This window comes from Ascaphus truei, chromosome 4, assembly GCF_040206685.1.
Source record: "Ascaphus truei isolate aAscTru1 chromosome 4, aAscTru1.hap1, whole genome shotgun sequence".
NCBI classification, from domain to species: Eukaryota; Metazoa; Chordata; class Amphibia; order Anura; family Ascaphidae; genus Ascaphus; species Ascaphus truei.
In genome coordinates this window covers 231,303,759-231,592,116 of record NC_134486.1, presented here as the reverse complement: position 1 = coordinate 231,592,116, position 288,358 = coordinate 231,303,759, and the positions used below count along the sequence as shown (strand labels likewise).

Genomic DNA, 288,358 nt, shown 5'->3' with positions numbered 1-288,358 from the left:
GGTAGCTTTAATTGTTCACTGCTTTCCACGCATTGATGTGTTGCTAGGCCTTCTGGCTGGGAAGGGGTTAAGTGAATAATTTCCTAGATGAAAATGCCAAATAAAAGGCTCCCGCTTCAAAAATTCTTGAAAATGTTTGGAGATTACGGTTATTTTATTGCAGCCGTTCAATAATAATAATAATAAAACAAGGCAGCATATGTTGGAATGTTTCTCCTCTTACGTCTGATTGCAGAGGACAGGAAAGCCTGCCTAATCTTCCTTGGCTGCACATTTCATGGAGATTGTTAGGCCAGCTTACTGCTTCTAGCCTTAAAATACCTCCGGATAAACTTTGGATGCAGCTTTTCAGCCAGAATTACCCAGTGTACCGTATGCTGGAAGGAAGAAATGTAAAACTGTTTCCACAGCACATAAATGAATACAATGTCAGTGTGTTTGCATAGATATAGTTGTAGTTACAGTATATGGGCAGAAAGATAGCAACAACAAGATAGAGAGCAGGCCTGTCCAACTCCAGTCCTCGAGGGCCGCAAACAGGCCAAGGTTTCAGGATATCCCTACTTCAGCACAGCTGGCTCAAGTAGTGGTAAAAGAACAAGATCATATAAGATCTAATGGTCCGAGCCCCCACAAGGAATGTGGTATAAATACCACCACTCAACAAAGCCTCTCAGATGATATTAGAGAAAAGACTTCAGCTGCCAAGATGAAAAAATAGCTACTGGTCTTAACTTTTGTTTGTAAGTGTCCTCGTGGAGTTGCTCCGCTAGCAGCTTCCGGGTTCCGTCGTCACGTGACTTCCGTCACTTGCTGTGACCTCACCACTCTACGTGTCGACTGGACACTTCTTCAGGCAACCCCCTGACGTGACGACGGAACCCGGAAGCTGCTAGCGGAGCAACTCCACAAGGACACTTACAAACAAAATTAAGACCGGTAGCTATTATTTCATCTTGGCAGCTGAAGTCTTTGCTCTAATATCATCTGAGGGGCTTTGTTGAGTGGTGGTATTTATACCACATTCCTTGTGGGGGCTCGGACCATTAGATCTTATATGATCTTGTTCTTTTATGTTGAAGCTATATGTTTTTATAGGTAAATATATAAAAATATGTTTTGTGATTAATTAATTCTTTGTATTTTCTTCTTTTGCGCCCCCTTTGTGTTTGTATGTTTATGGATTTGCCCCGCTGATCACGGGAGACTGGGAGAAGGAGGAAAAGCTTTGATTTGGAGAGTGGATAGCAAAGGGACTGCGCACACTGAAAATCTTTTTGTATCTCATAAATGCTGGTGGACCTGGAATATTATTGAAGGCTTGCAGTATTCAGTCATTGTTGTGTCTTTAGGTATTTATGGTTTGCATTGGACAGAACTATCATTTAGTGGGTTGCATGAAAATACAATGCTATTTATAGCTGATTGGAAAAAAAACATGCTTCTTAGCCTCTTGATGTATTTCTTCAAGGAGTGCAACCATATTGCACACAGATGCTTCCGAGAATATTTGTCTTGCTTTAGATAGAACTCAGATCTGAGTCGAGACATATTTCTTGCTGGTGTTTTTTCTGAAGATTCCTGGACGTTGTCACACAACAGAGACATGGAAAATAAACAAAAACCTGCTACGAGTCTTAGTTGAGTTTCATAACATGGCTGAAAATCCAGATACGAGTTGTATAAAAGTCCCCCGTCTCCCACTTTTGTAGCAGGGCTGGCATTATGGCGATGCTGTCGGTACACCTGCACTGTGCCCCCCATGGTTACAGAGGCCCCACATTCTTCCCCACAACAATTAAACTGATTGTCAGGGGTTTGCGCGGAGCTTCAGTTACTGTCTCTTACCGTTTCTGGTGGAATTTCCTCCTACAGCATCTCGACAGGGCGCCGCGTTGCCATGACAACGTGACGCTAAATGAGGTTGCGTCGTTGGAAGGGGAGATGCCGCACCGGACAAGGTAAGAGGCCCCTGCACCGAGACCCGCAAAACTCCCAGCTGGGCCGGGCTTCCTTTGATTGCAATCTCTTGGGGAGCGTGACCTCGTCATTAATATTTGCAGCACATGATCTGCTGAATAATTTTTTCTATAATTCAATAACGGTAAAAATTTATTTTCTTACATAGTGCTGACAGTGTACACAGCACTGTACAGAAAATGTATCTGGTTCAATGTGTCCCTACTCCCCCAAAGAGCTTACTATTTAATTTTAGTTCTTGAGGCACCAGAAGTTAAAACGACTTGCCCAAGGTCACAAGGAGAGCCGACACGAAAATTCAATCCAGTCCCCCACTTCAAAGACATAACCACTGAGCTACGTTTGTTTTGCAAATAAAGAGTACCCGGCAATACTATAAAAACAAGACAAGGTTATGGAAGGTAAAACAATGTCCCATCTACCACCCAAGGCATGGTTACAAACCAATGGTGTTTTCTTAGGTAAATAGGTGACGAAAACCTGAGCAAAGAAAAATTCATTTTTATTTAGACAACAACAAATAATTCAGCTCTAAAGAAATAAATGTGGTAGAAAAGGAATTCATCCACAAGCATTTAGTATTTCATCGCTAATAAATTCATAATCATTATATGGAATTTATTTTTCATTCCTAAACGGTGTGCCCCGAAGTAACCCCACAAAAGTATCCCTGGTAAAAACATGAAAAACTCAAGAGTGCATCCATGTCTGGATCCGTTTCTCTGGGCTTTGATGGTTCTTTCGTTTAGTGCTGGCTTGGCTGAAGCAGGATGCTTTAAGGAAATTCCTGTTAGTCCACACCCAGCATGAATAACTGCAGTATAAATAATATGTGAGACAGAAACAGTGGGAACTGAAGTGTGTTCTGTTTGTTACTGAACACTTTATAACAATTGCTATTGTAATATGTTTTGTGTTCATCAGGATGGCGGTAGCCCAGTGTTTTTCAAACCTCTCCTCGGGACCCACAGCCAGACCAGGGGTTCTGTGGCAACAACCTAACATTCTATCAAAATGCAACTGTAGCGCACTTTCCCCCACCCCCTGGGAGATGTGTAACTACAGTGTGTGTGGTGCAATACCTGTGGCTCACATGAGGCCTGAGCCTCCGCTGCTGGGAGCCTGGGGTGTATCCTGGAACGATGCTTGGTAGCGCCTCCATCTGTGCGGGATTCTATGGTGTAGAATGACCCGGTCACAGGACACAATAAGAATACACACTTTGTAAAGCAGAACAGTTTTACTATATACAACTAATGTAGTACAGCCTACCCGCAAGGCCTCGCACGGCCATACCTCCCAATACTCTGCTCCCTCTCAATGGAGTTTCCGTTCCCCCAAAGTACTTAGGGGCCCTTGGGCACCCAAACAATCCGGTGTTCACAAGGTCAATCCCCCAACCCAATGTATGGTACGGCGCTGTCCACTAATGTGTAAGAGAGAGTTGGTGCACTTTGTTGGATACCTGCGTGTGTTTCCACACCCGGGCGCGCTATAGAAGATAGGATCCAGCGATGTCAGAGATGAGTCCACCTTCGCGGTGGGTGGTATCCAGCTGGATGGTCCCACACTGATGATAGTCTCTGGTGGTCTGGTTCTGGACCGCAGGCCACCTATGAATAGGTTGCAGTTGCTCCTGTCTGTATCCCTCACTATGAAACTACAGGGCAGTGTCCCTATCTATGGGCCTGTCCCTGCAGCAACCACAAGCTGAGGGGAGTCGGCGCCTAGCTGGGGCCTAACAGGGTTTATCTGGCCCAGTGCAGACCCCTGCACACACAACCTACCCCTTCCTTGTCCCAGCTCCGACTGACTCGTGGTGCAGGTGCGCGAAATGTATCTTCTGTGGTGCAGGGGAAAACTGCAGCCCTGCTGGCTCAGCTGACTAACAGCCTCTAGGACTGCTGGGAATTGAAGTTCCCATATGGAGCCTATAGACAATGGCCGCTGCTCTGCCTGAGCTACTGCGCATGCGCAAGCCTCTCTCCCTACTGGCCACCGTACCCTGGCAACTCTGCGCATGCGCGGCTTTAAAGATGGCAGTCACTGCTAGCCGGGAGCACCACGGAACCTCCGCAACAACGGAGCACTCCCTGCTCAATGCCCCACCTGTCTGGCTAGCCACCAGGTTTGCCGCTGACTCCGGCGGCACCCACGCCAACCACCAGCAGCGGAGGTAAGGAGGGGGTCCAGGGGGAACCCTGCTACACAACAAAAAAAGGTGCATTGCTTATTCCCAAAACCTGGTGGACGTGGGTCACAAGCAGAGGTTTGAAAAGCAGTGCAGTAGAATATATCATGTTGAGTTTGTTAGCAGGTATCTTCATTCATATTAAAACCAGTTTACAATATGTAGGCTGGACAGGTGGTTCATTGGTTACCATACAACCAGTGGCAGATTTGCCATTAGGCCCGGGCCTAAAGCGGCAGAATTTGGAGGCGGCAGATTCTCCCTGCTTCTTCCTGACGTCACAGTCCTCAGGCTCCCCGCCCTCTACGACCCTGGATTGGAGGAGACGTCTTCATGGATGGGACCTGCTACAAGCAACTGCATAGCGCGGGAACAATGTTACAATTCAGTCTGAGCACACTGTGTGTGGTGGAGGCAGCAGGGAGCAGACAGCAGAGCATCCACTAAGGTGAGTGAGTAAGGGGGGGAGAGATTTAATTTGAGGGGGCAGATTCTGTTTTGTGGATGGAGGGATTCCATTTTGGGGGGAACAGATTCCATTTTGAGGGGGGCAGATTCTTTTTATAATTTAAACAAAAAAAGGGAATATAATGCTCACTAAATTAATGATGTAAGTGTAATATGGTTGTGCCTTAAACGTCTAGTATGACGGTGGGTGCAGCTGATGAGCAGGAATTAACATTAATTAACAACAGCTGAGGAGTGAAGGCATTTTTGTTGCCAACGCTTAACAACTAGAAACTCATTTGTGAGTGCACTCCTTGGCAATTAAAACTTAACATTTAATTAATAGATACATTAAAATAGGTTCTTAACACATAGTAAATAGAATTAACAACATATAATGTACTGAGGCGGGAGGGAGTGGAGAGATGATAGATGGCCACAGTGTATAGTGAAGTGTGCTGTGCCTGAAATAAACCAGCAAAAGCAGTTACAGTAACACCAAATTGGCCTTGATTGAGGAATAAGTTACCCTGCTGTAAGAACTCAAGAGCTCAGAGCCCTTGAGTTCTTACAGCAGGGTAACTTATTCCTCCATCAAGGCCAATTTGGTGTTAACTGCTTTTGCTGGTTTATTTCAGGCATAGCACACTTCACTATACACCGTGGCCATCTATCATCTCTCCACTCCCTCCCGCCTCAGTACATTATATGTTGTTCATTCTATTTACTATGTGTTAAGAACCTATTTTAATGTATCTATTAATTAAATGTTAAGTTTTAATTGCCAAGGAGTGCACTCACAAATGAGCTTCTAGTTGTTAAGCGTTGGCAACAAAAATGCCTTCACTCCTCAGCTGTTGTTAATTATTCTTTTTATAATTGACAGTCAGATTATGTTTTGCGGGACAGGGGGATTCTGTTTTGTGGGGGGGGGAGGGCGCAGATTCCATTGGGGGGGTTCCATCTTGGGGGGGGGGGCAGATATATTCCATTTTGGGGAGGGGGATTCCGTTTTGTGAGTGGGACTCCATTTTGTGTGTGCTTGGGTAGAGGTGCCATTTTGTGTGTGCTTGGGGGGTAGGGGTGCCATTTTATGTGTGTGTGTGCTGCAGGGGACGTGCCGTGTTTGTGTGTGCGTGCTTCAGGGGGGTTGCAATGTTGTGTATGTGTGTGTGTTGCAGGGGTGCTGCCATGTTTTGCGCGTGTGTGTGCTTTGCAGGGGGAGTGCCATGTGAGTGTGTGCTGCAGGAGGGGGTGCCATTTTGTGTGTGTGCAGCACGTGGGGAGGATGCCATTTTGTGTGTGCGCTGCAGAGGGGGTGCAATGTTGTATGTGTGCTGCACGGCTGGTGCCATATGGTGTGTCTCTGCAGGATGGGGTGCCATGAGAGTGTGTGCTGCAGGAGGGGGTGCCATTTTGTGTGTGTGCTGCAGAGGGGGTGCAATGTTGTGTGTGTGCTGCACGGCGGGTGCCATATGGTGTGCGTGCTACAGGAGGGGGTGCCATGTGAGTGTGTACGCTGCAAGGGAGATGCCACGTCATGTGTGTGTGTGCTGCATTGGGGAGGGGGGTGCTGTGTGTGTGTGTGTTGCGCATGGGGGAGCATTTTGTGTGTTTGCTGTGTGTGGGGGGGGCATATTGTATGTGCTGCACGTGGGGGGATTCCTTTTTGTGTGTGCTGCAGGGGGAGGGGGATGATTACATTTGGTGTATTGAGCAGAGAGCGGTATTATGTTTATTGAGGATAGGGTGAGACGAAAAATTTAGGGGCGGTGTAACAGGGACCTAGCACTGTTTGAGAGAAACTGCCTCTAAACCCAGTAGTGTGCTGGTTAATTGCACAGGCAATAAACCAGATGCCACCTGGCTGATTAGGACTTTTAGAAAAAGCCTGGTCTGAGAAACAGGAAGGAGATTCCTTGGCTCACAAGGGAGCTAACATAAGGAAAAGGAGGGCTGTGTCCTGAGATCAAGACAAATGAGGACCAGACCTCTATGATTGGACCCTCAAGCAGCCACCTACCCAGACACCACTGACCTGAAGGGCCACCTGCGTCAAGGTATCGCTTAGATTTTGGAGTGATAGATTGGTAAGGGGCTTTTTCCCCCCAGCCTTGCAGAGAGGGACTGGGGAAGTAAGTTAGCCCTTACACAGGGATAGGTGTTTGTTATTTTATGTATATTTTTGTTTGCTGTATTGTTTAAAGGAACAGGCAATAAAGCCTTATTTTAATTTCACCTTAAAAACGGTCTCCATTGCATACCTCAGCACACATCTCGTACAGGCGAAAAAAAGGTATGGGCCTAAGGGCGGCAAAATTGTAAATCCGCCACTGCATACAACAGATAGATGTCACACAAATCCGACCTTCTGCGCTTCGGAGATCAAGAAAATTATGATCACTGTTAAATATTATGTAAGCAGGTGTACATTATAGATTATAGAAATATATAAAGGGCATGGGAGCTATAAACATATGCACAATAATATAAGAATGAAAAAATCTGGAATATAAAGGCATGATCAAACCATAATCATGTAAGAATATATATTTTTAAAACATATACCGTATTTGTCTGATTATAGGGCGACCCCGAATATAAAGTAACCCCTTAATTTCAGTAGTAGCTTTAAAGAAAAAAGTTTTTGAGATGATTGAAAATTCACATTTTTATTTCAAAATGCCCGATAGGCTAGTCTTACTTTCCAATGTAAATGGAAACAAATAAACAAAACAACAGTTTAATTTAGGTAACACAATTCCGTATCGGTAGCAATATCATCGTCACTCTTCTTAACTTGAGTCACTTCCGGTGCTTTCCTGCATTGTGTGCAGCGACTGCCACAAAAGATCATCTTAAGAACCATCCATAGAATTGGAAATACATTTCTTGAAGCCGTGAATCAGATCCCAAGCATGAAGTACCCAATCATACAGCTGGCTGACCAATGGTTTTCTTATCTTACCCGTGGGAGTAAGCGTGTGGTCACCAGATCAAAGCCAATCTGAGTACTTCTTTCTTGAATGGTTTGTTAACAACCACATTGAGAACTTGTAATTGGGAGGTCATACATCTGGGGATTTTAGCAAATTATTGCATTTTAGCAAATTAATTTTTTTTGAAACCTAGTGTGACAGGGTGAATAAAAGCTACCAGCTATATGCCTGGCAGACATATGTTTAGTCTGCAGTGCAGCAGTGATGAGATTAACTTTAGCAGGGAAGCTCATGGCTATTAGTTGAATCCCAGCTGCCTAATCAAGGTGTGTTAAAAACCCCAGGATGTGCACACATGCTGCTAGCTGGTCAGCAGACAGGAGTGAGTTGCTGAAGAAATTACTGATACAAGGTCTGTCTTTTTGTATGCTGTCGGAAGCAGGGAAATACCCTGAAAACTCTGGAGAGAGAACAGCTTGATTTAAGGTCTGTTTGCAAAGTACATTTTGATGAACTGTTGTGTCCAGCACGCTGAAGAAAACCTGTCTTGTTTACATGCTGAAGATAAGCTATTTTTCTTTTGTTTGCTGATGAGAAGCTATTTGTTTTTGGTGTGCTGTGTGTTTTAAGGCTAAAATAAATAAGCCTTATCCAAAGAATCTGCATGTGTAGTTGCATGTACCCTGCAACATATAGTGTCAGATGTGCCGGGATTTTCAAAAGGCCCCTGCAGTTAAGGGCCACACACACACACACAAGAATGAGAAAAATGGAAGAAGCTTTGAAAGAGTGTTTTTGCGAGCAGACCAGACAGCAGCGACTGTTAATGCAGGAGCATGCCCGGCTACAAGCAGAGAGAGATGAAAGACTACAGGCAGCACAGGATGAGCGGATGGCCAGGCTGCTGACCCAATTACAGGGGTCTGCCAATCCAGAACCTGCAAACAGACCCCCGGTTCTCCTGAGGAAAATGGCTCCAAACGAGGATCCAGAGGCTTTTTTTTACTGAATTTGAAAGGGTTGCCGAAGCTCAGGGCTGGGCTGCAGATCGCTGGGCCACTGCTTTGGCCCTGCTCCTCATAGGAGAAAGGGGAGACCAAAAAGCGCACCAGCACAAACGGAGCAGGAAGAACCCAGGACAAAAAAATGATTAAAAGGGCACTTTAATGTGACAAAAGACACATCCAATGCATTTCGAACGTCGCAGCGTTCTTTTTCAAGGATAAAACAAAATGTGATAACATCCATTATATACCCTCTTACCTGTGGGCCGTTTCGCGCCAAAAATCAGAACCTGATGACGTCATAACAGAGCGACTCAGTGCCGATCTAAGGGCAAAAGGAAGTACCAAAGGCAGTGTGGCCATCTTGGATGTGGGCAAACATAGGAACACAATAACAAATAACAAATTGACCATTCCAGCAGAACAAAATACATTGCTGCTAACTGGACAAGCATATTTAAACGAAATAAAGCTATATTAAACTAAACTAATGCTTAATAAAGGGTACTATTATATCAAGAAAAAACATGAACAAGGTGGATTAAAAAACTAGCTGTGTTGCAACTAAGTTATATACAAAAAAAAGTTAAAATTAAAAACCTCTAGACATGATTAAAAAAATGTGCAAGAAAAGTAAATTTAAAGACATATTACACATATATACTGCATAACACAGATTGTGTACCTAAATCATAGGAACCAGGGAAATACAACCATTATAAAATATAAAGTATTATCCACAAGATACATCAAAGAACAATTTAAGCTTACATATTGGCATAATATTTGCATGATAAGGCTTAGGTTCAAAGGTTATAATGATAAGAATATATTATGTCCAATATAATGACAATTGTCTTCCCCTCCCCTTCCGACCCCCTGGCTGCTCCCCCTGGCTGCTCCTCTGCTTCGCGCAGCTTTGCGCAGCTTCCCCTTACCCCTGCTTCCCTTCAGCCTTCGGGGATGCCGAGCAACCCTGGCATGTGTAACCGGCGCCACAGTGACGCACGGCACGCGCCAGGAAAAAAACAATACCAGCCGCCGTCTGCCCGCACATTGCCCCCACATTGCGGTGACGGCCGCTGAAGACTCAGCTCGGCCGCCACTGTAGTTCTTCTCTTAAAAATGATGTAGGGTGAAAGTTTTTGTACCATCTGCTACAGCTGCTACCATAATGTAACTGTTATTTTAGATTTCTCGTTTCCAGTAGATTCTATCATTACTGATTCTTATCATTTATTGTGAACAGTAACATTCGTAGGCATACCAAATACTGGTGTTTGACCTGCATTACCCATGAAACCAAGGCTTGGTCCCCACTGGCTACTGCAGCGCTCGCTATGGTGGGCGCATCGGAGACAAGAGCCGCCCCTCAATAGGGCCAGGCAGCTGCGAGGGGGGGCCGCCGTGCTGCGCGGTGCATTTTTCAGACACATTAAAATTGTGAGTAGAAGTATTGTATGTCTTTATTTGTATTGTATGTCTTTATTTATATAGCGCCATAAATGTACATAGCGCTTCACAGTAGTAATACATATCATATAAATAACAAATAATATAAATAACAGATCATGGGAATAAGTGCTTCAGACATACTGTAAAAGTAACATTAAGGAAGGAGTCCCTGCTCCGAGGAGCTTACAATCTAATTGGTAAGTAGGGAGAACGTACAGAGACAGTAGGAGGGAATTCTAGTAAGTGCGTCCGCAGGGGGCCAAGCTTTATGTAACATGTGTCCATGATTATCCAGTGCTATTCATATGCTTCTTTAGGCAGATGTGTCTTAAGGTGAGTCTTAAAGGTGGATAGCGAGGGGGCTAGTCGGGTTGTCATATTCTCTAGCCTGCTGTACCCATGCTTGGCCACCGAGACTGCTGCCACTCTCAATGTCTTGTTCTAGCCTGCAGTACCTATACTTGTCCACTGGGATTGCTGCTGCTAAACTAAGGAACATTCCAGACCCTGATACCTGACACCTCTGCACCTGTGCTCCACCTCCCAGCCTGCCTATAAAAACCTCCCTTTCCTGTTCCTCCTTGCCTGTTTATACTGGTTCCTTAGCTCCTGCAAGGTTCCTGTGTTTACTGCTGTGCTAGCTATTGCTATCATCCTGTTTCAGTTTCCTCGTTGCCGACCTTTGCTTGTTTCCTGACTTCTCTACCTGCCGCCTGCCTCGGACCCCTGCTTGTTTCCTGACTTCGCTACCTGCCGCGTGCCTCGGACCCCTGCTTGTTTCCTGACTTCGCTACCTGCCGCCTGCCTCGGACCCCTGCTTGTTTCCTGACTTCACTACCTGCCGCCTGCCTCTGATCTCTGCTTGTGACCCCTACTTCGCTCCCTGCTGTTCCTGCCACTGGGATCCACTTCAGCCGAAGTCCAATCCTTGACAGAATAAACAGGCCCTACCATGGATTCCGCTGGAACAGACCCGGCTCAGGCTCAGTCACTCCATGACTTGCAACATATCATGGTTGGTTACCAGGAACAACAAAGACACGTGTTTAATCGTCTTGGCCGCTTGGAAGAACAAGCCGCCACTGCGGAAGCTGAGAATCGTGAACTACGTGCAGCCTTAATCACCTTGTCTGGTCAAAACACTGTGCCTGTGCAAACCGCACCCCGTATATCCCTTCCGGAAAAATTTGGGGGGAAAAAACAATCTTTCCGGAATTTCCTTAATCAATTTAGACTTGTGTTCAAGCTTCAGCCCATCATTTATCATACCGAAGAAGCCCAGGTTGGACTGATCATAACCCTGCTCAAGGATGAGGCCCTTGCTTGGGTCTCCCCTATGTTAGAACAAGATAGCCCACTACTAAGGGGCCTGGAGGAGTTAATCGAAGCCATGAGTTTTATTTTTGATGACCCAAATCGTAGTGCAACCGCTGAGGCAACTCTGAACAATCTTCGTCAAGGAAGACGCTCGGCAGCTGAATATGCCGCTGAATTCCGCAGATGGGTTAACGATACTGATTGGAATGAGGCCGCGCAGAAATATCATTTTCGGCAGGGTCTCTCGGACTAGCCCGGGTGGAGCCTCCAGAGAGATTTCAGGACTTTGTCCGTTTATGCATCCAAATTGATCGCAGGCTTACGGAAAGACGATTGGAGAGACAGGGGTTCATGCCAAGCAACCCCGGGTTTAGAGATGTCAGTACCCCAAGACGTTTCAGGGAGACTGAGGAGGAGCCGATGCAAGTAAATACACTGCGGGGACCCATCTAAACCGGGGAAAGGAATAGACGCCGAACAGAAGATCTCTGTTTATATTGCAGAAATGATGGGCACTATCTCGCTGATTGCCCAAACAAGTCCAGGCGGTCTTCTTTCCAGAGCCCTAGGAGAAATCAGCTGCACGCTATTTCAAAGACTGTTTTCTCTGCTTCTCAAGGGAAAGATACCCCTCCTTCACTACACCCTCACCTCCTGGTTCCTATTATAATCGAGGAAGGAACACATCGTTTTTCAACCGCAGTAATGGTCGACTCAGGGGCGGCAGGGAATTTTATGGACATAGAATTTGCCAAGAACAATTCGGTATCATTTGTAGCCAAGGAATCGCCAGAAAGGATGGAAGTCGTTGACGGTTCTCCCTTGAGCTCTGGACCTGTTAAACATGAAACCAGTAACTTAACACTAATCATGGAGCCCAATCACCAGGAGAAGATTTCTTTTGGTCTCATTCCATCACCTTTGTTTCCAGTGATTCTGGGAATTCCATGGCTCATGATCCATAACCCACTAATTGACTGGAAGACAAAGACCCTCACGTTTCCCTCGGAGCACTGTCAGCTAGCCTGTCTACCTAAAACTCCTATACCAGAGTGTGTAGGAATACATAAGATTTCCTCGTCTCAAGAAAATCTTCTGCCGTCTCCTTACTCTGAGTTTTTAGATGTGTGTGACAAGAAGAACGCAGATACGCTTCCCCCACATCGCTCTTATGACTGTCCCATTGAATTATTACCGGGTGCTGCCATTCCATTTGGTAGAATCTATTCCCTCTAAGAACCGGAATTGAAGGTCCTCAATGACTACCTACAGGAGAACCTATCAAAGGGTTTTATCCGACCCTCTACTTCTCCAGCAGGCGCTGCGCTCTTCTTCGTGGGAAAGAAAGACGGTTCTCTATGCCCCTGCATTGACTATCGGGAACTAAATAAGATTACGGTGAAGAACAGGTACCCATTACCTCTGATTCCTGAACTATTGGAAAGAATTCGGTCAGCCAAAATCTTTACCAAATTAGATCCCAGAGGAGCGTATAATTTGGTCTGCATTTGACCCGGTGACGAATGGAAAACAGCCTTCCAAACCCGTTATGGGCACTATGAATATCTGGTGATGCCTTTTGGACTCTGTAATGCCCCTGCTACCTTCCAGCATTTAATTAATGATGTCCTCCGAGAGTTATTGGACCAATTCGTAGTGGCATACCTGGATGACATCCTTGTCTTCTCAGATAACATCATGGATCATCAGGGACATGTCCGAATTGTCCTTGAGCGTCTCCGTAAGTACAAATTGTACATCAAGTTAGAAAAATGCGAATTTGAAAAGACCAGCATGCAATTTTTCGGTTACATCATCTCTCCCGAGGGTTTGAGTATGGACCCAGGCAAGATTCAAGCCATGGTGGAATGGCCAATCCCTCAAAATGAAAAGGACATTCAGAGATTTGTGGGTTTTGCCAATTTCTATAGACGTTTTATTAAAAATTTCTCTGGCATTATTGCCCCAATCACCCAACTCACACGGAAAGAATTCCCCTTCAAATGGTCTTCTAAAGCGGATGCGGCATTCGAACAATTGAAGTCACTCTTCACATCTGCCCCTATCCTCATCCATCCAAATCCAGAATTACCATTCATCTTGGAAGTGGATGCATCCGACTCCGCTGTTGGTGCCATTCTGTCACAAAGAATTGGACCCAAGATGCTCCTTCATCCATGTGCCTTTTATTCATACCAAATGTCAACAGCTGAACAAAATGATGACATCGGAAACAAAGAACTCTTGGCTATAAAAGCTGCATTCTCTGAGTGGAGACATCTACTGGAGGGGGCCAATCACCCAATTACGATCTTTACGGATCAAAGGAACTTAGAATTCATTCGATCCGCAAAGAGACTGTCTGCACGACAAGCCAGATGGGCTCTCTTCTTTGCAAGATTTCAGTTCCACATCTCATACCGCCCTGGCTCCAAGAATGGGAAAGCCGACGCCTTGTCACGGTCCTTTCCTAATCCTAGTTCAGACAAAGAGCAAGAAGAAACTATTCTTCCAAAAAGATTTTTTTTGGGCGTCACATTCTCTGCCGATCTCCTCACACGAATAAAGGAAGCCTACTCAAAATACACTTTTCTTAAAAACCCTCCTCCGGAAGCAGAACTATTTCTATGTGATGGTCTCTGGAACTGTAAGGATCGTCTGTTCGTCCCTAAGGAGGTAAGATTAGAGGTGCTCCAATTAATGCACGACTCCTGTCCCGCTGGTCACCCAGGTGTCCTCAAGACACAGGAACTGTTGTCTCACTCTTTTTGGTGGCCTAAATTAGCACAAGATGTTAAAGACTATGTCCTCTCCTGTGAGACTTGTGCTAGGACCAAGACCCCTCGAGCATCACCTGTGGGTTTACTGTAGCCTCTTCCAGTTCCAACTCGTCCTTGGGGGTCTATATCAATGGATTTTATTGTTGACCTGCCCCGATCAAATGGACATAATACCATCCTGGTAGTGGTGGATCGACTTACAAAGATGGCTCAATTCATTGCAGCACAGAATCTTCCTTCTGCAGACCAGACAGCCAAGTTGATTGTGACAGAGGTGTTTCGGCTTCACGGGGCTCCTGATGAGATCATATCCGATAGAGGGGTACAATTCACTTCAAAATTTTGGAGGACCTTCTGTTCCTCTCTAGGAATTCGTTTAAATTTATCGTCTGGCTATCATCCACAATCCAATGGCCAGACAGAAAGGACCAATAAGACTTTGGAACAATACTTACGATGTTTTGTTTGTCATCTCCAGGATTTCATACAACATCTCACATCATTCATCGACTCAGAAGAGCCCCTTTTTCTCAAATTATGGATTTCATCCAACCTTTATTCCTCGTTTTCCATCTTCGGGCCCCATTCCGGCAGTTACAGAGAAACTGGAGACTCTGCGAGACATCCAGGAGACCCTCAAAGAGACACTCCGTGAGACTCAAGTAAAGTACAAAAGAGCAGCAGACCAACACCACAGACCCTCCCCAGAATTTCAAGTCGGGGATAAAGTCTGGCTTTCTACAAAAAATCTGTCTAAAGGTTTTCAGTGCCTGGAAAGCAGTTTCACAGGCAGGAGTCCAGGTGATAAGCACAGGCAGTTGCTTCTTAGTCAAATCAGTCAGGGGTTTGGCCACGGCGCTGTACTGTGGGATAAACTTCCTATAGTACCCTCCGGTGCCCAAAAATGCCATGACCTTTTGCTTGGTTTTTGGAACAGGCCACTGAACTATGGCTTCTACCTTGGCTGGCTCTGGTTTGAGGTGCCCTCCACCCACCCTGTGCCCTAAGTACAGGACCTCTGCCATCCCTACCATACACTTAGTGGGTTTCAAGGTAAGCCCAGCCTCCCTTATCCTATCTAGCACCGTAGCTACATGTCCTAAATGGGAGTCCCAGGAATTACTAAAGACAGCAATGTCATCTAAGTAAGCCCTGGCATAGCTCTGCATCCCTTCCAGTAACCTATTGACCAGGTGTTGGAAGGTAGCCGGGGCATTCTTCATCCCAAATGGCATCACCCAAAACTCATAGAGGCCACTTGGAGTGATGAATGCTGACTTCTCCCTAGCCCCCATGGTCAGTGGGATTTGCCAATAGCCTTTGCTCAAATCCATGGTGTCAGATACTTTGCCCCCACGAGTTCATCTAGTAACTCATCCATGCGGGGCATGGGATAGGCATCTGACACCGTCCCAGCGTTGAGCAAGCGGTAGTCCACACAAAACCGGGTGGTCTTGTCCTTCTTAGGAACTAGGACTACCGGGCTTGCCCAAGGACTCTGGGACGGAGTAATAACCCCTAGGGTCAGCATCTCCTCTATCTCCCTCTCCATACTGGTCTTGACCTCTGCTGACACTCTATAAGCGTGCTTATGCAGAGGCTGCAGGTCCCCTGTGAGCACTGGGTGTTTTGTGAGATGTGTGGTCCCTGGCATGTCAGTGAAGAGGGCCCCACAGCATGTCCCTGGCTTCTCCCTTCTGCCTAGCACTCAACTGTGCCCCTATCTCCACCTGCTCCACAGTGTTTCCCTGCCTGCTAGAAATCATAAGGGGTCCTACAAGATCCATCGCTACTTTCTGGAAGGGTTCCCCTATTATCGGTAGGGGTTTCAGGGGTGCCTTCACACGGTCGCCCGCCTTACCCACTCGCTGGCAGGCATCACAAGAGTGGCAGAAATTGCCCACATCTCGAGATGCCCCGGCCAGTAGTAACGCTGTAATAACCGGGCTCGCGTTCTGTTGACCCCCTGATGTCCCGCTAACGGAATAGAGTGAGCTACCCGTAACAGTTGCTGTCGGTACCCCTGGGGCACTACTAGCTGTCGCTTATCGGTCAATCTCTCCTCTATCCCTGGGTTCCCTTCTTCTCTATACAGGAGTCCCTTATACCATAGGCAGTGCTCAGTGCCTTCCCCTGCCTGAGATTCGGACGCCCAAAGTCTCACGCCGGCCAGGGTAGGGTCTGTCTTCACTGCCTCCCTAAACTGGGCTCCTAATTCTAGCCACCCCCCAGTCATGTCATTATCCGGAGAATGGGGAAGGGTGAGGGGGAACAGTAAGTCAGTCTGTGGTTGCAACTGATCCTGGCTTACCTCCCCGGGCTCCTCTGCGCCCTCCGCTAACGTTGGTCCCAAAGGCTGGGGACTGGCGCCGCCGCCATTGCCACTGTCTGGCTCCGGGTAACCGCCGCCACTGCAGCAGGCTTGGGCACTCGGTCATAGGTGCAGGTCATTGGTCCCAGATCGTTGCCAAGAAGAACATCGGCATCCAAACCAGGTAAAACCCCCACCTCCCGCACACCCTGGCCCTCCCCCCAATTCAAAAAGATTCTGGCCACTTGCAGGAAACGTGGCTCTCCGTCGGCCACAGTGATCTGTATCCCAGGGCCTGGGATCAATTCCTCTGGCCGGACCATATCAGGTCGGACCAGGGTCACTGCAGCTCCTGAATCCAGCAAGCCGACTGCTTGCCGGTCACCAACGGTGACCGGGCTGAGATGTCTGCTCCGGCCGTCTTTCTGCTGCAGGTCCGCGCTGAGATGTCCTCCGCTCCTGGCTGTGGGCACCAAAGAAACCGGGACAGGTGCTGCATGGGACGTCTCGCTGGGGAGTTGGTTCCATGACCGGTCCGGAGTCTTTGGTGGAAGCTACCCGCACGCGGGCTACCGGCTTCGCAGCTGGGGTGCGTTGCCCCTGATGGGGTCCGCCAGAATGCAGGGGTTCCGGGCAATCTGGTCTGATGTGACCAGGGCGGTTGCAGTTGTAGCACCGGTGCTCATGCCGGAGCTCCCCCGCCTTCGGTGGACTGCTGCCCGCAGGCGGCCTCTGAGTCCATTGGGGGGTATTGGCAGACTTTTTGACCGGTGCTGCCGCCACTGCCGCCTTGGCTACTGTTTTGGCAGTCATCAGGGCTCGGCTGGCCACATAGTCGTCTGCAAGCCTCGCCGCCTCCTGGTAAGTCTTGGGCTTCTTGTCGTACACCCAAGCCCTCACCGCCGGCGGGCACTGCTCCATGAGCTGCTCCTGGAAAATGAGGTCCAGCAGGCGTTGGTAAGTCCGTGCCTCATAGCCCTCCACCCAGCGTATCCCGTATAAAGCCATGCGGGTCACGTAGGTAACATAAGACTCCTGGGGCTGCCTCTCCTCCTTCCGGGAATTTACCCCGGTAGGCTTCAGGGGTAAAACCGTACTGAAACAATAACAGTTTTTTCAGGTGTTCTTAGTCATCAGCATACTCATCTGGAAGCGCCATCATTGTCTGCTTAGCCAATCCGGACAGTAAGGGGTCCAAACGTGCAACCCTATGCTGGGGAAGCACTTTGTACCGTCGGCACTGCGTTTCAAAGTTCTTTAAGAAACTGTCAATCTGGTCAGTGCCTTCCACGAACTTGGTGAGACTGTGCTGGTCCAGTTTGAATTCATCTGTGTTGGGTTGGACAGGGGGGCAATAAGCGGGTCTCTTCACTGCCACAGTGATAAACTGCAGCCGCTCCTCCGGTGTCCCTCTGTCTCCCCATGCAGTAATTAGTGCCAACATTTCAGGGGTGAACGGACTGGTAGCCGCAGCAACCAGTACCCATCCTGTTGCACTGCTCCCGGGAGGTGCACTCATTCCCTCCCCGAGATTCCGCCGCCCCGGCACTGGGTTACTTCCCTGATCTCCGGGTGGCTGTAAAAGGGCAAGCTGAGCCATATCCTGAGGCTCTGCAAGCCGGGCTTCATTGTCACCGATTGTGTCAACCATGTCTGCGACCTCCTGGTTCTCATAGGGCAGTCCATATTCACGGCACTTGTCCTTCAGCTGAGCTCGGGTCCACATGTTGGATGAGCCTTCAACCTCCTTCATGGTTCAGTCGCAGCAGTGAGGTGGTGTTACAACTTGTGTTAACTGTTGCACTACTGTGTGTTCAATATCTTTAGTCCCAGGAACTTGCAATTACCATCAAGTTCCTACTATATTACAGGGTAATTACCGTACACTGTAATACAGGTTCAGTTCAGATCCCACCGCTTGCCACCAGTTAATTACAGAGCTTGTCACGGTAGCTTATGACAAGATACAGTATAATGAACACCAAATATCTGGGTTGAACTGAATGAGGCTTAGATATAATAAAATATAATGTATTCCTTAAATAAGGTGAACACATCAATATAGTACAATTAACAGACAAGAAGATAACACTTACTTAGGGTTGGGGGATGGAGAAGTATCCACTAGCAATTCTCCAGCAGTCCAGTGACATTCAAGATGGAATCAGAAGCACAACTCCAGCAATCCAGCACAACTAAAAACTGTAGGGTTGACACAGTTTATATACCTGTGCAACCCTATCCTTAACATTGAATACAGCCTATTGGTGAACAATTAACTGTATCCACTCCCTAACGTGGAGACTAACAGACTAACAGACTAACCCATGCCCTCAGGCAACAATTAGACTGGCAGAGTTTGTTGATTGACTAATACTTAATCCCTAGACATTTTGTAACAATCAAGGCAGTTACTTTTTGATCACCGTGCTTAGGCTACTCAGTCGTCTGCCCTTCATGACCTATTAGCCTAGCAAATGGCGACTGCATTTTCAGACCAGATCCAAAATAAAATACATATACACTTTAATATCTACACATATTAATAAGTTCCATTCTGGTGGGCTCAGTGGGTCGACCTTTGCCAGTTTTTAATGCCTACAGTGACTCCACATATTGGCCAAATATGAATTCTCTGCGACCTCCAGAACTGGAGATACAGAAATGTACTTTAAAACATTAAAATACATGCTTATAATGAAACATGGGAACTGGGGAACATACATTTTCAAGGTACAACAAGGTGCAAACCTCATCCCTGGACCGCAGTCCAGTTAACCCCTTGTCTCTCTGGTGAGGTCAGGGGATGAATGAAGGAACAAAGGGCACTGCGGATTTGAACAAAATAAACTCATTTATTGAGCCAACACGACGTTTCGACCTAAGTGGTCTTTTTCAAGTGACAATGGCATACGTCAAGTGACGTATGTTTTTTCTATTTTTGAGGTGTGCAGCATCACTTTATTTGTTGAGGTCAGGGGATGGCCATATGGGGTGCAACCCCTTTAATACCGGGCCACCCCCTTTCTCCCTCTACAAAAGGTTCCAACCATTAATTTGGGCCAAAAATACATCGGGCCATTTCGCATCTCAGCACTAATAAATCTAGTGTCCTTCAGATTAGAGCTTCCTGAGACCATCAAAATACACCCTGTGTTTCATTCTTCTCTGCTGAAACCTTTCCGTGAGAACCCGTTTCCTGGATGAAGACTTCCTCCCCCTGAACCAGTCCTCGTGGATAACGAAGAGGAATTCATTGTGGAAAGAATTTTGGATTCCAGGTTACACCGAGGGAAACTACAGTACCAGGTTCACTGGGGGGGCTATGGCCCAGAGGAGAGATCTTGGGAACCCAAAGATTTTGTACATGCTCCGAGACTAGTCAAAGCTTTCCACCGACGATATCCAGACAAGCCTAGCAAGGATCGTCCGGAGAACGCTCTTGGGAGGGGGGAGTAATGTCATATTCTCTAGCCTGCTGTACCCATGCTTGGCCACCGGGACTGCTGCCACACACAATGTCTTGTTCTAGCCTGCAGTACCTATACTTGTCCACCGGGATTGCTGCTGCTAAACTAAGGAACATTCCAGACCCTGATACCTGACACCTCTGCACCTGTGCTCCACCTCCCAGCCTGCCTATAAAAACCTCCCTTTCCTGTTCCTCCTTGCCTGTTTATACTGGTTCCTTAGCTCCTGCAAGGTTCCTGTGTTTACTGCTGTGCTAGCTATTGCTATCATCCTGTTCCAGTTTCCTCGTTACCGACCTCTGCTTGTTTCCTGACTTCGCTACCTGCCGCCTGCCTCGGACCCTGCTTGTTTCCTGACTTCGCTACCTGCCGCCTGCCTCGAACCCCTGCTTGTTTCCTGACTTCACTACCTGCCGCCTGCCTCGGACCCCTGCTTGTTTCCTGACATCGCTACCTGCCGCCTGCCTCTGATCTCTGCTTGTGACCCCTACTTCGCTCCCTGCTGTTCCTGCCACTGGGATCCACTTCAGCCGAAGTCCAATCCTTGACACGGGTATTGAGGGGAAGGGCATTCCAGAGGTGTGGGGCAGAAAGTGAGAAAGGTTTAAGGCGGGAGAGAGCTTTAGATACAAAGGGGGTAGAAAGAAGACATCATTGAGAAGAACGCAAGAGTCGGGATGGTGCATAGCGAGAAATTAGGGCTGAGATGTAAGGAGGGGCAGAAGAATGTAAAGCTTTAAAAGTGAGCACGAGAATTGAGTGTGAGATACGGGATTTAATCGGAAGCCAAGAGAGGGATTTCAGGAGGGGAGATGCGGAGACAGATTTAGGAAAGAGTAGAGTGATTCTGGCAGCAGAAGTAGCGACAGAGCGCTAGGCCATGCCCCCAGCAGTTCAGCCAATGAGGACGAACCTCCCGGGTGACGTCACGGCCGCACCCCGGTCACTCCCCCATCACGCCTCCCCCCCCCAGTCTTTCCCCCTGCAGACCGGGGAACTCAGCTGCACGCGCCGCCAGCCCCGCAGGGCCGTAGCCTTAGAGGATGCATATGCTTTTTCCTTAGGGCTATAAAATATCATTGAAATAAAATTAGCTTTTCACTGAAATCCTGAGGCAGCCTCTGTGCCAAACTTGTACGGTGCCTCAGAGTTAACCTATTTCGTAGCATCATCCTCCTACACCATGCCAAACTTGCTTTAAATTCAATTTTTGGTATCTTTAAATCTTTTGCAATTTCAAGTCTTTTCACCTGGATAACTTCTCTAATTACGGGAAATCCTTTATCGCGCATCTCATGAATGTACTGAAAAAAAATATACATCAAAGGGTAAAAGGGGACGATAGACAGCACTCTGATAGTGTTAAATTTATGCAATTGCAGGGTGCACGGAACAAAAGGGAACCCTTATTCCCCTGTATAGTACTAACAAATCTACGTAAGTACCAGCACTCACTGTCTAATAGCTAAATGATGAAAACAGTTGTAATGCAGAATAAACATTTAATAATAAAACGAACCAGAAATAAATCAAATGTGTTTGCAGAAACCAGTATCACAAATGGGCATGTCACAAAGTGAGGGGTGGGAGGGGGGAAGGAAAAGGGGAAAAAACATGAAACACAAGGAATATACACAAAAAACGGAGAACGGAAAGTATGCTAGGGGGGCGATGTTTCGAGGGACTACCTCTTCATCTGGCCCATTCCCCCTGGTCCAAAAGGTCCCAGAGGTAATTCCCTAAGCCTCTCTTCCCCTATAACTGGTCAAATCAGACACCCCTGAAAATAGATAGCAAACATACAGTGTAGGCTAAATACAGCTAAACAGCTAATGGCAGGGCAGCAAGAATCCACTAAAGTCAATGCCAGTAGTTCAAGTACCACAAGAAACTGTGGGCAATGGCACAGTAAAGGCTGAACACAGCTTGCAAGAAAGCAACTTGCAAAGAAGCACCAGGAGTCCACAACAGTCAATGAAAGGTTAATGGGAATAGCAAATGAAGAAAGTAATCAAACCCTCTGTGGCTCTGCTCGTGTGGAGTGCTCCACACGAGCACAAGGAGCAGAGCCACAGAGGGTTTGATTACTGTTTATACTGCATTACAACTGTTTTCATCATTTAGCTATTAGACAGTGAGTGCTGGTACTTACGTAGATTTGTTAAGATATACATCATGTTCTTCATAACGGCCCTTGGTAGGCTTTTCTTGTAGAATGTGCATTTAGGTGTTCTCCTTTTGTTTCCTCCATCACCTCACATTATTCTCAGTTATGTCAAATTACATAGCTGCAGCACAGTTTTTTGTGCTTTTGGCCGCACGGACCACCATCATTTAAAAATTGGAATCATAACTCTTTCTCAATCCTTCGTTAATTTGGCCCTTTCTTGTTTCCTGTCTTTCAATACTTATTTTTTAATAGTAATAAACCCAGCGAGCAAAATTACCTCGTCCACAAGCTGGAATTCCTCACCCTCAAGTGGGTGATTGTTGACAAACTCCACGACTACCTATATGGAGTTTCTTTTGAAGTAAGCCAAGTTGGATGCCACCGGCCACAGGTGGCTAGTGGCCCTCTCCAAATATCAGTTTACCTTAAAGTATAAACCGGGGCCTCTGAACATTGTAGCCGATGCTCTGTCCAGGAGACCTGGACTGAGTACAACACTGGATGACAGTCTCTGGGAAGAAATCCCTGGACCGGGGATACGGACCATGTACTCGACTGCCGCCATAGTGGAAGACAAAGTGGCATTCACAGAGTTGAGGGTTGCTGACTCACTGGGATGCCAATCCAAGGCCCTCCCTGCTGCCTATTGCCACCCAGATGACATGAATATCACCCCAGACAAAATCATCACTTGGAAAGAACTGGCACTGTACCAGATATGGGATCCCGTGGCTGGACCTATCCGCCAGGCCAGTCAGCAAGATAAGCCCTCATTGGTGAAACGTGCTCCCACCGACACGTTCGCTGTAATAATGCGTGAATGGGACAAGTTTGAGATCGACAAGGGCCTGATCTATCGCATGGTTCCATACCATAACCACCCAGAGAGAAGGCAGCTGGTTCTACCCAGGAACCTACAGCATATGGTCCTACGATCGCTACACGATGACCATAGGCTGTGACGGGGAGGAAAGGGTTAATACCTGATTTGCTATGCATTACTGTTGTTGCCCTGACCCCGCTATTTTTATTCCCCATTTGCAGGTCATTCCCTGTCTGCGAGGGTAAAAGACAAGATGCATTGCTTGCCATACCCTCTAACCGACACATGATGGTAGATCTTAAATGTAAGGCAGGAGGTATTTTTTTATAAGTCCAAGCAGGAATTACTTGGACATCCAGCTGTGATATGGGTTAATGAGCTGGGGCTATTTTTATGACCAAGCCTCAAAGGGCTGTAGTCCTTTTTATGACAGAGCCTCAAAAGGCTCTCACAGATTTAGAGTCCCCCCGTCTAAAAGAGTGTCAATTATGAAAAGACCCAGAGACCCATAATGTATACAATACTGGCATACTGATGCACAGCAGATGTCAGGCTAGTGACACCTTTGAGTCAGAAACCAGACACAGTGGCACCAAGTTATGGGTGTAGCCCAGGTATGCTAAGTGGCATGGGCGTCAACCATGCGCCCTGCCCACCGGACAGCCCTTTTGACCGGTCTTATGAACTGTGGGTAACTTGGCTATTCGTGGGTTTTTTTGTTCCCACGAGGGGATTGGATCCACATGTTAAAGATAGCTTTGGGCAGTATATAACTGTAGCTCCCCAAGTATCCCCAATGTGATTCCTGAATTTTAATCCATGATGTAAATATGCAAGACTTTGTTCCAGCACAGCAGCAACCAGTCCAGGAGTGAAGGGGTTAATAACCACATAACCACAGGACTTTTAAAACCAAAGCTGCATTTCTTGCGTTTGCAAGCAGAGGACAATTTCTTTTGTTTCATAGGACAATTTCTTTCATTCCCTTATTCCAGTGTGTTGTTTTCAAATGTATTCTGCAGATTTCGTGTGTTTGTCTATTAAGGAAATAAATCACAATTTATTTTGCAACTTGTTCTGTTCAATCAAGTACCCAGAAACATAAATGTGTTGATAAAAGTTGGTGTCATCGTGACAGACTTTTAAAAAACTGGTGGCAGCTGGTGGGATACTGATTGAACCTATACTGCAGTTTCCTGCGGGCTCTGTAATATAGTGAGGACCTTGTAGCTTGCAAGCTCCTCAGACAAGTAGCAACTGACACACACTTCTAAAGAGCACGAGAGACTTCACTGTTCCCTTCACCCATACCCCGAAGGCACCATGAGCGATCGCTCAGGAAGGTTCAGGTCGTGGACCAGAAAGAAAGTCGTGGAGAAATGTGCGGGGTATGGCTTACCGACAGATGGGAGGTCGAAGGCACAACTGGAGGAGGATTTGGAGCATCATGAGGACCGCAGGGTCCTACCAGAGGGGCAAGTCCCCGTAGCTGCTGTGTTGGCTGACGCTATTCAGTCCCTCATGCTCCGGGGCTGCAAGGACATGAGGAGAGTGCTAGTGACCCCCCGGTCGTGGGTGGCTTGGCACCAGGGGTTGCGGACTAGGTAGCAGCTGCGGCTGCCGAGCCTGCTGTCCCTGGGCTCACTGCACTTCTGGCTACATGGGGAATGGGTGTTAGCACTGCGGAGCGGGTACAGCTCCTGACAGCAGTGCTCGGAAGAACCGACAACTCCTACCTTGAAAACGGGGAACAAAGTCTTTCCCGGGCGGATCATCACAGCTTCAGCAAGTTCGTGGATGGCACAGATGACCTCGATGCGTTCCTGAATGACTTTGAGATGCAGTGTTCCCAGTTCCGAATTCCAAGAAGGGACTGGGTGGTCAGACTGCGACCACTGTTATCTGGCAAAGCCAAACGGACTGTGATGGGTATTCCACGCATGGATGCCGATGACTACGGTCATGTGAAAAGCAAGCTGCTAACCCAGTATGCCCTAACCCCAGAATCTTACAGGGACAAGTTCCGGACGGGGGTAGTACTCCCCGGAGAGTCATACAGCACCTATGCCAGTAGGATGGGTTTGCACAGGACTCAGTGGGTGGAGGGGAATGGGGTTACAACATTCCATACCCTGCTGGACTTATTCTTTCAAGAGCAGCTGCTGCAGCAGCTTCCCACAGATGTGAGGGGATGGGTCTATGACCATAAACCTCAGATCTATGAGGATGCAGCGAGAATGGCAGATGAGTATGTGGCCAGCCGAGTTGCAATGAAGGATCCTTGTAGCACCCAAAGGAGCGGGCCGTGCGGCCCAGGGCGCTAAGACTACCCCTCCATAGACACACCAGCCTGGGGCAGCAAACAGCACACCAAAGGCTGCAGAGTTCAAGCATGAGAGGCAGTGTTATTCATGCAATAAAGTTGGACATCTCAGGCCAGATTGTCCGGACCGGGACCGGTCCAAGGGACCCCATCAGGAACAACTCTCACCAGCTGCGAGGCCGGTCGCCCGTGTGCGACTGGCACACACAGAGGAGCCAAGTACAGCCGTGGAACCAGCCCACAGAGAGATGCCCAGCGGAGACTGCACTTGCCACCTCAGGACCAGCAGCGGAGAGCGGGGGACATCAGGTGCTCCAGTCGGGATGCAGCCCAACGATGTCCGGCAAAGCATCTGCGGAAGGTGACCATCGGAGACCGGCAGGCGGACGGCTTGATAGACTCTGGTGCCACCGTGACTCTGGTTCGCCCTGATATGGTGCGGCCAGAGGATTTGCTCCCGGGCACCGGGATGCAAGTGACCATGCCAGACGGAGGACCGCGGTCACTCCAGGTTGACCGGGTCTTTTTGGACTGGGGTGCCGGTCATGGCATGAGGGAGGTGGGGGTTTTGCCTGGGTTAGATGCTGAGGTCTTGCAGGGTAATGACCTAGGACACATTACCTGTGTTTTTACCACTGAGCTGGCACCTGTTGCAGCGATCACCAGGACCCAGTCAGCAAGGATCGCAGCAGAACCAGCCCCTGTCCCCCTGCATTTGGGACCTACAGTTCCAGTAGTCTCTGCAGAGACCAGACAGGTAAGCCAGACTCAGTCGCTTTCAGACACTGACTTACTGTTCCCTGTACCTGTTCCCTGTCCCAGAGACTCAGATGTGACTGGGGGGTGGCCAGAGTTAGGTGCCCAGTTTAGGGATGCGGTGCGATCTGATCCCAGCTTAGAGGGCATGAGACTGCGGGCGTCCGTGTCTAAGCCAAGCAAGGCTTCTTGTGGCACCGCGGGCTCCTATACAGAGAGCAAGGGACCACCGGGTTAGATGAGGTATGGTTGGGGAAGAGACAGCTAGTGGTACCCCGGGAATATAGGCAGCAGTTGTTGCTTGTAGCCCACTCCATTCCACTAGCGGGGCATCAGGGGGTCGCTAGGACGCGAGCCCGGCTGTTGCAGCGTTACTACTGGCCGGGGGCATCCAGTGAGGCGGCAGAGTTCTGCCGATCCTGTGATGCCTGCCAGTGAGTAGGTAAGGCGGGTGACCGTGTGAAGGCACCCCTGAACCCGTTACCGGTAATAGGAGAACCCTTTCAGTGGGTAGATATGGACATCGTGGGACCCCTCATGGTTCCCAGCTGGTCAGGAAAGCGCTACATTCTCACGGTGGTGGATTTTGCCACCCGGTACTCTGAGGCGGTAGCGCTTGCCAGTATTGATGCTAGAGCAGTAAGTAAAGCTCTGTTAGCCATTTTTCTAGGGTAGGTTTCCCTAGTGAGATCCTAACCAATCAGGGTTCGCAGTTCATGAGTGAATTGCTCCAGTGTCTCTGGGAGGCGTGTGGGGTGAAGCACCTGCGCACGACCCCTTACCACCCCCAAACCAACGGACTATGTGAGAGGTTCAATGGTACCCTGAAGCAGATGCTGCGAACATTTATAGAGGCAGAGGGAAAAGACTGTGAGATTCACCTGCAGCATTTGCTATTTGCGTACCGAGAGGTGCCGCAAGAATCTACAGGCTTCTCTCCCTTTGAGCTGCTATATGGTCGCAGGGTACGGAAACCTCTGGACCTATTCCGTAAGGGATGGGAAGGGGAGACTACCACTACTGATGCTTCTGTGCTTCAGTATGTGATAGATCTCAGAGACCGGTTTGAAATGCTCATGGGGTTGGCACAGGACAACCTTAGGGCTGCTCTGACCATGCAGAAGACTTGGTATGATCAAAATGCCCGTAGCAGAGAGTTCATCCCAGGACAGCAGGTACTTGTTCTCAAGCCCATTCGGGAGAACAAATTAATTGCTGCCTGGTCGGGACCATATCCGGTACTGCAAAAGATGAACGAGTGCAACTATGTTGTACAGGTAGATGCTGAGACAGGGAGAAATAAGACTTATCACATCAACATGCTGAAGGAGTACATAACACCAAGTGTGGCGTCGGTGCTGGCCATTTGCAGCCCACCGATGGGGGATCCGGCGAGCAATGCTCTGCCTGATCTCCTGGGGGAGGCTAGGCAGGGAGGTACCATGGAGCAGGTGGAGACAGGGGCTCAGCTGAGTGTCAGGCAGAGAGCAGAAGCCAGGGCTATGCTAGAGAAGTATAGGGCTCTGTTTTCAGACAAGCCAGGGAAGACACACATTGCGACACACATTGCAGAACACACAGTGCTGACAGAGGATCTGAGACCTCTGCATAAGCATGCTTATAGAGTGTCAGCAGAGGTGAAGGGCAGTATAGAGAGGGAGGTAGAAGAGATGCTGGCCCTAGGGGTAATTGTACCGTCCCAGAGCCCTTGGGCTTGTCCGGTAGTCCTGGTGCCTAAGAAGGACGGAACCACCCGGTTCTGTGTGGACTATTGGCAGCTCAATGCGGGCAAGGTGTCAGATGCCTACCCCATGCCCCGCATGGATGAGTTGTTAGATGAACTCACGGGGGCAAGGTATCTGACGACTATGGATCTCAATAAAGGGTACTGGCAGATCCCTTTGACCCAGGAGGCTAAAGAGAAGTCTGCATTTATTACCCCAAGTGGCCTCTATGAATTTCTAGTGATGCCATTCGGGATGAAAAATGCACCGGCTACCTTTCAACGCCTGGTCAATCGCTTGCTGGAGGGTATGCAAGGGTTTGCAAGGGCATACCTGGACGACATTGCTGTCTTTAGTAATTCGTGGGACTCACACTTAGTGCATGTAGCTGCGGTGCTAGTCAGGATTAGGGAAGCGGGACTCACGTTGAAACCCACCAAGTGCTTAGTAGGGATGGCAGAGGTATTGTACCTAGGGCACAGAGTGGGTGGCGGGCATCTTAAGCCAGAACCAGCTAAGGTGGAAGCTATAGTGAAGTGGCCCGTTCCCAAAACCAAGAAGCAAGTCATGGCTTTCCTAGGCACTACTACTACAGAAAGTTTGTCCCTCAGTATACCGCCATTGCCAAACCCCTGACTGACTTGACCCAGAAGCGACAGTCTGTGCTGGTAGTCTGGTCTCCTGCCTGTGAGGTCTCATTTCAGGCATTAAAGACTGCACTAGCCAGCGCTCCTATACTTGCTGCTCCAGACTATGCAAAAAAGTTCCTGGTGCAAACTGATGCCTCAGACTTTGGCATTGGGGCTGTACTCAGCCAAGTGGGGGAGGAGGGCGATGAGCACCCGGTAGTATATCTAAGCCGCAAACTGCTGCCCAGAGAGGTGGCATATGCCACCATTGAGAGGGAGTGTCTGGCCATAGTGTGGGTTCTAAAGAAGTTACAGCCTTATTTGTATGGCAGACATTTCACGGTCATAACTGACCACAATCCTTTGAGTTGGTTACAGAGGGTGTCTGGGGAAAATGCTAAACTTTTGCGCTGGAGTCTTGCCTTACAGGAATGGAACTTCACCATCCAGCACAAGAAGGGAAGTGAGCATGGTAATGCTGATGGCCTTTCCCACCAAGACAGCCCTCAGGACTTACTAACTTCAAGAGCTGGCAGGTCAGCCCAGCCACTGGACGGGGTGGTAAGGGAAGTCCCTGCATCTTGAGTGGGGGAGGTGTGACGGGGAGGAAAGGGTTAATACTTGATCTGCTATGCATTACTGTTGTTGCCCTGTCCCCGCCATTTTTATTCCCGATTTGCAGGCCATTCCCTGTCTGCGAGGGTAAAAGAAAAGATGCATTGCTTGCCATACCCTCTAACCGACACATGATGGCAGATCTTAAATGTAAGGCAGGAGGTATTTTTTTGTAAGTCCAAGCAGGAATTACTTGGACATCCAGCTGTGATATGGGTGAATGAGCTGGGGCTATTTTTATGACCAAGCCTCAAAGGGCTGTAATCATTTTTATGACAGAGCCTCAAAAGGCTCTCACAGATTTAGAGTCCCCCTGTCTAAAAGAGTGTCAATTATTAAAATACCCAGAGACCCATAATGTAGACAATACTGGCATACTGATGCACAGCAGATGTCAGGCTAGTGACACCTTTGAGGTAGAAAAAGGTAGAAAAAGGTAGAGAAGAACCCAGTGTAGCACTCAAGTTCACCCTTAGAGGGTGAACTTGAGTGCTACACTGGGTTCTTCTCTACCTTTTTCTACCTATTCAGTGTACTCAGAGCACCGTTCACCGTTCATTTTCTTTGAGGCAGCAGCAAGGGCTCCCCTATCACCTTATCTAGTGACACCTTTGAGTCAGAAACCAGACACAGTGGCACCAAGTTATGGGTGTAGCCCAGGTGTGCTAAGTGGCATGGGTGTCAACCTGACACATGCGCCCTGCCCACCAGACAGCCCTTTTGACCGGTCTTATGAACTGTGGGTAACTTGGCTATTCGTGGGTTTTTTGTTCCCACGTGCGGATTGGATCCTTATGTTAAAGATAGCTTTGGGCAGTCTATAACTGTGGCTCCCCAAGTATCCCCAGTGTGATTCCTGAATTTTAATCCGTGATGTAAAGATGCAAGACTTTGTTCCAGCAAATCAGCAACCAGTCCAGGAGTGAAGGGGTTAATAACCACATAACCACAGGACTTTTAAAACCAAGGCTGCATTTCTTGCGCTTGCAAGCAGAGGACAATTTCTTTTGTTTCAAAGGACAATTTCTTTCATTCCCTTATTCCAGTAAGCGTTGTTTTCAAGTGTATTCTGCAGATGTCGTGTGTTTGGCTATTAAGGAAATAAATCACAATTTATTTTGCAACTTGTTCTGTTCAATCAAGTACCCAGAAATTTAAATGTGTTGATAAAAGTTGGTGTCATCGTGACATGGGCATCTTGGAGTGGACAAGACCTTCGGCCGAATATGAGACCAGTTCTTCTGGCTTAGGATGAGAGAGTCGGTAGAACGCCATTGCCGCTGATGCTCATGGTGTATACAGCGGAAGACGTTGCCTACCAGAGCCGCTTCAATGGCCCATCTAAAGAGCTCGTGCCCCCTGGACCTCGTATGCATTGACTTCCTATGTATAGAGCCATTTTTGAGGGGCATTGGGAATGTACTTGTAATCACGAACCACTGCACCCACTACGCTTAAGCCTACCCCACCAAAGACCAGAAGGCTATTACAGTGGCTAAAATCTAATGGGAACGGTACTTCGTACACTATGGGCTACCAAATCGCCTGCACTCGGATCAAGGCCGGGACATTGAAATTAAGCTCATCTGGGAGTTGCTGAAGCTATTAAATATCGACATGTCCCGAATGACTCCTTACCATCCAGAGGGAGATTCTCTGGCGGAGAGGTTCAACAGGACCCTCCTCGACATGCTCGGCACTCTAAAAGGCTCTCAGAAGACCGTGTGGCGCAAACACTTGCAGTCTTAAGTGCAATCTTATAATTGCACCAGACACAAATCTACAGGATTCCCTCCATACTTCCTAATGTTCGGCAAGAGGCACGACTGCATGTGGACATTGTCTGAGGGTATCTACCGACAGAGTACCCAATAGGACGCACTATAAGTACATACAACGGCTCCAAGAAAGTCTGCAGCGCGCTTTCCAACCAGCAGAGAAAGCATCAGTCCATCTGAATGCCTGCAACAAACGGCACTACGACCACAAAGTCCGCCATCGGAAAAATTGTCATGGAGACGCCGTTCTCCTCTGCAATCTACTGTAGGGATCCCCGGCAAACACAAGCTGGCCGACCGCTGGCGCGATGGAGTATTCGAAGTGGAATTTCAGATGCCGAACCTCCCTGTCTACCTCATACGCGACGGGGATGGCAGGGTAAATGTCTGGTACCGCAACCATCTACTGCCTATCCCACAAGTGGGAGATAATGATCCCGAGATAAAGACTGTACCATTGGCCTGCGAGCCAGAGGGATCTGAAGAGAACTCAGACTCCATGATGGAAACCAACGAGGACCCTATGGAAGGACCCTCTTTTAGAGATCAAGGGGTACCTCCCAAAGGAGCAACGGGTAATGGGACCAGGACGCATGTACCCATATCAGCGGCTCCACTTGCCCTCCACTGGACCCCAAGTTTTGTGCCAGAAAGAGACTTTACAGAGACTGTTGTACCGCCTATGAGAGAGAGACAGAGCCTCAATCTCACGATTACTACTCCCCAGAGGGAGTTGTGTAAGAAGCGCATCGCAGAAGCCAAAGAGTAAGGTGCTCTCCCACTAGGGTGGCCAATGATTCGTTTTGGACACCCCACTAAGAATCTCAGCAGTGGTCTCGGAGCAGGCTGGTGTCTATTATAGCCATGCTTACAGAGTTATGTAAGCTTGTTTAAAGTCATGGCACTGTGGTAAGTTATATGGAATTATTGTATTTTTCGTTATATAACTTATGTTTGTGGTTATGTCAATCCCAAGCAGGGACGTTGGTTCTTTCACCAGGGGGAGAATATAGCCATGTTCCCCCTGGATCCCCCTTGGCTGCCCTTAACTTGGATGAAGCTATGGTTGGCTGTGGTGGCCAGGACAAGGGCCAGTAGCAAGCAGGGGAAGCTGCAGGAGCGCTGTAGGAGTTAGAGCAACCGGGTCGCCGGAGGTCCACGGTGGCTCCCTACACAGGATGCCACCATCTTGCCAATAGCAGCGCAATGGCAATTCACACATGCGCAGAGGGCCCGAGGTGTGGTGGCCATCTTAGGGAAGATCACGCATACACAGTGCTTTCATATAGCGACGGCCATGTTAGGTTTAGCTCTGCAGGGGAACTACAATCCCCAGCAGCCCCAGGGGCTATTAAACATGTGCTTCCCCAGACCAATGGGAAGGCCAGGTTCACGGAGCAGGAGATTAATACATTTGGCATGCTGAGAAGGAACAGGTAGTGTCCAGGGAGCTGTGGATCCCTGGGCTAGGCCTAGTTTCCCCCTTAGGCCCAAGGTAGGCCCTGAGTCCCCACAAGCTTGTGGGTGCTGCAGGAAGAGGCCCTTAGACAGGGACATTGCCACCTTTAATTGTGGCCTGTGGTCTGGGACCAGATCAACAATGCAGGATAAAGAGACTCTCTTCACGGTGGGATACTCCAGCCAGAGTCCACCCCATGTAGAGGCGGACGCCATCTCCGATGACGGCGTGGGACCAGATGGGCCCCTTTCATCAGTTGGCGGTACCTGGGAGATGAAGCACCTGGCAGGTATCACATACCAACAAGTGCACCAACTATAACACACACTTCATGTGGATAGCACTAGCGCACACTTTAGGTGGGTTGGCTCTTGTGGACACCAGGGTGGTTAGGTGCCCAGGGCACTCCTGCACTTTGAGGGAACTGCACCAAGGTGTATAGGGTGGTGATTGGACAGAGGGTCACTGTGTGGGTACGGCCCTGCGAGGTCAGCATAATATATGTTATTATGTTAGCTACGTTCAGTAAACCTGTTACTATATACAAGTGTGTGTGTGTTCATTATATCGGGTCCTGTGAGGGGGTATCCAGCAGTGCTAGAATCTGTCACAGGTGGAGGCACTGTCATGGGACAAGTCAGGTACACCCCAGGCTCCCTGCAACGAAGGATCAGGCCTCCTGTGAGCCTAACAGGTAAAGCGCACCACACGTAGTCACCCAAGACACGGCAGAAAGGGGGCAACATATAGTTTCCCTTTCTGCTATCCCCCTGCATTGTCTGATCTTCCTATTACTGAATCTAAGGATCGTGTTTCATCTCAAGTCCCCTTTTCTCTGTTGTCTCTGTAGTACCCGTGTTAACTCTTGTTGATTTAAAGGCTCCTGCTTTAAAGACACACTTTCTTTCGCTTCAAAGACAAGTGTTCCTCTCACTGATTTCCCTACAGTACCTTTATGGTTCTGAGACTTCCACTCCAAAGACAAGTTTATGTCTTGCTGATTCTTCTGCAGTGTTTGAGGTACCCATTACTGAGGGTAAGGCTCCCGCTTTAAAGACAGATTTACTGCTCCCTGATTCCTGTGTCGAGCCTCATGTATCCGTGGCATAGTCCAAGGATCTCACGTCAGAGACAAGCTTATTGCTCACGGATTCCCTGGCATCTGTATGGATGCATTCCGATACCAAGCTGCCCAAGGGTGCTGGCTTCCTACTAACGGCCAATCCAATGGCAAAGAACTACTTCTGGCAAACCTCTTCCTGAACTTGGTAATTGGCTGCGCCAGTTCCAGGGTTTTAAATAGCCGTTACTCCCAGCCCCTCCACGAACGTGGTATTCTATTCGAATGTGTTCCTGGCCCCCATTCGTTCCTGTTCCTGAGCCTTCCCTGTTGCCGACCCCAGTCGGTGACCCCGACCACTGCTCCTGTGCTGCCTGCCATAACCCCAACTTGTATCCTGACTTTGCATCTTTGCCACCTGTCTAGATCTCAACTATGACTACTCTAATAGTACTCTGTCCCCTGGCACTGGTCGGGGATCATATACTCCTATTTCAGCTCTGTGGGTCCGCTTCCTATCAGAGACGAGCAACATTATAGGGTGCAGACCACAAAGTACTGGAATACAAGAAAAGATTGTGAGCTGGCACACCAGACAGGACTTTTTCTTCTATCCTGGTGTGTGCGCTCTCTCTATATTAGCACAGACGTTTCCATTGCTGACATTTGCATTTTAAATCACAACCTATAAATACATATAAAGAGAGAATGGCACATTGGGTGGATCACATAAGCACTATAATTAAATACATATGGATGTTGAAATGATGATTAGTCCTTATGAAATCTATATATAGCAAAATGCTTTGTCAAAGCCAAACATGACTTTATTGCACCGCTGAAGAAAGATTATAGAAACAACTGTAAAGTCAACACATGCAGAAAAACAAATGAAGAATAATTACAGATATCTGGAAAAAGCAGCACATACCTTTCATCTAAGGAACATAGTCATTTTATTGTAATGTTGGATTGGTGTAAACATACTGTCAAACGCCTATTGAAGTCAATGGAAGTTTCCATGTGATAATGCCCCAATCAGCACTATCAATATGATTAATAACCTCCTAAATCATGACAGCTGCAGCCTTTAACACCTTAATGGCCCTTAAATGCAAATAAAGGCATTAACGTTTTAGTGGCTGTATTTTCCTACAGTTTAGTCAAATAAAAATGGCCCCCAAATCGTGCGGTCCCACGTGCTAATGACTGAAAAGTGATGGCTCTCATTCGCCGTAGGCTGGAATGTCCCTGGAACTTGACAACATTCAGGAAGACATGGTGCCAAGAATCCCTAGAGGTTAAACAAAAGCGGTCATTCAAACCTAAATCTGACTACCTACTGTACAACTGGCAGACTCTCCAGTGAAGCAGCACTGCAAGAATTAGAAGATGAACTTGAAAAGATTAAATGGGACATTGTTAGCCTTGATGAAGTTAGATGATGTAGGCCTCGTTGAGTTCAAAAGTGGACACCTATTGTATTATAGAGGTACAGATAATGGAAGAATCAGTGAAGTAGTCTTAATCATTAATGATATGGAGAACACAGAGTATTAAAGCTCATCAAAAAGAGCAGCCAGAAAAGTAATTCAGTTGAAAAATAGATGCACGTTTTGACATAATCCAAGAGTATGCTCCAACATCAAGTCACAAAGACAATGAAGTGGAAAACTTTTACAATTAAATAAACCAATTTAGCACAGGAAATTATCATCTCAAGATTGTAATGCAAAAATTGGTGCCTTTCAGAAAGACTAAAGCATCACTTGACAAGTATAGTTATAATAGGAATGAATGTGGGGACAGATTGGTAGAATTTGCAGAATGTGAAAACTTCTACAGTGTACATCATAAATTAATTCTTCAAGAAGAATCCAAATAGAAAAATGGATATGGAATGGATATAATGGAATCAACTAGATCCTAACAAGAAACACAATTGAAGACTGCACAGTCCTTAACCGTCTTGACAAAAGGAGCGATCACCAATTGGTCAGCTGCAAATTACATCTGAATGTGATGTTAGAAAGAAGAAAACAGATTAAAAAGAAAACAAAAAATCAACATCCATAACCTCAAGAATAACAGCAGTGAATTTCAACTAGCAAAACAAGGTAAGGATCAGATGAACATCCGCTCCGAAAAAAAGGTAAGGCGCTCACCAGCAAAAGAGGGTCAAAATCAACTTTATTAGACAACATAAAAAACAAAGAAACAAACAGTGCTAACTACTCTCCCACGCGTTTCACGCCCACCGTGGCGCTTTCTCCTGATGTCACGAAACGCGTAGGGTGGTTTTTACTGGCAGAGACTTTGACATTTTCCCCCGGTAGCCCTTTTGTCCTCTCCAAACCCAGCCCGAGCTCTCTGAGCTCCCCGGTATTCGTCCGGTACTTCCTCTGCTTCTGCGCTAAGTGGTGACGTCACTGAGTTATCGCGAGACCTCTTGGTCTGCGTGTATCACCTCGGCGAATCCCTCGGCAGCACTGGGTTCAGGTCTTCACCTGCTTCACCCCCCATACACCAGTATATCTGAGAGTGTGTTAGCAGCGGCAGTTTCCGGTATCGTGGATCTCTAGAGGCAGAGTTGTGACATCTTCTTATCAGGCTTCGGTTCCAGACAAGGACATTGTGCTACGGGCTTATTATCATCAGCTTTGCTGTAAGTAGGGTTTCAATTTTATCCCTACCGGATGTCATAACTATTTAAGTGTCTCTAGCCCAACATTCAAGTGTTTGTTGTTTTTATATATATTTAATTCCTTTGCATTAAATTTGCAATCATTCTCTTATCAACCTTATCAGTGATTTTTTGTTTAAGTTGTTTTTAGTTGCACTTTGATCTTTTTCTCTTTTTTTCTTTTTTTGTCGTTGTCTTATTTGTCTGTTTGTCGTTCTATGAGACTTCATTGAAGAATCTGCCTTGGATCTCATCCCAGCCGTATTGGACTTTATATTTGGTCAGGCTATGTTTATATTTCATTTTGGAGGCGCCGGTTTATTTGTTTTTATTGTCTGTATTGGTTTGTGTGAGTCTTTTTTTCCTGGCAGCCCCCACTTTAACATTTAAATTGTGTATATTTTATGTTAGTCACCTAAGTGTTACTATTTGTTATTTTTAGCATTAGCGCTGTTCCCACTGCCCTTCCCCTTTATCTGATTGAATATGCAGAGCTGTGCATGACAATCCGTAAACGTATAACTGAAGATGTAATAAGATGTAACTGTGATGTGGTGAAGAAGACTATTGAAGATAACAAAAGTTTAAAGAAGACAAAGCAACAATTTTTATGGTTGGAAAGAAGCAAATTAAGAGTAAAATAAAGAGCTCAGGACGTCTACATGAAATTATACGCAAACACATAACACAGGGAATAATCAAGCAGAGGAAAAGGGGGAAGAAACCACCAATAATGTACCATACATCATTCCATAAGTGGCAAAAGCAATAAAATCCATAAAGAATGGGAAAGCTCCCGGGGAAAATGGAATTACAACAGAAATCTTGAAATAAGTTGGGGAAGTAGAAAAAATCCTTGCAAAACTCTTTACATGCTGCTTGAACAGTCAAATTCCAAAACAATGGTGTTATGCCATAGCTTACCCTCATCCACAGAAAAGGAGACACAGACCTCAAGAACTAAAGTCTACCTCCAAGATTTTTTACAAAGATACTCACTAATAGGCTGCAACAGACCCTGGACTTTGCCTATCCTAGAGAACAAGAGGGATTTCGCAGTGGATATAACACAATGAACCACGTCCAAGTTGTACAAGAAGTAATTTTCAGAAGTAATGAATACTATGGGGGTTATGTACTAAGCTCAATGGCTTTGCGATCTGATTTGGCCAAAAAGCAGGTTCGTTAAAAAGTGAAGCCGGGGACGCGATGCACTAAGGCCTTGAGGCCATTTTTTAACGTACCTGCTCAAAATAGCTCAAAACAGCCACAGCGTACGTGTTGCTTTTTTCCCCCCTGCTAGCGTTCTGAACCTTTCCGTTCGCTAGCTGATAGAAAAAAAAACGCATGTAACATTTGCATGGAGATTTGCTATCTCCATGCAAGACTGTTACAGGCGATCGTACATGAAATAAATACATTTTAATAATAGTGTACATGAGCAGGGGGTCTCCCGAGCTGAACCGCATTGGTTTCAGGTCCGAGGACCCCCTACTTCAGGAGATATAGGCCCCGTTATGGGGTGCCGGTATCTCCTGCAGTTTAAAGATACCGCGTCACGTGACCGGGTTATTTACATTCTGCAGGGGATACCGGCACCCCATAAAGGGGCCTATATCTCCTGAAGTAGGGGGTCCTCGGACCTGAAACCAATGCGGTTCAGCTCAGGAGACCCCCTGCACATCTACACTGGTATTAAAACATACATAACAATAAACAATTATTCATTACCGTAGCGGCTATCCGCAATGGTAATGAAGCAGCATTAATGTATTTTAAATAATAGTGTGCGGGAGCAGGGGGTCCCCTGAGCTGAACCGCATTGATTTCTGCCTCAGAGACCCCCTGCTTCCTGAGTTTCAGGCCCCGGGATGGGGCATCGGGTGCCAGTGCCGCTGCCATCTTTATAGCGTCCAAGACGCGAAGTGGGCTCTCCCCTTCGTCCACCACATTTAGAAAAAAAACAGCTACTAATAGTATATTGAGAGCAACCAGTCATCACCCCCCTAAACTCATTACCAACATTCCAGTGGGACAGTTCATTCGTATTCGGAGGAACTGCACCACATCCTCTGAATTTGAAATACAAGCAGACCTCATGAAGGATAGATTTTATGCACGGGGCTACAGTAAGAACAGTGTTAAAAGGGCTTATAATAGGACAAAAAAAACCCCTAGAGAAAGTCTACTAAAGGATACCCCCAAAGAATCAACAACTAACTGTATCAGGTTTATTGGTACATATAACACCAAATGGGATCTTGCAAAAAGGATTTTCCAGACACACTGGCACATCCTACAGTCTGATCCCGACCTCAGTGACATACTCAAATCATACCCTGAACTTACATCTAGAAGGGCTTGAAATCTTCGTGACTATTTAGTCAAGAGTCACTTTGTGAAGGATACAATTTCAAGCACATGGCTACCAGGTAAACCAGTAGGATGTTTTAGCTGCCACAATTGTAAGGCCTGCAAATTCATCAAAACCTCCAAAACCTTCCAAAATTGGAATGATACTAGGAGGTTTGACATCAGGCGTTACATAAGTTGTAGATCAGCTGGTGTTGTATACCTGATAACCTGTATCTGTCAAAAAAAGTACGTAGGTAAGACCAGACGTCCTTTTAGGATACGGATTCTAGAACATCTAGGCAGTATTCGTAATCAACAGGACACCCCAGTAGCTAGACACGTCCTGGACAATCACAAAGGGGACAGCACAGTTCTATCATTTATAGGCATAGACCAATTTTCCATGGATCAAAGAAAGGGTGATTGGGATCAGGTATTGCTTCAAAAAGAATCAAGGTGGATTTACACACTAGTGACACTCTCCCCCCAAAGGATTAATGAGGGGTTTGTTTTTTATCCCTTCATTTAAACACCTTGATTCATACCATCTCACATACCTCTATCAGTTCATATTGCCTATGTAATTAGACTGTGGAAGTTCTTTAGTTCGACCACTAGAGGTCCTCAGTGATAACATTTCCCATTCACTACATGCCCCATTGATTATGCAAATGTAACGTTACATATAACCACACTGTTTTAAACCAATCAGTTTGCCCCTTTACCCCTTTAAATAGCAGGGATAGGGGAGGGCTCAAACCAGCCTAAGAAAAAGCTTTGTCAGCGAAACGTACGTCGGCAACTACGGACGTAATGACGTCATAGGTGACATCCCTCGAGACTTCCGGGTTCGTCATTTCCGGTTACTCACTGTCTCCAACGCTGAGAAGTATCCGGCTCACAGACTCCTACGGTCTGTATGGTGTGTGTAGAGAGGGGGGTTTAGTGAAAGCTATCTACGGACATTACAGGTTAGGATTTGGTGCCAAATAGACACGCTTAGTCTGCCTTGTGTCTAAGTCACGTTGTGTGTTATATTGTTTGCAAAAGTGTATGGCCTTATGATGCATAGTGTTTAAGTGTCTTTGACAAACTCAGCCCGCCACTGGTATAGTACGAGGGCACTGGACACTATTACCATTGATCTCTCTATTTCCATTATCATATATGTATGGTTTTCAGAGTGTGTACACTTGTGATATTTTGGATTTCATGAGCCTGTCAGTTATTTACATCCGTGAGGGACCGGGCACCGGGCACAAGTCGTTGTCTACTTAACACCTGGGCAGAAATTCATGCTGCCCATCTGTTAGACTCGCAGCACTGGTTCTTTATAGTTGATCACAGTCATTTATTGTATGCATTGTGTTTAAACTGAATAGACTCTTTACTTATTGAGCCAGCTATATGTGATGAGTTGCACCTAGCCATAGAGTTTGTGCAGAGAGGGCTCCGGGCACAAGTCGTTGTCAGAAACATCTTGGCAGTGACTGTGTACCTGCCAATTTGTTGGACTCGCAGCACTGGATTACAACAGCCCTACTTGTGATATTACACATGTTTATGTTATAATTGTACTAAACTACTGAAACCGTTTGGCACATACTTACCTTCCTCATTAGAGGACACCCAGATAGCCTAGAACCTAATTGGATTACTTTATTCCTTTGATTCACCCCACCTCCACCGTATTTTAATTCGACGCTTATATAGGATTGATCTACAATAAGGACATTTATTTTAATTGAGGATTTCTCCCAATAAAGTTGTTTTTTAATCCCATTTCACTATACATCACACGACAATATATTGTGTCTTTATCAGATTTTAATATTGTACTCTCACATCAGTATCACTAGCCGCTGAGTGCTCCCAATATAGGGGTTCTTTTTCTCCTTGTTTGTTATTAGTGTAGGGACTCTTGAGATTTGGTCTGCCGTGCAGTGGCCCAGGGGCTTACAACAATTTGGCCAAAATGTTAAACTAAAAGACCATTTTATTTAATAGATATCAATACATGTATACAATACATGTATAAAGTTTCGCTGGATGTGCATTGAGCTCTGTCTGTGTTTCATGTTCGTCTCTGGTTTGAAATGTATATTGCCATGCTCAGTAGCACTCCTCTGTGACACTTATACGCTTATATATATGTTGTGGCTATTTTGGGGGTTCAATATGAGCTTGTGGGTGTTCTATATGTCTTTTTTAAAACAACCTGAGCATGGTCAGGGATTTCTTCCCCTAGTATCGGGTCATTTTTTTAAATATGCCCATACTTATTGATCACTTTTTTAATCTTTGTTGCCTCGCAATTATATTGCGTGACAAAAGTGGTCTGATAATCTTTGTTTATGGGCATGAGTGTTCTCTTCATTGCTGTTTCTGGGTGTATTAGATTCCTTCTATTTAATTTTTCTGTTTCATCAATTGCTCCCTGTATAACTGTAGGATGATAATGTTTTTCTTTGAATTTTTCAATTAAAGTGAGAGACTGTTCTTTATGTATTTTATCATCAGTGCAATTTCTCTTTATGCGTCTCAGTTGGCCATAGGGGATATTGGACACTCATTTAGGATGATGGCAACTTTGGGTATGTATATAATTGTTCCCATCAATTTTTTTAAAGAAAGTTTTCGTCTTCAAATCCCCATTATCAACATAAAGAACAAGATCTAAGAATTCTATTTTTGTCTTGTTATACTTAGAAGTGAACTTCAAGTTTAAATTATTATTCTTTATAAAAGAAAATCTTTAAGAACATTTTCACCACCCTTCCAAATTATGAACACATCATCGATGTCTCTTTTATAGCGGACCAGGTTTGCACCGAACGCATGATGTGTAAAAATATATGAGAAAGAAGATGGGTTTAGGGAGGGAGAGGAGAGAGAGGAGAGCTCTTGCTACAGTCTAGGGAGTGGTGCCAGGTGTAGAAAAGGGGTAAATAGATAAACATACACCTGCCAAAGCAAGTGAAAAAGATCCCTATAGTACCAGCACTCACTCAAACAGTGTATATTGTATGAAAGATAAAACGTAACCTTTAATGGTATGACAACTGTCTCAACCTATTTTATCTATTATCTATTAGAATATACCATTAAAGGTTACGTTTTATCTTTCATACAATATACACTGTTTGAGTGAGTGCTGGTACTATAGGGGTCTTTTTCACTTGCTTTGGCAGGTGTATGTTTGAACGCATGATGTAACCAGATGTAATCATCTTCCCAGGTGGCCATGAATAAATTAGCATAGCTCGGTGCAAACCTGGGCCCCATTGCCGTACCAAGACATGCAGGAAGAATTCCCTGTTGAACCAGAAATAATTATGGCTCAATATGAAACTGATTCCTTCAAAGATAAAATAAATTAGCTCTTTTTCAACCTTAGCAGCAGCTGTTAAATTATTCTAATGGCCTCTAGACCATGCTCAGGTCATATAGAAGTATATAGGGATGTCACGTCACTGGACCAGGATGTAATCTTCTTCCCATTTAAATTTTACAAAATGGCAAGTATCTCTGTTGTATCTTTCAGATGCAATCTATTTTTAATTACATATTTTTGTAATATAATATCTAAATAATCAGATAGATTAGATGTCATAGAGTTAATTCCTGAGATTATTGGTCTACCGGGGGGTCGTTCTAGATCTTTATGGATTTGGGTTATAAAAGAGGTAATTGTGGATTCTTATTTAATATAAAATCAAATTCATCTTCATTAAGAATACCCTTCTCTTTGCCTTTCATCAATAAGATTTCTAACTCAGCCAAATATTCTTTTGTAGGATCTTTAGCTAGTTTGACATAGGTATCCTTATCATTTAAGATCCTTGCTTCCTCTTTAACATAAAAAATCTCTGTCCATAACGACACCCCCCCCAGCCCCCTTTGTCCGCTTGTTTTATAATAATTTCTTGATTCTCCATCAATTGTTTCAGGGCATCTCTTTCTGATTTAGTTAAACTATGGTGAACATTTTTCTTGTTTAAAGCTAGATCCTCAAAATCTTTATTAATCAATTGAAAGAACACCTCTAGGTGTTGCCCTTTGGAGAAACTAGTGTAAAAGTTGGACTTGGGTTGCAGGTTAGTATGAATAAAATTGTCATCTTTACTTCTATCTGTATTCTGAATAATACTATTTTCTTTGTTTTTTGATAAAAAATGTATTTTTAATGTAAGTTTTCTTAAAAACCTATTGGCATCAAAAAAAAGATTAAAATTGTTAGGGCCCATAGTTGGGGCGAAAGACAAGCCTTTAGAAATATTTTTTTTCTCCGTATCATTTAAAATGATTTTTACTAATAAATATTAAAAATATTATTTATAATCAGTAATCCTGTACTCTTTTTTTTTCCTCTTTCTCCTTCCTCTCTTTCCTCAGACTCTCTTTTCCTGCGGATACCCTGATCTTTTTCCTGGTCTCTTAACAGAGCATACAGTATCTGTTCAGAGTCTCCCACGAATCGGAAGACTTTTTCATTTCTAAAACAGAGATCTGTTTACTTTTACTTTTTGCTCCTCCCTGTGTCTCCGAGTAACCTGAGGCTTCATATCCTCGATCTCTTTCTCTCTCATAGTTAGAACTGTGATGGGGAACTTCTTTATTTGTATCTTTAACCTGGTCACTTCTTCTCATTCTAAAATTAGTATCAGCTGAGGAATTTTCCTCTCTGAAATCCCTATCAGACAGTTATGGAGATTTTTCTCTCATAGATGTCTCTACTTTTCTGTAAGTTTTTCTCTCTAATTTTTTACGATCATACGACAAACTCTCCCTCCTTTCAGGTCTGTAGGGGTATTTGTTATTATTATTATTATTATACACATTAGATCTATAATTTTTTTGTTTGTCCAAAATTTTGGGACTTTCCCCAGCTTTTATAATTGCCTCTTAAATAATCTTCTTCATCATGGATGAATTTTTTACGTTTACCAGTGACCAGTTCCTTCTCTAACTCTTCTATCTTTCTTTGACGTTCACTATCGTTCTTTCTAAAATGGTTTGTTTTGTCATAGGGGTCTAATTTAACTTTTAGAACATTCATTTCCACATCTAATTTCTTTAAGTTCCTAGTATGCTGAGATATGATCAATCGCATCAAATTGTTGAAACAATCGTCCAAAATGTTGTGCCATTGACTATTAAAATTTTCATCGTCAGTGTCACAAGTGGGATTTTTAATAAACGCAAACCTCTAGGGATTTTGCTTTCCTTTAAATATTTTTCCAAAAATACAAGATCAAGTCATTTTCTTGTATCTTTTATCATTATCCTTTCTAATGTAAGAAATTCTATATCTACATCATCCTCTATATTAGAAACAACCTCATTTTCAGTCTCCTCATTGGAAAAGAAAGAACCTAATCTACTCTTTCTAGAGAGTCTCCTTAGGAACACTTTAGGAGTATTAACTTCCTCCATAACAAATCACAACAGTGATATAGTGCAGGTGCAGCCACAAACCCAATCAAACCAACAGTGATATGAAAACAAAAAATCAGGGTGGGCGCAAAATTATAATGTGAATATGTGCAATATTAAATTTTTGACTTTAAACAATATTGAGTGATGTAACAGGGGAGTAATCCCTGTTCAAGTAATGTGCCTTTAATCTAGCAGTGTGGTGGTTAACTGCTGGTAGTCAATTAATAAATACCACCTGCCTGATTGAGATTTGCTTACAAAAGCCTGTCTGTTGAGACAGGAAGTGACTCCTTAGCTCTGAATGATAGCTGACCTTTGGAGACAGAGCAGTGTTCTTGAGTCTCTCAGGAGAGACTGACCAAGAGAACACACATCTCTGGAGCTGACCGGTCTTGAGCTCTGCCCAGCATAGCTGATTGCAAGACACCAAATAAGACTTCTAAACCTGGATGCTGATATTTTCTGTGCACGCACGGGTGCGGTTCCAGGAGAGCAGAGAAGCTTACTCTACAGCAAGAAACAGATAAGACTTTCATTATTAAGAGACTGCTTATATCTGCTTATTTCATGCTATATGTTTTGGGGCTGCGAGACATGCTTGACTTAGGGAGTTGTGAATTAATTGCATGGTATTTTCACTAGAGATACTCCCAAGTGAATAGAAGCTTTGTTCCCCCACTGTGTTTGGATGATTTCCTGATGAAAAGGAAAAGGCACAATAAAGCCTATTATAATTTCACCTTATAAAAGCCTCCAATTGTGTATCTCTGTGAACGTCCGACTACAAGTGAACATAAAATGCACAATCTAGTGACTATGTAATACAATAGAAAGTGAGATACTTGTACAAGAAATAAATGCAGCTCTAAAAACCCTTTTAGTGGACGGTCTGCAGACTCCACTTCAGTAGATATGTGTAACGCCTGTATGCCCGCAGACCTGGCCAGTCCCCAGTACTGAGGTGGGTAAGAGTATAACATGCACCCACACCAGTGAGTGTGGTAAGTTGCGTTGCCGGGCCTGGAGAGTAAGAGTTAACGTTATACTTGCTGAGTCCGGGGTGCCAGAGGTTGGAGGGTCAATGTCCAGGAGCCACAGTTCAGGGGCAGGAGAGAGCAGCGTAGTGATGTCCAGAAGCCAGGGTTCAAGGGCAGGAGAAGGCCTGAGGGCTGAAACGTGTCAAAGGATCCATCAGCTACACATGTCTGTTCTAATAATTTTTTTCTAGTCACCACCCAAGTCCATACCCTGTTTATTCACGGCTGTGCTTCGCTATTGCTCTGACTGCTGTTGGAGGAGTTTACCTTTCTTATAACCCCTTGCAGTTCTTGCTGCTGTTAGCATATTTCCTGTACCTTTTTTTAAGAGATCTTTTTTAAGCGTTCTTTTTAAGATATGATTACTGTTTTATAAAATGAACTACATTTTTGTATTATTAATCTATGTTTTTTCCACTCTCTCTCCCCTTTCCTCAACCTCCTGCGTCGTGTTCCTTTATTTCCCTATTTTGTCTCCTGGTTATGAGCCTTGATGATAGCTATTTTTTACATTTTACATTTTTCTATTTATTTGTAATATGATTCTCATAGGGCTGTTCTTTTTATTTATCATTGATGATAGCGATTTGTTTATATTAAGATTCTTATTAAATTATTATCATTTATACATTGATTAGCTTTCTATTGTTGGTTTGTTAATTCATAAGCCTTTTTTGGCTGATGTGGGCTGTTCCCCATCTGATTAAGTTGTATCCTATTGGCTAGAATATTTACCAATTAGGATGTAGGTTAGGGTATTTAGAAAGCGACAGTTAGTCTGGTTGCCATGACTCTTGAGGAAGCTACACTTCTAGTAAAACGCATAAAGTCATTCCTGGTCTGACGTCACCCTGAGACTCCTGAACCGCCCCCAGCTAAACAGCTACCGCAGTAGAGAGAGAGCTACTGCTACAGAGACCCTCCTTGTATCGGTACTATCAGGGTCCCAATGCGCGCCCCATAGCTGGAAGTGACGTGCCGCGATCGAGAGGTTGGAGACAGAGGGAGCAGGAAACAGCCGAACGGGTGATATTACAGATCTTTAATGTGCTCATGTCCTTAGGACACTGTGTAAGTGTCCATTTTTTACTGTGTTTATAAATTATATCATATTTCTCGGATCACACTATGGTTGTCCATTTCTTTTTACCCTAACACCGTGATCGAACCGATGACATTGCCCAAGTGCCTGCATGACATATTTGACCGTGCCTAGTGGGGATTTTCACCTTTGCAGCCAGAATCAAGCTGATAGACACTGATTTCTGAAAATACCTTCTCTTTATTGAGACCATGTGAGTTTACATCTGAAAGATAAATCCTCCATACACTTCTCTTAAAACTTTATTTGCACTATGTTGTGTTTTCATTTGTTTTTTATGATACACTGATTCCTGCGCTACCCTACCTCCTGGAAAACCATATATACTGAAATGGAGTCTGCAGACCGTCCACTAAAAGGGTTTTTAGAGCTGCATTTCTTACTTGCACAAGTATCTCACTTTCTATTGTATTACATAGTCACTAGATTGTGCATTTTATGTTCACTCAATATTGTTTATGGTTAAAATTTTAATATTGCACATATTCACATTATAATTTTGCGCCCACACTGATTTTTTGTTTTCTTATTCAGTGCAGGCAGTTCTCGGCCAACTGCTGTGCAGTTTGTCACTTGTGCCCATATCAAATACGCTCTAAGGGCCTCATGCACTAAGCGGCGAAAAAATTTCTTCGGCAAATGTTGCCGATAGGCATGATTTTGGCGATTTGCCCTCGCAGTATTCAGTAAGGGCTGAATCCATGCCGATCCCTGCCGAATCTCTGCGAAAGCAAAACGCCGATGAGCCGGTGATAAAAAATCCTGGCTCCCGATAACCTGGCGATAGGCCGTTTCTGCCGATATGTGTTTGCAGCAGAGAGAGACCCGCCACTCTCTCTGCGCAAACATCGGCAAAATAAAAACATATCAAAACAACTTTTACTTCTAGTGTACATGTGCAGGGGGTCTCCGTAGCTGAACCGCATTGGTATCAGGTCCGGGGACCCCCTGCTTCCTGAGATACAGGCCCCTTTATGAGGTGCCGGTATCCCTCTGCATTTGAAGGTCCCGATCACGTGACCACGGAATGTAAACAAAGCAGAAGGATACCGGCACCCCATAAAGGGGCCTGTATCTCGGGAAGCAGGGGGTCCCCGGACCTAAAACCAAAGCGGTTCAGCTCCGGAGACACTCTGCACATCTACAGTATGAATAAAACACACATATCAATAAACACTCATTCCTTACCTTTGCGGCTATGTGCTATGGTAACGAAGCAGCATGAATGTATTTTTAATAATAGTGTACTGTGAGCAGGGGGGCCCCTGAGCTGAACCGCATTGCTTTGTGGACCAGGAACCCCCTGCTTCCCGAGTTACAGGCCCCGGTATGTGTCATCGGGTGGCAATGTCACCGCCATCTTTATAGCACCCCATTCGCGCCGTGCACGCTATAAATATGGCGGCGACACTGTAACCGATGCCCCAAACCGGGGCCTGTAACTCGGGAAGCACGGGGTCTCTGAGCCACAAATCAATGCGGTTCAGCTCAGGAGCCCCCTTGCTTCCGCACAATATTACTAAAATACATAAATGCTGCTTCATTACCATAGCGGATAACCGCTAAGGCAATGAAGGGGTTAAGGCAGAATAGCATGTTTATTGGGGACATTTGCCCCCAATAAACATTGCAATAAACAACATACACACCCTGTGTATTTAAAGTACTTAAACACCAATCAATACATTAAATACATATAGCACTCACCCATTTCCGGCTGCCACGATGAAGGCCATCCTCATCTTCATCCTGGCCATGCCCCCTCCGCTGCTGCAAAACATACACAAGAATAAAAACATCCAATGTAATGTCCCCTAACCCCTTAATCACCATAGCGGTTATTAACCGCTACAGTCATTAAGGGCTTAACCCACCCTCACCCACCACTTGGGAGGCCTACATACCCCCCCACACTATCCCCCCACCCCGTGAGGCCTAACCACCCTCACCCACTACCCACAAGGGAGGCCTACCCACATACCCTTGGGGCCAATACCCCCTCCCCCCACCCCCAGTACCCACAATAAAAACAATACACTGCCCCACAATAAGCATCATTCTATTTATTAAATACATTACCCACCCCCTGTGCCCCCCCATAAATACATGATTTATTCTTTTACATACAGGGTTCATACACCAGCCCCACCCGAGTCCCCGGTGGGCTGGCAGGTCATCTGACAGACCTCAGGGTACCAGCAACTTGTTTCACACAGGTTCTGGAGGCCTGTTGGTGGGTCTCGCCAAGCACCATGGCCCCCAGGTGGTCTCCTTGGGTCACCATGGGCCACAATTGGGTCCCCACGGTAGGCCTGCGGATGTCTGGGAACCCCGGGTCAAACCCACAGGTGTCTGCGGGGCCTCGGGTGGTTCTCACGGGGGTCTGGGGAACTCACGAGTGCTCACTATGGGTCCGCGGTACCCCCATGGATGTGGGACCACCGGTTCATCCCCGCAGCTACGGGTCCGCGGTGCCCCACGGATGTGGGACCACCGGTTCTTCCCCGCAGGTGTCACCCGTGGAACCACCAGCCTGATACCCGTGAGATACCCGAGGATACCGCAGGTGGTCTCCAGAGGTCTCACGAAGAACCAAAAGGAACAAAGCCTGAATGTAAAATAAATAAACCTGACCTATACATTCAATACATCAATCCCTCCCCCCCCCCAATACCTACAGTACAATAATGTGCCAAATAACTATTATCCAGATAGGGATAATAGATTATTTGCCCATTATTAAACACATTAACTAGCATATTAAAATAAATAAAGTACTACTGACCTCATCAATAAGAAGCCCCCGTCGCCAGCAACATCCTTGTCTTTAGTTGCCCAAAAAATACATAGCCAATACATAGCCAATACATTACAATTACATTCAGATATCAATTAACCCCTTAAACACCTTATCGGATAATAACTGCAAAGGTTATTAAGGGGTTAAGCCACACTGGCCCGATACCCACCCTTCACCCATTCATTTGTACAGTGGCTTCATCATGCAAATATATATATATATATATATATATATATATATATATATATATATATATATATATATATATTCATGATGAACCAATATACAAATAAATGTAGAACGGTTATCAAAAACATGCTGTACTACAAATACCACTTCTCCATACAGACACAATACAATAAAATCAATTTCCTTTAATAATCCAATTTGATCTTCCAATCAAAATCAACAAATGCCAATCAAAAGCCACAAATGCCACTGAAAACATTGCATTTACATTGTATACATGATGCATACTGTACAATCTATGTACCATATACATTCTGCAAATGAATGTTAACAATAACCTATTCCAAACAAAATACCAATACATCCAAACAAGTATATTTAAACCAATCCAGTAACCACAAATCAATTAGCATTCATTAATTAAATCCCTTAATAATTTACATTCCATCCCTAACAATTAAACAATTAACTAATTCAATCGTTGAACAGAACAAGTTATCCTCTGAAAAAATATAAGTACCAACATGTAACAGGGGACTTATCCCTGTTCAGTAATGTGCCTTTAATCTAGCAGTGTGGTAGTTAATTACTAAACACCACCTGCCTGATTAGATTGTTTACAAAAACCAGTCTGTTCAGACAGGAAGTTACTCTCTTTAGCTCTGACTGAGAGCTGACCTTTGGAGAGACAGAGCAGAGGTTCTTGAGTCCCAGGAGAGACTGACCAAAAGAAACCCAGATCTCTGAAGCTGACCAGTCTTGAGCTCTGCCAGCCACACAGCAGAGCTGATTGCAAGACACCAAATAAGACTTCTAAACCTGGATGCTGATGCTGGGGACTCCACGCAACTTCAAAACAAAATTACGAAGTTTGAGCCACCAAAGAAAGCACTAGCCAAACCTACAGCTGCCCAACAGGCAACAAACAGAGGTAGGAGTGCAGAATCAAAGCCAGAAGCTTCCTTAGCTGAAGAAGCTGAACTGGCGACTCCGTGGTGTGGCACAAAGACCACTTCAAGAGCAGAAAACTCTAAGGGCTAGTCCTAACTGCTCTACAACTGTACCACTCACAGTAGAAGGCTCTTGGCCAAAAAGCGTAGGAGCAGGTCTAGTAGGCAGGATCCCCTGGTTTGTCCCCCCTTGGGACACGTCATCTTGCTCTGAGCTTTGCTCCTTGTTTACTCCTTCCATTTTGCTGTGTACCTGACTTTAGGTGATGTATCACTACTTGTTGCTGCAGGCTAAGGTGTGCTTTCCTGGCTTTATATTGTGTGTCTTTCTTTGATTTTTCTTGAAACTGTGTCACTTTTTATATACCCAAGACTCAGGGGGATATAAGTGTGCTGTTATTTTGTGATTTGACCACGTAGCCATAGCCACCTTTGTTTGGCCTGTTGTCAGCCTCACTGCGTTAACCTTGTCAGGTTCTCTAGAGTACTTATTTAGTCAATTTTGGCATTTGTATTGTTCCCATTGGGATATACTTGTTGGAGGATTAATCAAGTTTTGCTACGGACAGGGGATCCATGCCCTATTTTAATTTTCTGTGCTTTGTTTTTAACCATTGTTCTGTGATAACCTTCTAATAAAGATTATGTGATTTTGTACTGCCAGGCATACTAGAGTGCTTTTTGTTCAGGGCTCTTTTCTCTCTCATAATATTTACCTGCCCTTATAGCACCACCGACATATCACTGTGTATAGATTTATTTTGTCGGTAATTAGTTGCCATTATCTATCTTGTGGATGCGGGGTCCTCCCTTTCTCTCACAAAAAAAAAATATATATATATAATATAATATATATATATATATATATATACAGATATATATATATATATATATATATATATATATATATATATATATATATATATATATATATTTGCATGATGAAGCCACTGTACAAATGAATGGGTGAAGAGTGGGTACCAGGCCAGTGTGGCTTAACCCCTTAATTACCTTTGCGGTTATTATCCGATAAGGTGTTTAAGGGGTTAATTGATATCTGAATGTAATTGCAATGTATTGGCTATGTATTGGCTATGTATTTTTTGGGCAACTAAAGACAAGGATGTTGCTGGCGACGGGGGCTTCTTATTGATGAGGTCAGTAGTACTTTATTTATTTTAATATGCTAGTTAATGTGTTTAATAATGGGCAAATAATCTATTATCCCTATCTGGATAATAGTTATTTTGCACATTATTGTACTGTAGGTGTTGGGGGGGGGGGATGTATGTATTGAATGTATGTATTGAATGTATAGGCCAGGTTAATTTTTTTTACATTCAGGGTTGGTTCATTGGTTCTGCGTGAGACCTCTGGAGACCACCTGCAGTATCCTTGGGTATCTCACGGGTATCAGGCTGGTGGTTCCACGGGTGACACCTGCGGGGATGAAGCGGTGGTCCCACATCTGTGGGGGCACCGCGGACCCGTAGTCTGCGGGGAAGAACCGGTGGTCCCACATCCGTGAGGGCACTGCGGACCCGTAGTGAGCACTCGTGAGTTCCCCAGACCCCCGTGAGAACCACCCGAGGCCCCGCAGACACCTGTAGGTCTGACCCGGGGCTCCCAGACATCCGCAGGCCTACCGTGGAGACCCAATTGTGGCCCACGGTGACCCAAGGATTCCACCTGGGGGCCATGGCGCTTGGCAGGACCCACCAACAGGCCTCCAGAACCTGTGTGAAACATGTTGCTGGTACCCTGTAGATCTGTCAGGTGACCCGCCAGCCAACCGGGGACTCGCGTGGGGCTGGGGTATGAACCCTGTATATAAAAGAATAAATCATGTATTTATGTGGGGCACAGGGGGTGGGTAATGTATTTAATAAATAGAATGATGCTTATTGTGGGGCAGTGTATTGTTTTTATTGTGGGTACTGGGGGTGGGGGGAGGGGGTATTGGCCCCAAGGATATGTGGGTAAGCCTCCCTTGTGGGTAGTGGGTGAGGGTGGTTAGGCCTCACGGGGTGGGGGGTTAGTGTGGGAGGGTATGTAGGCCTCCCGAGTGGTGGATGAGGGTGGGTTAACCCCTTAATGACTGTAGCGGTTAATAACCGCTATGGTGATTAAGGGGTTAGGGGACATTACATTGGATTTTTTCATTCTTGTGTCTGTTTTGCAGCAGCGGAGGGGGCATGAACAGGATGAAGATGAGGATGGCCTTCATCGTGGCAGCCGGACATGGGTGAGTGCTATATGTATTTAATGTATTGATTGGTGTTTATGTATTTAAAATGGGCACATTCACTATTATCCATTTGTGGATAATAGTAATTGTGCCCATTACTATACTGTATGTGTTAGGGGGGGGGTATTTATTTATAAGTATGTATGTGTTTTTACATTAATTTGGGGGGGGCACATAATTGGTACTGCAGGCCTGCGGGTAACATCCGAGGGCCCCCGCCGGCCTATAGTATCATTGATGTGCATATATGTGTATGTTAGGGGGGTATAGGGGTTGTTGGGGTAATATATATATATATATATATATATATATATATATAAGTTTTTTTTAATTTATTTATATTTTTTTATTTATTTATTTAGATATATGTATTTATTTATTTAGTGTGGGGCTGGTGTGTGTGATTTTTTTTATTGTGGGTAGCGGGTGTGTGTGAAGGGGGTATTAGCCCCAACGGTGGTTGTTTAGGGCTTGCGGGTGGGTAGCGGGAGTCCTTAACCCCTTCATGACCGTAGCGGTATTAACTGCTACGGTCGTGAAGGGGTTAAGTGCACCCGCAACCCCCCCGCAAGCCCTAAACAAACAACAAGGGCCAAATACCCCCTACACCCACCCCCGCTACCCACAATAAAGCTGGCACGGTGGGTTAACCCCTTCATTGCCTTAGCGGTTAGCCGCTAAGGTAATGAAGTGGTCTTTACATGCATTTTTCCTGCCTCGGATGCATGCCGGGGGGCTCCGGTGCTGATATCAGCTCCGGAGACCCCCGGCATCAATCACAGACAGCTAAAAGGCCTGATTTTTTCTAAGTGTCGCCCTTGCCGATGCTTCTCCCCACCGACCCGCCAACTTTGAGTTGGCGGGACGATTTGCCAAAAAAAATGGCTTTTTCGAGACTGCCGATCAGCTCCAATAAGCACCGAAAACAGGATCGGGGCTACTAGAATACAGCCGATTTAAAAAAGTGCCGAAAGGTGCCGAAAAGTGGCTTATCGCCAGCCGCCTGCCGATAATTTTTTATCGGGGACAAAAAATTGCTGATTTGGCCAAATTATCGGCGCTTACTGAATACCAAAGGCATTTTGTGGCGATTAAAAAACTTTTCGGCGCTTTGTGCATAGAGCCCTTAGACTGGTGGTTCTGTTCTGGCAGACACTGTATTCTTCTATGCTGTAATGTGATCTAATTGTTTGAAAAATACGGAGAACTTCCATAGTGTAACTTCATTTGTACAGTGTACTTTTATTTTTTTTTATTTCAAAACTCAATTTTTATAAAAAAAATTCGGGAGAGGTGTAAATGGAGAAAATAAAAGAAGGGGAGGGAAGGGAAAAAAATGAAGACGGGGGGGAAAGAACACATCCATTTAGAATTTTACCTAGCAAATCATCTTATAACATTCATACACATAGTCAGTATATATAGCAGTTTTTACAACAAACATAGGTGGGTATTAATATTTGGTTGACCGGCATCCAAAATCCATGGCATCCACACCTTCTGGAAATCTGCATCTGTATCATTGTTAAGACTAACCAATTTTTCCATGCAGCAAATCTCCCAGACTTTATTTTTTACTTTAGGGATTGAGGGGATAGTTGGTTGCTTCCATACTGCCGCTAGTTCGCGTCTTGCAACTGAAGATAAGTGGCATAAAATTTATTCTCATGTCTCGTGAGAAGGTGATATGGTTTGTTTAATAGGAATAACCAGGGATCTAGGGGGAGGTCCAAGCCTAAAAACCTCTGTGACCATATCTTGATTTCCAGCCAATAAGCTGATATGAGTGGACACTCCCACCACATATGGAGAAATGTGGCCTGTACTCCACAACCCTTCGGACATAATGTTGGGCTGTGGAATGAATTTAGCTAGTCTCATGGGTGTCAAACACAGTTTCTCTCCCCTGTATGCGACCTACCTACTTCTAGTAAGTAGGCAATTTGTTGAGTTTCAAGATTAAGGGTGCATTTGGCTGTAAAACAATACTGCGCAACGTTTTTTTCCCCTTTTTTCCCTGCTTTCTGTCTCATATCTACAGGGTAGCAGTACACTGTGAAGAGGACTGTTTGCTCTGTGAACTGTGAATTTTGAGTCTATCTCTCATCGGCTAACCACTCAAGTTTGAAAGAATAAGGACTTAACTCACATTATCTCTAATATCCTTTATTGGACTATATATACTGTTATTCATTTATATATACACACGCGCCAGGTTTTGATTCTATATTTGTATTTTTATATTGTGTTTTGGGTTTATTTTGAGATATTCCCTAGTAGATTACCAGGCTGCTCACATTTGTGCACTGCACTGTTTAATTTTAGGTCTAACGCTTGTTTTAGTATTTTTGTATTGCTATAAGGAAAAGGTTATGTAGCGATCCCTGTTTTTATCGTATTGAGCCACAATTTGTTGGAGGGTATTGGTGTGTATCACCGGCTTTTTCCTGTACCTATGATCATGCAGACGGCAAAAGGCGAAAGGTCGTGTTAAAACCAACTAAGAAACGACAGTCGCTGCAAAGCACTGCACCAGCGCCGGCTTCCAATAACGGTCCCACCGTCAGTGACAACCCTTGCTGTCTATCCAGCAAGCCTGAGCCGGATTTCGCGTGCAGTTTCGATCAAGCTTGCATGTAAAAAAAGCAATTTCCAGCCTCATCAGCTCACTACAGGTGTACTAGTCCCGCTGCAAACTATCGACGTGGATGATCAAGGACACTGGACTGGCAGTGGCCCGGCGCGGGCGCCGGCGCCGGCGCCAGCTGAATGGGAAATTCTATGGTGAGTATTGCTGCCGTATTATTTCCTGTGTTTTTTTATTTTGACAATACAGTCTCAATATCGGCTCGATTCAAAGTCAAGCGATTCTCCTGTAAGCAATATTATTGGCTGAGCAGCTTCTCCAGTACAATGCTGCAGATACTGAACAATTGGTGGAACGCTAGGCGCATGCGAATTGGAACCTTCTTGAAACGCATATGCGTGTCATTACATCGACGGTAGGCGCATGCGCATGTGAACAGGAGACGCCCCCCGAGAAAATTATTGGTGGCACTGGCTGGGAACTTCTTTAGGGGGCTGACCATTACAGTAAAACTTTTCTTTTTGTTTTTCCTCAGAAAAAAAAACAGCTAATAAAGGGATTTCGATGGATAATATCGCTTTGTGTAACAATGCCTGCACATTGCTGAATCAGATTTAAAAACCCACGTACCGGAGTCTACAGTTTAGTGGCCGTCGTTATTGATTAGGATAGATTACTGTAGCTGAAACAGTATGCTGATGTTTTCCGGCCGTACAGTATACAGGCATACCCCGCATTAACGTACACAATGGGACCGGAGCATGTATGTAAAGCGAAAATGTACTTAAAGTGAAGCACTACCTTTTCCCCACTTATCGATGCATGTGCTGTACTGCAATCGTTATATACGTGCTTAACTGATGTAAATAACGCATTTGTAACAGGCTCTATAGTCTCCCCACTTGCGCACAGCTTCGGTACAGGTATTGCTGTTCAGGACGTGATGACAGGCGCATGCGTAAACTGCCGTTTGCCTATTGGGCGATATGTACTTACTCGCGAGTGTACTTAAAGTGAGTGTCCTTAAAGCGGGGTATGCCTGTACAATACATTTTTATATACAGTATACTGTGTAATAAACCCGAAAAAATAAAAACTATGCATTTATTCTACATGTATTACAGTACTGTACATACAGTATGTGTCTTCTATACAGTGCCAGTATGTACAGTACAGTACTGTATGTGTCTTCTATTTTTTTTAATACTCTTGTACTGAGCATGCCTACAGTATACAGCACAGTATGTCTGGACAGTAGTGTACATTCTAGAAACACTGTATTTTGTTACAGTAGCAAAGGAGCCAATTGAACAATGTAAAACAAATCAACATGTTCTTTTATTGGTGGAGTAAGTACAAAAACATTTATTTACAAATACTGTACAATGTAGAAACATTTTACAGTATGTGCACAGCAATTCAAAACATCAACAGGTGTATGGTTTACTGCTACAGTAGTGAAAACATTTATGTATAGAAAGTAAAAACATTTACAGTCAGTCAGTATGGTTTACAGTCACATGTTTTAAAAACAAATTCTTTATTCATAAAATATACAAAACCCAACATCTCCTTTATTAAAGAACGGCAAGTCAAAACATATACAGTGGGATGGTCTGCAAAACAATCTGCACCAGTACAGTCCTCGAAGGCAGCAAACAGGCCCGGTTTTCAGGGTAACCTTTGAAAACCGTGCCTGTTTGCGGCCCTCAGGGACTGGAATTGTGTAGGTCCTGTGTGTGTGTACAGCAAGTTAAAACATTTCTCTATAAATACAAGTCAAAAAATACACAACAACATCTCCTTTATTTAAGTACAGCAGGTCAAATCATGTGCTGAACTGTATTGTACTGTACAACAGTATGGGCTTACCTGTGATGAAAAAAAAATCTTTATTCATAAAATACAGTATACAAAACGCAACATCTCCTTTATTAAAGAAACATATATATAGTACAGTAGGATGGTGTGCAAAACTGTCAGTCAGGCCTGCACCACTACAGTCCTCGAGGGCAGCAAACAGGGCCGGTTTTCAGGACAACCTTGAAAACCGGGTCTGTTTGCGGCCCTCCAGGACTGGAATTGTGCAGGTCCTGTGTGTATACAGCAAGTTAAAACATTTCTGTATAAATACAAGTTAAAACACACAACAACATCTCCTTTATTTAAGTACAGCAGGTCAAAACATGTACAATACAGTTCAGCACAACAGTATGGTCTTACAGTACCCGTGATTAAACCAGAAAGTCCACCAGATTGTCCGTCCATGGCCGATTCCTTGCATGGCGCAAAACGCCATTAATGCAGTCTCGAACGCCTTTCATTACAGGATCTGTAATTGGATAAAAGTTCCGCAATTCCCCCAGAATGGTCTTTCTTAAATTGGCAGGAAGCACCTTTTTTACGAGATTTCCTTCGTAGTTCACTCTGAAGGCCCAGTCGCAGTACAACGAGTAGGGAACATGGTGCATAAAAAGTAACAAGGCATACTTGTGGGGTGCACCAGCACTCTTCACCCTATACTTCTTCCTGAGCGCCGGTGGCAGATCGCACAGGGTGATGTCGGGCACCGTATCGATGCGAGCGAATGTAGGTCTTCTGTGAGCGGGTGTGCTTGAGGCGACGGGCGATGGTAGGTTGTCTGGGAGGAAGCTTTCCTCCGGTCTTGGTCGCCGTATTGTCTCCAGGCGTGGTCTTGACGGGGGTTGTCATGTCCTCCTCAACGGCATACATGTACACTACATCTTTTGGTGGAGGGGGTGCGCTTGGTGATGGAAGGGGGTCGATGCTCCAATTCAGCACATCCATGCCACCCTCCTGCTCCGGCGTCGGGGAAACAGGGGCATGAACACAGAGCAAATGATGTATTCCCGCTATGTCAGCCTCTATCTTCTCCATCCGTCGATCCATCCGTTGATCCATATGTTACATCCGTTGATCCATATCTAGCATCCGTTGATCCATATGTAGCATCTGTTGCTCCACATTTAGCATGGTCTCCAGAAGCAGATCTATTTTTGCCAGCACAATAGAGTTCCCGGGGATATCCACAGTTATCCCATGCAGCATCCGGTCTAACGAGCTGCTTCTTGTGCATGGCGTGTGGACATCTGGGTGGATGGGTGCAACGGAGGATGAGATGGGGGTTCCATGGAGAGAAGCGGCAGCGACATCGAAGAAGGGTGGAGGAGGTGACCTGTGGATTTCCGGGCGAGAAGCAGAGTCGTCTAAGAGCAAAGGAGAAAGTGACCCGTGGATTTCAGAGGCACCAGCGGCAGCGTCGTCGGATAGAACTGGAGAAGATGGCCTGTGGGTTTCCGGGAGGGCAGCGGAAGCGTCGAGGACGAGGGGTGGAGAAGACGGGCTGAAGATTTCCGGGACAGTGGCGGCAGAGTTGTCGAAGCGTATGGGAGGAAGTGGTCTGCGGGTTCGATGGGTTGGCTCCCATTCGTTTTGCGTCGAGAGTACATCACAGTAATTCTTCTTGACATAATAAGGCTGACGTCTATGAAAACCCTTAGCCTTTGGGGTCAGCAGGTTTTCTTTATTGGCCTTAGCCTGTCGCTTTTGCCTTGGCGTGGAAACGGCAACTGCCTTTCGCTTTTTCTGCATTACATAATTCTTCTTGACATAATAAGGCTGACGTCTATGAAAACCCTTAGCCTTTGGTGTCAGCAGGTTTTCTTTATTGGCCTTAGCCTGTCGCTTTTGCCTTGGTGTGGAAACGGCAACCGCCTTTCGCTTTTTCTGCATGACAGGCACGGCAGAGGCGAGTGGGTTCCTGCATCCGTAGAATCGGGGTTGATCCATGGAAGCAGATGGCATAATGCAGTATCTGGACAAGGGCAAGTTCAGATAAAGATCATCGAGTGGTGGGCTATGCAAAGTGTGTAACCTTTTATGCATGGTGGCGAGGTACAGGTGTTGAAAGTGGGCGTACTCTAATGTGAGTCATTACCATATAAATACACCATCCATTTTGTGGATTCACTGTATATTGAATACACATTCTTGTGTTTGTATTTCTTTCTACTCGCAGCAATGGCTGTTAAAAAGATTTTCAAGGAACTCAGCATGCGAATTAAGGAGATGTACACGAGCGGAAACCGAATTGCTGCTATCCAATGCTGGTTAGGTACTTCTGGCCTCGTTGTGCCAGCAACCACCGTGAGCTATCATGCACACGGAAAAAACAGAGAACGCAAAAGGGCACCAAGGGTAACAAACGCGTAAGTATATTTATACAACTTTAAAAAAAATTATATCAAATAATGTACTGTAGATCTACAGTACTGTATCTAATATTTTTGTTATTTCTGTAGATTTATATTACAACAGTATATATATATTTTCTATTTATATTTATATTACAACAGTATATATTTTTTTTTTATTTATATTTATATTACAACAGTATATATATTTTGTATATTTATATTTATATTACAACAGTATATATATTTTGTATATTTATATTTATATTACAACAGTATATATATATTTTATATTTATATTTATATTACAACAGTATATATATTCTGTATATTTTGTATATTTATATTACAACAGTACTGTATATATATTTTTTATATTTATATTACAACAGTATATATATTTTGTATATTTATATTTATATTACAACAGTATATATATTTTTTCTATTTATATTTATATTACAACAGTATATATTTTTTCTATTTATATTAGAACAGTATATATATATTGTATATTTATATTACAACAGTATATATATTTTTTATATTTATATTTATATTACAACAGTATATATATTCTGTATATTTTGTATATTTATATTACAAGAGTACTGTATATATATTTTTTATATTTATATTACAACAGTATATATATTTTTTATATTTATATTTATATTCCAACAGTATATGTGTTATTTCTGTAGATTTATATTACAACAGTATATATATTTTTTCTATTTATATTTATATTACAACAGTATATATTTTTTTCTATTTATATTTATATTACAACAGTATATATATTTTGTATATTTATATTTATATTACAACAGTATATATATTTTGTATATTTATATTTATATTACAACAGTATATATATATTTTATATTTATATTTATATTACAACAGTATATATATTCTGTATATTTTGTATATTTATATTACAACAGTACTGTATATATATTTTTTATATTTATATTACAACAGTATATATATTTTGTATATTTATATTTATATTACAACAGTATATATATATTTTCTATTTATATTTATATTACAACAGTATATATTTTTTCTATTTATATTAGAACAGTATATATATTTTGTATATTTATATTACAACAGTATATATATTTTTTTATATTTATATTTATATTACAACAGTATATATATTCTGTATATTTTGTATATTTATATTACAAGAGTACTGTATATATTTTTTTTATATTTATATTACAACAGTATATATATTTTGTATATTTATATTTATATTACAACAGTATATATATTTTTTATATTTATATTTATATTACAACAGTATATATATTCTGTATATTTTGTATATTTATATTACAAGAGTACTGTATATATTTTTTTTATATTTATATTACAACAGTATATATATTTTGTATATTTATATTACAACAGTATATATATTTTTTATATTTATATTTATATTACAACAGTATATATATTCTGTATATTTTGTATATTTATATTACAACAGTACTGTATATATATTTTTTATATTTATATTACAACAGTATATATATTTTGTATATTTATATTTATATTACAACAGTATATATATTTTGTATATTTATATTTATATTACAACAGTATATATATATTTTATATTTATATTTATATTACAACAGTATATATATTTTATATTTTTTGTATATTTATATTACAACAGTACTGTATATATTTTTTTTATATTTATATTACAACAGTATATATATATTTTATATTACTGCATATTAATAGAACAATATATTGTATCCTGTTGATCTACTGTCTCTAATATTTTTACTTACCGGATTGTTTTTCTTTACATTGTAGGGAGACAACTCTTCTGGTGGACAAAATAAGTGAGGAGAATGATGAGAAGAGTGCATTAAGGGTCAAATACACTCTGCAGGAAAATCACAATCTCACTGTATCCGAGACCAGCATAAAGAAGATGAGACGCAGCATTGGATGGAAATATGGACGTGTGAGGTTAGTACTGGACAGTACAGGACGTAAAAGTGTTGTTTAGGAAACTGTACTGTACCGCTAAAATTATTTATTCCTTGTCATTACAGAGCGTACCCCATGATACGGGACGTAAACAAAATAAAAAGAGTGGTCCAGGCCCAGGCATGGATCGACAGTGGAGAAACTTTTGCATCTTCACTGACGAGTCTACTGTGTCGCTGGAGAGATTTGCAACCTTTGCATTACACAAAAAAGACCGCATATCTTTGAAGCCGCGGCCAAAACACCCCGTAAAGCTGCATGTGTGGGGTGCCATCTCTAGGCGTGGACCAGGATGCATTGTCATCTTTGAAGGTAAAATATATCAAATATAATGTAGCCTTATGCACTGTACTTTCCTAGTGTAGCCTCACTGTATGCACTGTACTGTACTATTGTGCAGTTTTTTGAGCACTTTTCTTTTCTTGCTATAGGAATCATGAATAAAGCTTTCTTCCAAGACAACATTGTCCCTGAGATGTGCAATACATCACACGCGAGTTCCCGGATGGTCACTGTTTCTACCAGGACAAAGATCCGAAGCACACCGCGTCAACAGCGCATATCCTTGAGCGCGGTATCAACTGGGTGAAGACGCCAGCGGAGTAAGTGCGGTAACCGTGTCTCATTTTTCCCCCACTTTTTTACTGTGCACTGTTTCTCTTAAACTAATTGTCCTTTTTTTCCAATGACAGATCGCCAGACTTCAATCCGATCGAAATGGTCTGGCATCAGCTGAAGGACCATATCCGGAAAGTGGTGAAACCCTCCAAAAAGGACGAGTTGTTGAAAGGCATAATGAGTTTTTGGAACGATGTACTCACCGTGGAACGCTGCAATAAATATATAGACCATATTGCCACTGTGTTGCCCATTGTGATCGCGCATAATGGGCAAGCATCAGGAAAGTAGTACTGTACTGTAGTATTGTAAATACAGTATGATACAGGTAAGTATGGCACAGATTTTTTCGTTCCTAATAGTCAGAGTATACAGTAGTTACAGTTTTTTCTTTACAGAGAGAGCAGCAGCACCTATCTGGTTACATAGTATTTAACAGTAGTCAGAGTATACAGTAGTTCCAGTATAGACTAGTTTGACAGTAGTACAGTAACTGCCTACTAACTGCTCAATTTTTTTCTTTCCAGAGAAAGCAGCACCAGCCATCTACAGTACAGTAGTACTACACATCACACAATGCCATAATACAGTACGCACATAACTGCACTAATTTTTTGTTTTCTTGTCGTTTCAGGAAAAAAGGGTGGCCTGGGGGGAGGTGGGGTGTTGTGTCCAGTCTAATCTGTTTGTACAGTCAAATGTACAGTATATAAACAGCAGTAATGATGTACACAAAACCTCTCCTCTCTCAATGAACTACTGTACTGTACACAGAATGAGGAACAAGCTAAAGACGGAAAAAATATTACTATATATATATACACATCACAGTATATATTATTAAATAATATTCTTATAAATGTGCATTATTCATGTTTATCCATGTTTTACAAATGTTTTCTAAATGTTTATCCTATTTCAATCTGCCAGAAGAACTTAATAAAGACTGCATTATGTATTATTTGTATTTTTTGGTTCCTGATAAGATAAAATAAAATAAATATTTATTTATATTCCTGCTAATCATAATCATTTACAAACCCCCCCCCCCACACCCACAGTACACTAATGAATAAGAATGAATGACAAAACAACATGAATCAGTTAATGTTTTTTTAACTCTCAATTCTCACAATGCTGTGCAAATCAGATTTACATTTCAAATTCGAGAAGGGATTTTCCAAAGTGTTACTGTAAACAAAGCCTCAAAGGGTTGGGGGGGGGGGGTGAGTCATGTGCAGTAATCAGCTAGCTCCCATCTAAAAGAGGATTACACGCAGGCGCAGTGAGGCTTTGTAGCTCGGCTATGGACGGATTAAGAACACAATGGCAATATTCAGAAAATTAACGACTCTGTGGAGGGGGGTGACTCATGCGCAGTAAGCAGAAAGCTCCCATCTCGAAGAGGATTAGGGTACACGCAGGCGCAGTGAGGTGATTGACGCTCGGCTGGGGACGGATTAAAAACACAATGACTAACTTCAGAAAATGAATGACTCTGTGGAGGTGTCTGTCGATAAGAGTTTGTGTGTGCGTGGGGAGGGATGAAGGATTAGTTGTGCAGCAGTTCAAAGAAATAACATAGAGTACAGTACAGTAATTTCAAAAGGCAGTTCATCATAATACTGTAATTTGATCCCCACACCCCCAAAGACAGTACATAAAAAGCACACAAATCAACCATGTGTAGGCAAACACACAGATTGAATATCGTAATATCAAGATTGTTTTTGCAGGCTTGTGGATAAAATAACAGTTAAAAAATCATAATTAAAAAAAAATTGGGGGGGGCACTCAAGCAAGCAGTGGTGGGTGAAGTTACAGGTGCATGAGTAGGAATCAACTAGCTCCCATCCGAAAGAGGATTACACAAAGGCGCATAGAGAGGTGATGCTCTGTGCAAATCAAATTCAAGAAGGGATCTTCCAAAGCGTTGCCGTAAACAAAGCCTCAAAGTTCCCATCTCAAAGAGAATTACACACAGGCGCAGTGAGGCTTTGTAGCTCGGCTATGGACGGATTAACAACACAATGTCAAGATTCAGAAAATTAACGACTCTGTGGAGGGGGGTTGGGTGAGTCATGCGCAGAAAACAGCTTGCTCCCATCTTAAAAAGGATTACACGCAGGCGCAGTGAGGCTTTGTAGCTCGGCTATGGACAGATTAAGAACACAATGTCAAGATTCAGAAAATTACCGACTCCGTGGAATTTCAAATACTTGAGCTAGCCTTGTGTGTGTTCATGGGGGAGGGGGCTACAGGGTACAGCTGCATGAAGTTCAAAGATAAAGACATACTTTAATTTCAAAAGACAGTTCATCATAATAATACACCCCCAAATACAGTACGTAAAAAGCACACAAATTAACCATGTGCAGTCAAACGCACAGGGTCGCAGTCAAAAGCTACAGCACAGATTGAATATCGTAATACAGTAAGATGGTTTTTGCAGGCTTGTGGAGAAAATAAAAATAAAAAAATATTTTAAAAAATTTTTAGTCACTCAAGCAAGCAAGCAGTGGTGGGCGAAGTAACAGGCGCATGCGTAGTAATCACCTGCTGTCAAGCAGGAATGTGATTGAAACCAGACACACGTTCAAAGGAATGATGTGGGAGAGATGTACTGCATTGTAGAGAAGATAAGAAGTTGAAATACCCTGCAGTGCAGTTAATTATCCTGAGCGAGGGGAGAGTGCTGTATATGCTGAAATGTGACACTGTTACAGAACTGTACACGCCTATGCGTTTCAACAATTTTCAAGTGAGACATACTGTACAGCAGCACAGCACTGCAAATGCATATATAATATATATATACTTTAAATATGCAAATTTACAATCACTGCGCGCGTACACACAGACTGTGTACTGACGTAGGTTGAACCGCAAAGGTATTAGACTTCCAAGACAACAGCTCACAAACGACCCCCTGAGTTTTTACACGGCATTGCAGTATTGCAGACGGCGAGAATAAAATGCTAAAATCACGAGCGCTAAAATAACACAGTTCACTCCGGGTGAAACAAACAGAAAACCGCACCTAACCGGGATAATCTGAGAGCTGCGGATCTAGCCGACTTAGGGCATCATGCAGTAAGCGGCGGAAAGGCACTTCTCCCCACTTTCCCGCCAAAAATGCCTACCCCTATTCAGTAAGGGGCGAGAAAGTGGCGAGATTCAAAAAAAACGCCAGTTTGGCTGGCGTTTTTTTTTTTCTGCCGGTGGCGAGGCGAGAAGGCACTTTCCGCCTAAAAATGAAACATTTTCCGCCACGCTGTACTCTAGTAGTGGCGAGTAGCTAAGCGTAGCTATTCGCCACTCTAGAATGGCGGTTTGCTGGCGAATCAGCCACGCAAGAAAAAGATGGCAAGTTGGATTATTGTATTGTTAACATTGATTTGCAGCGTGTACATGTAGCTTACATTTTATGCTACATGTATACAATGTAAATGCTATGTTTTAAGTGGCATTTGAGGCTTTAGATTGAATGATTACATGAGATTTGTTTAGGAAATTGCTTTTTAATTCATTGAGGATGTTATGGATAAGTGGTGTTGCCACTGCAGGATGGCTTCACCCCTTAATTACCTTTGAGGTTAGTACCCGATAAGGTGATTAAGGGGTACATTGATACTGTATGTGATTGTCATTGAAATGTATTGGGTATTTATTATTTTGGCAACGGAACAGAATGATGATGCTGGCGACAGGGCCTTCTTATTGAAGAGTTTAGTAGAATTTTCTTTATTTTACTATGGTATTTAATGTGTTTAATAATGGCCAAATAATGTATTATCCCTATGTGGATAATAGTTATTTGGCATATTATTGTACTGTATGTGCTGGGGGGAGGGGGTATTGGCCCCAAGGGTATGTGGTAGGACCCCTTGTGGGTAGTGGGTGAGGGTGGTTAGGCCTCAGGGGGTGGCGGGGGTAGTGGGGGAGGGTATGTGGGTGATGGTGGGTTAACCCCTTAATGACTGTAGCGGTTAATAACCGCTATGGTGATTAAGGGGTTAGGGGACATTACATTGGATGTTTTAATTCTTGTATCTGTTTTGCAGAAGCGGATGGGGCATGGGCAGGATGAAGGGGAGGATGGCTTTCATCGTGGCAGCCGGACATGGGTGAGTGCTATATGTATTTAATGTCTTTATTGTTCTGTATGTATTTTAAATGGACACATCCATTATTATCCATTTGTGGATAATAGTCATTGTGCCCCTTACTGTATTGTATGTTAGGGGGGTATAGGTGTTGTTGGGGTCATATATATATATATATATATTGTGACAAACGCCCCTCTTTTGTAGTGCTGACGTCTGTCTGGGTTCTTCCCGACACAGTCTTCTAGGGTTATTTAATACAAAAACAGGATCATGCAAAGTATTAAGCTGCTTAACTCAGGCTTCTGCCTGCTTTATTTTCATCCAAGTAAGGTACTGCAGCTTTAACATGTGTAGGTTAGAGGTACTCAGATACTTTCATTCAGCAGTTCACTCATTTCATTGTTACAGTATTTCCCACACTGTTATTTCAAGTAAAAAGAAACCAAATTATATAAACAAAATCCTATCCCTTTCAGGGATCTAACTACACATAGAATCAGTCTCTCTAACAGCTGCTGGCCAACTAACCTGGTTCCCCAGCTTAAAACAATGCTCTCTCATTTAGGGTCACTTAGATACAGCACAGTCTTTTAGCAACAGCAGTAAACATTTGTTTGGTCTTATCTGTTCGTGGTGGGAACTCGGTCCCATGTCCAGGCAAATCCTCTGGTACTGTGATACGTGGAGGGGCCGTCAACCCCGATACTGGATGCAGGGGAGCAGCGATACCCCTAGCCTCCAGGCTCCAAGGAGAGAGAGAGAGAAATGCAAAACCTCTCTGCTCTAAATACCTGTGCATGTGATTAGAAGAGCAGGTGAGGGAGAACTAGAACCCAGCTGACTGAGTTAATGGGAAGCTGTGGAACGGATCATTTGTAACTATTCCTGCACTTTCTGCTCTAAAATGGGGCAGAAAGCTGCCTAACATCTTTGGACTATGTCACAATATGTATATATATATATATATATATATATATATATATATATATATATATATATATATATTAATATATATATATATATATATATATGACAAACAAAAAAGAAAAAAGCAGCGCCTCTATTAAGCCAAAACCATAAAGTGCATAAACTATATAAAATATTTAATAAATAATTAATAAATTATAATAGTATATGATAAATGAACAATATAAAATATATAGTATAAAATATATATATATAATCAAATCAATCAAACTATAAACCATGAACTAATTCAATAAATATATGAATATAAATATGCAACATAAAACATCAAAAACAGAGAAAAAAGAGTATAAAAACCAGTCCTCAAAAATAAGTCCAGTATTGATGTGGGTTCCGGTATGGAGGGTCTCCGGCAGCTCTCAGTGTGGTCAAACCAAGTCCACAGTGAATCTAGGGGAAAAAAAGGAAGAGAGAGCGCACGCCCATAGCGTAAAATTGTATTTTAATGAGGGGAGGGGGAAAGGGGGGTAAAAAATGCACTCACAAGGGTACAATAAAATCAAGCATTGCGTGATATAATCACCACCATCCGGTACGTGTCTGCAACGTCTTGGGGCAGTCCCAGTCTTGCAGTCTCAGGATCGTACTCCTAAACAGATGTCCAGAGCAGATGGTATTCACTCCTGCAGTATAAGAGTCCTGTAAGATGGCTCCGTGTTGTAGGAGCTTCTACAGCAGTGCGCATGGATCAGTCCGTTCCAGCGCTCGTTGATGACGTCAGTGTCAATGCGTCTGACGTGATGACGCTCCCTGACGCGTTTCGTCACTCTCGGGTAACTTTCTCAAAGGGTAGTGTGGAGATGGGGGAGGTCCGGTATTATATAGAGAGTCCAATCATCTCAATTACTTTGATCGTCCCCCCATTCTCAGCTGAAAGTGCTAAGTGCTCCTACATATATGCAAATGCCTTAATTCGAGTTTTAAAAATAAAAAGTATCTAAAAGTACTTAAAGAAGCTTGCTGGATTGGAGATAAACAGTACATACTATGTCACATGAGATATATAGCTCGCCATAAATGAATCCCAAGGGGAACTACCTTCCAAATAATAAAACATCAAAGTCACATTAGATAGATTCATCACAGAAACAATGTTGAATATGATTTTAAGACTAACAAATAGATGGAGGTATATGGATCAAACAATGAACCACATGAAGCTCCCCCCTAAATTCATTCTGGCCAATATTACATAAAACATCACAGGGGTCATGACAAATAGATGACACAAAAATCATATATCATATAACATATAAACACTATACGTGATAATTATTTAACCCCTTAAATGACAAATATCCCAATGACCTATGTAAACAAGAAGATATTAGGAAATACATAACAAACATATTCAATACCTATGCCACGGACAAAGTCAGCTGTCAGGAATAGTAAGGATATATGGATAAAACAGTATATAAAAAAGTATAAAAAATATATATAACTATATAACTATATAAAAGTGTTTCTCAAAACCTGTTAGTACATTTCAATAACATCGTGATTTTATTAAGTGCTCGGTGAAAGTAAATAATTAAACTGCTATTTAAATGTGTATCTAATACTAGGGTTAATTCCATGTGCTGGAAAGAAATGCCTAGAATGTGTAAAAGTATATGTAGGAAGATAAATAAAATATTATCATTAAAGTGTATATGTGTGTTAATCTAACTAACCATAGAACCCATGAATGATATCCAATATTTGTGAAAAACATCAATAAAAATTATCAATAAAAATTATATATATGTCTAATAAAAATTGTTTGAAACAATAAGTTTATTAAAAACATATATATTGAAAAATATATATATATATATATATTGATATTGTGTGTACATTCTTGGAAGGATGGTGATGACCCCTACTCAGAGGCAGGAGGAGGGACCGGGGCAAAGATCAGGGATGGGAAGGGAGGGGGAGGAATGGGTAAATGGAAATGGTGGGAAGGGGGGGGGAGGGGAAAGGGAAAGGGAAGAGGGAGGGGGGGAAGGGGGGGGGGAGAGGGAAGGACTGTGTGGGATCTATGTACCCCAAGGAGAGAACCAGACAGATGATGGCAGAGGGCAGAGGAAATCTAGCAGGAGGAGACGTCCAAGGAACCATTACGTGAAAGTACTCACATCGAGACATTCATTGAGTCCACCCGGGCTGAGAGTGCCCAATTGGTGGATCCAGAAAGTCTCCCGCCTACACAGGGTTTTAAACCGGTCACCACCAAGGACACTTGGAGAGATGTACTCAATTCCCATTATTTTCATAGTTTTAGGATCTTGTTGATGGAAATTTTTGAAATGTCTAGATAAACTATGATTATTAAGACCCTTAATGACATTTCTCCTATGTTCTAGGAACCGCGTTCCAAGTGTCCTGGTGGTGCGTCCCACATATTTTAAATTGCATCCACATTGGATCAGATATATTACATATGTGCTGAGGCAGTTAATTGAACTTTTAATAGCATGAGTGGTACCTCTGGTGGAGGAACAGACCAGGGCCTGACTCAGGAGATGCCTACAGGTGATGCAACGACTACGACCACATGGGTGGTTCCCTAATGGACCCTTTTGAAGTTTAGCAGTGATAGTAGAACTAGAAGAGGACCTCAATCTAGTAGGAGCAAGAATCCTTACCAATCTAAGGGGGGATTTGTGGACACGTTCTACAACCTGGTCCTACGTGACTTTGAGCTACTGTGTGCTAAACCCACCAAATTTAAACATAATTTATCCAAGGATGAGCTGGACGCACTGAACAAGCTAAAGGCTAACCACGATATAGTCATTAGACAAGCCGATAAGGGGGGAGGCATAGTCATCCAGGATCTGTGTGCCTACCTCCTTGAGGCGCATAGACTCTTGGGTGACCTGGCCTCCTGCACCTTATTAGAGTCCGATCCAGTGGACTCCTACCAGTTGTCATTGAGGGAGCTCCTTACCACTGCACTGGGTGATGGTATTATTTCAAAATCAGAGTTTAAGTTTTTATATTCCTCACATCCCCGCACTCCCATCTTTTATCACTTACCTAAAGTGCACAAACCCCTATCTAACCCCCCTGGCAGACCCATAGTATCGGGGGTGGAGTCGATGACATCGAGCCTGTCCCAATATGTTGATTACTTTCTCCATCCCTATGTAGCTTCGCTCAGGTCCCATGTTAGGGACACGCTCCATGTCATTGATTCCATCTCCGAAATTAGGTAGAAATCCACCTATCTATGGGCTACATGTGATGTTACATCATTTTATACCTGTATTGAACATGCCAGGGGGTTGGAGGCCATCAAATATTGGTTGGATAGGGATCCACTTTTTCCAGAGAAACACAAGAATTTTATTTTACAAAGTATTCACTTTATCCTCACTCACAATTATTTTTTATTTGAAAATAAATTTTATTTACAAATCTGTGGAACGGCCATGGGTACGAGATGCGCTCCCAGCTATGCCAACCTTTTTTTGGGGCACTGGGAGGAGTCCTCTGTGTGGCAGAACACCTTGCTTGGAGCGGGTCTCGTATACTATGGCCGTTTCATAGATGATATCATTATGATTTCGGATGGGGATAAATCGGTGTTATCTGGTATTTTGGGTTCCTTCAATGACAACTTGTTAGGACTCAAATTCACATTTGAGATTAGCAATCTCTCCACTGTTTTTTTGGATCTGGCTCTTAGTGCAGACACGGACTTGAATATTGTTACCACCACGCATTTCAAGACTGTGTCTGTAAATAGCTATGTTCATGCGTCCAGCAACCATCACAAACAGTGGCTCAACAACATTCCCTTGGGGCAGTTCCACAGAATACGTAGGAACTGCACAAGGGATGTTGATTTCAAGGACCAGTCTGCCATACTTGAAAAGAGGTTTCTTTCCAAGGGGTATGATCCATGTTTGATTTCAGACTCTCTCAGCAAGGTGAGCTCATCGGACAGATCCACCTTATTGAATCAGTCAAAAAACAAGGGTAACAAGGGGATTCGCCTCGGTTACAACACTCCATTAGTTCGGTCAGAGATGGAGGCATCGACATGTAGGTTTATTACAAATTACAATCAGTCCTATAGATCTATCAATAAAATTTTAAATGATCACTGGTCTGTCCTCAAATGTGACCCATATTTAGGACCCACTTTACCCGATAGAGTGAGGGTGATATATAGGAAAGCTAGAAACATGAAAAGCATTCTAGCTCCTACTAGATTGAGGTCCTCTCCTAGTTCTACTATCACTGCTAAACTTCAAAAGGGTCCATTAGGGAACCACCCATGTGGTCGTAGTCGTTGCATCACCTGTAGGCATCTCCTGAGTCAGGCCCTGGTCTGTTCCTCCACCAGAGGTACCACTCATGCTATTAAAAGTTCAATTAACTGCCTCAGCACATATGTAATATATCTGATCCAATGTGGATGCAATTTAAAATATGTGGGACGCACCACCAGGACACTTGGAACGCGGTTCCTAGAACATAGGAGAAATGTCATTAAGGGTCTTAATAATCATAGTTTATCTAGACATTTCAAAAATTTCCATCAACAAGATCCTAAAACTATGAAAATAATGGGAATTGAGTACATCTCTCCAAGTGTCCTTGGTGGTGACCGGTTTAAAACCCTGTGTAGGCGGGAGACTTTCTGGATCCACCAATTGGGCACTCTCAGCCCGGGTGGACTCAATGAATGTCTCGATGTGAGTACTTTCACGTAATGGTTCCTTGGACGTCTCCTCCTGCTAGATTTCCCCTGCCCTCTGCCATCATCTGTCTGGTTCTCTCCTTGGGGTACATAGATCCCACACAGTCCTTCCCTCTCCCCCCCCCCTTCCCCCTCCCTCCCTCTTCCCTTTCCCTTCCCCCCCCCCCTCCCCCCCTTCCCACCATTTCCATTTACCCATTCCTCCCCCTCCCTTCCCATCCCTGATCTTTGCCCCGGTCCCTCCTCCTGCCTCTGAGTAGGGGTCATCACCATCCTTCCAAGAATGTACACACAATATCAATATATATATATATATATTTTTCAATATATATGTTTTTAATAAACTTATTGTTTCAAACAATTTTTATTAGACATATATATAATTTTTATTGATAATTTTTATTGATGTTTTTCACAAATATTGGATATCATTCATGGGTTCTATGGTTAGTTAGATTAACACACATACACTTTAATGATAATATTTTATTTATCTTCCTACATATACTTTTACACATTCTAGGCATTTCTTTCCAGCACATGGAATTAACCCTAGTATTAGATACACATTTAAATAGCAGTTTAATTATTTACTTTCACCGAGCACTTAATAAAATCACGAGGTTATTGAAATGTACTAACAGGTTTTGAGAAACACTTTTATATAGTTATATAGTTATATATATTTTTTATACTTTTTTATATACTGTTTTATCCATATATCCTTACTATTCCTGACAGCTGACTTTGTCCGTGGCATAGGTATTGAATATGTTTGTTATGTATTTCCTAATATCTCCTGGTTTACATAGGTCATTGGGATATTTGTCATTTAAGGGGTTAAATAATTATCACGTATAGTGTTTATATGTTATATGATATATGATTTTTGTGTCATCTATTTGTCATGACCCCTGTGATGTTTTATGTAATATTGGCCAGAATGAATTTAGGGGGGAGCTTCATGTGGTTCATTGTTTGATCCATATACCTCCATCTATTTGTTAGTCTTAAAATCATATTCAACATTGTTTCTGTGATGAATCTATCTAATGTGACTTTGATGTTTTATTATTTGGAAGGTAGTTCCCCTTGGGATTCATTTATGGCGAGCTATATATCTCATGTGACATAGTATGTACTGTTTATCTCCAATCCAGCAAGCTTCTTTAAGTACTTTTAGATACTTTTTATTTTTAAAACTCGAATTAAGGCATTTGCATATATGTAGGAGCACTTAGCACTTTCAGCTGAGAATGGGGGGACGATCAAAGTAATTGAGATGATTGGACTCTCTATATAATACCGGACCTCCCCCATCTCCACACTACCCTTTGAGAAAGTTACCCGAGAGTGACGAAACGCGTCAGGGAGCGTCATCACGTCAGACGCATTGACACTGACGTCATCAACGAGCGCTGGAACGGACTGATCCATGCGCACTGCTGCAGAAGCTCCTACAACACGGAGCCATCTTACAGGACTCTTATACTGCAGGAGTGAATACCATCTGCTCTGGACATCTGTTTAGGAGTACGATCCTGAGACTGCAAGACTGGGACTGCCCCAAGACGTTGCAGACACGTACCGGATGGTGGTGATTATATCACGCAATGCTTGATTTTATTGTACCCTTGTGAGTGCATTTTTTACCCCCCTTTCCCCCTCCCCTCATTAAAATACAATTTTACGCTATGGGCGTGCACTCTCTCTTCCTTTTTTTCCCCTAGATTCACTGTGGACTTGGTTTGACCACACTGAGAGCTGCCGGAGACCCTCCATACCGGAACCCACATCAATACTGGACTTATTTTTGAGGACTGGTTTTTATACTCTTTTTTCTCTGTTTTTGATGTTTTATGTTGCATATTTATATTCATATATTTATTGAATTAGTTCATGGTTTATAGTTTGATTGATTTGATTATATATATATATATTTTATACTATATATTTTATATTGTTCGTTTATCATATACTATTATAATTTATTAATTATTTATTAAATATTTTATATAGTTTATGCACTTTATGGTTTTGGCTTAATAGAGGCGCTGCTTTTTTCTTTTTTGTTTGTCATATATATATATATATATATATATATATATATATATATATTAATATATTAATATATTAATATATATATATATATATTTATATATATATATATACATATATATATATATATATATATATATATATATATATATATATATATATGACCCCAACAACACCTATAACCCCCTAACATACAATACAGTAAGGGGCACAATGACTATTATCCACAAATGGATAATAATGGATGTGTCCATTTAAAATACATACAGAACAATAAAGACATTAAATACATATAGCACTCACCCATGTCCGGCTGCCACGATGAAAGCCATCCTCCCCTTCATCCTGCCCATGCCCCATCCGCTTCTGCAAAACAGATACAAGAATTAAAACATCCAATGTAATGTCCCCTAACCCCTTAATCACCATAGCGGTTATTAACCGCTACAGTCATTAAGGGGTTAACCCACCATCACCCACATACCCTCCCCCACTACCCCCGCCACCCCCTGAGGCCTAACCACCCTCACCCACTACCCACAAGGGGTCCTACCACATACCCTTGGGGCCAATACCCCCTCCCCCCAGCACATACAGTACAATAATATGCCAAATAACTATTATCCACATAGGGATAATACATTATTTGGCCATTATTAAACACATTAAATACCATAGTAAAATAAAGAAAATTCTACTAAACTCTTCAATAAGAAGGCCCTGTCGCCAGCATCATCATTCTGTTCCGTTGCCAAAATAATAAATACCCAATACATTTCAATAACAATCACATACAGTATCAATGTACCCCTTAATCACCTTATCGGGTACTAACCTCAAAGGTAATTAAGGGGTGAAGCCATCCTGCAGTGGCAACACCACTTATCCATAACATCCTCAATGAATTAAAAAGCAATTTCCTAAACAAATCTCATGTAATCATTCAATCTAAAGCATCAAATGCCACTTAAAACATAGCATTTACATTGTATACATGTAGCATAAAATGTAAGCTACATGTACACGCTGCAAATCAATGTTAACAATACAATAATCCAACTAAAATAGCATTACATTACAAGAAGTAAACTACTGTAATCCAATAAAGTCACCATCAATGAATTAACATACATGAATTACATCCCTAAACAATTAAAATAGCATCCATACCAATTACACAATTAACTATAGCAACCGTTACAGAGAACAAGTTAGCATCATACAAAAAAGGACACCAACAATTACAATATACTAAAGCAAGCCTCACCATTACCTACAGTACAGCATAGAAGCCCAAAAATTACATCTCTCTAATTATAAAATACATTTAACACACATCTATGCATAGCAGCATAGCCACAATCATTTACAATACTGCAAATCAAGCTTTTACAACACTATAATTTCTTACCCTGTATGTATATATCTCTCTAGACATACATACATACATACATACAGTGGCAAGAAATGATTTACATAAAAAAAAAATATACACATGAAAAAGCAAAAAAAAACACATTTACATTAAATACATTTCTTTATTTAACTTACCATTACTTGACCCACTCACCGACTTCCGTTGATCAGCTTACTCACGAACCAATCCACGAACAGGAACCCATAAAATAAAAAACCATAAAATAATAAACATTAAAATAATGAATACACGGCAATCCAGGGGTCTTCTAGTTGTAATCCATCTTCATCAACATGGCCGGCCTCACATGGTACAGCAGCCAATCAGAGCGTGGGAACTCCATCCCTACTCTGTTTCGCTCTAGTAGACCATGTGACAGAGGCTTGGGGAAGAACGGATATGACGACATTTAAAGCCTGTCACATGGTACTAGAACCAATCAGAGTAGGGATAGACTTCCCACGCTCTGATTGGCTGCCGTACCATGTGAGGCTGGCCATGTTTCTTTTAATGACGTCATCTTAAAGGCAATTGAAGCAAAGCCATTCTGATTGGCTGTGCTTTCATTGCCTTTTAGTGACGTCATCATTTTTTTTTTATCGGCCAAAACACATGGTTTTCACGGCCCAATCAGGGCCGTAGGAACCATATGACGAAAATGTGACGTCATAGGCCTTTAAAAGCCTATGTCGTCTCATTTTGAAGCTAGACGCCGAGGAGGAAGGACCTCCGGAGAAGAAAGAAGACCAGGGCGTGGCACCAGACGGGGAGAAGACCCCGGAAGAAGATAGAAGAATACAGATGAAGATGGATTACAACTAGAAGACCCCTGGATTGCCGTGTTTTATTATTTTAATGTTTATTATGGTTTATTTATGGTTTTTTATTTTATGGGTTACTGTTCGTGGATTGGTTCGTGAGTAAGCTGATCAACAGGAGTCGGTGAGTGGGTCAAGTAATGGTAAGTTAAATAAAGAAATGTATTTAATGTAAATGTGTTTTTTTTTGCTTTTTCATGTGTATATTTTTTTTAATGTAAATCATTTCTTGCCACTGTCTGTATGTATGTCTAGAGAGATATATACATACAGGGTAAGAAATGATAGTGTTGTAAAAGCTTGATTTGCAGTATTGTAAATGATTGTGGCTATGCTGCTATGCATAGATGTGTTTTAAATGTATTTTATAATTAGAGAGATGTAATTTTTGGGCTTCTATGCTGTACTGTAGGTAATGGTGAGGCTTGCTTTAGTATATTGTAATTTTTGGTGTCCTTTTTTGTATGATGCTAACTTGTTCTCTGTAACGGTTGCTATAGTTAATTGTGTAATTGGTATGGATGCTATTTTAATTGTTTAGGGATGTAATTCATGTATGTTAATTCATTGATGGTGACTTTATTGGATTACATAGTATGCTTCTTCTAATGTAATGCTATTTTAGTTGGATTATTGTATTGTTAACATTGATTTGCAGTGTGTACATGTAGCTTACATTTTATGCTACATGTATACAATGTAAATGCTATGTTTTAAGTGGCATTTGAGGCTTTAGATTGAATGATTACATGAGATTTGTTTAGGAAATTGCTTTTTAATTCATTGAGAATGTTATGGATAAGTGGTGTTGCCATTGCAGGATGGCTTCACCCCTTATTTACCTTTGAGGTTAGTACCCAATAAGGTGATTAAGGGGTACATTGATACTGTATGTGATTGTCACTGAAATGTATTGGGTATTTATTATTTTGGCAACGGAACAGAATGATGATGCTGGCGACAGGGCCTTCTTATTGAAGAGGTTAGTAGAATTTTCTTTATTTTATTATGGTATTTAATGTGTTTAATAATGGCCAAATAATGTATTATCCCTATGTGGATAATAGTTATTTGGCACATTATTGTACTGTATGTGCTTGGGGGAGGGGGTATTGGCCCCAAGGGTATGTGGTAGGACTCCCTTGTGGGTAGTGGGTGAGGGTGGTTAGGCCTCAGGGGGTGGGGGGGGGGTAGTGGGGTAGGGTTTCTGGGTGATGGTGGGTTAACCCCTTAATGACTGTAGCGGTTAATAACCGCTATGGTGATTAAGGGGTTTGGGGACATTACATTGGATGTTTTAATTCTTGTGTCTGTTTTGCAGAAGCGGATGGGGCATGGGCAGGATGAAGATGAGGATGGCCTTCATCGTGACAGTGGGACATGGGTGAGTGCTATATGTATTTAATGTCTTTATTGCTCTGTATGTATTTTAAATGGATAACTGCACTATTATCCATTTGTGGATAATAGTAATGTTGCCCCTTACTGTATTGTATGTTTTGTATTGCTATGTTTATTGGGGGCAATTGTCCGCAATAAACATGCTATTATGCGTTAACCCCTTCATTGCCTTAGCGGCTATCCGCTATGGTAATGAAGCAACATTAATGTATTTTAATAATATTGTGCGGGAGCAGGGGGCCCCCTGAGCTGAACTGCATTTATTTGTGGCTCAGAGACCCCCTGCTTCCCGAGTTACAGGCCCTGGTTTGGGGCATCGGTTACAGTGTGGACGCCATGTTTATTGCGGGCACGTAGCGCATGGGACGCTATAAACATGGCAGTGACACTGCCCACACGATCACACATACCGGGGCCTGTAACTCGGGAAGCAGGGGGTCCCTGGTCCACAAAGTGATGCGGTTCAGCTCAGGGGACCCCCTTCTCACTGTGCAATATTATTAAAAATACATTCATGCTGCTTCGCTACCATAGCAGATAGCTGCAAAGGTAAGGAACGAGTTTTTATTGATATGTGTGTTTTAGTTATAGTGTAGATGTGCAGAGGGTCTCCGGAGCTGAACCGCTTTGGTTTTAGGTCAGGGGACCCCCTGCTTCCCGAGATACAGGCCCCTTTAGGGGGTGCCGGTATCCCTCTGCTTTGTTTACATTCCGCGGTCACGTGATCGGGACCTTTAAATGCAGAGGGATACCGGCACCTCATAAAGGGGCCTGTATCTCAGGAAGCAGGGGGTCCCCGGACCTGAAACCAATGCGGTTCAGCTCCGGAGACCCCCTGCACATGTACACTATGAATAAAAATGGTTTTAAAAAGAATTTTTATTGTGCTGATGTTTGCGCCGTGAGAGCAGCGGATCTCTCTCTGCTGCAAACACAACTCGGCAGGGGACGGCTTCTCAGCAGTTTCTCGCCAGGCAGCCATCTCGCCACCGATTACTAGCCATTTTATCAAATGGTGGTGGCTAATTCATTCACCAGGGATTTGCCCCTTACAGCATACAGCCAGTTTAAAACGCCAAAAACATGGCTAATTGCTAAACTGGCTAATGCATTTTTTCGCTGCTTACTGCATGATGCCCTTAGACTCAGGTCGGCCGCCACTGTAGGATTAGCTGACTTGTCTGGGCTGCCTTATAATAAGACAGAAGGCATGGGAGACCCAGGTCTCCTGTCTTGTTCGGTATATTTAAAATTTTCTTACCAATTCTTGGTGTTTTATTTTTCCAAATAAATTTGTTTATAATAAACTGTAGAGTCTTAAATTCCTCTAGTACCAAGGGAATGGGCAGAGTCTGGAAAAGATATTGGAGGCGAGACAGTATGTTCATTTTTATGCTATGTATTCTGCCTATCCATGATATAGCGTGGTCGGACCATGACCCAATGTCAGCTCTGAGAGCTTTCAGGACCCTTGGATAATTCTCCCTATAGAGGGTGTTATAGTCTTTTGTGATAAATATTTCTAGGTATTTGATCGCCTTCGGTTGCCACTTAAAGTCAAAGTTTAGAGCAATCAATTTAACTTGGTCTTTAGATACATTTATATTTAGTGCCTCAGACTTGTTACTATTAATTGTGAAACCTGAGATATCTTTAAAACTAGACAGGGTGGAGTACAGGTTAGGGAGCGAAGTTAGAGGGTTGGTTATTGTAAGGATCACATCATCTGCATAAATTGCTATTTTGTATATCTGTCCCTTCACCTGAGCTCCTGCTATGTTGGGGTTGTTTCTTATGTTTGTAGCTAGAGGCTCCATACAGAGGGTGAATAGCAGCGGAGATAAGGGACATCCCTGCCTGGTTCCGTTCAATATAGGAAAAGTTTCAGAAGAGAAACCATGGGAGTATACTTTTGCCGATGGTGTAGTGTACAAAGTCTTGATGGCTCTAAGGAAAGGGCCTTCCATTCCAAATGCCTGCAGCATATTTGACATGTATTCCCAGTCGACTCGGTCAAACGCCTTTTCTGCATCAAGGCTCAGGACCATCGATGGTATCGTATTTTTGCCAGCTAACGCCACTAATTCAATAATGCGTCTGGTATTGTCCGCATCTTGTCTTCCAGGGACAAAACCCACTTGATCCGGATGGACTAGTGAGGGGAGGACTTTATTTAATCTATTAGCTAATATTTTGGAAAATATTTTTAAGTCAGAGTTTATTAAAGAAATTGGTCTGTAGTTCTTACAGTCTGTAGGGTCTTTTCCATCTTTGTGGATTAGAGCTATGGATGCTTGGAGCATGCTGCTGGGAAATTGGGAGTCTATGAGTATTGAGTTGAACATACTTAATAGGACTGGGGCGAGGATATGAGAGATTTTTTTATAGTATAGGTTTGAAAAGCCATCGGGCCCCAGAGCCTTAGTCGATTTGAGATCTTTAATAACCTGGAGAACTTCTAGTGTGAAGTTTTGGGCTAATTTGTCTTTATCGTCTGGAGTAATAGTGGAGAGTTTAGCCGAATCTGGGAAGTATGTCAGTTGGGATGTCAACTGTTTGCTTTGTTTAGTCTTGTTATCGTCGTATAATTTGGAGTAGAAGGCCTGGAATTCCTTGATTATCAAGGTCAGATTAGTTGAGAGGTTACCTGATTTCTGTCTGATCGCGTGGATATTACGGTTTGTTGGAGCGGATCTAAGTCTAGCTGCCAGCATTTTATCAGGTTTATTTGATTTTTCAAAAAATTTAGCTTTAGTAAAGTTGAGGGATTGTTCTGCCTTAGCTATGAGGAGATTCAGTTCTGTCTTGGCCTCATTTACTTTAATTAGATCCACATTTTGGCCTCCTTTTTGGTGTAATTTTGTCAGTTCTTCTAATTTTGTTTGTGCCTTCTTTATATTGGCTTCCCTTTCTTTTTTACTGCCTCCAACAATGCTGATTAGTTTTCCTCTAAGGGTGGCCTTATGGGCCTCCCAGAGAACAAAGGGGGATGTTACAGAGCCTGTATTGGTTTTGAAAAAGAACACTAGTTCTTCATCAAGTATTTTTTTAATCTCAGGGATTTTGAGAAAGGACTCATTTATTTTCCATTGGGCTTATTGTGGGGGCATGTTAAGATGAGAGCATCTCATCTCCACCTGAGCGTGATCCGACCAGGCCACAGCACGTATTCTTGAATAAGCACAGTATGGTATTGCTCTAGAGGAAATAAAAATATAGTCTATACGGGAATGTGAACCATGACGAGGAGAGTAGAAAGTAAATTCCCTGTTTGTTGGATTAAGTTCTCTCCATCCATCTGCCAAATGGAGTTCCTCCAGACCTTTTATCAGGGCCTTACGATCTGCCTTTCTACGGATGGTTAGAGGCACAGTCCTATCAGTGATCGGGTCCATGGCTAAATTAAAATCACCTCCAATCAAAATCCTACCCCTAGCCATTTTTTTTAGGGTACAAAAGAATTTAGTGAAGAATTTGGCACTGGTTTCGTTAGGGGCATTGTGACAGGGTGAATGAACATCACCAGCCATATGCCTAGAAAACCTATGTTTAGGCTTGCAGTGCAGCAGTGACGAGGTTAAGTTGAGAAGGGCTGCTTAATTAGTCTGACCCCAGCTGCATAATCAAGGTGTTAAAACCCCAGGCTGTACTCACATGCAAGGGAGCTGGTGAGGAGACAGGACTGAAAGTGCTGAAGAGATTACTGCTGTAAGGTCTGTGGTGCAAAGTACATGTGTGATGAACTGTCTGTCTCCTTCATACAAAGAGAAGCTGCCTTATTTTTGTTTCGTCTGCTAAAGAGAAGCTAATCTGTTCTGTCTGCTAAAAAGAAGCTATTTTGTTTTGTCTGCTGAAGAAGCTATTTTCTTTTGTTTGCTGATGAGAAGCTATTTGTTTTTGGTGTGCTGTATGTTTTAAGGCTCAAATAAATAAGCCTTATCCAAAGAACCCACGTGGGTGGTTGCATGTAACCTGCAACAGGCATAAACATTGGCGAAGGTTAGTTCCTGACTGTAGAGAGATCCTGTTAGAATTAGGTATCGGCCGTCTCCATCTGATTTACAGTGGGTAACTTTAAATGGGATTTTGTTATTAAATAAAATTGTTACCCCTCTTTTTTTTGTTGGCGCAGTCGAATGAAAAACCTGTTTGTATTGTTTATCAATGAATGATGGAATATTGTCCTTCTTAAAGTGTGTCTCCTGTAGGAGGTTTACATCACTTTTATATGTCTTATATTCTGTCATGGCCATTTTCCTCTTACAGGGTTCGTTAAGACACTTAACATTATGTGATATAATTACTATTGCCATTTATATGAATATAGCAATGTTATCTTGCCCCTCAGTGGGGTTAGTATGAAATTGGATGATTGGCGAGGTGGAAAGCGTTCTCGTCTAATTGTGATAGGGTAATACCCTAGTTTATAAAAGGGGGGTGAGGGAGAAAAGAAAAAAAGAGAGAGGGGAGAAAAAAAACGGGAAAATTTAGAGCTTTTAGGGACAAATATGTCCTGTAGCTCGAGTACCCTTGGGTAAAACAGAGGGACGGGATTCCAAGGGATAATTAAAGGAGCATACACCTAGATGCACCAACCTCTTGGGGGAGCACGGCCAGGTACCAGGGAGGGACGGAACCACCCAGCCGTGGCAGAGAACTACAGAATTAATGCAAAACAAGTAATACATCAGCTTATAACCAAATATTTTAACAATATCTTAACTTATTTTATATAGTTTTTTTTCTTTTTTTCCCCCCTTTTCTTTTAACACCTTTTCGTTATTTATAACCACTATAAATAACAACAACAACAACAACAGCAAAAAAATAATAATAATTCAACTAACCAAATATTTTAACAATATCTTAACTTATTTTATATAGTTTTTTTTCTTTTTTTCCCCCCTTTTCTTTTAACACCTTTTCGTTATTTATAACCACTATGAATAACAACAACAACAACAACAGCAAAAAAATAATAATAATTCAACTTTGTTTTGAGGGAGGTAGCTGGTGATCAGACCCCTTAAGAGGCCCAAATGTGGCCTCTCGGAGACACATTCTCCCCGGTTCCACCCTGGTACACAACCCTCCTTCCTTTTTTTTATACTTCTGTGAACAGAGAGTTCTAAACATTTATGGGGTTGAGGGAAGGAGATAGGTGAAGTGAGAGGTAGGAGGTAGACGAGGGAGGAGAGGGGGAACCTTAAATGTCTCCTTAGACCTATATTAGGGGAGGAGTTGAGGGGGGGATTGAGGGGGAAAGGTGGAAGTGACGATTGAGGGAGGAAGGATGGAACAGGTGATGGGGAAGGGGAGGTGGAGTAGGAAACAGGTGGCAGGAGGGGACACATGGAAGTAGGGGGTGGATGAGGGTGGGAAAAAGAGGGGAGGAGGAGTTTTTTTGGGGAGGAGGGGGCAGGGAGGAGGGGGTTGAAAAGTGAGAAGGAGGGGGTGGGTATTGGGGAAGGAGCGTGATGATGGGAGGCAGCCTCAAGTGGCCTGCTCTTAAGCACCCGGTTGTCCTGAGCTGTGGAGTCAAATCCTTAGTCCCTCTAACGAGATTCTCTTAGGTCCCGGCCATGAACCAGATTATCAGTGATGTCACCCTCCAGATGTATCTGTCTCAATATGAGTCCCTATATAGGGGATCTTTATATGGACTTTCTCTCTTCCGGGACGATGAAGGGAAACGTTGAGTGGAAATCAGGACTAGAGGGTACATTTTTAGACCTCAGTCGATCTCTCTTAAGGCTCCGCTGGTCTTTGGTGGTCTCCAGAAGGACCTTTTTTGTTTTGCTTCTGTTCGTGGCTATTTCGGTTCATTTGGGCCTCTTCAGATGGTTAGGATAACAAACCTAGAGCTTGCATGAATGCTGGTCCGCCTTCCAGACTTCTCAGGCAGTGTGTTGTGCCTTCCCTCACCACCATCAGCCGAAACGGGAATCCCCATCGGTATTGGATCCCCTTGCTCCTCAGGGCTGAAGTGATGTGTTGCAGGTCTCTGTGTTTAGCAAGGGTGGTGGGAGAAAGGTCCTGGAAGACTTGTAGATTGATATTCTCAAACGAAAGGTTATTTGTACCTCTGATTGCCGCGAAAAAAGTCTCTTTCACCTTGAAATAATGAAATCTGGCAATCACATCTCTTGGGTGTCTTCAGGGCGGGGTTTTAGGCGGAGGGCTCTGTGACATCTGTCCAGTAGGATAGACTCTGCATGATTGGGGAGTGTGTCAGATAGCCATTTTAGAATGAAGGTTTCAGGTTCCAAGATTGACTCCGGTATTCCTCTGAATCTTAAATTGTTCCTCCTCTCCCTGTTTTCAGAGTCTTCTTGTCGTTCTTCTATTTCACCCACCCTAGACTGTAAGTGTTCTGTGTTTTTGGTAAGAGACTGTTGATGGCGAATAGTTTCATCTAATTTTGTTTCTAGAGTGACCGTCCTTTCTCCTAAAGAGGATATATCCCTTTTGACCTCGCAAATTTCCTCTTGTAGCAATGTCTTGAGGCTCCCATAGAGATCAATTATGTCCTGTTGTGTCGATTGTCTACTCGTGCCCTCTTCCGCTGAGTCTTAACCCGATTCTGATTCTGCTTGCGTATCAGAGGACGCTGGTCTAGGGGGTCCTCTGTCTTTAGCAAAATATGATACTGTCGTTTGATTTGATTTTTTGGGGTTTTGGGGCCATGTTTGGTATTCCCGTAAAAATAATGAGAGTAGGTTTATAGGAAATTTGTTGTGTTTTATTTTTTGATTTTTTTATCTTTGGTTAGAGCAGTTATTTGTCTCTGCCACGGCAGAGTTCATCCCCTACCCGCTTGTCATTTTTGTTTTCCCTTTGGTATCTTTCTTCCCCTTTCTCTTTTTTCTTTTTTCCCCCTTGTGTTAAATGGAATTTGCTGTGATATGTTTTGTTTTGTTTATTCAGTGGATAGTTATTCTCATAGGTTTAGATTGAGTAGATTGATTCCTAGGGTATTACAGAGAGTCAATCTGTGTGTTTACTTTTTATTTTATTTGTTTTTTTTGGGGGGGGGCGGTGGTTAGCAAATGTTTTAGCTGATTAGAGACACTTGGTCTATGCCTAGTCTTCAGAGAAAGCTCAGATTTACTGGCTCCGCATATGGGTATGGGGGGATGGGGCGGACGGAGTGTCTCTATTTTTTTTCAACTTCAATTTTATTGGTGTTTCATATACAAACATTATGCCACAAACCATTATGATGTACACCATTACTTTTTTGTTATTTGAACATCAAATAAAAAATTTGTACGAGACATACAATAGGGACTACCTACTACCTTGGACAAGACATACTAGACACGGGACCTGAGGGGTGGGGAGGGCGGGGGGTTGAGGGGGGCCGGAGCGGCTGTTACTTGGGTTTTGGCTCCTTCTTTGTATCTTGTGTCGGTGAGTTCTTTGATTCTCTAAAGGACTTTCACCCTATTTCCTGCTCTTTTGAATTCTAGTGTAGTCGGGAATGCCTACCTGTCCGTCGCTATGTGATGTCGGGTCTCCTACCGTCAAAGGAGAACGCATTTGTGACTATCATTGAAATATCACAGCAGCATCCACCTCTGGGATATCTGTCTGGGCCAGCCATGGCGTCCAGACTTTTAGGAAGTTTAGGCCGGGGTCATTAACCATACTCGTTAATTGCTCCATCTGGCAGACATGCCAAATCCTGTTTCTGATTCTAGGGATGACTGGTAATTCATTTTGCTTCCATAATGCTGCGATCTCGCATCTTGTGGCTGTTGCAAAATGTGCGATTAATGTATGCGTCGCATTTGATAAACCCTGGATCCGTCTGCCCAAAAGGAACACCCACGGGTCCAGGGGGATCTCGAAATTGAGTATCCATTGTAACCATTCTCTAATTTGTTCCCAAACCGGGACCACTTCTGAAAGACCACAGCATGTCTTGCAAATCTGCTACCTCCCCGCACTGCTTTGGGCAAAGTGGGGAATAGCCCTTGATAAATGTAGCTAATCTTGATGGGGTGTAATACTGTACCATCGCATGAGAACTTTATATGCGTTCTCCTTTAACGTGGTGCATATAGAGCTTTTTGCTGCTGCCTGTAGGATCCTGTCCCATTCCTCGTCCTCTAAGGTCTCGTCTCCTAAGTCGAATTCCCACTGTCTGATGTAGCTAAGTCTTTTTTCATTAGGTGTCTCAGGACAGATCACTTCCCTGTACATTCTAGATGTCAGTCCCCTTGTGTCCGTGTCTCTAGAACGCAGCTGCTCAAAATTAGTTCTTACAGGTCTAATCGGGGTTTTGTTATAGAAATCTCTGATCTGGAGGTATCTAAAAAAATCTTTGTTTGGGATGTCCTTTGTGGACTTAATTTGTTTATATATTTTCTTCCCTCTAGGTCCCTAAGTCGAGTAAGACCCGACTGTTCCCAGGCTAACAAATTTTTCCTATTCATCCCTGGAGCGAAATCTGGAAATCGGTGTCATAAGTGAGTTCTTGGAAGTTAGATTACAGCTGTATTTAGTGGCCTCCCAAACCTATAATGAACTGACTATGGTCTGGAGCGGCATTGTGTGAGGAGTTTGGGATTCCGGCGCCCGTGCCCTGGCCCCTCCTCACCTGCTGTAACCCCCGCTGCTGAGGTGCGTGCCCCTCGATGGTGCCACTTACCTCCTGTTGTCCCAGAGGTTCCTCGCCGTCCCCGGCGGTCTCCCGCTTCTGCTGGCTCCTCCCTCTCCCATGCGACTGCCATGTGTCCTGGCCGCGCGCGTGTACAGTGCGCGCCGGGTGAAAATAATTTATTCTCTGCTCTAGCAGTGAAACCACGCCCCCAGCAGACTAATAGGACCTCCTGCCAGAATAAGAGTCCTCACCTGCCTGCCAATCAAGTGGACCTATTTCTCAAAACATCCAGGGGGAGCATATAGGGGAATAAGAGAACAAAATACACAAACTTAAGTGCAGACATTTCTAAAACAAGTGTATTATATAGACTGTGTCTTGGCTCATATAGTTGCTCTACTCACAGGATTCTACAGTTTATAAAGGTAGCTGGCAAATTGGGTTGCCACCCATGCAGGTACTGTGCACTGGACCCCCTATCGAATTCTCCGTCAGCAATATTAGCATTTAAAATGAGAGAGAAAGCTACATAATGCGATCAAATTTGTAAACTTTATGTAATAAAAGAAGGGTAAAAAATGCGCACTTACAATGTGCCAATGTAAAAAAAGCATGTATCACACAAGGTGAATTGGAGGTGTCCCGAACAGCTCACCGCCTCCCTTAGGTATTTTGCTGGCTTCCACGGCTCTGTGTCCCGAATCGGAGCTTCCCTCTGTGCGCCCGTCTGGATCTGTGATGTCACGGCTGCAGGGTTGGTTTGCTACGGGTCGCCTCCAAGCCCAAAATTGGTCCACTCAACGCGTTTCGCCCAGCTACCAGGAACTGTTCTCGGCTTCGTCAGGAGTATGAGTAATTGTGTGCTGGTGGCTCTTATATACCCATTTGTCCTGCTAAATTAGCATGTCTTTCAATTAAACAATTCAATCAGCATTTCTTGCACTGGGAGTAGAAGTTGATACAATGTGTATATAACATGTATAAAAAATCTTAAAATGCTACAATGATTGTAGAATCAATACATGGGGGGACATAAATCTAACAGCAATATAATATGTAAATTACAACTTGGAATATAGATGTATTACAACATAACCCTTAATGGGTCCTATGAAATGTCATTGAACAATTATGTTTAGAATCAAAGTATTTTTCTAGTTGTTAGACTGATCTAGATTTTGTAAGTTAAATCTTTAAAATTGTTTTCTTAGTCTATTATCATATGTTGGAAAGGGATTGGGGAGATGAAATAAAGCTTATTTTAGGAAACTCACTTCTATTATGATGGTTACTAGATGTTTTTATTTCTCATAATTACTAAAATGACAGGTGGTCAAAATTTATTTGCTGGACACTGATATTTTTTCTTTTTGAATAAATTGATGTTAACAATGTGTGTCTCATATTTATTGAGGAACATAATTTTTAAAAGCACTTGTTTATTGGGGGTACTTATGTTATGTCCCTTACAGATATGTTATAGTGGGATGGAGGAAACTTATCCAAAAAGAGACTGATGAGGTTCATCAAAACTATTTTCATAAATACGTGGCATATAGATAAGATGGCATATCTATCAATTATGTATGTGTAGATTCTATGGACACTATTCGTGATTTGAAAGAATTATTTTTATGTTGAAAAAAGAATATGATAATTATCACGTTGCATATAGGGTTTATATGGAAATCTATATATTAAGTGGTATGTGAACACTCAGGCAAGTGTCTGATTAATTTTAATCATCAAGTGATGGTATGACGTAAAGTTTAAATAGTAATTGGAGTTTCTAATCTTCAAATATAATAATGGAGTGCTATAATGACATTTCATTTACAATAAATGAGAGAGTGTGTACAAATTTCATAGACAAATGATTAATATAGTTAGCAATAGACATAACGATGTTTTTAGACCTAACAATGTTTTTTTAGACATAGCGATGTTTTTAGATATCAGAGACAGGTTGCCATTTCTGGATATTGATCTGAAAAGAGAAGCAGGTGAAAGAACGAGGGAACAGATGCAAGGTTGATAAGCAATTGCTTATAAATACATTTTGGAATTCATTTCAAAAAAGGTGTGAGATCTATCTCAGCATTCAAACCTCTTGGGGCTAGTGTTTTGAGGCGGTGAATCCAAAAGGTTTCACGTTTTGGTAACTCTAAACCCCTATCCCCTCCCCTCCAATGGGGTAGTACATGTTCAATGGCTTTGAATTTAAGGCATGTCGGTTCACCACCATGAAACTCAGTAAAGTGGTTTGGGATACTATGGTTAGTTAGTTTCCTCTTAATGCCACTTAGGTGCTCAATAATTCTTGTTCTTATAGGTCTGATTGTTTTTCCTATATATTGTAACTGGCAGGAACATTCCAGCATGTAGACTACATGGTCTGTCCTGCAAGTCATAGAAGTGTTAATATCAAAAACCTCACCCGTGACATTAGAGCTAAACCTGGTTTGATCTAGCGACTTGAACCGACATGCCTTACAGTTGGTACAGCCAAAAAAAACCTTTCTTATTAAGCCACCCATTGTCCTTTGATTTGATATCCCTAAGTGTGCTGGGGGCTAATTTGTTTTTAAGGTTACATGCTTTTTTAAAAATCACATTTGGTCTTTCTGGAATATTGGGGCCGAGAACTGGGTCGTTTTTAAGGATGTCCCAGTGTTTTGAGATTATGCTTCTTACTTTCCCTGCATCTCTGCTATATCCCGTCAGAAAAGCAAAATCAAATTTGTTGTTCCTTATTACATCCTTTTTTTTGGGCACTAATAAATCACCTCTCTGAAGTCCCTCAGCCTCTTCCTAGCTGATTCAATTGCTTCCTCTTTATAATGTTTTTCCAGAAATCTATCTTTGATTTTTTCCGATTGTGTGTGGTATTGTTCTATGTCCGTACAATTTCTTCTAATTCGAGTAAACTGGCTAGATGGTACATTGTCCATCCATCTTGGTAAATAGCAGCTGTCTGTTCTAATGAAGTTGTTTTTGTCTATCTCCTTAAAGTATGTCTTTGTCTTTATTAATTCATCTTCAATATATATATTCAAATCTAAAAAGTTGATTTGTTTGTGACTCCATTCACTCGTGAATTTAAAATTGTGTGTGTTAACATTCATGTTATCTATAAATTTAACTAATGTGTCTTCACCTCCCCTCCAAATGAAAAATATATCATCTATGTAGCAGCGATAAAGGACAAGATTCGCACCAAGCTCTCCCTCAAACCAGATGTTGTCTTTCTCCCAATCTGAAACAAATAGATTGGCATAGCTTGGCGCGAATCTCGTCTCCATCGCCGTTCCACATTTTTGAAAATAAAAAGTTTGTGCATACCAAAAGTAATTGTGCTCTAATATAAATTTTATGCTTTCGATGATAAAATTAATTTGTGATTCTGGTAAACTTTCATCTTCCTGTAAAACACGCCTAACTGCTTCACATCCCTGTGTGTGTTCAATGATCGTATAAAGTGAAGCAACATCACAAGTTGCTAATATAAAATGGTTTTCCCATTTCACCCCACTCAAAAGATTGAGTATGTCAACCGTGTCTTTCAAATAGGCCCTTTGTTTGACCACATGTTGTTGTAAAAAAGTGTCTATATATAAAGAGAGGTTGGCAGTTAGTGAGTCAATCCCCGAGACTATAGGTCTGCCTGGGGGATTGACTACACTCTTATGGATCTTAGGGAGGAAATAAAAGACCGGCATCTTTGCTTTATCTTGATACAAGAAATTGTATTCTTTTTCATCAAGTATGCCGGTCTCTCTCCCCTTGTCTAACAGGGTCTTAAGTTCTTCCGTATATTGACCTTGGCTAAAACGGCAACGACGACGGCACTTCTTCTCCGGTACCAGCAAGTATTGCTAGCTAACATCACCTGGCCTGGCAACGCCTAATACCACACTCCGGACACGCTCCTTTTGCTGCGGGTGCGTGCCCATATACGTTCCTCACCTCAGTAGAAAGGACGGGTCTGGTCTGCGGGCAGCACCAGCGTAACATTATGTCGAGCCCACAAGACGCAGACCAGACTGATGTGGACTCTATGATGACGGCCATGTACCAACAAATCCAGGCCTTAACGGATCAAGTGGCTCTCCTCTCCCAACAGGTACAGGACCTTTCTCTACAGGCACCACCTGTGCCTGCGCCGCCGGTGCAGTCCGATTCAACATCCACTTCATCCTCAGCTCCGAAGATTCCGGCTCCGAAGCCCTACGCAGGGGGGGACCCCCACGCTTGTCGTGGCTTTCTCAACCAGTGTGAGATCCAGTTCGAGATGGCTCCGCAGCTGTATTCTACTGATCGGAAAAAGGTAGCTTATGTATACAGTTTGCTCACAGGGAATGCACTGGCATGGGCCTCCCCGATCTGGGAATTGCGCCCTGATATTACCCGAGATTACGCAGCCTTCAGACGAGACTTTCGACAGGTCTTCAATACCCCCGCACGACAAGAGACTGCTTCTGATTCCCTGCTGCAGCTTACACAGGGACGTCGGCTTGTGGCCCAATACGCCTTGGAATTCAGGACCATAGCGGCTGAGACTCGTTGGGGTCAGGAGGCCTTAGTTTCCATCTTCTGGAAAGGCCTATCGGACTCCCTGAAGGATGAACTTGCTTCTCAACCCAGGCCAGGACTGCTGGAGGACCTCATCACCCTGGCTATTCATATGGACCAGCGTCTTCAGGTACGCCGCGCTCAGCGTCAGCAACCCCGGTCTACGCCTTTTCGTGCTCCCTTCTCCAGGTTCTCTACGACCTCGAGACCCGTCTTCTCCCCGCTGCCTGCGCTGGAAGCCCAAGAGCCAATGCAACTCGGAGTCCAGCAACCTCAGGTACCCTTCCGACAATTCCGTTCAACCGGAGAGTCCTGCCATCATTGCGGATCTTCTCAGCAGCGTACCCATGACAACCCACCATCTCCGGGAAATGACCAAACCCAGTGAGTACACAGGGGCACTTTCTGGGTGCTAAAACTCCTTGCCCCCTACCCAGAAGGGAACTCCCTAAAAAATTGACCATTCCCGTTTCCCTTTCGGGTCCTACCTTCCGCACCTCCACAGCAGCATTTATCGATTCCGGTGCAGGAGGGAACTTATGGATCAGACCTTTTCTGAACAAAATCAGATTCCACTTTCCAAGAAGAAGTCCCCCGTTGCCTTGGTCGGGATTGATAATCGGCCACTCACTCCGGCATATATCTCCTTGGAGACCGGACCTATCACCCTTTCTACTCACTCTCATAAAAAGACCCTGGGCTTTGACGTGATTCATGCCACGGGTACACCGGTCACGCTTGGCCTGCCCTGGTTGCAGAAGCACAATCCGCGCATCGATTGGGTATCCTCTAACCCCATTGACTGGAGATCAAGGTCAGAAGAATCTCCTTTGTCTACGGAACGTTCGTCCCATCTACTAACTAACACATCCAATCCTCAGAGGGAGTTACCTTCTCCTTATGCAGAATTTCTGGACGTTTTTAGCAAGACGCAATCTGAGCTCTTACCCCCTCATCGTTCCTACGACTGTCCGATTGACCTGGTACCTGGATACACCTTGCCAAAGGCCAAATCTTATCCTCTCTCGTTGCCCGAGACAGAAGCCATGGATGAATATATTCGTGAGAATCCAAAGCGGGGCTTTATACATCATTCCAACTCTCCCGCGGGGGCTGGATTCTTCTTCGTCAAGAAGAAGGATGGTACTCTAAGACCGTGTATTGATTACCGCGTTCTGAACCATATTACGGTGAAAAATCGTTATCCACTCCCACTCATCTCCGAACCCTTCGACAGACTTCAGGGGGCCAACCTCTTTACCAAACTTGCAGAAAGGGTATTATGGTGCTCAAGCTTGAAATCCCATCACTAATAAGTACAGAGGCCACCTCCTGGGACATAAATAATGTGCAACCTAATAAGGGGCTCCAGTTACCCTGAAGGCAGGGGTAGTTGCATAAAAACACCCACCCCTCACCTCATTGGGCTGGCCCCAGGTATTACTCACAATGGTTGAAGTCACCAGGGATCCTCTCAGTTTGCGTGCTGTCGCCAATGGGAAAATTCCAGTACAGCGCTTTGTGATGCAACGCACAGCAAGAAGGTGGTGACAGCAGGTCTGGCAAAAATCTTCTTTATTAGAGGAACATTAAAAACGGAAGGCTGCAACCTTCTACGCGTTTCGTGCAGTGAAAATTGCACTTTATCAAGAAGTCAGTTAAACATGGTACATTGCACCCCATATATAGGGACAGTCTGCCATTTGGCGCCAAAAAACGCTAATTGAAATTTGCATAATTACCTGATAACACATAGCTGTGCCTGCGCTGTACCAGAAGTGGCTGTATACCTGTATAGCCGCCGCGACATCCGCCTCCCATGTACACCTGCTCCATGACCCGCAATGCAGGGCAATGGAGGGCCAAATGTCGCGAGATGCGTTCCAGGACAGTCCCGTCTGGCCGCGCATGCGCAGATTGTGCTGATTGAAAAAAACAAAAAAAGACAGAAGAAACAAACCCCGATCCCGCAGGAGGGCACCACTAAAGTCCTCAATTCTCGCGCATGCGCATGTATGGCTCTCTGGCATTGCATAAAGCGAAATTGGCCAGTAATTGATGTGACCAGCCACCCCGAGGTAGACAATCATGGAAATGCCCCTTAGACCCAAGGAGACACCCATGATATGCCACACTAACGGGGGAAGGGACATACCAACCATCTAACACATAAAGGGTTTTAAATTGATGAGCCTATTCAGGCAGACTGTACCCTATATAAACAGACACATATAATAACTGTAAAATTAAAAACTAAGTGGTTAAATAACAAAAATCTTAATTCTAACTTATACCTATATTAAAAACATTTGAGCAGCCCTCCAAAGGAACAGAGGAAAACTTATTCAATTAATTTGCATAACCTTTTTCACAAAAATCTGAAAAAAATCTGAAAAAAATCAGAAAAAAATCAGAAAAAACAACAATCATGGACATCAAAAGCACTTCTCCTTAGTTAATATATTAACAAATTTCATAAATCAATAAAGCTGTTTATATTGTGGACAATGTATTTGCGCCAGATAATTATTTGTAAGAATTTACAGAGGCTTGTAGATACAATGTGGCTGACTTAAGACATATTCACTTCTTGTATGTTATTTGGATAAGCTTATATGATCACAACCGGGATATTAGTTTTGTATTATTTATTATGGAACACTGGAACGACCATAATTATTCCTTGTGTTATATTCCCAAAATTATACATATCTTTGGCGTACTTTTAGTTTTATTATTTCAAAAAATGACTTATGCTCCATTCTATATTTATTCCATCTGGAGAGCGGGTTTTTAGCGTGAAGATCCAATAAGACTCTCTGCAATCTAGTCTTTTTACTAGATCTCCTCCCCTCATTTTGGGGAGAATGTTCTCAATTCCCATAAATGAGAAGTTCTTAATGCCACCCCTCTCACATTCAGAAAAATGCTTGGAAACCGGATGTGCCAGGTCTCCTCTTTTTATTAATCTAAAATGTTCTTGCATTCTAATTTTTAGAGACCTTGTTGTCCTTCCGACGTATCTTTTCCCACAGCCACAGTTGATCAAATAGACAACGAAGGATGTGTTACAATTAATAAAATCTCTTATTTCGAAACGTCTATGAGGGCTGTGGGAAAAGACATATCTGGAAGGTTTCATGTACCTACACATATTGCAATTATTGCATCTGAATGAACCTTTTGTCCTGAAGGTGTTGACATTAATGTTGAGGTCTGGAATAACACTAGGGGATAGATAATTAGCAATAGTCTTGGCCTTCCTATAGACAATCTTAGGACCCATTTTGGTGTACTCTCCCAGAATGGGATCCATGCGTAATAGGCCCCAATGTTTGTTAATTATCTTATTCACTTGGCCACTGGCCTTACTGTATTGTGTAATAAACAGGGGTGGTGTACATCCCAACCTATTCATATCTCTCTTCTTACCAATATCCTTCACCCTTGACTCTCTGGCGGGGAGTAATGTTTTTCTATCTTTTTTAATTATTCCCTCCACTATTAATTGAAGGGTCTCCCTGTTATAACCCCTTTCAATGAACCGATTGGTAAGAGCCTCAGACTGAGTTAGGAATCCATCCAGTGTGGAGCAATTCCTCCTCAGTCTGAGATACTGGCTTTTGGGGATGCCAGTAATCACCGATCTGGGGTGACAGCTGTCCGCCCGAAGAATTGTATTTCTAGAGTTACTTTTTCTGAAAGTATCTGTTTGGATTTGCTGATTCATATCCACATATAGTAAAATGTCCAGGAAGCTGATGTGATGTGCATTGAAGTTGGTGGTAAATTGAATATTAAAATCATTATTATTAACATATTCAAAAAATGATTCCAATGTGTCTATACTCCCGTGCCAAACTATGAGTAAATCATCAATAAAGCGCTTATAGAAAACTATATTGTGTCTAAATTTATTAGTGCTGTTATAAATGAAAACGTGCTCCCACCACCCCATAAAAAGGTTAGCATAAGAGGGGGCAAAACTTGTCCCCATTGCTGTCCCCCGTTGTTGCAAGTAAAACTGGTGCTCAAAAAGAAAATAATTGTGTGTGAGAAGAAAAAGAATAGATTCAGTGATAAAAGTGGTCATTAACATTGAGCTTCCTGGACATTCAATGAAGTGACGAACAGCTGACAACCCCAGATCGTGCTCAATAATTGAGTACAGAGAGACCACATCCATGGTTACCCATAGATAGTCAGGTTTCCACGTGACCTTTTGTAATTGTACCAACAAGTCACCAGAATCAAGGATGAAGGAAGGCAACGCCCTGACAAAGGGCTGCAAATAAGCATTGACGTAGCGGGATAAACCATCTCCCAAAGATCCAATGCTGGAGACAATTGGACGACCAGGAGGGTTGACCAATGTCTTATGGATCTTTGGGAGATGGTGAAAGACTGGGATTATGGGGTGGGGGTTGACCAAAAATCCTATCTCTTTTTTGTTGAGAACCTGAGTTGCGGATCCCAAGTCAATTAAGTCCTGCAATTCTTTCAAGAAGGTTGGTATTGGATCAAGTGGTAGTTCAGAGTAGGAGGACATATCCCCAAGTTGGCGAAAGGCCTCCTTGAGATAGTCTGTCCTACTCTGAACCACCACAGCACCTCCCTTATCAGCATTTTTAATTATCAACAATGGATTACTCTGTAAAGTTTTAATGGCCAAACGCTCCTCCCCATTCAAATTGTCATCACTAATACTTGAAAAAGAAAAACCATGAGCCAGAAACCTAAGGTCACGAATCACTAGATTTTCAAACATTGAAAGATAGGGACCCTTGGCAAAGGAAGGATAAAACACAGACTTTTCTTTAAACTTAGAGTCCCAGTCTCCAAAAGTGTAGGTCTGGGAATCCCCAACATAATTGCTTTGGTCATCGAGGTCATTCAAATCACTTAGGGCACATATGTCTTGAAAAGAGTCCAATGACACCTGTGGTGGGGGAATATCAGAGGTAATTTGGGTTAAGGCAGAACCAATAGAGTTCTCAAGAGGACTAGCCTCGAGTGAAGTCTCAGTCAGAGATTTGTCCCCACTTTTTTGATGAAAGAATTTCTTTAGGGTCAGCTTGCGGACATACTTGTGTACATCCACAACTGTTCCAAAAAGATCAATGCCCATAGAGGGCGCATACTTAAGACCCTTATTGAGGAGAGAAATCTCTGACTTTGTTAGCTCAATACCTGAGAGATTTATAACATTATTAGAGTTAGCTAGTAGTTCTTCTTTCTCTTGTGTGCTCTTTTTCCCTCTACATCCTTTCTTCCCCCTCCTGGTTCTTTTTTGTTTTTCCTGAAAACTGAGTAGTTTTTTGACTGCTGTCCATTATGATAAGAGTCATTTAATCTGCCTGCTTTAGGATCTCCTCTTGAAGGATTACCATCAGTTGGCCCCCTTGTGTCCCTGGTTTGAGAATTTGTTTCGCAATCAGCATTACTGGATCTTGTCTCCATATCCACAAATGAGACAGAATGTGAAGCACTTTCTCCATCTGAAAATTCAGAATCACCGCTTAGATGATCACTATTACTGCCTTTTAGTATTGATTTATTTGATGTTGATCTACGAGTGTTACTCCTAGATGTATTTTGGGTGGATCGATCAGAGACAGTAACAGTTCTTTGCCATCTGTATATTTGTTTTTTCTCATAATCAATGCGGTCTCGATCATATTTATTCTGTTTCCTAATCATAATTTCACGTTCTGCTTCTTCAACAGTATTAGATAGTATTTTATCATAATTGGCGAAACCTCTCATGTCCTGGAACTGGCGCAACTTATCTTGTAAATCTTTGATCTGAATGTCAATAGAGTCCTTTTCCTTAATCTTTTGTTGCAATATTAAATCCATCAGCTTAAAAGAGCAGTGGTTAAGCGTTTGAATCCACTGATTCTCAAAATCCTTATCAGGAAAACCGAAGGTTGGAGCTTTTTTCACCCTTAAACCTCTGGGAATTCTTTCCATTTTAATGTAATTTTCGGTAGCCACAATATCCCACCAAATCCTTGTCTTGTAAATTAGCAGTCTTTCCAATCTCTGAAAATATATCTTTAGGTCGGCAACATCATTTGTATCAATGTCCACCACATTCTCAAAAACACGAAGTGCCTTCTTTTTCCTTGAGGAATCATCCCCACAATTAAAGGTATAAGAAATCAGTGGTACTGTGACATTTGAATCCTCTGATACTTCCATTACGGTTCCAATTGCAAACAATATATTAAAAGTCCTTAAAAATTATGTGAAAAAATGCACAGACCTGCTTAAACCACCAAAACAGTCATCCGATCCTTTGTAGAAAATTACTGTTTAAGTATAGGTCATCCAATGCGAGCTTACCATGTATATGAGTAGACATGCAGAAAGGGTATTATGGTGCTCAAGCTTGAAATCCCATCACTAATAAGTACAGAGGCCACCTCCTGGGACATAAATAATGTGCAACCTAATAAGGGGCTCCAGTTACTCTGAAGGCAGGGGTAGTTGCATAAAAACACCCACCCCTCACCTCATTGGGCTGGCCCCAGGTATTACTCACAATGGTTGAAGTCACCAGGGATCCTCTCAGTTTGCGTGCTGTCGCCAATGGGAAAATTCCAGTACAGCGCTTTGTGATGCAACGCACAGCAAGAAGGTGGTGACAGCAGGTCTGGCAAAAATCTTCTTTATTAGAGGAACATTAAAAACGGAAGGCTGCAACCTTCTACGCGTTTCGTGCAGTGAAAATTGCACTTTATCAAGAAGTCAGTTAAACATGGTACATTGCACCCCATATATAGGGACAGTCTGCCATTTGGCGCCAAAAAACGCTAATTGAAATTTGCATAATTACCTGATAACACATAGCTGTGCCTGCGCTGTACCAGAAGTGGCTGTATACCTGTATAGCCGCCGCGACATCCGCCTCCCATGTACACCTGCTCCATGACCCGCAATGCAGGGCAATGGAGGGCCAAATGTCGCGAGATGCGTTCCAGGACAGTCCCGTCTGGCCGCGCATGCGCAGATTGTGCTGATTGAAAAAAACAAAAAAAGACAGAAGAAACAAACCCCGATCCCGCAGGAGGGCACCACTAAAGTCCTCAATACTCGCGCATGCGCATGTATGGCTCTCTGGCATTGCATAAAGCGAAATTGGCCAGTAATTGATGTGACCAGCCACCCCGAGGGAGACAATCATGGAAATGCCCCTTAGACCCAAGGAGACACCCATGATATGCCACACTAACGGGGGAAGGGACATACCAACCATCTAACACATAAAGGGTTTTAAATTGATGAGCCTATTCAGGCAGACTGTACCCTATATAAACAGACACATATAATAACTGTAAAATTAAAAACTAAGTGGTTAAATAACAAAAATCTTAATTCTAACTTATACCTATATTAAAAACATTTGAGCAGCCCTCCAAAGGAACAGAGGAAAACTTATTCAATTAATTTGCATAACCTTTTTCACAAAAATCTGAAAAAAATCAGAAAAAAATCAGAAAAAAATCAGAAAAAACAACAATCATGGACATCAAAAGCACTTCTCCTTAGTTAATATATTAACAAATTTCATAAATCAATAAAGCTGTTTATATTGTGGACAATGTATTTGCGCCAGATAATTATTTGTAAGAATTTACAGAGGCTTGTAGATACAATGTGGCTGACTTAAGACATATTCACTTCTTGTATGTTATTTGGATAAGCTTATATGATCACAACCGGGCCACAACCCAATTCTCTCAAATCTATTCAGCGATTTTTGGGCTTTTCCAACTATTACCGGAAGTTTATTCATAACTTTTCTACCATCATCGCTCCTATCACAGCACTAACCAAAAAAGGTGCAGATCCTTCCTTTTGGTCACCCGAGGCAGCCACGGCTTTCAAGACGCTGAAACAAGCCTTTGTTTCTGCTCCCATCCTTCGACATCCGAACACTAATTTTCCATTCACCCTAGAGGTTGATGCTTCTGACTATGGGGCTGGTGCAGTTCTGTCTCAGAAATTTTCTCCCCAGGACAAACTTTACCCTTGCGGGTTTTTCTTTAAAAACATTTCTCCAGCAGAAAGAAATTATGACGTGGGCAATAGGGAAATTTTGGCCGTCAAGCTGGCTCTTCAAGAATGGAGACACCTTCTGGAGGGGTCAAAAGAGCCATTCACGATTCTCACGGACCATAAAAACTTGTTGTACATTGAGAATGCCCGCCGTTTAGGTCCTCGCCAAGGCCGCTGGTCGTTATTTTTCTCCAGATTTAATTTTGTTCTCTCATATATTCCCGGCACAAAGAACGTCAAGGCGGATGCCCTCTCCAGGCAATACTCTTCTGAAGAGAGACCAGAGAAGACCACCGAGTCCATCCTTCCTAAACAAAGGATCATAGCGGCTGCGGCGTTCAAGAATCTCGAGAAGATCATCAAATCACAAAAACATCTTCCGACCGGTCTTGCAGTTCCGAAAGACACTTTGTACGTAGAACCCAAATTCGTTCCTGAGATACTGGGCTGGGGACATGAAGTCCGCTCGGCAGGGCATCCAGGATTCAAGAAGACGTTGGATCTCATCCGTCGCACTTTCTGGTGGCCCAATATGGCCAAAACAATTCTTGAATTTACACGGTCCTGTCCGGTACAGTACCGACACACTTTATTGCAGTGTGGTCGGTACCGCAAGCCGGGAGATTTCCCGGCTTGCTAGTGGCCGCCCCTCGGCGTGCCGCGCGTCATAGACGCGCGGTCACGCGTCTTCGGGAGCGTGCGCCCCCTGCACGCACGTCCAGGGACTCCCCGAGGGAGCCCTGGTGTCCCGCGATCGCGGGACAGCGGCAGGGGGTTCCGGGGGACCCGGCGGACCCGGCAGCGGTAGGGAGAGCGCCCCGATCGGAGGGCGCTCTTCCGCTGCTTCGGCGCGCGCCCGTCACACTCGGGCGCGCGCCAGGCTACTGCTGCGGCCAAGAACAGGCAAATGCTCGAATAAACTTGGCCGCAGCAGTATGTGCACGTAACAAGATTCCTCGTCAGAAACCTCAGGGTCTTCTCTTACCCTTACCTATTCCGGAGCGCCCCTGGTCACACATATCGATGGATTTTATTGTGGAGTTACCTAGGTCGAATGGCATGAACACCATTCTTGTAATTTTTGTAATTTTTGTAATTCTTCTTTTCTAAGATGGCAAACTTTATCCCTCTCAAAGGATTACCCTCCTCACCCGCCTTGCTAATATTTTCTCCAAAGAGATTTTCCGTATCCATGGGATTCCCACATCCATCGTATCTGATTGTGGCTCTCAATTCGTCTCCAAATTTTTGAGGAATTTCACCAAGAGACTGGGCATCTCATCTTCTTTTTCTTCCGGATATCACCCTCAATCTAACGGACAGACCGAGAGGGTTAATCAATCCCTCGAGAAATACTTAAGGTGCTTCGTTTCTAACTCTCAGGATGACTGGGCAGAATTACTTATCTGGGCTGAGTATGCCTTTAATTCCTCTAGGAACGAGTCTACCCGTGAGACTCCCTTCTTTATCAACTACGGATTGTATCCGGCTCGCCTACCCATTTCTAAAAACTCCTCTGGAGTACCAGCCGTGGACGGGCATATCGCCCTCTTACAGGACTCTTGGTCCAGAATTCAATCCGCACTGCAAAAGGCCTCCTTGACTTCTAAAACCCAGGCTGATCGTCACCGCCATCCGGCACCCAACTACAAACCTGGGGACAAGGTTTGGCTATCTTCCAAGAACATCCATCTCAAGACCCCTTCCCCCAAATTGGCACCAAGGTTTCTGGGTCCCTTTTCCATCATGGAGCAAGTAAACCCGGTTTCCTTCCGACTTCAACTACCTCAAAGCATGAGAATCCCGAATGTCTTTCACACCTCGCTTCTCAAGCCCTTCATCTCCAGTAGCCTCTTTCCGGATCACACTTCTAAACCAGACCCTGTGATGGTACAGGGTAACAAAGAGTACGAGATCCAGGCTTTACTAGATTCCCATCTTTCGAGAGGTAAGGTCCACTTCTTGGTCCATTGGAAGGGTTTTGGACCCGAAGAGTCGTGGGTACCCCTTAAAGACATTCATGTTCCCGGACTTCTCAAACGCTTCCGTAAGAAGTTTCCATCAAAACCATGGAAGGATCGTCCCGAGGCCGATCCTGAGGGGGTACTGTGAGGAGTTTGGGATTCCGGCGCCCGTGCCCTGGCCCCTCCTCACCTGCTGTAACCCCCGCTGCCGAGGTGCATGCCCCTCGATGGCGCCACTTACCTCTTGCTGTCCCAGAGGTTCCTCGCCATCCCCGGCGGTCTCCCGCTTCTGCTGGCTCTTCCCTCTCCCATGCGGCTGTCATGTGTCCCGGCCGCGCGTGTGTACAGTGCGCCGGGTGAAAATAATTTATTCTCTGCTCTAGCAGTGAAACCACGCCCCCAGCAGACTAATAGGACCTCCTGCCAGAATAAGAGTCCTCACCTGCCTACCAATCAAGTGGACCTATCCAGGACAGCTCTACGCACTCCTCCAAGCCTGCCTCCACCTCTGATTGATCAGCTGCACTTTATAATGCCTGTCGTCCCACTCATTCATTGCTTGACATAGTTTCCATTAGGATTACTACTCTGGCGTTCTCTCTCTTATTCTCTCAGGTTACGACTTGGCTTGGCGGACGTCCTTCTCTGGCTCTTGACCCCTGCTTGGACAACGACCTTCCGGAATGCTCCAATCCCTGACCTTGGCTAAAATGGCAACGACGATGGCACTTCTTCTCCGGTACCGGCAAGTATTGCTAGCTAACAACACCTGGCCTGGCAACGACTAATACCACACTCCGGACACGCTCCTTTTGCTGCGGGTGCGTGCCCATATACGTTCCTCACCTCAGTAGAAGTGACGGGTCTGGTCTGCGGGCAGCACCAACGTAACACATTGTCATCTTAATTAACCCTTTCTTGGGTAACCAGATCAGATGGTGTAATTCAATTGGTGCACAGCAACTTTTCTCTAATTCTACCCATCTCCTTAAGCTTGGGTCCGTGTGCCATTGGATAATTTGACTTAATTCTGCCGCTTTGTAGTAAGCTAACAAGCAAGGTACCGCTAGTCCTCCTTTTATACTGTAGTGGGCTTTTATAAGATACCCCTTGCAATTCTTGGGTTTTTCTTATTCCAAATAAATTTCATAATTTGTGACTGTAGGGAGAGGATGTCTATATTTACTATATGTATAGGTAGACTCTGGAATAGATATAATATCTTTGGGAGGAGGTTCATTTTCACGCTATGTATCCTCCCAATCCATGAGATGCTACCTTTCATCCATGTCCTGAGATCCTCCCCCAGCGTCTTAATCAGCCTGGGAAAATTGGTTTTGTATAGAGTTTTGTAGTCCCTTGTGATGTATACCCCTAAATATTTGATAGCGGAGGTTTGCCATTTGAAATTAAAGTTTATTTCTATTCGTTTTTCCATTTCTTTGGGTAGATTTATATTGAGGGCTTCCGATTTAGTCTGGTTGATTTTAAACCCTGAAATTTGGTTAAATTTGCTTAAAACCTCAAAGACATTAGGCAGGGATGTGAGAGGTTTTGACAACGTTTAAATGACGTCATCTGCATACTAGGCTGCTTTATGCATCTGGTTGTCTATTGAGATTCCAGTTATGTCTGGGCTAAGCCTAATATGCGCAGCTAGGGGCTCGATACAGAGGGCAAACAGCAACAGGGACAACGGGCATCCTTGTCTTGTTCCGGTTCGTATATTAAACTGATCAGAGGGAAAGCCCTTATGTCGTACCCTTGCCGTCGGGCCTTCATATAAAGCAAGAATGGCTTTTAGCAGGTGTCCTTCAAAACCAAATTCTCCCAGAGCTTCTTTTAGGTAGGGCCAGTCAATTCGATCGAAAGCTTTCTCAGCATCCAGACTCAGTATCATGGAGGGTATATTTTTCTTTTTAGCCAGATCAATTAAATCAATAATTCTCCTGGTATTGTCTGCTGCTTGTCTGCCTCCGATAAACCCCACTTGATCCGTGTGGATTAACCTGGGAAGAACACTACCCACCCTGTTTGCTATGAGTTTGGAGTAAATTTTGACATCTGAGTTAATCAGAGAAATGGGCTGGTAGCTCTTGCAGTCTGCTGGGTCCTTTCCAAGTTTATGGATCAAGGAAATTGAAGCCTGTAGCATTTGCGTTGGGAAGGAGGCTCCCGCTAGGATCTCGTTAAATAGTTTTAACATGCGAGGAGCTAATAATTTGAGGTATTTTTTGTAATATAAATTCGAGAAGCTATCTGGCCCTGGCGCTTTGGCTGGTTTTAATGTCTTAATGACCTCTGATAACTCTTCTAGAGTGAAATCTGCCTGTAGTGCCTCTCTCTCACCCCTGTCCAATGTGGGTAATTTTGCCTCTGTCAGGAATGTTTTTAACATCTCCTTTGTTTTTGGGTTGTGGATAACCTTATCTCCAGTGTATAATTTTTCATAGTAGGCTTTAAATTCTTCTACTATTTTCCCAGGAATGGAAGTGAGGTCTTCGCTTTGAGTCCGAATAGCGTGAATATGAGAATTTGTAAGTCTGTTTTTTTTAGCTTATTGGCAAGTAGGGTATCTGTCTTGTTTGCTTTTTCATAAAATTTACGCTTAGTCCAAGTCATTTCCTTCTCGACTTGGGAGGAGAGGAGGAGATTGAGTTTTGTTTTGGTGTCTAATAGTTGTTTCAGAATATGATCCTGCTTATTTGTTTTATGTAGGGATGAGAGGTCTGCTAACTGTTTTTCCAGGTCTTTAATTTTTTTCTCTCTGTCCCTCCTTCTTTTGGCGGCCAAATTCATTAATATCCCTCTGATGGTTGCTTTATGGGCTTCCCACAGCGTAGAGTGCGTAGATACACTCCCCTCATTCTCCGTAAAATATGCTTTAATTTTTTCCCCTACCTCCCTCTCTAAATCTGGAATTTTCAGTAGAATCTCATTTAGCTTCCAATTCGCTCTAGGTCTGTCTAGTGGTATCAATGTGCTTCGCAGCTCTATAGATGCGTGGTCAGACCATGAAATATCATGGATCTCTGAGCGAGTGACCCCAGGGACCAATCTATTAGATACCAGGAAGTAATCTATTCTGCTAAACGTATTGTGGGGGGGTGAGAAGAATGTGTATTCCCTCACTCCCTGATGCGGCTCCTGCCAAATGTCTAGTAGTTGACAGTCTTTTAACCCTTTTGATATTGTTAGTAAGTCCTGTCTGTGGGCTTTGTTAATAGTAGTACATCTGTCTAAATCAGTGTTTAGTGCTCTATTCAGATCACCTGCTAGAATAATGTTCCCTGTTGCTACTTTTCGCAATTTGCTGAAAAATCTGGTAAAGATGCCTTTAGCGTTTGCGCAGGGAGCATAGATTGCTGCCAGTGTGATCGGATGGTCCCGTATAGTTTCTGTGACTATAATGTATCTACCGTCTTTGTCGATATGTGTTCTGTTATTTACGAAAGGTATGCTATTATGTATTAAGATGGCTACGCCTCTTTTTTGACCCTTGCGGAAATCTTTGTCAAAGTAAGTGGGGTAATTATTTTGTGAGAAGTGTGTCTCTTGCAGAAATAGAATTTCTGCGCCTTTTCGCTTGTAATCCTTAAAGGCAACTCTCCTTTTTACTGGGCTGTTGAATCCCTTAACGTTATGTGAAATTAATACTATATCCTTACTCATTGTAGATCTTGCGTCTTTTTTTCTGTCGGATTCTGCTGAATTTCTGGGGAGTTTGTCCACTCTTGAAGCCACGACCTGCTGCTTTATCCCTCTTTTTTCTACACCCAGCTATGGGAACAAAGGGAGGGGGACACACAAATGGGGAAACCGGGGTGCACAAAAACATAAAACTACAAATTACATATATTGACAGTTCTGTGCCGTTTCTTCCTCCTCTTGGCACCGAGTCCACCGCCTTTGGGCTTTCTCTCACTCTGTGAAGCGCCATCTCTTGACTTGGAGTGTTCAAGATTCCCTCCAAGTGCGTTGGCCCAAAGGACTTCGCTAGGCAAATGAAGAGCTTCCCTCTCCATTCCTAACGCATGGCCCATACGGGCGCCGGAGTAGGTCCTCTCCCTCTACTCCTGCCCCACTCTGTGACCAACCTTAACCAATCTAAAACCCATCTATTCTATAATATATTATTTTAACCTGGTCATAGAACTAACCGTCAGCCAATTTATCCTCCTCCCCTTCTTGCCTTGTCTGGTCTTGCGTCTCAGCTATGTCATTGTTGATGAGTGTAATGTTGTCTTAGGTGCTCTGTGTAGATACTAATGCTGTCATGACAGTTCCTATTGCTACTCCCTTATGTTTATTTACTCCTCTCGACCCTGCGGAGGTCTCAACTACCTTTTCCATTCCTTGTTCTCATTCCTTTTCCCTGTTTACTGTTTGTCCCTTCCTTTCCCCCTCTGTTTTCTCTCTTTCTACTTATTCTCCTTGATACCCCATCCTCGTCTTTAAGTCCGCAACCTGCCTCCTCTTGCCTTCAATATACACTTTGCCTCTCTCCTTCTGCAACTTTCTTTTGGTTCCTCTCCTCCTCTCTGCCTTCTCTTGTTCTATACCTCCTACTTTAATATCCACTGTTATAGCTTTCTACATACTTCACCATCTGTCCCTCACATAACATTCTGGTTCGTTCTATTCCTCTCACTATTCTTTTTCTTTCTGCCTTTGCTTTCACTTACTTATCCTACATCACATCCGTTTCCCCTCTTCTACCTCTCACTTCCGCATCCTGACCATTCTTTTCCCATTACCACCCTTCTCCTCTTCTTTCTCTTTCCCCCTCTCTGCATCCGCTCTTGTTCCTTTCTCCTACTCCATATTCCCTTTAACTCCCTCCCAACTTTCTGCTCCCAACTATTTACTTCACCTCCTCTCTCCCGACTATCTACCTACATGCTGCTTTCTATCTCCTCTCTATTTACCTTTACTCCCCCTAACTTCCGCCATCCTTTAGTAATATCCCGTGACCTGTATCTCATATATGCATCTCGTCTACCTTCCTTTCCTTCTAACCCCTTTCATCCCATTATCACTCTTTGGCTTCTTTAACCACTGACCATTTCTCCTCTCTCTTGGGGGTCATCCCCCCGCTGTTGCCTTCCTGTCTCCTCCCCTCCCAACTTTTGTCTCCTGACCTTCCTTTTTCTTGTCTTAGACTGCGGTCCCAGTGCGATCACGCCCCCCAGTACCTCCGGTCCTAGTTCCTACCTTGTCGCGCACCTTTCCTCAGCGGTGCGATACAGGTTTTCAGGCAGGCAGGGGAATTTGAGATTAGTATTTGCGACGGAGGCGTGGCCACGCCCCCGCCGGTGGTTCAGCCAATCAGGGCGAATCAGCCGCGGGACGTCATGGCCACGCACCCGCAAACCCACAGCCACATCCCCCTCCCGTCGCAAACCTTCCCTCTCCCCTCAGACCGCCGATCGCGGCGTAGCGCTGTACACGCGCCGCCCCCGCTGGGCGCACGTGCCACAGTGAAGACTGGGGATTCACCCTTAGCCTTTATTCACTGTAGATGACTTTTATGTTTGCCTTTCCCCTTTTAGCGTCTCCCCTGTTGCGTCCTCTTATGTCTTTCGAAGTTGCTTATGTTCCGATGCTCTCTTTGCGTCAGCAGCAAGGAGACGCGCACGGCACGTCTGCTCCGGCCGCTCCTCTGGCTATCTCTGCTACTAGTTCCGGCGCTGAAGGCTTCCTGTCGCTTATATGATGTAACTTCCGCCCCCTCCAATATGGCCTCCGTCGTCCATCCTCTTGTGTGTGACGTACTTCCGGGCTCCGCCATTTTGGATCCTGCAGATTTTCGCGCCAGATGTAGTTCCGCACTCTCTTCCCGCCTGACCTTGTCTTCCTGGTTCTGCATGTCATTCTGGCTCCGCACCTGCCTCGCGGATGCCGCCATCTTTCTAGGGACACCATCACTGGAATATGAGGTAAGAAAATTGTCTTTTCAGGAAAGTCTGTGAGGATGCTTTTCAATCCACCTGGCAACTAGCTAGACCAGGCCTGCACAACATGTGGCCCGTCTGGCCTCTCTGTGCAGCCCGCGATGATTCCTGCCGGGCGCCAGTTAATTAATTAAATAAATAAATTTAAAAAAAAAGTTAAAAGAAATGGTGGCGATTCCCCGCGGTCCCGGCGCGCATGGCAGGGCCCGCTCCCCCCCTGCTCCCTCCTCCCCGCTCGCAACGTGGGACGGAGGGGGAATCCTCTGCGGATCCGCTCCCCGCCCTGCTCCCAATGTGGGACGGAGAGGGAAGTGACAGCCAGCTCCTCCTGCGGCCTGCTTCCCACCGCGGCCAGCTTCCCGCGTCCCCCTGAGCTAACCTCCTGTGCCACCCCCCACGAGCTCACCTCCCGTGACCTCCCTCCCCCCCAAGCTCGTGCCCCCAAGCCCACCTCCCGTCCCGGGCAGCTGCCGCAGGGATATCGGGGGCAGGAGGGGGAAGCGTCCGGCGGCAAGCTGCACCCACCCGGTCAAGGTAAGTCACTGTCACCCACCCAGTCACTGTCACCCAGTCACCGTCACCCAGTCACCCACCATCATTCACCCACCCAGTCACCGTCATTCACCCACCCAGGCATCACATGTCTTTTGTTGAAAATATAAAAAATAAACAGGTTGCATTGTTATGTTTTTTTCTGTATCACAATAAGAAAACAGTTAAGTAAAAGTTGCGCGCTAAAAGATATTTTTTCATGGTAGGTGCGCTATGGGTTCGAGGGGGGGGGTGCGCTATGGGTTTGGGGGGGGCCTGCTCCTTTCATTTGTCCCGGGCCCCATGAATTCTGTTGGCGCCCCTGTGGGTGATGTGAGGTGCAGGGGGAGAGAGGGTGATATGTGAGGTGCAGGGGGGGGGGAGGGTGATGGCTGGTGGGAAGTGCAGGGGGGTGATTGGAGGTGCAGGGGGGGTGATTTAAGGTGCATGGGGGTGATTTGAGGTATAAAGGGGTGATTTGAGGTGCAAGGGAGGTGATTTGAGGTGCAAGGGGGGTGATTTGAGGTGCAAAGGGGATGATTTGAGGTGCAGGGGGGTGATTTGAGGTGCAGGTGGGGTCATTGGAGGTGTAAGGGGGGTAATTTGAGGTGCAAGGGGGGTGATTTGAGGTGCATGGGGTGTGATTTGAGGTGCAAGGGGGGTGATGTGAGGTGCAAGGGGGGTGATGTGAGGTGCAAGGGGGGTGATTTGAGGTGCATGGGGTGTGATTTGAGGTGCAAGGGGGGTGATGTGAGGTGCAAGGGGGGTGATGTGAGGTGCAACGGGGGAGAGTGATGTGAGGTGCAACGGGGGAGAGTGATGTGAGGTGCAAGGGGGGAGAGTGATGTGAGGTGCAAGGGGGGAGAGCGATGTGAGGTGCAAGGGGGGAGAGCGATGTGAGGTGCAAGGAGGGAGAGCGATGTGATGTGCAAGGGTGGAGAGCGATGTGAGGTGCAAGGGGGGAGAGCGATGTGAGGTGCAAGGGGGGAGAGGGATGTGAGGTGCAAGGGGGGAGAGGGATGTGAGGTGCAGGTGGTGTGATGTGTGTGTTGTGCAGGGGGGTATTGTGTGTTTGATGTGGAGGGGGAGTATTATGTGTGTGGGTGAGAGATTGGGGTATGAGATAGATGGGGAGTATCGCAAAGGTTGATAGTGAGGGGTTCTGGGGGAGATATGAGGATGATGATGAGGGGTGCTGGCGGAGATATGAGGATGATGCTGAGGTGCTGGAGGAGAGATGATGATGGTGATGATAATGATGATTTTACCCGTGCGGCTCAATTTTTTTTTCCTTGGAGCAGTTCTGCCCTTCACACTTTACGAGTTGTGCAAGCCTGCGCTAGACGCTCTCATCTCCGTTTTCTTCCAGACAGTCAACAGTAATATCAACTTTTGTAAAAACTTTAGCACCAACTTTATTAACCATTTGGGGACTTAACATGTCCAACTGGTCTAACTTGTGAGTTTTTCGTGTTTTTCTTGTGTACTGGCCACATTGTCCTCAGCCTTTGTCTCCTCTTGCTTTGGGGGAGCTCCCAACGGTCGACCAAGTTCGCTCTGGGGCCTCTACCTCTTTCATATTTCCGTTCAGGATATCTTTGAGGCCCAGTTTTTGGAGGAACAAGGCTCCTTCTTCTAGGTCTTTCATAGAGACCGGTCTCCCGTTGCGTATGACTAATAGTCCACCTGTAACGGATGGCATTGTCTCTAAGAATCTTTGTTATTGGCATTAGTTGTCGCCTTCTTAACAGGGTGGTCGGAGACAGATCCTGGAAGATGGTCATCCGGGTGCCTTCAAATTCAGTTATTGAAGTGGCCCTCGTTTTTTGGAGCACTGCCTGTCTCGTAGAGTAGTAGTGCATCCGCACAATTAATATCTCGGGGTTTCTCGGATTGCAGAGGCCTCGACCGCAGCGCTCTGTGACATCTGTCCATCTCCATCTTTTCTTTTGGAGTCTCTGGAAGCAGGCTTTCAAGCTATTTGAACACGAATTCTTCACAGTCTCCTACGGTCTCCGGAACTCATCTAATTCTTATATTATTTCTCCGGTCACGATTTTCAGCATCCTCCTGTCTGTCCCCGAGTTCATTAATTTGATGCTGCAGGTCTGTGTTCTTGTTTTCGTTTTTCTTAGTTGTCTCAGTGGTAAGATCTAGTTGGGTCTCTAGCACCCCCGTCCTCTCTCCCAAATTCCCCACCTCTTTTCTTAATTCTTTTATTTCCGCTTGCAAGAGGGGTTTCAGATCCTTATACAGCCTATTAAAATCGCATCTTCTCACCGGTAGCATCTCCTGGTTATCGCTTTCTTCATCTTCCCCTTCATGTTCTGATTCCGATACTTGGTTTGAAGATTGCGCCATCACGGGGGCTGCTTTATTCCTCCTGGTTCCGCTGAAATAGTCTGGCAGACCTGCTTTCCTCTGGGTTTTGGGGGCCCGTTTTGACATCCCTGGTGTTTAATAAGCTAGTCCTCGATATCTACGGGTAAAATTGCTGGTTTTTATCTAACTTTGTCTGAAAGTGGGGCACGGAGCTCTTAGGTTACACAACCATGCTCCTTGCCTCCGCGCATGCGCCTCTTGCACTTCTGTTATAATTGGTCTGCTCTAACTCTATCCTCCCCCCTCCACCCCTCCGGCAGAGCCTCCACCCACGATTTACTCCGTCGGCGTAAGGGGGCCTCTCAGCTGCGTCCGATCGCCATCTTGGGAGCCGAACAGTCAGCGCCTCCCCGTAGCACCCCGTCAATCCTCTATGATGAGGAATTGCCTCAACCTCGTCGCCAAACCTGGTCCTGTTCACTCACCTCAGGTAATTTTTATGCTTAAATTCACCCCTGCGGTTTCGGGTTACTGGGTACTTGCAGGTTAGGGAAACCTTGCAGATCCAACTGACAACTTGTGTGTTCATCATGGGACAGATGGATATTTTTCCTGGAGTATGTATTTATCTTATAACCGATAATCTAGTCATCACTGGGTAATTTATTTAGTAGGGTGAAAATTTTAATTTAGTTTTGTTTTCTGTTTAGGGGTATATATATATATATATATATATATACCAGCTGATATACCCGGTGTTGCCCGGGCGTGGAAGGGCAGGGGGCATGGAGTGGAAGGGCGGGGGGGAGGGGCGTGGAGGGGCGGGGGGGGGGAGGGGCGTGGAAGGGCGGGGGGGGCCAAGGGGCGTGGAGGGCAAAGGTCAGGGGGGCAAAGGGCAGGGAGGGGTGGGGGGGGCAAAGGGCAGGGAGGGGCGGGGGGGGGGGCAAAGGGCAGGGAGGGGCGGGGGGGGCAAAGGGCAGGGAGGGGCGGGGGGGGCAAAGGGCAGGGAGGGGCGGGGGTGCAAAGGGCAGGGAGGGGCGGGGGGGGCGAGGGGGCAAAGGACAGGGAGGGGTGGGGGGGCAAAGGACAGGGAGGGGTGGGGGGGCAAAGGGCAGGGAGGGGCAGGGGGCAAAGGGCAGGGAGGGGGGGCATCACAGGCACCCACTGACACGGGGGCATCACAGGCACCCACTGAAATGGGGGCATCACAGCCACAGGCTGCACCTTGTCCCACAGACAGAGCTGCACCCACTACCAGGCTAAGGACAGACCCAGTCACGTCCTGTACAAAGGCCGTGGCACTTACACACCCCCTGCACACAGGCCGCGGGTGGCACTGACCTGCCGGTAGCCGCTGTCCGTGGGGTTGATGTCGCTGCCCCCGGGCCGCAGGGAGAGCTGCAGGTGTGGGAACCCGTGCAACCAGTACAGGAGGCGGATCACAGTGCGGAGAGTGCGGGGAGCGGACACAGCGGTATCCCGGGGAGGAGAGCGCGGGGGCGCATGGCGCATGCTTGAGAGCCGTGGGAGGTGTCCCGGGCGCTCGCTCCGCTCCCCCGCTGACTGTAGCGGCGCCGGGGGGGGGGGGGTGAAAGCGCGGGAAACAGGGAGACACGGGGAGAGGAGGTGCGCGCGGGTCACGATGACTTGGAGGCTGATGTTCGGGGAGGAAGAGGCGGAGCCTCCGGGACCGGCGGGTAAGAGAGCGGGAGATGAGCCTCCGGGACCAGCGGGTAAGAGAGCGGGAGGTGTGTGTGTGTGTCGTCACTCCGCCTCAGGCCAATGAGAGGTGCGGGGGCGGGCGGCCCAAGGGACCAATGAGATTTCTCCTAGGGACACAGGAGATGCAGACAGGCATACAGTGCTTTCACTAATATATAATATAAGATATATATATATTTATTTTTTTGCTCAACTGACAAGCGACTTCACAGTCCCGAGTCCCGGCGTGTGCCCTGTACCTTTATTTTAAAGCATAGTGTAAACTTCTGGGTGTCATTAACCCCTTCTATGCTGAAGAGATGAGCATTGTAAAGCGGCGCCCTAGCCACCCTCGTGAACAGGGTGGGGCTGGCATTCCCCTCGCTGGCCCGCCCCCACCCAGGGGAGGAGTTCCCATAGGGCCTATGTAAGGCCAGGCTGGCAGGCAGCACGACCTCTTTGCTGCCCACCAGTATGAGTGGGCAAGTTCAGTTACCCATGACCTCGAGAGCCCGCTCGCGTAGGGGACATGAGATCAGTGGATCGAGGGCCGGCTGACCGCCCCCTCCCCCTCTTGTCAAAGGAGAACTCTGGCAGGGAGTGGCATTTACCCCTTAGGTTTCTGTATAAATAAATAGCCGTGGCCATTTTCCTTCACTTCCCGTTTCCTGTCTTTATTCGTATGTCGTATAGCTTGGGTCCCCCTAGTCCCCTTACCTTTCCATAGGCAGCGGAGGCTGGGGAGAGTGCAGGGGGGATGTGCAGTAGCTAGCAGCGGCCATTTGGAGTATAGCACAGCAGGGGAACTACAAGTCCCAGCAGCCTCAGGGGCTGCAGACCACATGTTGCCAGCCAACCAATAGGGCTGAGAGGTGCATGGCATTTAAAATTCTGACAGTTGGAGTTCTGACAGTTAGGGGGACTGACAGTTAGTGTGACTAGAGTTGGAGCCAGGACAGAGAAAGGGAAGGTAGGGTAGGGTCTGGGTATCAATGGCATCCAGACTGGGCCAGATTAACCCTTTAGGTCCAAGATAGGGCTCACTCACCTAATCAGATTGTGGCTGCTACAGGGAAACCCGTAGCTAGGAACATTTCCCCTGTAGCTGTATACAGTTAGTGTATAGTGCCATCTGAAGATGCCGCACATCGATTTGCGGACTGTGGTCTGGGGCAGGACAACTACTGCACTATCATAGACTATCAAAGGTGAGACCCTCCTTCCGGAGTTCACCCCACGCAGAGGCGGAGGCTTCGCTGACATCGACGTCGCTGGATCAGTGGGTCCCTTTTGCTTTTCAGCCATACCCGGGTGCTGGAGCACCAGGGCAGGTACCTCACAATATGCACCAACTATAACACTTTCAGTTACTGGGGGCTGCGCTGTCTCACACTTTGGGTGGGTTGGCACCTCAGTTCTTTGGGAAAATCCCATTAGGGGTGGATACTATGCTTGGAGGGCACGGTGGGGCTACGGCCGTGTGAGGACTATATTGTATGTGGGTTAATATCTAGTTGTACCTATGTTCAGTAAACTGTTATTAAATACAAATGTGTGATCTTATTGCATTGGGTCCTGTGAAGGTGTTACCCGGCGTTGTCAGGATCCCTCACAGGTGTAGGTGCTGTCACCAGACGGATCAGGTACACCCCAGGCTCCCAGCAGCGGAGGTTCAGGCCTCCTGTGAGCCACAGGTAAAGTACCACACACTCAGTAGCCGCCACATTCCCATACGGTGGAGGAAAGAGCGCTACAGTTGCATGTGGGTACAGGGCGAGGGAGAGGGGAACCGCCCGGCAGCCTCCCTGGTCATGCTTGACCTTGCACTCTCAACTGAAGCAAATACAATAGATCTATACTTTGTACACTGCAATTGCTGAAACATTGACAATCCCACTCAGGTAAAGCAGCTATATAACCATACACTGGTTCATGGTTTTACATATTAACACTTAAATTAACATAAATACTTAGAGTACCAAATAGAAAGAAGTGGTTTCTTGGCAACACTGAACTCATCAACCTTTAGGAAGCTTCCCAATTTGCTGCATTACCATATAAAATCATACAGGAGACTTGGCACAAAGTCACATTTATTCTTCTGAAGCTTATAAACCATAGTTACAAACGAATAAATCAGAAGTAAACCAGACCCTTACATATTATTGCATTTAGAATGGATATATTATATACATGAAGTGAAGGGCAAAGTGCGTCCATTGGCATTCTATAATACAACAGAAATCGTAAACATGTCCCAGCATGTTCTCCATCAACTCAACAGTGCTGGTCGCTGCAACTGGATCAGCCACTTGTGTTTCTCACATGGTCCTTCCTCAGTTCCAGCCATTGATTAATCATGCTCCAACATCGCAGGAGTCTCAAGGATCTGGCCCTGTAAATGCATCATTTTACACAACAGTTATTCAAGCTTGAAAAAGTAAAAGAATCCTAAGTAAGATGACTATGTGCTGTTGATAGATCAATCCAATAGGCTATGAGGGTTATTCATGAAAGTGCGATAGTGGTGACCTGGCAATACTGCTGAAGTCAATGGGCATTTCCGTGCTGTTGTGCCTGATCAGCAATTACTGCACATGAATGACTAACGGTTAACCCCTGATACGACTGCACAGGCTGCCAGCTTGTCAGCTCCCAAATCTTCCCACAATAGATCTGCAACTTTGACGTTTCTAATGGCTTTGAATTCTGTTTTTAGATTGTGTATAATTATACTGTATGGTAAAGTTACATTTACGCCATCTCCACTGCACGGGCAATGAATTAAAGTACTGTGCACCAATTTGTTTCCCTACAAAAGCAAGCCAACCTCTTCTAAAACAAAGCTGTAAAGGGCTGCATTCCACAGAATGGTTTTTATTTCAGAAAAATAGTCAATAATCCCTGCTGAAGGTTTGTTTGTTTAGATTTACTTAACATTTCCATTCTCAGCCCTCGAATGCTCACCGGAATATTCCATGTTCCATGAGTCATCATTTGCAGACGTTAAATAATTAAAATATGGAATTGAAATGCCAAGTGCTTCATTTGGATGCATGTCTTATATATAATGATATATAGAAATACACTTGCATGAATGCATGTCAATCTCCATCTATACATATACACATATACACACACACACACACACACACACACACACACACACACACACACGACTGGGGCTGGGGAAGAAAGCGCGTCTGCATGAGAGTGTGCGATTCTGCATGAGAGTATGTTAGTGTGTGTGTGTGTTAGTGTGTCATAGATGCACACACAGTGATAGGACCACTGACAGGTGGGGAGAGGGGTATGGATAACCAATGCTGACTCCCCCCCCGCCCCCCCCAAAAAACAGGCTCCTAAGCTTTATATTTACCATTACCAAAGCTATGGTTGTTAAACTGAAGACTGATCTAGGACGTGTGAACGCAACCAAAACACCACGGGACACTTCGCCACTAGACCTTGTGCCGCGATGTCCATGCCCGACCGGCCGCTGTCCTCCGTTCAGCTGACCCGACAAACCAAGCCTGCCATGTCTGCCCGGCCGCTTCGACAACCATGTTTAAATGTCCTGCGTCTGACCGCTACACTGCCTAGAGAGTCATTTAAACATGCAGTTATGGCAGACATGACTTGTTGGGCTTATTGTGGAAAGCGGGCGGTTTGGTGTGGGAGTGGACATCGCGGCAAAATGTCCAGAGGTGAGCAGCCCTGTGGCGAAATGTCCCACCGGTGGAATACCAGTGGCATTTTGGTTGCGGCCAAACGTACCATTCCAGAAAACTGCTATATATGAGGAGGTTAAACGTCAGCAAAGGAAATGTACAAAATGAAATTTACTGGTAGCATAAGTATTCAGCACATTAAGTCAGTACTTGGTAGAAGAACCTGTTGCGGTAATTACTGCTCTGAGTTTTTTGGATACTCTTTACAAGCTTTGCACAGTAGGATGGTGACATTTTGTCCATTTTTCCCAGGAAAATTGATCCAGTTCTGATAACATTATTGGGGATCGTCGATGGACTGCAATCTTCAAGTCTCGCCATAAATGTTCGATTCAAGTCAGGACTTTGACTGGATCACTTCAAAATATTCATTCTCTTCTTTTTCAACCACTCCAGTCTGTCTTGACTCACTCAAACAGGTTTCCCCAAGAATTCACCTGTAATTTGCACCATCTATTCTCCCCTCTAACCTGACAAGCTTCCAAGTCCCTGCTGCAGAGAAGCAACCCCATTACATGATGTGGACCACAGCATACTAGACTGTGTGGATGGCGCGGACGCAGTGTTGGGCTTGCGTCAGACGCAACGCTTGGAATATAGACAAACAAGTTCAATTTTTGTGCCCAACCACGAAACCCTTGTGTGTCTGGCCATATCTGCGGTATCATCTATATGCTTTTTTTTTTCTCTCTCTCAAACTCCATACGTGATTTAAGATCATACAGGTCAGCTTTATAAAGGACTGGCTTATTGTTGATGTGTCAACACTGACTCATCTCAGACACAGAACTTTGCAGATCTCTCCAGGGCCTTGTTTGCTTCAGTGACATCATGAACCAGTTTCCTGGTTGCTCAGCTTGGGAGGGCGCGTGCTTGTGCATGAGCGCTTGTGTATGTGCTCGCGTGTGTGTGTATATGCACGTGTATGTGTGTATATGCATGTGTGTATGTGTGTACTGTATATGCGTGTGTGCGCGCGTGTGTGTATGTGTGTGCGCGTGTGCATGTGTGTAAGCGCGTGTGAGTGTGTTATGCTAATCTATACCACGCATGGCAGGAGCCAGGTATTCATGTCTAATCCTCTAAGGCAATATATGGTCAGGAACAATGTATCAATATGACACAAAACCCCTATACTAGAGCAGTGACCAAGACATAATGAATGCAGATATATAAATGCAAACTACAACAAAGTGAATAAAGTGAAAGGGGAACATAATAAACACCCTATTGAAGTAGTAAAGTGTGGGATGTTGTAGTAAATAACTTGATCACAAACAATAATGGCAATCAATATAAATAAATGACGGAGGTAAGTAAATGAACCACCACAGAGCCCTATATTAGTCCATCAATGAGATCCATATAGTCAATAATAAATGTCCAAAGTAGGGAATTGTAAGTACCCATCACAAATCACTTGCACAGCAAATAAGTCTATAAGAAATTAATCCAAACATGTACAACAGGAACTGGTAGCCAAGTCTATAGCACTGTAGAAGAAACCTTCATAATTTCAGCAGACCACTGATGCCACCAAGTATAGTCCTGTAACAATGCACATGATAAATAAAGCAATATTAGGGCCCCATGCCTAATATGGCTGGCACAACAAAAGAAGACTATGTAATGCACAAACATGTAAACACCAAAACTTATCCAGCAGAACCTAGTCACTAGTTATATATCGTTTTAGGAAGCTGCAAGCATGATGATAATGTACATAAAATACTACCGTGGAGAATGAAAATCCTAGATTCAGCAGATATTGACAGTAATTAGTGGATACTTATAAGAAACAACTCCGTTTCCAATCTTCATTGAGACCTCTTGGAATCAGTGTGTCCAAACTGTGGATCATCCTTGCTTCCAGTTGCAGTAATACTTTATTGCGGTCTCCCCTTCTGCTAGAGGCACGAGCTTGCATTATTGGCATGCAGGGGAGCGTAGAGAACCCATGATGATATTCTTTGAAATGTCTTGCCACGGGTTGCAGATTAAGGACTTCCCTATTGTCCGTGTTTGCAAGCGCCTTGTGGATCGTGGAGCAATGTAGACTCAACCTTTCTTTTAACATGCGCATAGTCTTTCCACCATAATATAGTCCACAAGGGCAACGGATGAAATAAACCACGTGTGTTATGCAGTTCAAGTGATCCATGATTTTTAGCCAATTAACATTATGGGGATGTGTATATGTTTTCCCAGAATCAGATACTAACAGTTAATGCATCCGTGACATTTATACACACCAGACGGTCTTTATAACCATGTCGGTTTAGGAGCATACTTCGTTACTGGACCCGCTTGAGTCAAATAGTCACCCAAATTGCGTCCCCTTCTGTATGAGAACAATGGTGGATTGCTGAAACTCCGTCCAATTTCCTGATCTTGTGCTAGGATATGGTAATGCTTGAGGATGCTTTTCTTGGTCAAGTCAGATGCCGTACTGTATGTACTTTTGATAGTAAAACGGTCATTCTTCTTGCTCATGTCTTGATTTTTGAGAAGCATACTTCTATCCATCCCCCTGGCTTTAATTAATGCCTTCGCTATGTCCTTGGTAGCATATCCCCTTTCATGGAAACGCTGGGCCATCTGGGATAGTGAATGTTCCAACTCGGTATTCTTATTGCCCTCAAAAATTGTGAATATGGTAAACCTTTATTCAAAGGTGGAGAATGACTGGTTGCAAGAAGAAGTGAGTTTTTGTCCTTATTTTTGTGTGAAAGATGCTTGTAGATAATTTCCCATTTTGTTTATACACAACTGTATCCAGAAATGTGACTCGAGTCTTGCTGAAGCTTGCTGTGAAACAGATAGATGATATAATACTGTTCAAAGTGTCAATGAATACTAGCAAATCAGGTTCAGTGCCCTCCCAAATAAGGAACACATCATCAATGTATCGTAGATAAGTGATGTGTTTACTGTATGGAGTATCATCGAGTATGTGTGTCTGCTCGTACGTGTCCATGAACAGGTTTGTGTAAGAGGGCGCCATGTTGGACCCCATAAGTTGCAGATTCAATTCGAAAAACAATTCTAAGCAATTGTTATGGAGAATGATCTCCATAAGGAGTACCAAAAAAAATCAGGAGGGGTGCCCTTACGATTGGTATAATTGTTAACGTGGATTTGCTGGCTTCAATACCTTCATCATGTTTAATGTTAGTACAGGCATACCCCACTTTAAGGACACTCACTTTAAGTACACTCGCGAGTAAGTACATGTCGCCCAATAGGTAAATGACAGCTCACGCATGCGCCTGTCAGCACGTCCTGAACAGCAATACCGGCTCCCTACCTGTACTGAAGCTGTGCGCAAGCGAGGACACTATAGAGCATGTTACAAATGTGTTATTTACATCAGTTATGCACGTATATGATGATTGCAGTACAGTACATGCATCGATAAGTGGAAAAAAGGTAGTGCTTCACTTTAAGTACATTTTCGCTTTACATACATGCTCCGGTCCCATTGCGTATGTTAATGCGGGGTATGCCTGTATACAGACTAGCTATGTCCATTGTCACTAATACTGTATTGCCAGAAATAGACGTCGATCCCTCTATTCGGTTGATGAAATCTGTGGTGTCCCTAATGAAGGAACCCATTTGCGCTACCATTGGCAGAAGAAAACAAATCTATAAATTGTGATATTGGTTGACAAAGTGATCCTCTGGCCGATATAATCAGTCTACCTGGGAGGTGCAGGGATAGATGTATGTATTTTTGGTAAGATGTATATTACCGGGATAATGGGATATGGGTGTTTTAGAAACTTGCCTGTTTCTTCCGAGATCCACCGATTTGTGATGCCCAATTCAATAATAGTGTCTATTCCTCTCTTGTACGTAAGAGTGGGATTTGAGGAGAGGGTTTTGTAATTAGAAGTAATACCTAGTTTTAATATTTCCCCTCAGTAATATGTATAGGGCATAACTACTATCCCACCTCCTTTATCCCCGGACCTGATTTCGATATCCTTGTAATTTTGCAATGATTTTAATGCTTGGTATTCAGCCTTGGTTAAATTAGTGTGCCTAATTGCATATTTTTTATTTTTTGCCTGGTTTCACTTTCAATTAAACTCATAAAAGTTAGAATGTTATGAAAAAATGTTTGAGGATCAAACGAGCTGGCTTGTCTAAATGAGCCTCACGTATTACTGTTATCAAAAAGTACTGTCAGTAGTATTAGATTGTTTACTAAAAAAAAAAAGTATTTTCATTTTAGTTGACGGTTCAGTTTATATAAATCGACTTTCCACCCAAAGGGGTCCTGTCGATGTGTAGGCACAAATGAGAAATCTTTACTGAGGTTAAACTCTGCTGTGTTCAACATATAATATGACATGTTAAAAACTACGGTTTCTGAAGATGGCCCCTGTTCTGATTGTCGCGGCAGGTATCGGCGGTTTCTTGCCGGCTCTCCTAATTTTGCCCTTGCACTCGTTTCTGTTAAAGGTGGTTTACCCTGTACTAAAAAAGGAACTGTTGTAATAGCGTCAGGGTTATCAGAAAAGTCCATCACTAGTATTATATGTGATGTCTGTAGCTGGTTCTTGATTTAGATTTTTTTTTTTTTAAGATTGTTGTCCACTTTGATACGAGATATATAGAGATACACACACGTGTGTGTATATATGTGTGTTTTTTTCACACAACTATATATACACACACATATATATATATGATTGTTATTATGTCCTGATATGTAAAATCATAGAATTCAAAGAGGGTGTACTTTTTTTCACACAACTATATATACACACACACATACACATCTATATATCTATATATCTATATGTGTGTATATATAGATATGTGTATATGTGTGTGTATATATAGTTGTGTGAAAAAAAGTACGCCCTCTTTGAATTCCATGATTTTACATATCAGGACATAATAACAATCATCTGTTCCTTAGCAGGTCTTAAAATTAGGTAAATACAACCTTTTCAGCCAATCTGTTGTAGATTTGCTGGTGTGCTCGAGATCATTGTCCTGTTGCATGACCCAATTTCGGCCAAGCTTTAGCTGTTGGACAGATGGCCTCACATTTGACTCTAGAATACTTTGGTAGACAGAGAAGTTCATGGTCGACTCAATGACTGCAAGGTTTCCAGGTCCTGTGGCTGCAAAACAAGCTCAAATCATCACCCCTCCACCACCTTGCTTGACTGTTGGTATGAGGTGTTTGGTTTTTGCTAGACTTGGTGCTGTGCATTATGGTCAACCATCTCCTTTGGTCTCATCTGTCCAAAGGACATTGTTCCAGAAGTCTTGTGGTTTATTCAGATGCAACTTTGCAAACCTAAGCCGTGCTGCCATGCTCTTTTTAGGGGAAAGAGGCTTTCTCCTGGCAAACCTTCCAAACAAACCATACTTGTTCAGTCTTTTTCTAATTGTACTGTCATGAACTTTAACATTTAACATGCTAACTGAGGCCCGTAGAGTCTGAGATGTAACTCTTTTTTGTTGTTGCAATTTCTCTGAGTATTGCACAGTTTGACCTTTGGGTGAATTTGCTGGGAAGATTGGCAACTGTCTTGAATGTTTTCCACTTTTGTATAATCTTTATCACTGTAGCATGATGGATTTTACATTGTTTGGCAATGGCCTTATAACCCTTCCCAGATTGATGGGCAGCAACAATTGCTTCTCTAAGATCATTGCTGATGTCTTTCCTCCTTGGCACTGTGTTAACACAAACCTGAATGCTCCAGAAAGCAAACTGCTAAAACTTCAGCTTTTATAGAGGTGGTCACATTTGCTGATGATCAATTAATCAAGGGCATTTGATTAGCAGCACCTGTCTGCTACTTAGCATCTTAATTCCTATGGAAGCAGTAAGGGTGTACTTAGTTTTTCACACATGGCTTCTCCATTTTGGCTTTATTTTTGTTAAATAAATCATGACACTGTAATATGTCATGTGTTGTTGTTCATCTGAGGTTGTATTTACCTAAAATTAAGACCTGCCTTTCTGCTAAGGCAGGAACAGATAATTGTTATGTCCTGATATGTAAAACCATGGAATTCAAAGAGGGTGTACTTTCTTTTGCACATGACTGTGTACACACACACACACACACACACACACACACACACACACACACACACACACACACACACACACACACACACACACACACACACACACACACACACACACACACACACACACACACACACACACACAATTGGCAGCTGGCAAAAAGAGACAGCACACCAAGTAGTACCAGGTAATGAAGAAGAAGGTCCCATTCAGTTGACTGTGGTGCTTATGTTTTAATACATGTAATTTTTGGTACTACTTAGTGTGCTGTCTCTTTTTGCCAGCTGCCAATCTGGTGACTGTGGAATATTGTAACTATATGGGACTAGTATCTGTCTTTAGGATTTTGATGGTGTTGTGCATTGCTGGACACACATACACTCATCTCACACACACACACCTCTCACGCACGCACACACCTCTCACGCACGCACGCACCTCTCACACACACACGTCACAACGGGTGTGTATGTGCCAGCGTGAGTATGTCAGATAAACAGTGACACAATGGATGGGGTAGCCAGTACCCCCCTCTAAAAACACGAACTCCTAAATACTCAGTCTGGCTCCTATTTTATATTTTTGGCTACCCCTGAATGTTGATAAACTTTCAGTGAGTGGCTCTTAAAACATTTACACACGCACAGGCTGTGAAAAACATCTAAAAAAATTCAGGTGTAGTGGCCATTATTGTTCCCACTAAAGCATTGGAATATCATGGATAACACAATTCCCCCAATGACTTGGCACCTGTTGCGTTTATTTGAATGGTGCCACTCAAATATTGCTTTTTTATTTCCTGCCAAAATGCATTGGGAGGTACAATACTGGCTGCTACATCTGAAAGTTAAAGCTACAATGCTTTATATTTTTAAGACAACCAGTATACATTTATGCGAGAGTAATACTGTATATTGCAGATGTAGTAGGCAACTGCTATAAAAATGTGATCAGTGATGGGTTACAGAAAAGAAAACACAACATTGATGACTGACAAGTGTTTTATGTATTGTGCTTTAGTACAGAGCTGTGCACAGCATGTAAACCAGAATGTCTAGTAGTTTTACCATTACAGATGTACAGTACAGTGGCAGGTTTCATTGTTCCCTGTTGGTGCAATAAATAATTGCTGATCCGTTTCAGAAACTGTAGATGGCTATTTGTGTAGGTTTAGGTAGGGGAGGGGTGTGTGTACACGCAGTGGTCTTCATTGTTTCCTGATATTCTGTGTTATATCGTGATATGTTCTGTTATCTGGGGGAACAGTGAAGCCTGCTACATCAGTACACATACATTTCATAAATACAGTGGACCATGATAATTTTAAATATAGTAGCTGTCATCCCCCAGACGCAATAACTTGTTTAATGTTCTAAGCTTCAACTAACTGGAGCAGAAAAAACTCAACTATGAATATTCAATGTTAACAGCCAGCTGAGAAAAACATTGTACAGTATGTGGAAAAATTACTAAAGCCTGTTCAGCTGAAAAGCTATTAGTTAAAAAAGAAGCAGGGACATCCAAACTGAAGAAACCCCCCCAGCAATTGTTCACATCAGTCCCAATACCGAAGAGAATATTGTGTTTCCAGCTTCTAACTACAGATCTGTTATTCCATCATTGTACTTTGAGACACGTGTTCGTATTCTGAAAAGGCACCAGAGGAAAAAGACTATACACAGTATATACTTTTACAGTTTCCCAGAAAACTAGGCAGAGAAGCATTGATTGTAAGACAAAATGTAACTTTATTGGATGTCCATTGGAAATCTCAGCACATACTGGGGAGGAAGAAACTTGTATGGCATAATGCTTTACCTTCTCGAAACACTTCAACATGTGAGTAAATTATATGCAACATAATTGATTCATCAGCAGCCCTTCATATTTTAGGCACGGCTGATCAAATAAGATTAAAAAAAAAAAGTAATAGGAGTGTCCATTATTTTTCTATTTGGTGCTCCGTGTTTATTAAACACTACTTAAGGAAAAAAAAAAAAGCAGCATGTGTTTTGCTATACCATAAAAAAACAAAAACCTTGGGGGGAACTTTTTGTTTACAGTTGTAACATTCTGTAATTATATGGAATGGGTTGTTCTATTTTCAGAACACTTTAGTGCAGGTCTTTGCCTTTCCTGTGCGCTTTCAGTGTACATCACACTGATACAAATGCAAGGTTTGCTACCCTGACCAGAAAGCTAACAATTCTCAGACTGTCCTAAAGATTTAGGTATCCACTGGCTTTGCATTTCCATTAGCAAGACAGTCCCCAAGAAGTTGATTCGAGTACAGATATTATTGTAGGTGCTTTTCGGAACACCATACCCAGAATCCTCTGCGCTTCTCATATTCAGGTATCTCCAAGCGGTTAACAGGTGGTTTTAGTAATTTCTGCAAAGCCCTTCTGAAGTATGGAAAACGCAGAGCCAATGAGGCAGTCAGCTGCTATTAAAAAAAATAAAGGGTCGCCCACAATGCCAAATTACTTAACTGGGGCAACAAATGCCCTCTGCCCACACAAAAAAAAACATTTGCTTTTTTTTTTTTAAATGAATAAGTCTGTCACTGTACATTGGGCAGATCTCATCACACAGTGCAAGCGTATCACAAGGTTTGACAGATGTGTGTACGAGTAACCGGATAGAGTCACAGTTGGTCAAACAGAGCTGAGCTTCACAAGACCACGCACAGAGTCTTCATGCAACGAGTCTTGGCTGACTAGGTTCAGGACATGCATGGTATGGCTATGAGTCACTTGGTTGCTTAACGGCAACATTCCTGGAGGTGATGGCGCTTCGTCAGGTGTTAGGAACTGGTGGTTTCCAATGTCCTCTTTCAATGGTATCATGTCCGTTAAAACGGTTTCTGAATTAAGGTTTGGCATCGAGGATGGTGGTGTTGGCTGCCCAAGGGCCATTGAGGCGCATGGCGCACTTAGAGTTGTCTTTCCAGGCAATGGTGGCTCATCACTGGTTATGGTTGGTTCATTCTGTAGAAGCGGTGTGGCTGCCGCCTGCAAAACGAATTTGGTGCTCTGAATGCATTGGTCTTGGTCACACTGCAGAATGGAAGGGTATGGGGAAACAAAAATATAAAAACAAACCAAAGTGTATTCAAATTAAATAATGCAAACATGGGCAGAAGTGATGGCGGTTAAAAAAAAGAAAGAAAAAGAGAGAATACAGAAGAGTTAACAACATACTTCAGATCTAGAGCATGCACACAACTTGCTTTAAATGCTGGAGTGCCCTCAATTGAACTCACAGTCATTGTAAAGCAATCAAGCTTAATACTATAAAATACTATAACCCTCTTATTAAATCTATAGTAATTTTTTTGCTAACAGAAGTGTGTGTGCGTGTGTATACAAAATATATCAACCTCTCACGGTTTCAGATTTATCTACTGCACGGGTCAACACATCCATTGTTAACTTGTACTGAAGTGAATGGAAGTTCAAGTTGGATTGAGTGCGCCAACCCGTACAGTGCATGATAAATCTGCCCTACTGTAGTTTAGGAGAGTAAAAACCAGTGTGATTCAGTGAAAGAGTGTAATGCACAAACCTACATTTGAACATATCAATTACACATGCTACAGAGTACATACACAATCTTTTCCCACACATACAGTAGGTGAGGGTTAAGCAAAAGTCGTAATGACCCATATCAGGATGTAAAAGAAACATGTTTGTGTCACACTTGAAACTGCAACTTTAATACATATAGGATTTTACAGAAACTTTGAGGAATAGAAAATGTGCACAGCGAACATTTTCCAGCATGCAAGACTGTGTTTTCATGTGCATCACATTTGTAAAAACGACATCTTTAATTCGATCCGGTGTTTCAGATGTCTAGTTGCCCTTTACTAGGCAATCTGGCACTTAAACACAAAGTAACTAACAGTCGAATTGAAGCTACAAAAAACATAAGGAATTTGTGACCCATACCATTTCTGCATGTACATACAGTGGCCAGAAAAAGTTTGCTAACCCCAATGATAATTACGGAAATTCCATAGTTTTTCTATGATAACCTTCTTGAATCAAAACCAGTCTTTTCTTAAATATTCAATAGGGGTTATATTAACCAATTCCATGTATTTTGAAACAAAATGATGTATGAATTAGACAATGTGTATTTAAGAGTAGTAGGTATGTGCAAAAGTGAAACCCTGGTTTCATCAGCTAAATTAAAGGGGATAATTAGAATCAGGTGATTACATAATTAGGTAGATCTTCAGGTGTGAGTTTGGGAGGCCCCACCCTGTATAAATTTCAGAATCTTTGTGAGCTTGTGAGCAGGTGTTTGGAAACACGTCATGTCACACTCAAAAGAAATCTGAGGACTTCAGAAAAGTAGTTATTGATGCTGATCAGTCTGGAAAGGGTTACAAAACCATTTCTAAGAATTTGGGGCTCCACCAATCCACTATCAGAGATTGTCTACAAATGAAAAGTTCAAGACCACAATCACTACACCGGAGCGGTCGTCCTACCAAAATCATTCCAAGAACAAACCGGCAAATCATCCAGAAAGTCACAAAGAACCCCAGAGTAACATCCAAGGATCTGCAGGCCACTCTCGCCTTGGCTAATGCAAGTGTTCATGACTCAGTCTTTTTCTGATTGAACAAGAATTGCATTCATAGAAGGATAGCCAGGAGGAAACCACTTCTCTCTAAAAAGAACATTACTGCCCGTCCGAAGTTCACCAAAGAGCACATAGATAATCCATAACACTTCTGGAATAATGTTCTTTGGACAGATAAGACAAAGGTAGAACTTTTAGGTCTCAACGAGAAACATTGTTTGGCGAAAACCAAACACTGTTCGAACAGAAGAACCTCATCCCAAATGTTAAGCATGGTGGTGGAAGTTTGATGGTTTGAGGCGATTTTGCTGTATCAAGACCTGGATGGCTTGCCATCATTGACAACCATGAATTCTGCATTGTATCAGAAGATTCTAGAGGAGAATGTCAGGGCATCCATCGGTGAGCTGAAGCAAAAGTGGGCCATGCAGTAAGACAATGATCCTAAACATACAAGCAGATCTACAAAAGAATGGCGGCAGAAGAAGAAATTCCACATTTTAGAATGGGCTAACCAAAGTCCGGACCTAAACCCCATCAAAATGTTATGGCAGGACCTGAAACGAGCTGTCCATGCAAGGAAGCCCTCAAATGTCACCGAGTTGATGCAGTTCTGTAAATTTCTAGAAGGAGGCATCTGCCCAAATTCCTGGAAACCGATGTGAGACTGACCAGCAGTTACAGAAACGCTTAGTTGAAGTCATTGCTGCTCAATGGGATGCCACCAGATACTGAATCTAAAGGTTCACATACTTTTTCACACATGGGTAATGAATGTTGAATCATTTGTGGCCCACCAACAGGGGGGGTCTCCTGGGGTTGGCGTCCCGGGCCCTGTGAGTCAGGGGGGCTCCCTGAGTGGCCGTGCACGTTAATATTAAAAAACAAACAAAAAAACCCCCAGTGTGGCTGCACCCGGTGCCGGGTCTCTCCAGCGTGAGCAGCACCGCCACAGCTACCGCCCCCCCCCCCCCCCCCCCGCAGCCACCGGGCCTGAGCTGAGACCATCCCCAAGGTAAGTCTGATTTTCATATGTATTGTGGGTGTAGAGGTATTTTATATATGTATTTGGGGGGGGGGGGGGTGGTTGGGGTATTTTTTTTATGTATTGGGGGGGTATTTTTATATGTATGGGGGGGTATTTTTATGTGTTTTGGGAGAACGTGGGGGTATTTTTTATATGTATTGGGGAGGGTCTCATATTTTATCATTATGTCCAGTATTTTTGGACACGCCACCTGGCAACCCAGGCCGCCGCCGCCCCCCCCCCCCCCAGACATCCTGCAGCCACCGGCCTAACACCCCCCCTCCCCAAAGCAACAGCACCCGCCGGTAGAAGCCTCCGACACCCTCCCCAGTAGTAGCCACAGCGCCCCCCCCAGTAGCAGCCACCGCACCCCACCCTCCCCAGTAGCAGCCACTACCACCAGCCCCCCCGCAGCCACTGCCCCACCCCGCAGCCTGACCTAAGCCCATCCACAAGGTAAGTCTGATTTTTATTTGTATTGGGTGTGTATTTTTTTTATATGTATTGTTGGATTGTTGGATTGTTGGGGGGAGGTTTTGGTGTATTTTTATATGTATTGGGGGGTTAAATAAAAGTTGCGCGCTAAAAAAATGTTTTTCCGTGGTAAGTGCGCCACGCGTGCAACTAGCTGGCCAGGAATTGCCAGGGCAACCTGAGCGCCTGAAGTCACGTTGCTCGGTTGCACCCTGGATGAGGCCTGAAACTCGCACACTCCCAGTTCTATTCATACCATACTGCATAAAAGATTGAGGAGACTTGACGGGTTGAAGAACTGGGAGAGAGAGAGTTTACACAGTTCTTTTTTCCTCCATAAAAACATTCTGATTTACACTGTGTCCCATTCTCTCTCCTTCAGTCTGAGAAGGGTGACTGAACACTTCAGCTGATCCCAGGGAATCTCATTTCCAGAATCCTCCACCATGGTCCAATTTTTATTTATTCTATGCAAAAGTGTAATTATATTGTTTGTCTCAGAATAGGAGTATAAGAGAGGACAAAATAATGGATAAATTAGGACAGCAGCGGTTGCAGAGGCCACACACTCTTCCCCAAGGCATTTAAATGAATTGCTGGGGGACCGCGCGAGGTCTGTGTCAAGGTAAGTGAGTTACAGTCGGCTTTGGCGACGCAGCATCAAATGGCACCATGGGGTCACGTGACTTCACACGACCCAGCAGCGTCATTTGACGCTTCACACTAGGTAAAGGGGGGGCGAGCAGGCAGGGGAGCGCAAGGCAAAAAGTTTGCGCACCCCTGATTTAGAACACCACACAGGGTTTTAAATACTCCCCTCGTTTTTTATTCACATTATCTTTATAACCTTAAGGCCGTTAATTTGGGGATTGAGCCACTCACTTGTGTTTGTTTAATATATAAATCACTTCAATCACAAGGTTAAGCACCACACAAATAGCGCCTATGTTTTAACATAGACTAGCCATACCAGAATCAAAATGCAAGAAGGAAAGATGGACGACAGAAAAAGGACCCACAGAGGAGGAGATGGATGAAAAATTGAAGTGGGTGATAGATGAAATTGGGAGAGACGGTAAAGAATAAAATATGAAACATAATGGAAAAGATGAGAACACAAAACTACTCTGCTACTGATACTGCGTGTGTGCGTGTATATATGCGTGCGTGTGCGCGTGTAAGGTTTTTCTGCTTGAGTGTTTTGCCAAAGGCATATATAATATATTACTGTACTTTGATCATAACTTACAATATAAAAAGTTGGATGACTTGGTCAACAACTCTGATATTCAAACACCTGTAAATATAATTAACGGACAAAACTAGTCCTCATAATAACCAAGCAATTATAGCTGGAAAAGCATCTGTCCGTTTCAGTTTTGAGCTAACGATCTGTCAGCAAAAGGGATTCACTGGAGCCATCTTCTGATATGGCTTGCTGAGCAATATGGAAATAAATTACCCTTTCCATCTGGACACTGACAAGCGGACAAATTATGCCGACAGGACTACATATTTGAAAGGTGCAGTACCGCTTAACATTCCAATACACAACTATGTGACACACCGGTTTAACTGGAGTAAAGCGAGAGACACACACGCACACGCACCCTTTTAAAGTAAGGAAAAAATTAAAAGTGGCAGGGGATTGCACCGCTACTAGTATTCTAAAAATCTGCAATACACACAAATTGATGTTGCATGTTCACCACTTATTCATTTACCAATACAACTGAAGAATGCAAACACATGCAAGATAACAGGATCCAGAAACACAGCAGACATCTTCCAGTTTGAGACCTAATGGCTTGCAGGGTTCTTACACAATCTCCTCAGTAAAAGGCAAATACCACGAGACTCACAGAAACTCCACAGCGGGGCAGTCAGTAGTGAGAAAATGCAAAATGTATTTAAGTAATAATCCCTTAAGAATAGGGCATTACTGGCAAATAATGCCCTGGCTGGAAGAGTTGAAGGCACGAGGCGAAGTCGAGGGACTTTAACCCAGCCAGGGCATTATTGGTCAGTAATGCCCTGTTCTGAGGGGATTTTTTACTATTATAGGCTAAATGTAGGCTTATTTTTATTTTTTTACATTTTTCATAAAAAAGATACATTGATTTATCAGCATGATTGTCTACATTCTTATGCTTTAACTGTAAGTTTATTAAAAGTAAATTGTACACACACACACCAACCCCCCCTATATACACAAACACTCTGCAGTCCCCCCTACACACTGTGCAGCCCAGCTCCTCTACACCCACAAAACACACTGCAGCCCCCCTCTACACCCACAAAACACACTGCAGACACACACTAACAAAACAGACTGCTGCCCCCTCTACATCCATAAAACACACACCAGCAGCCCCCCTCTACACCCACAAAACACACTGCAGACACACACTAACGAAACAGACTGCTGCCCCCTCTACATCCATAAAACACACACCAGCAGCCCCCCTCTACACCCACTGCATCCCCCATGTAAACCCCCCCACACACACAAAACACTCTGCACCCTCCTCCACCCACAAAACACTGCAGCCACCCCCCTGCACCTCCAAAACACACACACTGCAGAGACACAAATCAACAAAACAGACTGCCACCTCTACATCCACAAAAAACACCAGCAGCCCCCCTCTACACCCACTGCAGCCCCCTGTAAACACACACAGTGCAGACACACCAACAAAACACTCTGCACCCTACTCCACCCACAAAACACACACTGCAGCCCCCCTCTACAAGAAAAAAACACACAGCAGAAACTCACCAACAAGACTCTGCTGCCCCCTCTACACCCACAAAACACAAACCAACAGAAGACATACACTAATAAAACACTCTGCTGCACCCTTTACACCCACAAAACACACTCAGCAGACACACAAACCTTTCCCTTCACTCTCCTGTGCGGAGCTCTCTGCAGGGAGGGTGGGGTAAGAGTCAGTGCCTTGCTGGTGTGTTCTGTCCAATCACCTCCCTTGTCCAAGTGCGAATTTCACTCTTTGAGAATGAGAACTGAAAGCTGATTGGCTTAAACACTTGGCAAGCTGCCAAAAATTCCGGGCCATTACTGATTGGATAATGACGAACTAGGGGAAGGGCTGGGGAGGGGGAAGGGAAGGAATAACCCTCGCAGATGCTAGATTAATAATACTGAGGTGCTACAATCAGGGGTAGATATGAACTAATACTGGTAGAGAAAAAGAACCCCAACGGAGAGCACTCAACAGTGCACAATATGTAGTGGAGGAGGTTGTCTATGAAGTGGTAAGTATAGTGAGTGATCTAAAAACCATTTATTAGAGTCTTGACTCAATTAAAATATAACAAACGCTAAGTACCAGGGTGATTGATACTGATAAAGGCCAAAAAAGCAGCGAAAGTAAAAAACACCAGACCTCAGGTGTAAAGTGTGGGCTGTACTCCTGATATGTGCGGGGTAAAGCCAGATGATATAGACAACCACAGATGTCTGTGTATGTTAGGAGTAAATCCCAGGTTCAGTCGCCTGTACCAGTAATAGTCTAGCTAATAGGTAGTGGTGGGTGGTGTCAAATATACCAAATCATGGTATATACAGGTAAGTAAACCAGGTAAGTACACACAAGGGTAAGCTTGCACAGGGACAATACTTGATCACCAAATATTAAGGCAATCCGAATAAGCAGGGCACTGCAGCAGTCTCAGGGTGGTGCTGCTAAATCAAGGCACCTTGTGTGTATAGAAAAAACACTCACAGTGACGTCATTACGTCAAGGGGGCGGGACCAACGCTCGTGATCGGAGCGCGTCCTGACCCAGAGCAACTCCCTTACAGAGAGTTTCATATAAGCATTAGCTTGCTACCAGTTTGTAAGGGCAGTAACCGTGCTGACTTTTGATACACCAAGCATTAGCAGAAGCGTGTATGGCGACACAGTTTGGTCACGGTTCCTGTCTTTTTATGCTACCAGTACCTCATGCTGTTTTTATATGTTCCTAAGTGTTAGTAGACACTACTTGTGATCTACAATTTTTCTACCCACTGTTTTTGAAGTGAAACTTCTTTAGTGGCACCTCTGATGGGATAAAACTGGATAGATGGGGGGGCGAAATGTGAAACGGAAGTGACGTCACGTAATGGACGCCGCTCCGCTCACACGCCCCCCCCTGTCACATATGGCGGCGGCGATAGCCGCCGGCGCCGCTCCTAATCGCCGCCGCACCCCTCACCCTCCCACACACCTGTGGTCTGTGTCCTGCCCCCTCTCTCCTGACTCCCCCCACCCCCGACGGAGCTGCGGACCCGGGGGGCTCAGTCTGAGTCTTCTGAGCAGAAGTAAATAACCAAATGATTAGATTACAGGACAAATGTAATAAAAACACATACAAAAACCCCCATAAATAAACCATCTCCCAAAGTCTGTAGTCAAAATAGTAATGTCAGCAGTCAACTGTGGGGGTACCCTATAAGACAATACTCCGGTACCATGTGACAGGAAAAGCACCTAAGATGATACTACAGGTAGCTAGAACCTCACAGCAGTCCCTAAGGTCCAGGAGGGGTTAAATAGTAACCTCTCATGAAACATGGGTTGTCTGCCCAGCCGGCAAAGTGGAGGAAAAAATTAACCTCAAAACAGGGTTTATAAATGAATAACACAAAATATAAACATAGTAAGCCCTGGTGGAAAATGGTGGAGTAGTGCAGTAGCAAAAGGATGTACGTGGCAGAAAATCCTACTCAAGTGATAGTATCAAATATTTGTGGTACAGTTAGGTCCGGAAATAATTGGACACTGATACAAGTTTTGTTATTTCGGCTGTGTACCAAAATAAATTCAAGTTACAGTTAAATAATGAATATGGGCTTAAAGTGCCGTCTATCATTTTCAAGGGACCAAAAGTAATTGGACAATTGACTCAAAAGCTGTTTCATGGACAGGTGTGGGCTACTCCTTCGTTATGTCATCATCAATTAAGCAGGTCAAAGGTCTGGAGTTGATTCCAGGTGTGGCATTCGCATTTGGAAGCTGTTGCTGTGAACCCACAACAGGCGGTCAAAGGAGCTCTGAATGCAAATAAAACAGGGCATCCTTAGGCTGCAAAAAAAAAAAAAATCCTTCAGAGAGATAGCAGGAACATTAGGAGTTTGGTACATTGAAAAAAAAAAAAAAAAGTAACGCCCTGGTGAGCTCTGCAACACAAAAAGGCCTGGACGTCCACGGACGACAACAGTGGTGGATGATCGTAGGATCCTTTCCATGGTAAAGAAAAACGCCTTCACAACATCCAGCCAAGTGAAGAACACTATCCAGGAGGTAGGCATATCATATTGTTCAAGTCTACCATAAAGAGAAGACTTCATGAGAGCAAATACAGAGGGTTCACCACAAGGTGCAAACCATTCATAAGCCTCAAGAATAGAAAGCCCAGATTAGACTTTGCCAAACAATATCTAAAAAAGCCAGCCCAGTTCTGGAACAGCATTCTTTGGACAGATAAAACTAAGATCAACCTGTACCAGAATGATGGGAAGAAAAAAGTATGGAGAAGGCGTGGAACGGCTCATGATCCGAAGCATACCACATCCTCTGTAAAACACAGTGGAGGCAGTGTGATGGCATGGGCATGCATGGCTTACAATGGCACTGGGTCACTAGTGTTTATTGATGATGTGATAGAAGATAGAAGCAGCCGGATGAATTCTGAAGTGTATAGGGATATATTGTCTGCTCAGATTCAGCCAAATCCAGCGAAGTTTACAGATGGACAAAGACCCAAAACATACTGCAAAAGCAACCCAGGAGTTTTTTTTAAGGCAAAGAAGTGGAATATTCTGCAATGGCCGAGTCAATCACTTGATCTCAACCTGATCGAGCATGCATTTCACTTGCTGAAGACAAAACTTAATGCAGAAAGACACACGAACAAACAACAACTGAAGACAGCTGCAGTAAAGGCCTGGCAAAGCATCACAAAGGAGGAAACCCAGCGTTTGGTGATGTCCATGTGTTCCAGACTTCAAGCAGTCATTGCCTGCAAAGGATTCTCGACAAAGTATTAAAAATGAACATTTTATGATTGTGTTAATTTGTCCAATCAGTTCAAACAGTCTATATATGAAAATGGTTGCAATTCCTAAACTTTTCATATGATATTTTTGTTTAACCCCTTGAATTTAAGCTGAAAGTCTGCACTTCTATTGCATCTCGGTTGTTTCATTTAAAATCCATTGTGGTGGTGTACAGAGCCAAAATTATGAAAATTGTGTCGGTGTCCAATTATTTCCGGACCTAGCTGTATGATATATTCTACTGCGGAGAAGGAATAAATCCTACTCACAGGTAATATCAAATACGGATGGAGAGTAGTAAATGCTGCTGTGTAAAGGATAGCCTAAAAAGAGCTACAAAATAGCAGAAGCGGATGAGAACCTTTCAATATAGTGTCCCATTAATGATAGTCGCCTCTTAAAAATACATGTTTCTTCATGTAGACTAAACAGCGTTAGCCCAGATTGCCGCTCTCTCCCTCACTGAAAGAACATTGATAGGTGCCGTAATCGGAATACATGGGGCTATCTGATGGACGCTGTAAAGTGTTAATAATGCCAGTAGTCTGTACCCACGAGTGAGCGGTGAAACCACAGACTACCGCATATGAAGATGAACCTTCTGATTCTTCATAGTCATCCGAGGGGCATTTAGCAAGGATGTTTCACATAAAGATCCCTGGTATAGCCACGGCTCCACCATTCCACAGATATTCTGGAACACAGCTGACTGCTGATACGGAGTACGGTCAAAAGAAACACCCTAGAGCAGCAATCTGGGCCAACGCTCTTTAGTCTACAGCCCAGATTGTCATTCTTCTGTCATTCATCTATGCCTATTTACTCCAGGGAGCACCACCCATATGATTAAGTTTGAGGTGTGGTTGTGTTACTATCTTGGTTGTAGTGCTGCTTTCAGCTCTTTTTTCTCACAATCTCATTAGGCCACGTCCATACTGTAGGCGCGCTCACACTATGCCGCCCCAGCGTCAGCAGGAGCTTTTGCCTGGCCTAGCCGGCGAGACAGTGAGCGAGGCGGGTGGGAGGCGGGAGGCGGTACTCCATGGCGCCGACGTCGAGTCAGTGCACCTATGTGGCGCTGACGTCAAGGTCACGGCGCCGGAGGGCATTCAACTCACCTCGTCTTCTCATTGGCTGCTGTGGCATCACGTGAGCGGACTCAGCGCTCAAACTAAAATCTGAATGTCGGCTGAAAGTCAGCACGCTTCCGCACACCTGCGGAAGCGTGCGCGAGCCCCTGCTAAAGCCACTCTCATTGCGGCTGGAGGGGCTCACTGCCAAGCGTGAGCGCGGCTCAGTGCATAAGCGCTGACCATGCCCGCAGCCTTAGTCTCTGTGAGCAGCCCCGTTTTCAGATTATACTTTCTTCCTGTTTCAAATGATTTGCACATTGGACGTTGTCAGTCCCCATGAGGGTTTCTAGGAAAGGCACAAGAGCAGTCACTCATGTCCTTGATTATGCTATTCTGCAGGGTTCCAGGAGTTGATGACTGCAATGTATTTCAGGTAGCCAAAAAAATTTGAACCAGAGAGGACCGTTTCTTCCATTCAGCAGCAGAGGGGAGATGTCAAGGCCATGAGATTGCTGTAACTGTTACCACATGACCCTGGAGCAAATGGTATGTGGCAGAATTTTCCTCTATTGATTTAAGCACGGGACATTTTAACCGTTCCAGTGTTGAAATGTCTAATATGACAAGGTTTTTTTTTTTTTTTTTTTTAAACAAAACTTTTTTTTACTACATTATACGTTAAAACCTTTAAAAGAATGGATAAATTAATTTTCCAATTGGTTGAATTTAAGGTACTGATTATTTTTAAAGCAAAAGTTTTATTGAGATTTATTTAATCCATAAACGTATTAAATCCCTCAGCCAGGATATTAAGAGATTACTTAAATAAGGCACTCGAGGGGTAGGGCCACTGAGGACATCAAACAGGTTACACTGCCATGGGTGAGGTCCCTGCTAAGCAATCATTTAAAAAAATCATCTTCTGTGACAAAGTTCAAAAGAAATAAATAGAACAGGATGTTAGTGTAAAGTGAATCCTTATATTAGTTATGTTTGTCTGCATGCAGTTAGTACGTAAAGTTGCGAGTCACATATTAGGAAACAGTGCTTACCATATTGCTCTGAGACTGAGTAGACCCATACATAGTCAGTCCATTTGCTGGTGCGACTGACTGTGGCATATCTGCTTGTATATGTCCTCTTCTGTCTATTAAACTTAAGAATCAGAGGACAAACATTTTAAATCGTCAGTATTTTTGCTTTTGAAATGCAATACATTTGTGTTTCGTTTCCCCCCCCCACTATTTGGCACAATATTTTATGTACTATATGTATTATTTTTGCCAACAGTGGACACTTACACACACACACACTTTATTTAATGAAAGGTTAAATTGTATGGTTTATGAAAACTGTAGTGGATAATAGCAAGGTGGAGTACTGGACTATACAGCAAGACGTAGTCACTATCCATCATGCCACTTCTAAACTATTACTGTTATGCTGCATGTAATTGAAAAGGCAATCAGCAATGGTAGACTATTTACTAAGTAGTGTCACAAAATGAGAATGTGATGAAAGGGATCCCGTAATTCTATTTATTTCAAAGTGTGTGCTTAAGGCCTGTACTAGTGTGTCTGGGGGCAACGGGAGCAACAGATGCAAAGCACTGTCCAATGTTAATTTCATTTTTTCAGGTACAAAGGGCATTCTGGAATTCTCCTTGGCCTGGTACCACTACTCTTATGAATTGCCCTGCAGGCCACTCTGGCAGCAAGTGTGTTAATACAGGTATCAAATTGAGCTTCCAGGAGCCTTGCCTTGGATTAATTGGTCCACAAAGAGCAGTACAGCAGTTAGTGACGATATTGCCATAGCTGTATGGGTTATAGTTCTCTTTGCCTCTTTTACTTGACCAGGACCCTTTAATCTAAAAAGACAAAAAATAAAAATAAACAGATTAAACTGCTGACTGAAGACGAGCCCAAAGTAAGAAGCACTGCACAGAACAATATGTGGTATAGATATCACAGCTGTCATTTTACCCGTTGACGTTAGATCATGGATAACGTGATAATGACCATGACCATGACTTGACAAGCATTATGGCTCATAATGGTGACGCATCAAAATACCGCGTTATGGATTTCCCGTGTTGACAAACATAATAATGGCTGCTTCATTCATAACTCCGATAATGATTTCAATAACTGACCATGAACATTACCTACGGCCAGTGGAAGAATTCTCAGAGCAAGGTCTTACACTTATATACAAACATCCCTTCAATTTCTTGGGCACAGATGCACCTGTTATTACATTTGCAAGCTTGTCTAGTAATCTAGTGATTTGCTTTTGATGTGCAAAGTCCCAAGTACGAAATTCCAGCTGGAACAAATTATTTTATTAAAAAATGATCTTAAGGGGTCCTCATCAAAAGATGTACCTTCAACTCTCTACATGCAATTTACTTTACACCAGGAATTATCACATTCTGGTCTGTGAACCCTGAAGACTTTGGTTGTTGTCCCAGAAACCACTGCAATGTCTTCCATGCAGCGCTCTGCAGACCTTTTCTATCCCTGTCAGCAGGTCAGTGCTGAAGGTTGATTTCCGAAATGTTCCTTTTAGATAGGTCCATTCATTTTGATCAATATACATCTTGTATCTATTAACATATTGATTATACGAGTATGAATTCTTGTCCTCCACACAAACACTTACAGTAAGTGGTCCATTAGTACAGTACCTCACACAAACATTTAAAAGGTTACACTATTAAAAGATAGACTTACATCTTCATTTGTCGTTTGATTGGAGCTGATCAAGTACGTATGAAAACCTGAAAGACCAACAATTGACCAGACAGAAAAAAAACACACCACAGCTTCCAGAACAGTGAGATTAAGGTCAAGGAAGAATCTGTTAAAACATTTTGTCTCTGTATAGCTGTATTTACCTTTATTTCAATACGGGGGCTAAAAACAAGCAAAAATGGCTTCCACTTCTGGATTTTAATCCCCAATTATTTAATGCATAGAATGGGAGTGCCACGGCAAATTAAAACACAAAAGGCAAAGACCTTAATGCAATGATACTACGGGGCAGGAAAATACTAGAAACACAAATGAAAAGGCAGCAATTTGACAAAGAATTTACATTTATTTTAATAACAGGATTGAAAACTGGGAGTACTCCCAAGCAGAACCTTGCTATTTTCAACTCTGTGGACTCCTGACTCGCAACATAACTATAGTTTTCAGTGGAGGTGCCCTTCCATTTAGTTTTTTTTAAAAGTTGGTTCCTGCATTTATCCAATAAGAAGCCACATCATCATCTATCGCCGGTGCTGAAAAGAGAACATTTCAGCTCTGGAGAACCTACTGTTCCAATCCAGTTAAAAAAACAAACAAACAAACAAACAATTTCCATAACAAGAAAGAGCCGCCAGGATTGCAGCTTGAACCATGTTTGAGATAGATTACACTACCTGTAAAACTGTCTCAGAGGAATGGCATTTGGCTTAACATCCTACATTTCAAGAAGCTGAAGGTTGATGGTGTCTCTTGCAGACTCACTACTTAAATGCTAGAAATCATAGGACAGAGTTCTTCCAATTTGCAGCACATGAGCCAAACCCTGCTTACGAGCGGCCTTGGAGTGATCTTTGAACCGTCTTTTGCTCACTTGATTGCAGTTGCTCAGGTAGCTTTAGTGTAATGTTTACAACTGAAACACACTTTTAATGTAAGAAAGTATATATGGTATGGATGTTATAAATACTCATTAAACGTAGACGTAATCATTTTTACACCTTAAAATCTAACAAATTACATTAGCATACTCTTTTGGCCGACTCATTTTTTCTGATCTGACCCTTTTGAAATTTGAAGAGCACTACAATAGTGTAATGCAATTTGATACATTTAACATTGGAATTTGTGTCTCTAATCACTTACATTTCAAAATTAAGGCGCAAGACAAAAATACCTAGTTAATATTTTTGTACACCATTTAATACTGTCTATCTTGCATTGATGGGATCCGCTTCGAGTTACAGTATAATTGACTGCATATCAATGTACATGCAGTGTAGTAGAATTCACCAATATGTATTCACCAAGTCAAATCTGAAAGGGAATTCCCTATTGACACTCCATACTATGCCTAAAGGATATAGTTATTAAAATGGGACTTTTAGAGGAGATTAAAAAAAAAAAAAAGTTAATTGAATCATCTATACTTTTTAAAGCAAAAGTAACAGTAGTAAAGAGCACAGACTCTGAATTGACACCTGGGGGCTTATTCATTAACTTCAATATGGCTTTGTGCGTTAACGCCACACTGGCACTACTGAAGCTTACTGAATACACCTGATGGTCTGCTATGAGTAAGATGAGCAATGAATGACATCCAGTCAATATAAAATGGAATATGCCCTTGAAATGTAGGAAGATAAAAGGTGCATGATTGAGGAATGAATAACAGTTGCTTCTGCATCCCTTTAGTGCACATCTTACTTTATACTAACTTGCGCCATATACAATAAGTCAAAGGTAGCAGTTCTGTTAAAAAAAAAAAAAAAAAAAAATGAGGCATTACAGTACTTAAAAAAAAATATATTTGTTGTTCAGAAAAAGGTCAAGACAGAATTGGCTAAGGAACTAGGAGATGGGGCATACAGGAGATTCAGCACAGCTTGTGTGATAAACTAGTGTACACGGGTACATGTGTGTACCGGGAGTCAAGAACGGGAAAACAAAGCCAATTCACTGCACCTAAACATGCTTCGTTAAAGAAAGTTCTAGCCCTTCATATAAAGAGTTTGTAATGTCATTCAAATTCAGACGAAAACAGCTGTCAAAGGATATCTTGCAGGACTGTCCTTTATGGCATTGAGAAATCCTGTTTGCTGTGAGCCTGCAAAAGCATAAAACAGGACATTAAAAAGTGAACATGTGGAACACTTATTACAACAAAATAAAACTTTAAACACTTCGGTTGTAATGAGGAACATGGTTCATAATGTATCTCCTTAAATAAGTGAACTGATTCTATGCATTACTCCAGTACAATGCAATGAATCTACATTAGCCCTAATTCTAGTTAGAAACAGTATTAAACATGTCATTTGCGTGTGGATACGCTGTTCACCGACAATTAACCCTTTGAGTGCTGAATAGGTTTGAACCTCTGAGTGGTAAGGAAATGTAAGTGTCTGATGCGAGCAATGTTCAAACCCCAACTAGTAGATGGTTCTCACATATTACAGAAATAACCCAAATACCGTACAAAAAAACCTCACAAATCCTTGATTTAATGTCACTTTCAAAATCTATATCATTATTTCCCCCAACCTAAAAGCCACCTGAGCATGCAAGCATATTAATTTAAAAGAAATGCTTATGAAGTGTTCGAAGCACTGGAAACAGTGACAAACATTACAAATAATGAACACGCTTTCCTGAATTCAGTTTGGAGATCGTAAACACCACTAAAATAAGAGCCAAAGTTCTAAACATTTTTATGACCTTCACATGGTCATCCTATTATAGGTCTGTGGGGGAGGGGGGAGAAATACATCCAAGACGTTATGGAGACAAACACCCAAGATTAAGAGAGGGACAATTTGAAGTCCAGGTGAGGATAACGCTCCATACTACCCACGAGACACCGCCCAATGTTAGTGCCACTACCGACAAATAGTGCCACTACCGACAAATGCTGCCACAGAGATTTAGAAGCCACAGGAAAAACAGATCACGAAAATTCAATAAAGTCTAAAAAAAAAAAATAATAATAATATTTTGGCTATCATAATAGCTTTTTTCAATGATATGACAGTCCACTGTCAGCACCACATTGGTCTTTTAGTCAGGACATAGCATGTTATGCACAAAACAGCATGGAACCGGAAGGGCTCCGGCTACACCATATTCATTATTTGTTGTACTCTAAAAAGTGGGCATCATTTTCTGGAAAGTGATTTAGTACCATACTAGCAGACATAGCTGTCGTGTTATATTGTTTCAACAAATAACAAAACCACACTAACAGAACCGCATCAAATGTACGATTCAATGGCAATAATAGTGCTGCATAATATCACAACATATCCAGATAGAACAGAGAACATTTAAGCCTGTTACATCTGTATATGGAAACCCAAAGTATGATTACTTTATTTAACATATGTTGTAATAGTTTTAATACCATTGATTACAACCTAAACTATTTCGTATACAGTGAAAACTGTAGAATCCTAACAACGGAGTTAAGGCTACAGAAATATAGGGAACAAAATCTCAAATGAAAACGATGACTATAAGCCAGGGTAATAAACCATTGTTGAAAGTGAAATGATCAAATATAGTGGCAAATACTTATAAAATTAAGTGATCTAAAGGGTAAAAAATATGGTATTCACTACTACACCGAAATGAGCCGTCCTAGTTCTTAGGTAAGATTTTTGTCTAGTGGGGAGCACAGAATCACACCAAAAATTAGAGAGGCCATGTGGTATAGTTCTAATTAGATCATTAAAGCGCAATGTGCAATAGCAGAGGATGTCCGCTCAGGACACCAAGGCTGACAAAGCTGTAGCAAAAGGCGTTGAGCTGGTGACCGGTATGCCGAGAGAGGAGAGTGCTACCTGATGAACCATCTCGAGACCGTGAGTCAAGCACCGAGGCACAGAGTGAGAGCATCTGGTCTGGACACCGCATCAGTGAGATCGATCGGAGGGGCTGTGCTGGCTGCGGTCGGAGTGCACTATCCAATTGTTTTAATAAGCCTTAAAGACTTTATAAAATTGGAGTGTTCACTTTTTAGTCTTGGATATATTTTATATAAAATAAAAAAACCATTAACACTATTGTGTGTAATCTTCTAACCCCGGGAGGATTGGAGTTCTGTGCCACACACATCTGACATCTGAGTTGAAATGGGTGGATAAATAGGAGCCACTTTTGGAAGGATCCCTGGAGTTAACCTATTGAGCTTATCACTGCCTGATATTCTTTGGGTTCATGCGAGTTTTGGCATGATAAGATTACAAGAGAAGCGCATCTTCATTTAGTTTGGCTATATTGTTTTCTTTGTCTTTTATAGTTTTGGTGAAATCTGCACTCCCCCCTACACAAAGATCTCTAGAGAACTAATGGGTCACCTTTCCTCTATGGCTGAACAGGCAAAATAGTTTGCTGTAGTCTTCTTTAGAATGCAATTTAATTGCAGGATATCAATTTTGAAAAATAGTACTAGAATGTATAGCCCTGAGGTATTGTATGCTGTGCTAACAGAAAGCTGTAAACAGTGCAGTTCCACTCACCAAATACTTTTCCTTGAGCATTGTTAAAGATGCATTCAGCAACATTGGTTGCTGTGAAAGTACCAATCATGTAACACTTTCTCTACTATTTCAGCTGTTCACTTTGGCAAATGTTGACATATCACAGCAAATGCAATACACACGCCTATTATTGGAGGCTAGATCGTAACAAAGGCCTGTATTTTCGACAATTATACTGCAACAGTTCAAGTAAAAGCCACACTACAAAATCTGAAAAATACATTACGTGTAAATGTTTTTTGTATCCCTGAGCCACACTTATGTGAAATTTGTTCCTGAAATATGTGAAACCTAATCTCTGCTTTTACAATTTTTCAGGATGTCATGTCGAGCTGTAATAATAAAAACAGGCACTTTAGATCAGCACAATTCTACTTCTCGGGACACCATCGTAGTATGCTATTTGGATTGTAAAGGTGATGGAAATAAGACTGGGCGAATAGAAGTTGTGACTACTGTATTCTAGTTTAACTACAGGGAATCGGTCCCTTTTTGAAAGCATTTAAAATGAGAAGTACTGTAGCTCCTGCTAGATTTCAACATAGAAATTTGTGGTTGGAATAGCTTTTCACAAACACTTATGCTTTGTACGAAAATAAATTATTTCACTATAGGCTGAAGTATACCTGAAGACACAATCATCCCTAGACTACTTATGCAAAAACAGTTGATTCCTAAACATGCGTATTAGGAATAATCCCAGTAGGATCAAAAAGTTTATTTTATGTTTTCTAGGAAGTACAAAGGACAAAAAAATTAAAAAAGAAGGCTGTATAATTCTAGGAGCAATTTCATTGTGGTTTCCCTTAATTCTATATGGAAATACAATTTCTAAAGCTTGAAAGCCAAGCCATGAAAAGCAAAATGAAAGATCTTGGGAATACACCTGGCTTTTGTTGGTGGCTTGTTGGAGCAATTCTAGTGTTATGATTAAGGGCGGAATCAAACATATATATTATTACTCCATGATTTGTGTAAGATTTCACATTGAAGTATGTGAAAAGGATAAATAACGAAACAGGAATTAGTTTTACTTTTTTTGTGGACTGGCAAAGCAGAATGCTATTAAATTGTAGACAAAGCAAGTGTAAGTCACACCTAAGCTAAATGCATGCTTATTATTATTTTTCTAATGCACCAGATTTCAGCAATAAGCAGATTTCTATGAGGGCTGGAGTGAGAACCATGTATTCATGAACATTCTAGGTATACAGTTCAGAGAAAAGGCGTTGCATCTTCTAATACAAACTGAAAACATGCACACGAAAAAAATGCATCGCTGTGGTTGTGCAAACGTAAGAACATCATTAATCATCAAGTGGCTGAACTTAGTTCCTTCCGTTTGGTGCCCAAATGAAACGTATAGTAGACTTGGCAAGTGTATATCCCCGGTACTTTTTTTTTTTCTTTTTAAACTTATAACATATTAAGATCACTCATCAGGTGGAATATATATATGTTAACATTCCAAGAGACACTGTTTTTAAGTATACCTTTTGCTTCATTCATTGTAACATCGCCAGAAGAAGAGATCAGTGTATCTCGAAAGCTCGCACAAATAAAAGCATTTCGTTAGCCACAGAACGGTATCATCTATTTATTTTTTGATTATTGAAGCTCGGCTAACATGGTACTGATACCTCTACACACACATACACATATATATATATATATATATATATATAAAGGCTGTGTGCCCCGAGCACATGCGTTGTAAGTGAAACTTCTTTGCGTTTTGTCACTGAAAAGTGTTTCATTGAATGAAAATGATAAAAATCAAAATATAATTTCAGTGAAAAAGCAAAGCAGTTTAACTTAGAATGTGCGTACTCAGGACACCCCATTTTTTGTTTCTTTATATCATTACAGTTACTATATTATATAAAGCTATATACAATACGTGTTATATGTTGACATACATCGCATGTTTTCCATATTATAAAATGGAACCTTTTTACACTTTTAGCCATTTGTATTTATATATTTTTACTCACTGAGTTCCACTAAAAGTGTGCGTGCGTGCGAGAGTGAGTGGTCTTTCCATCTCTGCAGTTGATTTTTGGTCAGCTATGCGCATGCATACAGAAGGTTGGGTGAATGTACAGACTGTCTGCGCACGTGCACAGAATTTAGGTCGCGTCTGCGCATGTGCGCCATAAGATGGGTGCATCTGCACATACGCTCTGATCTACGGTAGTGTCTACGCATGCGCTGCACATTATGGACGCGTCTGCACATCTGCGCCAAATGACCGCGTCTGCGCATGTGTGGCGAACGACTTCCGCGTCTGGGCATGCGCACCGGGTGCTTTTTTGGAAAAAAAAAGCTTACAATCGTCTTTGCCTGATAATGCTCCTGACCAAATAGTTTTGTAACTGGCATAAACTCTGCTGTAAATGTCCCTTTTGAACATGTATTTTAGATTTACCCATAGGATTTAGGTCGCTGGTTCTTAATCTTTCCATGGTCTCAGAGTAGGCAGATAGATCTTCTATTTGTTTTGTGGCCCATGTAATCATATTAAAACATATTTTAAAGCAATTCAGGATTTTCAATATGTCTGAGGAGACATGAGTGCTCAGAAGTGGTATTTTAATATGCTGTACACTGTACGGTGGCGGGTATCACTTTTTTTACTCATCAAAACTTCCTGTGTGTCTGAATATAAAGTAATTTTTTTGCAAAGAAAGCATTCCCATCATGGTAACAAAAACAGATACACACAAAGCGCACCAGAGGTTACTGAACAGCTATAATTAAAGGACTTGTAAAAGGCGTGTATCCCCAAGAATTTAAAAATTAAAGAGTCAAGAACATTTCTTAGTAATAAAAAGAAGGGGGTCTACCACAGACCCCACACACACCCAAGACAAGCGGTACCAAGCCTGCTATAAAAACACCAGTGTGCACATGCACTATACAAGCACAAAACACAATACAGATACGAACATTTAAAAAGACCAGTTGGTCACACAGAAAACCACCCTGAAGGCTAAATAGTGCCAGAAAGTGGAAGCACTCTCGGGTAGAGGTCACTCTATGCGTTTGCCGATTGGCTGGGGCAGAGGCCAGGAAGCTCGCGCTGTGGTATCATCTCCGCAACTTGTGCGGTCCGGACATTTGGCGTCAGTGCGCGGTTCCAGCTCACGCTTCTCTGGTGAGTGCCCGCCTCCCCCCTTCAGCGGTCTGCCCGGCAGTAGTGCTTACACTTTCTGGCACTATTTAGCCTTCAGGGTTGTTTTCTGTGTGACCAACTGGTCTTTTTATATGATGGTATCTGTATTGTGCTTGTATAGTGCATGTGCACATTGGTGTTTTATAGCGGGCTTTGTACCGCTTGTCTTGCGTGTGTGTGTTTTGTGGTAGACCCCCTTTTTTTTATTACTAATAAATGTTCGACTCTTTAATTGTTCAATTCTTGTTGATACACGCCTTATACAAGTCCTTTAATTATAGCTGTTCAGTAACCTCCGGTGCGCTTTGTGTGTATCTGTTTTTGTTTCCGGGGTCTTCGTTTGGAGCCCCTTTGGGAGCGTTTTATTGAAGAGGCGCTTCCACACAGCCATCAACAAGGGGAGACTGACCTTATAAAACGATTTTGGACAGCTCGAGCGCGGATAGCTTTTTTCCAATCAAAGTAACACCTACAGTAGTTATACATGCCATTCAGCCATACTAATAGCTTTGAGATTTATGAACCTATATAATCTTAGCTTTAAACCTTTATCTAACAAAATTACGAAAGTTCTTCAAGATGGGAAAAACCTTTGTTTAGCAGAGCCATTCTAAAAATCTTTCCCGAAATGCGTTTACCCTTTACAAATGTTACATAAAACGGATATTTCTCCTCTAACCAAAACGTTTTTCTATCCTTTTTTGGGGTGGGGAGAGGAGAGATTAAGTAATACAGCTCAACCCCAATATAGCACGATGCGCTACAACGCGAATCCGCTGATAACGCGGTCTGAGCGTGGCTCCCGAGATTTGATTTGAAAACCTCCATTTTGCTGGTAAATCCTCGGGCCGAAATGTTAACGCGATCCGGGTTATAACGCGGTCTCATTCTGTGGCCCCCAAGGACCGCGTTATAACGGGGTTCAGCTGTACTTTGAATAGACTACAACTGCCATTTGACAAGGGAGTAATACATTTCCAATGTTAAATATTTTAATCACATGTTGCACTTGTGAAATATGCCAGACACACAGGACTGATCAAGGATTTACATCTCTGTCTGATTTTGCAGTGTAACATTTCCTTAATACTTAGCTGTGCCTCCGATGTGCTCTATTTTTAACTATATTACTCCAATCTTATGTACTTCACAAAAACACCGAAAAAACGGATAGGTTGTTAAACTTTTGTTCACCTCTGCCCATTTACAAAATCATGGATTTAATCAATTTCTTTTAGTTTTTTTCTTACCTTTGTGTATCTATTTTTTGTTTCGTGGAACCATTGAAGTATTTCGAAAAATCGAGGAACCCCTATCTGGCTGACAAATTAGGTTAATTTCACACCTCATGATCCCCCTCTACCCATGTATTTCTCTCCTCTGTCTCACTCACTCTCCCGCCTCACATATTTATCTCCCCTGCGTTTCTCTTACTCCCTCTTACTCACTGTCCTCCCGTCACTCGTCCCTACCTTCTGTCAATTACCCCAAACAATCCCCTCCCTCACAAAATACATACAAAAAAAAACAGCCCCCTAAATAAATGTAACTCCACCCCGCAATACATAATAAAAATAACTGTCCCCGCCAATAGATATTAAAAATGCCCCCACCAATACATCTTAAAAAAGTCCCCCACCGCCTCAAATTTTTTAAAAGACCCCCCCCCCCCAATACATATTTAAAAAAAAAAAAAAGGGCCGCATGGGTAAAATCATTATCATCATCATCATCATCTACCCACCCCCCTGCATGTCACATCTCCCTCAAATACCCACTCCCTGAATCTCACATCTCCTGCATATACCCACCCCCCTGCATCTCACATCTCCCTCTCCCCCCAATATGCCTACCTCAGGCGGCGGCAGCAGCGAGGACTGCACACACGCATGCACTAGCAGCAGGAACTGGAAGTGCCGCACTTCTAGAGCGCGGCTGTGAGCGGGCTCTGGGGGGGTGGGGGGGAGAAAGGGGGGAGAAAGGGGGGAGAGAGCCAGGGGAGCCAGGAAAGCTGTTGCGGGCTGGGGCGGCTAGGCAGAACCCCTGGGACTGCTCCATGGAGCCCCAGGCTTCCACAGAACCCTGGTTGACAATCACTGCACTAAAGTGAAGGATCATTTTGCGTTTCTTGATTATGTGCTTATTACTGAAATGCCGTGTGACTGTGATTCAGTAAGTTGCTTAAGCGGAAACACTGCTCAGTTGTGTAAAGTAGCACTGCTTCAGTGTCCATACAGAGCCAAGTTGTGTCTATTTAGAAGACATCTTCCTCCTGCTGAAGCGTTCACCACCTTCAGGATTAGGAAGCAGCTTGATAGCACATTAAATGGGGTAACTTTTCTCACTTGAGGGTACATATAACATTTAAAAATAATAAAGATGTATTGCTCTTGTACAAAATTACATATAGAGGATGGTACCGTGTTAGACAGTAGAACAGAAACACAAAGGTACAATACCTTTAATAGCCAATGCGATGTTAAAAATATTTGTTTACACAAATGAAGCTGAAATGAATTTTTTACAATAATTACACCCATGTATATTAAATCTAGAATTACCAGGCTGTACGGCTTATATAAATAGGGCATCATCTTTATTTGTATAAAACTAAATTCTGCCTGAAGGAACTTGTGTGGTCCGGAAAGTTCGCACTGTAACCACGAGTTCGCTATTTAAAGGCATCTCTTCTACCTTACTTTTGTTTGAACAAACCGACACAGCACAAACATATTAATGTACGCATATAATAATCAAGCTACCAAGCAAACAAAGCAGATACAGATATTTGTAAATCTGTGGTATTATGCCTGTGAAACTTGTGGAGCAGAAACTCTAAATGAGGGGGGCAAACACTGAAGATAAAACTTAAAGAAAAATTAAATTGAGCCTCAAGCAAAATGAGAAAATATGGCACCACCAGCATACTTACGAAGGATGACGTGCGTGATAACGAATGCAAAAATAAACACCGTCAGAAAGGACAGAGATAAAATGAACATGTAAAAAAATCTGTAGTTTCTTTTCCCCACGCAGTTGCCCACCCAGGGACAGTGGTGATCAAAGCGTTCTGAAATGAGAGGCAAAAGAAACAAAAATATATGGCATAGGATTAATCAAAACGATCCTTCAGATAGGTCAAATCATGAGTGAATGGCAAAGTAATAATGCTTACTGGATGCAAAGCATTTCAGTTTGATAAATTACCTCTTTCTAAACGTTTTTGCCGCTCACAAATGTTCTGTTGGAAACATCTCCTTTTTAGAGCAAAATGTGTGCACGGTGATACTTTGAATTCTTTTCCGTAAAAAAGGAAACAAATATATACATACACAATGGCTACAATAATTAACTATGACCAAAATCAAAACTGGAGCGAATGAGTGACATGACTAAGGCAGAGCCCCCGGTGGCGCAGAGTGCGCTAACCTCCTTAAATCTTTACCGTCCCGCCCTGGCTCATGCAGCGCGCCCAAACGCGGGCACGTACGCTCTCCCAAGCTTGGTGCGACAAGAGTTCGACTTCGGATCTCAGAGCAGGGTCATATGACCCTGCTCTAACCAATGGGGAGAGAGAGGCAGTGCTGAGCGGAGAGAGGTGGAGGGGGGGAGGGGGAGCGGAGAGCGATGGCATGTACTACTGCAGGCTTAACAAAAAGCATGACATGATTAATGCTGTTACAAGAGCAAGTGATTTCTCCTAATTGCAATTTCAGTACCTGTAGCTAGGGATTTGGGCTTTTAAATGTGGGACATGTTAGTCACAGTTTCTGCAAGAAGAAGCGTGAGGGAAAGATGGTGTGTGTAGGCAGCAGCCCACATTCAGTGGCAGAGGGCGTAAAGTGAGTAAAACTGGTGTGGGGGACTCAGCCTTATGATGCAAGTTATTTGTTGGTTGCAATGTAGTGATTAGCAACATATTAAAGTGATGTGCTTGTTAAGTTTACCCGCAACCTACAAGCAGAACCACAAGAATTAAAGTGCACCACTAACAAAGATCACTTGCATCCAGTCAAAAAGCAAAATTGTAAGGGGATTTAAAAAAAAAAAAAAACCAGACTGGAAAAGTAATACGCACAAAAAGATACGTCTGCATAACACAAGGAGACAAACTGAAAAAGAAAAAAAGCACACGAGTGAAAGATGGGAAAAGTTTAATATTTTGGGATAAAAAGTAAACAAAAAAAACCTCTAAACTCTAAAGTGCACCAAGACCTATCTATCTATATCTACAGTATATTAGTAGAAGATATCTTATCCTTTAAAGTGCACCCAAAATAATTAATAAGTTAACAAGGGTATGCAGTTTTTGGTCTACCAATGATGTTATGGCATTAACTATAACTATAGTATTGGTATGCAATATGATACATATTGAACACCAAAGTAGCATTAAAGCTGCAGTTCAAGCGGCCGTTTAAAAATAAATAAATAAAATAAATATATATATCCCATTCAATATGTGCATCAATACAATCTGCACACTGACAAGTGATTAACTAAGCTGGAGGTTAATCTGTTCTCCTGTAATCGATCGCTTGCTCCAGGTTATTTAATTCAGTTCTTGCACAGCATTCTGGGCAATGTAGTCCTGGAATATGATTGACTGGGCAGTTACTCGATAAAATTGGTGCACTACTAGAGAGAGGGGCGGGTCTCAAGAGCCAGAGCCTATCAGAAGGGGAATGGGGCTGTCACTTTGGAAATGCTTCCTACATTAGAAACATCTAAAAAAAAAAAAAAAAATTTTAAAATGCTACAAGTATTTTCTCATAGTACAGAACTGATTTAAAAAGAAAAACAAAAAACATGTAGGATATTGCTTGAACTGCTGCTGCTTTAAAGTAATACTAATAGTTGGCTGTCATGTTAAAGTGATAACCAAAGTCTTATGTTTCTCATTATGATAAGACATACAATAACGCGTGGTATAGATACAGCTCTTAAAAAACTAATCATTTCGGAGATATAACTGAACCCTATAGCTTATTCAATTCCACAATTCTTCAATAACAAAGCGCATTAAACCTCTTCCACGACCAACTTATTCCATAGTGCTGGGACGTGCCTTGCAGCTTAATAAAGAAAGATGCAATTACGTTATGACTGTCAAAGTCCATTTACATCCAGTTTCTAAATGTGGTAACAGAAAAGTGAATTTGTGTGTCACTTTGACGCCCGAGTTCACCATTGTGAAGTATTGTGAATTTTACAACCCTAACGTGCTCTGCTGGTTATAGCCGGGTAAAATTAAACTCAATTTTAACATGAGCCTCCAAATCGGGGAGAGAAAAAAAGATGGCTGCTGGCATCTCCACCGCTTCTGACCCGTTATTCATGTTATTCTCAAGTAACCAAGCAACCATGACATGGTATTAAAAAAAAAAAAAATCAGATTACATAGAAAGAAGCCTATAAAATATGCTTTCTTATAAAGTTAATAAACATTTAACAGGACTATATATCTGTATTCGTATAATTTCTGCAACACCAAAGTACTGGATACTCAACTATAATCTTGGGCATGTTGATGACAGAGTATCAATGTCAAATGCATATTTTCTGGGGCAATAACTACACACCATAAAATGTCATGTATAGTGCTCCATACACTGGGGGTGGGGGGGGGGGTGAGATTGTGTACTCAGAAGCACAATTGTTCCAGTGTTTCCTCGGTTAACCGCATGATTACCAAGTGATTTTTATTGTTCCTCTGAGGTTTGGTAATGTCAAAATGGCTGCTGGCTTCATTAGCAGTCACACTATATACTTTTCATGGGTGCAAAATCGGCAGTAATCATAGGTTGAGGGGAAAATGGACAGCACAATTCAGCACTCTGGGTATCGTCTGACATAGCCACTACATCTTGGGGTTTGGCACTCCAGGGGCCCTATGACATAGTAGCTACGGCAAAATATAGTTGCTAACTTTTGTAAAAGAGCAGAACGCGAAGAGGACTCCTCTGCAGAAGGAGAAGTTATGGAGTTTGAGTCATTTCAAAATATGATAGTAACACTTACCTACACAGTTATCACACAAGCTGCAATGAGAGGCACGAGGTGGGCGGAAAATTTTGCAGGTAAAACAATATTTCAATTTCACCGTCTGTCCATTGATGACCACTTCTTTCGTTCGGGGCGGAGGCCGATATCCTCCTGAAGCAGACCCATTGGCGACATCTGCAACATAGAACAGTCCATTAACAATTGATATCAAACTGTGGATATATCTTTTTAAAAATCATTTAAAGTTTTCAATTATATTCAACACAAATACAGGGGAAAAAAACACAAGGGTAAATGGAGGTACAGTATAGTCGAGGGGTGGGATGTGCAGAGAAAAGCAGGGCCTTTTTCTTGGTGGGCAGGGGAAATGCGGGTCTTTTCAATTCGTTTGGTTGAAAGAGGCCCAACTCTATGAAGTGCACACAGTTTCAGGAATATATAGGATATGGAAAAATGTTGTTCGAGAAGAGCCAATTCTGCATAAAAATGTCCAACAATGATGACGTTCAGAATAGAGAACAAAGAAGGAGCACAGCGCTCATAGAATATGTGAAAAGAGAAAGAAACACGAAATAGTGCAACAGTTTGACAAAGTGAATTGAAGGATCAATTAACCAGCGTCAAATGCACTCACACACTCAAAATTCTTTTCAGCATTAGGAACCAATGGTGGGATACAGGATGGTGGTCTGTGTACAAGCAAGGATCGGAGAGTAACTCCAGGATGTTTCAGATATGAAAAAGATAAAGTGTCAACACAGCATAATTCTTTAACGCTGCTTATAGACAGAATTAATCAAATCGATGTACTCACACTGTACAGTGCAAAAAAGTTCTGAGCTCACTAGCAAATGCACAGATTATCTCCCCACTCCACAGCCTCCAGCGATGAATCAAGCAATTACGGGAACAGTTCTGAAAGGATGCATTGCAGATGCAAGCCTGGCAGGTTCCTCTCAGGCTCAGCAGCACAAAAACGCTCGTCCTACGCGTCTCCCCGGGCTCAAAATTAAAATGACCAAAAAGTCAATTATAATTAGCCAGAAATTTGCCCGTTGTCGTACCAAACAGTGGACACAAGTATTTAGGATTCATATCGAGAAGGGGAATTAGACACCGATGGATACAATGGATACAATGGACATATTAGAATATATTAGCAAACACTAGTAATAAAAACAAGGAATAAAGATCCAAGAACATAAAGCCTGCCCACATGGTGTTAAAACGGCTAACTTTAAAATCAGAGAAGACTGGTGAGCTTTTTAATATTAAAGAATTTATCATCAATTGCAAAATGGATCTTGTAATCTTTCCCCTACGCTGCCCCTGCAGTAAGGCATATATTGGGAGGACTACTAGGATGTAGCGCACTAGGATTTTGGAACACCTCCGCAACATCACAATGGGGTTAGAATGTCAGTGTCCCACTCCATTATAAACAAGCTCATAACTCTGATACCGCAGGAAGTACATTTATTGCATTGGAACATGTTCCCCCTAACTGGGAATGTGGTGATAGAGTTAGAACCTTGTCCCAAAGGGAAACCTTGCGGATTCTACAACTTGGAACATTGCAACCTGTAGGTTTAAACAGATATTGATTTAAATGTAATGGTTTACTCTTGTTTTTATCATCATTTATAATCTCTCCCCAGCTTTCTCTATACCAATCTTTATTTTTCATCTTTTGGGTTTAATGGGATTTATTTGTGTTCACCATGTTTTTATTGTTTTACTATTTAGCTTTATGTTCTTGGATCTTTATGAATTGGTTCTTGTTTTTATTAGAAATGTTTGCCAATATATTATGCTTTAGCCAAGTATGTGTCCATTGTATACATTGGTGTCCAATTCCCCTTCTTATTGATATAGATCCCTCCCACTTGTGTCCACTGTTCGTTATTATCTTTGTTGAAAATGCTGTATATGGTGTTTATTGCTCATCATCTATTAATAAAGTTTTGTTTGTCAATATTAGCCTAATTATCAGTCGTGATGCGATTGATGTCAAGATGCTCATGGCGCAGGATGACATCCCGTTCTGTATGACGGCGCGCACATTTCTTGCTATTTAAAACTGACTTTTTGGACATTTATATTTTGAGCCCAGCGAAGCTGGTTGCCCAGTGAAATGCATAGGACGGTCATTTTTGTGCTGCCAAGCCTGGGCGGATTCTGTCCACCCAGCATCTACATTCCCTAAGAACTGTTCCAGTGCTTGCCTGCTTGATTCAACGCTGGAAGCTGCTGAGTGGGAAGATAATCTGTGTATTTGCTGCTGGTGGAGCCTGTGAGTGCAGAACACTTTTTTCCAATGTACAGAGTGCGAGTACATTGATTTTATTCATTTCTGTCTATAAGCGGCGTTATAGAATGCTATGTTGGCATTTTATCTTTTTCATATATGAAACATCCTGCAGTTACTCTCCGATCCTTGCTTGTTCACAGACCTTCATCCCCACCATTGGTTCCTAATGCTGAAAAGAATTTTGAGTGTGTGAGTATTTCACGCTGGTTAATTGATCTTTCAATACAGGGCCATACTGTGTGTTGCACTATTTTGTGTTACTTTCTCTTTCCATATATTCCATGAGTCGCTCTCCTGTTTTGTTCTCTTCTGTGTTTTTTACCCTTGAAGTTATTTTTTGAGCAGCACCTTAGAATTATCAAACCGTTTGCATTTTTGTTTACCCATTTATATATTTAATCACTAAATATCAAGTCACTTATCACTTGCACTAGAAATAAGTTTACTGCGCTTAAACACATTTATGTAGTTCAGCATAGAGTTGGGCAATAACAAAACTTCCGACGTTAACTACAGATGTAGCCGAACATACTGTTTTTGTGGCCGCAGACAAACATGCTGAAATCAGCGGCCAGTACGTACAGTAGCACCAAAAACCGTAAATTTAGCAGCCCGTGAGGATTAACGCTGCAGGGGTCCCTGCTCCTGAATGGGACCCACAGCATTAATCCTTCACGTGCTGGGCCATCAAGAAAACAATACTAACCTTTCAGATGAGCTGCGCAGCTATCTCTGTGTGCCATCACCAGCAGCTCTAAAGGTAAGTAGCAGTCTCCGGTCTGACCCAACCACCTGGGTGATGTAGATGCCCAAATAAGGGTCTCTACAGCATGAGGGGCAGGCTATAGGACCATATTTGGTCATCAAGAAGTTTTGACAGACCAGAGACGGCTTCTTACCTTCAGAGCTGCTGGGGACAGCAGCACAGCTACTCCACAAGATTAGTGTTGGTTTCTTGATGACTCGTTACATTATACAGTAATACGTCTTTTAAATATTGTTTGGTCTGCAGCTTTAAGGGATCTAGATGTCTGTGGGATAGATTATCTAGGTCAAAGTGCTTAACATGCAAATATCCAATTATTCTTTATTACAGTAGGTCATTTATATTTCTCTTTGATATCACCATCCTTCAACCAACAGGTACAATCTTGTTTAGACATACCTGGTTTACAAATCGGAGTTATAGAAGAGTGGTTTAATGGACAACAGAACCAGAGTTAATTCATATTTAAATTGCCATCTGTCCCAGAGTGTAAAGGAACACGTTATTGTGTATTTATTCAAAAGATTAGGTCATCTATTATTCCTAGGGAGCAATAACGAGTTCACAGTCTAGGAACAGAGCCCACTTTTAAATGCCAGTGGATCAATTGACTTAAGCGTGAAGCATAATATGATATTAGAAAAAGGAGTAACTAATCCCCAGAATAGCGATTTTACGACAGACCCCTTCTCTTTGGGTTTTTCTTTTTTTCTAAATATATTTGGAGCACTTAAATTGTCATTTATAGAAGACTTTTCTGAGAACAGGAATTGGTATAATCCTGAAAAGATACGTTAATCTGGCCAGTAAATTCATATTTACGAAGTAAATATTTCCAATACTGGATATAACATTTATTCTGGCTTTAAGATCGTTCATATGTTTATCAGTTTTGGGTAATTGAAGTGACGTACCCAAGATTGTGCAAGTGTTAGTCATGGGTTCAGTTCTTCCCCCACTTTTTTTTTTTTTTTTTTTTATCCAATGCCTTCTAATACCTATAATATACCAAGGCAATAAAATCATCATGCAAAACATCCCAGGGAATAAGGACAAAGTAAAACTGTAATTTAATGAAAACCAGAAGGCACTTGAAAGGAGTCATAAACCCATTAAGTGACTTTTTTGTTCATTTTACCAGCACAAAACATCCATAAACCATTTCCACTCTTGACCCTAAAACGTCATTATTAACCCACAAGAATGCAAATATCACAGAAAATACAGATTGACTGAAATGACTGCATCAGGACTAGGAAAGATGATGGTAGTGATAGATGACTAATTGCTTGTTTGTTGTGATGACTGTTTATTTTGTTCTAAGAAGGTTCGCAAACAGGACGTTTTAGCTCTTCAACTTTCTTTAGGGATCTGTTTAATCATGCTAACAATTTTGCATCTTACAGAATGAACCCAGGCTAGGAGCTTCGAGGTCTCCAGTGAACAGAATGAGTCTGCCGTTTTTATATCTAGGCTTAAAGACAATCATATCTTTACAAAAATGTAGGTAAGCAAGTTGGGGGGCTATGAAACATGGGCCACTGATAGGGAAGCTGCACATCTTGATGGAAGCATAGAGGCAAACTAAAAGTAGTGTAAAGTGCGCATTTCACTTCCTCCGGGACACTCTGAAAAAGCTTCCTAGGATGAAGTGAAAAGCGTGTAGGTGGATAGCAAGATGGCGTCGACACGTGGCATGAACTACAGAGTTAAATCTAACTTGGTCCCATAGTATGGAGGACTGTTTATACTAGCAGAATACATCATACAGCATCATCCCAAGTATATGACTCTCTCCTACATATATTTTACTCTCAGTGACTCACAAAAGTCATCTTTCCCAATAATTGAGTTAGTTGCTGCAGATTAAGAGGGATTCTCCATTATAGGGTAGTACCAGCTAATATTTACAGAGGAACAAGGGGAAAATTTAGCCATTGCTCTTTAAGAGTGACTCCCCTTTATTGAGAACCAGTTGGCATCTACACCTGAAGCAGGGGAGCCATTAATTTCAAGTAACAAGCAAGCAATAAGTGAGTACATGTGACGGTGAAGGGGTACCCAGGCCATAAATAAAAGGTATTTGGCCCAGCTTGGTGCCCCTGAGCCATACTGGGGAATTGTAAAAATATCAGCTCTGCAACCCAATCATGGCAGAAACACTGTTTTGTGATAAAACTGTATGTGTCTTATTCCAGGAGTGTTAAGCAGCGGACATTTCCCTGCTTCAGCACAGACCAGAATAATAAGACCGGGAAGGGGAATAAATTACATTCAGGTCCCTCGGTATATGCCTGAGAACCCACAGAACCAGGGGGGAGGGGGGTTCAGAGTAAGGTAATTTTTAAGATTGTGGCAGTGTTTTCGTGTAAGCACGTGAAAGGAAAAATGGTTTTAAAACCCAACAGCTAGCAGCATAGCAGGCGGCGTTTTGCCAACTTTCACTAGGAAGCTCCTAGCGCAGTGAGATTTGCTGTGAGCGCTGGCTGGGTAAAATCATGAAAAAGTTTATAACGCAATTTTTATAAAGTTATATAAAGAATGAAAGTCCCCTTATTTTAATTGTTCCAACAGTATATGAATAAGGGGATTTTCATTCAGACGGCCGTAACAGAGGAAACACTGAATTTGTAATCACTGTACTTTAGAAACGCATAGCAGGACATTTCTGCGAGGTAAGTGACGCATATTTAGCCCAGATTTCTAAGACAGCCCGCAGGCTCAGAGCCAAGAAGTCTGAAAAAGTCCGGAGTTAAAAGGCTTCGGCCAACTAAGGTGTTAATTGGGGAGGGGTAATGCAAGCATCCCAATCTTAGCAAATGTCCAGGCAAATGTGCCAGATGTCCGGCCAGCTCATACAAAATGTCGCCAGGTTTGCACATGCCCTTAGCAAACAAAGAAGCCCTCTTTCAGGTTTTGCCAAGTATGGGCAACTCTGGGATAGGTGGGAATATTTGTTCCCATGGAGAGATTAAAGGTTAAAGATAGGGGTTTTTACTGCATAAGAATCCCTGCAGCCGATCTGGAGTCAGATTCATCATGCAGTGAAGGTTCCATCTAAGCTTGACTTTAAACTTTTTACCATCGTAACCAAGAGTTCGTAAGAACTAAGGATTCCAGAACCAATTCTACGGCGGTAGAAAGAAAGCAGCTCCGACGGAGAAATAGCAATTGCGAGAGGCGCCACTGTCCAAAAAACTGTTTTCGGCTCTGTTTGCACACAACTCCCGCTCCTGGCAAATTGTGCCTTGAGACTGTATTTCAAGTGTTTTTATAAACTGTGTGTGTTCATTCTGTAAATAAATCACAATTTATTTTACCTCTTCCCTTTGCTCAATCAAAAGATACGAGTATTAAGGTGTTAAAAGTGCTGGTCTCCCGTGACAGTACTCACCAAAGCCCTCAATCCTATTGGATGCGGCAGTGTACAACTGGATTATTTAAATTTATCTTTGGGAGAGTACTACATGAAAATTATATTAATAGCCTTCTCAAACAATAATTACAATTGGAAAGTAGTATGATTTTGGGGGCACTAAGCACTGCAGGTGAAAATTCTGAAACCCTCTGTGAATCTTGGTATTTATATGTATATTTTAAGAAATACTGCATGCTAATGTTGTCTTTATATTATTATTTATATTAGAGTTGTAATGAATTATTGATGGTGTCACATATGGCACCCAGCTAGCACACAACCTGCATACGTGACAAGGGTTAATACTGACGCTCGCAAGCGCTCCCATCTTTCACCTCCGCAAAGGTCCGTCAAATGGACAATAATTCCTCTACAGGATCCAGGATTAATACACAGCTCACAAGCTGCCCCACTTTTCACATTCGCAAAGGTCCCTCAAATGAGTTATATCTCTTCTTAATCCATCCCAATATACCACCGCCACGAACAGCACACAAGTGAACACGCGACTTAGATATGCAAACAGGGTTAATACACACTGCTACTCTAGCCACCCCACCTTTCTCGTCCGCAAGGAACCAGTGAGTTAAGATTAACCCCATCTCAATTGCAAATCATATCTATCCACTGCCACCACCCCGGGTCCAACACAGACAGACGGTATTACCAAAAAAAAAACCACAGTTACAATACAAGGCAGAACAGCTTCTTAAATTAAAAGGGTAAAACAGACAGACAATCATATAGCAAATGCTATGGTTCTCCATCAGAGAGGCCACTGGTTCAGAACAGGAGGTCTCACGTGCTTTGTCCAAAGCATGCCTCAGGTGAGATCCGATTTTCAAAATCTTTTTCCAGACTTAAATATATTCTTTCCTCATGGCACCGGCATAAGCCCATCCCTTCCAGAGGATGCTTTGAAGCTGTCCTACCCAGACCATATCTATAGCATTTGTTTACAACAGTTGACACCTCGAGTGGGCTACCCAGGATGGACCCCTGCCCCAATTACGCCCCATTGAAGTTCAAAGCAGACCAAAGAAACAGGCCTGACCTTATTAAAACCCAGCATTTTGTATTTTGTTAAAACAAGTGTAGCTCATTAACCCTTCAAGCACTAATGGGATTAAACTACCTAGTATCATGATATTATGACAGATGGTTTTTAATAAACATTTTTTTTTTACATTTAGATGTGATGACTATGTCAAGCTACTCTGCTCTTGAAATCCTACTCTGTTTTGTTGGAGATTGTGCACCTTCATTATTATGAAATTAGAGAATTAGCACCTGGTACGGATTGGGAGTATTCACTTTTGTAATTAATCCTATTACTACCAGAGGCGCAGCCGAGCAAATTTGATGCACACTCCTCTGGTACTAAGAGAGCCCTTTCTTCCATGGTTAATCCTTTTCATCTCTGTCCTTCACTTTATGGCAATAATGGTGTAATTGGGGGAGGAAGAAAGTTTTTTTGGTGTCATTAGATCATTTATTGCAAAATAAATTAATTTAAAAACACATTTCACGCATAAAAATGTTAATGTTACCTAAAAACATACATTTGATAATTCTCAAGAATGAAATGTGCTTTCAAAAGAATTACATTTTCTATAGATTTACCATCATTCTCTTACATGCTTTCTTCGAACAAATATTTATTGCACGAAATATTGTTATCGTGATAAAATGTATTAATATTTAACGTGAAAGTTTATTGTTATAGCCATACCCCAGTGAGATGTATGTACCTTTACTTTATAATCAGCAGGAAAGACCGCTAAGGAGAGATCTCTAAACAGCAGATTCTTGTAACCCGGGTTAAGATGATAAAGCCAAGGAAGAATATGGAGTTGTTTCATTGGTAATCCGAACGTGATCAGAAAAAAAAAAAAAAAAAAAAGGTGGATTAATGGGCACTGCAACAGCCAGAGGGAGCTCAGGGAAAAGTGAGGCTCCTGAGAGGTGCGAGTGAGGACCAAACAATGTGCCTCCAATGCGGGATGCACGATCAGCTGTGCAGCCCAGGACGTTACACTGGTTCAAGGGACTCATCAGTCACTGCAAGCACCACCTGAATACCCGTTAAGCAAACATGCAAAAAAAACTTAAGATACGAGACACGCAAAAGAAGTTATTCAACACGAGTGTGTAAACAGAATTATTCTTCCCGATTTTCTCCTTCTAGCCAAGTAATGACAGTTCAAACCTGTGGGTACTAGCCCCTAACCTCTAGGTAGTAAAGAAGGCTGATTTCCTGGAGTGGCTGTACAATTGTCCTTCCCGTCCTGCTACACAGTGTCGATTATGAGCAATACAGAATACCCCCCAAAAAACATGCAATGGGTGGGAAATCTCGGTGTGTGCGGCCATCAGACGGAGACTAATCAGAAAGAAAAATGGTGTTTCTTTTGGGGGGAATGGATTACATACTAGTGTGCAGAGCCTCCTCACCCCCCCCCCCCCACACCTATCAAGTTCATAACAAACGTATGGATGTCGGCACAGGTCGCTGCGCTCCAAATATCTGCTTGGGAGAACCTTTCTGCCCATTAAGTGGATACGGCCCTTGAGACGAGTATTCACATTAAACAGCAGTGGTATCCCTGCCTTATTATAACCTTCCAGGATTGTCGTTTTAATCCAACTTGCAATAGAATCTTTTGATGCGGTTTGTTCTCTGACTTCCAAAAAAAATAAAAAAAGAGAGAACAAAGAGCCCATCATATTTTCTCTATGCTAATGTTTTCTAAATAAATCTTTAGGCACCCAAGTCGAAGTCTAAGCAATAACATTTTTCTTCCTTTTTGTCCTCTTAGAGTAGGGCAGAACGAAGGGAGAGGCTGAGGTAGAACAATAAGGTTATTTTGGACCTGAAGTCTGGAACCATTCTGAGGACTATTTTGTCCTGATGACATATTAGAAACTGATGTTTATATTAAAAAGGACTGAATTTCTCCTTCTAGCAGTGCTAATGATTTTTGGCATAGAGCATTAAGAAAAAAAACGTTGAGTTAAAAGGAAGCAATGATTATTTTCCAATAGCCTTAAGGAACCTTTTTATCAAAGGTTTGAGATGTGAAGTATTCCCCTCAAACAGCTGATGGCTGCAACTTAGACTTCAAACCGAGTCGAGAGTTTTTTCTCAAATCCTGCTAGGAGAAAATCTAATATGCATATTATTTGCATAGAAAAAATTGGTCTAAAGAAAGACCAAAATATCCGGAGCTCTAAAACAGTAATAGTGGTGTCACGCTGGAATCAAATGCTGTAATATAAAGACATATGTCCAGTACTTGAAGGGTCTAGGATGAAAGTCTGCAAGTGCGTGGTTTGTAGGTGCTTTTTTTCAAGTGCTTTTTTCAATGTCTCAAGCAAAATGGCAATAAGGGGTTAAATTCAATAACCACTCGTATACAGCAGGCAATGGTTGCTTTACTCACGCAACATCAGACCGTTAAGACCCAATCAAACCGGAGCCCCGATCCGTCACATTTGGTGGCGGTTCCCCTGCGAAGATCCTGGAGGTAGGTAAGCGCTGCGTCACTCGTGGTAGTATTCACCGGGTGTTGGTCAGGCGATCACGCTGACTCCATGGCACCCTGCGTGATGTCGTCGCCGCCCATATGCGCGTCCTCCTCAGCTCAGGAATCGCCAAAAATCCTCGAAGGGGTAGGTTGCCGTGCACCAAAGCAGCTGGAGCGGGGCATGAACAATAAGGCAGGAAAAGCCTCTGCACAGCGTGTCCAGACTGGCGTGCATCCAGGCAGGTAATCAGCAAGAGAGTATATCCACATAGGAGCCGAAGCACAGCCACACCAAAGGAGAATAGGACACAAAAGTTCTTTCAAGAATTTATTATCTAAAAAGGCATAAGGACAGACATCCTAATAGCACTCTGACATGTTTCACGCACAGGGCGCTTTATCAAAGAGTAAAGCGCCCTGTGCGTGAAACATGTCAGAGTGCTATTAGGATGTCTGTCCTTATGCCTTTTTAGCTAATAAATTCTTGAAAGACCTTTCGTGTCCTATTCTCCATTGGTGTGGCTGTGCTTCGGCACCTATGTGGATATTATTTGCATAGGTTGAACTTGATGGACAGCAGTCTTTTTTCAACCTCATCTACTATAACCAGTGGTCGACAAATCACCAAAAAATCTACTCGCCGAACAAAAAAAATCTACTCGCCACCTAGTACCACATGTGTGCTGCTTGGGCCAATAGGAGCTCGCCACGATGTTAAATCCACTCGCCCGGGGCGTGCAAATGTATAGGTTTGTCGAACACTGACTATAACTATTTAATATTAAATTGCAATTTCAGCAGGATCCTCTTGATTGTAAGGACACTACGCTCGGTTACAAGCTATGCAAGTTGATTTTTTTTATATACACCCGTAGAAGGGTATGAATTACTTGTGGTGAAGAGCCTTATTTATCTAATTTTCACCTTTCAAGTTCCAATGCTGAAATTGTAGTCAGCTCAAGTCTGAATGGTAGAATGGGCCCTGAAAAAAAAAAAAAGCAATTTTATTGTAGGTAGCTCCAATGAAAGCTTTGGTAAAATGTACTTGCTACGAAAACTAGGCCCTTCTGGGCTAAAAAGGAATGATGGTCATTATCCTGGCTTTTTCCTGCAGGACTCTGGTAATAATTGGAAATGGGGTAAAAATTTGGCTAAAGGGGAAATTCCACCAGGAAAGGGTTGTTTTCCCGGTTCATTGAACAAAAAAGTGGAAACTTCACGTTGGTTCTGGTGGCGATCGAATCAATTTGCTAGCATCCCCACCTGCTAAACAGCATTGGGAATACTTCGGAATGTAGAGTTCACTGTCCCCGGTGGATTTGACTTCAGTTAAGGAAATTTCCCATTTTGCGATTCTTGAATGTAGATTGCTGGAATTAGTGGTACATGGTTTTCAGCACAATTTAAAATGCGATTTACAAACAAATGTGGTCAAGTTGTCGGAAACCTGACTATACTTTGGAACATAAGAATCGCCACAAAAACTGCTAGTTGGAAGAAATCTCATAGTATTGCAAAATTCCTGCACTACAAATCCGATTTCAATCCTGCCCTCTCCCAGGCTAAACAAACCTACTTTTCTTCACCAACCAACACTCAAGTCTAACCCAAGCCGCCTCAACTCAGTCTGACTCAATTCAGACAACCGTCTAACCGGTTTTTCTTCCTCCATTTCACCTCAGGACTTTGATGACTATTTCAAGTCAAAGGTGAATTGCATTCGGCAAGGCACCCCCCTCATTCTACACCTCGTCCTAGCTCTCCTTCTGCCTTTCTTGACTCTTTCCTCTGTCACAGAGGAGAAAGTGCAGCTGCTGATCTTATCTCCCTCTACCACTTGCCCCTTTGACCCCATTTCTTTACATCAAGTCTTGCTTCCTAATTCATCCACTCACACATTTTAATCTCATCCCTCTGTCGATACCTTTCCTACCGCCAAGCATGCAAGTGTAATACCTTTATTCAAAAATAGCAAGCTCGACCCTACCTGTATGCAACTATTGCCCCGTGTCCCTCTTGCCTTGTCTCTAAATACCTTGTATTCGCTTGCTTGCTCGATTTTCTTACCTCATATTCTGTCATAGATCTACAATCTGCTCACTCCACCAAAACAGCCCTCACCAAAATAACTAAACTTCTTTGCTGCCAAAGACCAAGGTCACAATACCCTGCTTATATTACTCGACCTCTCCGCAGTCTGATACTGGTGACCACCCTCTTCTCCTTCACACTCCATACCTGTAACCGAGCTGCACCCTGGATTTCCTCTTAGCTCTCTAAATCTTACCTTCATTGGCTCATTTGCCAACACCACCTCCTCTGTCGATCTCTGTGGGGTACTCCAGGAGTGGGTCATGTGACCTCTGTTCTCTTTACACAAACTTTAGGTGACGATCACATCCCTTGATTTAAAATATCATCTATGCTGATGACAAAAATTCACCTTTCACCCCTGTCCTTAGACCTTCCCTGAATGTCTCTCCGCCGTATCTTCCTTGATGGCCGATTCAAACTTAACATGTAAAAAATGAAACTCCTCATACTACCTACCAAGCCTGGCCGTTCTGCCCCCTTCTACTTTACTGTTGGCAGTACTATCATGCACCCACTAAACCAATTAAAGTTTTTTTTATGTGATATATTGAAGCGAGTTTATCTCCTAACTCAAGGTATGGGTACAAATTCTCATGTGTGTAAACCAAAACACAGTAGTTTTCTTCATGGTTTCTTCCTCCTGCCTTGCATAAATCATTACTTCTATATTGTTGATGATAAGCAGTCAGCTCAGCTGTATTTCCATTCCTTGGGCAGGTTTAATAAAGCAAGTGTGCACCCACTCTCTAATCTGACAACTAATTCCCGGCATTGGCAAAACAGTAGAGATTCTTTGCTGCACAGAAATAGCAATGTAATAGGTGCAATCATTAGTGCGGGAACATTACCTGAAATTTGTAGGGTTTTACACTGATCATTTTTAAGGCCACATGCCCCCATTCCGTGCTTTTTTGACACTCTTCCGTGGCTCACTGGCTTTGTTATTTAAGGGGAAAGAAACTCGCTGCAACATTAAGAAATGCTCCCAAGGGCTTCTCAGCCACCATACAACGCTGCTGCTGGATTAAACAGCTATGATGTACACACACACACACACACACACACACACACACACACACACACACACACACACACACACACACACACACACACACACACACACACACACACACACACACACACACCTTAAAATTTAAGTTTTGCAGATATTAAAAAATAAACACAAAAGGTGATCACACTTAGTTGCAACATGGTCAGGATGTAGACTTTCTGCAATAGTATAGCTTTCTGAATAAATGGTGCGACATAGGAGAAAATCCACTACAGGAACGCAAAGCTTACTGTACATCTCCGGCTGCTGCAGAGTTCACCTAAAACTCAACTGGACTACCTGCGTGGTGATCTTGCTGAATGTCAGAGTAGGCAAAAGTGACATTTTGGTGTGGCTTTTAAAGAATAACTATATACTGTTAAATATCTAAATGTTTGCCTTTGTTTTATGAGCGCAGATTTGAACCTTGGTTGAAAAATGTACATCTCCAATGTGACGGTAACTTTGTAACAGGCTATAATAATACACCAAAAATATAACTGGGTTGAACTGAACGAGGCTTAGATATGATAAAATATAATTTATTCCTTGAAAAAGGTGAACACAACAGATTATACAAATAACAGACAAAATATAGACACTTACTGAAAGGTTTGGACAAGAAAGCCATCAGGATACAGGATGGGCCATTTCTTCCATAATTCAGGTTCAGATGTAGACATCACGACAATACATGAAGATCATGAAGACCATGCATGAACACAACTGAGTAAAGGGTGACTGACTTATATACCATTTCAATCCTTTACTCTTAACCCTTGGCGCCGAGTTGGCTAGAAAAATCTCTTTGAAGTAGATTTTGGCTTCCCCTGTAAGTGTGAAGTACCACACTTAAAAAAAAAAAACTCCGCTCCTTTGTTCCTGCCCCTAGTATAAACAATCAGGGCAGTTAACTTTTGATCACAGGGCTATGCTAATTCTTTCAGGATGCCCTTCCTGCCCTATTAGCATAGCAGATGGGGTCTGCATTTTCAGAGCAGATCCAAAATCCCATATACACTTTAATATTTACACATTAAAATACCCGGTTCTGGTAGGTCCAGCGGGTCCAAACTTTCCAGACCTTAATGCCGGAACTGGTACACTATAGGGTCCAAGTTTCAGCCTGCTGCGACCTTCGGAACCGGAGATATACAAATACCATATAAACCGTTTCATATTTTATTATAAAAATCACCGTTAAAAAGAAATCTCAGTTTTTCACTAAATCCCATTGAAATCAACGGGGTCCGCCGCCATAGCGTTGAATGGCGGGCTCCGCCGTTGCAGTCAATGGGATTTCCCGCCATAGGCTTTCAATGGGGAAACGCCGCCATTGGAGCTTATGGAAAAAACACAAATCTTTACATTCGTCCACACTCCGTCTGGTTGGTCGGAGGGGGCTGGGAAGGGTCATGCATTAAAGCCGGAACCTGGGCTACATGCCACCCAAATCCCATCCCCCTGGTCATTCCAGAACCAGAGATATGGACTTACATTTTTCATCATTTTACACTTAGTCGTTTTTACGCCACGCGGCTTTTCCCCATTGGAATCAATGGCCGGCGCCGCCATAGACAATGCATGGCGCACGCCGCCATTAGATTCAATGGGACCTCCGCTCCGCCATTGAAGTCAATGGCGCGACCCTCCTCCGCTCGACCCCTTACGGGGGTCTCTCATTCCTGGACCCGGTGTGGATCGTGTGTGGGGGTTCCAAGGAGCTAGGGACAAAAAGAACTTTATTCCCAGGGGCCCTATAACTTAAGATAACCACGCCAATTGTCTTTGAACTTGACCGAAGTGATTAAACTCTTTTCAAAGACATTGTATCCACTTTTGCGGTCTGGATGGCTGCCAACCTGTTCCTCGAGGCCAGCGTTGAGGAATCTCCATTGAAGTCAATGAGCCCATTGACTTACAATGGGAAACCGCCGCTCCTCCTCTCGGACGCCACCTGCTGGTCGTCGCTGGAAAACAGGTCCAAAACCGCTACTTCTGCCATTAGAAAGCATGGAGGCTCAATGGCGACCTATGGACGGCTGCAAAATGGAGCCTGAAAAGGCGGGAAAAGGGAACAAAGGACTATAATCACTAAATTAATCTTAACCCCTTCCCTCCCGCATCAACCCTAGTGTATGTGTGAATGCAAACACCAGGATAACACAATACAGTTATACAGGTGAATAAACATTTGGATACTGAAGCAAGGTAAAAAACACATTACTGGATCTCAGTCCAGTTAACCCCTTGCTTCCCAGGTGAGAGTAGAGGGGGGCCAAATGGGGTGTAACCTCTTTAATCCCGGGCCAAATCCTCTCTCGTGACATCCAACCAGTTTCACAGGCACTTAAAATTGTCCAGACAACCGCTTCTTAGCCCAGATCCATGAAAGTTTAGAATCCATACTGTAGCATTCTTTTTATTTACTAAACCCAGCAGGGATGCAACTCATTCTCATGACACCTGTATTTTAAGGCGCACTGTTCCAGAGTATCTTCACAGGCTGGAAACCTCACCGTAGCAATTTGGAAGAGAGCAAATGTGCTCTACAAAAATGGTTTGTCTGAAATGGCGCGGTCTGGGTGTGGGAGGGCAACAGTCCGGCACTAGATGACTAGTTTAGACTACTCCAAGGAATTTTGCAAAGAAGGGAAATGGATGTGTCCTTTTTGTTATTCAAGATGGATCGCCCACAATGGTATAATGCAATCGCATGCAACATAATCTAGTATCCCACACACATTTCCACAAAGGATTAAATATTTCTGCTGTCATTTCTCAGTGTACTTTTCCCCACGCAGATTTGTTTTCTAAAATAAAGCCTACAGTCCCCGATTACAATAATAAAGTGAGTTGTCATCCCAGTTGAACAGTAAATTAGAAACTAGAAAATGGAACTGCTGATCATTTGTTTGGCTAACCTTCTCTCCAACAAAAACATCCTGAAGTCTCACACATTCGTACTGAAAAATAAAAATATATATCTTTTTTTATTTATTTTTTTTAAAGAAAGAAATCTTTTGTTTTTTCTAGTGTACAATGGTTGTTTTCACTGCAATAAAGGTGCATAAATATACATATTTCAAAAATGGAACATAGCTTATATCAGCACTAGACTCAAGAAAAATGCTCAAAGATGTTTATTCACCCATAACCGTTACCGAAACATCCGTTAACCCGTGTGTTAATAATAAGTGTATTTCATATAGCGCTTTTCTCCTAATGGGACTCAAAGCGCGTCACAATTACAGTACAGCGCGCGGTATGTAGCACATAGGAATGTTACATACACAGTTCCTATCCAGATCTTACAATCTATGATTTTGGTGCCTGAGGCACAGGGAAAAAGTGATTTGCCCAAGCTTACAAGGAGCTGACACCAGGATATGAACCAGGTTCCTCCAATTCAAACTCAGTGTCCTTGTTTAGAGTCAGTGTCTTTACGCACTCCCTATGGGTGAATAAGAATCATTAAGCTGCTTTCGTGAGTCCAGTTCGGATATAATTACCCAGGTTTCCACTTTTTCTATATGATATTTTGTATAAAGCACAGAAACAGAATGCACTTTCCAAGTGTGTCCCAATTTCCCCCTTGTAGCAGCACTCTTTACCAATAGGTCTGTTGAAATCAAGTGAAATCAAACAGTTCGGAAAATGTATTTCATATGGGCGCATAAAACTATCAAAAGTTTGTGATTATTTCTCCAAAACAGAAAGCTGCTACATGGATAGACAAACTGTATAATTGCAGATGTTAATTTACAAAAAAAAAAAATCTATTGCACAAATGGTGTAAACCGATCTGGGTGTCTGATGGGGTACATTAAAACACCATAGTAATACACAAAGAGAAGCATTTAGTGAAGGATAGATCATATATGGTGAAGATTTGACAATGTAAACGACCTTAAGCTTTAGGCTTTGATTAAGCAATACGGCTTTAAAGGATGCTCATTGCTATTATTTATTTATAAGAGGCTGGTAGAAAAGGAACCCAAGAGTAGCACTCAGGCTCACCCTCTGGTGATAAATGTAGTAGTTAAAACGTAATCGACGAGCTGAAGGTGTACACTGGATCCAGATGCCGATAGCCGTATTGGCTCAGGATCCTAAAGTAATAGTGTGTCAATAGACCAATGCTAATACTACACTAGATAACAGTCCTTGTAAAGGATTTGTAGGTAGGTGGAGACGTGCAGGGAATTCTCGTGAGCAAGATATCATACTGTAAATCAATTTAACAGGCAGACTGATAGACCAAAATGTGATAAATAAGACGGTTTGATTTACAGTAGCCGGTATGATTCCTGTGGTGTCCAGTATATAATATATCGGGTGTGCCACAGTTCAACCAGCAAATAAAATGTTTGATCAGAGCTTAACTGGGTCCTCCACATGTGACTGTTAATAATGATGTAGGTAAATCCGCACCATTACTATTGCTGACATGACCTCAAATAACCTTTCAAGGTGTGTGCAGCAATGATCTAGGTAGATCTGTATGATACCTAGACGATCTTTGCTAGATATAGCTGCTTAATAGATGCCGAGGTGAGTAGTGTGGACCGATAATAGTATATAAGGTCCTTTGGATTTAAACCCCTGAGCATTAATAAGTATGTGGCTAGCTCTGCAGCCACACCAGTAGTTTTGACCTCAAGTAACCTTGGGATTAATCTTATGTTCAGAGAGTGTCCTCTATTCATCCTATGTGGTTAGAGGTGGTAAAGTATAGGTTCTTTTATTATCAGGAGAACCATACACTTATAAATCATAAGTCAGCTGAGTGGAAATGGATCACAGATGAGGCAGATGCTAGTGATCAAAGGTAATGTACTGATAAGTAGCCCACGGGCACTGCTATTTTAGAGAGACTCATACTGTGGTGAGTATATAAGCAGGAGTGTATAACGTTGCAGGCTATTGAGATACAATATCTCTCAAACTTATCAGGAGTACATAGATCTTGAGAGAATAGTATCCCTGTACTGTATGTCTGAAGGAGGTTTTGTGTGTCCGTCGGGGCACTTAGAAAACCTATATTTTGCAGAGGCAGAGAGCCGCACAAGCTCGCAGTGTGAGACAATCAGGTGCGGTGGCGATCAGACTCTGCGCGTGCACGTCTGAAATTAGAGCCGACGCGCACGTTTCGCGAGAGACGCTTTTTCAAGGCAGATTGGTGAGTAATGATGAGGGAACCCTGCAGGCTAGCAGGTATTTATAGGTCCTCCAGGGGGATGACGTCATTCTTAACCCTTGCTGTGTCAGTGCATGTGTGGAGTTCTGTGCTTATATGCACAGCTATGAAGTCCTGTGTATGGGCATGCAATCTGAACAGAAGATGGTAGTGTGTGTCTGGCTAAGACTTAATAAAAGCATAGTTATGCAATATGTCTGGTATGCCATTACAGTCAGACTTATCGGCGTGAAATGAGATAATTCATTCCCTCTGATCATTCAAGGGTAGTAAATGATATTGTTGCAAGATAATACGGATAATCACAATATTATAGGTGCTCTTTACCTATTTCTATCCCTAGCTCGCCCAACACCTATTCTCACAATTAATATTATAGGTGCTCTTTACCTATTTCTGTCCCTAGCTCGCCCAACACCTATTTTCACAATTAATATTATTTATAAAATGTTTTACCAGGAAATACATTAAGAATTAAATCTATGTCCTGAGCATAGAGTTATGAGGACAAATGGTTACAAATATATAGTTACTTAAGTGAACAGGGCAGCGGTGCGCAAACTGGGGGTCCGCAAGATTCTTTTGGGGGGGGGGGGGGGCGCGGGAGGTTGCAGAGGTCCAGCGCTCTCCCCCCAGGCATTTAAATTAAATGCCAAGTGACCTCGCGAGGCCTCCTTACCGGGATTCTGCCAGATTCAGCACGTGTGACCATGGCAATGCAGCGGGGCCATGTGACGTTGCGGTTGCTATGGTAACGTGCCATCAAATGATGCCACGGGAGGTAAGGAGGGGGCGGCCAACGGAGCAGGTAAGGCAGGGGGGCGCTGCAAAAAACGTTTGCGTGCTCCTGGAACAGGGTATACATTATATACAAGACCTAGCATGCACAGTTAGAGGTCATATATATTATAGACGTATGTAGCAGTTACAGACCAGATTAAAGACCGCTTTAGTTTTGAAAGAACTTAGACTGGTGGTGGCTGTGAGTCTCCGGTAGATTGTTCCAGTTGTGGGGTGCATGGAAAGAGGAGCGGCCGGATACTTTGCTGAACCTTGGGACCGCAAACAATCTTATGGAGTCAAATCTTAGTTAAGTGCTGCACTTGCTATATTGTTTTCTTGCTGCTTCTGCATGTAAATTAATGCTCAAATATAATTCCTATACAAAAATTGGATAAATGTGGTCTGAACTGCAGATAGTGGGTCCATTTTGAGGTCTAACACCTGTTCTATTAAATCAGTGCACTTTAAATCTGGTAAATTAGGGCACTTTAACTGGTAGCCCGCGAAGGGACTTCATGTTGCCCTTGGTCTCACCTGCTTAAGCAACTACTAAAATTAGCCAGAGCAAAGTACAATTTCTCAAAATTATTTTTAAATTAAAGTAATCTAAATATGTTACAGATGTTCTAAATTCTTGAAACATGATCATTCAAGTCTTTAAATGGATCATAAATGACAGCAATAAGCTTGTGGCCCTTCTACCCCTTAAGGTTTTCTGATCTTGGCCTTTTGGAGAATTGTTGAAGAGTCCTGATTTAAGCTCTACCGAGTCACAGCTGATCTGCTGCTTGGCAGTGTGTAAACTGGAATCCATAAACCATTGGCTTTTTTCTTATGAGAAATTCAACACATCTAGACCTGCCAATATCATGGTGCAAACATTTATGTTTAGGTATTTGCCAAAAAAGAAACTTAAAAAAAAAAAAAAAAAGCATTGTGTAAGAAATTTCCCTATAACGTATTCATGATAGTGGAGTTGCAAGAATTGACGTAGCATTGGGGATCCTATTCATCTTGTAGAGGAAAACATGTTGTGAGTCCCACAAGAATAGCAGATTAATTTAACAATAGTTAGAAGTTGTTAATTAGTTAGAAGTCCTAATTTAAGCACTTCTGTGTATATTTCTTCAAGCATCTACAGATTTGTCATGCACACAATGGCAGATTCTTCATTAACCCCTTCAGTGCCCTTATGACATACATGGTACGTCATTGGCTTTTGCTATTTTTTTTGCTGCAACAGACCTTGGGCTTTGCCCGGCCTACAGAAAAAGCGGGATTTTACCTTGGATACAACACAATGGACAACATCTAGGGATAAAAGGGATTTTCTGACGTAATGAGTATGATCTACCACTCGGCTTACGATTTTTAAAATGAAAATGCATTTGATTCCATCTACACCTCAGCAGTTGTAGAGGCATTGAAGAAACGTACACTGACAAAGGAACATTTACGAGAATGCCATATCACCATTAGATTACATGAAGACAACAAGATGAGGATCAGCAACGGAGTGTGGCAGGGAGAGCCCATGTCACCAAAGCTTGAACTGTTCAAGACATTCAATTTGGGAATAAAAAGGAATACAAAAAAGTCAACAGTGAATACTTGAGACACCTACGACTTGCAGATTACTTTATTTTCACAAATCCAGAAGATCCCCAGCAACAAATCAGAGAACTTGCCAAAGCAAGTAAGTGAGATGGGTCTCCATAAGAATCTCAGACAGACTTGTGCAACCTGCCTGTGCCCACGAAAGAATGTGGCACTTGGACCCTAAATGCAAAGAGAATTCAGAAACTTCAGACAACTCTGTGCACTGTGGATATTCTGAACACAATACATAAAGCTTGGCCCCCTGCAGACACACTTACCAGAACTCCCTCCTACTGTCTCTGTACGTTCTCCCTACCTACCAATTAGACTGTAAGCTCCTCGGGGCAGGGACTCCTCTTCCTTAATGTTACTTTGATGTCTAAAGCACTTATTCCCATGATCTGTTATTTATATTATGTTATTTATTTGATTACCACATGTATTACTACTGTGAAGCGCTATGTACATTTATGGCCCTATATAAATAAAGACATACAATACAAGTATGGAGAGATGCACGCTGGGTATTACCTGAAGATACAGGAAAATTAATGAAGGGGTTTGAAAGCAAACAGAAGCCTGTGACATCACAAGAGTGTGAAGAAATTACGACAGTGGGTTAGACATCGCAAGAAATGACCACTGTTGGGCAAAGATGTTACTCAGCTGGATACCAAGACGGGAAGATAAATCAGAACATAGGTTGGAGCAACATGGAGCAGACTTGCAACCACAGTACCTGGAAGATCATTGGGAAATCCGGGGGAGAACGAAACCTCTATTTGCAAATCCATGAACACACACAGGGCTGCCTAGAGGGCACCTGGGACTAGTAATACACCACACCTATACAGTGCATATATACATATCGCTGTTGATTTCATATGGTTTCCATTTGATTTTCTTTCATGCCAATAACTTTCGTACAGCTAATATATGCCAGATTCCAGTTGTCAAACTGCCTCTTCCTTCCACTTAGGCATGTTCTCCTCACCCACGGAAAAATAATTTTAACCATGACTTCAACAAAACACTTCGTGCTAATGCTACACGGTTTCAATTTTATGAACTTGCTTCAAAGAAAGTAAATGCGTAGATTATACTGTATGTAAAATTGCAGCCTATAAATTGAGACAGTAATTGTACTACAAAAGTACACAAGATTTCATGAAACACTGTGCGGTGTGTCTCCGCTTCTCTTTACCCGTGTGGAGATGTTACAAGGGTTAACCTTCACACTTTTGTGATCCGAGTGTTTGCCCATAGTTTTATTACTTTATATTTTAACTTTGAACAGTGTCCCAGGAATGGTTCCTGATTTTATGTATAACTTGGCTGCAAAGTGCGGTTGAGCCCCATTCTGTAGGTGTGATATGCAATGAGCCGGGGTCTGAAAATTAGAACCGCTCGCTAAAGCAGCAACACAATGTAATATTTACACAGACCTACCTTCAAGTACTGGTTTACCAACCGTATACTCTTTATTCTTTTGCAATATCCCTGGAGGAAACACATACGCATATACATATCTTTATCTTCTGGAATTGATCAGCTAATTAGTTCAAAAGTGTGTTGCATGAAAAATACAGTACTCTGTACAAACCAAACCCTGCTCTGTGGCAGGTAAAATCCTCAAATGACGAGATGAAAATACCTTATCCGTATCAGTTGTTCAAGGAGCAACAGGACCTTTAAAGAATAGTATGTCCACTTATACGTAGATGCTGCTTTACGCTCCTTTTAGGTTAACCACATAGATCACATCAGAAATGCAAAGACATCGACACAATCAACATCTTAGTAACATTTTAAACAGTGTAATGGAATGTAAGCAAAGAAAAGGGGAAAACAAATACAGTACTTGTTGCAAATGTGTGTCAAGATTTCTGGTTTGAAGTTCTCAGAATTACTCCACCAGTCTTCAGCAACAAGCACTGTGTGTTTATGCTGAATATCCAGAAATATTGTCAAGCAAGAATAATGCGTCAATATAGCCGTAGACACGTGGATACAATGCGGGTTACGCATCAAAATGTGATAGTGGAGGTTGGAGCACTGCCGTGTAAAAACACCCATTGACTTCAGTTATTGAATAACCCACAATGTATCTTTAAGATGCATCTACCTTTGAGGAAGTGTTGAGGATACTAGTGTCAAAGCCACTGGTGGCCAAATTTCCAGGTCTAAGAGGTGCAGCCCCATATAGCAAAACATGTTAAAACCCATCATTATAATGGACTTCCTAAAAATCTCAGGGCATCACGAGAAATTATTATTTTCCATGGGTTCTGCTTTGTCCAACTGCTTTTTGACTAATGGTGGTGTCACATAGTACCATAACTAACAGAACAAGAGGAGGCCTGGGAGGGGGCGGGTGGGAAGCGTGCACTCAATTTGCTTAAAGATACCTAGTGCCACAATTAATTGTATTACGAAATAGATCAGGTAAACATCACAGGCTAAAATATAAACAGACATTTAAAATATTTAACTGGATAAATCCCTTACATTTAACTATTGGATAAGGTCATATCAGACATTCTATTGTAAATATGAATCAAATGGAGAACCTGGATTTGTGAGTACCTTTTTCTTTTATATCACTACGAGTGAATGGAACATACCAAAATATTAGACTATGAATATACCTGTCCCCCTATGGTGTTACTTAAAAAGCAGCCAAGTAGGTGGCAGTTCCAAGTAGCACCAAGATTTAACACATTAAACAATCCCGTCACTAATCTACTCCTACAGCACGTTGAAGCAAAAGGATTAAGGAAAACGAACAAAATCACCAAATACATTTTAACCATTATCTTTTGGAAATGTTTAGCATGGTTACTTTTGAAAACCATTACAGATTACTAGGTGGCTTTTAGAAGCCCTTCTCCGCTAAGAGAAAGGAAGAAGAAACCTGCAGCATTACAGAACAGGCTCAAGCAAGAGTGTCCAGGAAAGAGAAGGCTGGGGCCAGAGAGCTGTGCTTTATCTTTTGCATTACCTATTTGTCTTTCCAGGTCTGCAGCCTCATCGGGGGTGGCACGAGGGAGGACACCAGGGTCACTGAAACTGGTCCTCAGCAAGGTCCCCATGACAAAAAAGACCAGGATGCCACCTACCACAGGAATAGCAGGAGTAATCTTCACTGCCAAATATGGACAACTGCAGGGAATAAAAGAAGATGCATCATTGGCACAAGAAGGTTAAACATTGCTACTTTCACAAAAGCTTCTTATTAGTGGATTTAACGTAACAAAACCTCTGGTGATACCTGCAGAGTATCGAAAACACTCCTTATGTGCAAACAAATTCCTTTCTGGTTCCTTCAGCACTAGAGTGGTTAATGCAGGTTAATGCCCCATTTAATTTAGTTCCCTTTGGCGCCTTGGAGCCATTCCTAGAATGGCACAAAGTGCTTGAGTTTTGGTGCCCGTTTGACGTTCTTGGAACAAACATTTTTCTAGAGTTGTCTTCTGCAGACCTCTTCTGTTAAGAGCAGCAGGGCGAGTGATCCAGGGTCCAAGGGATGCCAATAAGAACAACCATATGTATTTCCGGCAATCAATAGGATATAATGGCTTTAGGGTATGAAAAGCATACCTGCTTGCAACCAGACACTCATTGCCAAGACTAAATATTAGATACTCATCAACCGTTAACCTGCGTAGCAGTTAACTGGTCACATTTGCAATAAACAGACAAACACCTTGCCAAAAATGTTTATTGATGGGATTGTTTGGAATAAAAAGGCCATTAACGCAGCCTTTCCTGGTATAGTAATGCTAGCCATGACTAACAATGTAACATTTGTAATTTAAATAACAAACCTGATTAAATTATAATTTAAAAAAAAAATGATTTGAACATCTGAAAATTTTAACTTTTCCTTTTCCCCGGTAATTTCTATAAAGTTTTTTTGTATTTCACATTAAAAATAAAAAAATTATATATAAATAAAAGGGCGGAGTGAGAACGTTCCATGGTGTAGAATGTCAATTTCCTATGCAAATTAGGCCCAAATAAATGAATACCAAATGGTTTAGGTTACAACCCCAACAGATATTTACAATAGAAATACACTTACACACGTACTTTCCTCTAAGATTAGCTCATAGCCACCATGCATCGCCTAGCCTATCAGGAAATGCAACCTCAGTTTACAGAATGGCTTATAGAATAGCAATTAGTTTAAAATGGCTGCCAAGTCAGACGTCTAATGTCTCCTGACCTGGGTTTCCACTGGTAGTAAATCCTTACTCTATTGTTCAAATGAAGTTGAAAAAGTAAATAAGAAATAAAAATCAAGAGTTATTTCCTTTATTTATTTTTAAGTACAGGATTGAAGCAGGGGTCTCCACTCTTTCAGCTCCTGGGACTCCCTGCTTCAAGATACCTCCGTAGGGAGTGCCAGTATCTCTGCGCAGTTTAAAGCTCCAGCGTCACATGGGAAAATAGGAAGCAGGACTGCGTGACGTCATGGCTTCGCATTGGCCCACAGGGCCCAAGATCTTTGAAAATTAGCCATAATGTAAACCTTGGAGTGGCTACCGGCACCTGCTACACGCAGCTAAGAATCTCCTGATGCAGCAGGTCCCCGGAGCGGACATTCATAGGGTTCAGCTCCAAAGAACCTGGCTTCAATCCTGCGTTTAAATAAAATAAAAAAAACGCATGGATTGCTGCTTTTTTTTAGTGCTTTAAGGGCATCAAATTACTTTGCTCATTATAAAAAGCTTGACATCTCATACTATTACCACATACCAAATTATTTGCTACTGGTTTTACATTAGTCAGAAGAAACAGCTTCAAAACAAATCTCATAATAAGCATCAAACGTGCGTAAATCACTCCTGGCTTCAACTCTGGCATATGATGTTAAAAGCATTTGAGAATTTCACAGCAATATAAAGAGACAATTCACATACAGCTATAATTCTGCTTCTACTTCCGTAAATGCAGCGCACACAAAATGAATAATATAAAAATAATAACGTTTGAACTGAAAACTGATATTTGGAAAATAGACAGTATTCTAACCATATTTTCGTTACGTTACAACATAGCAGTTTTGATCAATTTGTTTATAAAAAGGATTGTATGCAGATTGACTTCAATGGAAATACTTTTGGGAAGAGGTGATTTGGGTTCGTACATCTTTCACAAAACGATTCCTTGGGGAAATGCAACCTGAAAACAGCGAGTGTGCGTTCCTTCCAGGTGTTATGCGTGTGTGAACACTGCAGATGAAGTTCGTATCTCTGTATAAGAGAAAGTCTATTGCTCAGCACATTTCTGTTACGTGGAAACAGTAACGGTTTTCTTTTGTAACATCCTCACTAAGATATGATAACCGCTCTGCAAATGTACAGTACAAACCTACATCAATGTGAAATGAAGACCAGTGGGACTATACAGTTTGCTCATGCTCTGAAAACTGCCGTGAAACCTAGGTACAAAGCCCATGTGACCACTGGCTTTTGTATATTTATCAATCTTTGCATCAACAAAAAACCTTTCAAGTCGTTTACTGCATAAGTCTCCACTACCTTTTTCTAGGAGCCTGCTCCATAACTCCACTGCTCTATCAGTGACATTTCAACACCATTCAACCGAGTCTCACTTCCAACAAGTACCTTTTTGACACTTCTAATCAGTGGTTATAGTGCGGAGAACCTTTTTGGGGTTTTATTATTATTATTATTACTACAACCCCAGTTACTTTTCAATTTGTACTTCCTAAGCATAAGTATTGCATTAATAAACTTTTCTAAAATGGTGAAAATTGATTCTTCTTCCTCCCCCCCTACCCTCTCATATGTAGAATTGTTTTAAGTGCAGAGGACCACTGCTAATTTTTTTATTTTTTATTTAAAGCCACTTTCATACACAGCAGATGTCTGTCTAGGCGATCAACGGCGCCCAGACTTTTAGGAAATTGAGGCCAGTGTCGTTCACCCAGCTCGTCAACTGTTCCATCTGGCAGACGTGCCAAATTCTGTTCCTAATTCTGGGGATTACTGGTAGATCTTGCTGTTTCCACACTGCTGCGATCTCGCACCTAGTTGCGGTTGCAAAATGCGCAACCAGTTTGTGTGCCGACTTTGGCAATTCCTGGATCCGCCTGTCCAAGAGGAACAGCCACGGGTCCAGGGGGATCTCCAAATTGAGGATCTTTGTATCCATTCCCTAATGTCTTCCCAAATCGGGACCACCTTCGGGCAGGACCACAGCATGTGTAGTAAGTCAGCTACCTCCCCACATTGCTTTGGGCAAAGTGGGGAGTATCCGCTGACAAATTTAGACAGTTTCAGTGGGGTGTGATACCAGCGCATCAGGACCTTATAAGCGTTCTCTTTTAACGTTGAGCAGATAGAGCTTTTGGCTGCCGCTTGTAGGATGTGTGCCCAGTCTTCGTCCTCTAGAGTCTCCCCTAAGTCACGTCTTCGTCCTCTAGAGTCTCCCCTAAGTCTGTCTCCCATTTCGTCATGTAGGTCAGTCGGGATTCTTCAGGTCCTTCAGGACAGATTACTTCCCTATACATTCTAGAGGTAAGTCCCAGTGTGTCCGTTTCTCTAGAACACAGCTGCTCAAAATTGGTTCTTGCTGGCCAAATTGGGAATTTATTGGAAAAAACTCTGATCTGGAGGTAACGAAAAAGTTCGGTATTTGGCAAGCCTTTCTCTGATTTAATTTGTGTGAAAGTTTTAATAAATTTCCTCCCCTCCAGATCCTTCAGCCAATTGTATCCAGACTGCGTCCAAATTATGAAATTATTACTACTGACCATCCCCGGAGCGAAATCCGGATTTATTAATAACGGGGTCATCAAGGAGTGATTAGTCGTTAAGTTATGTCTAAATTTCATATTCCCCCACACCGCTAGAGTTCGCCATGGCCTGCAGCAGCATCCCTACTGTGTTACCACATCTTTTTGGTAGCCAGATTAAATTGTGCAGCTCAACCGGAGCACAGCAGTCTCTCTCCAGCGCCACCCACCTCTGCAGAGACGGATCTGAGTGCCACTGGATAATTTGGCATAATTGAGCTGCTTTATAATATGCCATCAAGCAAGGTACCGCTAGTCCTCCTCTTATCGTTGGCCTTGTTAAGATGCCTTTCGCAATTCGCGGGCTTTTGTTATGCCAGATAAATTTCATGATTCTAGCCTGTAAGGAGAGGATGTCAGCCCGAACCAAAGATATCGCGGCAGGGCCTGGAACAAATAAAGCACCTTTGGCAGGAGATTCATTTTTATGCTGTGAATTCTTCCAAACCAGCAAATGTCATACCCTGCCCATACCCTGAGATCCTCCCTTAAAGTCTGGAACAGCCTGGGGTAATTGGCTTTATAGAGGGAATTATAGTCTTTAGTAATGTATATTCCCAAGTATTTGATAGAGGAGGCTTGCCACTTGAAATTGAAGTTTAGCTTGATTAATTTCTCTACCGGTCGTGGCAGATTTATGTTGAGGGCTTCGGATTTGGTCTGGTTAATTTTGAATCCCGAAATTTGATTGAACTTTCCCAGAATCTCAAAGACATTGGGCAGAGAGGTAAGTGGCTTTGACAACGTCAGGATCACATCATCTGCGTACAGCGCCACTTTGTGGGCTTGGTCCTTTACATCTATCCCTGCAATATCGGGGTACAGGAGTATTTTATAAAATAAAATAAAATCAGTTGTATAGTTTGGATAATACAGGCATACCCCGCTTTAAGGACACTCGCTTTAAGGACACTCACTTTAAGGACACTCACTTTAAGGACACTCACTTTAAGGACACTCACTTTAAGGACACTCACTTTAAGGACACTCACTTTAAGGACACTCACTTTAAGGACACTCACTTTAAGGACACTCACTTTAAGGACACTCGCGAGTAAGTACATGTCTTACAAAGGTTTTAGATATGTTTTGAATGTAAGGGGCGAATGTGAGAGAGGAGTCGAGTGTGACCCCTAGGCAGCGTGCTTGGGCAACTGGGTGAATGATCGTAGTTCCAACAGTAATGTGGAAGGAGGTAGTAGGGCCAGGTTTGGGAGGAAGTATGAGGAGCTCTGTTTTAGCCATGTTGAGTTTAAGGCGGCGGAGGGCCATCCAGGATGATTTAAAAAAAGAGAAAATTCGCGCCAAAAAAGTTTTTTGCCTACTATTCAAGGTATGGCTTCAGTCCTTTCCACAGAATGATTCCGCTGCCTGAGTCTTTCAGAGGTTATTCACCAACCTCTGTATGAGTATGGGTAGAAAAGGGGAAATGTCCTCGGGCGCGTCACTCTGCTCCCAGCTCCACGACGTATGTTACGTGAAAAATAGAAGAGAAAGGGGAGGGCCACAATAAAAAACAACTCCAAGTTATACACACTTCTTATTTTTAGAGTGGGAAGGGAGGGGTGGTAGGGGAAAACAGGGGAAGAATGATATTGAACACACTTTTAAGGTAGAGACACACTCACATGGAATTTCTAATATCATGAGCTGGTATTCTCGCCTCAGCATGTAATGACATAGGTTGTAGATGAGGAAGTGCCCTCTGGTATCTTCCTTGACAAAAAATAAAAGGGAAAAACAAAATAGTGTAATACAATTTAATTAGACAATGGGTGCATGAGATTTAAAACTTACAAGCGACCGATATTTTCAAGCATAGAAAGGAGATGTCGCCGGGCTCCACAGTATATCACTCTCTGGGTTGCAGTGTTGCTTCTCGGCTGATCCCTGCTGGCAGAAGGTCTTTGTATCTGTATATGGGGATAATTCTGGCTGCAGTATGGATACTTAAGGCCCGTGCACAGGCTATGTTCTCCTCCGGCCGCCTATCTCCTCCACAGATGTAGTCTTCAGCTTCGTTATTCCGTTGCGCGTGCGCATGCGCAGACGGCTAGATGCTGGGCCAGGATACAGGGAAAGAAAACTCCTCGCTACGGTGGCTTGGAAGGACCAAAAAACGTCAGACGCGTTTCGCCAATGCTTCCTCAGTGACGTTGGCAGAGTCAGGGTAGCTGCAGTCTTTTATATCTTGGGAGTTCTCCGGTTTAACCTTGAGTGTACTGGTTATTCTCTAGGCACTTGGGATGTTCTATATGGCTAATCTACGCTGATGCACATAATATTATACATATATTAAAATATATTTCATTTATATAAAAACAGGTGGCATGTTGGAAAACCTTTATTAATTACATGCGCCCTGTGGGAGATTGAAAATATAAACTAAGACGGAAGAAATATTGGGCAATTAGAACTTTGTTGTGGGAGTCTGTTAATATTGATTAGAATGAACTACTTTGTGATAAAATACTATAAAAAATTATAAAAAATTGGATTAAATTTTTTTTGAGGGTTTAAGAACAAGGGTTTCTAAAAATGCCGTCTGTTGAACAAGGTATATCACATAAAAAACTAAACAAATTAACAAACGCTTTATTTCTAATGCTGTTTTTTCAACTAATGTGCAGGGGTGTTTTTATTCTTTCTTGCTTTGGTGTGTGTGTTTCACCCTTTAAGGGAGAAATGCAGTGATCTCCATATCCAGATTTAACCCCTTGGGTGCCAGGGTTTGGAGGGTGAAAATCCAAAAGGATTCTCTTTTGTTGATTTTCTTGATGTAATCTCCTCCCCTCCAATCCGGTTTAACTATTTCAATCCCAAAGAATTTAAGACAGGATGGATTCTTATTATGCTTGATCTTGTAATGGTTTGAGACACTATGCGTCTCTAAACCATTGCATATATTCCTAATATGTTCTCCCAATCTAGTTTTAAGTTTCCTTATTGTTCTGCCCACATATTGAAGGTTACAGCCACACTGCAATACATAAATTACCCCTTTACTATCACAGGTGATATGTGATTTAATGTCGAAATTTAATTTAGACACGTTACAGTTAAAGGAGGTTGTCCTACTATTGGTTGATGTATTATTCCTACATGCCTTGCAGTTTGAGCATCTTTTGAAGCCTTTTGTTAATTGATCTAACCAGCAGCTTTTGGTTTTGGGAGGTAAAAAACTGGGCACTAATTTCTGTTTAATATTTGGCGCTCTTGAATAAATAACAGTTGGTTTGTCTCCGATTATTTCTTTTAAAAGGTCATCTTGTTTTAAAATCGGCCAGTGTTTCTTTAAAATCCTTTCAATCTGTTTTGAATTTGTACTATAGGTTGTGATAAAAGGAATAAAAGTATCTGGGTGTCTTTGTGTCTTTTTATTGTTGTACACTAACATATCTTTTCTGTCGACTGCCCCTACCTTTTCCAATGCTTTATTTATTGTTTCTAATTTATAGTCCTTCAAGGAATTTTTGTTTCATGGGGATGATCTGCTCATCAAAGTCACTCTGTTTAGTACAATTCCGTTTTAAGCGCCTAAATTCCCCATAGGGGACATTATCCAACCAATTTTTCTTATGACAGCTGTTGGCCTTAATAAAATTGATACAATTCACTGTTTTAAAATGTGTTTTCGTGTTAATAACTCTTTGTTCAATAAAAATCTCTAAGTCTAAAAATATCACTTCTGATATACTTGAGTTGTAGGTAAAGATCAAATTAAGGTTATTGGTGTTTATTGTGGTGAAAAAGGTTTGAAGTGATTCGAGGTTGCCTTTCCATATGATGATAATGTCATCTATGTAGCGTTTATAGAGCACCAGGTTTGCCTCCCATGTCCTGTTGGGCCAGATTACTTGATCCTCCCACCATCCAAGGAACAAATTTGCATAACTGGGGGCAAACCTGGTGCCCATTGCGGTCCCTCTTTTTTGCAGAAAATAATCTCCCTCAAACCAAAAGACGTTATGTTGTAAAATAAAACCAATGCCTTCTATTAAAATTTTTTTCTGTGTTTCTTCCAATTCCAAGTATTTGTCCAGACAATACATTGTGGCATCACACCCCTGCACATGATCTATGCATGTGTAGAGCGATGTGATGTCACAAGTAGCAAGTATATAATTTGGATTTTCACCCTCCAAACCCTGGCACCCAAGGGGTTAAATCTGGATATGGAGATCACTGCATTTCTCCCTTAAAGGGTGAAACACACACACCAAAGCAAGAAAGAATAAAAACACCCCTGCACATTAGTTGAAAAAACAGCATTAGAAATAAAGCGTTTGTTTATTTGTTTAGTTTTTTATGTGATATACCTTGTTCAACAGACGGCATTTTTAGAAACCCTTGTTCTTAAACCCTCAAAAAAATTTAATCCAATTTTTTATAGTATTTTATCACAAAGTAGTTCATTCTAATCAATATTAACAGACTCCCACAACAAAGTTCTAATTGCCCAATATTTCTTCCGTCTTAGTTTCTATTTTCAATCTCCCACAGGGCGCATGTAATTAATAAAGGTTTTCCAACATGCCACCTGTTTTTATATAAATGAAATATATTTTAATATATGTATAATATTATGTGCATCAGCGTAGATTAGCCATATAGAACATCCCAAGTGCCTAGAGAATAACCAGTACACTCAAGGTTAAACCGGAGAACTCCCAAGATATAAAAGACTGCAGCTACCCTGACTCTGCCAACGTCACTGAGGAAGCATTGGCGAAACGCGTCTGACGTTTTTTGGTCCTTCCAAGCCACCGTAGCGAGGAGTTTTCTTTCCCTGTATCCTGGCCCAGCATCTAGCCGTCTGCGCATGCGCACGCGCAACGGAATAACGAAGCTGAAGACTACATCTGTGGAGGAGATAGGCGGCCGGAGGAGAACATAGCCTGTGCACGGGCCTTAAGTATCCATACTGCAGCCAGAATTATCCCCATATACAGATACAAAGACCTTCTGCCAGCAGGGATCAGCCGAGAAGCAACACTGCAACCCAGAGAGGGATATACTGTGGAGCCCGGCGACATCTCCTTTCTATGCTTGAAAATATCGGTCGCTTGTAAGTTTTAAATCTCATGCACCCATTGTCTAATTAAATTGTATTACACTATTTTGTTTTTCCCTTTTATTTTTTGTCAAGGAAGATACCAGAGGGCACTTCCTCATCTACAACCTATGTCATTACATGCTGAGGCGAGAATACCAGCTCATGATATTAGAAATTCCATGTGAGTGTGTCTCTACCTTAAAAGTGTGTTCAATATAATTCTTCCCCTGTTTTCCCCTACCACCCCTCCCTTCCCACTCTAAAAATAAGAAGTGTGTATAACTTGGAGTTGTTTTTTATTGTGGCCCTCCCCTTTCTCTTCTATTTTTCACGTAACATACGTCGTGGAGCTGGGAGCAGAGTGACGCGCCCGAGGACATTTCCCCTTTTCTACCCATCCAGGATGATATAGCAGAGAGACATTCAGAAACTTTGGTTTGTACAGCAGGTGTAAGGTCGGGTGTTGAAAAGTATATTTGTGTGTCGTCAGCATAGAGGTGATATTTAAACCCAAAAGGTATTAGGTCACCTAGAGAGAGTGTGTACAGAGAAAAGAGAAAAGGTCCCAGGACAGAGCCCTGGGGTACCCCCACAGAGAGATCAATAGAGGAGAAGGTGTTAGCAGAAGAGACACTGAAAGTACGATGGGGGAGGTAGGATGAGATCCAGGATAGAGCTTTGTTCCGAATACCAAGAGTATGGAAAATGTGAAGGAGAAGAGGGTGGTCCATGGTGTCAAATGCTGCAGAGAGGTCGAGTAATATGAGCAGAGTGTAATGACCTCTGTCTTTGGCAGCATGGAGGTCATCAGTTATTTTAGTGAGGGCTGTTTCCGTGGAGTGAGCAGTGCAGAAGCCAGATTGTAGAGGGTCTAGGAGAGAATAGGTGTTGTGAAAGTGGAGCAAGCGAGAGAATACAAGACGTTGAAGGAGTTTAGAGGCAAAAGGCAGGAGGGAGACAGGTCGATAGTTAGAAAGACAGGTAGGGTCAAGCTTGCTTTTTTTGAGTAATGGTATGACTGTTGCATGTTTGAAGGAGGATGGAAAGGTTCCAGAGCAGAGGGAGGAGTTAAAAATGTGTGTGAGCGTAGGGATTATAGTAGGACCAAGAGGTTTTAGGAGATGGGAGGGAATGGGGTCAAGAGAGCAAGTGGTAGAGGGAGAAGAGGCGATCAACAGCGACACATCCTCCTCTGAGACAGTGGAAAAAGAGTCAAGGAAGGCAGGAGGAGAGTTGGGAAGAGGTGTAGGATGGGAGGAAGAAACAGAGGGGATGTTCTGACGTATGGATTCCACCTTTTCCTTAAAATAGTCAGCAAAGTCCTGAGCGGAGATGGAGGAAGGAGAGGCAGCTGAGGGTGGTTTGAGTAGAGTATCAAACAGAGAACAGTCGGCATGGGTTAGAGTTGTGCATGTTGATTAGTTAAGAAAAGTAGGCTTGTTTAGCTTGCGAGAGTGCAGAGTTAAAACAGGATAGCATAAATTTGTAGTGAAGGAAGTCTGCGAGAGTTTGAGATTTCCTCCAGAGGCGTTCAGAGGAACGAGTGGAGGAACGCAGCATGCGCGTGTGGGAATTTAGCAAGGGTCTAGGGTTAGAAGGGCGAGGGCGGCAGAGAGAAAGCGGGGCATGTAGATCAAGAGAGGAGGACAAGACAGAGTTGTAGTTCCTGACCAGGTTGTCAGGGTCTGTAGCGGAGCTGAGAGAGGAGAGGGAGGAGCGTAAAGTGGACTCAAAGTCAGGTAAGTGAATAGAGCGCAGGTTTCTGCAGAACCGGGGGGTAGATGGAGGTGGAGAAGGGGAGAAGCGAGATAGAGAGAATGAGATGAGGTGATGGTCAGAGAGAGGAAATGGAGAAATCGGAGAGAGAGAAGTTTAGTGAAAACCAGGTCTAAGTAGTGGCCATCCTTGTGGGTGCTGGCTGCAGTCCACTGTTGAAGGCCAAAAGAAGAGGTTAGAGAAAGAAAGCGGGAAGCCCAAGGGAGAAAGGGGTCATCAATGTGGCAATTGAAGTCCCCAAGGAGAAGAACAGGGGAGTCTGAGGAGAGGAAGAAAGAGAGCCAGGATTCAAAGTGAGAGAGAAAGGCAGAAGGGGGATGAGTAGAGGTAGGTGGGTGATAGATGACCGCCACATGGACAGGGAGAGGAGAGAAGATCTGGACAGTGTGAGCCTCAAAGGAGGGAAAAGCAAGATATTGAGGAATAGGAAGGGTTCGGTAACGACAGAGGAGAGCAGGAGCCCCACGCCTCCACCCCTGCCAATTTAATTTAATTTTTTTTTTTTTTTAAAGGTCGCCACCGCCAGAGACAAGGTAAGGGAATTTAGAGGCCTTGCGTGTCCTCCGACAGCATTTAAATTAAATGCTTTAGGGAAGAGCGTGGGGCCTCAGTGCCATGCCCCCCAGTTTGCGCATCCATGATTAGAGAACACCTGAGCCAATCTTCGCCGATCAGCAACTTCATGAAGGGAAAGGGAGGGGGGGGGGGGGAGAGAAATGTTAAAAAAAAAAAAACTCGCAGCTTAGATTGCTGCTTTAAGCCACTCAAACAATTCCTACCAGAGTATTACAGAAATGAGGAACACAATATCCATGTAAATACTAATTAATCGCAAAAATGTACTTCAAACAACAAGCACTATTTTATTAACCCAACAATGTGTCCCTGACTACGTTAGTACGGAGGGTTTGAGGATATATGGCTTTAGTTCAGGAGTGGCCAACTGCAGTCCTCAAGTGCCACCAACATGTCAGGTTTTCATGAAATCCCTGCGTCAGCACAGGTGGCTCAATCATTGACTAAGCCACCTGTGCTGAAGGAGATATCCCCAATCCCTGTCCTGTTGGTGGCCCTTGAGGACTGGCGTTGGCCACTCCTACTATAGTTCTTGCAGCTTTAGTACTCATGACCGTACCCGATGAGAAAGATTTCACATTACAAATCGCATGCATCTACATCTGTTTGAATCAAGGCAGGCTGCCAAGCCAGTTCATGGCCAGCCGTGGTGAAAACAATTGGCTCCAATGATCTAAATCACATCATTTAACAAACGAGTTTGGTTGCTTTGCTGAAGGCAGAGATCATCAACATATACAAACATACATTCTCACCGCATTAATCCTCCTGATTTAAACACTTCAACTTTGCCACATTCAATGAAGGCTACCTTCTTTTTTAAAGCAGAAGTCTCATCCATTTGCCTATATAAAGTTGAACTCTTATAATTTTGGTATCGTGCCCCGTTTTTAATGTTGATTCATGTTAAAAATAACATTCTGGTCATTGTTAGACTGCACTGGGCTCTGGGGAGAGCTCGCTCCATTTGAACCTCATGGACACTTAATATTCTCAAACGTCATAAACACACAAATAATCAGCAAGGATGATATAAAGCCCCCTGTAATTGCACTCTTGGTAGATGACACTGTAAATAAAAGTGTCATCTAATAGGAGGCCACTGAATAGCCTATTCCCTTGATAGGGTCAGCCGTAAAGGTCACACTCAAAATAAAATAAAAAAGTTTTAATAAACAATATAAAAACTGACGAAACACCATAAAAATGCATAGAAATGCATGGACTAAAATCCCCAAATGTGTGGAGGTGCGGGAAAGGCAATGGACATGCTATATCTAAAGCTTCAGAATACTAAAGCTGACAACACCTAAGCAGTCTCACACAAACTGTGTGTGAGGCTGTACGATGTATTAAATACACGGCAGCAGAGGAGTAATGATTGCTGTTAATAAATCGACACACTGTATAACCTCCGTGAGGTATTATACAACCTGATACCGGGTGTCCTGCGTGTATAGTGTGAACAGCCGCAGCCCTGGAAGGTATCCGGAGCTGATCGCGCCTCCAACCACAAGCCATGTGAGCGTCAGCGTAATGACGTCATCCGTACCCCGACGTACGTTTCACGCGTCACAGCGCGCTTTCTCAAGGGGGAGGAGTAGATAGTGTTGTATGGCATGACCTTATATACCCTCCTTGGAAGGGGAGGGGCGGACAAAAATACCTAAAGTCATCTTAGAAAGCATAGTAGGGATACAAATAAACCCTAAACTAAACATACATAAAGGAATCAAACGTCGCCTGAACGGAGCATCTGATTCGAACAAAAACGCGGTTTTCCATTTTGTTTATATTTGAAAAAAATTAAATAATAATAATCAATGCGGACTGCTGCTTTAAAAGGTTATTGCACATTGTAGTAAAGAAACTAAGTGGTGGTGGGGGGTGACAAAACGATTTTCACCCGCTATCAGAGTGGCAGAGGGAAAATGGGTTAGACAAAAATATTTATTGCACAAACAGAAACAAATCTCAGCCAGAGAATCACAAATTCCCACATTCCATTAGATCAGGTAACTGCAGCCCAGACTCAACATCCACCAGTTTCAGTGCCCCAATGACATTCAATGCATGTCAGAATGGTCAGCGCACTGATTGTCAGTGCCATATAAGAGACTATCATACTGACCCTGTACACCGCGCTGTACATAGACTTGAGGCATGAGTCCCCCTCTCTCAAAAAGCTTAACATATTCATTTCTAGCGTTAGACACACGGGAAGGTAAAGTGACTTTCCCAAAGTCATAAAGAACCGACACTGGGAGTTTAATCTGGTTCCCTTCTTTAAATACTATTACTGCCCTTTACACCCTCAAAACATTTCACTTGGGAAAAAGGCTTTAACGGATAACTGTGCTTCTCCAAGTGTTTTCCTGTGCTTCAGATGGGACATTATTTAATTGCGTTATCAAAGGAGTGTTTCAAAGAGGCTGTTGGACCATATGGCAGATCTTTTAGTTCCCGTTAACGCAACGTAGAGTACAATAAAGTGTTAAATATTGCATACGTTAAAAAAAGTGACAGGCATTTCAATGGAGTGGTTTCACATTCAACATTGGCTCAATGTGTCATGTTAACTAGAGCAATAATGGCGTCTACATTTATACTAATTAATAGTTCTGAAAACCTGCACACATCACCATGGAATGTCGTATTATTACAAATTGGAACACAAGACATTGGGCTTATTTTAGAGCTAAAGTGATTTGAGAGGTTAATACCACTTCTTGGTGGTGCTTACTGGTGATAAGACCATGGAGATCTCCCCCTCAAATGTTAAGTGAATTATTATGGGGAGTGAAAAAACAGGACATTTTAAAGGGCCTTAATGCAAGGTAGGTGGATAGATTCTAAACAAGCACTCAGTTGACAAAGGTGTTCATTAAATTTAAATAAAAGGACTTATTTGAGATGTTCAGGCTTTTAGGACACTTTTTGCACAATTGTAGTGTGGATCATTACGGCATATGATATACATAAAAAAAAAAAAAAAAAAAAGCCATTTTTAAAGTCCGTGAACCACCAAGTGTGTTTTTTGGTTTTGTTTAATAGTATCGGAACCGACTGCCATGTATAGCTCAACTTACCTACTTAAAATCAGGCGAAATCACGGTTCAAGATATTTTCTTAAAATTGTCAGAAAACACAGGATAACCAAATTGTTATTTTAAATGAATTGCTGTGTTAAGGTAAATAGAGTTAACTAGGCCAAAAAGCCGAAATTCAGCCTCAATCACCAACACAATGTCTTGGAAAACACACATCTTGCGCCTTCCCAGGACATCCACCTATAAACATGGTTGATGGGAAAGCATATTAATTCTAGAAAACCAAAGTACCCTTCTGATCCCTGCAGTCATCGCATTACATTTCTCCTCTATTGAAAAAGAATAGAGAGCTAGCACACAGTCTAAAGAAATAACATACCGTGTGTGCCCCATGGATTTGCATAAGATCAGCTACTAAAAACATGTTTTTCTTTCTTCATGCAAATCCTTTCAAAGGCTCTTATAGTTGTGACACGGTGTAATATGTCATGTGTTGCTGTTCATCGGAGGTTGCATTTACCTAATTTTTAGACCTGCTAAGGAACAGATGATTGTTATTATGTCCTGATATGTAAAACCATAGAATTCAAAGAGGGTGTACTTTTTTTCACACAACTGTATATTTATTTTACACGACTCCAAACACACGTTATAAACATTAGAAAAGAAGTCTGGGTAAAGATATGGAAATGCTGTATGTGCTTTACACTGAAAAACAAACAATTTGTTGCCGTTAGGCCTGCACATGGCAACAAATTAATCCGGTGCACCAACAGACCCACATGCTGGCCCATGTAAAAAGATTTAACCCCAACAGTGCCTTCACTTAGCCTACATGCTAGGGCCAGGAAACACAGCCAGGGGCACTAGGATATAAATATATACACCCCTGTGATCATTGGTACAACACACCACCTTGAGGATTTTAGACTTACATTGTACATACTTCATTTCATTGTATTACTATTGTAATTGATGTAATAAAATTGTATTATTTTGTTTTAAATTGCTGATCCTATGGTCACTAAACCACCTAGTATAATCTGAGAGGGACTAGTTCTCTGGATTTACATGTATTGAGTGCATCATTGGGGTATCTTTCTATCCTCTTATGGATAAAACCTAGATAGCCTCCAAAACTCAGCCCTGACGATCTAGCCAATTATTTAAACACCTGATCCTAATTATGCCCTGTAATGTAGCTGATAAACCCAGGGTTTCTCTTTCTTTTGCACATACCCCAACTTAATTACTCATTGTTTTACTCATGCACCATTTTGTTTCATATTACATGGAATTGGTTAATTTAAAGCCGATTGGATATTTAAGTAAAGACTGGTTTTAATTCAAGAAGGTTATCATGGAAAAACTATGGAATTTCCGTAATTATCATTATCATTGGGGTTTAAACTCTCGCCACTGTATGTAATACTATGTAACTATGTAATGTAGAAAGGCACTCCAACACACTCAGATCTAAGTAGAATAAAGTCAAGTTGACATTTGTGCAGTGCACCCGACGATGAGGTTAAACCCCGAAACGTTGTGCCCCTCGTGTGTCAACAGAATTTGCACATTTTAACTCTACTTCGTTATAATTCAATCTCTGTGCATCAGAGTGCTTTCTAGATGGCCTCCTAGACCCGTGTTACTGTATATCGAATTTAAAGACAGTATTTACAGGTCTGTTTTTCATGCAAGGAAAATGAATGGTTATAAGTGGTTACATTTCATAACCATTAAAGATTAAATATCATTCAAACTCCATAAAACCCCACAAATTTACACTCAAAAGCTGTGTGACGTGTAGAAGGCGAAATGAAACCATACCAAATCCTGCCCCTGTTTAATAATTTGTAGGTAACCTTCATTTTCCGAGGTGCGAGTAACAGCTCATTTTATTGTGAAATAAATCACAATGAATAAGGAATCCTGCTGACCAAACCCCTCACGGCTCTTTGATGCATCTTGCCTTTCTGCACTAGTTGTCTGTGTCACTTCTGTAGACAAAAAGTGACACAAAGCACCAATACGCCATTAGATTAGATTGCAGATTTAAAACCATGAGTCAACAATACACAGAACCTCAAGGGAACAGTAGTTTGGATATTATTAAGATTATCTCTGCCCAATCTCGGATGTAAACCCAAGGTGAAGCTGCGATTTATTAGCTTCCTTACCAGTACAAGCACTTTTCCCACTTACAAGAAGATTTCGAGAGAAGCTATTTTATTAAAATAAAAAACAGAGAATTAGAGTTTAAATAACCAACACTATTCTACAGCAGGCATGTAGACATGCACATGAGACACTGGGATAAGAGGTCAGGGTTTTGTGGTCTACAGGGGTGGATGTGGGTGTCTCAAACGGACAACATGGAATAACTATTACATGGCCCTGCTTTAAAAGCAATCATGGTATAGACTGCGCAAGATTGCAAAGCGGTTTAGTTAACATTTCTAATAATGCAATAGACCTGTTATAAGGACAGAACATATTTACCCTATTAAAGTCATATTACAAATGGAGTTTAAGCTTGTAACTTAACCCAGTAAGAACCCTCACATTTTTGTTAAATTATTATTTAATTAGAATGCTGATTATTCAAACGTTCTCTCATCACCAACACAATTGTGAACTAACCTGGAAACAAGAAAAATTGTGAACACAGTAAGTATAGAAACATCTATCTGGTGCATATTATAGTAGTGGTCGTATAATTTATTTAAAAAAAAAATGAAATTGTAATTGTGGATGCCTCTAGAATAAAAAAATAAAAAAAAGTTATTTAAATAATCTTTAAATGATCAAACAAGTTCCGTTAAGCTGCCCACACAATTGTGGTAGCTGTGATTCAATAACCGCTTTTCAGAACTCAGATCCCAAATCTGCTGTGTTCCTGGGTGCACGGGTCAAACTCCTACTGTTTGTTAGAAGAGCCTGCAGGCTACCATTTGTTTTTCTAAAGACAGAAATGGTTTTGAAGTTTAATTTGAAGTAATGGACAATGTACAGTATTAATGTAATAACTGTTTGGAAATGTGTTTTTTCCTATTGACACAAACAACTCTGGGTGTAATTATATATACATTTAAAAAAAAAATGTATTCAACTTGGTAAAGGGCTTCATTAGGTGCCATGGATGAAATAAATCACATTACTACTGCATACAGTAAACCGGATACATACAGATATTTAAGTATACTTCTATTCTATGCATACTCATTGACAGATTTCTGAAGCACATATCACAACATAGCACATAACAACCAAGCGTGTACAGTATGAAGTTCATGGATATAGCTATATATTGACCCTTTGCTTCCTAGTGTGACTGAAGCTCACCAGCAAAAGTATAAATATGAACCTGTGAAGTCTGACCAAAAAAAAATCTAAATGTATGCTTAGTGACAGCATTCCCCAGCAATACTTCCTAAACAACAAAATAGAGACGCTCTTTTAGATGACATTAAACAAGCGACCTTAGACTCCAGCAAGTTGTTTCGCTGGCAGTCACTCCCATAATCTGGCAGAAAGTCCTCCAAACCAGGTGCGGTGTTGACTGTTTGCTTTTGGCTCTGGACCTACAAGCATGTGTTACATGTACGCAGATGCACAAAACAATGAAACAAGACCACTCCACTCTCCAAAAATGTCACCATTTCATTGTCCATCTGCTTCCAGGATTATCTACACGTACGTCCCAACATTGCAATACCCACAGTGCCAAAACAGTCATGTGTACGTTCCCCAGACAGAGAAAGGGATTAAAGTGTATTGGTTGAGATGGGAAATATTTACTCCCACGCCCAATCCCTATACACGCCAGTCTCCAAAAACAACTTCTACAAAATAAATTAAGCTTCACACAGCCTTAATGCTAAGGCCACAATCCTGAAATATTGATAATGTATTGTATTCAACTGGCTACTCCAATTAAAAAAAAAAAAAAACTTTATTTCATCCATTCTGAAGAAAAAGAAAAATGTACATGCAAATAAGTTAATTTATAGTGAACATAACTTAATTTGTTCAACGGTTGAAATGAGTATAAGTAGATTAGTACTGTATCTTGTCGATAAGATTTTTTATTTTCTTCAGATATTGAGACACTGATGTCAGGTGTCTTTTCCACAGTAGCGGTAAGTAAAACTTACTAACCATAGCAATAATCACAATTATACTACTTCTCTGGGACAGAGCATAAAGACTAAGAAGAAGCAAATAGAATTAGTGATATTAAATAACAGGAACGTAAGCGGTAAAGAAAAATCATGGAATAACCACTATACAGCAAGTGTGATCCACCAGTAGAATTTGTTGATCAGCATTTCTATTCTACAGTTGATAAGGAAGAGACTTGTTTGATTTAATTTCTCTTAGTCATCAAGAGAGATTACTTTAATGACCTCAAAGTGTCAGTTTAAAAAAATTGCCCTTTACTCAACAAACATAATTGTTTCCTTTCATGTTACCACTGTGAAATCCTTTTGCGTTTGTATTTAGAGAGGTCATCCATTTTACACTGCATTCTGGAGAGATATTTTGCTGAGAATTTGCCTTCCAGGGAAATTAAAATGGCAGCTGCCATTGACACAGAAGTTGCCATGATAAGAGCTAATGTCATTTGGAACACCATATTTACTTGCTACCAAGTCAGTACCTGAACCTGCCCTGTTATGGGGCGGGGTTACAAGTCCTTCCCCCAGGTATAAAAGCTGATAACCAAATTGATGAGGTGTGGTTAGTGTGTCTTCCTTCCCTCAGAAGAGTGGGAGTGTTCCCCTCGTCCCATCAGAGGGTGAGGGAGTTTAGGAGGGATTTTTGGGGCCTCAAGCCCATGGTATCTGCTCCAGGGAAAATGGAGGATGTCATGCTGTACACCGAATAAAGACTCAGTTATACCAATGCTGATGTGTGGTATTTGGAGGAGAGAGAGTTGTCTGTGGGGACCATCCTGCCTGTCAGGATACTCTTGGGATGGAGGCACTGCACCCTAGGAGGAAAAGCCTGCCCTGTAGCTGCTCCCACAATACCAGAGCAGCCCTAAGGCCTTCTGTAACAGGTGAGCTCACATTACCAGGGAGCACACCCAGGTTGTGGCCAGATAAAACACACACACACACACACACACACACACACACACACAAGATCAGGAGTGTGACGGTTAAGAGGTAACAAAGCTCACTAATAAAGGTTAAGCCCATTTGGTTACCTCTGACCCATGTGTTTGGTTCAGGAGTGTCAGCTCTTGGACCCAACTGTCAGGTCAGATGCCTGGATGCATGTAGACACATTGTCTCAGTAATATCTCACCTTAAAAACGCTTGCGCAACTCACCACTAGGGGTCCCTGCATCAGCACAGCCCAGAAAGGTAAATGGTGCAATGGGATGTAAAGTATCCCTGTAACTATAAGGGCTCCGCAGGTTAGGGGGAATACCAGTTACTGTACAGGTAACCCAGAACCTGCTTAGAAGTTCTGGGGGTACTCCAATCATCTATAAGGTTGTGAGGGGACTTTTAGATCGATAGTTCTCCAGTTCTCCAGTTCTCCAAGGTCTCTCAAAGTTCCAGTCCTCCAAGGCAAGGCTTATAGTACCGGCGACACGACATCGCAGTCGCACTGCAACAAATGCACCGTCGCCGGCGCTTATAGTGCACGGTGACAAAGCTACGGAGCGACAGTGCTACCAAAATGTGGTAGTCACTAATATTTGATTATTGGAGAGACATTCGCCACATGTGACTGCCTTTAAACCAATAACAGAGCACCTATTGCACTCTGCCCTCCCCCTTGGTGACATCACTGGCCTTGTCGCCAGTGACAGGTCTCAAACTTGAAATACAACTTTTGCGACAGCAACATCGGTCGCGTCGCTGGCTGTATAAGCGCAGCCTTAGATTCTCAGATTCTACGTTTCAAGTTTAAAGTCTCCAGCAAGAAAGGGCTGCTTCAGCGGAAGCTGCCCTTTAATATTTTCTGTCCTGTTTTTGCAACTGTTGTCAGGGTTAGGATTCCCTGCACCTAGGAGAGTCTAGGTTGTTACCCCAATTCCCAAGTGTTTCTTTTTGCTGTAGTTTGTGTAACATTGTATGCCTGCCTTTTCTTGTGAATAAATTTACAATTTATTTCATTAACTTGTTTTGCTCAATGCATGATCCGGTTAAAAAGGTGTACATTGCCTGGTCTCCCGTGACAACAGGTTTGCAAACTGTGGCGCGGTGCTCATGGGCCTGCGCTCTTCCTCACAACATTTAAATGACATGCCGGGGAGCACGCAATGCCTCTTACTCCCTATTACCTTGTCTATGGCAGCTTCTGGCATCAGATGATGCCGGAGAAAAGGTAAGGTGGGGGACGCAGAGAGGAAAAAAAAAAAAAAAAAAAAGTTTGCACAACCTTGCACCATTTAACTACCAATAAGATGCACTTCTGAACTAGCATTTTATCTTCCTGTCCACTGTTTTACTGTATAGACTGTTTAACAGAATAATTAAGATTACAATATACACTGGCACACAAAAACATTAAGATGCAACGGTTAAGAATATATTGCATGAAAACAGTTAATACTCAACAACGCATGTATTCAGTAGTACGGGCTCTTATCCCAGAGACGTCTCCCGTAAAGGTTGCGAAATCAATGAATTTGAAAGCGGCAAGTGAAAAAGGATACACGAGGACTAAATTAGTTCATTAATCAGGACACATGCAGAACAAGTCGTTTAAATGTTATAACCTCAAACTGCAAATTGAGGTTATAATGTGTTATAACACCTTTTATTGGAATATGAAAGCTGTTGGGTAGCGACGAATGTAGATTCAGTGCTGAAAAGACAAGCTCTTTGATTTTCAGAGATGATTCCATTTCCTATTAAAACAAAGACTTGACTTAAAACCACATAACTATATGGTTCCCTATAATGTTTCTATGATCAGGCATGAGGAACCTCTCCTCCAGGCTTAAGCCCAACAGTTTTTGCCGGACCCAGAATTAATATTCTAGTCACATGGGAAAAAATGTTGACTCACGGTTGCAATTATTCTAGTTATTTCTTAATCATACTATATATGCTGGTGGACCATGTGATCGGGTTTCAGAACCTTTGCTCTACTCCAGGAGAATTACGCACTACACCCCACACTAACACTTTAGCTCTTACTATGATTACTCACAATGACGGAACCTTCTGTAGACCGACATGTTAATCACTGGCGCTATGGTCTCTAAGGAAAGGATTATAATTTGTATCTTTTGCTATGGGTGTGACCACAGTCGATCATGGATACAGATTTAAGGACACCGAAAGGAGGTGTTTAAATATAAAATTGATCCTCTCAATTAAGGGTCTCTTATACTCGTGATCCAATATATTGTATATAAAACAAAACACGGAACAGATGGGAAATTCACCCTGCAGAGCACTTACGGAATAATCCCTTCACCAATACATGAACTCACAAGTGACATTGGAACACCAACAGTTCATTCTAAATAACAGCTGCTCATTTTTCAGTCTCAACTATTTAAATGCATTTTAATGGCTGATCAATTGTCTGGAACTTGAGGATAAAATCTTGCATTCATTTTTTTTCCTGTTTATAGACCAGATGTGATTTTATTTTCCTTCAGAGGACTCAACCACAAAGCATATACATTTTAGGAAAATGCTGAAGTCCTGTTTTGACTATTTTGCAGCTTTTTCAGAAGTAACACCATAAAATATGCGTGGCATCCAGAATTCATGGTCTAATTCTCTGAAACATCAAGTCCTGTACTCAAAACAACAAATCAATATTCACACTTCATTATCAAACTAGCCTTGAAACAAATCATAACCATGCGCACGCGCACGCGCACACGCACACACACACACACACACACACACACACACACACGGCAAAAGGTCTACACAAGGAAAACGCAAACTTTTCCTGCTGTGCCCCCGTCTGGCCTGCAACGGATTCGCGCCCCTCCCCCCAGCCACGTCAGATGACCCTCCGGGATCATGTACCTACGATGTCATGTCACATGACCCCGTGGCGTCCTTTGACGCCGCTTCACAAGGTCTGAATCCCCATAAGTTTTCTTGTTGCAGAGGCCTCGCGCGATCCCCCAGCATTTAAATGCCTGGGGGAAGCGCGCGGGACCTCTGCAACTGCCCGCGCCCCCCCCAGACAAAACTCCCACCCCCAGTTTGCGCACCCCTGGTCTACACCAAACATTTAGTAGGCACTTAAGAAAAAAAATGTGAATCCCACACTTGCAAAACTTTAAAGGGGGTGATGTATAAAGTTCAAACATGTTTTTGCTGGTATAGTCATTTAAAGAAAAAAAAAAGGCAGATGTACATGCACAACAGCAGTTTTCTGCAATCATTTGCATATGTTATTTTGTTTTAAATTGCCTATTTTTAATGCCATTGATGTTTGTTCCCTTGGTCCTTGAAGGCACTTTCCCTTTAAACGCCAATTGGATTTCCAAGAATAAACTTTAGGCAATAAGAGTGAACATGTTGAAGCATTCCGATTCCCAGCAATTATGTTAAAAATAACCCAGTGAGCACATTTTGGGGGACGTTTCATGTATTTTTCATTCCTTCTCGTTAAATGCATCTGTCTTGCCAATGGAAATCCTTGGTTCATAAGAAGATGCTGACAGATTTCATTTTATACATGCACTCAAAAAAAAAAAAATTTAAACAAAAAACTACTTGTAGGTGCTGAAACCTTGAGAAAGGTCTTATGTTGGACCAAAACGTGGGTGAATAAGCTGCTGACCGCTACATACAGGCGTACCCCGCATTAACGTACGCAATGGGACCGGAGCATGTATGTAAAGCGAAAATGTACTTAAAGTGAAACACTACCTCTTTTTCACTTATTGATGCATGTACTGTAATCGTCATATACGTGCATAACTGATGTAAATAACGCATTTGTAACAGGCTTTGTAGTCTGCCCGCTTGCGCACAGCTTCAGTACAAGTAGGGAGACAGTATTGCTGTTCAGGACGTGCTGACAGGCGCATGCGTGTGCTGCGGTTTGCCTATTGGGCGATATGTCCTTACTCGCGAGTGTACTTAGAGTGTCCTTAAACCAGGGTATGCCTGTACTACCTTTTGGCGTGCTCCTCTTTATTTACAACAGAGGTAGCCAAATCAAGTCCCCAAGAGCTATCAACAGGGTAGATTTTTAAGATGTCCCTGCTTCAGCACAGGTGGTTCAATCAGTGGCTCAGTCTTCAACTGAGATTTGGCTACCCCTGATTTACAAGATGCCGTGGAAGCCAGATATGAACGTATCCGCTCAACCATATGATTTTGCCGCCACTAGTTTTACAAATGTGTGAAGGGAAAAATATCCGGAACTGGTAGACTCTTAAGGTGAGGTAGATCAGAATAATTTTACCTTTTCCTAATCTCAACATTCCTTTAATGTAAAAACGTACAATTTGCATTAATGTGCATTGATGGAATAAGCCCTGCGTGCTAAAGAGAACATTCAATTTGCTGTGCCGAGGATTCCCCATGCTGGCTTTTACTGCCATTCACTTTATAATTAGAATGGAAAAACAATAGAAGACATGCAGGGGCTAGGAGCACTCACGGTACTGTAGTCCTGCCACAGGTGCACCAGATCAAGTAGCCTGCAAAGGAACTTGTTAATGGCAAGGAGAATTATCAGGCACTCCAGTGGTCAGAAAAATAAAGTCTTTATAAGAGCCGGATCGACGTGTCGGTCCAAAGTTGGACCAAAACGTTGATTCTGTAAATGGAATAGCATACAATAAGCACTTACACTATATTGTGCCTCTACAATAATTAGTGATAATCAATAGTGATGAACAAAATAAAGTGATTAGATGTCCAAAAATAATAAGTCTCGAGTGAAATAATGTCCTGCAGCCTAAAAAAACCTAGGTTTCTCTTAAAAACAAAACAAAAAAAACCTATGTAGAAATATACTTGGCGTAGGTTCTCTTGGGCACACGTAGTGTATCTGGGTAATATGCCGAAACAATTAGAACATATGGAATATTACATTCAAATTAAATGGCACAACTTTTCGGTAGGACCTATGAAGTTTCCACTCACACTTCTGTTAACGTGAGTTTTGTGCATGAACTGCAAATAATGCAGAATTAGATCGTGACTCAGCCGTGTCCTTCAGGTCTGCAGCTCAGGAAGGGAGACAAAAACAGAACCAAGCACATTGCGTCGTCTGTCTGTTCATATATGGAAATAAAGCATTAATAGAAGGTGGGTACTGTAAGGATTGTTTCACCAGAAAGTTAAATTAGGAATTTGAATATAAAACAGCCTTTTTGGGGTCAGTGGATTATTACCCCTGACAGTGACCAACAGTCACGAAACGCATAAGGTGTTTTTTGTGCGCTTTGAAGGACAGGAGTGGTTGCATCAGCCCAGGACCGGCATGGGACTACTACACACACAGACAAGCAGAGAGGCTCTGTGTGTGACAGCTGCTCTATCCCACCGGTGTATCTCCCTTCCACCAAAATCTGAGCACAAGCACTGCCACCAGGACTGGTTTATTCCTTTTAGAGACAGAGTCCTCACACCATTTGCGTTTTGTTTATCCTATTTGTATTAAAAGGTAAACTTTACCCTTTTATACTTATACCCTTGGTTTCAACAACAACCCTGGAGGTACTCTATTGAGGGATAATACCCATAGAGCAATTCCCCACAGAAAGACCAGTACTACAGTACAGGCATACCCCGGTTTAAGAACACTCACTTTAAGTACACTCGCGAGTAAGGACATATCGCCCAATAGGCAAATGGCAGCTCACGAATGCACCTGTCAGCACTTCCTGAAGAGCAATACCAGCTCCTACCTTTACTGAAGCTGTGCGCAAGCGGGGAGACTATAGAGCCTGTTACAAATGCGTTATTTGCATCAGTTATGCACGTACCGGTAAACCCCGTTATAACGCGGTCCTCGGGGTCCACCCCGAGTCCACCGCGTTAGTAACGGGGTCGCGCTAATTTTTAAAAAATGGCCGCCGCGCGCCTGATCGGGAGGGAGGGAGTGAGGAGGGAAGGAAGTTAATTAAATAAATAAATAAAAGTTTTTAAAAAATGGCGGCGATTCATCCCTCCTCCCTCTCCCTCCCCCCCCCCCCCCGAGGTATGCCCCCGCAGGGCAGTGCCCCTCTCTGGGTGCAGGAGGGTGGGTTACATGTCAGCCGCACGGTGTACTCACGGTCACAAGTCCGAGCTGCAGAGAGGCTGCAAAATGGAGACGGAGCCCCCAGGAGGAAAGCTGGGACCGGAGCCAAAAAAACAGATGCTGCTAGAAGCAAAGCATTCTGGGAGTGGACGGGGCTGCCTCTGTCCAGCCTCATCTGCCCCTCACAGGGAGGGGGGATCCCCCATAGAGACCTGCCCCCCTCACTCCCAGCCAGGGCACAGGGGTGACCCCCATACAGAGAATCTGTGTGTCCCCCTCACTACCAGCCAGGGCAGGACACAGTATCAGGGCAGACAACGGATTGGAGACTTTGTTACTAATTATCATATTAAATCAGAAGCCTGGCATTTGCCCTCTCCTGCCCCCATACAGAGACCTGCCCCCCTCCCCCCATACAGAGACCTGCCCCCCTCCCTCCCAGCCCCCTGGTTTTGCGGTGCGCGGCAACGTGTGTGTGTGTCCTCCCAGCCAGATCTGCTGCTGCAAGAGGTGTGGTGTGTGTGTGTGTGTGTGTGTGAGAAAAACGGGCTGCTGACATGTGAAAAAACGGGCTGGTGGGCTGCTGACATGTGAGGGGGGGGGGGGGTGGGCTGCTGACATGAGTGTATTGTGAGAGCTGTGTGCAGTGAGTGTGTGCAGTGTGTGCAGTGTGAGCAATGTGAGCAATGAGCAGTGTGTGAGCAGTGTGTGAGCAGTGTGTGCAGTGTGTGCAGTGTGTGAGCAGTGTGTGCAGTGTGTGCAGTGTGTGAGCAGTGTGTGCAGTGTGTGAGCAGTGTGTGCAGTGTGTGCAGTGTGCAGTGTGTGCAGTGTGCAGTGTGCGTCAGTGTGCGTCAGTGTGAGCAGTGAGTGTGTGTGCAGTTTGCAAAAAAAAAAAAAATACGGGAAACCCGCGTTATAACCGAATCGCGGTATAACGAGGCGCGTTATAACGGGGTTTACCTGTATATAACGATTGCAGTACAGTACATGCATCGATAAGTGGGAAAAAGGGAGAGCTTCACTTTAAGTACATTTTAGCTTTATATACATGCTCCTGTCCCATTGCGTACGTTAATGCGGGGTATGCCTGTACTCAAACACTTTATACCATCAATATCCTTAGCTTTACTGTTTACCCTGATGACACTACATATAGGGAGAACATACTCATGGAATAACAGCATACAGAGGATTCAACAACTATATGCTTTGAACCAAGATACTTGAAATGAGTACCCATCTTTATTAATGCTCTATTTCAACATATGAACAGACAGACGACAATGTGCTTGGTTCTGTTTTTTTGTCTCCCTTCCTGAGCTGCAGACCTCAAGGACACTATTTGCGGCTCATGCACAAAACTCAAGATGGCGAAAGTGTGAGTGAAAACTTCATAGGTCCTACCGAAAAGTTGTGCCATTTTTTTTTTATACTTACATTTTTTGAGTTTTCCAACAATTGTGGGTTAGGAAGGGGGGTGGGGGGCATGTCCTTGAATGTTGAGACTCATAAATCAGCCATGGCTGCCATACTATCTGTAATTTTGAGCAAGAATCTCTCAGAATCCCAGTGTCTTTCCATTTTAAGAGAATACCACATTCTTGTTTTTATCTGGTTGAGGACCGGCAGGTACGGGCTCATCCACGCAGCTGCTATGACACATCGTGTTGCTCTCATATGGGTAATGAGTTTGTTTTGGTATCTGTCCATAGTCTCCTGAAGTTTGTTTAGAAGACATACCCATGCGTAGAGAGGGAAGGCCCAGAACGCTCTGCACAGTCTATGTACCCTTTTGAAGATCTCTGCCATCTCGGGGCACAGCCACCACATATGAATAGGGACACACAAGGGACGTTCCCGGATACATCTTGGCCAGACGCTCCGGGGTTAAGTACCACCTATATAGTGCCATTTATTACGTATATGTTTTTTTTGTTTCCGCATATTATCCGGAGCCACTATCTGCGCCTAACAGAGAACCTACACCAAGTATTTTTCATACTTGTTGATTCTGTACTTTAACAATTTATGAAAACCACTGGAGTGTCTGATACTACGACCTCCCCAAAACAATAGAAGAACCCACTACCTGTTCATTACTATGGATTAGAGGCAATTGATCTGGCTTTCCAATGGCTATAGTACATTTCTCCAAAGAGCTGTGGATATCCAAGTCACTATAAGAGCAAGTCAGCCAAGAGCAAGTCACTATAGCAGAATGTTACATGTTACAAAGGGAAGAAAACTTATTTAAAAGAAAATGCCAATTTGCTGTGTCAATATAATTATTTGTATCCTGTATTACTAGAACTAAACAGAAAAATCAAATCAGTTTTGCATTATTCCCAGTAACACTGAATCTCATCCTGCTAGCTATGCTTCGTCCTGCGTAACAGTACAATGTTATTTTTCCAAAACAGAACAGCTTTTTAGAATATGGTAGCAGAGATAAAAGAAGCAATCAGATCCATGTACAAGATATTCGTGTGACATGCATGTTTGCGCCTCTGAACCGAACATTATTGTTCAGAACAGAAAAGAGCAAAACAAAATGCTTTCAAAACAACTGCATTACTTATTTAAGCGAAACAACCATCTTTGTCCCCAAATTGCACTGCCTTGTGCAATCACAAAAACAGATAACGATGAAAAATGTCTCGAACAGAACAGATCTCACAGCACAAAAAACAAAAAACAAAACAAAATCAGTCTGTTCAGTCGGTAGATGGATAATGCTATTGGCGACAAGGGTGTGTGGGGTGGGGGGTGGTTTCAATATACTTCATCTTAGAAAAATGCAGTGCTTTGGGGCATTCACTTATGAAACCAATTAGGTAAAGGACCATTAAAGGAGCAGTTCAACCTAGCAGCTTCAAATAGTTTAAGTGTGAACAGTTTCCTTAAAAAGATTTAATCACCCGTAATGTAACCGCATCTAGTGACAAACGCATAGGACTCAGGCTTGCTTTCTGTGTTCCCTATAAAACACTACTTATGTCTCTGTAAACATATGAAAGTTAAGCCAGCAATGTTAATGACTGTATACTGCACCTTAGTGACAAAGTTATTTTCCTAAAACAGTAAAGCTATTTGTTTACCATGGAAAAGTAGAGTCTAAAGATATACATTACATTTAACTACTTTTTTTTTAACGTTATCAGCTACATTGACCCTACCATACTTAACTAATCACACCACCCCTTTATTATGCTTTGCACATGCATCAGTTCACTTAGACCAGGTGCGACCCACGTGATTATACTCTGGGAACCTCCACTGCCCACGAGGGGTCTCTGTGCGCTGTGGGGCCCCAGCTTTAGTCAGCTGCGGGGGCCTCTCAGGCCAGGAGGGTTTCTAAATGTAAATGACTTGGGGATGTATTCTACTTCAGCCAAAGTGGCCAATCGGGCCGTGAACTTCAATGGGGATGGTCGGCTGAAGGACCCATCTTCTGCCTCGGAGAATATAGAATAAGCCCCTTAGAGAAATGGCGAGTTATCTGAAAGATATTACTCAGTCTGAGCTTGTCCAGTAATACTAATCAGTAGAAAATAATCTGTATCATTTACTCGGCAAACCAAGCTGAAGTTGCCGAGTAAGCAGTGATGCACATTTATATCAGCCGGGTTTTCGTTCAGCCACTGATTATCTGCATCATTTGCAAGTTATGCCGTGCATTATAGGTCTTAAAAGTGCATATAACAATAGAACCAAACTGAATTGACTACATTGATGGGTTTAAATGTTGCAGATTTAAAAAGGTCTACATTCTAACACTGAAACACTCATTCTTAAATAAACCTGTTTCACTCCCTTTAGCTCCTTTGCACGAAGTCACCCCTTCCACAGGCAAAGTGCCTTTGCCTTCTTTGTTCAGACATGGATTGCAAAGGAGAACACACACACACTATATTGTGTGTTTATTTCTTAGAACGAGATCTATACATCAACTCATGTTGGATGGCATATTTTGTTTATGGAGAAAGTTTTTATCATTTGTATTATATACTGCCATACATAAAACATGGTGCATGGTAAATTAATGGCCAATTGCAACTTTGGAAACCATAAAACAGCATGTAGACAGATGGGGGAGGGTGGTGGGGTACTTGGGCCAGGAGTGGATCCGTGGCCCCAGAACAGCTTTTGATTCAAGATATTTTAGGGGGTTTTTGTCAGTAGAAAAAAAATAAACACGAATCTACAAATATGGCCAAGGGGTCAACAATAGAAAGTTGATGCTGTAGCTTTTAAGAAGCCACACAAGCAATTATTTTGCCACAGCCAAAGTGTGTTAACCAGGCAGTGGACAAAACCAGTTATCTTGGGAATCAGCATGTCCATAGGAACAATATCAGCCCAGAGGGACCCAGCTAACCATGAATAAAATGTATTTATTTCGTTGCTCAGAAAAGTGCAATACAAAAGATAACCCAAAAAACAAGTAACTCAACTGGCACATGAAGAAATATACTGCCCAGGATCAGTCAAACTTGATTAATAAAAATATAACAGCAAGACAAATATTGCCGCTCATCTCTCCTGAATTTCTACTCTGCCTGGGTGAGTAGATTGTGGAAGCAGTGACCACTTACATTACAAGTCAATGTGCCAAACTTATTTGGATACTCTAAAAACACTGCTGGGACAGGTCACAAAAAGGAGGCTTTGAAACAAATGTAAACTAAGATGGTGGATGGAGGAAAACAAAAACTTTAAGGTGGAGGGCCATCTAGATCCAAAGTCACTTACTGGGCACGGTTTATTTAATGTGCCAAATCTAGCTAAACTATAATTATTTTTTTTTTAAATTCCCATAGCAACCAGATTAGATGCATTTGTAATTATTATCTATTCCCCCTCCCCTCATGTAAATAAAAGGATTAAACCTCAAAATTGCATCTCCCCCTAATTATTGTGCATTTATGAATATGTATGAGGTGAGGAATGTAGAATTATAAATTAGAAAGGGTAAGAGACTGCCTTTGTTGGTAAATTAAACCAATCCTCCAAATCACTCGCCTAGGAAAACATTCCTGCATTCACAGCTCAGGAAGTCTTTGTAGTCTGGACAAGTGCAAGTGACTTGTAAGATCTTTGATCCTAACGCTCAGAAAGTTTCCTCCAGTGCTGTCCCTCTGCTACTTCTCTTATGTGGAAAAGAAAGTGTCGCTTGCTATAATGGAGTCATTGTACTGTATTTTACAACACAGAACGAATATTAGCATACTAAAGAAAAAAAGTTTGCCCACACCAATTCATCGTGGTCAGTTCCTTCACTTGCAATGGGAACAATCATGATTCTATAAAGAGTGGTGACGGTATAACGGTAATCACTGGCATAGACCTCACACAATATAAAAATGTAGGTAGGGGTCCCATTGAAGAAATCTATTCCAACAATAGGACAAAAAAGGGTTACTAATATGACTAATATGTACTGGGTCCCACCTAGTGTTGCCATGGGATCATGATGTCTCAGAATATTAAAGGAGGGGAAGGTTAGAGAAGTTAGGTTCCAGGAGGACAAGTAGAGGAGCCTCAGAGAGTAGATAAGCAATGTTTATAAATAGCAGAGACCAGACACCCATGTTTAAAAGCTTGCAGATCGGGACAGTACCCTTTTGAGTTGGGGTCCAAGAGAATATTTAAGGAAAAGCAAGACAGCACGACAAAATCTCAGGAAAGAGGGGCTTTCGGCAGATCAGCTCTAACCACAGATTTGCACTAATATTCCTTATCAGTCTGTATGGACGTTGCAGGCTCACGGTTCTGGGTCACGTAGGAAAGACCAACCAGGATTCCCATAGGGGCCTAGAGTAATCAGAATAATAACGATGATAGGAACCGGAGAAAAGGCTGCTCAAAGCTCTAAACGGAGAGCCAAAAAATATAAATAATAAAGTCAATGAAACTTTGGACAACTGTGGTTGAAAGTGAGGGAAAATTCAAACGTGGGATTCAACATAAATTGCTGGGAGAAGTAACCAGAAACAAAAATGTGCAGTGTAGGAGTTCCAATGGACAACGCTACCTGGGATAAGCATATAACAGAGGAAAAGTATGTTACCTCTGTTGATCCCTTAGTGTAGCACTCCGTTTAAACTGCATCTGTATCCGGTGTTCGGCGTGGGTATCGTAGGCTCCAAGTCTGCTGCCAATTCCTTCTCTCCAACCCCGTGGAGCTCCTGAGTGCCGGTGGTATGTGTAACCACTTTCGGTCCGTCCGGGAACGCTCCACTCACTCTGCAGGTTCCACAAGTACCTCGTGTGGAAAAAGATCCCATATGTCGTGCCCTCACAGCCTCAGTGCGTCTCTCCAATCGGCAGTAAGTATAAAAGGAAGATAGGATTGTTATGAGACTGCAACATCCATAAATACAGCACCCTCAGCTCACCAGGAGGTAGAACAGATAAAAAAGTTTATTTAACTACATAAAAAACGAAATATGACAAACAAAATACAACAAAACAACCTCCTATACGTTTCAGGCTCTAAAAGCCCTTTCTCAAGGGCTCGGTTTCGCCTTGGGCAGTGGCTATTGGTGCGCATTGGCCAGGGCTTTTTGCGTTGGTGGATGGGCACTCTCTGCTGTGCCCCTTACGTCTCCGGGCTCGTGGCCGTCACACGTTTGTCTTTGGATGCATGCGCGTTGCGTGTTCGTGCGTGTTGACGTCAGACGTCCGCGCTGCGTGACGTACACGGAAGTGTTGGCGATTGGCGCATACTGCACCCCGATCTCATAAATGGCACTCCAGAGGGTAAGTAGTTATTCACCTTGATAAAGTCCGAAACGCGTTGGTGTTTGTTTGTTTTTGATCCATTAAATCAGCTTTATTTTTCATTGTGGGAACGCATCCTTGTTGTTATTTTCTGGCTTTGCCAGCACTGGACGTAGTGCTCCGTTTTTCCCTCATCGTGTTCATCTACAGGCGGAGGCACACTTAACCCTTGGATCGCTGGATACATTTGGACTTACTGTTTATGGTGGACATTACCCCATGTGAGTTTATTCCAGTTGACCTATATATTTTCTGGACATTGTTCATATCATTGTATTCCATAGAATTGGATGTTTATTAGTACTGGTCACCGGCAGGTGTCTATTATATCCTTACTACTGTGCTACGTGGGATTATAGTTTACCAGTCATACATCTATTGGGACAACTTGTCATATGTACATCTACCAAATGGGTTAATTTCCTGAATAAGAAGTTTATTACTATTTTTTAGTATTGCTTTTTCTATTGAGCACCATACAACGATTTTTTCACTGACGTCACTGAGCTGGTTCGCCCTCATTGGACAAACCGCTCACGTGACCGCCCTATCACTCGAGAAATCAGTTTTAACGGATTTCAAGCACATCGCGTGCCACCTCCCGCTTCCACACGCACGCGGTATAGACGCGATCACTGCCTTTAGGCAGTGTGATCGCTCAGCGTGCGGACGCACGGTCTGCCTATCTATGGACGCAGCTTTAGACAGGTCTGCATTATTTAAGTTTCAAGTTTCAAGCAAAAGGTGACATTGTGTACCCATTTGCATGTCATTTCCCAGAATCCCTTGCTGCAGTGGGAGCACTGTATGCAAGGGGAAAGGCAGAGTTGCCGACCTAAGACATGTGAATGTGCTCACAAGTAATATTCTTTATTGGCTATATGCAAACGGTGGAGGTTTCTGTCACCTTTTTCACCCATCGTAATTTAAATAATGTATGGTAAACCTACCCAGCCTTGAAAATTGCAAAGCCAGTACAACCAACCTCACACTGATGATACACAAGGTCAAAACAGCTGTCTGTGAGTGGTTTTGCATCTAATCCCATGCTATGCTTAAAAGTTGTGTGAACAGCGAAGCATTTACGTATAAAGGTTCCATGTAAAAATGGATTTCACGCAAAAGGTGACATTGCGTGCATTTGCATGTCATTTCCCAGAATCCCTTGCTGCAGTGGAAGCACTGTATGCTAGGTGATAATGGTGAAAGGCAGGGTTGCAGACCTGTAAGACATGTGAATATACTCATAAGTGATATTTTTTATTGGCTATATGCCAACTATGGAGGTTTTTTGTTGCCGTTTACACACCATAACACATACAAAGATATATACACACACACGTGTGTACGTCCACACACACACCAAAATGTTAGAGGCCAGTCTCAAAGATTAAGACCATTTTACTCCCAATTGATCTTAAAAGATCCAGACTCTCATGCAGACAGGTGTTTTGTCAAAGACTTTCAATCCTGGGAACCTGCGTTTAAGGATTTAGTATCACAAGTAATAATAAATGTAAAAGTCAAAATATGGCAAGAATACTGTTATTAGTTGGTGTTCAACCTCATCTACACTTACAAAATGAACTAGAGTCTATTGGATGGGGGGGAAAATATTTTCAGCATGTCTGTAAGAAAGGAACTGATGCTCTTCAAAAGTATTCTGTTGCATCCCATTTCCCAAAAAAGATAAAAACATTGGACGCCAACAATGCACTTCATTTTACAGTGCCATACTTTTTCTCCATGGTAAAGCAGTGGTCACGGTGGCATTAACCAAAACAATGTATGTATCTTTAAAAAACACTAAATGAGTTCAGTATTAGGTGATAGATACCTTTTTTATTTGGCCTAACAATATCTCTCTCTCTCGCTATATACATATATACACACACCACTATCTATATATCCATATTTATCAAATGTTTTACCAGGAAGTAATACATTGAGAATTACCTCTCGTTTTCAAGTATGTCCTGGGCATAGAGATAAGATGACAAATACATGGTTACAAATACAGTTACATAAGTGAACAGGGAATACATGATATACAAGACATAGCATGCACAGTTAAAGATAAAATATATTATAGGCGTATTTAACAGTTACAGACCAGATTAAAATATGAGACAGCTTTAGTTTTGCAAGAACTTAGACTGGTGGTGGCTGAGAGAGTCTCCGGTAGATTGTTCCAGTTGTGGGGTGCACCGTAAGAGAAGGATGAGTTGCCGGATACTTTGCTGAACCTTGGGATCATGAACAGTCTTTTGGAGTCATAACAAAACAGAAAATAGACAGCACTCAAACAAATGAGCTAAAATAAATTTGGATGGTGCCGTGTGGAACAAGAAGGAACCTTATTTCCTCCAAACACACAATGAACACAAATATAATGTTCCCAGCACTCAAATGACAAATTGAAAAGGGTATTAGCCAAATGTTTTAATGAGAGAGAATAGCACACACCCATAAAAGGTGTACAAGTAAATCACAATACGAGAACACATGTGATAAGGGAGGAGAGAAAAACAAGGTGATGGGAAAAGTTGAGGTGGGGTCCATCCCAACCTTTCCCATCACCTTGCTCTTCTCATTAAAACATTTGGCTTATACCCCTTTTCAATTTGTCATTTATGAGTGCTGGGAACATTATATTTGTATTCAGTCTTTTGGAGTCAGATCTCAGATAAGTGCTGCATGTGGAACGTGTTCAGATAGATGGGTAGCTTGCCCAGAAAGTATTTGAAGGCAAGACAGGAAAGATGAACTTTGTGCCTAGACTAGTGATGACCAATCTAGTTCTTTGAGCATTTCGCAGTGATGTGTTGTAATTGCATTGGAGAACAAAACGGCATATTGAATTGTAGGGGGTTATAGAGGGTGTCAACTTTGCCAAGGTGGGTTCGGGGTGCCAAGCCGTATACGATGTCCCCATAGTCAATAATTGGCATTAGCATCTGTTGTGCGATGCGCTTTCTGACCAGCAGACTTAGGGAGGATTTGTTCCTGTTAAGTACACCTAGATTGGCATAGATTTTGGATGTCAGGGTATCAATGTGCATCCTGAGTGTTAAATGGGAGTCAAACCATACGCCAAGTATTTAAAACTAGTAACAGAAGTTAGGGTGGTTTTAGTGTTGGTTCTGATCTGGAGCTCAGTCATTGGAATCTTTCGAAATTTAGCCTTGGTCCCAAATATCATTGTTACAGTCTTGTCGGTGTTTAAAAACAGTTTGTTTTGGGAAATCCAATTTTCAAATCTCAAAAAGTCAGATTGAAGTATGTGTTCAAGGTCGGAGAGGCTAGGGCTGTGTGCATATAAGATTCTCTCATCTGCATACATGTGTATTGAAGCTCCCTTACAAGCTGTAAGAAGATCATTAATGAACACTGAGAAGAGATGGGGCCCCAGAACAGAGACTTGCGGGACACCACAGGTGATATCCAAGGGGTTGGAGTAAGAGCCGAGATGGATACATGTTGGGATCTACCTGATGGTAGGAATGAAACCAGTTTAAAACATGCTTCCCTATTCCAAAGCACTGGAGTTTGTTAAGCAAGATAGCATGATCAACAGTATCAAAAGCCTTTGCAAAATCTAGGAATATTGCACCAGTGAGTTGTCCCCATTACATTCCGCACTGAATTTCATTGCAAACTTTTAGCAGGGTAGTTACGGTGGAGTGTTTGGGGCGAAAGCCAGATTGGAATTGGCTAGGGAAATTTGTCTTGGTATAGTAATCGCTTAATTGGAAGTGGACACATTTTTCCATGACTTTGGATAGTATGGGGAGAAGAGAGATTGGCCTGCAGTTTGAGACTGTTTTTATCCCCACTTTTGAAGATTGGAACAACTCTGGCAGCTTTCCAGGTCTTAGGGATATGGCCTGCAGACAGGATAGAGTTGACCATGGAATCAATTTGTTTGGCAATGGCAGGCGCACCAAATCTTAGGCTGCGCTTATACAGCCGGCTATGCGACCGATGACGTCACCGTCGCCATTGCGACAAGTTGAAATTTGAACTTTAGGAGACTTCGCTGGGTGACGTCATAAAAAAGGAGGGCAGAGGCACGGAGAAACTCCCGATTGGCCGCAAGGGGAGACAGTCGCCGAAAAAAAAAATATATCTGACTACCAGATTTCTGGTAGCACTGTCGCTCCGTCGCTTTGTCGCCAATGCATTTGTTTTGTCGCGACGGCGATGTCGCGTCGTCGTCACTATAAGCGCAGCATTAGGAACTTAGATTGCAGTAAGTCAGGTCCACATTGGCTGCTTAGTTTATTTGAGGAGCGCTTGTGCAATCTCATCTTCGGATACTGGGACAAATTGAAAATTGTGAGCAGTGTTGGGAGAGGGTGGGGCTATTGGGGTACTTTCATAATGAGGTTCAGGTTTGTGGTTTGGGTTCCATTTCGTTAATACTGTAAGTTAGTAGCACACCCCACAAAGTAATCATTGAATGCATTTGCAATGGCAGTGGGGTTGGTCAGAGTAAAATACTCCTTAGTGATATTACTTGGTTGTTGATGGCTATAAGGCTGGAATATATTGTTGATAACCTTCCAGAAATTAGCTGGGTTTGGTGTATTCTGGTGAAGATTGTCAGAGTAATATTGTGCTTTTGCATGTCTTGTTTGCCTTGTGCACATGTTCCACAGGCATATGTAGTAATTAAGATCCTTGGTAGTGCCAGTTACTTTGTAGCTTTCCCACAAGGCATTCCTAAGATGGTAGAGAGCTATAAGGTCAGTTGTAACCCACAGAATGTGGGCCCCCCATACTCTTATTCTGTGTAGTAGAGCATGGGTATCAGAGTTTTAAGAACTTGATTGTAAATAGAGCGCAGAATCAGGGTCGGGAATTAAATCTATTCTGCACCAAGGGCAGTTGGTGAGGTGAGACAGAAACTGTTGTGGGTTAGTTTCTAAATGTTCTAGAGAAGAACTTTAGGGCTTGATTGGGATGGTTTAATTTTCCTTACACAGTACAATATTGCATGGTCACTGAAAAGGTCACTGAAAATGTCAGGTAGGATGCTAGAGGATTGGATTCTGCTGGGATTTGAGGAGAGATAGCAAGGAATGGTTGTGAGATTTCAGGTTTGCTGTGTGGTTTGGGAAAGGAGTTGCGTTAGGTTAAGTGACTTGAGTTGTATCTGGATTTTGTGGTTTTTAGGGTCGAGACAATTGTAATTGAAATCCCCAAGAACTAGCAGCTCACTCTTCTCATTCTGAGAGGAAATGGAGCCAAGAAACTGCGTGATAGTCATGGACTGTAGAGGGGATGTAGAGGAGCGGTAGATGCCATCAACCAAGATGACTTAGAAAAGGGGAGACAGATTTTGCCAACTGGGATTTCAAGGGGGTGGGCTTGGGGGGCAATTTAAAATTGTAAATTGTAAGGTGTCTGCAATATAAAATAACACCCTTCATCCTCTCTGACCTATCTCTTCTAGAAATGGAGTAGCCCTGAATGGCGATATTTCCATCGGGTGTTTTAGGGGTTAGCCATGTTTCTGTAAGAACGATGACTTTGTGTTTATGCATAAGACACCATGACCTTAGTTCGTCCAGTTTGGGCAGCAGGCTCCAGATATTTATATGGGCGACAGATAGCCCTTTTTGGAATTTAAAAGTGGAATTCTCAGGGGTATGGGACAGAGCTGAAATGGGAGGGGCTGGGTTAGGTTCAATATCACCTGCTAAAGAGAGTAATAGTATGAGTAGAAATTTGAGTAGTTTGGAAGTTGTACATTTGTGGTGTTTGCCATTAGTGAGCGGTGGGTGGTGTTCTGGTTTTTAGAGTTCTCCACCAACATTCAGTAGATAGTGCAAGTCTTTTGAGTAATCCAGGGTGTATTGTGATGTTGGGTATGGGCCAAGAGGAAGGAGTTTGTAGTGGATAGAGGGAGTAACATTTCCATGAGACCATGAGAAAGAAGAAAGTTGTGGTATAGTACATACCAGGTTCATTATTGCAGAGGTAGGTAATGTTTGCATGAAGCTGTTGTGAGCCAAGTGAGTATGTGCAGACTAAACAGCAGAGGTGAGCCTTTTCATTGTCAAAATGTTTTGTTGTATTGCAATGAATGCTATGGCCTATTGAGTGTTTGCAGAGGATTGAGTCAGGTGAGGGTTGAGGGGGCTGGGGAGGGGGCAGTTGTGTGCAGTCAGTGTTGGGAGAGGCTGCAGTAAAATAAGATTTGTTGCCTTGTGTAGAAGAGTGCAGTAGATCCAGTCCCCAGTCAACCTATAGTCAAACTATATATTCTCACTTAAAAATGACCACTTTAAAATGCCAATGCCTCCCTTAAAATGGTGTTACTTTTATACATCCCATTCTAAGCAGTCACATGACACCTCTCTCCCCCCCCTCCCCCACGAGTTTGTTAAAATAAAGGGATAACTTCAGACCAATGTTAGAGGGAGTGTGGGCTGGTTGGCAATATGGCCCACATCTGGTGGGATAGCCCCGCAATAGAGACGTATTGGATAATGGTAATGGAAATTATAAGAGACACTACGGATCTGATGGTCCCACTTGATCCCCTGGTATATGTGTTGGCCAAGCCGATCGAAGAGACTAATAACCCGACCCAATGCCTGATCTCACCTATACTGATGGGTGCCAGATGAAAATAGCTGCAGACTGGAAATGTCCATCGCACTCCTCCAAGCAAATGGTCATGAACAGAATAAGGGAAGTAATGCTGATGGAAAGACTCTCTGCCTTCCACAGACATACAATGGAAAAATGTCATAAGACCTGGGACCCATGGCTGGAATGCCAAACCTAGAGGGCCTTCAGGCTAATCTAGAGAGGAACTAATTATAGAGTAAGGAAGCGAGTTGGAACACACACCCCTCCCCCCCTAACTGCTTACGTTTTATTTTTACTCTTTGTATTTTGCTTTATGTTGTTTTAATCAACTGAAATCATCAGTAAAACAACACACAGGGTCGACGGAGCCCACGAAGACTGCTTTATAGAATGTTTATTAATACAGTTTGTATTACTTTCAATGAAAAACTCAAAAATATTTGTACAAAAAAATAAAAGGATAAAAACAAACAGAAATCCCTATACAGTACGTTACCATATGTCATAGGTCCTTTCCCAGAGAAGTCACGGGAGTGAAAGAGAATTCAAGTGCTGTGATCACAAAACACTACTGTTGAATTCTGATTCTCATATTACCTTGGTGAGACTTATGTATTATTTTTTCCCCATCAAAACATAAGCCCACCACTGTAGTAAATCAGCTCTGGCCCACAGTGTTATAACTTAAGAAAAAAATATATACTCTTTGGATTTTAAACTAAATATATAGAAGAGCCCATATCTTAATTTCTCCAATACTTAGACGCGAGTCATATCAATAGATTCAGGCGAGTTAACTGAATGTAAAAATACTAATTTTAAGGCATCTGTCTCCTTGCAATGATCACAAATATCTCAACGTTATTGTTCAGAATAGATGTCATCCCAGGATATCCTATATTTAATATAGCCCTCAGACTAAGGGGTGACCTGTTTGTCACCTCTCTGGGATGCACAGGGGATATTTCAAGAATGTTAGTTTTCTTTTAGGCCGACAGCCTATGATCTGGCTATCGTCTGTAGCCTTCCAAACTACAGATATTTCACTTTTGTAGTGGGCCATCATTGATAACCCCCCCAACTAAGCTCTCTTTGTAGATCAGCACGGACACAGGAAGGGTCTTAACCTGTCAAAAACAATTATTGCATTTGTAACAATTTCTAACCAACATATCAACCAACAACATCCGATACCAGATTAATGGGGGATGGGGGGAGGGGGGAAGGAGACTCTGCCGCCATTTGTATTACAATTAACATCTTCCAAGTCTGTTCCAAAAATGAGATTGAGACATGAAACACTTTCCACACAGATTAATTTACAGCACATTATTAAATGAGTTGACAAACTAAACTATTTATAGATGGTCTGAGGCAACCTCTGAAAAACTAATTCTTCTGGAAGGGAAAAAAAAAAACAAAGGTCATAACAAACAATTCAGGACACCGCTACTCAGAGGCACCAACTTCATTAGCTAAACCGAAAGCCCATGCAATATTAATCTCTCACAAGGCTTCAAGTTGCAGTTTCATTACTTATTGCTTGCAGAGTTTCATTCACTCAGTATAAAGAGTGCACCAAGCCCCAATGCAGCTGTCCTTAATAAATCCGTCATACTTGCTTTGTTATGGCCACTACAATCTAAGCAAACTAATACGTTTTCTGAACATTTAAGTTGCTTACAGGGTTCATGTCAACCTTCTTGTTTGCCTTCAGTACAGTAGTTTACCTAGGCCAATAATGCATACTGGGACATTTTAAATCTCATCGCCACCTTTCTCCTGATTGCAATAAATCTCTCAACGACTACTGCTTTTACCTGTGTGTGCTTGGACCAGCGGATTAAATACGGATATATTTCAGGTCACTTTCCCAGTAGCACTCCAGTTGGCATAATTAAATACATATATACAGACAGTGGAGGTCTGGGTTTTACGTTGGCCAAGATTGTCAAGTCTTGCACAAGTAATTATCGTAAATCAGAAAGTGTAATTTTATTTCTTTTAGACTCTGCTTGCCAGTCCAAAATAATGGTGAATAAACCCCTACCCAGTTGGGGGTAGGACAAAAATGGTGAACTACAAGACTATCTAGAGAGAATACAGCATAACGGGAAAATAAAGAACATTTATCCAGGGAGGGAACATTGTACTGTCATGGAGGAACTAGAAGAAAAGGAATTATTCTTACAAATTACCTGTCCCTCCTACGGCAGTACAAACTAATGGGGATACACCAAAGCAGTCCACCCTTTGCATGGTGGGAGAAAAAGAACCACCAATAATAAAAAAAAAAACATAAGTCCATCTCCCACAAAGAGCCAGAGCGAACAGGCTCTACATAAAAACAACATAGCATATCTGCTTTTGCAGATATAGCATCACCAATTTGTGGATAATAGAGCTCCCAAGCACTGTACAAGCCACAGCAGAATCATGCCTGAGCTCATAAGCAGGGAAGCCCAATAATCACTCAGAGATAATTGTCAATTAGCCAGAACAGGAGTCTCATGCAACAGATGACCGCCACACCCAAGATCAAAAAAAGCAACTATCTACTTGCAACACTAAAAAAAAAGGAAAAAGGGCACTTTCCTACTTCGGAAGTACACATTGTGTATAAGAATCATACAAATCCTGTTTAGATTTAGTAGTATAAGAACTCTCCAAAGAACAGTCCTCAGGGGCCACCAATAGGTCAGGTTTAAGGATATCCCTGCTTCAGCACAGGTGGCTCAGTCCTCAAAATACTAGGCAACAGCGCAGCCGTTTCTATAACGTACACTCTGGACTGCATCAAACGATGAAAACCTACAACTGCACAGAGATCCTCTTCAGGTAGACAGCAGGCATGGTTTGCCGTCGAAGACCAACGCAGAGGGCATCATTTTAGCACAATGGCTGGGACCATGGATAAGCCCACACCTGCTTGCTGGCTTCCCTGGTCAAACAGAATTGTAGTATTTGGTGACTGGGCAAATCCTGTTAGAAGAGAATCTACCCCCTTGACCCCTCAGACAAAACTGCTGTGAGGAGAGCCGGCCGGGGACAGCCTTGTTGAGCTGGAATTGTTGAAAGTTTTTGTCCTACCCCAACTGGGCAAGGCTTACCCCCATTCATCTAAACTGGCATTGGATGGATAGATACACACGTGTATGCGAGTATATATTAAAGGATTCCCGTGTAAGAGCCCATGTGCGTGCACCAATCCTTTTAGCGCCTATTGGATCCACCTCAATTAATTGCCAGCGCCTAAAATGTCTAGAGGTGTACTATTGTTATGTATGAAATTACTTTTCATTCTAAAACTGAGCGAGTGTGCGTGTTTAAAATGTACAGTATCGGAGTCCTGGACTTTCGACTGTCTGAGCCAACAATGTGTTGCTATGGGAAACAGGCTGTTGCCTGGAGCAACCTTTTTTTATATTATAAGTTAAAAAAAAAGCTTTCTAAAAGACCATTATGATAGTGGAGGGGAAAAAAAACACTTTGGAAATAACAGTTTATTAACGCTCTAAGTGGGAGATAAAGCTATTGGGAAATTCATCAAAAAGCATTAGCCTCCAGTTAATGCATTTTCTTCAGTGGTATCATCACATCCCTTTCCAAAACATCAGCAGTGTAGCTACACATTAAAACATGTCAACACGTTTACTAACCAGCGGCGTTTGAAGAAATGCATGTTCCAACCACCATAAATGCCCTTTATGTTTCAATACTGTAGACTGTAATAGATCAATGGTGTATGGTCAAGTTGATCACCAAGAATTCCTTAATATTGAGCACATTCACGTCTTGGACAGGTCCACAAACCTGTTTTCCCCCATTATCTCTTAGCACAGAGGAGCGCAAACTTGGTTGCTGCACCCCCCTGCCTTGCCTCCCCCGGTGCTCACTCCCCCCCACCCCCACCTGCCTCCCCCCCTCCATCCATCCCTTACCTTGGCACGGCGTCAAATGCCGCCGTGAGGTCATGGAGAAGAGTCCTAAAGCCGTCAGAATCAAGGTGAGTCGCAGGGGGCTCACGTGATCCCCCGACACTTAATTTAAATGCCTTGGGAAAGAGCGCGGGGTCCTCTGCAACTATCGTGCCCCCCTCCCACCCCCCCCAAGAAAAATCTTGCCCCCTCCCCAGTTTGCGCACCCCTGTTTAGCATACAATGCTTCCACTGCAGCCAGTGAATATGTGTAATTACATAATTGGTATTTTTACTTGCTGTACATACGTTGGAGGGTGTTTGCACTTCACATAACTTGTACATAACTGTGTCGTCAATAATGAGGAAAATGCTATTTATTCACACAAGTACAACACCTGAATGAGGTGCAGACCGCTTTCACCTTTCATACAACTTCCATTAAATATTAGAATTTATAATAAAAGAGCCTGTGAGTCTCAGCCATGGCTCCAAGACCATTAATCCTAGAGACCTGAAACTTTGCTTGCATACTAATGGACCCTAGGAGTGAACACCTGAGGGTTATTTTTATTTAAACGCATTACGCATTAAACGAGTAAACGTTTCTATGACAAGCACGTCAAAGCAATTGCATTTGTTACTGAGAAACTCTGGAGGGCATCACTTTCAAAGTAAACTAATGCTGTCTAAGCTGTAGCTCCAAGAACATGGAACCTAGGAAAAGGGTAAAATTGGCAGGGGGAAGGAGGGAAGGAATTGTGAGAAAGGGGGAGCGGGTAAAATTGTGAGGCAGGGAGTAAAGTTGTGGGGATTAAGGCAACCTGGGAGAAGCCAGTTATATATGCATGTGCGTATGTGTATACACACGTATCTACATCTCCAAAAGTGTAAGCGTGCGTGTGCGCACGAGTGCGTTGTACCAGTGCGTGGTGCATTGTACCAGTGCGTGGTGCATTGTACCAGTGCGTGGTGCATTGTACCAGTGCGTGGTGCATTGTACCAGTGCGTGGTGCATTGTACCAGTGCGTGGTGCATTGTACCAGTGCGTGGTGCATTGTACCAGTGCGTGGTGCATTGTACCAGTGCGTGGTGCATTGTACCAGTGCGTGGTGCATTGTACCAGTGCGTGGTGCATTGTACCAGTGCGTGGTGCATTGTACCAGTGCGTGGTGCATTGTACCAGTGCGTGGTGCATTGTACCAGTGCGTGGTGCATTGTACCAGTGCGTGGTGCATTGTACCAGTGCGTGGTGCATTGTACCAGTGCGTGGTGCATTGTACCAGTGCGTGGTGCATTGTACCAGTGCGTGGTGCATTGTACCAGTGCGTGGTGCATTGTACCAGTGCGTGGTGCATTGTACCAGTGCGTGGTGCATTGTACCAGTGCGTGGTGCATTGTACCAGTGCGTGGTGCATTGTACCAGTGCGTGGTGCGTTGTACCAGTGCGTGGTGCATTGTACCAGTGCGTGGTGCATTGTACCAGTGCGTGGTGCGTTGTACGTGTGCGTGTGCACGAGTGCGTGTGCGTACTGTGCGGTACGACTGCGTGCTGTGCGGTACGAGTGCGTGTGTTGTGCGCGGTGCACGAGTGTATTGTATGCATGCACATATATAAATATATACATGTGTATGCGTATATGTATGTGCGTGCATATGCGTATTTGTGCATTTGTCTCCAGTAGCAAAAAGTTTGAAAATGTTTGCTACCTTCTGAAGCTTGAGAATAATGGAATATATGCAGAACCAGGATTAGTGCAGTATATTCTGCTTTCTTCTCAGGGCCAAATGTACATGGATAAGAATAAGTGGTATGGCGATTCCAGTGAATGAGGATTGAGAGCACCGCTACATGTGATTAATCTGTATGCATGTTTATTTTAATTGAATAGTGCAAATATGTGCAGTGCTTTACTATTTATATCTATATCTATATCCATATAATTACTTATTACTATAGTCTGCAAAAACATAAGTGGGTAATATGAAAGTCTATTGCATTTGAAAGTTAGAGAAAGAATTAAAACGATACATAAATTGTACAGTCCGAGAAAAATACCACATTTCCCAATGGCACGTCAGATATGTGCCGCAAGATGGAATGAACAAGGGCTCTCAACCCTTGTCCATAACTAATGCTTCAATAATACATGCTGCAATACTAAAATACGCCTTTGAATCTTGGCAAGTGCATCATCTGTAAATACTCAAGTAATGTCTATAGTACAAGGCGTTCTATGCTGCAGGAATTTAAGAATTCTAATGTAGTTGCCAATAACACCCATGGAATAGAAACTGCACAGGAATAAACACGGCAACAAAATAGGATTGGTTTTCAGTGTACACAAAAGCTAGACAAAATAAATACATATATTAAGAAACGTAATGTGTTGTACTTTGTTTCTGTGCTACAACAGTAACTTAACTGGCTCGGAGGCTTCAGATTAAATGAATGTATGGGACTTTCCAGCAGTAGCTCTTTTAGGCCTCGGACATGGTCAAAGAGACTGTGCTGAGGCGCGCTGAGGGGAAACATTATCCCTATCAGCGCGGCTTTAGACGGCGCTTCCGCACGCGTGCGGAAATGCAGGAGACAGGCAAGTTTAAAATGTTGCCGCTCATGCAAGCGCAGGGCCGGTCACGTGACTGCCAGAAGCCAATGGCAGTCTGTGACGTCGGCGCAGTGACGTGGCGCGCTAGCCCCGCCTCCCGATCCGCTTCCCACCCAACACATAAGCGCGCTCGCTGACGCTCATGCAGGGACAAGAAAAATCTCCTGCTTGAGCAGGAGAGCATGAGCGTCAGCGCTGCCCAGCGCCGCTCCTGCACCATGTCCCCGGCCTTAAATATGCCCTTGCACCCTTGGTAAAGTGTATTAATGTAAAAGCTACTGTGTGTAATAAGCTATATACAACCTATTAAAAGCAGTGTAAGTCATGGTCGAACTTCATTGTGAACACCTCTCCTGACATAGGAATAAACACGCATTTGTTAGCGAGAAACATAGCAAAAGCTGGGGTCACTACCCTAAAACTAATTGGTGTTACTATACAAACATTGAGATTTCCTGCTACAAAATGCTCAGCTGACTACACATACAAAACCCACGCAATAGAAATTCAGCCATTTACAATTTAACAAGAAAGCATTGCGCTAACAAGAATATTATCCATACACAAGCATATAAGTACTACCGTATAACTATTTACTGCTGTGCATTAAGTTACTAAAATTGAAACTGAAAGTTTAAAAACAGTATCAGCACTGCGAGAAAGGGAAACGCAGCACTGTTTAGTCTGGTTTCGTTTTAAAAGGTATTATGATGCGGTGTACAGTTAGTACACTGTCTTGCACCAACAACGAAAGCAGAGCTCAACTAGTTCTCCATATTCAGAAAAGATTTAGATGTAAAAGGACCACAAGCTTATTGTAATTCATTTTAGATACATTTAAAGACTTGCAGATTATTATTATATATGTTAACATTTTGCAAGCGTTTGTAACATCTGCACCCTATATAGTTACGTGTCCTTAAACTTACAAGTGACGGTGTGGAAAATTTGCGCTTGGCCGCCTAAGCAACTGGTATGAAATTAGCAGGAGCACAGGGTCCAAGAGCCACATCAAGGCCGCCAGTTGAAGAACCCCGATCTAAAGTTTCCCACCAAGTACCCCCTTGCTTTCTTATTGGCATGTTTATTCATGCATAAATAGCAATTTTGAGGTAGTGTTCATCCCATTACAGCTTGAGATCTGCTTTTACTCACAAATGTGTATACAGCAATGTGTTCTTTATACATCTGTTTATAGAGCATATTGTCGACATTTATAGTTCGGTGGTTTAGCTTGTATGATTAAATAGTTTTAAATGCATTACGGCTGGATCATCAGTGCTAAATATGGATCCTGTTTTCACAAGACAACTTCTATTTTTATTTTAGACCAGTCAAACTCCATGCCACATACAGTTTATACCGTGGTGTAATGGTAAAGTCATTCTCTACTATTAAAGGTGCTATATAATACCATTCACACAGCGATTCGTCAACGTCACACACCTTAGGCTGTGGCCCCAGTGCCTGCGCAGCACTCACGCCTGCGAGGCTGGCGGCGTGTGCAGCAGAGCCCCCCGGTCTGCAGTGAGCTGCAGGGGGAAAGACGGGGTCGTGATGGGGGAGCAGCCATGACGGCACCCGGCAGGTTCGCCCTCATTGGCTGAACCGCCGGGGGGCGTGGCCTAGCACTCCGTCGCGAGTCCTGCTCTCAATTTTCTTGAGCAGGAGTTTGTCGGCGCAGCGGCCGCCACTCCCAGCAGGCCCGCTCCAGATGACCAAACCATAAAAACGCTACTATATGGGGTCATAATTAATTGCCAAACAAACACACAGCTGTGACTAAGACTAAGGCCAGGTCCCCGCCGACTACTGCAGCGCCTGCTGGGACGAGAGCCGCCCCTCAATGGGGCCGGGCCCGCTGACCGGTCAGTTTTTCCAGCAGTCTGGAAAATTGAGATCAGAACTAGTGACTGAGTGCTAGGCCACGCCCCTGGGTGTTCAGCCAATGAGGGCGAGCCTGCCGGGTGAAGTCATGGCCGCTACCCCCCCCCCCCCTTTGTCCACCCCACCAGCTCACTGCAGACCAGGGAACTCGGCTGCACACGCCGCCAGCGGGGCCATAGCTCAACACTTTCCTGTTTGTGAGAATTTGTTGCAAATGCTATTCCACTGCTGGGGAAAGGTGTGCAATCAAAAAGGTGTGCCCGAGCCTGCTATAGAAACCAAAGGATGATCAGCACAAGAACTCATTAAAAAATGGTATGAAGAGTTGGAAAAACAAGACAAAAAAATGCTGTATTATCTAACACCACAGAACCGATTTAAAAAAAAAAAAAAAAGACAGGATTTTGAATGTTGTGCTCTTTTAGGTTGCGGCCACGATGCTGCCGACCGCGCTCATGCTTGAGCAGTGACATCACCAACTCTCCAAGCATTAGCGCTCGACTGCCCTGCATATTTTCTATGCGCGAGCGGGGGTGTGGACGAGCAGACTGGCGCCGATTGGTTCGTGAAGGTCAGCGTGCCTGGAAATCAATTTCATCTGTCTCGCCAAGCGCTTAGCGCCCGCGAACATACGGAACTGCTCATATGCTTCTTTAAGCAAGTGTGTCTTAAGGTGGGTCTTAAAGGTGGATAGAGAGGGTGCTAGTCGGGTACTGAGGGGAAGGGCATCCCAGAGGTGTGGGGCAGTCAGTGAGAAAGGTTTAAGGTGGGAGAGGGCTTTAGATACAAAGGGGGTAGAGAGAAGACAACCTTGAGCAGAACGCAAGAGTCGGGATGGTGCATAGCGAGAAATTAGGGCTGAGATGTAAGGAGGGGCAGAAGAGTGTAAAGCTTTATAAGTGAGGAGGAGAATTGAGTGAGAGATGCGGGATTTGATAGTAAGGCTGCTCTTATAGTGCCCGAGACGTCGTTCCAAAACAAAACAATTTACACCGTCGGGAGCGCTTAAAGTAAGTGCGATGGGCGACAGAGTGACGTCGCGACCAAAAATTTGGAAGCCGGGTACATTTGATTTTTCAGAGACTGTCGCCACATGACTGTCTCTGAACCAATCAATGACCCCGTCACTAGCAAAGTCGCTGCAAGTTGAATGATTAAGTCGCCACCCGCGAAAGTTATCGGTCGCGTCACCAGCACTATAAGCACGGCCTGTCAGGAGTGTGATTTCAGCAGGGGAGACGCCGAGACAGATTTCGGAAATAGTAGAGTGATTCTGGCAGCTGCATTTATGATAGATTGTAGGGGATTGAGGCTGCCAGCTGTCTCTGTACTGATTACACATAGCGGATGAATAAAGCATTTTATAGCTAATTTTTACATATTCCAGATCCGCCCAAAAGGGGACAGAACAGTTTCTGAGCAGTGGCCCGGTGACGGCCCTAGTCCTATATTAATAGGCAGCTGTACAATAGCAAAGGATCCCGAATATCCATAAGGGATCACCATATGTTCCATCAACCTAACTTACCAGAGTTACTTTACTAATGACAGTCACGTACTGTTTGACATACATCTTATTTTAAACCACATTTTTTTATCTATTGGTACAAATAAAGTATTTTAAAACATTCACTATACATTTAGTTGTGAAATAGAGTGCTTATACACTAGGTTTCTTTTCCCTCCTTATGCATTCTTGTTCCTACCTAGTCAGCACCTCACATTGGTTCAAACTACTAAGCTGTGCGGGTGTTCTCTGTATATATAGATTGTAGGCGAGAGGCAGGAAGGCTGCACAGCAAGAGGTTACAGCAATCGAGACGGGAGAGAATGAGGGCCTGTGTCAAGTCATAATAAAAAGTAAAATGACAGTCATCACATCCATAGCAATATACAGTCAAAGTAATCCCCACTAAAGTAAAAGATTTAAAAAAAAAAAAAAAAACCTGTGTGCTGAGCTGTTTGTCACAGAAATTGTGATGGTGATGTTTTTAATTAAAAATCACAACACAATTTCACTTCCAAAACAAAAGTTTAACCGCATGTTTTAGCTATTTGCATGTCTATATTTATAGTAACTGAATTTTGTGTCTGCGTGTGCGTGTGTGCCTCTGTGGTGTGTATGTCTCTGTGTCCTACTCCCCCCCTCCTGACCTCTCCCCACCCCGGGGGAGCTTCGGACTTGGGGGGCTCTGTCTGAGTCTCCTCCCCCCGGCGGAGCTGCGGGCTGTGTTTCCTGCAGCAGCCAGACTCTAGCGGAGGTACGGGACATGGGAGGTGCTCGGCAGCTCGGGGGGTGGGGGGGGGAGATAGGCACATCACTCGGGGGCAGAGTTCGGCGCATCACTGGGGTGTGTATGTGTGTCAGTCAGTGTGTGTATGTGTGTCAGTCAGTGTGTGTATGTGTGTCAGTCAGTGTGTGTAGGTGTGTCAGTCAGTGTGTGTATGTGTGTCAGTGTGTGTATGTGTCAGTCAATGTCGGCCGGACTGAGGTGGCGAGCAGCTTCGGACAGCAGCCCGAGGAGATACCGGTGCCGGACTGCAGCCCGAGGAGATACCGGTGCCGGTACTGATCAGTGGGAGCGGGGGATGCCGCGCGGGAGGAGGTGCTTGTTCCCACACCGGTGACTGGGAGGGGAGGACCTGGCGCTGTGGTGGTGGAGGATGTATTTCTTCAACTTATTTACACGTCCTGCAATTAAATTCCTAAAGGCTATTTTTCATGTTGCCATTACAGTGAACCAGGAGGGGAGAGGAAGACTTTGAACATGTACAGAGCTAAAATAGTAAACACATTTGTTTCCTTCTTCCTTCCTGCCTATTGGTATTTGGCTACTCATCTTTTAGACGTGCATTCTTTCCTCCCTAACAAAAACAGCGGGTAACAAAGTCTGTATAAAGTTTTAAAGACTGTGCTGTGTGCATTTAGCCTTCCCTCACAGAATGAAAGCACACTGATCCCAGGGACATGTTTAAGGGGTCTAATCTTGGTGATTGCTACCTTTAACTTTAAAACAGAAATTACAAATACTTAGGTGTCAGATTTGGGTAGACTTGGGAATGGTTTGATTTCATCTGGTTACTCCCTTTCGGGTGTAGTCACTGTGTGATCAGCAAGTGCTTGCTCAGCCAGAGTACCCTCTCTCCACAACTTTGTTTCTCTGATAAGGACGGGGTGGTATTTAACACTTGATTGACCAACACTTTCCCATTCAGAGACCCCCAAGAAATTCAACTGGCCGACAGAGTGCACATTTTAATTATGAAACACTAAACTGGTAACCAAGGAGTTCCACAACTGCATTTATGATACAGACAGAATATAAAGGCAGGAGTTGCCAGCTCCCGTCCAAGGGCCACCAACAGGTCAAGGTTTAAAGGATACCTCTGCTTCAGCACAGGTGGCTCAGTCATACTGCCTGACCCATTGGTGCCCTTGAGAACTAGGAGTTAGCCACTTCTGATCTTAAGTACAAAGATTAATAAAGAGTGGCAACTCAAATGGTCTATCTTAAGAAAGACCATTAGAGTCACTCTTCATTATCTATGTACTTTGGATGTGTTTAACCAACGAGTTCCACAACTGCAGGAGTTCTCTCCCTCTCCGCCCCTCTCCCATCCCCCCCCCTCTAAGCCCCTCTCCCATCCCCCCCCTCTCCACTCTTCTTCCCCCCCACCCCCCCATCTATATTTCTGGGTAAGGCTAAACATTATCGGGAATAGGGGGACCAATGCTTATAAATAAATATATATAAATTATTCAGCATATAATGGACCAATAAACACTAAGCACTAAAGAAAAGCAAGTTGCAACACATTTTCATAATTGCTCAAACTTAATTTATACCAAACTGTAAAGCACAAAAAACTTCCAGGGTCAATGGCCAAAACATTGTGGTGATCTTTTAGCAATGTTAAAGCAGCAGTTTCCTGCCAGCCCTTCTTAGGATGGAAACCAGGGGGACTCTGTCGACACCTTGTTTTTTTAAGTACTTACTGGTGAAGGTACAGTGGAAAAAAAGTCAAGATTTTAACATATTTCAAATCTAAAAGGTTATTGGATCTTAAATCGACGTCCTAATAGATAAAGATAACCTGATCAAACAAATGACACAAAAACATTTAAATTAAAAAATTATTTAGCCGCAAATGATTAAACATTGATTATCCATGTGTGAAAAAGTATGTGAACCTTTACATTCAGTACCTGGTGGCATCTTCTTGAGCAGCAATAACTTCAACCAGGTGTTTCCTAGAACTGCTGGTCACACATTGGTTTTGAGGAATTTTTAACCATTCCTCCTTACAGAACTGCTTCAACTCAATATTTGAGGGCTTCCTAGCATGGACAGCTCGCTTCAGGTCCTGCCACAACATGTCGATTAGGCCATTCTAAAACACGGAATTTCTTCTCCAGCCATCTGCTTGTATGTTTAGAATCCTAGTCTTGCTGCATGACCCACTTTCGCTTCAACTTCAGCACACGGGACGGATGGCCTGACATTCTCCTCTATAATCTTCTGATACAATGCAGAATTCATGGTTGATAGAAAACTGTCCAGATCCTGAAGCAGACCCAAAACATCACACTCCCACCACCATGCTTGACGGTTGGGATGAGATTCTTCTCTTTGAACGCAGGTTTTGGTTTTCGCCAAACATTACGTTTCTCATTGGAGGTCAAAAAGTTCTACCTTTGTTCCAGATGAGTCAATGGTCTCCGGTCAGAATTCTTGTTAACAATCTAAGTGCTCTTTGGCACACTTCAGGCAGGCAGCAATGTTCTTTTTAGACAGCAGTGGTTTCCTCCATGAACATCTTTCTTGTTCAATCTTTCTGATAGTCGAGTCATGAACACTCACATTAACCAAGGCAAGAGTGGCTTGCAGATCCTTGGATGTTACTCTGGGGTTTTGTGGCTTCCTGGATGATTTGCCTTTTTTTTTTTTTGGAGATTTTTGTAGGACGACCGCTCCTAGGTAGAGTGACTGTGGTCTCAAACTTTCTCCATTTGTAAACTGTGTGACAGTGGATTGGGGAAACTCCAAATGCTTAGAAATGGTTTGTAACCCGTTTCTAAACTGATTAGCTTAATTGCTTTTTGGAGGTCCTCCGATTTATTTCCACACACCTATATGGTAAAGACCAAACAAACACACACAGTTTCTGATCTTTATATAGTGTGAGGCCTCCCAAACTTACCCCAGAATACCTACTTATTTAAACACCGGATTCTAATTATCCACTTTAATCTAGCTGATAAAACCAGGGTTTCCTTTATTTTTGCACATCACCTGAGAACTTGCTCATTGTTTGTCTAATTCATACATAATTTTGTTTCAAGAGACATGTAATTGGTTAATATAAACCCAATTGGATACTTAAGAAAAGACTAGTTTTGATTCAAAAAGGTTATGAAAAACTATGAAATTTCCGTAATCATTGGGGTTCACACACTTTTTCTTGCCACTGTGTGTTACGCAAGTCAATAGGTAGCTACAAGGGATGACACACAGCTTCTTTCTGGCCTACATAATGCGGATGATTTTACACAGCCATTTTTCCCCTGGAGGAAACTGCAATACTACCTTCACTGGCAAGTCTCTAGGGCTGGGGTGCGCAGACTGAGGGACGCAAGATTTTCCGGAGGGGGGGGGGGGGGGGGAAGCACGCTTAGAGGCACTGCGCTATTCCACCAAGGCATTTAAATTAAATGCCGGGGGACCGCACAAGGCCTCTAATTTCCCTTGGCTTCGGGAGATGCAGCGTCGGTCCTAGGAGGGTAGGGCGCGAGCAGGGGGTGACAGCAGGCAGGGGGAAAGTTTGCACACCCCTGCTCTAGGGGAACATATGGTCCTCCAAAATGAAATGGAAAAAGTGCTAACTAAAATCTGAGACCCGTGTTTCGTGTAAGCCATACAGATTTACATATAGGCTGTGTTATTACAATAAACGTGTCAACTACTATTCAGAAAGAATGAGAGCAAAAATGAATACTGTGCATAATTTCAAGGCAAGCACAATGATATAAACACAGATTAAAACAACCTCTAACTTCTCAACGACATCAATTTTTGGCCCAGCCATGGGCGGATTTCCCTATTGGGTGATCGGAGCTGCCCCGAGGGGGTCAGTATTGCAGCTCCCCAGCTCCCTGACCATACTGTCGCCCGACCGGAGGAGGGAGCCGCAGGACCGCTCCTCCCCCCCCTTGTCATGGCAAACAGACATCAAATGACACGTTGGCATAACTATACGTCTTGCTGCTGGAGACTGAGGACTCGCCCGGACAAGCGCCCCTGGGACCAGCCAAGTTTTTTTTTTGTTTTTTTTTTTAAAGAAAGCAGTCTGTTTCTGTTGATAAAAAGTCTACAATAGATACACAAAAAAACTAAACAAAAAAACAACGTTACAATGCTATCAGCAAGTTCTATTCAGTGGAATAGAACATACATACTCAGCCATACTGTACATATGAAGCAACAACAATTGATGCAGCATACGTTACAGCAGGCTGTTGCTAGGTTATAAATACATATAGATGTTGATATAAAATCTCACCTTGACTGCATAAAGAAAATATTATTTTCTTTATGCCGTCATCCAGATCAGATTTATCCCATTCAAGACTCGCCTGAAACGTCACGCTCACAATGAAGCATTTCCATGGCACTGTAATGTGATCTCATGACCCAGTGCATACAGTTGTCATCTTTCTAGAGCAGAGCTCTTCAACTAGTTATAGATTAGAACATTTACACAAGAGCAACTAGCGTATTGCAATGTAATTGTAGATGCAGTTAAAGATTAAAAAAAAAATTTAGATAACATGTTGCAAGTATGTATCACGCAAGCATGTAACACACTTTATTTTACATATTTACCTTAACGTTGGGTTTCAGAATGAAATAAGGCACTTTGCTGCTGTCCATTTCATACTAGTTGGTCACATCAAGGCCATTCGTGGCCACAGTTGAAGAGCCCGGCTCTAGAGCTTGACCTATTCAATCTGCGCTTCCACGTACTCCTGTGTCTCCCAACATAACAGCTGCATTGTAAGTTCAGGGACTGCTATTCACCAATGTTACTTCAGTATTCTGCACATTGTTAGTAATTGTCTTCCTTGCATGTTATCTCCCATATCAATCTCTGCATGTACAGTATAGCCCTACCTACACACAAAGTGGTGATGCATTGTCTCTAGTAAATACATTTATCAGAGGTAATTAATGAAATGAGTGTTCCGAGCCCAAACCAATGGGAACAGGAAACTGCAAATCTAACCCCTCAGCTTCTCTCACCCACTGGGTACAGTATGTATATAACCATGTGTATCGTGACGTTCACATACATAGCTCGTCACCTCAGTGATGCACGCAACAGAATAGGAGGCATATAATGGGATTAAGTGCTTCAAATGTAAAAGTAAATATTAAAAAAGAAGTGCATTCAATCTGAGCAGTGAGCACCAAGACTACAAACATGGCCACACTGTCACCAATAAAGAGGCCATCAGCTGCCAGAGCAAACTGTCCCACCAGCAAGGCTATATCTCACAGGCAGATATTCTGGCACCTGCCAGGGCCGGTTGACCCCAGAACGGGTGGGGGACCCGGTGGCACAACAAAGCAGCTCCGGGGGACCTGCCAGTTTAGGTGAGAAATAGAAACCGGTCAGGCAGCATGGATTGATGTTTTAAAATGTCTCTTCTAAGCATCTAAGCTCCAGGGGAAATTATTGGATTGAAGCATCCATTAAAAAGCATGTTTTCATCTGGCAAAGCATGCTAATTGAATTATGTATCAGCACAAAGCTGAGATAATGAACCTTTTTTTGTTTTTTTGATTAACAAAAAGTGCAATTCTCACAAGTCTTCAAGAAAACATTCTGGGGGGAAAGAAACAGTGCAGCTGTTCTACTTAAGCAAATGCAATCATGCTTAAAAGGCAACATTTTAGCTTCTTTGGAAATGAAAGATACCTTTCTGTACATACGTGTCTGATTGGGAGAGTGCTGATCAATCAGTTTACGCAACTTCAGCCTCGTGTCTTTTAGGACAATAACCTTGAGAGGAGTGGTGGGAGGAGGTCTACGCTGCTTGGATGGTTTTTATATCTACCTTGTTTCAACTTACTGTGAGTACACACTTCTAAAAAAGATTTAGAAATGCTTCAAGGCGTCTGGGGTTATTTGTAATAAAAAAAAAGTGCCAGTCTCTTAGATTTAACCACACATTGGAACATGTTGGTACTTGGAGAAACTTCCCTGAAGAAACCAAGCTTGGGTAGGTGGCTTGTTTTGCATAAATATGCATGATTTATACATGACGACGACTCCTATGTTGCTTGGAGCGCTGTAGCCGGTGACAGCGGTGATTGACAGGTCAGTCGTCACTGCGCACAGGGGGACGGGGAAGAAAGTTTTGGTGCCCAGGATTTTTCCATCCATGTTCTATGGTATGTTATTACAAGCGTCAAAAGTATTATATGCCAGAAATCATTTTATTTTACTGAACAACCATGTTAAAAAATAATTGACCAACAACTGTGGAAACAAAAAGGAGCCCTACAGGAGCAACTCAGATGTATCTCAGTCACTACTCACTAAAAAATATTTTCAAAAGGTTTTATTTTGTTAGTAAAACAAGCTCAAGTATGTTGCAGTGGACACGATTCACATTGAAAACTAAATTTCATGCAACCAAAGAAAGCCGCATATGTTCAAAATCCGAGTTTTGCTCCAACAAAACATTCATTTCAAACAGATTTAAGACCACTTGCAGTGATTGCAACATCCTGCAACAAGGGAGACGTATTACTGAAAAGACTATGAAGGACAGGTCCACACCCTCTTTATGGCCTGTTGACCTTGTTGAGGTGACTACAGATATCAATCCTTTTTTTATGCAATGTTTCCAGTGTGCAATCATCTCTTTGGCAGAAGGCTAGGATGAAAACAAAACAAACCTTCTTAAACTAAAAGAACACACTAAGCAACTGAAATAACTACTAGAAGCCTGAAAAAACATTCAATGTTATAATACAATTTTTCTTTTGGAAATGAAAGGGGGGAGAGAATTATACCCATTGCTTTCTTACTATAGAAAGTACACAGCTTGCAAAAAGGGGTTTTCCTATTGTATACCACATTGCATCATAGAAATGATTCTGGATTTTATTCATACCAGTGGTTTCTTTTATAGTGAATCCCATATGTTTTTGAGCCCCAGTTCTCCCTATCCTAGGGAACTCTATTGCTTAACTGAGTTTCAGACAGCTACTTCAAAATTTGGATTCCATCTATAGCTTCACCTCTGAGTAAGCAGTGCAATTATTTTCCATAAAAAGTCAATTTGTTACCTCAGTGACAACATAAACCAAGTTTCTAGTACCAAGTGAAACATAGCATCTGTCAAGAGTACCTTGTCGGAAAACACGCTTTAGTGTCAGTTCTGTCTCTGTACAATTGCGTTTCGCTCTCAAACAGGCAGAACACCAAAAAAGTATGTATGCGCATGTATGTGGGTGTATTCTTTAACAGAACACAATATAATTTGCTCACGAAGAAAAAGAAAAAAAACATTTATTCTATCCCTCTAGTATTAAATAAATGAAATCTTCATATTTTTTTAAAAAGGTTAAGTGGACCCAATGACCCATGGTTATCAACCCCTCTACAAGATCCTAAAAGAAATTGAAGCCATTGATTTTTTTCGTATTTGAAAACTACTGTTAAAAAAACACAAAAAAAAAAAAACACATCTGTTTGCAGGGCCTTTTAAAATGGCCTTCATGATATGAATCTGATTTGCAACACAAGCACATTTATTGCAACTTTGGAACCGCAGATTTACTTTGTTTAATCCATTAAACAAGTTTTGCATATACAGGCATACCTCGCATTAATATAAGCAATGGGTACGGAGCATGTATGTGAAGCAAAAATGTACTTAAAGTGAAGCACTACCTTTTTTCCACTTATTAATGCATGTACTGTACTGCAATCGTCCTATACATGCATAACTGATGTAAATAACGCATGTGTAACAGGCTCCATAGTCTCCCTGCTTGCGCACAGCTGCAGTACAGGTAGGGAGCCGGTATTGATGTTCATGACGCGCTGACAGGCGCATGCGCGAGCTGCCGTTTGCCTATTGGGCGATATGTCCTTACTCGCGAATGTACTTAAAGTGAGTGTCCTTAAAGCGGGATATGCCTGTATACTGATACCTTTTGAACCCGCTTTTTAAAAAAAAAAAAAAAAAAAGTAAATTGGCAAAACGCGCAACAAAAAAAAAAAAGTGTGTCCGTCTGAACACCATTAAAATATTATTTGCATAATCCGGTACACAAAAGGGTTAATGTAGATTTTAAAAACTATTTTTCTTCTATGTAAAGTCAGACTGGCCTAGGTATTTGTCAGTAAAACAAGATGTTTAAATGAGCGAAGGGGAGGGAGGAGAGGGAAATGTGTTTTATTGGAGACAGGCCATATGAACCCAGCCTCTATTCTGTGTTTGTTTAAAGGTAGGGTTATCCAAAAGCAGCCCTGGTTGACCGTGGAAGTAACCAGAGCATCTTTGAATAGCTTAAAATTAATTCCAAAGTCACCTGGACAAAAATAGAGTGTGTGGGCAGAAAGACATTACACATATTTGTACAGATGTACTAAATATACAATAGTTGGACTTTGATACAATTCACAAGGATGTGAAATATCCATTACGGACCAAAGCTTAGTTTAGCAAATTTGACAGGTTGGTCTGTTACATATCAGATACATATATCACCCTCAGAGACTAAATTTACCTCAATCAAGATAGTTGTCCACATGAGTATTTTAATTAAACAAAGGCAACAGTGAATATGGCATAATTCTAGGGGTTATAGAAAGTGATGGGGTATTCTTATCCTCAGGCATTTTACATTGAAACTATTTTCTCCCCAAGCCATAAAAATGTAATTGGATATTGAGGGGGGAGTTAAGGACCCATCCCAGAAGGTGGGTTTATTTGGTTGCCAATGCAGGGTTTTTAGGATAAAAACCATGCATTTAAAACATGAAATTAGAATGTAACAAATGCAATTATATGAATTCTCATACTTCCAACCCAAGACCCCTTGAGAAGCCCAATAGGTGGGTAGTGTGTTAGAAATTTGTTTCCTACAAAAAAAAAAAAAACACAACTTTATATTCTGTATGTTTCGTGTAACATTTCATTCTGTAACCAAGCACTGAACTACTTTTGTATATTAAATCTAACATTTAGTATTGGCGTGGGCTCAAATTGAACTTTGCCCGTTTTGAAGTGTAACTGCATTTTCGGACACATCTGGCTACAATAGAGGTGTTAAGATTTTTAGTAAACAGGAGGATCAAGGACCCCCCACAGGTTAGACTTATTAATTATCCTTGGTGGTGACAGCGAGTTATAGTATATTGTGATGAATTGAGGGGAGATATTACTCATTATTGGGACCCAGCAGCGAGATAAGGGAGTCAACTAGATAAGAGTATATTAACTCATCACATGTTTACAGGTGTGCTGTTCATGAGGATTAAAAATTATATATTTTTATAGTCAAGCGTTTCCACTGTTACTTGCCAAGCGGCACTGCATGTTCAGGAAATAGGGAAATGCTACTTAAAACTAGAATGGCAACAAGTCCCTGGAGGAGTTAGGTTTCCATCATGTAAAGCTACATTAGGGGTTAATGCAAATTGTACATTAATCTTATCCAATTATGTTTCCTGAAACTTCACTTAGGGTTGTGTTGACGTGAGCTAAAGTAGGCTAAGATCCAAACTTCAGTGTGTGCTTGCACTCCCAAGTGGATTTTCCATAATGGGCTTCGTAGAATTATTCATTCAAAATCTTTGGAGGAGGCACAAACGGGAATACATGAAGCACAATGACTAGCAACTCGAATCCTTGAAGTGATTATCTTTTGTGCAGTAGTACATCCTTAATACAGTCAGCCTTCAAAACAGCATTAAACTTAGCAGCAATAAAACATGACTCATTAAGAGTAAGTGTGACTTACTAATGAGCTCCACTTGTGACTCATTGTATAAATCCATTGATGGGGCCCCTCTGTCGCTGCAGGGTTTGAGCATCACATTTTATTATTGGCTTGCTCTGATAAAGTGAAACCAAGACTTGGTCTTTGTAATGATTTGCAGATTAGTCTGTGTAAATAACCATGCTTGTATCCAGAATGCTCAGGCAATGTGCAGTTAATGTTGTCTACTTTAACAAAGGCTTTTGTTACGATGCTACACAAGAGGTTAGTGTACAAAATAAAGCAAATTAGACATGGTAAAAATATTTGATTGAAGAGAGTTGTCGTAAATTGAACTTTTTCAGGTTTGGCTAAAGTGAGTGGAGGACCAATTCTGCTGTTTAACGTGTTTATTAATGGCCTTGAGGTGGGCAAATAGAGCAAAGTCTCAATCTTTGCTAATGACTTTTACTAAATTGTGTAAGGTAGTAGAATCAGAGCAGTATGTCATTCTCTGCAGAAGGGCTTGGCTAGATTGGAAACTTGGGCAGGTAAATGGCAGGTGAGGTTTAATACAGATAAATACGAGATTATGCAGTTGGGAAACAAGAACAAACAGCTTACAAATTAAATGGGGATAAATTAGGAGAATCCTTGATTGAGAACGATTTAGGAGTGCTTGTAGACAGCAGGTTTAGCAATAGTATCCAATGTCATGCAGTATCTAAAAGGCAAACAAGATCTTATCTTGCAAGAAACTGGCAATGGATGGAAGGGAAGTAAACAATGATGCCCCTTTACAAAGCATTAGTAAGACCACAGCTTGAATATGGAGAACCACTAGATAAAAATGACATTATGCAACTAGAGCAAGTGCAAAGAGCTACCAAATAAATAAAGGGGGTGGATAAATCGGATTTATGAGGAGAGGTTAGCTAAATTAGATTTGTTTACATTAGAAAATAAGTGTAGGGATATGACAACTATATACAAATATAGTCTGGGACAGTACAAGGAGCTTTCAAAAGAACAATTCATCCCAAGGGCAGTACAAACACAGGGCCATCCCATAAGGTTAGAGGAAAAGAGATTTCATGAGCAGCAAATGAAAGGGTTATTTACAGTAACGGCAGTTAAAATGTGGAATTCATTACACATGGAGACTGATGGCAGATACCCAAAAGGGTTTAATTAGGATCTGGATATCATCTCATTTAATTAATGTAATTGATACTTTGAACTGATGTTTCTCTATTTACCGCTATCTTCTTTATGTCATATTGGTCCTGAAAAGTGAACAGAGGGTTAATCACCCTAGATCTTGTGATAAACTATAATATTGCTTGTGATCTCACATTGCCTTAGTCATTCCAGATCTATGAAGGATTCCTACTATCTTCGATACTAATGTGCGTTTCGTAATGTATAGTTAGGATTTTAAGAGACTGTATAATTGTGTATTTTGTCTAATTTGAGTTAAACCACAGCTGATGTGTAATGTTTGTTAATTCACCAATGGGGTGCAACTAGTACCAATTGATTCTTTAATATCCACCTGGTAATCAACGTGTAGGGTTTAAATAGCACACTATTTCAAGAAAAATGAATTCCCTGAAGTATCTTATGATAAGAAACGCATAGGAACTGATGGTGTCAATTTTAAAAACTTTTCTTCATTCTTTATATCTAGCGATTTAGTGCTTTTTTGGCCTTTAGCTTTACTACACTTAGAACACGAGGTTTAGTGGTGTTTCTACGATCTGTGAGCAGCCCTGAATCAGGTGCATATACTCTCTGCCAGCTGCCTGATCATACCACGTGACCACTGAAAACTGCAGACCGGGAGCAGGTGCATTCCCTAACCGGTGTTAGTCCACATTGGGAGAGCAGGCAGCATAGCGGTGGCAGCGACGCACGAGGCTTTCATCTTACCCTATACCGGGAATGGAGCCGTCCCCTCACCATTGAGCAGAGAGCAGTCCCTATCTGCGTTTACCTCAAGTTCTCTAAAGTGTGGACTGCTGCAGAAAGATTTTTTTCCAGTGGCAAGTTTTTCGACCCAAGAGTGCCAGTGGGAAACTTGTATCTATCTTATGTTCTCTTTCATCTATTGATCCACTTACTGTGCAAACACTTATCTTTTTATTCTATATTTTTCTCAAATTTTAAATCAATCAAATCTATTTCAAGTGAATTTTTGCACTGGTGTTTTTTAGATTTATTACTTATCTTGTTGACGTTGGTGAGCCATATAGTTTCCATTAGTGGCATTTTTCCACTTGTAACCCTATACTGACTAATACCTCTGGTTATTTGTGTTTAAAATTACTAACAATTAGGAGTGCATTATCTTATTTTTCTCTACCTCATATGCTATTTAACTATATAATAAATCGCTGCGTCATTGGATACAAACTGTCACGTACGGCACACCTGTGAGCTCGTGAGCTGCATACGGGACAAGGGTTAATATACAGCTCGCAAGCAGTCCCACTTTCACCTTTGCAATGGTCCCTCAAATGAACAAAATATCCCCTTAATCCATTTCCATATACCGCCTGTCACGGACAGCACACAAGTGGGCACGTGACTATGCAACCTGGGTTAATACAAAAGGCTACTCTAGCCAACTCGCCTTTCTCCTGTGCAAGGTACTTTCAATTAGTTCATATTAACCCCTTACTCACTTGCAATCAGATCTTTCCACTGCAACCGCCCAAGAAATATACAAAATATGTAATTAATATATTTCTGCCAGGGTCTCGGGTTCCTGTTTATTCTAGAAAAACTATGCCCTTAAACTGTTGTAGCAAAATGTGTCTGAAAATGTGAAGACTCTCCAGAGCTTTAAATCATTACCTAAAGAATTGTTTAATATATATATATATATATATATATATATATATATATATATATATATATATATATATATATATATATATATATATATATATATATATATATATATATATATATACAGTGCTCGACAAACCCGGTCGCCCACTCGCCAGGTGCGAACGGAAATTGGCCCGTGGCCAGCTACTTTTCCCCCCTGCTCTGCGCAAATTTTAAAAAAATTAAAAAAAAAAAATAACAAAAAAAATATCCTCCTGGCTGATTGGCCAATTGGTCGTGACGCGGAATGGAGCCCTTCTCTGCAGGGGTAATGGCTTCTCCTCGCGCGCGCGGTCCGTCTCCGTCTCCTGCCCGCGCTTCCCTCCTCATCCCCTCCAGTCTCCGCTCCTGTCGGGCAAGAGATGACAGCAGGGGATTTCTCCCCCCATCTCCCCCCCCCCTGCCCCGCTTGCCCTCCGGTTCTGCTCCTGTCCCTGTGGCTGCTCGCGCGGGGCAGGAGATGACAGTGGGCGATGTTCCCCCGTCCCGGTTGCCCTACGGTCCCCGCTTTCCCCCAGTGGCTGCTCCCGATGCCAGCAGGGGTGTTCCCCTCGGTCCCCGTGGCTGTCTCCGCTTCCCCACCCCCCCACAAATTTAAAAAAATAAACAAAACAAAATATCTTCCTGGCTGATTGGCCGTGACGCGGTCGTGACGCGGAATGGAGCCCTTCTCTGCAGGGGTAAGTAATGGCTGCTCCTCGCGTGCGCGGTCCCTGTCTCCTGCTCGCGCTTCCCTTCTCATCCCCTCAGTCTCCGCTCCTGTCCCCGTGGCTGCTCGCGCGGGGCAGGAGATGACGGCAGGGGATTTCCCCCCCCACCCACTCCCCGGGGATTTCCCCCCCACCCACTCCCCGGTCCCGCTTGCCCTCCGGTTCCGCTCCTGTCCCCGTGGCTGCTCGCATGGGGCAGGAGATGACAGCGGGGAATGTTCCCCCCCCCCCCCCCCCCCCCAAACCTGCTTACCCTTTGGTCTCCGCTCCTGTCCCCGTGGCTGCTCGCGCGAGGCAGGGGATTTCCCCCCCCTGTCCCGCTTGCCCTCCGGTTCCACAGAGTGTGTATGTATGAGAGAGAGTGGTGTGTGTGTGTGTGTGTGTGTGTGTGTGTGTGTGTGTGTGTGTGTGTGTGTGTGTGCGTGTAGGACACCAAAGGTACCCCCCACCCCACCCAGTCAGTCATCACCCCACCCAGTCAGTCATCCCCCCACCCCACCCAGTCATCCCCCCACCCCACCCAGTCAGTCATCCCCCCACCCCACCCAGTCATCCCCCCATCCCACCCAGTCATCCCCCCATCCCACCCAGTCAGTCATCCCCCCACCCCACCCAGTCAGTCATACTCCCCCCCACCCAGTCAGTCATACTCCCCCCCACCCAGTCAGTCATACCCCCCCAGTCAGTCATACCCCCCCACCCAGTAAGTCATACCCCCCCCCACCCAGTCAGTCATACCCCCTCAGTCAGTCATACCCCCCACCCAGTCTGTCATACCCCCCCACCCAGTCAGTCATACCCCCCCACCCAGTCAGTCATACCCCCTCAGTCAGTCATACCCCCCACCCAGTCTGTCATACCCCCCCACCCAGTCAGTCATACCCCCCCACCCAGTCAGTCATACCCCCCCACCCAGTCAGTCATAACCCCCCCCACCCAGTCAGTCATAACCCCCCCCACCCAGTCAGTCATACCCCCCACCCAGTCAGTCATACCCCGCCCACCCAGTCAATCATACCCCCCCACCAAGTCAAACATACCCCCCCACCCAGTCAGTCATACCCCCCCAGTCAGTCATACCCCCCCACCCAGTAAGTCATACCCCCCCCACCCAGTCAGTCATACCCCCTCAGTCAGTCATACCCCCCACCCAGTCAGTCATACCCCCCACCCAGTCAGTCATACCCCCCCACCCAGTCAGTCATACCCCCCCACCCAGTCAGTCATAACCCCCCCACCCAGTCAGTCATAACCCCCCCACCCAGTCATACCCCCCCACCCAGTCAGTCAGTCATACCCCCCCACCCAGTCAGTCACCCCCCACCCAGTCAGTCATCCCACCCCCCTGCCCAGTCACCCCACCCAGTCAGACAGTCAGTAATCCCCACCCAGTCAGTCAGTAATCCCCACCCAATCACCCCACCCAATCACCCACCCAGTCACCCCACCCAATCACCCACCCAGTCACCCCACCACCCCACCCAGTCACCCCATCACCCCACCCAGTCTCCCATCACCCCACCCAGTCACCCCATCCCCCCACAGTCACCCTCTCTCCGTCTCTCACCCTCTCTCTCTCCCTCTCTCCATCTCTCTCTCACCCTCTCTCGGTCTCTCTCTCACCCTCTCTCCGTCCTCTCTCACCCTCTCTCCGTCTCTCTCTCACCCTCTCTCCGTCTCTCTCTCACCCTCTCTCCGTCTCTCTCTCACCCTCTCTCCGTCTCTCTCTCACCCTCTCTCCGTCTCTCTCTCCGTCTCTCTCTCACCCTCTCTCCGTCTCTCTCTCACCCTCTCTCTCTCTCTCTGTCTCACCCTCTCTCTGTCTCACCCTCTCTCTGTCTCACCCTCTCTGTCTCACCCTCTCTCTGTCTCACCCTCTCTCTGTCTCACCCTCTCTCTGTCTCAAAATCTGGATCTGGATATTTTATTTACCCTGTATATCTTAACTGCCCTATACTACACCGAAATAACCTATACTGCTTTCTTCCAGATCTGACTCAAGCTTCACACGGAAGACATCGGAACCCCCCCTAACCCAGAAGACAGGTAGGGAACACATCCCCTCCAATGTATAACATTGTGGGAATGAGGTACCTGGACATTGAGGGTCTGCGGATCAGGTAAGATCCCAGGTGGGATTGCTGCTTTAAACATTCTGAAGCGGGGGCATCCAGGCACTAGTTAAGGGGTGCAGGAAACTAGTCATTCACATCTGGCTTTTTTTTCTAGATTCGACATTTATACACACACATACACACACACAAAACAAGGACTAATTGTAGTATAATGTAATACAATAAATAAACTTATGTCAAAAACGAATGTTCTTACTAGAAATTTATTAAATTTATTTCATTTATGGTTTTTTTTAAATGCGGGGCTGGGGGCGGGATTAGAGGCGGGGTTGGGGGCGGGACTAGAGGCGGGACTAGGTGGCGAGTAGATTTTTTGGTTCGGCGAGTAGATTTTTGGGTGATTTGTCAAGCACTGTATATATGTATATGTATATATATATATATATATATATATATATATATATATATATATATATATGTATATGTATATGTATATGTATATGTATATGTATATGTATATGTATATGTATATGTATATGTATATGTATATGTATATGTATATGTATATGTATATGTATATGTATATGTATATGTATATGTATATGTATATGTATATGTATATGTATATGTATATGTATATGTATATATATATATATATATATATATATATATATATATATATATATATATATATATATATATATATATATATATATATATATATAATATTTTATAACTCCAAACCACATAAGCCCACCCCTGTCGTAAATCAGCTGCTAAATTGACACCTTAGAGAAAAAAAAAACACCTAACATTTGTGTATATACGTATACATATAACTTCTAATACGTAGACCCAGTCAGTCAGTCAGATCAATAGATTCAAGTGATGACCAATGTAACAAGACTAATTATGACCATCTTGCTCCAAAATTTGAGCGACAAATGGATATCTGTCCTTGGCACCTCTTACCCATATAGTGTTGGGTATGGTTTGATTTGTCTTTTTGCCACGATTACAAATATGTACCCGTTATGCAGAATGGATGATGTCCCATGATGCTTTTATTTTTAATGGACACTCTGAATACTTTGAGCCAAGCCCCCTGAACCGTGCAGAACCCTGCAGAGCCCCACTGCCTGCTCTCCACCCACCCCCCTTACATTTTCTCCAGCATCATTTGAAGGCACGTTGCCCTTTGACTCCCCGCATAGTCATGGCGGCACCTCGCCAGAAACCACCGAAGAGCAGGTAAGAGGCATACAGAGGCCTCGCGCACTTGCCCGGCGTTTTTTTTAAATGTTGTGAGGGAAGCGAGCAGGGTCTCCAAGCACCTTGCGTCCCCCAGAAAATGTCACGCCCCCTGCTCCAGAGAATGCCTTTGAAAGTAGCTCTAAAAGGATCCTGTTTATAAAGTTGTCGAGTGCCATATTTTAATCCCATCTCTGGCAAAACAACTGCCCTTATCCAGACTAATCAGCTCCAATCACGACATACTTTTAGTAAGCAATAAGTGAGAACCCACCAATTAAGTCCTCTTTTCCTGGGTCTGTCCAGAGCTTGAGTCTTGACCTGCCACAAACCCAATATTTTGTATTTTTCAAATCACACTGTAGATACATTAACCCCTCAAGCACCAGATTGATTAAAATATTTAATATCTTATGATATCATGACACAAACATGTACCTTGTAACATAACTTCTGTTGGCCTCCGTGGTTATTTTTGGGTGCATGACAAACTACAGTATGTGGCCCATCAAATGTACACTTTCACCGACAAGCCCAAATGCCTCTTCAGTATATGCACCGACTACCTCCCTGTATTCCGTTTGCTGTGACCACACAATACTCAGCAAGCAAGGATGCAGATTTTAATAATGGCAACACAAAAAAAAAAAAAATTCCTAGTGGTGCAACTGAGACAGCAATATTTGTCTATTTTTAGAAAGGAATTTAAGATGTACCTTTAATTCTCTATATAGTACTAGTAAATGGCACTTATGGCATTTTTAGCATCATTTATTATTTATTTTTTCTTGAAAGCATGCAGCAACTATGGAAAAATTGATGTACTTGTTAAGAGATGAGCAAATTGCCTCTAGTCTGGGCCCTGTGCTATACCTTGAATTTGAGTACTCCGTAAAGTGCTTACACAAAGTTAATGGGTTGATTATTGCCATAAGCTAAAGCTTAATATAGAAGTAAATATAAAGATGAACTGCTTCATGCTGTATCCACTTAATTAATGGACATTGAAAGGAAAGGGGCATGTACCACTGACACCCACTATTTCTATTAATTCGTGCCCCTGTATTACTTATGCAGCCCCAAGGTTACCATGGTAACATCAGAAGGTAGAAATGAAGAATATGATTTTAAACACAAAATTAGCAGAACATGCTTAGGGGGCAAGATGCTACCATAATGGGAGTTAAAAAAAACAAAGTGAATACATGCGCTTCTCCCACAAGGATAGCAATAAATGGGGAATAAATATAAATAGTGCAAACTAAATCTATAAGACAAAGGAGACTTTTGGTTACATCCTTTGATCAAATAATAACAAGCATGCTAACCAACGTCAAGCTAAGTCTCAATAGCAGGTTCTTATGCTAAATGCATACAAATGTTCAGTGAAATATACCCTGAAGGGGTTAATATAGTCAGCATAAGCTATGTAACTTAGTGCAGTTAAAAACTGGTATATACCAGTGAAGCTACTTACCTGTAAGCAAGTAGAGTGCATTTGCAGGGACCGTACTGGGAGATTATATACCTTGAAAAAGGAAAGACAGGCCTCTCACAAGCTGCTCAATAAGCAGTTGCAGGTGGATTGGCTAATTACATTATTCACAACCTAATAGTGGTGCCCTCTAGGAGCGTGCTGCTAAGAATTTAATTCATAATTTCTTTAGTAAACCGAGAAAATAGACTCCTCAGGTATCGCATGCAATCTCTTTAGTAGCGGCAAAAATATAGTAACGGATTGAGGGGAAATATTGTTCCTTTGAGGTCAAGTAGGTGAAAAATGTGTTGGCTACATCACAGTGAGTATTAACCCTTGTCACATCTACAAGTCACATGCTCCCAGGTGTGTCGTCGTAACAGACGAAGTTAAACAAATGTGAACAAAGAACTGTAACCTATCAAGTAGATACTCAGCAGCTGATATTGTGCCAAATGTCTACACGGTCACTTCAAGCGCTATGTATACGTAAGGTAGCTAATGAGCTACAAAAATATATTTAGAATTAGCATCTTATTTTGCCAACCCATTTGAACTTCGCCATGAAATACTATTTTGTAAAACAATGAGGGCTCAGAAATGCCTAACTATTTATTTTTTGCTTGCCATGTTGGGCTCCATAAAGACATCTTCCATTATAATAATAATAAAAAAAACAAAAAAAACAACTTTCCTACAGGAAAGTGGGTTAACAGAAATCTTAAAAATAAAATAAAAAAACACCTTAGGAGCCAGCGTTGTCAGTGGGTGTGTCTGATAATCACTCGTAGGAGCAGACAGAATACATGAGGCCTCAGACTAGCCCTGCTCTCCAATCCCTTTATTATCCTCACCGAGTTGCCCGGCGGCGATTGATGTCGCAGGTCAGTCATCACTGGAGAGGGGAAGTTTAGGCACCTGGGTGACAGGGATTTTTCAATCCCTCCTTGTGTCAATAATATCAACATGACCCCGCACCCCCAAATGAAAAGGTTGGTTAAAAAAAAAAAAAAAAAAAAAAAAAACCTCTGATCAGTACGTATAAAGTTGTTAGCTGTTGGTAAAGCAGTGACAGAGGACTTCTTGTCTGCTCCGTAATGTAACATGCAAGCATACTCCTTTATTGGTTTGCTCAAATGCATATGCAATTATATTCAATACACCGTTTAGATCCATTGGTTCAAATAAACCAAAGCCTTTGTACACAGAGAATTCGATGCTTGCTCTTTCCAAGAGCTACACAGCAATAGAAAAAGCTCACAGAAAAACAAGAACCCGATGGGACATGGATTACTTCCTTCCAGAGCTCACTTCTTTTGGAAGTACCATTACCAGTTTTGTGATACTTTTCTTTGTATTCCAACATTTTGTGGCAACGGGTTTAATAAATACAAAGCTTTTTGTGTTGTCAGTTACTAACAGGGTATGATATTGTTACTAATGGAGGAAAACGACCTATTGGACACAAACTAGACTTAACTGCAAACCACAGAGCCCTAATCAGACTGCAATATGAAAGCCCGAAGAGAACCGCCAACCTTCATGGATTGATGACTTGCAAAGCTCAGCTGATTTGTCATCACAAAAGGACACTGCCAATTTTCTGCCTCACTGTCAGCAATTATAAATAGGTCTATTTATTCTTTGGGGGGGGAGACACTATGGATATCCACAGATCCAAAACTGGCACTAGAGAGCTTGTAACTTCGCATTAAAGCAGAAGTACCAAATAACCAGGAGGTTGCAGGGTCACACGGTTTGAAAAAGACACTCCATTTCTGTTCTCGTAGCACAAATATTCTATAAATCTTTCATACCAAAGGTTTAACAAGATTAGAATGTTTTCAAATCAAGTACAGCAGCACATTGTTCAGCCATTTTCTTCACTGCGCATTAAATAGTATGTATGATATATCTCTATATATTCTCTATGGGGTGGGCAAAAACATTTTCACAAAGGGAACCACTAGAAATGTAAGATACTGGAGACCGTTTTGTTGAGCAGTAGAGAGGCATGTTATAGCCCCTCCCCCACCCCATGTCCCCCTCCCAGCTCTGTATGTCAGAAAGGTCGTGTCAGTGTGCATCAGTGACAGGAACGACGCTTCTTACACTGTCATAATTGAACACAGAGTGCTGGAGCGCAAACATCTCCCCCGGCTCTTCCGCCCCACATAGGCCGGGTCCTCAGTGGTCACGGAGGGGCGCGCGCCGCACACCAGATACACACCTTTCATCAGGCAGGCCCCAGTGCTCTCTGTTGTGGGCACTCACGAAGCGTGATGGCGCGTCAGCCAGCAGGGAAGACAAGAATTTTGGAACGCAGGTAGTGTAGACCAATGGCCGTGCCCCTCCCCCCCATTGCGCCCTACAGACCGCGGCTTTTAGATGTGCACGAGTCGCCAGGCGCACGTGTAACAATCAACACTGGATGTAGCCTCAGTCACGGCCATTCTCAGAACGCCAGGTGCCGCTTTGATGAAATGCTAATGAAGTAAAGTCAACAGGTCAGTAAACTAGCAACGCAACATGGGCACCAGCGGAAACATTTTATGATAGATATTTCAGGGGTTGACAAAAAAAAGTGAACTTGGGAGCCAGATAGAATTTTTAGGAAGAATTTTTAGGCAGCAGAGAGTGTCGCACATTGTGCGGTTTATCTAGTCTTCCTCCACTTCACCCCCCCCTCAAACTTTGGCACCTAAAAAATGTCCTCCAATAACCCCCCCCACCACATCACATCCTATGTCAGTGTCTGCCAGTCAGTCACAGCTGCTAACCACTTACATGTGACTCTCCTTGGGTTGCCCTGGTCTACTTCCGGTGGCTGGGCTGCTTGCTATAACTATTTCATATAGGTCTTTTCTCCAAATGGGACTCGAAGCGCTTCACAAATCACAGTATAGCACACGGTGCGCAGCACATACATTTTTACAGATAGTCCCTGCCCCAGAGAGCTTACAATCTATGTTTTTTTGTGCCTGAAACACACGGAGATAAAGTGACTTGCCCAAGGTCACATGGAGCCGACACCTGGTTCCCCAGATTTAAACTGTCTTGTGTGCATTTTTTTTTGTTTTTGTTCTTTTAGGTGGAACTCTATTGATCATTATTTTTTGATTTTCAATCGGCGTTATCCAAAAATGCAGTATTTTCACACAGTGGTGTATTTTTTTCCCCGTTTAAAATATATTTAAAAAAACGAAACCCAAACTATAAACTACTGCATTAGGAGAGAGGCTATTCTGTCTCCATACAGCCAAGGAGAAGGGTATTGACATTTGTAGAAAAAGCACGGAAGCTCCATAGCTAGAGGTGGGCAGTGAGCTACAATATCCATTGTACATGGGCAGAAGCAACAAGAGCACTTCTACTGCTGGTGAACTGAATGACTTGTTTTTCCTTTTATCCGCTTCAAAGTTAATATTACAGCAAGCTACAAATATTGAAAAATCTCCAAGAAAGATATCGGATACCGAAAATTGATTGTGCACGCAAACTTTCCCAGAAAACTTTCCTTCTGCATTATTTCATATTCAAAATTTCAATTCAGGTTCTTCCAGATACCTATAAATAAACAGCAAATCAATAGGTCTGATTTATGGTAAAAAGTCTGCAAACTACAAGAAGAATTTAAATACTCTCTGGCCATACTGAAGCGCTCTCAGCTGCATTTTACACATGCAGTTAGGAATGAAAACAATGTAAAACATTCATTTAATTAAAACACAGGTCAGGCAACTGCTAAAATACAATATTGTTTAGGAAAATGGAGCATTATGCAGAAAATCACAGCAACTAAAAGCCCCTGATCTCAGAATGCAGCTGTACACTCATCCAATCTTCTGCCAACAGCACCGAAGAGTCAGCATTTAGGGAACGTCCTTTCTGCAAGTCAACAGGTTGTAATGCAAGAACCTTTCAGACTGGTTTGAAAAATGGCTCTCTCCTTCCCCCCCCATTAAAATAAATTGTTCTCCATTTTGATCTCTGAAGTGTACATAGCAATGTTTATCTTTTTTTTTTTTTATCTTGCAGAGCTTAAATTTTATTTTTGGTTAAGACGCAGGGAGATAAAGTGACCAGGTTTACCTACTCACTTCAAAAAGGCAGGGATGTCCTTATAGAGTTAAAACAGGAGAGGAGAACTTTATAGTGCAGAATATCAGTGTGGGATTTCCTTCACAGGCATTCAGAGGAGCAAGTGCGAAGGAAGAGTGTGAATATAGCCAAAGTCGTGGGTTAAAGGGAGAGTAGGGCGGTAGACAAGAAGAGGTATAGAGGTCAAGAGAGGGGAGGTTAGCGTTGTAAGAGTTTTCAAAATCGTCAGGTTGAGAGAAAATATTAGCGTCCACAGTAGATGTCAGAGCAGAGAGCTCAATGGAGAGAAGGTCTTGAGGGTAGCGATTAGAACGTGGGTGAGAGGAATGAGGTGGTGGTGAATGATAGGTCAGAGCCGAAGGGTGGAGATTGACAAATCAGACAGGGAATGGTTCAGTAAAGACTGGGTCTGAATAGTGACCATCCTTGTGGGTGCTGGAATTTGGTCCATTGGTGGAAGCAAAGGAGGTGGTTAAAGAGAAGGCGAGATGCCAAGGAGACCGAGGGAATATCAATAGGACATCTGAAATCCCCCAGTAAAAAGTACAGGAGTCAGAAGAGTCAAAGAAGGATAGCCATGATGCAAAGTCAGAGAAAAGTAGAGGTGGAGGATGTAGAGGTAGGTGGTCCGTAGGCGACTGCCACATGCAGAGGGTAGACAGCGTGAACCTCAAAAGGAAGAGAAACAGATGGAAGCATAGGGCATAGCCAATAATGGCAGTGGGAGGAGAACGACCCCTCCACCACAGTCAGAGGTGCAGAGTGCGAGAGACCACTATAGGAGTGTGCCACACATGTGCCAGTGTTTTATTGCTCATTTAGAACGGCAGATAGGGTGATGTTACTGTTAAATATAGGTTAACAGCTAGCTACTAATTTTACAAGAACAATGCATGTATTTGAGACCTTTTCAATCCCTAAACATGTTACAAAAGAAGTTGAAGCCATTGGCAATAGTAATACAATGGGAAAGAATACATATAGAATGAACATGCAAACGGTCTACTCCTGTACGAAAAAATAGCTGGACCAGAAACGACCTGTGAGCCAGGCAGTAGGGGCAACCAATGACGTTACTCTTAGGAAGTGGCCACGGGCACTCAGCCTCTGTAGGATGTCTGCATTGCTGTACGGTGAGACACCATCATTCAGGCAACAACAAAAAGGCAGTCTAAGTAGTGCTGTTTTAACAAACACGAACATAACAGGTGGTTTCATTTATATACACGATACGTGCAAGCCTTACTCCATGCTGTGAAACATCTGCCAGACAAGCTGCAAGCAAAGGTTGCACAATTACAGTAAAGCTTTGATATTCTCTGAAACCTTTCCTGGAGTTGTGTGTCTCCGAAGAGCAAGAGAATCAATGTAAAAGTCCTCCAATTGCAGAACCAGGTTAATGACTAGAAGAACTCTATTTAAAAAAAAAAAAAAAAAGGCTCAATTATAATTCACCAGGTTACTTGAAGCAGTATAAGGAAACAAAAATCAGTCTTTGTACAAGTAAATATTAAGCCTATAGATCAGGGATTTCCAACCTTTTTTGTTTGGAGGAAACCTTGAAGTATTTAGAAAAAGCTCGGGGAACCCCTATCTGGCTGACAGACATTAGGTTCGACAGGGGTCAGTCACAAAATTTCACACCTCATGAGCCACCTCTATTTCCCACAATCTACCCATGTATTTCTCTCCCATCCATCTCACTAACTCCCCCCCCCCCTCGCATGTATTTATCCCTTGAGTCTCACTCTGACTCCCTCTTTTCCTCACTCCCTCCTGCCTCCCTTCTCTCATTCACCCCTACCTTCCGTCAATTACCCCACTCTCACTCAATCCACGTACAAAATACATTCCAAAAAAAAACATCCCCCGGAGGGGGGGGGGGCTGTGGTCTGTAGGAGGAACCCGAGACTGCTTCAAGGAGCCCCAGGGTTCCACGGAACCTTGGTTGGGAATCACTGCTATAGATCTAGGCTTCAATTGAATCAATCTATTATTAAAAAAGCCGCCAGAAAAAAAAGTAAAGGTGACTAATAATTGCACTTTATTTTTAATTCATACAAAATTCATTATAGCAAGGTAAAGCTGCAGTTCAAGCTCCCGTTTTTTTGTTAGGTTTTTTTTTTTACTTCAATAGTTTTATTTGGGCAATCTCTGCTTACCTAAAGAACTGCATAGCTGCTGGTCAATTCGTTCTTTGTCTATTGATCGGCAAAGTTTGGCGACATCTTTAAATATGGGGAATGTAAATGGTTGCTATAGCTTTTAAAAATAGAATACAAGAAAATTGGTCTTTCAAAGTTGGTTTTTTTAAAACAGAAAATGCTAAAAGTATTTTTTCTCACTACAGAACTGATTTATTAAAAAAAAAACACACATGCAGGATATTGCTTGAACTGCAGCTTTAAAAGACCAACATACACCCTTGCATATAAGCTATTACTTAACGCTCAATCCATTCTGTAACATTTATACATAATTGTACTATGTAACTACATAAGTAGGCCTCGAAAACCCCACTCGTCCCCAGGACAAGAGGAAAGTTGCCAGTGATGTGGTGGCAAAAGACTGCGGCTGCTAAAGAATGTTTCTGAAGCAGCAACAGACTTTCCTATCCTCCCAACGGTGGATGAGTGTCTTCTCACAGTGGACCAGGGCAGGCAAAAATGTAGGCCCTATATAACCCCTGAATGCAAAGAAATTGGATGGAACTCGTCTCACTTTCCTTTTGTTAAGCCCTCCATCCCCCTCCCCTATGCTCCCCCTTTGGCACTTAACGCTTTATCCCCTTCCCTGTGGGAGACCCTAAACCCTTTCCTCTCCCCAGCCCCTTTGGGCACTTAAACTTTCACCACATCTCCATGGGACCATTAACCCCTTCCTCTCCCCCCGTGGAACCCTTTACCACCTGTGATCTTTAACCCTTTTCCCTCTCCCCCCTTGGACCCTTAAACTCCCCTACAATGCCTGCACTCCACCATGTCACTTGCACTGTTTCCATCACACAAACATTCCCCTCATCCCATCACTCACCTTTATGAATATGTTCAAAATTAATCAAACCGATTTTTCAACTATTTTTAAATTGTTGAAAAATGTGTTCAATATAGATAATTTTATAAATTAAATGTGTTTTTAAATGGGAGTATATCAGCGTAAGGGTGATGGGATGAGGGGCATGTAAGGGTGATGGGAGCAGTGTAGGTGAGCAAAGGTGAAGTGCAGACATGGAAAAGGTCAGAGAATGGTCTTTGTTCTAGTAAAATCTAAAAAAAAATGTATATATTTTGAGAACACATTTTATTGAGATTTACCTGAGAAATTTTCAAACTACTATATAGGTGTATCAAAGGGAATACACTAAAGAGTCCCTTTGGTAGGCGCACCGCAGACCTTTATGTAATAAACGGTCAGGGGTGAAATAAGTAAATAGTGTTCTTTTTATTTTAATAAATCGTGGTGTAGTTAAAACAGTATACGTTATACTCTGACGCATGCGCAATCGGAGTCTCTACAATAAATTTACCCCAACACTCACAACGGAGTGAAGATCACTCATACCCAGAACCTGACCCGCTCACGAAGGGGACTTTGTACATAACCCCACCAGGGTGGTGGGCAGGGACACAGGGAGCTTATTAACAGATAATTACAATCAGTGATCTGACTACTGTGTATATCATACTACAACAAATTAGATAATTATTTAAGAGCTAAAGGAGACGTATGGTAGACTACGAATAGACCTCAGACGTCTATTTTTAACTCATGTAATTCAACCAAACGTATAGTGTTTTAACTACACCACGATTTATTAAAATAAAAAGAACACTATTTACTTATTTCACCCCTGACCGTTTATTACATAAAGGTCTGCGGTGCGCCTACCAAAGGGACTCTTTAGTGTATTCCCTTTGATACACCTATATAGTCATTTTTGACCTATCCCTAGGCAGCACGCCACCTCCATCAAGGGGTATCAGAGCGAGGTTTCCCTCTATAGTATCTAAATTTTCAAACTATACACACTAATTTTATTAATATTGTTATTGTGGTAAAAATGGACATTGCCTCAGTCTTAAGCCCAGGGGACTTTAAAGGGGGGAGGGGGGTGCAGAGTATCAGTTGGGACAGACCTTGGTAGATACAGCTACTGATGGGGGGGGGGGGGGGGGAGGTGACAGATCTGGTTACAATGAGATGCATTTTCCACCATCAATAACCAATTTAACATTCCACCAAGTGAAGAAAACTCAGATTTATTTTTTGTTTTTAAATGTCAACTCTTACACCTTGGTCATATTGCCTTGTGCAACCATTATAAAATTGGGGTACCAAAGGCAAAACCATCACCTTCCAGAGTGACACTTTGCAAACAAAGTATGGCTCAGAACGCAAGTACACAATTTAGAGTAGTATTGCTAAAGACAACCTGAAAAGGATCGCACAGCGATAAAAGCAGTTTCCTTCAAGAAGCCTATAGAAGTGACTGAGCGATCACGTGACCGTGAGTGCCGGAGGGGTCCTGGTTAAATTAGTTATGTAAAATGAGGCCGATATTAGGCATTTCTTAAAATTCTCACAGCAGTGGCATTTATTTACGAGGAGATGCAAAAAATAATTCCCATCACTACCCCCACGAAATTAAATTGTCTACAGGATTAAGTAATTTATGGCATTAACTTTTTTTTTTTTTAAATAGAGTCAACTGGTGTAATCACGAGGATCACAAGAATTTCAGAATGTGTGCTAGATACCATACAGGCAAACGTGCTGAATTGTTTGGCAAGTTAACTCTGGTGAGGAGTCCTATGCAAAGAACGAAGCACCCTTAAAACATGCGAGAAGGGGAATTGATTGGCCACTTCCTTACATACATGAACTGCATGTATTCTTATAGCCAATTTAAAATAAAAACTCTAATAGACTAATCCGCCTTCTCAGCATATTGTGAACAAAAATATTACTTATGGTCGAAATATTCTCATATGGACAGTTGGAAACCAAAAAGGAGGATCCGATGAAGACAAAAAGGTTTTTAATTAAGAAACCAGATTTATATTTTGGATTGTAAAAAAGTGACACCGCATTCTCATTTGCATGTAATTTCCTTTCATGCATCTGTATTAAACCTCATCTGCCATTCACCTGCCCTAGTTTCCAGTCTCTCCAAATCCCTCTGGAGAAAAATTACACCCTGCTCTGATTCTACTACCTTACACAATTTAGTGTCACCAGCAAAGATGGAGACTTTGCTCTCTATGCCAACCTCAAGGTCATTAAACAAATTAAACAGCAGGGGTCCCACTACCGATCCCTGAGGTACTTCACTCAACTTTAGCCCAACCTGAAAAAGTTCAACTCTGGCATCTAATCCGTCAGCCAGTTTTCAATCCAGGTGCAAATATTTTTCTGAGTATACTTTGCTTTATGTTGTGCATTAGCCTCTTATGTGGCACCTATTAAAAACGATTAACTATATTATAAATAAAATAAACTATGTGAATTCTCAACTAGTCTGCACAAAGGCCAAAATAAGTAATTAAATAAAGTTGCGTGTTAGATTCAACTACACGATTACTAGTTTACTGTTAAATAAAAAAAAATACAACTTATTTATTTTGACCAGGTCCTATTTAACTGATTTTATTTGAAATGTGTGCTTCTAGGTTTGTGACAGATTACACAATAAACAAATGGTTAATCCACTATTTGAGAATACAACAGCCAATAAAACATGTCTGATTGTAACATAAACCAGGGGGAAATCATTCAAACAAAAACTCCTAGTTGATGGTTGACCTGCATTAGAAACCAAGCATCACCACGTGTAACATTTTGTCAATATCAATTCTGCATCTTCATGCTTGAATCTTATTTTCCTGTAACTAGATCTTTAGCGTCTCGAGAGACATGTGGTTTCACAATACTGTATTTGAAAGATTAGAGTCTATAAAGAAATTAAATCTTGTCCCAGGTACAACATAACATATATATCCTGTAGAACAAATGCAACAACCTAGGTCTACATTTGCTTTTGTTACATACAATTAACGTACATTTTAGAAAATAAAAACAGTCAATTGTAACAGTGAAATTGGTCAGTGAAAATACAGAGGAAATTAGGCACTTGTCACATTGTCTGTGAAACAGAGTACAGCAGGGCCCCGCGTCTCGGCGATCCGCTGATACGGCGGCACCGAGAAGGGGGCCGCTATGTTGAATTTAAAATCGCGCATGCGCAGAACGGGCGGGTGCGCCCGGCACGCATGCGCAGACCACAGTTGCGCGCGCAGAACGGCGAAAATGCCGGTTTGCGCATGCGCAGCACTGAAAATCGCCGGATCCGCTTTCCGGCGATTTTCACTATACGGCGAGCCTCTGGAACGGAAACCGCCGTATACCCGGGGCCCTGCTGTATCCAATTCCCATTAGGTAAATAGCACCAATATGGTAACTGAATAGAGCAGAGACATTTCTACAGCAGTATCACAGTTCAAATAAAGAACTCTGAAGCAGCATCCTAGATTAAAATTTATTTTTAAGTACTGCATAGTAAGTTTTTAAAGCACAATCATTCCAGAGACCCCCTAGCTGCAGAGTTGCATACTGAAGTAACGGGTAACACGTTCTGGTGTTAAAGGGGATTTAAATGACTGTCCAATAGGATGCAAATTGTGTCAGTTTCCTATTATCCTGAGGTGTAGCAATCATCAAATTTCCCCAGGAGGGAGATTTTATCCCCCCTCCCTCACGTGTAAGGAATCAGGAGTCTCCGGAGGTGAAAATAGCAGTGTTTATTGGCAAGTTAATATGGGTATTATTTTAAAGGAGCGTATTCCATATTAGCAAAGGTAAAAAGGTACTTTTCCAGTGAACCTCTCAAACGTGCATCTTTGCTGCAGAGTACATGCTCCTTTAACGGGATCCCCGTGGAAAAAAAACCCCACACATTTGTAGGATTGATCATTGTAATTGGCTCTCGGATGTAATGAGCCTTAGCATGTTTTTTTTGCCTCCTCTGAAAAGTACGATTTTCTTCACAGGATTGCTGCAGCTATCTTATGATTCACTTGGACGTTAGGCTAATGATGTCATTATAATTACTTTGAGAATAAACTAAATAACTAGGTGGTGACACTTTCCCAGTGGAAACAGGCTCGACAAACCCTCAAGAACCAGACTGCCAGGGTAATTAAGGTTTACCAAAACCCCTAGAATATTTTTTGACTCGCCTAGCTTTCACCCACTAAGCATTTAGTCTGAGGTAGGATGACCAATTAAAGAACAATTAATGTGTCAAATGTAGAACTGCAATTGAAAATCTTCAGGCGACCAGCAGAGTTCCTAGTGCCGCTGCCAGAGACATTTCTGGATTTGGGTGCACGTAATACTCCTGAACAGCTAAGTGGTGACCTCACCATTCACTTGACCAACTTTGTTGTTACTCCATTATTGGCTTTTGCAGCTCACAGCTACTTATACTTTGAGTTTTGGCTCATCTAAGGCCTGGGACATAGTGCCCCAAACAGTGCTGAGGCACGCTGAGGCTCAGGGAAAGCGGTGCTTTCCCTGGCCTTACACAGCGCGCCATCAGGGGGAGGGCCGGGGGCGGGCCAGTGACGTCACGGAGCTGGTTCGCCCTCATTGGGCGAACCGCTCACGTGACCGGCCCTGCACTCCGGCAAGCGTGGAAATTTCAAAACGCCGTCAGACACACGCTTCCCCAAGCGTGCTGACGCGTGCGCGAGCACCTGCTAAAGCCGCTCTCATTGCGGCTGCAGGGGCTCAGTGCCGAGCAGCAGCCCGGCTCAGCACGGGTCAGCGCATAAGCGCTGACCATGTCCCAGGCCTTAGACAGGAATTTCTAAGCACTGTGTTTTTCTTATCAGCTCTGCTGCCAGTCATTAGGCCTGAAATTGCATTATTATCCTTTCTGCCATAGGTACACCATGAGCCTTACCTTATAGCCATTAGACTTTACTCAAATTAGCACTGTTGCTAGTCATTAGGTTGGATATTGCATAGTTATCCTTTGGTCATATGCATACTCATTTCACCCTCTTTGCCATTGCATTTTTTTACTTTTTGGGAGACACTGTCCTTATAGGACATAAGGGAAATACCCTTGATCTCTCCCATTCCACTTTGTGCACATCAATTGTATGTTTGTAGTATATCTGTAAACTGACTTTTTGCTATTTACACTACTCTGAGTAACATCACAGTAGACGGAACATGCCCTGGTATTTTGTGGCTATCCTCTAGTAAAATCTTTACATTTCGGCTCTCATTATTTCGAGTTCTGGGTACCCTCCGTTTGTGTTCTATATTGCAATTGAAAATGTACCAGCTCAATAAAAGGAATTTTGTTATCCTGTGGTTGACATGCGTTGATCTGAAGGGGCAAAGATCAACCAAGACTATGTAGATACGAAAACCTTTTACAAAAGATACATAAAAAGAACATTACCCCCCTCCCTTTTGTTATAGATAATGGTGCTCTTTGTGCATTATGGATTTTATCTGAATCCCATCAAAAGAAAAAATAGTGCATTTGCATAATTGTGATCCAGATTGCAGAGAGCAGACTAAATTCACATCTACACATTTGTTTTAAACTAGGAAGCTGTTCCAACCCAAGATACACTGTCATCCGCCGACTCGAACTTAACATGGCAAAAACAGAGCTCCTTATACTTCCTTCCAACCCTGGCCCTACTACCTCCTTCCACATTACTATTGGAAATACGATCATTCACCCAGTAGCCCAAGCACGCTGCCTAGGGGTTACACTTGATTCCTTTCATTCTCTTCTCATATCCAAAACGTTTATAAAACTTGTCGTTTTTTTCCTCCGCAATATCACAAAGATACGCCCTTTCCTCTGTTACTCGACTGCTAAAACTCTGACTCAGGCCCTCATTCTCACGTCTCGATTACTGCAACCTCCTGCTGTCCGGCCTTCCTGCCTCTCACCTGTCTCCCCTACAATCTATCCTAAACGCTGCTGCCAGAATCACTCTACTCTTTCCTAAATCTGTCCCCGCATCTCCCCTCCTGAAATCCCTCTCCTGGCTTCCGATCAAATCCCGTATCCCACACTCCATTCTTCTCCTCACTTTTAAAGCTTTACACTCTTCTGCCCCTCCTTACATCTCAGCCCTAATTTCTCGCTATGCACCATCCCGACTCTTGCGTTCTTCTCAAGGATGTCTTTTCTCTGCCCCCTTTGTATCTAAAGCTCTCTCCCGTCTTACACTTTTCACTTTCTGCCCCGCACCTCTGGAATGCCCTTCCCCTCAATACCCGACTAGCACCCTCTCTATCCACCTTAAGACACATCTGCTTAAAGAAGCATATGAATAGCACTGGATAATCCTGGACACATGATACATAAAGCTTGGCCCCCTGCAGCCGCACTTACTAGAATTCCCTCCTACTGTCTCTGTACGTTCTCCCTACCTACCAATTAGACTGTAAGATCCTCGAAGCAGGGACTCCTCTTCCTTAATGTTACTTTTATGTCTGAAGCACTTATTCCCATGACCTGTTATTTATATGATATGTATTACTACTGTGAAGCGCTATGTACATTTATGGCGCTATATAACTAAAGACATACAATACATACAAAGTAGATGTACAGATCTAAATCAGACTAACCTCACCTCCAATACCTCAAAGAGTTTCAATAAGATCCAATGGTAACATTGCCACAGAATGCCTCAAAGAGACAGGCAAGTTACGTTGGCTACATTTCTAGGAAACATACTAGTCCATCACTACAGGTCGCTGTATGTGGAAAGGAACTACAAAGTTTGGTAAAAACATATGTATTCCATACAGTGATACCCGACTAATTATTTGGAGCAGCATAAGCACCATATTAAAAAGGAAACCTACTCAACGCCTTTATGTCTGCCACCAACAATGCTCATGTTCTGGCCAATAAAAATGGCTAGCGCTATCAATTTGTAGTCTTCAGTCAATAGGCAAACACCCAGGTGTTTCACACCCTGTCCATGCATAGTTCAAGAGGAACTTGTGCTGTGCAACATTTCCATTCCTCGACTTTTTTCAATTTAAATATCCTCTATAGAGAAGGGAAAAAAAATGTAGCTGCATGGGCAGGGCGTGGGCAAGGCAGCTGTTGGAACACAATGGCAGGTTCGAATGGGACTGTAAAAACCCTGGGATGTGTCTCATCCTGGGCATGCAGGAACCAAAGCAAGTTAATCACAGGGCCGTGTCGGCAGTAAGCTGGGGTGCAACCCACGTATTGGCTCAGCATGTCAAATAGATAGTGGTTTATAGTGTACTATATTCAGCCAGTGTCTGCAGATCATAGAGCAGTAGTAGCTGGTTTAAGAGAACCTATCCTGGTAGTTCCAGCACTGGTATTAGCACCTAAAGCCGGTCACTGAAAATGGGGGCACAATAACCATTGCAAACAATCACTGTAATCCTTTAGCAAGTCGGCAAATCACAACAACTTAATAGTAAATAAGTGTTAAAAACATTTGTTTTGCCTTTGTTCTATATTGTGGTAGGGGGCGCCGTTGGTGGCGCTTTCCCCAAGCGCAAAAATACCTAGTTCTGGATCTGCTGAATAACCTTAAAAGTTTGTCATGTTGATCAACAAAAAAAGGAGAGCCCTGTACACCACTGTGTATTCTGATAGTGCTGATAGTAATATGCACCAAGACACAGAAAGCATCATTACTGGGAGCCCCTGACAACGTCTTTCGGAGACTGTTTATCTTTGGGACAAGAAGCCAATTCCCTCCTATTTGCTGCTTAGTAAGGAAAACACAAGCCAGTTTGACATTGCCTTTGATCGGTGAAAAATTTACCCAAGTTTGAATTCAGCTCCAAAAGGCCATTTTAACGTTTTATGAAACTTGCAAAAAGTGGAATTAAAAAATTAAACTACAGCTATTAAAAAAAAAAATATTCAAAATCGCACATTTTTTATTTATTGGCTATAATTTGAGGGAGGGAGAAAAGGCAAGAAGAAATAAATAAATTTGGGGGGTGGGGGGGAGAGAGGGAGGAAAGACAAACCGGTAACTTTTACCACAAAAACAAAACATTAACCTTACATATAACCAGTACATTTCTTGATGATCCATGTAATTTATAAATACATTGTAAGACCCTCCTTAGGCCTTGCCCCCGCTGCATGCTGCAGCGTCCGCTGTGGCGGACGCTGCGCTCACCAGAGCCCTCCCCGCAACGGCGCCGGGCCCGCTGCGAGGGGGGGCCGCAGTGCTCGCGCGAGAGCTACTCCTGCTCTCAATAGAATTGAGAGCAGGAACTCGCGTCGAGCGGCTAGGCACGCCCCCCGGCGGTTCAGCCAATGAGGGCGAACCTGCCGGGTGACGTCATGGCCGCGCCCCCGTCACTCCTCCGGCACGCCCCCCCGGTCTCTGCTCCTGCAGTGAGCTGCAGACCGGGGAATCGCCGGAACGCGCAGCCGAAAGCGCGGGCGCGCATTAGAGCGCCGTGACCGGGGCCTTAGCCTTAGAGGGGAGTAAATTCTAAACAGATTATTGTCCTCAAAAAGGTTCACACTGTAGGTCTGGTGCTTTTAACAGTTTGGTATAATAATTCACTATATTTTCATGCCTGTAGTGATTATGTACAACAAGGTCTGCGTTTAAGCAACATTGGAGTAGGACTTTCTGAAGTCCTTCACTGAAAGACAATACATATGCTCTTAGTTTCACCATTTCCTCTGCAGCTTTAGCTCCTGTAAAACAATGCCAACATCAATTATGCACCTTAATTGAACATCTTAATAAGTGGCAAGTGGTTGTATAAACAGGACACCTTCATTTACTAATGTTTGTTATAAACAAGCTTTAAGAGTATTACGGGGGGGGGGGGTGGGGTGGAAGAGACATGAGTTGGCCAATAAAACGAAATACTGTGGTATCAGTGTATTATTGAAAACAAGTATGGGCAGGTACAAAAGTTTCAACTGCTAAATGTCTTCATGAGATACTGTATACAAAAGTGTATGACTTTTTGGGACAGACTTGGAAAATGTTAATATTTCCTGCTATTTGTTACTTTTAAGTGTTTTAATTAATCTGGTACTTCAGGGGTTAAGATTGGTTAGAAATTGTGTTAAAACACAAAGATTATGTGGCCTGTCAAAGCATGTCTACAGTCGGTTGTATAGGACTGAGAATCTAGAGATAAGGGCATCAGGTTTGCCAAAGCTGGGATTAAATTATGACTGACACTCAAGTGAACAGGACACTTCTAAAGTTACGTTCAAATCTATTCTTCAGAGGGTTCTGCAAGGTTCAAGGGGCGTGACTAACCCTACTGTTCAAAAGAAAATATGGAATCCTGGACCTGACACCTATTCTGAAGTAGAACATTTAGATATTTGTAACCGTTGCAAGAAACGGATGCAATTAGGCCAAACACTTGAGGTTTAGGAGGTGCATGTGACAAATATTCATGTCACTCAAATTTAGGAGCAAACCGGTCAAAATTAGTATTGCTGAAGTCAGCAAACGTGCAGAACCCAATGATATGACTCACGTGTTTAAGTATTATGGCCACGAAGTTACAAGGCCTTTTATACTGTATATTCAGACCACATCTAAACATCGCAAGACCAGGTTATATATTTTTTTCTTTCAAGTCGGAAATGTCAACCTAGAGCCGATTTACGACGGGGTTGGGTTTTATTTGTTTCAATGCAAAAAGGTTGGGCATAAATGTTGGCATGTTTGAATAGAAAATTAGAATTCAGAGGTGTTGTGTTTGGTATCAGACACGTCAATTTTTCATATTTTCTACGCCAGTGAACTCTCTGGTGAGAACCTAAGACAGACACACAGACACACAGACACACAGACACACAGACACACAGACACACAGACACACAGACACACAGACACACAGACACACAGACACACAGACACACAGACACACAGACACACAGACACACAGACACACAGACACACAGACACACAGACACACAGACACACAGACACACAGACACGTAATGTTTTAGGCTCTGAATGAACGGTTTGCACCCTTTGTAGGGAGTATTTACATTTTCGGACTCATTTTGCTACAAGTGTGTGAAGTGCATAGTTTCTTTGATAAAAAGGGACCTTAGACTGCATGCAATTTCATTTATGATATTTCTTGGGTGATTTCAGCAGATAGATGTAGATTGCACTCAAGAGTAAATATTAACTGATTTGAAGTACCTTGGAGGCGAACGCCGAGTTGGTTAGTTTAGCCGTCTGTATTAACACTGGTTGCATATAGGCATACCCCAGTTTAAGGACACCAACGTGTAAGGAAATATTTACAATAGCACCATACCCGTGTCCGTACGCTCGCTTTGTGAATACGGACACTTATTCTGCCTTACAGACCACGTAGTAGTGACAAGCCGATTTCCCCTCGCCCAATAGGCAGCTCGCGAATGCGCCCGTCAGCACGTCCTGAACAGCAATACCGGCTCCCTACCTGTACAGAAGCATTGATAAGTGGGGAAAAGGTAGTGCTTCGCTTTACATACATGTTCTGGACCCATTGCGTACGTGTAATGCAGTGTATGTCTGTATATAAGTAACGTGCTCACAAGTGTGCTGTGGGTGACAGATGGGACAGATTGAGGAGAGAGATTGTTCATTTGAGTGAAAATTGGGCAAGCTTGCGAGCTGTGTATTACCCCTTGTCCCATATGCAGGTCACATGCTCAGAGGTGTGCTGTACGTGACAATAACAAACATTTAAAATAAATTAAATTCCCAAAATTGACATTTAAGATGAAGTTCAGTCTTGTGTCTTCACCGTACCCCAAAATACTAGCAGTTGTGTTTGTCAACTTTTTAGATGAGATTAACCTTATGATGCCCAATGTGGGTTAGTGAATATTTGAAGTGTAATCGTGACAAACCTCCCCTTTGAACGACCACACTAGAAGTGTCACCCAAGAGTTTTTTCTATGGCAATATTAAGACTTTTCCCACCGCAGGACCATTCACAGCTTAAAAAAAAATAATCATGGGAAACAAAACATCTAAATCTAGAGCCTCCGTTATAAAAAAAAAAAAAAAAAAAAAAAAAACTCTATTGAAGAAAATGCAGGGACAAAAAGCTAAACTAGACATTTCACAACCATACAAGGAGCTCCTTTAACACTTTCTGGTAAAAAAATTTTTAAAAAAAGCAGTTGGACATCTGATTTTACTTAAATCAAGCTTCATTCAAAGCCGTTGATTTAAAGTCATTTTAATATTTGCTTTATGATTTCAGAAATGTAAATACTTCAAGTGCAACTGCCAAAATCTTAATTTGAGAAAACACGTTTCTTTAAATAAAATGTCGCCAGTAATAATAATACTAATACAAGATTCAGAGTAGAGAAAGCAGCGTTTGGGAAATATCTAGCATAGCATTGGACAGGCATCATATGCAAGGCCTGGAGTCCAATTCTAACACCATAATAAAGTGCACACCACTACTAATGACCTTATTTTATCACACAAAACGTAAATCATTTATTCCCCCATTTAGGTATTACTATATTATAATGGCACCCCAACACCAACTTTATGCAATGAGTTGGAACCAAGTATGCATGGTTTAGAAGTGTTGGTAAACCAGCACTGTGCACGATATTTAATTCCCAGCTTAAGCAGACTGTAGCTGCTCTATAAATTGCAGGTCACGTCTCAAATATTCTTTACAGCTCCTGTAGTGAGAAACTCTTGTATGCCACGCGCAGAATGAGGACTTCAACCATCAATTCCATTTGTTAACATAAGCCACTCATGGGAACAGCAGGCACCACACTCCAGCACTGAAATGCTACACACTATAATAGATTAATACATGCACAGCAGTTTAAAAAAAATAAAAAAATATGTACCAGCAGCTCATCCTTCATATATAGCAGGTTTATTAAAATAAATAAGCTTGGTACCGCTACTAAAGCATCCGATACTGCGTGCAACCAGAACATGAATTCAGTTTAGTCTCTACTATAACAAATAAATATTATGATGCAATCCCTGGTAGCAAACCAAAAAAACATTTAAAGAATTAAACAACCTAACAGACCTTCCATAAACAAATGCAACCATACTTCAAACCAAGAAACAGCTGCTTTTCTTTCTATGGAAGCCAAGCACAAATGCTTATTTATTTCCTTGTGTTCTAATTCGTGTATTGGATGGCACATGGCTTTGTAGAATTTCAGAGCCCGTGCGAGGTGACAGTTTTCAATGACAACTCTTGCTGGTCATAAAACAGTACTCCAACAATTACATTAACAATGACCTTTTGAATAGCAGTAAACCTTTAAGTCAAGATGGTATTTAAAAAAATACTCAACTTGGGGTCTCAGACACAGTAAGTGAGATCATTGCACACTGTATCAAGGCAAACACGCACAATTACAGTCAAGAGTACCTGACATTTCAAAAAGATGCAGACCCCAGGAATAGCTCACGCGCAATATCCTAATTCAATAGCTGTTGCCATGGCAACACGAAAAGTGGAAGCTTTAGCCTTTTATTTAACATTATGGCTTAAGGATTATTAGTATTTTATTTTTTAAATAGAAGAATATTGCATTGCCTTTAAAGCAGCAGTTCAAGCAATATCCTACATGTATTTTTTTTAATAAATCAGTTCTGTACTATGAAAAAAAATAGAATGTTTTAAAGACATTTTTAATGTTTCTAATGTAGGAAGAATTTCCAAAGTGACAGCCCCCTTCCCCTTCTGACAGGCTCTCCTCTTGAGCCCCGCCCTCTCTCCAGCAGTGCACCAATTTTATCTAGTAACTTCCCAGTCAATCATAGTCCAGGACTACATTGCCCAGAATGCTGTGCAAGAACTGAATTAAATAACCCGGAGCAAGCGATCGATTACAGGAGGTAATCACTGGCAGTGTGCAGATTGTATTGATGCACATATTGAATGGGGAAATTTAAAAAAAAAAAAAATTATATATATTTATTTTTTTACGGCAGCTTGAACTGCAGCTTGAACTGCAGCTTTAAGTGATGGGATTACTCTACAGCAAGTGCTCAATTTCCATGATTTTTCTTTGCAAACTCGTATTAACAAGGAAGGTCTCACGAAACAGGACAACCTTGTCTTACAATCAGAAGTCTCCCGATTCAGGAGTAATTGCCAATAATTAAATGAACAGGAATGCTTATGGGGGTGCAGAGTTCAATATTCTTTCCTTGGCCGCCCATTGGAACTGAACCACTTGCCAGACTGAGGTGGTCCTAATAGAAACACTTGTTTCAACAGGAGTTGCATACAAAAACTATTGTGGTGCTGGTAGATACCTGGGAACCTACAATACATGCATTTATCACCAGCTTCATACTGTACCGTGCTGCAGAGGGCAAGCTGCAGCGATAAGTGCAGAGTTACCAAGCAAATGAGAAATTTCACATGGTAGCCATTAATAAAGTCCGTATTTATTATTATAGGCTAAAGCAGTAAAATTCAGGGCATTATTGAAAACCCTGCTCTCTGATTGGTTAAAATTCCGGGCATTATCCACAGTAATGCCCTGAATTTCAGCAGCTTGCAAAATGCAGTTTTCAATCTGTTTATTTCCAGCCAATCAGCTTTCAGAACAGCTGAGACAGGGCAGGGGATTGGTTTGAATTAAGTAAAAGCTCTGAGACATGGCAGGGGATTGGTCAAAAAGTATCAGCCACGGGCTGACTCCTCCCCCTCCCGAGCTGACAGATTTTGAGCAGATTCAGTTGAATGGGGGGGTGGGGAGACTGCAAATAAGTTTGTGTGTGGTGTGTGTAGAGCTTGGGGGGAGAGTGCAAAGTTTAGTAAGTGGCTGCATTTTTTATTGTGGCTGCAGTGTGTGTGTGTGTTGTGCTGTTGTATGTGTAGCAGCAGTTTCTGTGAGTGTAGAGCTGGTGTGTGTGTGTGTGTAGAGCTGGTGTGTGCGTGTGTGTGTGTGTGTCAGTAGCAGTGTTTATGGGCGGCCGTGTGTGGATATAGATATCTGCAGTGTAAGCGTATATAGAGGTGGTTTCATGTATTTACCATTTTATTTTAATAAAAAAATCTATTTAACTATACAAAAGTGTCTATTATTTATGAAAAAAAATCTACATTTAGCCTATAATAGTAATAATCCCCTCAGAACAGGGCATTACTGGCCAATAATGCCCTGGCTGGGTTAAAGTCCCTCGGCTTCGTCTTGGGCCTTCAACTCTTCCAGCCAGGGCATTATTGGCCAGTAATGCCCTGTTCTGAGGGGATTATTACTTAAATAGAAAGCTACCGGAATATTCAAAGTGATACAAATAAAAAAAAAGGGTAGTGATAATATATACCAAGTACAGAGTGAACCAAATAAGCAGAAAGTTAACCCCCAATATAGTTCCTAGTTTGTGAGGGTCTTAACTTGTGTGTTTAATACTACTAATATCTTACTCTATTGTCTATTGCTCTTGTACTCCATGAAGGATGAACCCTTTCAGTTAAGTTTTTATTTTTTTCCTACCCTCTCCTCAGGAACCCAAGATACAGTATGTAAAGTTTGAACAGCTACCCATCCACAAATATTCATATATGTGCACACGTCATTGGTAACACACTGGTTACACTAAACTTGGTTGAGAAACCCTGTTAGAAATAAGACTCATTTTGCAGGGAGACCTAATGACTTCCAGGTCACATCTGTGATGGTAGGGGCAGCATGGCAAGTTGCCTGCTTGCTGCCCTTGCCCATAATGATAAGCTACCCAAAGCAAGGGTTAACAGCCATGTCAGTGACACAATGGCCTACACCCTGGTCAAAGCATGTTAAGTGATGTCATTTATTGTTACTATGTAAATGCACTTTTCTGTGTGACTGTTTAGCTGGGCTAACAAAATGGCTCAGTGATGAACCCACATGATTCAGGGGGCTGGCCTTTGTATAGGCCAGTTGGAGTGTTGGGCTGCGTCCCCGCTGGCGTTGACCGCGCTCATGCTTTTGAGCGGTGAGGTCACCAACTAAGCATGAGCGCTGGGTGTCCTGTCTATTTTGCAAGTGCACATGTGGAGGCATTGGGGCATGATGAGCGTGCTTCAAAGTAACTTTGTGTCATCCTCAAGCGCCAAGCATGGGAGCGCGCATGCCACGTGAGCAGGGACATGAGTATTAAGATTCCAATAAATAAAAACGGCAAGCACCCAGCGTACAGCAAGCACGGTCAGTGCCAGCGGGGACGCAGCCTTAAGGGAGTCGGGTGAGATGTGTCCACCTGTTAGGAGAATACATACTCCCAAGCTGGAGCATTGTCCTCCACCCCATTCGCTCGACAGATCACCACCCAGTCTTCCATGTTTCAGATGATGGCTGAAAAAGTATAACAGCTGACTTCACTAATAGCTCCACAGTTGTCCCTGGGTAGTCTCAGTGTCTAGAGACCTTGTGTTGTAACTGTCGCTTTGTTGCCGGTGACTGATGTAGGCCTGCTCATTTTAACTGAGTAATACATGTTTCTTATTGTATGACGAATGTTCTCTGATGTCTCATTGTACTAGTCTGTTAAAAATGAGCAGGCCTACGTTTTGAAAGCCTTAAAAGCAGGGATAGAAAATTAGTGCACAGGTTGATTCCAAAGGTGCCTTCAATTCTGTTCCTGGTGCCTGGGTTGCAGTGTGACAAGGAGCCATCACCGATTGTGCTTGTTTCAGGCTTCTAAGGCCTCAGGCATGGTCAGAGCCGGCACTGAGCCCCTGCAGCCGCAATGAGAGCGGCTTTAGCAGGGGCTCGCGCACGCTTCCGCTCGCCTGCAGAAGCGTGTGTCTTAACAAATGTTACGTTTCAGAGCTCACCGGAGCACAGGGCCGATCACGTGAACGGTTTGCCCAATGAGGGCAAACCAGCTCCATGACGTCACTGGCCCGCCCCCAGACACGCCCACGGACGGCGCGTGCTCTAAGGCCAGGAAAAGCACCGCTTTCCCTGAGCCTCAGCGCGCCTCCGCACGGGTGAAGTGTCTATGGACTAAGCCTAAGACAACATCATAGTTACATAGTTACATAGTAGATGAGGTTGAAAAAAGACGTACGTCCATCAAGTTCAACCTATGCTAAATTTAGACAGATACTTTATCCTATATCTATACTTATTGATCCAGAGGAAGGCAACCAAAAAACCCCATTAAGGGGAAAAATTAATTCCTTCCTGACTCCAAGAATTGGCAACTGGATTACTCCCTGGATCAACATCCTTCCCATGTATACTTATTTGGTATATCCCTGTATACCTTTCCCATCTAAAAAGATGTCCAACCTTTTTTTACATCAGTAACTCAAATTGTAAAGATCAGTAACAAAGCAGGGTTTTTTTTTTTAGAAAATTCAAATATGTCTTGATTACATTGAAAATTAAAAAAAAAAATGTATAACCATGTATAGCTAAAGCAAATAAGGAAAATCAGTACCCTCAAACCAGTGGCACCCCAACCAAATAATTCAGAAGGGGATACACAAAACATAAAAAGTTTTAATATACCTGTCCCCCTTTCTGCCCCTACCCTTTCTCCCTTTTATTTTTTCCTCCATGTGTTAATGGTGGCCTTTGAAACAAAAAAAAATGTACATGTTCTACTGTTCACGACAGTTTACCCTTTCGCTATCCCTCAATGTCTGAGGGAAACCTTTGTTGGAGCAACGTGGAGAAGAGGCCTTTATACAGCAGTGAATCGATAAGGGCTGATTAAGAATGAGAACGATATACACACACAGTAAACACACAGCTGGGAGCCAGAGTTGTCAGCTTCCAGTTTTAGGCTGCACTAAAGGCACTTGACTCAATCATGGATCCTTCAGGTTATGCAAAAGTGATTACAGATTCAGGTCCAGCAATTCAGCGCCACTGAAAGAAGCATTTTGGTCTGTCACACCACAAGTAATGTAACACAAGCAACATTAGCAAGATAAGCACAGTGGAATACAAGATACTTAAACGTGGCACTAAAACCAGCCTGTGTTTGCACGCACCAGTAAGTCAATCGCACTCAACTTACAACTGCTTGGGTTTATAAAGAAAGCCAGGACTAAAAGGAACATTACTGTGAACTAGTGTTTCGGAAGTAAATGCTTTGTTTGGGTAAAGATTGTAAATCTCCCCCTCCCAATCTCCTGAGATTAGATCTGGGATCGAAAAATCCTGAGCGCCTTGTCACCTAAAATTTCTCTCATAGAGCATGTGCTGTGCATAGTGGCGACTAACCTGTCAATCACTGGTGCGACAGGCAACAGCGCTCCCCAGCGACAAAGCCAGATCTGGCGTACTGGACTGGCAGCAGCGGTGATTTGCAGGACAAGTGACCGCCACGCAGCTCTGTGAGGAAAGCAGCAGGCAGAGGCTGTGTGAGGGTGGGCGGCGGGGCCACCTTCACTCTGTCCGCCCCTATGGTCAGAGTGCTCATTTATCTGCACATTAAGCAGAAACATGAATATCGGAGATGATTTAGAGAAGAAATGTACACCGTGCATCTATGCTTGGGGGTGATTCTTATTTTTTAACCGCGATGATCAAAACAAAATGTACAAAAAAAGCAGGGTTCTGCATTCATTACATTTTGGAGGCTGCCAGCCAACTTCTGCTACCCTCAACTTTCTTTTGGTGATAATGTTCCTGATCGAGAAACACCACCCAGACAACACAGAAAGCCCCCTGTTGTCATAGGAATGCCGTCAAAGCCACATCATTCGTCATGGAAACAGCCCCCAATAAACTGGGATATGCCCCCCTAATGGTCACAGGAATGCTAGTGGGATCGTGTCCCCTGTGACACTGGATAGCTCCTTTCAGGTTAAAGGCAGCGAGGAACTGTAGTTTTCTTTATTTTGGTGAGGAAAATAAAAACAAAGAATCGGAAATAAAGAATTCAACCCAAAAGACAAAACATTACACTTACTCAGCAGAACTGCATGCAACGTACAGCATACCGCTTTGGAAAAAAGGTTTTACTGATCACATGGGCTGTACCTGTAAATGAGAAATCCATGGGCTCAGCTCGTGAACTCAAAAAGTTCAAAGAATAGCAAGTTCTTTTTAATTACATACTAAAAATGTATTGCATTAGTCAGGGATAGGTGTGTGCTCTGACTAATGGAATACATTTGAGTTAACTAAAATGCCCCGTCCTCAGTTCAGGAGTAGGGCACCAATTGAGGTGGTATGTATGCTGGATACCAAATTATCCAAAATGGTGTAGGCGGGACTTTGCGTTGTATATACAGTGACCCATTACAGATTTGGCAGCAATGCTAGAAGATGACAGGGAAGCAATGATACCAACCTGCGAGAACACTAGCCTATAATAAAGAGAACATTAACAATTCTGCCCAATTGTGTAGATTTTGCACCAGATTGCTTTGAGTGCCATGACCCCTGCAGCATGCAAAATCACGTCACCTCTTCTCCAAAGTGATCATGCGATCGCTCGGTTACTTATGACAGAACGGACAATGTCTCGAGATCTCCTCTTGTTGCAAGTTCGCATTCTACCCGGAAACACTTTGTTGAATACAAAGACGAGCAGTTTTTTTTCATATATTTTCTCAGGAGAAAATGGTATGTTCCATACATTCTGAAAGTAAAAACTCCAAAAACATACATCTGCCACTCTTGCTGCGGCCTTTAGTATTACAACCATGATGTACCTGCCCAGTGAGATACACTATTTTAATACAATGTAGATCTACTTTCAGCTGCACATCTGACATACTATCAAATTGCAAGCTATGCTTATGGATTGTCTGCCGCGGAATGGGACATTTTGCCATGACCAAAACACTTCAGTGGGACAGTTGGCACGATGTCCAGTCCACCATGCACCTGACCTGACAAAGCCCAGCCAGGTCTGCCGCTCCAACAACAGCCTGTTTAAATGTCCCGCGCCGGACTGTTACACTGCCTAGACCGGCCGCTCCGACGCACCTTGATTAAGTGTCCCACGCAGGACATTTAAACATGCAGTTGTCGAAGCGGGTGGTCAGACACGGCAGACCTGACTTGTCGGCTCGGGCACAGGAGCAGACATCGCGGTGAAGTGTCCCCACGCTGAAATTTCCCTACGGAAAAGTGTCCCGTGGAGGAAAACAAATGGCGTTTTGGTCATAGCCAAACAGCCGCAGCAAAACGTCCTATACCGTGACTGCCAATTTTTTGTGATGAGCAGGATGAGGAAATATATCATTCAACTTCAGTTACTGTTGACCTCATATCAAGCGCCATAAAAGAGTTCACCTTTACATGTACAGTACTACACAATGTGAAGGTGCCTATTAACCCCCTCACTGCCAGAGGGGCTGGTAACACATGGTGATCCTTTAAAAATACTTTTTTAAAAGTCAACCTTAATAGATCGAGTCATTTCTAACTGAGTAAGAACTTTAGTGATCTATTCATTTGCTCCATTCATCATTTCTGCCCAAGGACGTAAATTGTTCTTACACAACGTTGAAACTCTAGTAAATTAGTTTGCAGAGGTAAAAATAGATTGAATTCTTGTTTTTGAACCTTTGACTAGTTATGTACAGGCATACCCCGCATTAACGTACGCAATGGGTCCAGAGCATGTATGTAAAGCGAAAATGTACTTGAAGTGAAGCACTACCTTTTTTCCCCACTTATCGATGCATGTACTGTACAGCAATCGTCATACGTGCAGAACTGATGTAAATAACGCATTTGTAACCAAAATAAATACAGTAGGCTTTACTGAAAGAAAATCTTTAATGTCAGCTGATTTTTATTACTACTGCAGGCAGATGCAAAATGGATGAACGGAAAATTATGTAAATGAATAAATAGAATATTAAATTAATAATTTTAACACCATTATATTTTCTATTTCCTGGCATAGGGAACCGATGGAAGATCTGATATTTTTACTGAAAGGAAACAAATGTTCTCTGCGGTCACTGGAGGTAGACATTAAGAAATGGGATTTACCAGTTTAGCTTTCAAGAGTATTTTATAACAGATAACACGCTCTGTAAATACAGCACTGAAATAATCTTCAACACCTACTGTAACACATTTTGTAGTCCTGTGATCTGTGGGTTACAGGAAGGGGGAGTGAGGAACTGGTGTGGTTTTATTTAGTTAAAATAGAAGAATTATCTTGTTTGGCATTTCTTATTTTGTCACTTGCTCACCATAGAGAAAGGCACACGCTGTTTTTGGGGGGTGTTTGACCACAGGTGTAACAAGTGTGGTTTTGTAACTCTTGGTGCGGTTTGTATGGGAATGGGCGTTTTGTATGTTGAGCCAGCAGAAATAATTTCTTATTGCCTGCCTTGCACACTTTCTTATGCTGTGACAGGGATGGCAGAGAGTCATGAATGCAATAGACTGGTTTTGTACAATATCCTAACATTGGGTGTCTATCATGCTACCCTCATGCTCCTTTTCAAGCAGGGCTGATCCTGATTTTAAATTCATGGTGACCATAGACTTGTGGCTGGAAAGGCAATCATTATGCAGTTTTGAGTTGATGGCGGCGCCCAATCTCTCCGTTCCCCCTGCCCTCCCCCTCCCATCTGTCCCTGTTCCCCCCCCCCCCCCTCCACTCCCGCTCCGAATGAAGGAGGTTGAGGTATTGTAGAGAGTGGCGCACGCCACCCCCGCACACAGGGGTATAGTGCAATTAAAAATAAATTTATGTACGCGAGTGTACGTAAAACAGGTGTATGCCTGTACCAGGTACCGAGCGCTTTTTCAGATACCCGGAAATTACCCAGACCCGGCAGCTGGGACCGGCACCAGGTAATTTCAGGGCAGCTGAAAATAGTTAAACACTTACTTACCTGCAGCTGGCGACGGAAGACCTGTGAGGAAGACCGCGGCGACATCTGAGACCAGCTCCTCCCCGGCTGTCCAATAGAAACGCTCTTGCTATGGTCACATGCTTCCTGGCTCACACAGGTATCAGCTGTGTGCTCTGTTCCTGCTGCTCCCATTGGATGAACAATGACTTCGGCTGCTGCCACCACGACTTATGCTGCTGGTCTCAGATGTCGCTGCGGTCCTCCTCACCGGTCTTCCGTCCCTGCAGGTAAGTGCCGTCCGGGTAACCAGCAGGGTAAAATGTTTCGTTTTGGCCAGGTACCCCGTTAACAGGTTTTTTTGTTTTTGTAAAGGAGACACACACCATTTATCTTAACGCTGGCGAGAGGTCTAGGACAAAAAAAAAAAAGTTCTATATATTTTCTTTGTTCTTTTCGGTGTAGCAAAAACCATTTCTTCTAAATGTTCTGCAACCTTCAAAATAATCTGCTGCTGTATACGATTGTACTGAGCATCACAATACACGTCCAGATCTTTACCCTCACAAATCTACGTAAATAGAATATTGAAGTTACACCATATTTATTGTGTTGTACAAGCTGTAATAACATAGGACAGTCCGCCAACAGTAGGAAGAGGTCTCTGCTGGTGTTTAGGCCGCGTCCATGCTCATTGCGCGCGAACAAAACAATGTATTGAAGAGTCAACACTGCACGCACACGTGAGCGTGGGTAGGCGCGATGCGTGCAGAAATTTTTTTTTTTTGTAAAGCGATGCCGGGCTCACGTGCACAGTTCAGCCAATGAGGGCTAACTGCTCACGTGACGTCACTGGCACCCCCCCCTCCCCAGCCTCGTCACGACCCCCTTCGCGCAACACTGCGGCCACGGATCTCAGCCGTGCGTGACATCACACCGCTCAGTTCCGCTCGCGCAATCAGCATGGATGCGGCCTTAGTCCGTGTCCATACAGCCTTCGCCCTCACAGAGGCGTGTGTCTGACGTCACCCGCGTGAAGCAGGTGTGTTTTTCGGACATGCCTTCCGTCAGGGGGCGTGACTATGGGCTTGCCAGTGACGTCACGGAGCTGGTTCATCCTCATTGGGCGAACCGCACACGTGGCCTACCCGTCGCACCGAGATCAGTTTCAACTGATGTAAGGCGCACCCCCTCCTGCTGTCCTGTTAAGGCAAGGTGATCGCACCGCGCGGTCTGCGGCAGCATGGACAGCCATAGACTGAGTACCTCGTTTTTTATGTTTATATTTTACAAAGGTCCAATTCCTGCAGCAGAGTGTTCACATGGCAATGCCTGTGCTTATTCTCACTTTGTACACTCAAGGCAGCACAGAGCTGTATTCCAGGAAAACTACAAAGTATCTGATCAGAAAAAATACTTATCTTCATCTTCTCAGATAAGGCTCTCTACATAATCACTAACTGGGAGGGACTTTGCTCAATATTAACTTAGATTTGGGTATATTGAAGTGAAACATACTTCTTTGATGGCACGTACCTAAATTCTCATAGGACAAACTCCTTCATGGAGTTGAAAATACGTCACGATCAGGAGTTTGCACGATCGCATGCTCCCTGCTGGCTCAAAATTCACACAGCACTCAAAGTTCATGCAGACGAAAATGAGATCAGGCAACCAAACAGTACTTTAATAAGCAAACCTGCCACAGCACCAGTACTTTTATATCCAAACCAACATTGCCACTAGCAAGACCAATTTCAAGTATATCGCTAAACAGAATGATCACGGCTAAACAAAATCATTTCCCAGTGATACCGGCTTGTGCTATTACAATACATAAACGCGCGAGCTCGGAACACACCCCGTATTTATTTTATTTTTTTACTGTGCGAGTGCTTATTTGCAGGTCATTGCCCATTACCCTGGCTGCAGTGGCAAGCACTGTGTAGTAAGACAGGGATGCTCAACTCCAGACAGAGACACGTCAGATTTTCAGGATATCCCTGCTTCAGCACAGGTGGCTCAGATGCTCAGTTGAAGACTGCTGAAGCAGGGATATCCTGAAAACCTGACCTGTTGGTGGGGGGCGAGGGGGGGTTGACGACTGGTTGAGCACCCCTGTACTGAGATTATGGGGAAAGCCAAGGTTGCAGACTTGTGAATGTGCTCACAAGTGGTAGAACATTTAAAAAAAAAAAAAAAAACAAGGTGAAAGAAATCCTGTTGTACAGTATTGTCAAAAATTGCCATTTTAAACTACAATACCTGAATCAAAACAAAGCTATAATAGAAACATCACTGAATGTAAACATTATGCTTGGCAGGACCACAGTGGTTAGCTCATACCAGATCTGAAATACAGGCTGGGGAAGAACATAGCAACAGACTGTTCTTTGCTGTTGATTTCAATACCCAGTTCCCTGAAGAAAATGAGGAATTCAGAGCATGCTGTGCACTCATCCCTTCACACCCTGTGATTTGAGGAAGAGCATTACCCAGCAGCTGACCTTCGGAGGCCTGTTTGCTTACCAAGAACCAGGGCTGTGTCATGAACACAGGAATTACACACTGGATCAAAAACACTGTGAAAGTGGATCAGCTGCCACATCTCCAGAACACAGAGGATTTTCCTCCAGTCAGGGGAGGGAAACTGGCTGATGGCATATTCAAAATATTACAAACCCTTTGGCATTACATGCAACTTGCAGCAGTTTCAGACTCTCCGCTATCAATGCAAACATCCAAATCCGAAAAGACACAATTGCCTTTGCATATGCAGTCCTAATTGTAATAAAATGCACATGTAAACGCGATTGTGTGCTTTAATGAATATAGTGAGCCTTCTACAGCCTATTTAAAGCTGCAGTTCAGTCTTTTTTTTTTTTTTTTTTTAATTTATTTTTTAAACTTCAATAGTTTCATGTGTGCAATCTCTAATTACCTAAAGAACTGTATAGCTGCCAGTCAATTCGTTCTCCATGTATTGATAGGCGAAATTTGGTGACATAATTAGAGCTGGCATATGTTTTTCTTCTGCTTCTGTCTCTCAGTGGAAGCTCATGAATATTCATAAGCACACCTGCACTGACGTGCTGGAGGGAGGGCAGGGCTGACAAAGGGGTGTGCCAGGGCTTGTGACAGGACATGAAGGGGCAGTGCCTTAGCAAATGGCTGTTAAAATAGAATACAAGAAAATTGGTCTTTCAAAGTTGTTTTTTTTTTAAAAACAGAAAATGCTAAAAGTATTTTTTCTTACTACAGAACTGATTTATTAAAAAAAACACACATGCAGGATATTGACTGAACTGCAGCTTTAATAAATACATTCTCGAACACCCCCAAACCACAGCAAAAAGCAATTCTGACAGTGGAAGACCACTGACTGATCCAACAAGTAGATCTAATATCAAGTGAAAACAGCAGTGCTTTACTGTACATTAGTGATAGGCCTGGCCTACTAAAAAGTACTACAACGTATCTAAACCAGGAGGTAATGTGTTTTTAAATTCTCATCCCATAGTATACCAGCCCCAGTTCACTCAACTACTAAAATAAGGGTGCAAGAAAACATGTGATGACAACCCACAGGCCCTTGCACCACACTGGTACAAAGACCTAATCGGGTCTACCATTAACAGTGGCCTTGGAGGAAGACGGATTTTCAAGGCAGGAAAGAAATGAAACATTGTGTTTTTAAATGTGCGTTCTATTTCTTTCACGGTACATGCTTAAAGCCTCTCAGATTCTCATACAATCTCACCGCTGTCAAAATAACCAAGCGATGCACGGTTTTCTGTCATCCATGATATCCATCGTCTCACATACAAAGTAACAGTACTGCCAAAAAGAATGTGAAGTGGGCACGAAAAAAAGGCATCTTCAAAAACTAAACAGAAAAAAAAAAAACGCAATAAAATTCAGTCCAGAAGAATTAAGAAATGTAGAGCAGACGAAAAAAGTAAGTAGACCTGTGCTATTTTACAATGCCTACTTCAAATACCTGTGGATGGGAAGCAGGTGTAAAATAAGACTTATAAGCAACAGTTCAGGATTGTTAGGCATACATCATTATAACTAAAACAGAATTCAATATATCCAACACTCATCAGTAAACAATTTCCAAATGGGTTGACAAAAAATAAATAACTCTTGATAATTTCACATGAGTTGCTTTACAAGGATTTCAACTCCTGGACACTTAATATCTTCGCTGGGCTGAAGTTCCCCTTTTAGTATTTTAGAACTTAACATACAGTTGGACAAAATATAAAAGAATTTTGAGAGGACGTAATCCCAAACCCAACTCCAATATTTCATTTTGAATTAGAACCAGCTCTTACAAGTCACAAGGAAACCTCAGGGCATAAAACCTTTAATGACAAAAACAAATTTCAGTAATGCCAATTTAATAGTCTGACATGCTGCAAAACCAGGAAAACAACTGCGTTGTAAACCAACAGTCTATCACATCCACATTAAAGGTTAACTATCAACGGTTCAAAGCCAAATGAGACATTACCACATTCCAAAGAACAGGCTTGTGTGAAAGATCTCATCAGCAAACAGGATCCCTGTCAGGTTCCAGCAAACCAAGAGGTGCTTTGATTTGCTTTTAATAGCACTACTATTTTTTTTTTTTGACCATATTAAAGTCAGAAATATTGTGATTCACAAGTAACCTTTATAAAGGCAAATGCATACTTTTTTTTTACGGGGGGGGGGGGGGGAATACATGTTTTAGATTAATTACCAGTGGTTTAAATCCCAGAAAACTAACTAGACATTGAATACTTTTGCAGGTGTATAAACATTTGAGTGAGGTGTGTGCCCTTTGTAAAGTAGAATTGGAAACCGCAGCACAATTGATAAACAAAAAAAACAATCACTTCATTGTCACTAGGTGCCTACAGTGCTGGGCTGATCTGTACCAAGTCCCGAGGAAAATAACCAACAAAATATGAATAATACTCGGTCTTCTGATTAAATGTTAAATGTGATCTCTTAAATGCATCACTCCTATTTCTAAAGCACTTTTACTTCTATGAGAACACAAACGAGGTATACATCATGTCTCTTGTATAAAGTGCAGTGCTCAATAAAGAGTATTCTGGGCACCCTATACTCAGAGGCATACTTCTTACTGCACACCATTTATTGCTTTGTAAACTCAACTATCATACTATGCCCAAATAACTGACATACAGCCAAATAACTACATCCATAAGGTTAGGAAAGTTGCAAAGATACAGCACTGTAGGCAAGCAACAGCTATTACCCAAGGGAATTTGAACAGCCTACAGTACATGAAATGCTTCATCCCAGCACAGTATGGAATCGAAAAGCAAACAAAGGCAAAAGAAAGATGCCACTTACTCAAAGGCAAAGAAGAGTCCGCTGGTGACCAGGATGAGGACCATGGTGAGGTAGAAGACTCCGGTCTGCCTGGCCATCATGATCCTGCCATTGCAGAAGAACTTGTTCCTCCCGGGGAAAACTTCCCATTTCCGCCGTGCAGTAGCTTTCTTCTTTTTGTGGGGAGACTCCATGGGGGATGTGCCACGAGTGCTGATTTCACTGTATCCACACTCTTTCATTGGCCCGCCACCTCCTGGAGTCATTAACGAGACAACCTCAGGTTATAAACACAAGGGGGGGAGGGGGAAAATATATATACGGATCCAAACAGAAAAATGCAACCAAAAAAATTTAACTACAAGTAAAAACAATCCAAAAATCCGACTCAAGGTCTTCTTATACCTCAGTTACGGAAACAAGGAAACTTATAAATGGGGGAAAAAATAAAATAAAAAATCATGTTATAAGGTACCAGAAAAAAGAAAATTAATGGGTTGACTTGAATTGTTTTCCATACGCAGGATTGCTTTGGTAACTAACCACTTGTCAGATTTACGAAGTTTTAGGCCTTTGCAAATTGAGGTCCACTTTGTGTTGTAATCCAGTATAGTGGTCTTCAAATGTTTGCATTACAAATAGAAAAATATGTATTTTATAGATATATTTAAGGGGGGAAAAAGCCCAATTTCCAAGAGTCGACCTGTAGAGTGCCCTCTTGTCCGTCTGGTAGGTTTGGCTGGCAATGGTTTTTCACTGTGGCATTCATAAGAGCGGTAAGAAAGAAAGACGACTTTCTTTCTTCATGGCTCCCATTGGATGGTTACTCTTCTCCACAGATCTTGACAAATTCCAAGCTGCTTCCAGTGTGCCATGCCCACCATCACCCAAATCTCAAAGAAAGATCAGTGACTGAAAAGCCCAGCACTGGATGAATACCAACAAATTTCTGTGTGGTGTACATCAATAATTACAGCGCAACAGAAAAGCTTCTTCGTTTCCTTTAATATATAATGCTGAAGGAAGATTTTATCTCACTGTTCAATATGTCAAATGTATCTATATAAATTGAACAAAAAAATGGCTTAAGCAAGTTTGTCCAACCTTTTGGGCTGGGTTAATCTTCCATAAAAAAAAAAAAAAAAAAAAGAGAGAAAATGACCGTTAAAGATGGTAAAAAAAAAAACTTTCCTTATTCCTTTCCTCCTCTTGTTCTAAAATCCTTCCTATTTCACCATAAACCTCTCTTTTCTCGATAAGGGAATATGTACCCAATGATTATGTATTACAGGAAATAGCAGACAATCCAGAGAGACTGCAACCTGAGCATTGTCGTCACCAGAATGGTCCCTATCCCCTTCCAATCCCTCTGGTCTCAGACTATAAAAATCGACAATAGAAAATTCAGCCTGTCAAAGGCAGGAGAACGCACACGCTCTTTATGGAATCTTTTCTTTTGACGGTATGCGTTGGCTTCTTCGCCAGTTCAAGCTGGCTTCTTCCAAGTAACAAAGACACAGGCAGTAGCTTTCAACACCATGTGCGCACACATCTCTTGCCCTGTAAGGAAAGGGATGAAAGGGAATTAGAATACATACAATAAGTGAACACATCCTAGAGTTCTGGCACTGCTTGGTGTACTAGAAAGAGCTGCCGTTATAAGCGACAGAAGGTGAAAGCACTGTAATAAACCATGTGAAGGAGTGAAAAAAATAGTTATGAGAACAATTACACGAGGATAAAAACCTCCAAGAGCTGTGAATCAGCAATTGTTCCTTTTTCTGTCCTCATACCCACATACAGCTGTGTCCTTTCACAACCTTCCTTCCCTCTTGGTGCTTCACACCTCCACCAAGAGCAAAATGCCTAAAGCTAAAACAAAAAACAAAGATATAGGCACACAATAAATGTTACAATAAGGGGGGAGGTACAGAGTGAAAGCAATGAGGGGGGGGGGGGTGAAAGAACAAGAAATAGCTAGGGGAGAGAAAAAAAAATAAGGGAAAGGGAAAATGGTGAAACAGGAGGGAAAATCAGGAGAAGGAAGCAAAAGAAAGGCATAAGGAAAAAAGACCATGGAGAGGGGAAAAGTGGAGACAGAGCAAGGCTACAATAGTTCATGAGAAGCAAGAGGTATAGCAAGGCGACTAATTCTACATGACTCAATGCAATAAGAGGGTATAGGAGGATCGTGTAATTAGGGTGTATGTCCCAGCCTCCCCACTATTTTTGCACCCATTGTCATACAGCAAAGACCTACACGTGTAATTATGTACATGTGCAATTTTACATAGATTGTATCGTGTATGCGCTGCAAACCCCTCCAGTACAGAGGGGGCAAAACAATGCTCCATAACCCTTCAGCAAAGCTCGTTTTCAAGCACCAACACACTCTGCACAGATATCAGACATAACTGGTCAGGTATTCCCTGATTCATATCGCTGCATGGCACCAACATACACTAACGCACTGCACAGATTGCACTGTGTGAATCACATGCCTCAGGTGCGCACAGCTCTGCACACAGCACGTTTACACCTCCACACATGGCACAGATATACATCGTACAGACCGCTTCCCGATGCAGCCCCCTCCCCCCGGGCAGTGCTGGGGTACACACCCGCCCCCTGGCTACGTCGCTGCTTTCTTTAGGAGGCGCACATGTCCGGGACGCCGCTGCCTTTTCCCACGGTCTCGCCGCAACCCACCTTTCGCTTCCCGTGTCCTCCCTCCCCGGAGTGAAACACTGCGCGCTCCCGCAGCCTCACCGCCTCCTACAGGCGACTGAGCCCTGCGCACCAGCGAGCACATACACACACAACGGCTGCGGTGATGCAGGCAGCCCCGCCCATAGGAGGGAAAGCGCGGGAGCAAAGCGAAGTGGGATTTGTAGTTACTCTAAGCCACACCCGCGATCTTCAGAGCCTTGACTGCCACCCGTAGAACTACAACTCCCAGAACGCACTTGCGTGGATCGTCATGATCTTTGCTGGACGTGGTCCAGGGAGTGACCGGTTGGGGTTTAACTCCTTCTCTGCCGCGCGGCTCCACCATGGGCCGCTGAGCGCGTCACCGCCCATTCCCCCCCCCCCCGCCCCAGTGTAGCGTGGGTTCCTAAATAAACTACAACTCCCAGGATGCAGCGCGTGGCACGTCACGCCTGAGCAGTATAGATTAACAACACGGTGCTAGGTATGGGTTTCCTTTGTGTTATGTGATTACCGGGAAACAGCCCCGATTAAGGGAATTCAATAATAGGAAAGGGAAGCACTAAGCTATCTCAGCACTTGGCTGGGTGTCTTTTAAAGGCAAGGAGTTCACCCCCCCCCCCCCTATTAAAACAATATAACATTGTAAACCCTCCTTACATATCAAAAGTTACAAACTTCCAAACAACAGGGGTGTAAACCCAAACACCCCCTACTCTCCTAACTGCGAGCATGTTAGTAATCTCAGGCCCTCTCAAATTGGGCACGTGAAAACGGGGCAGTGTGTGGTTTTTTTTTTAAGGACGGTACAAAGAAGTGAGAACCTCCTATGAACGCGCCACCATAATATGCCATATATATGTAGCCCTGTTTCCCCCACCCCTAAGTGAGATCTGGGGGTAGGCGGTAACCATGCTACTGGTGCTGCCCTTTACCTGTTGACTCACAGCAGCCTTGGCTGAGTCCCCGCTGGCGCTGAGCGCGCTCATGCTTGGAGAGCGCTCCAAGCATCAGCGCCGCGTGTCCTGCTTGTGCGCGGGGTAGAGGGGGGGGGCATTGCGGGCAGTTGAGTGCACGGGTAAGTATAGGTTTTTTGTTTACCTAAGCGCCGATCGCGGGTGAGCGTGTGCCCACGCACGAGCGCCGTGCGCACCGCGTGTGCGGGGACTTACATCTATATATATATATAAAAGTTAAATCTTGTTTGTCTATGGGTCTGCCACGCCTCTCGCTCTCATTGGCCTGCGGGGTGGGGTGACGTCACAGCCAGGGCTACGCAGGCCGTGAGACTCACACCACCCTCACACCGCGTGCGCCTCTGAGACAGTGGCGACCCACACGCCGTGCACCGCACAATCCAACCGCCTAACACCCTCATCCCACCCGCCCACCAGCCCACTCGACTCTTCTCACCCTGCGGGACCGGGGGGGCAACGACCGCCGGGGACAGAGGTGAGGGGGGACCGAGGTGAGCCTGACCAACGGGGGGGACCGAGGCCTCTGACCAACAGCCTACCCACAGGCCCTACACGCCGGGGGACCGAGGGGAGGTGGGAGAACAAGCGCCGGGACATAACGCTAAAACCACATCACTCACTGCTCACAGCTGTTCTCTGTTGTTCTCCTCACCCCGCGGGACCGTGGGGGTGGGGGACGACCGCTGCCGACCGGGGTGAGGTGGGTGAACGGCCACGCGCGACGGGGACCGAGGTGAGGGGGGAGACAAACGCCGGGAACGTTTGCGGAGCGCCGCACACGCACCCGCCCACTCTACTCTTCTCCTCACCCTGCGGGACCTGGGGGGGGACAACCGCCGCCGACCAGGGTGAGGTGGATCCTCAGCGGGGATCGCCGGAAGTGCCTGGGAGGGGGGAGGGGAAGGAGCGCCGGGGACAGGGTGACCAAGCGCCGGAGAGAGGGGGGGGGAAACAAGCGCAGGGGACAGGGCGGGGGGGGGGCAACACTGCCAGGGGGGGGGGGACAAGCACCGGAGACGGGGGGGAACAAGAGCCAGGGACGTGGGGGAGGGGGGAGAATGATGAGGGCCGCAGGGGGGGAGAGTGATGAGGGTCGCAGAGGGGTGAGAGTGATGAGGGCCGCAGGGGGGTGAGAGTGATGTGCGGTGCAGTGGGGGAGAGTGATGTGGGGTGCAGGTGGGGAGAGTGATGTGGGGTGCAGGGGGGGAGAGTGATGTGGGGTGCAGGGGGGGAGAGTGATGTGGGGTGCAGGGGGGGGAGAGTCATGTGGGGTGGAGGGCGGAGAGTGCTGTGAAGTGTAGGGGGGTGAGCGTGCTGTCCGGTGCAGGGGGGGGGGACCGAGCTGGGAATTGGGGGGGGTGGAGCTGGGAACAGGGCAGTGGAGCAGAGATATAGGGGGAGCGGAAAATGTACTCCCGGGCAACGCCGGGTGTATCAGCTAGTATATCTATATATGTAAATTCCCGCCGCAAGCGCCGCCCGCTCAGCGCTAGCGGGGCCTAAGCCTCCGCCGCTGGGAGCCTGGTGTGAATTACTCTTACCATATAGTGCAGCGCCTCCACCTGTGAGGGATCCCAGCAGAGTGGAAGCAGCCCCTCACAGGACACAATCACAATGAACACATAGCTTTGTGAAAATAGAAAGGCCTTTACTGAACATAGACATAACAGATAACCCTGAACACTAGACTCTATAATGACTAGCGATACAACTGCCCCACGCCTCGCAGGGCCTTCACCCCACACCATGTACCCAAAGTCCCAAATGTCCCACACCCCACCCCTTAGGCGTGATCAGCGCCGTACTAGTTGAGGATATAGTTGGTGCACTTGGTGTATAATAGTACCTGCCGGGTGTGTCCACACCTGGGCACGCTGACGTGGAGATAAGTGGATCCTCTGATCCCGCGACGATTCCCCCTCGGCGTGGGATGATGTCCTGTAGGGTGATCCCACTGCGGAAACTGTCTCTGTAACTGGACAGACACAACCTTCAGGGCTGTGCAGTGTTCTGGCTGTGTCCCTGAACTAACGAACAACTAAAGGGACAGGGTCCCTACCTAAGGGCCTGTCCCTATAGCAACCACACACTAGTATGTGAGTAGGGCCTAGCTGGGGCCTAGGGTAGATCTCTGGCCTAGTGCAGGGGCTACTTGCCTCCCTGCACTTATACACCCTCCACTGTCTGTGTCCCAGCTCCTACTGATCTGCAAGCCTGAGCGCGCAAAATGTATCTCTCTGTTCAGGGGAAGCTGGCTCTTGCATTGGGTCCCTGGTGTCACCTGGGCTCCAGCCCCTGGGGCTGCTGGGAGTTGTAGTCCCTTGGGAGCCTTTCTATCATTGGAGCCGCGTGCGCTATACCTACCGCGCATGCGCGATGCTATAAAGCTGCCGCTAGCACTATCTGCGCCTGTGCAAACTGTAATGGCACATGTGACTCCACACACTGACTGCGCATGCGCGAAACTCGCGCCAACCCCAACATGGCCACCGAACACCTGCGCACGCCCAGCACTCCGCGCATGCGGGAACACATTAAACATGGCGGCACCCTGCAAAAGGAGCTGCCGGCTAGCCCGTCACAACCAACAACCACCCCTACCATAACGGAGGTAAGAGAGGAAGAAACGGGACCAGAGGGAACCTGGTTACATATATATAACAAGGTATGTCCCATTGTACCTTTCTTTCCCCACATAGTATATCTGCTATGTAAGTCCTGGTAACTTCCAGGCAGTAGTGGGTTAATCTATGGGCCAGTGACCCCCCTTCTGCTTCCCTTGAAAGTGAAGGAAGGAACGTGGTGACTCATGGCTTGTGTACAGCGCCTTGAAGATGGGTAGAGTCCATGAGCCCGCCACTTCCAGAGTTTTACAAAGGAAGTAGCTAAAAGTTAGTCAGTCTGATCCTGGTCCCCAAGGAGAGAGGGAGGCTGTCAGTCTTCCCCATCTAGGATAGCAGGCCCACTCTAGGCCAGACGGCCTAGAGACTATCAAGACCAGAGCCCCGCACTATGGGGCAGCACCATCTAGAGGTCCTGGGATCTCAGAGATACTATGCTGCCTTGAAGAGCTGCTGCAGCAATCACCATAATAAATTAAGTTCAAATATACCTCTGCCTGGTGTCAGTTCCTGGGCAGGAGGGGTAAGGAGTGCAATGATGGGGACTAACACCCACACACCGTGGGTTCCATCACAGTTGGAGGCGCTGAAACCACCGAGTAAGAAAAACCCAGAGATCTGTCTAAGCCTGTCCTGTTCCTGTCTCATTACCATCTAAGCAGATGACTCAGTACTCCTGCAGCCTACAGGTATAGCACCACACACCTGGTAATACGCCTATCTCCCCAGCACTGGTCCCTAAGTGAGATTGGGGGGGGGGGGTGGAACCGTGATATACTCGTGTACTATGGTCGTTTCATAGATGACATTATTATTATTTGTGATGGTGAGGAGTCTGCTTTATCAAATATTTTCAGTTCTTCTGACAATAATCATTTAGGACTAAAATGTACTTTTGAGATCAGTGCTACATCAATAGTCTTTTTGGACCTTGTTCTAACTTCAGATTCAGATTCCAATATTATAACTACCACTCATTTTAAATCTGTTTCTGTGAACAACTATGTACATGCATCCAGTAACCACCATGAACAGTGGCTCTGAAATATCCCGCTAGGGCAATTTCACCGTTTAAAAAGAAATTGCACTAGAGAAAGCGATTTCCTTTGCCAATCAGAGACTCTGAGTGATAAATTCATAGCTAAAGGCTTTGATACCAAACTTGTTTCAGACTCCTTCAATAAAGTTAAGGCTTTAGATAGGTCCCTTTTACTTAACAAATCTAAATTAAAGAGGAAGTCACATTTAAGCTATGATACCCCTAGAAATACGGTGGACAATAGTCCAACTGGTTTGAGGTTCATAACTACCTATAACCAATCATCCAGGTTCATTCGTAATATTCTGAATGATCACTGGAATGTTTTAAAGTGTGACCCTCAACTGGGATCTATTCTTCCAGAGAAGGCTTCTATCATCTACAGAAAGGTGTTACGCCGGTGCTGCCCGCAGACCAGACTTGTCCCTTATACTGAGGTGGGGACGTATATGTGCACGCACCCGCAGCAGAAGGAGCGTGTCCGGAGTGTGGTGTTTTGGCGTTACCAGGCCAGGTGTGAACAGGTGTAGCAATACTTGTCGGTACCGGTACAGAAGAAGCAAAGTGTTTGCCATTAGCCAAAAGTCGGGGAGAGAGAGATCCGGAAGGTCGAGGTCCAAGCTGAGGTTGAGGGATGGAAGAAGCTGCAGGGTCAAGAGGGAGCCGGGATCCAGAGCCAGGTAAGTTCATCCGCCAAGCCGGGTCGTAACCTGAATGCACAAAGACAAAGGGAGAGCCAGAATAGACGTCTGTAGCAGAGACTATGTCGAGCGATGTGAGAGAGGCAGAACAGGCATTAAGTACTGTGTCTGACCAATGGTTAACGGAGGCAGGCCTGGAGGAGCTCTAGGAGCAGTCCAGGATTGGTTTCCATAATAGGCTGCCAGGTGATAAGGTTTAGGGTTAACTAGTAACCAGCGTGTGGGAGGGAGGTGTGGCTTCACTGCAAGAGCAGTGAATAAAGTAGCTGGTGCTGGAATGTGTTCCGTAACAGCAGGGGATGCGCGTGCAGAAGCAACGGCAGGCAGCCGAGCACCAGCCCTGGGCGGGGCAGCAGCAGCCCGACGGAGAGGACGGGGAAGTCCCCTCAGCAGAGAGGCCGGGCGAGGAGGGAGCCGCACAGCCGCGGGAGTGGACAGAGGTGAGGGGAGGTCACGCTGCGACCGACGTGACCCCCGAGTCCTCACAAAAGGCCAGGAATATTAAAAACATTATAGCTCCTAGCAAACTAAGGTCAGGTGAATCTCCGGCCAATTCCGCCCCTGTGAGCCAAGTTGGTAACCACAGGTGCGGCAGGGGCTGCTGCATCACTTGTAAACATTTGGTGGCCAAATCCAGCTTTGGTTCTTTTCGGAAAGGTACTATGTATAAAGTCAAGAGCAATAATAATTGCCTTAGTATATACATAGTATATATGCTACAATGTGGTTGCAGTCAGCAATATGTTGGTCGCACCACACGTTCACTTAGCACTCGCTTCATGGAGCATAGGAGGAATGTAATTAATGGTACAAGTACCCATAGTGTGCCCCGACATTACAGACTAGTACACAAGTAGGACCCTAAGTGTATGACCATCATGGGTCTTGAATACATTCCTCCTTCTGCTCTAGGAGGAGATCGTTTTTAATCCCTTTGCCGATGAGAAACATTCTGGATCCACCAGTTGGGTACCCTTACCCCTGGTGGACTGAATGAGTGTTTAGATATGAGCATTCTGGTCTTGTTTCCTTCTTCCTCTGATGGTTCTCCCTAGTTCTATATGTTCTTCATGGTTCCATCTGTCGCATCCTACAATTCTCTCTTTATGCTCCACCTGTATAGTTATTAGAATGAGGTTGATTTGTGCACATTCTGTATATTATCCACCTTTCTATATGGATTATATCCGTTTATTTAAATAGACGATAGAGTGCAGGTTACCCTCAGGACCCCGTGCGGGTTATTTGCTGAGTTAACGAGGCTCATGGATAAAGTACTGAGACCTCATAGGGCTTATGCCGCGGCCTATCTAGATGACATTGTCATTTATAGTAAACACTGGCGGGCCCATCTAAATAGGCTGAAAGCGGTCCTCAAGTCGCTAAGAGAGGCAGGGCTCACAGCCAACCCTAAGAAATGTGCCTTAGGTAAGGCGGAAACCAAGTACCTGGGGTATGCAGTGGGTGGTGGAAAAGTAAGTTCATCTGATGAAGTCCGCAATTGCGGACGAAACGCGTAGTGCTGATGTTACTTAGACTCTCGCGGTGCATCCGCGCAACTTCCTGAAAGACTTTCACTAAACTTTTGGGTGCCTGGTTATTGCCTGCCGTTTGGTGACGGACCCCGCTGCTGATCCAGCCGTGCTAATACCAACAAGGCGTGGCTAAAGGCAGAGAGCAGTGAATAAATTATAGGTGGAGATGCGCTCTGTAAGAGTGAGTTGCACGCGTCCCGCAAAGGTGGCGACTGCCCTCGTGTGTGCTGGAGGCGGGCGAGTGGCACCACGGCGCGGATACCGCCGAAGGGGAGATGCGGCGGTGACAGCGGACCCCGCGAAAGGCAGGTGGGGGGGTCACGTCATGGCAGATGTGACCCCTGATTCCTTACAGCTGGATGTTGTGAAGGGATTTTTCTTTACCATGGAAAGGATCCTACGATCATCCACCACTGTTGTCTTCCGTGGACGTCCAGGCCTTTTTGTGTTGCAGAGCTCACCAGTGCGTTCTTTTTTTCTTCTCAGAATGTACAATAATTTGGCCTAATGTTCCTGCTATCTCTCTGATGGAGTTTCTTTTTTTTTTGCAGCCTAAGGATGCCCTGTTTCACTTGCATTGCGAGCTCCTTTGACCGCATGTTGTGGGTTCATAGCAACAGCTTCCAAATGCGAATGCCACACCTGGAATCAACTCCAGACCTTTTGCCTGCTTAATTGATGATGAAATAACGAAGGAATAGCCCACACCTGTCCATGAAACAGTTTTTGAGTCAATTGTCCAATTACTTTTGGTCCCTTAAAAAAGAGGGGGCTACATATTAAAGAGATGTAATTCCTAAACCCTTCCTCCAATTTGGATGTGAATACCCTCAAATTAAAGCTGATAGACTGCACTTTAAGCCATATTAATTTTTTAACTGTAACTTGAATTTATTTTGGTACACTGCCGGAATAACAAAAGTTGTATCAGTGTCCAATTATTTCCGGACCTAACTGTATGTGTGTTTATATATATATATATATATATATATATATATATATATATATATATATATATATATATATATATATATATATATATATACACACAGAGAGATCATTTTACCAATAAAATGTATTTATTTCTGGATTTTTTTAATATACTAATCTATACACACAATAGAACATATATATATATATATATAGAAAAGTATACATTACCGCATAGCAGCAAAAAGGGAGACAGCACTCAGGTGAATGAAAATAAATGTATTAAATACAGCACATAACTCCAACGTTTCGATCCCACAGGGGGATCTTCCTCAGGGTGGGATCGAAACGTTGGAGTTATGTGCTGTATTTAATACATTTATTTTCATTCACCTGAGTGCTGTCTCCCTTTTTGCTGCTATGCGGTAATGTATACTTTTATTATTTATATGGGACATGCACCTATTCATTATTGAATTTCTATTGGAGTGCCAGTGATTTTTTATCATATATATATATATATATATATATATATATATATATATATATATATATATATATATACATCAAGGTCAAAACGGCTGTCTGTGGGTGGGTTTACTGGCTATGTTTCTTAACCCTGGCTGTGCTCAAAGCTGTGACCATGCAGCAAGCTTAAGCCTATAGGGAACCATGTTAAAAATTGTTTTGAAGGAAAAAGTGGCACTGTGTGCTCATTTGCATGTCATATGCCAGAATCCCTTGCTGCAGTGGAAGTGCTGTGTGCTGGGTGATAATGGTGAAAGGCAGGGTTGCAGACTTGCCTAAGACATGCAAATGAGCATACAGTAATATTTCCGTTTGCTATATGCTTTGCAGTGGAGGGTTTTTGTCACTTTTTTTACCCACCATAACTTAACTAAGTATATATATATATATATATATATACAGTGCTTGACAAATCACCCAAAAATCTACTCGCCGAACCAAAAAATCTACTCGCCACCTAATCCCGCCCCCAACCCCGCCCCCAACTCCGCCCCTAGTCCCGCCCCCGCTTTAAAAAAAATACATAAATAAAATAAATTGAGTAAATTCCTAGTAAGAACATTCGTTTTTGACATAAGTTTATTTATTGTATTACATTATACTACAATTAGTCCTTGTTACGTGTGTGTGTGTGTGTGACTAGTTTCCTGTACCCCTTAACCATTGTCTGGACGCCCCCGCTTCACAATATTTAAAGCAGCAATCCCACCTGGGATCTTACGTGATCCGCAGTCCCTCAATGTCCAGGTACCCTCATTCCCGCAATGTTATACATTGGAGGGGATGTGTTCCCTACCTGTCTTCTGGGTTAGGGGGGATTCCGATGTCTCCCGTGTGAAGCTTGAGTCAGATCTGGAAGAAAGCAGTATGTTATTTCGGTGTAGTATAAGATATATAGGGTAAATAAAATATCCAGGTCCAGAGTGTGAGACAGAGAGAGTGTGGGTGAGAGACAGAGAGTGAGAGAGAGACAGACAGGGGAGAGACAGAGAGACAGAGAGGGGAGAGCGACAGAGAGGGTAGAGCGACGGTGACAGAGAGGGGAGAGCGACAGAGACAGAGAGGGGAGAGCGACAGAGACAGAGAGGGGAGAGCGACAGAGACAGAGAGGGGAGAGCGACAGAGACAGAGAGGGGAGAGCGACAGAAACAGAGAGGGGAGAGAGACAGAGACAGAGAGGGGAGAGAAACAGAGAGGGGAGAGAGACAGAGAGGGGAGAGAGACAGAGAGAGGGGGAGAGAGACGGGGAGAGACAGAGAGAGGGGGAGAGACAGAGAGAGGGGGAGAGACAGAGAGGGGGGGGAGACAGAGAGGGGGGGGAACAGAGAGGGGGGGGGAACAGAGAGGGGGGGAGAGACAGAGAGGGGGGGGGAGAGACAGAGAGGGGGGGAGAGACAGAGAGGGGGGGAGAGACAGAGAAGGGGGGGAGAGACAGAGAAGGGGGGGAGAGACAGAGAGGGGGAAGAGACAGAGAGGAGAGAGATGGGGGGTAACTGATTGACTAGGGGGGGGTGTAACTGACTGGGTGGGGGGTGGGATAACTGACTGGGTGACTGGGTGGGGGGGTGGTTACTTTAACTGACTGGGTGGGGGTGGGATAAGTGACTGGGTGACTGGGTGGGGGGGTGGGATAAGTGACTGGGTGGGGGGGTGGGATAAGTGACTGGGTGACTGGGTGGGGGGGTGGGATAAGTGACTGGGTGACTGGGTGGGGGGGTGGGATAAGTGACTGGGTGACTGGGTGGGGGGGGTGGGATAACTGACTGGGTGACTGGGTGGGGGGTGGGATAACTGACTGGGTGACTGGGTGGGGGGTGGGATAACTGACTGGGTGACTGGGTGGGGGGGTGGGACAACTGACTGGGTGACTGGGTGGGGGGGTGGGATAACTGACTGGGTGACTGGGTGGGGGGTGGGATAACTGACTGAGTGACTGGGTGGGGGGGTGGGATAACTGACTGGGTGACTGGGTGGGGGGGTGGGATAACTGACTGGGTGACTGGTTGGGGGTTTGGGATAACTGACTGGGTGACTGGGTGGGGGGTGGGATAACTGACTGGGTGACTGGGTGGGGGGGTGGGATAACTGACTGGGTGACTGGGTGGGGGGGTGGGATAACTGACTGGGTGACTTTTAACTGACTGGGTGACTGGGTGGGGGGGTGGGATAACTGACTGGGTGACTTTTAACTGACTGGGTGACTTATAACTGACTGGGTGACTGGGTGGGGGGGTGGGATAACTGACTGGGTGACTGGGTGGGGGGGTGGGATAACTGACTGGGTGACTGGGTGGGGGGGTGGGATAACTGACTGGGTGACTGGGTGGGGGGGTGGGATAACTGACTGGGTGACTGGGTGGGGGGGTGACATGACTGACTGGGTGACTGGGTGGGGGGGTGGTATGACTGACTGGGTGA

General features: G+C 43.1%; 1 protein-coding gene across 5 annotated transcripts; it reads right to left on the bottom strand.

The window, feature by feature from the left end:
* Positions 1–112,766: 112,766 nt before the first annotated feature.
* On the bottom strand, positions 112,767–277,739 carry ZDHHC14 (zDHHC palmitoyltransferase 14). Of its 5 annotated transcripts, none has more exons than XM_075596985.1 (11): positions 277,610–277,739; positions 275,444–276,460; positions 274,922–275,156; positions 173,940–174,100; positions 150,205–150,363; positions 147,116–147,253; positions 138,529–138,577; positions 136,453–136,555; positions 135,478–135,587; positions 134,770–134,872; positions 122,207–123,537 (listed from the first exon to the last, which is right to left on the bottom strand). In XM_075596985.1, the coding sequence occupies exons 3-11, from the start codon at positions 275,140–275,142 to the stop codon at positions 123,136–123,138; spliced, it is 1,446 nt and encodes a 481-aa protein (XP_075453100.1). In that variant the 5' UTR covers positions 275,143–275,156; positions 275,444–276,460; positions 277,610–277,739; the 3' UTR covers positions 122,207–123,135. The 5 variants fall into 5 exon arrangements, with proteins under 5 accessions (XP_075453102.1, XP_075453100.1, XP_075453101.1 ...); XM_075596986.1 differs by having other exon boundaries at positions 276,333–276,460; XM_075596987.1 differs by lacking the exon at positions 122,207–123,537 and adding an exon at positions 112,767–113,078 and having other exon boundaries at positions 274,922–276,460.
* Between the last annotated feature and the right edge of the window lie 10,619 nt (positions 277,740–288,358).

Excerpts from the sequence above, each read along its gene's own strand:
- ZDHHC14 (XM_075596983.1), bottom strand. The coding sequence starts at position 275,166 with ATGACTCCAGGAGGTGGCGGGCCAATGAAAGAGTGTGGATACAGTGAA. Across the intron at positions 138,578-147,115 it reads TATCACGCACGTCATCCTTC|GCTCACAGCAAACAGGATTT; the intron begins GTAAGTATGCTG and ends ATGCTTTTGCAG. Across the intron at positions 123,538-134,769 it reads CTCAGTCTCAGAGCAATATG|TGTGACCAAGACCAATGCAT; the intron begins GTAAGCACTGTT and ends TCCATTCTGCAG.